The sequence below is a fragment of the Podarcis melisellensis genome, assembly GCF_964234715.1.
Source record: "Podarcis melisellensis genome assembly, chromosome: 14".
NCBI lineage: Eukaryota > Metazoa > Chordata > Lepidosauria > Squamata > Lacertidae > Podarcis > Podarcis melisellensis.
In genome coordinates this window covers 21,796,392-22,084,749 of record NC_138546.1, presented here as the reverse complement: position 1 = coordinate 22,084,749, position 288,358 = coordinate 21,796,392, and the positions used below count along the sequence as shown (strand labels likewise).

The 288,358-nt window shown below is 45.4% G+C and overlaps 2 protein-coding genes and 1 long non-coding RNA gene across 3 annotated transcripts; 2 read left to right on the top strand and 1 right to left on the bottom strand.

Annotated features, from left to right (window-relative positions):
* Positions 1-72,683: 72,683 nt before the first annotated feature.
* On the bottom strand, positions 72,684-223,164 carry LMF1 (lipase maturation factor 1). Its single transcript, XM_081887507.1, has 11 exons — positions 222,949-223,164; positions 218,592-218,901; positions 206,455-206,465; positions 179,962-180,110; positions 165,347-165,412; positions 119,959-120,126; positions 90,969-91,152; positions 87,407-87,590; positions 84,903-85,086; positions 79,617-79,729; positions 72,684-72,986 (listed from the first exon to the last, which is right to left on the bottom strand). The coding sequence occupies exons 1-11, from the start codon at positions 223,124-223,126 to the stop codon at positions 72,809-72,811; spliced, it is 1,725 nt and encodes a 574-aa protein (XP_081743633.1). The 5' UTR covers positions 223,127-223,164; the 3' UTR covers positions 72,684-72,808.
* Positions 210,075-212,908, top strand: LOC309356231. The gene is made up of 3 exons (XR_014162693.1): positions 210,075-210,943; positions 212,399-212,672; positions 212,835-212,908. It is a non-coding gene; the product is annotated as an uncharacterized lncRNA (long non-coding RNA).
* A 6,031-nt stretch (positions 223,165-229,195) lies between the features above and the next one.
* SOX8 (SRY-box transcription factor 8) lies at positions 229,196-247,888 on the top strand. The gene is made up of 3 exons (XM_081887448.1): positions 229,196-229,967; positions 242,095-242,333; positions 244,766-247,888. The coding sequence occupies exons 1-3, from the start codon at positions 229,534-229,536 to the stop codon at positions 245,503-245,505; spliced, it is 1,413 nt and encodes a 470-aa protein (XP_081743574.1). The 5' UTR covers positions 229,196-229,533; the 3' UTR covers positions 245,506-247,888.
* The last annotated feature ends 40,470 nt before the right edge of the window (positions 247,889-288,358 follow it).

Genomic DNA, 288,358 nt, shown 5'->3' with positions numbered 1-288,358 from the left:
TTGGAGCATGCACAACTCCTCCTCCTCAATGTTCATCCCATGCACCTTCTCCAGAGTGACCCTCGGAGCGCATCACCTCCTTTCACTCTCATTGGCCCCAATCCACACAAAGGGCCAAAGCAACTTCTTCCCAGTGGCTAAAAAGCTCCCTTTTTTGTTATTGGGAGGCTCTAGGACACTGGAGACAGGGACCCTGCTGGGACCCTGCGGTGGAAATAGTGACAGGTCTTCAGTCATACTGGGAGATGCTGGGGATTGAACCTGAGACCTTGGCGACCTGGATGCAAAGGAGATGCTCCACCACTAAACTACTTCCCCTCCCCCAGCAACAGTTTGCAGCCTTGGAAGTTGTCCAGCATCAACTATTGCCAAGTGCCTTTCTAGATAATGATGCCAGAGAAAGTGGCACAGACCAGGCCAGCCTCCTCCTTTGTAGATAGCTTAGCCTGCTGGGTAATCCAGCCCAGAGATTCAAAGACCTTCAAGATGAGCTCAGTTCTCTAAGGAATGCAGGTGAAGCATCACTATTCAATAAGATCTGAAGTCACACCTCCTATATTGAACAGCATAAAAGCCAGGCTTTTTAAAGGATGATGAGAGCACAGAAAAAGAAACCCCAATACTGATAGCATGGGGAAAGTAAAAGATTAATCAGTGGTCTATAAAGCAATAAAAGGGCCCAAAAATATATATATCTTTCTGGCTGGGACTATTCATCCTCACCCAGTGAGGGTCATCAGGAAAGTTTAATGCCGTGCAGGCCTTGATTAAATATTTGCTTTGTTTTAGTGCTGCTCATGCAACAGGCATTGGCTTTGAAGTCCCCCCCCCTCCAAAAAAATAAGAGGGTGGATGTTCCTTTGTTGCAGGATGAAACATGATAAGACATGGAACCAGGAGACTGAACCGCAGTTAATCATTGCGGTTTTACAAGCAACAAATCATGGATTTCAATGGTGAAGTGGAGGACTTAAATTTTTGATAGAGGGAGAGAGGGAGAGTGGCTGCCTCTCCTCAGTATCCCAAAGGATGGGGAGCCTTTTGTGCCCAAACTTGTTTGCAGAAGTGCAGGGAAAGCCCTGGGCAAAACCAGCTCTTCACTTGTGAAAGGAGGTTCCGTTAAGAGGTGTGGGCAAACCCCAAAGAAAAGGAGGCTGTCAAATCCCAGGCTGGTGCTTTCGAGGCTGATTCCTCTTGGGGATGTTGCAGGTTGAGTTTTCAGCTTCTGTTTAAAGGTAAAGGGACCCCTGACCATTAGGTCCAGTCGTGGCCGACTCTGGGGTTGTGGCGCTCATCACGCTTTATTGGCCGAGCTTCCGGGTCATGTGGCCAGCATGACTAAGCCGCTTCTGGCGAACCAGAGCAGCGCACAGAAACGCCGTTTACCTTCCTGCCGGAGTGGTACCTATTTATCTACTTGCACTTTGATGTGCTTTTGAACTGCTAGGTGGGCAGGAGCAGGGACTGAGCAACGGGAGCTCACCCCGTCGCAGGGAATCAAACTGCAGACCTTCTGATCGGCAAGTCCAAGGATCTGTGGTTTAACCCACACTGCCACCCATGTCCCAGCTTCTGTTTAGAGAGAAGTAAAAAAAAAAATGGATCACAATTCAGCCCATTCTGACATTTCAGATCACGCTGATATCAAGAGCAGAGTGAGTGAAGTGGGGCAATCAAGACGCAGAGCAATAGGGAGTGCCCCCCAAATGTACAAAGGGGGGCACTGGCTTGGATAAACTTGGCATATGCTGATGCATATGTATAGCAAATTGCTATATGTATATCTTGTATAAATTGGCTGCATTTGCACAACAGTTTGTTCAGTTTCTTTGAAGTTTTCCTAACCGCTAATTTCCATGTTATAGCTGAGCTTTCACACGGTGTCAAAGCAACCTCTGGAGATCTAGCCGAATATGGAGCTCATTTCGGTGTATTTTTTTAATTCCAGAAAAAATCCATTTGCAGCCCCTTTAACCCGGAAAATTGTCTTAGTAGAAGTGACGGAATTTGGGGCCATATACCAACATGCAGTTGTCTCTTGCTGTGTCCATGGGGGAATCAGGGGGAAACAGAAGCAGGCATGTGCAGAAAGGGAGGGGAAGCAGCGATCTTGTCAATGACAGCTATTGTTGTGCCACACCATGACCACTAGTATGAATGAAATTTGGCACAAAATGCTGGCATCTTGGTCAAAAAGCCACCGTTCCACAACACAGCAGTCACTGCAGTATGGAAGGAACATTAGGAAACAGGACAGAAGCACTGACCATATAATCAGGAAAACTAACACAATATTCCCCATGTCCGAAAGCACGCATAGAAATGCAATCCATCTCACCATAAGAGGGAACAAGATGGTGAACAGAAGACTTGTGTGCCCACTCGGTTGGCTGTCCCACTGTCTGTCCATTGGTGTCGGTGTAACTTACCAGGATAGGGCAGGGGGAGGATGAGGAAGGTGGTCAGGGTAGCACAGGGACACCAGTAAGGCCAACTGGTGCGTCTCCTGGTGACCCCACACCCACTCTGAACTTACCTCCCTGTTAAGTGGCAGCCACGCTTCTGTTGGGAGATTGGCATGGTGGTGCTATCCTTCTGGCCAACCCTGGATAGAACCCTGTAAGACCATGTAAAGCTAGACAGACTGGTTAAGGCACCTTTTAACACTCGATTGGGAGCCGCCCAGAGTGGCTGGGGAAACTCAGCCAGATGGGCGGGGTATAAATAATAAATTATTAAATTATTATTATTATACATTCATTGAATCATAGAATTATAAAGCTGGAACAGACTGGACTGAGGAGGAATAGTGGAGACCGCCTCCCCCTCTCCCTCCTGACAGTGGCAAAGGTGCATGCTCTGCTACTGGGGGCAGAGAGAAGGCAGGGGCGTGGCTGGCACCCCCTCCAGTGGGCGTGATGCACACCCCAGGGTGTGGCACACCGCCCATGTGGCATGGTGCGCATCCTGGGGGCATGGTATGCCACCCACAAGGGCGTAGCACACTGCCCGCAGGGGCGTGGTGTGCGTTCGGGGGGCATGGTCGCTACCTGTGGGGGCATGGTGCCCGGCGTGCAGGGGGGTGCACAGCGCATGTCTGGGGGGCGCAGAAATGGCACCCTACTGGAATAGTGGTGCCGGGGGCGGTCCACTCCCTCCGCACACCCTTTCCTCTGCCAGTGCCTCCTGAACCTTCCAGAGAAGAGGAAGACAGTATAGATTTACAAGAGTGGTTTGCAGGAGGTCAAGGCTCAGAGATAGAAGAGGGACAAAGCTGGGAGAAGAGGAAGGGGGAGAAGCAGAGCTGGAGCAGCTGGCTGATACATTATCACTGGAAAGCATTCCAGACCCCCTTTCTCCCAGAACCTGGCAAGCAATGAAAGTAGGAGAGCAGAGAACTAAGAGGCAAATGGCCTTCAGCAGCCACCATAAGGGTGTTGGTGCTGTTGACGACTGAGAAGAGAAGTAGGGTGGAGTTTACTCGGACCAACTTCATTACTCCTAGAAGCAGCATTTCTAAGCCTCTCTCTGTAAATATGGAATAAAAGACTTGGTAAGAGCTTTTTGTGTCTATCTATCCCTGGCAGCCTGCCATGTGGGAGAGGATCAGACTCCCTGACGCCTGACACCAGGGGTCATCGAGTCCAACCACCTGCAATGCAGGGGTCACTGCTAAAGCACCCCTGACAGATGGCCACCCAACCTCTGCTTGAGAACCTTCAATGAAGGAGAATCCATCGCCTTGCGAGGGAGTCCCTTCCACTTCCAACATGCTCTTGCCATCAGAAAGTCCTTCCTAATTCCATGTTCCTGGTTCTGATGTACGCACAAATACAAAGGGTATAATTAGGATTAGGAGATGTTAGTCGGGATCATCAGCTCAGCGCTCATTTCAAGTCATTAAGAATGACTGATTAGCAAACACATTTTCACTAAGTGCTTGGAAAAGACAGACCTCAGCAACCCCCTGGAAATAAATAAATAAAAGCCCAATGTTTTCCTCAGGCAAAACATTTTTTCCCCCCAACAGGCTCAGACTAGTGGCAGACAATGCAAGTTGTTACCTCCCTAATTAACATGCAAGTGGGATGAAAACAAATTTCAGCGCCTCCTCTGATGCACCAAGGTGGATTCTTTTCCCTCTGATTAAGCAAAACTTTGTGGAATGGGCCGCCCTTGCTCGGCAAGCAGATCCTTTGGGGTGTTCTTGGGCTCGGAATCAAGATAGATGGAGTTATTAGGAGAGGACGGAGGCAAGCGGAGGCTTTAATTTCATCCAGATGTTTGGAGGCTTCCCCTCCCTTGACAGGTGTGAGCTCAGGAGGATAGCGAGTGAGAGTTTGCAAGGGAAGATGGCTTTCATTTAATACCTCCTTTTATGCTCATATGTTTTTAAAAAAGAGAGGGGTTTAAAGCTGTGGGGTTATGTGTGGTGAGAGTGGGGGTTGCATTTTAAAAAATGATATACCCTCTGGGCAATATAATGAGGATTGGGGGGGGGCAGGGAGAGAATATAATAATATTCAGAATTTACACGGCACTTTCAAAGGGGGGCAGTTTTGTTTGGTGTTGGGCTAGGACCTGGGAGAGCAGGGTTCAAATCCTCACTTGGCCATGAAACCCGCCTGGTGACCTTGGGCCCATCACTGTCTCTCAGCCTAACCTACCGCAAAGGGTTGTTGTGGAGATTAAATGAGGAGCGGGGGAACCATGTATGCCACCTTGAGTTCCTTGAAGGGAAAGGAGGGTATAAATGCAATAATAAATAAATACATAGAATTGCTGCATGTATATTATTCCCATCCCATCTAGGCCCGGGGTTGAAGAGTGAATTGGTTAATATTTATTTATTTATTTGAATGGGGAACCCAGACCCAGGGGGTGAATGTGGCCATCTATGCCTTTCTATTTGACCCTCATGACTCCTCCCAGGCCACACCCACTTCCCAGGCCACACCCCTCACCCGCCATGTTCCAAATGCTTCTTAGGTGTTTTTTGCCTGGCTAGAATGTGCCACTGACCTATGACAATGCCTCTCGCTTGCCTGGGTGGAGCGAGATATGCATTTGGGTGTGGCAATATAGCAATCCTGGGTTCTGGCATGACTGGAATTTGGCTTCCTGCGCAGAGGTAAGAGTTGCATCTGTTACTCTGCCCATTTTTGCTTCTGGCTTCACCCACCACTGCCATGCATCCCTCACAAAGTTCTCCATGAGGGAATGTGGCCAGCTGCTCAGCCCACCATGGGGCGCGACACTTGCCCCGCCCCGGGCACCAGCAACCTACACTATACCACTGCCTCTGAGAACAGAATGCAGGTCTAGATGGGCCATTGGCCTGATCCAGCCGGCTCTTCTTATGTTCTTATGACCTCCCTCTGAAAATCAGGACAGCCACTCACCCTACGGCTGGGTAGTGGTTTAATGCCAAAGGCTCGTTCCAAGTCCAACATTCTGTCCATTGTTCAGCAGCCACTTGCATTCTTTGTGACGTTTCCTTCCACGGTGGTCCAGCCAACTCCAGGAGTCTTGCTCACTCAAATAAAAGCAACGTCTCTACAAGAATGTGCACAGGTTTGAGGCTCTCGTTTATGCTGCCAGTAAAGATGAATGCGAAGTAGCTTTGGTGCCCCTTTTGAAGGTCAGCCTCCGAGTGGAGGTTTCATGGGGCCCAGATGTTTTCGATACGTCCTCAGGGCTCTTAAAGCATTTGCGGTTCCTGAGCCCGGTGGGGAGTGTCTCCAGTCCAGGCCGCTGGTGGGAAGATGAAATATCACGAGATGAGTCTGGGCTGACTTTTATAATGTTTCCTCGACGTAATGCGGCAACTCTGGACGATTCCATAGTAGAGCATGGGATTAAACAGAGGCTGCAAAAGCGAGTTCTATGTGTCCATGACAACACAGGGGAAAACAAAAATATGAAGCTGGGCTCACCTTTGACGGAGACCGAGAGATGGTTTGTAGGCCATCTACTCTTAAACCACCTGCCCCCACCCAAAATCCAGACCCCACTCCCATTTTGTTGACTGCAAATGGTCTGGTAAATTTGGAAATAAGAATGGGAGAGAAAATTGGTTAACTTTTTAATGCAAACCTACCTCATTCTTCCTGAAGCACCTGAGGGTCTGAGGCTACAGTTTTAGTTTGTTATGGGTGCTGAGAATTGTTAGGAGACTCCTGTTCCCTCCCAGAGCAACAATTCCCAGAGTTCCTTGTGAAAAGAGACAGAGTGTTAAGTAACTTTGGGAATTGTCGCTCTGGGCAAGGAATGGGAGTCTCCTAACAACTATCAACAACTTAACAAACTACAGCTCCCAGAATTCATTGAGGCGAGCCATTGAATGTTTAAAGTGGAATAATAGCACTTTAATTGTGTGGTTTGAATGTGACCCAAGACACAGCGATGCTTCAAGATTCAGACTTCTCTGAATTTTGAGATATTTTTCGTCCCTCACTAAAGCGTACAAAATGTATATACTAGAGAAAAGTTTGCAGAAAAATGTGTACATTGCTGAAAATAATGTACAAACATTTACATTATATTAGAGGAAACTGCTTACAAATAGATTAGGAAAATAAAAGGTAAAAAGATAAAGGATCCCTGGATGGTTAATCCAGTCAAAGGCGACTATGGGGTGTGGCGCTCATCTCGCTTTCAGGCCAAGGAAGCCGGTGTTTGTCCACAGACAGCTTTCTGGGTCATGTGGCTAGCAGGACTAAACCCCTTCTGGCGCAACGGGACACTGTGACAGAAGCCAGAGCACATGAAAATGCTGTTAACCTTCCCTCCACAGTGGTACCTATTTATCTACTTGCACTGGCATGGTTTCGAACTGCTAGGTTGGCAGAAGCTGGGTCAGTGCAATGGGAGCTCACCCCATTGCACGGATTTTAATCACTGACCTTCCAATCGACAAGCCCAAGAGGCTCAGTGGTTTGGACCACAATGCCACCCACTCCCTCTGATCAGGAAAATAATTGCATTTTAAAATTGTGTATCAATTAGGGTGGTATGGTTGTAAACAAAAGGTGTATATTAGGGGGTAATGCACATTAAAGGACTACTGAAAATTTGTCAGGACTTAAAAATAATAATAATGCAAACTGATGTAGAAGTGGTGTAAACTATACCTCAGGAATTGCCTGAACCCTTTTATCCCAGCTTGATTGCTGAGCTCATCTGCAGGAGATGCCACTGGTTGTTCCCTGAGCTGGTGAGGCTCATTTGACAAGAACGAGAAGCCAAGCCTTTAGTGTCATTGGCCCAGTCCTCTGAAATACTCTACTGATAGAGATCCAGTGGCTGCCTTCTGGGCCAGCTTTAATGCCTGCTGACAACCTTACTATTCCAGCAGGAGTATGCAAGCAATTAAGAGGAGACCCTTCCACAATGGTTTACTGGTGTCTGTTGTTGTTGTTGTTGTTTTTTTAAAAAAGCTTGTTTTTAACTTTTTATGCATTTATTGTATGGTTTTACTGCTGTAAACTGCTTTGATTTTTTATGATACATTTTAAATTATTTTTAAAAGCTTTTCTTGAGTAACAAAAGCATATACAGCATCTCTGTTTTCAATTCATAGAGCCCTCCCTACAGGTCAATATAACAGACAGACAAACAAACTGAACCAAAGATCAGAACAATGAGAAATGGAGATAAAGCAAAATTGTCATATTTGTCCATCTCTAATTGGAGGGGAGCCCTTTTAGCTGAGCATATATTTTTTTAATTTTTTTTTTTTTAAAGAAGACTAAAATTCTGGGCTTTATTACTGGAAAGCTCATCTTGAAAACTTGTGGACAGTTTTGGTTTGGTTCCAGAAGTCACTGCAGGGAGGCGGTCGGCTCCTGCATGTAGTGTAGATGGGAGGCTGCAGGGCTCCACAGAACTAAGCAGCCGCAGCCGTGTGGAGGTTTGCTTAATCTGCATCTTTTTGGCTTGCAAATGGTCGCTCCCCTTTGAGCTACCTGCCTGCAGAATGTCAGATTTTTTCTGGATCGGTTAACTCCTGGGCACTGTGACGCCTGTGCCATCCCAGCCTCCCTGCCAGGGTCTCCCCCTTTCGTAACAGCTGGCGAATGCCCTGCTTGCCGTCACCAGCTGGGGCATTTGCTTCGAAATAAATCATTATTTGCTTCCTTCGTGACATCCTCGAGCTTTCCCCGTGCCAGGCTCAACTCTGAACAAGTCTTGGCAATCCCTGGATCGAGGTGCATCCGTTGAGTGACAGCCCTTATTTAAGAGATTTCACTGAGCACCTGGAGACACGGAGCAGGACTTGGCTGGGGAAGCAGGTGAGGAGTGAAGCGAGGCACTTTGATCTCTTCCACAGGTGCACAGAAAGCAGGGGACAAGGGAGTCGGGACCGGTAGAGAGCACCTGCAGAGCTTAGTGTACCAAACTTCTGGTCACTCCCATGTCAGGCATTCAGCAGGGAGGATGCTTCTCTGCTCTTCCAGTGTGGTGTAGTGGTTAAGAGCGGTAGCCTCGTAATCTGGGGAACCGGGTTCGCGTCTCCGCTCCTCCACATGCAGCTGGTGGGTGACCTTGGGCTAGTCACACTTCTTTGAAGTCTCTCAACCCCGCTCACCTCACAGAGTGTTTGTTGTGGGGGAGGAAGGGAAAGGAGAATGTTAGCCGCTTTGAGACTCCTTAGGGTAGTGATAAAGCAGGATATCAAATCCATACTACTACTACTACTACTACTACTCTTCTTCTTCTTCTTCTTCTTCTTCTTCTTCTTCTTCTTCTTCTTCTTCTTCTTCTTCTTCTTCTTCTTCTTCTTCCATCCAAGATAAGAACATCCAAAGAGCCTGCCTACTGAACATCTCCACACAGCATGCTGTCAAACTATGGAACTCACCTCCACAGGAGGCAGTGACGTCCACCAACTTGGGTAGCTTTAAAAGAGGATTGGCCAGGTTCATGGAGGAGAGGGCTATCCATGGTTACTAGACATGGTGGCTATGTTCTGCCTCCACAGTTGGAGCCAGTGATGCTTCTGAAGACCAGTTGCTGAAAGCGAGAGTGCTCTTGTGATCAAGGTCCCTGCATGTGGGTTTCCCACATGCATCTAGTTGGCCGATGTGAGAACAGGATGCCGGACTAGATGGGCAAACGCCACAGCACCTTCCCCTCTTGTGATCCTTAGCAACCAGCCTTCAGAAATATACCATCTCTGATGCCGGATGGAAGGACTTAGTAAGGAGTGAGAAAATGAAAGCTGGCTTGCTACTGAAGTCATAATGTCTGCATTGACCAAATATTATTGCATAGTCTTAAGAACGGAAGAGGAACCCCACTGGATCAGACAAGAGGGGGCTCATCTAATCCAACATCAGATGTCCCAAGGCATGACATCACTGATGGGAACTCCTAGTCTTTTAAGCTAGCTAAATTTTGAATAAACACAGTGAAACAGGGCCAGCGGTTTATTGTCGCCAGGGTCAGCAATTTATCATCATCAGGGAAAACCAGGGCAGTCCCTGTCAGTCTAGGACCCTGCCTGACTCCTTTGTGTGGGTCAATGCAAGTACTTTCCAGACTCGACCAGATTCCCCACCCCACCCCCATCTTCCAGTTCTTCTTCATAGGCATCATTACAGCCTGTTATCGCTCGTGATGAGTCTGGGAATCGGCCTCCCTGTGTCCTGCCATTAAACCCTCATTTGCTTATTACGGTAATGATCCTTCTGACTTAATAGGAATATTTTTTGCTTAGCCGAGTCAAAGAAATTTGGCGTCAGCGCAGTTAATTAAAGGAGATACAAGGCAGGAATTGAATTATCCTGAAGGCCAAAGTAAACTTCTCAAACAATTTGAAGAATCATCCATATATCCTCCCCTTGGTAGCCCCGATGTGACCTCCTGATTAGTTTCTCGTGATGGACTGAAGGGATGTTTGCATGCATGTAAGGTGAGGCTGGGTATAGTAAAATGGACATTATTGTCTGGCTCAGCTTATGTGGCAAATAGCGATGGACCAACCTAGGGGAGTCCAGTGCATTCCCTTTCCACGTGGATACAGGACTAAGCCCATCCCATCCAATTTCAATGCTGATTTAAAAGGGGAAATGAAAAAATAAAATATAAAAAATAAAAGCACATCATAGCATTTTTACATCTTATTGCATTTACCTCATGTTATGTTTGCTTCATGTTACGTTTTTTCAGGTTGCGTCCCACGGTGACCCAGAAGTACTGGAAAGGGTTACTTCCGGGTTTTGCCGCTCGCACATGTGCAGAAGTGCTAAATCGCTCTTCGTGCATGCGCATAAGCGCCAAATCGCACCGCACATCTGCGCAGATATGGCGCTTCAGGTTGCGGGCTTTTCATGTTGCGAACAGGTCTCCAGAACGGATCCCGTTCGCAACCAGAGGTATCACTGTATATCTCACCTGCAAGCAGCTCGTAGCAGCATACATGGCTCTCCCCATCCTAATTTAATCCCCCCAACAACCCTGTGAGGAAGGCTGAGAGGCAGTGACTGGCCTGAAGTCACCCAGTGAGCTTCATGGGGGATTTAAACCCTGGTCTCCCAGGTCCTAGTCTGACACTCTAATCACTACACCACCACTGGTATTCCTAAATGGCTAGTCAGACTTGATGATGAAGTGACCAACAGAACCTCTTTGCCCGATGTCAAACTTTGGGCAGGATAATATTGGGGAAGGGTTATAGCTCAGTGGTAGAGCATCTGCCTTGCACGTAGAAGGTCCCAGGTTCAAATTCCCAGCATCTCCAGGTAGGGCTGGGAGAAACTCCTAGTGGGAACCCTGGAGAGCTGCTGCCTGTCCGTGTAGACAATATGGAGCAAGGTATATCAATGGTCTGACTTGGTACAAGGCATCTTCGTATGTTCCTTTGTATTGCAAGAGGTGCTTTGCAGGGGAGCTTAGGGCTTCATATGTCAAGGTTACCCCCTTGAATTGGGCTCAGCGGCCAACAGGCAGCCACTGAAACTGTCCTGCTAACTTTTAAGATTTTCAGGGGAAGAGAAGATCCTGAAATGTAGCAGCAAGGAAGCTAGCAGAAGGAAAGAAAGAAAGAAAGAAAGAAAGAAAGAAAGAAAGAAAGAAAGAAAGAAAGAAAGAAAGAGCACGAGAGGAGGGATGGTCTGCACTGGTGGGAGCAAGAGCATAGGGAATCCCCTCCCCACAGTCTGCTCTCTATGTATGGAAGATGGAAAGCTTGGCAGGTCAAGACCCCCCTCTAGTGGAATTTTGATCAGCTCTTTCTTTTTAATCACCATACTAATTATCTTCATAACACATTTAGGAACAACAAGAAGATAGCAAGCTGCCTTATAACAAATCAGGCCATTTGTCCCTTTAGCTCAGTATTTTCTCCATCGACTGGAAGCTGTTTTCCAGGGCTTCAGCCAAGGGGAAAGAGCAGCAGCAGCAGTAATGACAATTCTGTTTAGGAGAAAAGTCAGTGCAGTGCTAGGATTGGGCCCCAGTGTTTTTGTTACAATCCCCTTCTCATTTAAGTAATCAATTTTAATCTAGAATTTAAATTCTCAAAACTTTCTTATTTGTTATAACTGCCTCCATCATCTGGGGCAACAGGTTGACAAAGGATGCTGTAGAGTCTCAGGAGTTGAAGCAGCCCAGGAAAGGAGATGTCAATAACAATGGAGAGCTTGTTCCTTTGAAGTTTGAGCACAGTCACAGTTCTCTTCTGTTTCCTCAACACCTAAGTGTAAATGTAAGTTAAACCTAGCAATTTCTGTGGGGAGCAATTCTAAAGCTCAACAACTCTGGGGGGAAATCCTAAAAAAAAAAGCCCAACAACTTCAATCCTAAAAACAACAACTTTGGCCGGCCCTCAAGCATGCTCACTTCATCAAATCTGGCCCTCTTTGAAAAAAGTTTGGACACCACTGGGCTAAAGGAAAGAGACACAAAGACTCATTTGCAACTGTTTTGTTGATTACTTGATTAAGGGAAGCAATACTGAATTTTCACAGGCACCCAGACTTGTTTCAGTTACTCTGGGTTAAATCATCTGCACTTTGGACTGCTGGCTGTGTATTCTTATGCAGCACTTTCACTGTATGCCTTGATATTTTTTTTCTTAACAGAGGTGTTTAAAACAAAAAAACCAATGACTTTTTTTAAAGGAGTAATTTTGCAATTGCTTTCAGCAAACTGTCATAAACTGCAGCCATCCGTTTTGAAGAGTAAGCTTAACTTTAGTTCCTATATTACTTCCAATACTCCTTTCCCAACATTCTTCTGCCTCACTTGATGATTCCAGTGCTGAATATATCCATGCCAACATTGTAAAAAGCCATTGTAAAAAGTCATTTTCAGTTTCTTATAATATGATATCTTGTGCATTTGTGTTCAATGCCAGATATCTGTTTTCCATTCTCTCAGAGAAATAGGCTGCCGACCCTTCCAGCAACTGGCTACCAATATCTGAGCAGCTGACAATATTTTTCCTTACCACTACCCTGGGATTATTTAGTAATATTTTACATACGGCTTTCCAATAATGCATGTAAACCAAGAGATTCCTGACTGATGCTTATCTATGAGATCGCCTTAGCCCAAATGTACCCACATAAGACTTAAATCCTTGGAATGGGCACTGTTACAGGTGCAACACAAGACCCCTTCCACATTTGTAAGAATGGCAACATCCATACTTTGGAACTCCCTGCCTATTGAAATCAGGCAGGATCCTCCACTGTATGTCTTTTGGTGCTTACTTGAAACATTTTTGTCTCACCAGTCCTATCCAGACGTGTAGAATGCTGTCCTGCCTTTTAATCACCTTCTTTGCATGCAGAAGACCTAAGTTCAATCCCAGGAAAGAGCCATGGTCTGAAACCCTGGAGAGCCATTGCCAGTCCGTGTTGGCAATACAGAACTAGGTACAACAACAACGTCATTTGGTATAAGGCAGCTTCCTTTAAAAAAAATAAATAATAATAATTAAACAATTTCAACATAACAAATTATCAGTCCAAATAATCAATTACATTCCCCCCTTTCCCCCATCCCTCCCCCCCACAAGGACTTCCCTCAGTTCCCTTCTCTGATTTCTTTGCACATATTATTCTTTGCATGTTATAAAATTGTACATATCCTTGCCTTATCTACCATGTGTTCAACTAATAAATTTGTGGATGTTTATTCAAAACCTGCCAAGGAGTCCAGTTCATTTTGTTGTCTTTTTAAGTGATTTGTCAAAAGTTCCCATTCTTCCTTGAAGTCACGATTGTCCTGTATAAGGCAGCTTCCTAATTTCCTCCCCATTTATTTTTTCTTGAAAGTGGGAGCACAGCTCACTGGTGGAGCATCTGCTTTGCATGCACAAGGCCCCAGGTTCAGTTGCCGGCATCTTCAGGTAGAGCTGGGAAAGTATCCTGTCTGTACCCTGTTACGGAAATTACGGGGGGGGGGGCACATCTTTAAAGTTGTTAAATGTTACAAATATTATGTCTGAATGTATCCTTTCAACTTGACAGCTCAGGGAAGTTACCTAGCTTTAAAAATCATATAAAATCAACTCCTTTGCCAGTTTGGAACTCCATTCCAAAGCTATTTTGCCCTCGAAAAAGGGACTCCAGGAAGTGCCCAGAGGTGACAATCGCTGAGCTGATTGTTGGCCAAGGAAAGCCTAATCCCATCTCCATACTTGCTGAGGGGTCCAGACATGCAAAGTAAGTTCTATTGTACTTTGGGTGGTGGGATTTCAGAGGTGTTTGCCTATGCTAATCTTATACCTGGGTCTTGCCCTGACATGTCTGCTTATGCTAATCTTGTAACCCCCGTCTACCCCTCCCCTTTTGTGACATGACAATGATGTAAAGATGACGTATCAATGATGCTGTGCGAACTGTATCCTGGGATGTGGTGGGGAGTTTTAAAAGTTATTGTCGCCCCGTTCTCGGGGTTCAAACTTTCTTCTTTGAACCTGTTGTGCAATAAACTTTGGTCTATATCTATTTGCTCCGGTTGGTGGCTGGACTCCTTCCTTTATTCCATAGGGACCCACAGGCTCTGCCTGATGAACTGGGTGAATGAGCAGTCTCGCACCTAGATCTTTCCGTAACAACCCCTAGAGAGCAACCACAAGCTAGCAGGTAGATAATACTTGATGAAGCAGTGTTTTGACTTTGCATGAAGTGTCTTCCAGTGCTCAAACTTCCTAAACTAGCTTTTCTCAAACTTGGGTCACTAGATGTTCTTGAACTACAATGTCCAACAACCCTCGCCACTGGCCATGCTGGCTGGGAACAATGGGAGTTGTAGTCCAAAACCTCTGGGGCCTGAGGTTGAGAAAGGCTGTCCTATGACGAACTGTTTTCCTGCAGTGCCATCTCCTGTTCAGTGGCTGAAAATCCAAGAACCATTTGAACTTAACAAAAATAACACTGATTTCAGGGTTGCACTTGCAAGCATGAACCTTTTGTTGTTGTGTTGTTTAGTCGTTTAATCATGTCCGACTCTTCATGACCCCATGGACCAGAGCACGCCAGGCACTCCTGCCATCCACTGCCTCCCGCAGTTTGGTCAGACTCATGCTGGTAGCTTTGAGAACACTGTCCAACCATCTCGTCCTCTGTCGTCCCCTTCTCCTTGTGCCCTCCATCTTTCTCAACATCAGGGTCTTTTCCAGGGACTCTTCTCTTCTCATGAGGTAGCCAAAGTACTGGAGTCTCAGCTTCAGGATCTGTCCTTCCAGTGAGCACTCAGGGCTGATTTTCTTAGGAATGGATAGGTTTGCTCTTCTTGCAGTCCATGAACCTTATATTTATTAAATACAGACATTTGCTTTGGTTAGGCTCCATTTTGAAGAATGTCCATTCAGCAGTTGAGATGTGAATAAAAGCACATCAGAATGCAGCAGGGGAAATCTTCCTCCCTTTAAAACTTGTTCAGTTCTTGAGTGGCAAGAAGGAGGAGCCATTTCCATCCTGAGCACCACTTCTCCTTCCAGACAACCTTTGAAGGGCCACATGTGAAGCAGTGGGTGGGATTGGAGACAAGTGTGGGCGGAGCAAACAAGTGTCAATCTTATCTTTGTACCAACAGGCCTGTTTCTGCACACACACACAAACACACACACACACCCTCTTGCCAAGGAAGAAGAAGCCGTTTCGGGACACATGCCAGCCAGGCAGTAACACTCAAGGAAAGGAGGGCCAGTGAGGGGCATGGCCTAAGGAGAGAGGGTGTAGCTGGGGAAGAGGGTGTGATATAGAAGCACCCTGAAGGCCATATAAAAAGGCTTAGAGGGCCACATTTGGTCCCTGGGCTTGAGGTTGCCCACCTCTGGTCTCCACCAAAATCTGTGTATGGTCAAGGACAACTGAAGCTTGCTCAGTGCTCATAAAGATCTGTTTGCATGAAGGATTATCAGCCTCTGAAAGTAATAAATAAAGTAAGCAGCTGGAAGAAATGATCATCCTTCGCAGGAAGAGGAGACTGATCAAGCACAGAAGAGAACATGAGCTCTTAAAGGGCTTGTTATTCTGTTGCAAGCACTAGATGGTAGCACAACCTCGTCATAATTTTCAGGATTCAGCAAACTGCAAAACGTTCACAGTAGAAGCCCGTAAAAACGGTGGCACTTCCAGAACTCCTCATTTCCTGGAGTTCAGACAGCTTTAACAGCTCCCTAGTATGCTATGAGGGACACAGGTGGCGCTGTGGGTTAAAGCCTCAGCGCCTAGGACTTGCCGATCGAAAGGTCAGCGGTTCGAATCCCTGCTGCGGGGTGCGCTCCCGCTGCTCGGTCCCAGCGCCTGCCAACCTAGCAGTTCGAAAGCACCTCCGGGTGCAAGTAGATAAATAGGGACCGCTTACCAGCGGGAAGGTAAACGGCGTTTCCGTGTGCAGCTCTGGCTCGCCAGAGCAGCGATGTCACGCTGGCCACGTGACCCGGAAGTGTCTCCGGACAGCGCTGGCCCCTGGCCTCTTGAGTGAGATGGGCGCACAACCCCAGAGTCTGGCAAGACTGGACTGTATGGGCAGGGGTACCTTTACTTTACCTAGTATGCTATGAGGCATCAACTGTCCCCAAACTGACTGTTGCTGGTCCTAGAAGAGGTCAGGTTGTGGGGAAACAGCAGTCATTGCTCAAGCCTAAGGCCAATAACGCCAAGTGCATGGAATAACAGGTACCTCAGTCAAGATCTGCTTGTAAGATCTTAGATTTGAGCTGTCTAGCGACTCAGATGAAGCTCAGCTTCTGCAAGGGTCACTAACGCTAGGGAAGAGTTTGGTAGAGTGCAGAAAAGGGCCGAGCAATAACACAACGTCTGTTCCTTGATCTACCCTTAGGCAGTTGTATAGAGAACCACAAATAATATCGTTATGACCATGCCCTGCAGAAATAGAACTTCCATCAAGGCTTTTGTTCAGCTTTGTTCAAAATGCTTCTTTCATGGCCAGAGACGGCTGGTTGCTACAAGCTACTGCACACACCTAATATATTGGGGTGACAGCTGAAGAAAATAGAGTGGCAAATTGATTGAACATAGGCAGCTGCCTTGAACTGAGTTGGACCATTGGTCATTCTAGCTCAGTATGGTCGACACTTGCCATGACTTGCCAGTGTTTCTCACAGCCCTGGCTGGAGATGACAAGATCTGAACTGTGGTCCCCTTTGCTGAGGATGTCCTAAGAAGAGGCAGAAGTCTGTAATTTATTTTTGGATGGGTGGTAAGAAGAAATGCTGAAGGGTCTTTGCTTTCAGGTGGCAGCTGAATCTTCTTTACAGACCAGCACTCTCTTTCCAGGTCCCAAGAATTTCCAGGCAGGGCTCCATGAACTTCCTGCACAAAAACCAGGAGAGTCACACCCAGTCTGTGTAGACAATAGGGAGCTAGGTGGTCAAGTGGTCAGACTCAATATAAGGCAGCTTCGGATGTTCCTTGCAATGGTTGCTGGACTCCAAATCCCATCATTCTTGGCCATTGACCATGCTAGCTGGGGCTGATGGGAGATGGAGTTCAGCAACAGTTGGGGGTGGTCACAGGTTTCCCATTCCTGCCTTAGATGCACATTCTGTGCTTGCAGAAGGCCCCAGAATCAATTCTAGTATATCCAGTTTAAGGATTTTCAGACATCAAGCTAGAGATTTCTCTCTGACCAGGACCCCAGAAAGTTACCACCAGTAGGAGCATTGAACAAGAATCTGATGGGAGTCATAGTCCAGAGCATCTGAGGGCAACCAGGTTAGGGAAGGCTATACTAAGCCAAACTTCTGGTCTATCTAGTTGCTAGATAGACTAGGGGTGATGAACCTGTGGCCCTCCAGACATTGCTGGACTCCAACTCCCACCAACCCCAGCTAACATGGACCAAGTCAGTGGATGATGGGATTTGTAGTCCAGCAACATCTGAAGGACCACAGGTTTTGCAGCCCTGAGACAGACCAACAGTCTAGCTCAGTGCAGCCTTCCTCAACCCTCTGGATGTTTCGGACTACAGCTCCCATCAGCCCCAGCTAGTTTGGCCAGTGATCATGGATAATGGGAGTTGTAGTCCAGCACCATCTGGACGACATCTGGCCGTGGAAGGCTGTACAGCAGCTCCGTCTGTTCATACATTTGGCTGAACGAAATCACGAGTTCAGCGTGGGAGAGGGCAAGGGAGGAAGATGTTTCCCCACTTCGGCAAGATGCCGTCCAAGAGCTCCTGATTTGAGAAACAGATGAATGTTGGCCGTGTTGGAACACTGTCAAAAATCTGCTAACACTCTCCTCCCCCACCAAAAGCTCAATAAATCCCCTTTAATATGCAAGGACCGATCAAGAAGCTGAAATAATAGCAGAGCTTTCTGACACACTCCTTGCTATCTTAGGCTCCCTGGCCCCCCTTGCCCAATACATTTCCTCTACCTTAAAAGAACAGTTGAGGGCAATAAAATGTGTTTGGTTCAGTCAGAGGCCGACACTTCTCTGACACCTGGGCAACTGGGTCTCCTTGAATTTATATAGCATTTCTACAGAGTTTGCTTTAGAGGTTTCTGATCAGGCTTTTCTTATTCCTTCATTGTCTCACAGAAATTTCAGGCTGACAGCTTTATATGCCTCATATGGAGTAGCAGAATTATTATTTTTACTAATTTATGCCCTTTGTTCTTTAGTGCGATGCTAAGAGGTGCAAGTCTTCCCCCTTTGCATTTTCTGTATATAGGACTGTAAGCGCAATTTACTAAAGGTTTAACATGCACAATGTGTATGGAATTGCAGTGCAAGTCTCTGCGAAATCTAGAATGCAGCATATATTCTTAAATAGGCTTGTCATACAAACATAGAGTTGTAGAGCTGGGGTGTGGGGGGTGTTAGGGGAGGGGTAGTACCTCTTGTGGGGGACACATTCTGCCCCTTCTGGGGTCCCCACCCTGCACTCAGCTCCCACCTGTGGCTCCTAGAAGCTGTCAGCATGTGACAGCAGCCACACCCTGGGAACGGCTTTGATTGGCCGGCTAAACAAGATGAGGTTAGCTGATGGGTCCGCAATACCTCAAGGACCACCTCTTTCCATATGAACCATGGACATGGGAATCATCTTCTGAGGCCCTCCTTCACCTCCTTGAGAGGTTCAGAGGGTGGCAGCACAAGAACAGGCCTTCTTCTTCAGGTATACTGGGCCAAGGCCATTTAGGGCTTTAAAGGTCAACACCAACACTTTGAATTGTGCTCGGAAACGTGCTGGGAGCCAATGTAGGTCTTTCAACAACAACAAGAGGAAGTTTCTAACCCTCAGTGAGTTAGGGACTTCCCCTGAAAGCAAAGGGAGGCTCTGGTGGATTGAGCAGACGAGACCAATAGTGAGTCCAACAGTCAAGAAGGTGGTTTCTGCACATGCTGTAGAGGGAAGTGAGGGGCAGATGGGGCTCATCAACCTGGAAATGAAGCCCATCTAGGAGAAGGAAAACTCATCCTAAACCTCTGCTGTCTTGCAGCTATGCTCATTCATGAGAAAGGCTTCGGGAGTAAACTCTAAGGGAAAATCTGTACCTCATCTTTGGGAGAAGAAATGGCTAAGGAGCAAACCCTACACAAATCCAGAGTGCAGTCCCTAAGGTGGTTGGATGGAGTTTTGGGTGCCTCCTTCTGGCAACTCCAGAGCAGTGGTCCATCTAGTCCAGCATCCTGTTCTCACAGTGGTCCACCACATGCCTGTAGGAAACCCGCAAGCGGGATTCAACCGCAAGAACACTCTCCTGCTCTGTGGTTTCCAGCAACTGATATTCCAGACTCATCTTTGGCAAGATGGCAACCTTGTGAGCTTTCAGACAGCAGCCTGGGCCCAGCTCCCACCTCTTTGTGTATCTGCCGAATGAGTTTTTCCTTCTGACTGTGAAAACTTATGCCACGATAATTACAGTTGTTAGCCGTTAAGGTGGAACAGTTGCTGATTTTCAGTCCCACCAATGCTGACTTTTTACCAGACATGAAGCAGAGACATCTTCAGCTACATTCTAGAAGTCTTGACTCCCATGATCTGTGGATTCTGGGTGCCAAATTAAAACCTGTCCATTTCACACTCACACTTTCTGGCAGGGCCAGTGGGTCCCGCTTCTTGCTCAGAGCTGCTAGACATGCTTCCTAATAGCCTCCCTGCTGAATTCTAAGTTTCAGTCGCAGCCTCTAAATTTTCATTAAGGCCAGTCACCCAGAGAGGATGATGGATTAGATTTTATTGTTGGAAAACCTCCAGATAAAATTAAAGCGACTCTCTCTCTCTCTCTCCCCACCCATCCCCCCATTTTTTCAAAAAAAAGGGGGGAGGACTTGAAACGTTTCCCTTTACCCTTGTGGTACCCTATATACAAGGTATCGATAATGTTTGTTTTCTTAAATGTTCTCAACACATGTTCTTGGTCATCATTTCTGCCATGGTCTAGACACTGGATTCCAGAAAAGAAATTAGTATGAAAGAACAAGTCATCATTTTCTTGCCAGTTAAACTCCAGAAAAGCTTGACTGCACCCATATATTTTTTCCAAAAAAAGAAGAAGGTCAAAATGATAGTGTTTTAGTTGACATAGGGCTAGCAATAGATATTTGGGGTGCATGAGAAAGAAAATCTAAAATTGCACCATCTTCATGGCATTCATTGACAGAGGGCATGATGGAAACTTAGGACAGTGCACTATACGAGCAAGATTAAGGCAATTGCTCCATCTAACTCAGTATTGCCTACACTGACTGGCAGGGTTACAAAATAGGGGCTTTTCCACCCTACTTGGAAGGGCCATCAGGGATTGAACCTAGGACCCTTTGCATGCAAAGCAGATCCTCTGCCTCTGAGCCACAGCACTTCCCAAAAACTGCCTTTCACCAAGTCAGACCAATGGTCCATCTAGCTCAATACTGTCTACACTGACTGGCAGTGACTCTCGGGGGTTTCATACAGCAGGAATGTAAAGAGTCCATGATTTCCCTCTCATCCTGTATTCATAACAATCAGCTACTGTTCTGCTTCTGCTATCTCTCTTGCTCTTCACGATGGCTGACACAAAAGTAATTAATTACGTAATGAATTTCAGTACACTTCGGTGGAAAGGGGATATTTTATAAAACAAAATGCGATAATAAGAAAAGAAAGTGATAAGGAAAAAATGGGACTGTTGGAAGAAATAAGGAAAAAAGAAAAGGAATTAATTAAACAACCTAAAAATGATAAAATTAAAAAAGAATTTTGACTATTACAGGCAGAATATACGTCGAAAACAGAACAAGAAATGGAATGGAATTTGAAAATGTGTAAACAGAACAACTTTGAGTTTGCCAATAAATCAGGTAGATATCTGGCATGGCAACTCAAAAAGAGGAAAAATGAAAAACAAATAAATAGAATAAAAATAGGAGAGAAAAGCCTAGATGACCCTAAAGTAATAATACAAAAATTTATAAAATATTATGAAGACCTGTACAAAAAAAGACGTAGATATAGAAGAAGAAGTAGAAGATTACTTATGCCAACAGAAAATCCCAGAGATTAAGAAAGAAAAAGTAGAAATGTTGGATGCCCCAATATCAGCAGTAGAAATCAGGAATGCAATCAAGAAAGCTAAAATAGGGAAAACACCTGACCCAGGTGGCCTTCCAGCGGAATTTTATATAAAAAAATAGAAGAAATACTAATAACACCACTAACCAAAATAATGAATAATATTCTTAATCAAGGAAAAATTCCCAGAGTCAGTATCCAATTATAGGCCAATATCATTATTAAATTGTGATTATAAACTCTTTGCCAATATATTGGCAAACAGACTTAAGGAAGCTATTAAAGAAATTATCCACCCAAATTAGTCCGGGTTCCTTCCAGGAAGACAAATTTCGGGGAACACCAGAAATATTGTTGATATTTTAGAATATTTAGAAGCTAAAAGTGACAAAAAGGCAGCCTTACTATTACTTGATTCAGAAAAGGCATTTGACAATGTTTCTTGGTACTTTATGAAAAAGCAGTTAGAATCAATGGGATTAGGCATAAAATTCAGGAAAGGAATAGAGGCAATATATAAACAACAGAAAGCTAGACTTTTAATAAATGGAAACCTTACAGATAACACCCCCACTACAAAAGGGACCAGACAGCGATGTCCTCTGTCACATCTGTTATTTATACTAGCTCTACAACCGCTTCTACAAAATATCAGAAAAGAGGAAAATACAAAAGGAATAATGATTGGGGAGAAATCTTACAAAGTCAGAGCATTTGCCGATGATATAATTATAACACAAGGAGCTTTAAATTAGAAAGTATATGGAGAATGGAGAATATTTAAAGAATATTTAAGACTATACTGTAGAAATAATAACATACTAGCAGAACTTGAATGATACCAGTAAGTAAAAAACAAACATGTAATAAATATCTTGCTGGAGTATATGAAAAAATATGATATAACACAAAGCTGTGCAAGAAACAATGACAGCATAAACAGTATAATGAGAACGATTGGAACTTTTACATCCAAAATTTTTATTTGATTGTTATCTGAGAAGATGCAGTTTCCTCTTATATAAAGTTTTCTTTTCTTTTCTCTCTTTGTCTTGACTCTTTTTTCTTTCCTTTTTCTTCTTTGTTTCTGTTGTAAACGATCTTTTATGTCGGTATTTTAAACCAATAAAGATTTGTTTTTTTAAAGGAAATAAAGGTAAAAGGCAAAGGACCCCTGAACAATTAAGTCCAGTCAAAGGAGACTATGGGGTTGCGGTGCTCATCTCATTTTCAGGCCGAGGGAGTCAGCATTTGTCCACAGACAGCTTTCTGGGTCATGTGGCCAGCATGACTAAACCGATACTGGCGCACAGAGGACCGTGACGAGTGCCAGAGTGCATGGAAACGCCTTTTACCTTCCCACCGCAGCGGTACCTATTTATCTGCTTGCACTGATGTGCTTTCAAACTGTTAGGTTGGCAGGAGCTGGGACAGAGCAATGGGAGCTCACCCCGTCACAAGGATTCGAACTGCGAACCTTCCAATCAGCAAGCCCAAGAGGCTCAGTGGTTTAGACCACAGCGCCACCTGCATCCCTTACCTGGAAATACCAGGGGATGAGATGCTGGACCTTTCCTGAGACCTTCTGCAGGCAAAGCAAGGGCTCTGCCACTGAATTATAGCCCTTTCCTTCCACATTTAACCAGGACTTTGTCCTGTGCAAGGAAGCACATAGCTTCCTTTCTGATATCCTCATTGTCATCATGAGAACAGGCCTAATCCTCTTCTGAAGCCATTCAAGTTAATGGCCCTCAGTGCCTTCTGTGGCAGTGAGTTCCATAGTTTAACCATGCACTGCATGGCCATCTCCTCTGGCCTTCTTGCGTTCTGTTTCTCCTTCCTCTCTTTTACTTCCCCATCTTCCTCTTTTCCTTTGTTCTTCTCCCTCTTCCTCTACACAGTCTTCATTCCTCTCCTCGCCCCTCCTTCTCTCTGCCATCCACCCCCACACAGACACAATTTTCTCACGTTTCATCACCCCGTTCCATAGTTGCCATTGACTTCTCCCTTGTCTGCCTCCCCCATAACTGGCACGTTTCCTTTGAACATATTTAATCTCCCCAGATTGTAGACAGATGAGACAATGCTTTCTTCGGGTACTATTTCTCATTGCCATGTGACCCAGGCGGCTCCTCTTTTCAGAACGAGCCACTGTTTCAAACTGCCATTATTTATTTATTTATTTGTTTGTTTTTTGATAAGTCCTTATCCACCATTGCGGCTCTTGGGCTGGTCGATTTTTCTAGCAGATGTTCTTTCTTACGACGCCGAGGAAAGGAACTGAGGGGAAGATTACAGTCGGCTTGGAACGGGGGCTTAAAGGCTGATCAGGAGCCTTTTAGGGTGTCACTGTGACTCAAGCAGGCGAGGCGGGTGCCGCCAAGGCAGAATTAGGCTGCCCCAGCCCTGGTAGACCCCCCTGGCATGATTTGTGCTGGTGTCAGCTCCTTTAAATTAAATTCCAAAGGGATTTTAACCGGCAATAGTGCGGGATACAACTTACAGACTGTGCTGCCCGTCTCCCCTCACTGTCTCTTAAATTAATATAGTGCTGAAAGGCAGCATTTGGCCCAAAGACTGAGACAGACTCCTCTGCTAAATCCCCACAGCCACCCTCAACCCCCAGTTTTGTGTCTGCTTCATGTCTCGATACGAAACGGGGCAATCAGAAGTGGTTTGCTGACTGGGATGAGGCCATCGCTCCAGCTCGGCCACAGGTGGGATGCTGTGGCTTCCTAGGAGGAGAGAGGGGCAAGGCTACCCAGAGGATTGGCGCAGTGCAAGAAGAAGAAGAAAGGTTAATGAAATTTTACATTGCAGACACGTATGAGAGGCAGTGTGGTATAACACAGTGTTGGACTAGGATGTGGATTCGAATCTGTACTCAGCCATATGAGAATCACTAGCTATGACCTTGGGGGTCAGGCACTGCCCTTCAGCCTAGCCTACCTCACAGGGTTGTCGTCAGGATAATACTGGGAGGGAAGAACCATGTACTCCTTGGAGGAAAAGGCGGTATATCGGCGTGATAATATATAAATAAGCACAAACTGCTGTGCATTTTTTCTAGAAAACGACATTTCCACCCTGAAGTGTGCATTGTGTCTTCTCCTTGCCCTAAATTTGCTCAGGTGGAAATAGGTAGGTGCAACAAAAGCTTTTTTAAAAAACTGAATACTGGGTCAAGAATGCAACTGGAAATAAATTTCCTCAAGGGGGATTTGCTCTGCTTCACATTGTGGGATGTAATCCACTGGGAGCAGTCAAGTACAACATTCCTTGTTTTGCTAGAGTGGACATGCAAGGGAATGTTTGGTCCAGCCAGTTGAACTTCCTGGAGTAGCCTTCCTGGAGCATCCTTCCTTGCATGTGACCAGTAGGTGGGCGTGACCTTTCCAGACCTGGTAAAAGGCCAAGTCACTCTGCTACCTTTCTCTTCTCTTTTCAACCTTCCTGTTCATCCTGTCTGCTTCCTGCATCACCTGGACTGGACTGCTGGCTGCCACACCAGTTCCCCAGGTTATCTCCCATATGGAGTAAACCTGTTTGTACATGTTTGTAACTTCAAGCCTAAAGCCTGCCTGTGCTCTGCCTTATCGTGAGCAAAACTACTTTTTGTTACTTATGAAGAAGACTGTGGTGTCTTTATTCTTTTAGGAGGGATTCAAAAGGGGTCTTACCATGAATATTAGAATATATGTCAATCTGGACAAGCCAGATCAAATTGCTTATTGTCTTAAGAAACTCATGCAAGTTTGCAACTAGCTTTCTGCTGCGTAAGAAGGGGAATGCACTCTGCTAAGTGAAGAAACTTGCGAGCACAAGTTAGGAAGGATATTAATAAATAATATATCCTCTCCTGCCACCCTCAACATTCCTACACACTTCAGTTCCGTTCTGAAGCAGCTACTTTCAGTGGATCTTCCATGCCATGTTTCTATATCCAGAGGTCTCAGGGTGGTTCACAGAAAAGATCACAATGTATAAAATCAAAACAATAACAATAACATCCCCCTTAAAAAAACAGCCACATTTTAAAAGGGTATAGGTTGTCAATCAGGTCAATCAAAGGCCTGGTTAAAAAGGAACATTTTTGCCTGGAGCCTAAAGGTGTATAATGAAGGGGCCAGGCGAACTTCCCTGGGGAGAGCATTCCACAGACGGGGAGCCACTACAGAGAAGGCCCCGTTCTTGTGTTGCCACCCTCAGAAGATGATCTCAGGGTCCAGATAGTTTCATATGGGAAGAGGCGGTCCTTGAGGTACAGTGGTACTCAGGTTACAGACGCTTCAGGTTACAGACTCTGCTAACCCGGAGGTAGTACCTCCGGTTAAGAAATTTGCTTCAGGGTGAGAACAGAAATCACATGGCAGGAGTGGGAAGCCCCAATAGCTAAAGTGGTACCTCAGGTTAAGAACAGTTTCAGTTTAAGAACGGACCTCCAGAACGAATTAAGTTCTTAACCCGAGGTACCACTGTATTGCAGTCCTTAAATGAATGACTGCAACATGCAGCCCTAGAACCCAGGGTCATCCAATGAAGGAGGCCAAAGGAAACCTTTTTAACACAGTTAAACCGTGGCCTTTCCTGCCAGTGATGGCTACCACCTATAACAGGAGTTTATGTAGGATAACATTAGAATGGCTTCTTGTTTCATTAATTCCCGGTGGAATATGCACAAAGCTTGGATGGCTTTAAAAGATGGTTGGACAAAGGCTAAGGCTTTCAATGGCTACTAGCCATGATGGTTATGTTACATTCTGCCTGGAGGAAGCAATGTTTCTGAATACCGTTGCTGGAAACCGCAGGAGGGGAGAGTTGCTCTTGAGCTCTGGGTTTCCCTTTGGGGCATCTGCTTGGCCACTGTGAGAACAAGATGCTGGACTAGATGGGCTGCCTTTGACTTGATCCAGCCGGGTTCTTTCTGTTGCTCTTATCTATGAATTAAAGCAGCACACAGAGAGAGCTCTGCTCCAAGTTTCAACGCCCCCAGCTGGGCAGCAGCCCAGTGTCATTTTGAGGCAGGTTTTGTTGCACATTCCAAGGGAAACTTTGAAAGGGAAAGAAGGGGAAAGGCCGGGTGTGTGTGTGGAGGGGGTGTAACACTGCCGGAACTGAAACACAGTCCAAAAACTTATGACAGCCAACCTGCTAATTCTAGCACTTCTGGGTGGGAGGTTACTATGTGTAAAGGCAGTTTAAAAGACAACAGCAAACAAACAAACAAACCCCAGGCAAAGCCAATGGGACCTTAAAACGATATAAAGAAATCTGTGATGTTACAATATCACAGAATTGTCAGAGAATTCGGATGAAAAGAGGAACAGGAGCAGAAATTCCCCACCTCTGCTTATTTATCCCATGTCAGGAACAGAAATAATTCCAGTGAATATGATCAATATTCACTGCTGCCCAATGAGTATGCAATTATTTATATATCTATATATTGTATTCTGTTAAAGTTCCAAGTACCTTTTGGGGGGTGTTCACCCCACCCACCCCCATTTCTTTCACTTTATTTGTCCACGGGAAATTTTCTATCAAATATAAATTTAAAAAATCACTGCTGTCGCTGCTGCTTTCAGTCTGAAAATGATAAGTAATTGAAGACATTTTCCCTTTCCTTTGCAATGAAGTGAATGAGATGGGATAACATAATGGCACTGGAACTTATGAAATTAATGACCATACTTTCCCATGTATAAGACTATGTTTTTTAATTTAAAAATCATTCCAAAAAGTGGAGGTCATCTTATATATGGGTAGTGCATAAGGTATTGTGTGTGTTATTGATTGCTGCATCAATGGTTTGGAGTTGATTGGCAGTTTGGCGGGCGACTGGCAGCTTCTGCCGGCAATAGGACAGACAAGAGATGGATTTTGCGACACATGCAGGTGAACGATTTTTGGCAATCCTCCCTTAAAAAAGCTCAACAACTCTGTGCCATCTCCCCCCATTTCTTAAATTTGAGTCTCCAAATAGGGGGCGTCTTATACATGGGGGCATCTTATAGACGGAAAGGTACGGTATGCATATTGCATAAGCTATCCAATTTTGCGGCAGCGAGATGAGGAACGTCCTTTTGGGTGGGAGATATAACTTTGGAGCAAAAGAAGCAGGGCTGCTTGTGACAAGCACAGGACAGAACGGGAAAACGATGCTTCCATAAATCACTGAAATACAATAATAAAAGGTTAAAGCGTGTGTGAGAGAGACTCATATAATCTCAATAAAAAGCCACATATGAAATAAAACACCTTGTGGCCAAAAAACTTATGAACTGCACTGAGATCTTTTGATAAAGAGCAGTATATAATTTTAATAAATTAATTGATGATGATGAAGATAAAAGCACCTGATATACAGAAATACACCCCCCCCCGTGAACCTGAATCTGGAATGAATGAATAGTAGAGATGTTGGTGACAAAATCTCCAAATTATATTGTTTCTTTAGTTCATCAAAACCAACTTAGAAATGAGGAATTCCTCATTGTTGAAAGTTGAAGATCAACATCCAGCCTCTTATTTTAGGATGTAAAATATTCCCATATAACTGAACCAGCAGAAGTCTCTCAACTGAGATTCATTGTTCCCTGGAAGCTTCAACACAACATCAATCCCCCCCCCCAAATGATCCAAACATTAAAAACGTAATTAAAAAGGACTCGGCAACCCAAACACAAAGTTCATAATACCCCACAGCTTTCAGGAGAGCCTTGCAGCTAGAATGCCCTGACTCTGACAGGAGCAGACTCCATAATAGAAGTTCAAATTGCCACAGCGAATGCCTCTGTATGTGCTGAGGGTGTCTTTTCAGATTTCAAAAAGGGGCAGGGGCTAGACAAATCCATTGGGAAATGGAGCCTCCACAGTCAGGTGCAGCATACCTCAATGATCAAATAACAGGGGAGAAAAAAAGGAATGGAAAAATAGACAATGAACAAGTACAAAGAAAAATAATAATGGGGGGATGAAAAGGAGAAAGGAAAAAAAGCTGAAAGAAAAGGAAAAAGAATGAAAGGAGGAGGGGGTTAGATCTGGCTTAACTCTAAAGTCATTTCTCTTTCACTCAATTTCTTTTGTCTTCCCGCAGGGAAAATCTCAGTGCAGAATTTCCAAACCTTTAATGAAGAACAGGCTGTGCCTTACCTTTTAGGGCCCTGATTCATGGTGATCATCCATAAATACTGCTTTTAAAACTTTTCCGAGGGGCTCCCCAGAGGCCCCCGTTATAGCCAACGTCAGGAAATGTCAGACATTTCTCCTCCTCCTTCTCAAGGAGCCGGGAGTGCGGCTGGGAAAGAGCAGATGCTTTAAATGCGGCAAGATTTATGGCGCCCTCAGCACGCAGGAGCCATAAAACGACAATTTGTTCAATTTCAGAAGCAGACCCTTGCCCGTCACGAGGCCTTTCGCCGCGGTTTATAAATCCGGGCCTTAAAAGGTCGCACAATCCTTTATGATGAAATGGATACAGAAGTCCGTTTTTCAAACTGGGCTGAGCTCCGGAGATGGAGAATTTTGGAGCAAAGATGAGGATGGGGATGTTGGGAGACGGGTGCGCCTGGGTCTCTGTTTTCCTACCCTCCTGCCATATTCACTTCTAGAAAGTTCAGTGGTCTTGACCTCATCTTTTCTTTTACACCTTTACTTTGGCAGGTGGAATTTGTCTTGATCAGGGGGACGATCCTCTATTAGGAAGAAAAGTTGCAACATTCGGGACTTTTTAGTTTAGAGACAAGGCAAGAAAGAGGTGACAAGATGGAAGTTTATAAAATTTTGCACGGCATGGCGAAAGTGGGACAGAAGAAATGTTTTCCTCCCTCTCTCAGAACTTGTGGATGCCCAACGAAGCTGAATGTTGGAATATTCAGAGCAGAGAGCATAAATTTCTTCGTGCAGCACATAGTTAAACTATGGAACTCACTCCCACAGGAAAGAGAGATGGCTGCCAACCTGGATGGCTTTAAAAGAGGGCTGGGCAAATTCCTTGGCTACCAGCAATGATGACTATGCTCTGCCTCCACAGTTAGAGGCAGCAATGCTTCTGAATACCAGTTGCTGGGAACCACATGAGGAGAGGTTGCTCTTGTGCTGGGCTCCTGGTTTGGGGCTTCCCCTTGGGGTATCTGGTTGGCCCCTGTGAGAACAGGATGCTGGACTAGATGGGTCTCGGCCTGATCCACCTGCAGGGCGATTCTTAGGTTCTTATGACTCAATAAAAGGCAGTTACCAAAGTTTCTATGGGAAAGGGCTGTGACTCAGTGGCAGATCATCTACTTTGCATGCAAAAGGTTCTCTTTTGCCATAATTTTTTATTGATTAAATTTCAATATATGCTTTTCTTAAAATCAAAAGTTTCCATATTCAATCCCCAGCAGCATTTCCAGTCTTGTGTGCTAATTAAATATTAATTTGTGTGCTAATTAAATTAATTTGTGTGCTAATTTAAATGTTAACTGAATCTAATTTCTCCCCCATCCCCATCTGCAACCCTAACCCCACTTCCGTGGGAGCAAGCCCCATTGATTTCAATAGTCATGGTTAAGGATTACACTGGGATAGTGCTTTGGGATAGTCTTCGTCGTCGTCGTCATCATCATCATCATCATTTTATTTGTAAGCCGCCTTTCCATAGTTAAAACAATGCTCAAGGCGGCTTACAGCATGACAAGATTTACATAATTACCAACATAACAAAAGTCATAAACAATAAATAAAACACATCAAAAGATACACAACCAAATGGAAAACAATTTCCACATAAATCATGAAATCTAACTAAAAATACATTAATATCAATAGCAATTTAAAATGACATAGATAAAAAATAAAAACAATTTAAAGAAGGAGCTATTTCTGTTCAGCAGCAGCAGTCCTTTATGGAGTCAGTCAGGCCCCGCCCCAAGCCAGGTGGAGAGAGGCGGGGCAGGGCCCTTCCAGCTCCCAGCAGGTCAGGGCTGGGCAGCAGCAGCAGTCCTTTATAGTCACAAAGCACAAGACTCCTATCCACCAAGGCGAGATATTATTGCCCACTTTGACGTACCTTCTACCAGGGCTGTCTTAAGCATATGTGGCGCTGGGGTGCAAAGATCTGTCTGGCGCCCCTCCCCGGTTGCCCAGTCCCAGGCGTGCAGGAGGGTGGAGCCAACTGGCCATCCCAGCATCTCACTGGCTCGGTTGCCCCCGAACTTGCAGCACAGAGCCGCCCGCAGCGGAAGAGCCCGCTGCAGTGAACTGACTGATGGGCAGACTCTTTCCCAGACTCAACTCATGGGCCCCAGACTCTTGGCCTGGCGCTTCTGAGAGTCCGGCGCCTGGGTGCCCCACACCCCTAGTGCCTATGGGTAAGACGGCCCTGCCTTCTACCACCACTTAGCTTAGGGAACTCTCAGCCAGAGGTGTTGTGTCCTGAGATCTCAGGGGACTGAAGACCCATTACTATGTTTGCAGCAAGGTCCCTGTCTCTGGCATCCGAGAGCCACCCAATCAGCATGGAAGGGGAGCTTTTTATCCCCAGAGAAGAAGACATCTCAAGCTTTCTGCTGGCTGGAGCCAAGCGGAGTAAAGGAGGTGAGTCAGCCCCTGAGGACTGGCTCCTGTTGTCTCTCTGGAAAAGATGTGCAGGAAGAACAGCTAGAAGTTCTTGCTCTGTATGCTCCAAATCTAAGCATTTAGGAACACTGGCAGCAAAAGTTTTGAGAGAATGGTGTGCAGGTTCTAGTATTTAAAACACCAGCTGCAGCTGTGACAGGGTTTGGCTTTGAGGGGCATGGCTGTGACTATCATGAAGTAACCCTGCACTTGTCGCTACACTACTGGTGTGTGCATGGGTACATGTAAATTTGCCAATCTCTCTACCTGAGGCCATTGCCAAATGGAAGAGCCAGCTCTGTTCTCATACGACTGTGGAATGATGACTGAATTTTTCATGTTGACCCAACATAACAAACCCATCTTTTGTCACCAAGTCTCTGAGCTCATAATTCCTCTCACACTTCGCTAAACTGATAGGGAATCCCCTTCCCCACATCTTCTGCTGTGGGTCCTCTATTACTCCCAAACTGAGACAAACCTCAGAAAATAGTAGCTCTAGCAGAAGTGCAACACATGGAGGTCTGAACTGATCATGGCAATGCATCCATAATTGTTTTTACTGTGTAATTATAAAATTGTTGTATGATCTTGGAAGATTTTCCAATCTTAGAAAGGGCTTTGACTATGTGCTGGTCCCGGGGGGTTACCATGCAGTGTGGTCCGAGTCCATTCCAAGGTCAAGGGTGTGGTATGGAGGCTGTCCGTCAAGGCTGAAGCGGGGTCCAAGGCAAGGAGTCAGGTGTGGTCAGGAACTCTGACAGAAGAGCAAGACAGGGTGCCAGCAGGAACAGGTTACCAACAATGTTGCTCCCGCAACCTGGGACTGGGCTGGCTGGCTTTTATCTGCCCTGAGGCATAGGGCGGCCCTGGTCAACAGGTGACTTGCCTCTCCTGGCCTGGAGGTGAGCACTCCTCCTGTGAGAACTTAGTTCCCTCTGCCTCTCTGCCCTGAGCCTCTGCAGCTTAGGAGAGACTGGAGGGTTACTGGACCCAGAGGCAACCTCACCTTCTCCTGACGGGGCTGAGACTGCAGCACCTGCAGGCAATGGGTCCTCAATCACCTCTGGAGCCAGAGCAGATTCATCTGGTGTCTGCTCCTGAAGACCTGGCACAGGTGAGGGCCCTTCAGGTTCAAGCCCCAGCCCCGACTCAGCTGGTCCTGGAGGCGGAGACTCCTGTGCAGGCTGGGATTCCTCAGGTTCAGCCTCTGAATCCGATTCCCAGGCCATCACAGACTATCATGAAGGGACTGTGCCAGTGCTATTTTTCTAGAAAAAGAGGTGCTGGAAGTCACCATGGATGCCTCCCTTGTTCTCTTACAATGGCAATGGTGCCCACTTGAGAGGTGCCAGAAGTGAGTTCCAGAGAGTTCTGGCTGAACAGAAGCCCTGGACTCTCCACTTCTGAATTAGCCATTACGGTTCTGCTCTGGTCTGCCACAGAAAACGGGGTCCATTCAGGCCATGGCTGGAGTCTCTCTGCTTCCTTTGGTTTGAAAATATGAGAAAAGAAAGGATTAGGAAAGAGAGATTTATGGGCTCGCCCCATCAGAGTGCCTCAGTTCACACTTTGAAGGAGGAAGCCTCGAGGCAGGGTAACAAAGGAAAAGCGATAAAAGGACCACCGATAAAAATCTACCTCTCAGGGAGGACTAAATCCCCCTTTGGCTTAGGAAAGACGTCGCTCGCCTTCAGTGAAGGAATGCTGACACATTTTTTATTACAGCCTTATTAATAAAGAACTGGGAAAGTGCTTACTGCTGCCCTTGTAAATCTTTAAAGATAGGGAGGAGGCATGTGAGTGGGTGTCACACTGGTGTCAGAAGTGCAGGGGAACCTCACAGGAACATCAAGTTTGACCTTTTATCACCCACCTTTCAGGGGCATCAGTGGCAGCATCTTCGGTTTCAGAAGTGGCCGACAAGAGAGGTAGACCCAGGAGAAACGGAACCTTGTGCAGGTGGACAGCCAAGTCACAACGGGGGAACCTGGGGGCATTTTTTTGAGGGAAAACTGAACCGTCTAGCAGAGCCTGCTTTATGAATGTCAACGCAGGCCGTTTGCATTCAATAAAACTGCTATTCCAGGTGTTACACAGGAGTAAATGTAGGCTTATCACTAGGGATGGGGGAGAAATTTGATGCATTTCACATTCAAAAACAAACCTATTTATGAAACAGGGTGAGAACCAAGACACAGCCATACTCTGAAATTCACACTTTTTCTGAATTTTGCAATGAAGTTCTCCAACCAAACATGTGTTTATTCATGTAAAAATGAATGCATAAGAGAAAATGGATATATAAGTGAGGGAGGGAAACATATTATGGGAAGTTGCTTGAAAAAAATAAGTATAATCGTAAAAATAAGCCCTGCATACAAGAATGTGTTTATTGGGAGAAATCTGCATTGAAATGCAGGTGAATTTTCATGAGGGTTTTTTATTTTTAAAAATGCAACTACCTGCAGGGATGTAGGGAACTGAATTTTAGTTCAGAAAAATGAGAAACAGAGAACTGAAATGGACAGATCCACCTATCCTTTCGTGCCACCGGTGACAAACCTGGCTATGAGTCCCATGTCTTCAAACATGTTATTGTTCTCATTCATGCACTACTTTTTAAGGTACACAATTAGATCCTATTTGCAGTTTAAGACTAAGACTAGAGATGTAAGAAGGCATTCTTTCCCATTCCACCTTGTAGCCATTGCATGTATCTTTGCTGGCACCTGTCTGTCTCTGGAGACAATGGAAGAGTGTGCCTCTGGGGGTAAAGTCAAACTGTTGGAGAGTTACAGCACCTGCTGTGGCTGTAGAGACTGATACGGGAGAGACATGTTTTGTTGCAAGTTGGGCAGATGAAGGCATCCGGTTTTGCTGCTTCAGGTGCACCATGGCATTTCTTCTCTCTGTGCTCCTCCCTGTCTCCCTGCAGGAAAAGTGGAGCAACAAATAGTGGTTCTCAAACTTTTTCAGCTCACCACCCTCTTGGTCTCATAAACTCTTGACTAGTGCCCTCTACCGTATAAGAAACATGATTCAGAATAGTTGTTTGCACAACCCACAGAAGTTAATAATGCAATAGAATTCAAAGCAAGTAACAATTGGAACTTCCGGAGGCGGCGCGAAGGGTAATGGCTGCCCTTTCCTAACCGGGAAGGGAGCTCCGTCCGAGAACGGGTCGTCCGCTACGGCGAAGCGGAGACCCACACTGGAAAACTGCAGGCGGCAGAAGCCTGCAGTCTTGGGACCCGGCGGGCGCCAGGAGCTGCCCCCGAAACGCTGAAGGAACCCCGTAAGGGGCTCCGGATCGTGGAGGAGGCAGCGGCGCTGAGGGTCGTTCCGCGATCGGCGGAGAGAAGCCGCGAAGCCGTTACCGATGAGCGCTGACCTTTCTTCCTGGATTTGGCATTCTGAAAAAACAGCAACCCGTGAGTAACAGAGACTTTTAATCAATTTGAGACCAAAAAGCAACGGAATTTGGCTGAAAGCGGAGGACAAAAGAAAAAGGAAGTCCGTCTTCCGCTGCCATTGAACTTCAAAGCAAAGAGCGGGAGGAGTGGAGGCTGTAAGTGGAATTTTTTGTTGATTGGATCTGAGCATCTATTGAACTGTATTTAAAGGCAGAAAAGGAGTGTAAGCATTGGATTTATGTGTTAGCATGGACTGTGAAATTTTCCTCTGCTGAAGTTACAATTTAAAGAAGGAAACCAGGGGCTGGAACTGCCTGGCAACAGTAGCAATCAGTTTGCAGACCCTAGCATCTTGATACAAAAACTGGAAAAAATTGAGAGGTTTGGACTTTGTTACTTTATAATAGCAATTGAAGTACCAGCAAGCACTGTTTTGAGACATTGTGTTTTTATAACACCAACTCTGCTAAAAACATAATATTTGAAGGCTTTTGGACATTAATTTTTATTGTTGGATAATCCTTCCTGAAAGACATTTTAAGCTCCCCCTAGAGGTTTTTGGACTTAACAGCAGTGATACTGTTTTACTTTCTATTTCTTGGCCTGCTGGCTGAGTGCTGCACCTGGGCCGTCTTTTTCTCATGGGAACAACTCAGCTTGACCTTGACTACCAGATAAGTTTGGAATGAGTGGCGCAAAGAAAAAGGAGACTAAGGAAAAAGAACAAAGACCAAGAACAAGACAAACAACTCTAGCCTCAACTTTACAGCAACGCAGATCGTCTGTGCCTATTTTGCACTCTGAGGAAGAAGCTGCCTCCTTGCCACAGGCAGGGGGAGGAGAGACAGAGGATTTACAATTGGAGGACATGGCTACAGGATCAGCTTCATCCATTTTAGAAAAAATCTATGAAAAATTGGAATCTTTGGACAAGAGAGTGGAATCTTTGGACAAAAAGGCTGATGAGCAAACTGCGAAAATAGACCAGAACACAGAATGTCTAAATAGAATAACTGGGCAAGTGGCACAGAATACTCAATCGATTGCAAAATTGGAGGAGGCTTCAGGGGAAAACAGGAAATTGGTTGAAGACACTAGCCAAAGACTTGGAAAGTTAGAAAAAGAGGTAAGACCACTCAACAGACAAGTAGGTGAACACCAGACCTATCTTTCGATGATTGAATTGAAAAATAGGGAGACCAATTTAAGGATAAGATCTGTATCTGAAGTAGAAGAAGATAACTTGGCTGAGTTCCTGACTAAAATATTTTCTGAGCAGTGGAAACTTGAGGAAAAAGACTTTAAAATTACATCAGCTTTTAGGCTGGGAAGACTGATAAGAAAAGACAAGCCCAGAGATTGCTTGATAACAGTGAGATCAAAGGAGGAAAGGGACAAGATTTTGGGCCTACATTACAAAAAAATCACTGGACATTTTGGGCAAAAGAATTGAAATTTATAAGGATATTCCTAGACAGCTCTTGGATTTGAGATCTGAATACTTGGAACTAGCAAAACTACTGAGGAGCAACTCAATCATCTTTAGGTGGGATTTCCCTCAAGGACTATCTTTTACTTTTAGAGGGAGGAAAATCAAAATCAGAACATTGGAAGACAGAGACAAATTTTTGAATCAGCACGGAGAAGACCTTCATAAAGGAATTGGATCGTTGCTGGAGCCTGGAGCACCAAAGGAACCGGCACCCTTGGATTCTGAAGACAAAGTAACACCCACTGAAAAATAACCAGATCTATACAGGATGTCTCTGCAACTTCTGAGCTGGAACATAAATGGCTGCAACATTCCGGAAAAAAGGAAGAAAATCTTTCATATATTAAAAAAGGAACAATTGGACATTATTTGCTTGCAAGAAACACATGTGACTAGGCTCCACAGAAAAGTTTTGGTAAACAAAAGACTCGGCCAGGAATTTATATCTTCAGACAAAGTAAAGAAGAGAGGGGTGGTGATATATGCAAAGGAGAGCCTTTCACCTAAATTATTATTTAAAGATGAACATGGCAGAATTTTGGCAGTTGAAATACAACATCAAGGAGAAAAAATTATGTTATTAGGAATTTATGCACCAAATGAAGGGAAATCGGAATTTTACAAGAAGTTGCATGAGAGCATGCTGGAATATCTGGACTTTGACAACATCATTATGATGGGAGACATGAACGGGATCGTATCAACTAACATGGATAAGTCGCAAAGTCAAAAAGCTACTAAAGATGGCAGACTACCAAAGACCTTTTTTGAAATGACAGACAATATGGACTGGATTGACATTTGGAGAATGAGAACCCCCTTGGGAAAGGAAGGAACATTCTTCTCCGAAGCCCATCTGACTTGGACAAGAATCGACCAAATATGGATTACTAGAGGTCTGGCACCTAAGGTCAGAAAAGTGGAAATCTGCCCAAAGACCTGCTCCGACCATAATGCCTTGAAAATGGATTTGACATTGTTACCAACCGGCTCCTTTCGATGGAAGATGAATGACAACTTATTCAGAGATCAGGAGATTATTAAAAAGGCCCAAAAAGTTTTGAAAGACTATTTTGAAATAAATTTGAACACAACGGTGGAAAAGAGAATAATCTGGGATGCAAGTAAAGCTGTGATGAGAGGGTTCTTAATACAACAGAATGCTATTAAGAAAAGGAAACAAAATGAGAAGAAAGATAAGATTTTGGAGAAAATAAAAGAATTAGAGAAGAAGCTAAGAGCAAATCCGAAGTCACAGCCGATTCTGAGAGAAATTAAACTTCATCAGGCACAATATTCTAAACTGATAAATCAGGAAATAGAATGGAAGATTAAGTCAATGAAACAAAAAACGTTCGAATCGGAAAATAAATGTGGGAAACTGCTGGCGTGGCAGTTGAAGAAGAGACAAAAGTTGAATATAGTAACAAATTTGGAAATTGAAGGAAGAAACGTTCAGAACCCCGTGGAAATCAGAAAATCTTTCCAGAAATATTTCAAGAAACTATATACTCAAGGGCCGCAAAATGAGGTTGAGATTGAACAATTTTTGAAAAAAAATAGTCTTAAAAAATTTACACAAGAAAACAGACTACTCCTGAATAGTCAAATAACACGACAAGAAATTGAACATGCCATTCAGAACATGAAGCTGGGCAAATCTCCAGGGCCAGACGGCTTGACCTCCAAGTATTATAAGACAATGAGTGACTATTTGATTCAACCCTTGATGGAGGTCAGCAATGAAATTCTGGAGGGAAAGAAGGCGCCGGAATCGTGGAAGGAAGCTTTTATCACGTTGATACCAAAATCAGAAACTGAAAAGACACAACTTAAGAACTACCGCCCCATCTCCCTTTTAAACGTGGATTACAAAATATTTGCTGATGTTTTAGTAGGTAGATTTAAAAGAGTTTTGAATGAAGTAATTCACAAGGACCAGGCCGGCTTTCTCCCAGGTAGACATATGTTTGCAAACACAAGGAATATTATCGACATTTTGGAACTTTTGCAAACAGACATAAACACTAAAGCAGTGCTGATTTTTATAGACGCGGAGAAGGCCTTTGACAACATCTCTTGGAAATTTATGAAGGGAAATCTAAAAGAAATGGGAGCGGGGCGGGGTTTTCAAAATGGGATTGATGCAATATATTCAGAACAAAAAGCTAAATTGATAGTTAACAATGTGGTAACGGAAGAATTTAAAATTGAAAAAGGAACACGACAAGGCTGCCCGATTTCCCCTCTGTTATTTATTTCAGTTCTGGAGGTGCTCTTGAACTTGATAAGAGGTGACCGGCTGGTGCAGGGGATTCAGGTCGGAGCGAAACAATATAAACTTAAAGCTTTTGCAGATGACCTAGTTTTGACACTGCAGGAGCCAGGATCTAGTACGAAAAGAGTATTACAACTGATACATGATTTTGGTCAGGTGGCGGGATTTAAGCTAAATAAACAAAAAACGAAGGTGTTAGGGAAAAATATGACAGACACAGAGTCAGAACGGTTTCAGAGAGAAACAGAATTATCATTGGTGAAAAAGGTAAAGTACCTAGGGGTCAACATAACAGCCAAAAATCTGAGTCTATTTAAGGATAATTATGAAAAATGTTGGTCTGAAATTAAGAGAGACTTGGATAGCTGGGTAAAACTGAAACTTTCTTTGTTAGGCCGAATTGCTGCCATTAAGATGAATGTGCTGCCAAAGATGTTGTTTTTGTTTCAAACATTACAAATTGTGGACAAAACGGAGTGTTTTCGGAGGTGGCAGAGAGATATTTCCAAATTTGTCTGGCAGGGCAAAAAGCCCAGAATCAAGTTTAAGATATTAACAGATGCAAAGGAAAGAGGGGGCTTTGCCCTGCCAGACTTAAGGTTATACTATGAAGCCGCAGCTTTCTGCTGGCTAAAAGATTGGCTACTTCTCGAAGACACCGATGTGTTAGATCTGGAAGGCTATAATAATGCTTTTGGCTGGCATGCATATCTGTGGTATGAGAAAGCCAAGATTAATAAGGCCTTTAAGAACCATATTGTCAGAAAAGCAGTGTTTAATGTCTGGACAAAATATAAAGACTTATTGGAAAATAAAACTCCGAGGTGGCTCTCACCTTTGGAAGCTAAGGCTTGGAAAAGACCCAATATGGAAGCCTATTGGCCAAAATATTGGGAACTGTTAGAAAAAGATGGAGATAATTGGAAATTGCAGAGTATGGAGAAAATGAAGGATAAAGTGCGAGACTGGTTACACTACGCTCAGATTAAAGAAATTTTTAAAAGTGACAAAAAGTTAGGATTCCAGGTGGAGAAATCGAAGTTGGAAACAGAATTGTTAGAACCTAAGACTAAGGTACTTTCAAGAATGTATAACTTGCTGCTGAAATGGAATACACAAGACGAAATGGTTAAGTCGGCTATGATAAAATGGGCTCAGGATATTGGGCATAACATTATGTTTGAGGACTGGGAAAGGTTGTGGACCACTGGGCTGAACTTTACTGCATGTAATGCTTTGAAAGAAAATGTAATGAAAATGATATACAGATGGTACATGACCCCGGTTAAACTTGCCAAAATATACCATTTGTCTGATAACAAATGTTGGAAATGTAAAGAAAACGAAGGAACATTCTTCCACCTCTGGTGGACTTGCCCTAAAGTGAAGGCCTTCTGGGAAATGATATACAATGAGTTGAAAAAAGTATTTAAGTATACCTTTACCAAGAAACCAGAGGCCTTTCTTCTGGGCATTGTCGACCAGAAGGTGTTAAAGAAAGATAGAACATTTTTTAAGTATGCAACAACAGCAGCAAGGATATTACTCGCCAAGAATTGGAAAACCCAAGATCTACCCACACTGGAAGAATGGCAGATGCAACTGATGGACTATATGCAACTGGCGGAGATGACTGGCAGAATCCGAGACCTGGGAGAAGAAAGGATTGAAGAAGATTGGAAGAAGTTCAAGACTTATTTACAGAAATATTGTGATTTAATGGAATGTTAAGAAGGATGCTTGGTTATAAATAATTGGCCATCATTAAAATAGTTTAGAATTTGATGATAAGAGAGATTAAGAGAAACAAATTTGTAGGGGAATTATTTTATTGTATCTAAATAAGCGATTACAAACTTGGAAATAAGATGATAAATTGCTTGACAAAAATTTATTAATGATGCAAATGGGAGCGGGAGACGTGAGGAAGTTCAAGGATGTTATGAAATTTTGTTAAAACAAAACAACATTGTTTATTATCATTGTATTTTCTTTTCTTTCTAAAAACTTCAATAAATATCTTTAAAAAAACAACAAAGCAAGTAACAATTAATTGCACAATTATCCATAATCCATTTAAAACAATTAAGTTTAATTCATTCAACAAAACTGATGAATGTGATCCAGTCATGCCAGCTTTTCAAAGTCTGGTAGTCATTTTCTGCCCCCTTACACCTTAGTACCCCTTAAGCAGTGCTTTTTTCGGGGGGGGGGATGCAGGGATACGCATACCCCTAAACATTTTGTGAATCTAAGTTTGGCTTTATTGAGGGGCAGTATTTCAATATGAGTAGGAAAATGACAGTACGCCTAAACATTTTTTTAGAAAAAACCCCCAAAACACTGCCCTTAGCAGTTGGGGGGGGGAGTACTGCCCACCTTGTGAACCTCTCCATTAGACAAATAAACTTTAATCCCTCAGCAATTAGATGTCTGGGGGAACATTGTCCACAGTGGTTAATAAACTGCGGCCAGCTCATCCAAAGGCTGGTTTTCCCTCCCAGATAAATCACTGGCTGTGGGAGAGCTGCAGCTTCCTGTTTTATGAGGTGAAGTATCTGTGCAAAGGAGCGAAGGTCGTGTGCGGAGCTGCGGTGTCACTCCATCTCTCTCCAGCTCAAGCAGAGATTTCCCAGATCCACTCGGACTCTTAGAATAATGCACAAAACACACTTGAGTGAGAACTTAACAAGCTCATGTCTGGTCTGGAGAGGGAGAAGGCAGGTGTCGCAGGCTGCAAGGGTTTGGCTGCTTCTTGGGCCCTGCCACTCAGACTTCCAGGAGAGGGTTTCACAACAAAGTCCAGAATAGGGACAGGGAAGGAATTTGATTCCGTTTGCATTAGAAGGAGGGTTTGCAGAATTCACACTTTTTTGAAAGAATGCTTGGACCCCGACGCAGCTGTGCATTGAAATTCACACGTCTCTGAATTTTGCAATGCGGTTCTGTACAAGTCACAAGTACAGAGATGCACACAGCTTTGGGCCCATGCTGAAGATGCACCTCTTTGAACGGCTTTCTGATGCTTGAGATGTATATTTTTAAAGACCCACCTTATTTTTTAAGTCATTTAAAACTGTTTTGAATATTAAGCAACGTTGTGTTTTAATAGTAATGTTGTGTTTTAATTGCGGCAACCTGTCCTGGGACCCTAGGCTATAGGGTGGGCAATTGATGATGATAATGATAATAATAATGATAATGATAATATAATTTATTATTTATACCCCGCCCATCTGGCTGAGTTCCCCCAGCCACTCTGGGCGGATCCCCATCAAGTGTTAAAAACAATACAGCATGATACGTAACTACACACAGGTGAGATTACTTTGTAAAAATATGTATATTAGGCAAAATTGCATATGAAATGTGTATATGAGTAGATAATGACAGTGATAAATATTCACGGGGACTTCTTCCACAAAACGCCCTCAGGCTGAAGACTGGAACAATAAGAAACTTTGAGGAACCAAACCAGACACTATGCCCATGCTTAGTCCAGAATTTAGTGCATATCAGGAGTCATGAACAGCAGCAGCAGAAGAAGTGGAGTCAAGCTATAGAAAGTTGAAGGTGTTGATTAAAATAAGACCTGATATAACCAAGGATCACTACTGACTTTTCAATTAATGACTGAACCCGAAGGGGGGGGAGGGTAGTTCACATCCTATATTAGAAATATAGAAGAAGAATCAAATATGCAAGGAATTGGCACCATACATTTCAATATCAGAGCATTGGAAGCTGCTTCACAACAAATCATTGGATGATTGGTCCATCTGGTTCAGTGTTGTTAACACTGGATGGCAGCAGCTCTCCAGGATTTCAGGCAGGGGACATTCCCAGTCCAGGAATAAACTACCCGCACGGATAGAGAGGAAATGCAAGCTGTGGTTTTGATGCAGACAGTGTTGTCTACACTGCAAGCAAGCAAACAAACAAACAAACACCCCCAAAACACCTTGCACACATGACCAGAAATGATACTACAATAAATTCCTATCCAGAAGCACCTCTGTGTGAGGATCTTTTGCAAGCTCATTTTGAAGTGAATGTGCATGGGATCAGTGGCGTAGCGTGGGTTGTCAGCACCCGGGGCAAGGCAAGTAATTTGCACCCCCTAACCCATGGATTTGTGCCCCCTAACCTGTGGATTTGCGCCCCCTAACCCTAACCCCCAGATGTTGCGGCCGGTGCGGCCGGTCCCCCCTGCACCCCCCATGCTATGCCACTGCATGGGATTGGAGCTCTGGTAAAAGAGGAGGTGTTCTCTCATTCCTCACGCATCCCAGGATACATGATCATGGCTGCAATCTTTGGTACATTTGTTGTAGCATAAATGCCTTTTGAGCACTGTAGGTTTTCCTCAAAAGACAAAACATGCATCAGAAAGCAGGGGTCATGATGGGTGAATCTCTCAAGTTTGGTTTCACTCAGTTGCTCATTTTCCTATGCTTGAGTTCAATTCCCCACATCAGATGAGAGAGAGAGATGATTGATTGATTGATTGATGATAGATAGATGATAGATATAGATAGATGATAGATGATAGATAGATGATAGATAGATAGATAGATAGATAGATAGATAGATAGATAGATGATAGATAGATAGATAGATAGATAGATAGATAGATAGATAGATTGATTGATTGATAGATAGATGATAGATAGATAGATAGAAGATAGATAGAGATAGATGATAGATAGATAGATAGATAGATAGATAGATAGATAGATAGATGATAGATAGATAGATAGATAGATAGATAGATAGATAGATAGATATAGATAGATAGATAGATAGATAGATGATAGATGATAGATGATAGATAGATAGATGATAGATAGATAGATGGATAGATAGATAGATGATAGATAGATAGATAGATAGATAGATAGATAGATAGATAGATAGATAGATAGATAGATAGATGATAGATAGATATAGATGATAGATAGATAGATAGATAGATAGATAGATAGATAGATAGATAGATGATAGATAGATAGATAGATAGATAGATAGATAGATAGATAGATAGATAGATGATAGATAGATGATAGGTAGATAGATAGATAGATAGATGATAGATGATAGATAGATAGATAGATAGATAGATAGATAGATAGATAGATGATAGATAGATGATATAGAGAGATAGATGATAGATAGATCTCATAAAAATCCATCAGGGGTTTCATGTGAATTTCTCCCAATGCAGCGTTTTATATGCAATCTCACCTAAGATAAACACCTTTGCAACACAATTTCCCCTAACACAATGCATTTGAGTATGTTATTTTCACTAATGTATTAAATGCACACTTTGCACTAGTACATACATTTCTGCACAGATTACTTTGCTGGAGAAGCGCACTGCAAAATTCGGAGATGAGCGGATTTTGAAGGATGGCTGCATTTCAGCTTCCGTACTGTTTTGGAAAGGGCCAATTTGGTTAGGTTTGGCTTCTAAAAAGAATCTGCATCTAATTCCTCCCCTCAGACCAGCTCAACAAAGGCAGGTGGCCCATCAGAACTTGCTCCCAAGGTAACCAAAGAGCGAGGGAGGAGCAGAGAGACAAACCCATCAGTTCTGCAAGATCACAGAAGACAAATGAACCGGAGGAAGATGTGCTTCCTCTGCTTGGGGCTGGATCTCTGGAGGGAAATGTTCATCCGGGCAGGTCAAGAGTTGAAGAGAGAAGAGGTAAGAGTTTTTTAAACCTCCCTCACTTTTTTTGCCATCCTGGGGGTGGAAATCCCTCTCCCCGCTTTGCACAAATGAGTTAAGAGTATGTTTAAGCCTTACCCGTTAAAATAGAAGGGCCTTAACACACGTTGCTGTGTTTGGGACACACCCAGACATTTTTACCCTGTGGCTGCCTTTGCCAGCATTCGTGCTCAACGTGACCTCCTTGTTCTTAACCAGGAAGCTGGAAACATTTTTCCTGAAGGCTCTAAGCTGTTCTCGTCAATATAAGAAGTCTGCTTATGTGAATTTTGTTGAGATCTTGGGGTGCGACAGCAGACTAGCCTATAATCTCCCTGGACTGTTCAGGTGGCTGTGTTGTTGCTTTGGGGGGGGGAGAGGTCTGCCTTCAAACACAGCCAGGGAGAGGAAGGGGGGATTTCGGAGGGTCCTGTGTGCCGTTGAGTGGGGTGGTGTCTCTCCCCCCACCTACTCTGCAAAACACAATGCCATCCATAGACCCGCCAGCTTCAGCCCAGCCATTTGGAAGCAATTACAATACCTGTATGTTATGTTCAACTTTTATTAAACGGCTGGAAAAATTTGGTCATGTGTTAATCACGACTTGAATGACAGGTGCCTAATGCTGGAGTTTTCTGCATTGCATCAAGGCAGGTCAGCAGTTCAAAATGATTACCAAAACATATTGCTCCTTTTTTCTTTTCTTTTCTTGCTTTTCCATACATGTTAATTTTTAATATTTATGACCCAAGACTCTTGCCTCTCCTGTCCCCAATACACGTTGTTGTCCATTATATTCTCCTTCCAAATGCTGGAGCTATATCTATAGACTAGTTTCCTCCAACCTGGTGCCCTCCTCAAGGATAAGCATTGGGACCTGGGCTTTTTGATCTTGTTCTCCAAATTGGGTGAATGGACAATAAATGGCAAATGCAATCAGTGTAAGCAAGCGTAAAGGCAAAAAATCTCTCCATTCACATATAATAATAATAATTTATTAGTTATACCCGCCCATCTGGCTGAGCTTCCCCAGCCACTCTGGGTGGCTCCCAATCAAATGTTAAAAACAGTACAGCATTAAATATAAAAAACTTCCCTAAACAGGGCTGCCTTCAGATGTCTTTTAAAGATAGGATAGCTGCTTATTTCCTTCACATCTGAAGGGAGGGTGTTCCGCAGGGCAGGTGCCACTACCGAGAAGGCCCTCTGTCTGGTTCCCCGTAACCTCACTTCTCGCAGTGAGGGAATCACCAGAAGGCCCTTGGAGCTGGACCTCAGTGTCCAGCCTGAACGATGGGGGTGGAGACATGCACACTTATGGGGCTTAGACTGGTGGTGAATGATGTTGCAGTTGTGATCTGCAGAGCAAAGGTCTTGGGTTCAATCCCCAATGCTTTTACCTGGAAGGATTCTGGGTAGCAGGTCCTGGGGAAAATTCATTTGTTCATTGCATTTATATCTCACCTTTCCTTCAAGGAGCTCAATGTTTTTCTGCGCACATGGTTTTCCTGTGAGTTAGGTTAGGCTGAGAGGCAGTGACTGGCCAAAGGTCACCCAGTGAGCTTCATGGTTGAGTGGGGGATTTGAACCCAGGTTGGGTGGCACTGTGGGTTAAACCACAGAGCCTAGGACTTGCCGATCAGAAGGTCGGCGGTTCGAATCCCCGCGACAGGGTGAGCTGCCGTTGCTCGGTCCCAGCTTCTGCCAACCTAGCAGTTCGAAAGCATGTCAAAGTGCAAATAGATAAATAGGTACCACTCCAGTGGGAAGGTAAACGGTGTTTCCGTGTGCTGCTATGGTTCACCAGAAGCGGCTTAGTCATGCCGGCCACATGACCCGGAAGCTGTACGCCAGCTCCCTTGGCCAATAAAGCGAGATGAGCGGCGCAACCCCAGAGTTGTCCGCGACTGGACCTAATGGTCAGGGTCCCTTTACCTTTACCTACCTCCCAGATCCTAGTCCAACACTCTAACCACTACACCACATTGGCTCTCGGAGATGGTCTGCCTTTCAGAGCAAGCAATCCTGGGCAAGAGGAACAAATCAGTCTGACCTGCCATGAGGCAGCTCCCTTGATTCCTAAATCTATGGGCACATGTTCCCCACACCATTTTTCGACTGTTAATATAAATTCTCTGCAACAAGTCCCAATTCCACGTGTTTTATTTGCACTCGCTACGAGCAAAATGCTTTACACTCTCCGAATGTCGTTTCCTTCCTGATTTATGCTTCTTTTATTATTCCCCCCAATGTCCTTCCCTCCCATTTCAGTAAAAATCACCGCCATAAATCCATCACTTCTCAGAAAGACGTTCCATAAATCTGCTTGTGTGAAGTCCCGGACTGTGCCGTAAAGTAATGCAATCTTGCTTTTCTTTTCTTTTTACACAGTATCTTGCTTTCTGCAGCCTGACATTTACCCCACCCCCACCACTCCATTTTTTCCTTTTCTTTTGGGGTGTAGGGGGGTGAGTGTTGGAGAAAATAAAATAAAACTGCAAACCTGAATCTTTGAAAGCCATCTCCTGAAGTATTCAGAGATAGCCAAAATTATGCAGGAATAAAGCTTATCTGAAAAAGGATGGTCTGGGGCACCCCAAGGGATGGTCTCCCAACTTCCCCTTTCCCATCCTTTTAAAACAATGGCCCCGACTGCTCTCCTAACTTTGAGGGACGTGAGGCCTATGTAAAATCAGGAGGTCTATGTAAAATTCAAAACCAAACACTATTGACCTGGACATATTTTTTTCACACACACACACACAAATGAAGCTCTGCCTGATTACACATTAGAGCAACAGTGGGGAATCTCAAGCCTGGGGGCCAAATGTGCTCCCAGTCTGGCCCCTAGATCTCTTCTGAGGCCACGCCCCCTCTCCATAGGCCACACCCCTCACTGGGCTGGCACTGCACTCTCCCTCTGTTTCTGCCCGGGAGGTGACTCTGAGTCCTGATAAGGCCTCCTCCTTGCCTCGGTGCCATACAGAGAGGGACGTGTAAATATGTGCAGAAACTAGCCTATTGTTCACAGGTAAAAATTACATTTATTGCCCACCCACTTTTGCCTCACCACCCACTCACCACTGGAATGTGGCCCCTGGAATGTTATCCAGAAAGGAGTGTGGCCCTCAGGCTGGAAGGGATTCCTCCCAGCTCTGAAACGGAGGCTGTCTTAGGTCAGGGTTGCCATATTTTGAATAGCAAATAAGAGGATGCTATCACAGCTGTCATTTTAAATACCCCTTCTATGTGTAGGCTATAGAAGCTGTGATATATTGCAGGAGAAGAGAAGAGGAAAGCAAGTCTTCAAGCACCAGTTAAGTCTATGTCTCATCCAGAAAGTATAGCCAGAGACATTTTGACAAATATAAAAAAATCCACCCTGAACCCTGAAAAAGAGGGCGTGTCCTGGAAAAAGAGGACATTTGGCAATCCTATTAGGCACGCATGCAGTGTGCCTTTAAAAAAATAATTAAAAAATCAAACAGGTTTCCCTCCACGCACACACTTTGCAAAAGCAAAACAGAAACTATAATTGTAGAAATGTCTAAATCCTTCTTTTGGAAAATGCAGGGGGTTTTTTATTATCTTCCTCCCTGTCCTGAGACAGTTTGAAAGTGCCAGACTCCTGCAGTCGCGGCTCGAGGCTCACAGCCATGACCTTGGATGACTTTGAGCTGCTGCAAGCAGGGTTGCCGATCCAGTGATGTCACCTTTTGGATCTCAGTTCATCATCAGGTACTCTTAGCTTTTGGCAGGCCAGCTAACATCCGAACAGCCGGCCAAGGTGACCACTAAAATTAGTATCAAATCTCACGAGTGTCTCGTGTTATGTGTGATATATATACCCTATATTATTTCCATTGGATCTAAATTGCTTTTGTTTCTGTCCAGCTCTCAGGGGAGAGCAGTTCAATAATCCTAGCACTGCACTGGGAGAGCAGAATCCCAGTACAGGAGCTGATCTTTTGTATCGGGGGAGAAAGTTTCAGACGGCTTTGTCAAGACTGCTTAGGGAAACGGCTGATGGGATTAAGCAGAACAGGCTCCTCAAACAGTAACATCAAATGTCACTTGGAGACATTTAACCTTCATCAATGATATCTCTGTCAGGAGCTCGTCCTACACTAGAGTAGGACCCTGGCAGAGACACATGCCTGACTGGCATCTTCCCTCCCTCCTGGTCGATCGTTTGGGAGCTTCAAAAGCTTTCTTCAGCCTGAACATCTCAGCGACCGATGCCAACTGACACCGGCACACTTAGGGATCCGCAGAGTTTGAGCATCATGCGTAACAGATCTCAGCAACTCAGCATTTTGGCTAATCTACTTTATTTACATATAAACACACACGGAGCACTGCAACATGGCTCCCTCTCTCTCTAGCATCAGACAGCAAAGAGAAAAAAACAAAGGACAATAGTCCCACTTGACGGAACACAGTAACACAAACATCCTGTCTCTGTCACTTCCCACTCTGTGGAGTCAAAACATACACCGTCATGTGATAGACAACAATCCCATGACTGCAATCATGGAGCAGGAATTCTAACAATCTCCATGAATAAGACATGGAAAAGATCAGTCCTCCACAGCAGCATCCAAACTCAAAACAAAATTGTTAGTGATTTCCAGAAATCTGTATTTAGAAGCATGACTGCATCCGACTGTGGAGACACGAGTTTAGCCACCATAGCTAGCAATCAATGGCAGATTTCTCCTCCTCCATGAATCATCCAATCCTCTTTTAAAGCCATCCAAGTTGGTATCCATCCCTGCCTCCTGGGGGTATGAGTTCCATAGTTTACTCCATAGTTTATTTATTATTTATTTCATAAAATGTAGATCCCGCTGGTTTGTTTAAAACAACAGCAGCAGCCTCAATGAGAATTACGAAAAGAAGTAAAATGACTAGTAAAAACAATTAAAACATTCAAAAAGTAAAACTAAAAACACATCAGAATTATAGATAACCGGAGTAGGCTTGTCGAAACAGCAGTGTTTTAGTAGGTGCCTGCCTGATATCAATAGGCAGGGAGTTCCAAAGTGTAGGTGCCAAGTTGTTAAGGGCTTTATATACTAATAGTAACACCCTGGACGCGGATGGCACTGTGGTCTAAACCACTGAGCCTCTTGGGCTTCCTGATTGGAAGGTTGGCAGTCCTCGACGGGGTGAGCTCCCATTGCTCTGTCCCAGCTCCTTCCAATCTAGCAGTTTGAAAGCATGTCAGTGCAAGTAGATAAATAGGTACCGCTGTGGCGGGAAAGTAAATGGTATTTCCGTGCACTCTGGTTTCCATCACGGTGATTCCATTGCTCCAGAAGTGGTTTAGTCCTGCTGGCCACATGACCCAGAAAGCTGTCTGTGGACAAACGCCGGCTCCCTCGGCCTGAAAGCGAGATGAGTGCCACAACCCAATAATCACCTTTGACTGGACTTAACTGTCCAGGGGTCCTTTAACTTTTTTACCTTAGTAACACCCTGAACTTGAACCTACAGCAGATCAGCAACCTGCGCTGATCTCTGAGCATAGCTGTCAACTTTTCCCTCTCCTTGCAAGGAATCCTATTCGGAATAAGGGAATTTCCCTTTAAAAAAAGGGAACAGTTGACAGCTATGTCTCTGAGCATATGCAGAATTATGGAAAGAACGGAGATGACTAATTTAGCTCTATTAATTTAAATGTGTTTGCACTGAGAATAAACAACACAGCAACAATGATGATTATTTTCCAGGATTGCAGGGGGTTGGACTTGATGAACTTTGAAGTCCTTCCCAACTTCATAATTCTATTATTATTATTATTATTATTATTATTATTATTAGTTGTTGTTGTTGTTGTTGTTGTTGTTGTTGTTGTTACAGGTAGGTAGCCGTGTTGGTCTGCCGTAGTCAAAACAAAATAAAAAAAATTCCTTCCAGTAGCACCTTAGAGACCAACTAAGTTAGTTATTGGTATGAGCCAACTGGTAACTTAGTTGGTCTCTAAGGTGCTACTGGAAGGAATTATTATTATTTCTCACCTATCTCTTCCCATGACAGGATACAAAGGTGTAAAAAAATAAAATAATACAATGCAGTTAAATCACTTCTATGCTTTTTGCTTTTTTGAAAGGCAGGAGGGGTCGAGATTGCCGGCAGGAGGCGAATGCTCTGCCCTCACCACCCGCCCTGCTCCTCTCCAGGCCTGTCTCTGCCTGTTATGATCCTGATTTCACGCTGCTAATGGGCCTGACATGCACACAGCCGGCAGGAAATATCGGGTGGCGGCTCTTATGCGTATGGCGAGAAGCCGGGGCTGGGTGGACCAGGCTGGAAAATGCACCTTGGAAGGAGCCTGAGACGTTCCAGGGCCTGGGCCAGCGCTTGGCATGGGTCAAGGAGAGGTCTGGGAGAGAGGCAGCCCTCCGCCATGGCCACCAGGGGGTGGTGCTGGCCACAAGCTGGGGCCTGCAAGTTCCCAGTGGATGTTATTTCCTTTTGGACCTTCCCTGGAGGAACCCACAGAGCTGGCAGCCGGTTCTGATGCACAGACTCCCTCACCATCATCCGTCTGCGGGAGGATAAATGCAGAAAATGTTTAAAAGGGATAGTGTGGGGAGGGAAACTTAGGGGGATTTTGTAGAAGAGAATTGTCTGGTGAAGAAACCAAATAGCTCATCTCCTACAAGATCTAGAAAGTTTGTGCTCCTTTAAAAATTGGGAGGGAGCATAGGAGTCATCTCCTAGGGGTCAAGGTCCCTTCAGGCCCCCCTATAATATTTGAGGGGGCTAGGTCCCCCCAAAGTTGATGGGCATTGCCATTCAGATGGTGTGTGCATGCCACATCTTGTGATCAGTTATACAGGGTGGGCCTTACATGCCCCCCCCCATATTTTATTCTGGTTGGCACCCCTGGGAGTGAGTGTGCGAGAGAGAAAAAAGGTTGCTCCAGATATTCTCTGCTTTCCATTGTTTTTGAGTTGAAGCAGGTGGTTGTGGCAAGATCAAACCCCTTTCTCCAAGACTTCCCCTTTTACTCCATATTCCAGGGTGCAGCTTCCCCAAATGCTGCTTCTTTGAGGACATCTCCCCCCCCCGCAAAAAAAAGAAAATTAGCCACAATAGCAATCCTTCCCAATCAGAGGTTCACACCCAGTAAATGGGACTGGTTTCTTGAGCAGCTGGAGATACTAAGAATCAAAAATTTAAGTTTCGGATGAGGGAGTTCTGACTTGGCTGCAGCACATGGGAGAGGAAAGGCAATACAGTCTTGGACCAATGATGCCCCCCCATCCCCAACACATGGTCTATAGCTTCCATTGATTTATGGGTGGAGCCATTGTGTTTTGGGTGAATTAAGTTAGCAGCTGACCACTACTGATGGGAATGAAGCTGAGCATATATGACAAGATGCGAGGCAGGTAAAGAAGCAACTGGGATGAACGTTGGAAGACACATAAGAGGACTTCCTTCTTCACACAGTGCCACTGTATTCTGCTCTGGTCAGACCTCACCTGGAGTACTGTGTCCAGTTCTGGGCACCACAGTTCAAGAAGAACACTGACAAACTGGAACGTGTCCAGAGGAGGGCAACCAAAATGGTCAAAGGCCTGGAAACGATGCCTTATGAGGAACGGCTAAGGGAGCTGGGCATGTTTAGCCTGGAGAAGAGGAGGTTAAGGGGTGATATGATAGCCATGTTCAAATATATAAAAGGATGTCACATAGAGGAGGGAGAAAGGTTGTTTTCTGCTGCTCCAGAGAAGTGGACACGGAGCAATGGATCCAAACTACAAGAAAGAAGATTCCACCTAAACATTAGGAAGAACTTCCTGACAGTAAGAGCTGTTTGACAGTGGAATTTGCTGCCAAGGAGTGTGGTGGAGTCTCCTTCTTTGGAGGTCTTTAAGCAGAGGCTTGACAACCATATGTCAGGAGTGCTCTGATGGTGTTTCCTGCTTGGCAGGGGGTTGGACTCGATGGCCCTTGTGGTCTCTTCCAACTCTATGATTCTATGATTCTATATTTCACACTATGGAACTCGCTCCTGCAGGTTGGCCACTGTGAGAGCAGGATGCTGGACTAGATGGGCCACTGGCTGGATCCAGGAGCCAGGTTCTTCTGGTGTTGTTTAGCAGGCACTGCCTGATTTTCATCACTTTTGCTCTGTAAACCATCAACTGCGCAGAGAAGCCCCAATGATCAGCTGGTTGTCGGTGTGCAACATTTTGCAAACATGTTAGGGCATGGGTAGGCAAACTAAGGCCAGGGGTCTGGATCTGGCCCGTGGGCGATCTGGGAATCAGTGTGTTTTTAGATGAGTAGAATGTGTACTTTTATTTAAAATCCATCTCTGGGTTACTTGTGGGGCATAGGAATTCTTTCATTATTATTATTTTTCAAAGCATAGTCCGGGGCCCCACAAGGTCTGAGGGACAGTGGACCAGCCCCCTGCTGAAAAAGTTTGCTGACCCCTATGTTAGGGGATTGACAGCTGGAGGAGACAAGGTGATGGCTCCCAGCTTCTGAGCTGGGTGGACCAATGGTCTAAGTTAGCATTAAGCATCTTCCGCTGTTGAGGCTGCTTCAGAAACACAAGGCAACCCCCTTCTGTCACCCAAGCATTCGTCTCCCTGTTTTGATTTCCCGAGTGATGTCCATGAGTCAACTTCAGACCTTGGCAGACAGCACCAAATGGGCAAGCTTGGCAATGTCTGTGAGGTGGAGAGAGGGCAGGATGTGGCTGAGGGAGAAGGAGGTTCTGTGGCTGGCCACAAATTGACAAGCCACACTTCCCCTGAGGGGTGACCTCAGGTCTTTCCCCCCTGCTCTGCCCCCCAGTCAGGAATGGGAGAAGATTTCAGGCAGGGCTGATATGTGTGTTTGTGGTTTGGGGCTGTTCAAAGCTGGCTGGTGTTTTGATCCTGAATAATTTGGGCAGTTTGAAAAGAGCCACATATGTATTGTGAATGGAAAGGGGCAAGAGTCTTGGAGCTCAAACCCAGTTGGAAGGTCCTCCTCAATCACAGTCCCCCATCACCAAGCCTAAAGACTAGAAACTTGATTTTTTAAAAATAAACATGAGATAGATTGGAAATTGATATCTGTGCTCAACATCAGGAGTCCATATGTTTAGAATAGCAAAGTGTGGAACTACACACACACACACACACACACACACACACACACACACACCGCCTAATATAGGAGCTAATTGAACAAAGATAACTGCCAGAAGAGGAGAAAGAAGACTTGGCTGGTTTAAACGTGCTGAAATGCATTGAAATTACATTGTCACCCCACCGTAATTGCTCCAATATACGGTAAGCCCCACACAACAATAAGGACTAGAAGCTCAGATTTCTCAAAGCAATTCTTCACCAAATATGACAAGAACAGACTTATCTGTGGGAGTTATCCTGAAATTGTATAAATAAAGGGCTTTTAAAAAGAAACAATAACAAGAGACTCTTAATTTATTTATTTTTGCTCTAAAGCAGTTTTTTACATATTAAATGTGTGGTTTGCATTTTCATTCTCAATCCTCCGAGCTACACAACTCACTAAAACAAAAACCAGTCTGAAAACAACGCCAGTTAACTCAACCATTGCCACAACAGTGACTGAAGTTAATATTCGTAGTATAATTTCCTTACCACAAAGAAAAGGCAACACAGGAAATAGGCAACACATCTTCTTATTGTCTATAAGAAGGGTGCAAATTGGTTTTCAAGGGGGGAAGTGTTGTTGTTGTGACATCTCCTGCTTTCTTCCCCACAGCTCTGGGCTTGTTGCTCCTAGCCAGGCTCTTCCAACTCCCCTCTCTGGCTAATGGGACTTGCTCTCCAACCCCTCCAGGCCTCCCTGTGGCTTCTCCAGCCTTGGCCCTCAGTCCCGCACCCCACCGCTTGTGTCGGGTGGCAAGGAGCAAAAGCTCTCGGTTCCTGCCAAGAAATCCGTCCATTTGGCTGCCTTTGGGAGCCTGCCAAATCCTCTGCCAACTCCGAGAGAAAGAGACGAATGAAACTGCTCACAAAGGCCGGTTTATAGGAGCGGACCAGGCACCTGACATTTGGGGAGTAGCTTACATTACTCCCTTAATCTCCCCCATTTGAGTTTAATAAAAAAATAAAAAATAAAAAAAGAAGTAACATTTTAAAATAATAAAAAGAAGAGTGGATAGCAACAGCTGTGCCTGAAGCTTTCCAGGAGATGAACTCATGGACAACTGTTCAAAATAACTTTATTCGTATGGCTATTAGATCAGGCCTCAGGGGAACAACCAATTAACTTGGCTGGTGGTAGTCAGACTAGGCCAGCGTGGAACTGGAAAACCGGGGACTGGGAAAAGACAGAAGAGAGAAGGGACGGATGCAGGAGATGGCTTCACAATGATGGATCAGGTGGAGTCTTGTCCATCAGCTGTTCAGCTCATGGATGGTCTGAGTTGCATAAATGAACACAGAGGTTTCTGGGACAGAGGTAGCTCTTCTCATGTTTCCAGAGCGAACTCGGTTAGTTAAAGGGGCATAGAAAGAAGGAATAATTGGTGAGGAAGGGTTGAGATGCAACTGGAGAGCTGCATAAAGAAATGTTTCCCCCATATTTTTCAGCTGGGCTTGAGGGCTGAGTCTCTCGCCCACTCCCAGTTAGAATCTGAGGCTGTCTTAACTCCAAAGATATGTAACCAGAAACAGCTACTACCGTAAGCCTCATCACTGCAACTGCAAGGTAACTCAGTTAACTTGGCTTCCCTCTCTCTCTTGCTCTTGCACATGGGGCACCCCTGCTCAAGGGATAAAGATTTACATAGAATTTGCATATGCTAATTTATATGTCTAGATGTGCATTTAGAAAATTTGAGTCTCTTTTTATTCAATTTCGTTTGTTTGCAAGCATTTATTTATTCTTTAGGGGTTGTATCGAACTAAGTTGTTGCAGAATGACTTCTGCTCACACAACAGAATTTCCTCTCCTCTCCCTCCATGTGTCTTTATGCACCTCCTTGCCAAATATCCTTTTCCCCATAACTCTCTGGAGCAGATCTGAGGACAGTGCAGGTGAAAGGGAGGGAGTGGAAGTGTCGTTGTGTGAGCGGAAGCTGTTGCGCGAGCGGAAGTCCTTCCACTCTTGCATTGACTGAGACGGATTCAACCCTTGATATTTCAAAGGAATTTCAAAGCGGTGTACAGAGCCCGGTTTATTTATTTTGTTTAATATCATTTTGTTGCTGCAATTGTGAAGCTGCAATTGTCAATCTACTGCAAATCGCTAAGAGATCCACCAGTAGTTCCCAACTGACCTTACCCCCCCACACCATTCCTACAGATGTGCAAATACCTCCTAACACAGGGGATAATGTTTTAAACAAACACAGAATGGGATGGGGCTGAAAAATCTCTGGTGGGCAAAATCAACTGCTCTGAAAGGAAAGGACAGGCAAAAACACCCCCTTCAGTACTTCCTTCAAAGAGGAAAATTGTACAGAGCTGGATTTGGGATGGGTCATAGCGCAGAGGTAGAATACTTGCCTTTCATTCAAGTGGTCCCCGGTTCAATACCCTACAGCATCTGCAGGGGGGACTGGGAGAGTTTCCTGTTCCAAACTCCAGAGAGTGGCTGCCAGTCAGTGTGGACGATACTGAACTACTTGCTTCCAGCAATCTTATCTGGGATGTGAGAGTTCCCCCATCCCACCCCAAAAATGCAAACAATCCACATTGCGGTTTATTTCATTCTTTCATTCTCTCTCTATTTTTTTTTATATCGCCTGGACAAAACATTAGGAAATGAACCAGCCCTGCCTTGGCTTAGAGGAGCTCTTACCTAATCGGGCTTTTTTTAGCCCTCCGGCCCTATGATTAATCAAGAGGAATAAAACGGGAAGTGATAAACTGAGCGATAACACCTGCCAACATTTGCCTCATTCACTCTCGGCCCTCCATTACCTCATGTCTTGCTGAGGGGACGAGCAAAAAAGGTCTCCCTGCAAAACAAAATGCAGCTGCCTTGTGGTGGTTGTGGCGGTGGCTGCGGTCGTGGTCCCTTCCTGGCCAACCTTGGCGCTGCCAATAGCTTAATGAATGCTGACAACACAATCTGATGTGCCTCTCCTCAGAAGTAAGAACGAGGGGAGAGCAACAAGGGCTGATTTTGCCTTTATGCAGTAGGCCAATTTCTACATTCACACTGAAACACCTCTCTTATTTATTTATTTATTTATTTATTTATTTATTTATTTATACCCCGCCCATCTAGCTGGGTTTCCCCAGCCACTTTGGGAGACTTCCAACAGAACATTAAAATACAATAACCTATTAAACATTAAAAGCTTCCCTAAACAGGGCTGCCTTCAGATGTCTTCTAAAAGTCTGGTAGTTGTTGTTCTCTTTGACGTCTGGTGGGAGGGTGTTCCACAGGGCAGGTGCCACTACCGAGAAGGCCCTCTGCCTGGTTCCCTGTAACTTGGCTTCTCGCAGCGAGGGAACTGCCAGAAGGCCCTCAGCGCTGGACCTCAGTGTCCGGGCAGAACGATGGGGGTGGAGACGCTCCTTCAGGTATACTGGACTGAGGCCGTTTACCAGGCGGGCAAGTGACATTGTCAGAGTCTAAGGGCACATGCCAGCCAGGCAGAAATGTTCAAGGAGGGTGGGAAGACAGGTTGGGACAGGCCCTGGCTGGGGAAAGTTTCATAAGCCAGGTGGAGAGACCCCGTTGATCAAACCAAGCCTTATGAGGAACGGTTGAGGGAGATGGGTATGTTTAGCATGGAGAAGAGAAGACTGAGAGCCATCTTCAAATATCTGAAGGGCTGTCACATGGACGGTGGAGCAAGCTTGTTTTCTCTTGCTCCAGAGGGTAGTACCCAGACCAATGGATTCAAATGACAAGAAAAGACATTAGGAAGAAGTTTCTGAGGGTAAGAGCTGTTTGACCAGTGGAATGGATTCCTTCAGAAGTTTTTAAACAGAGGTTAGATGGCTTTCTGTCAGAGATTTTTTAAGCTGTGATTCTGGAATTCCAGGGATTTGGACTTTGGGTCCCTGTAATTCTATGGAACTTTGCTACTTATTCAAATGTTTCTACCCCACCAAGGCAGCTTACTAATCGTATCTCATACCAGGGTGGGATCTGGAGTAAGGTATCTGAAGTAAATGGTGAGGTGGTTCGCTTGGGCACAGGTAGGTCTTGGAGTCAATGGACTCAACCTTTCCAGGGCTTCAGACCAGCACTTTAAACCAAACGTGGAAAATAATAGATGAGGTAAGATTGGAGTGTGAATGGATGGGGTCCACGTTTCCAAAAGTCCTCCCAGAGAAGCCTTAGCCCTCTGGGAACAGACTGTACTGACAGGCACCATATCCCTGCATGATGGAGCAGTTAAGATTGTTGGGCCAGGACTGGAGAGACCTGCACAACCTGGGTGACCAGTCACTATATTTCAGTCTAGCCTACCTTGCAGGACTGTTGTGATGATGATTTGGGGGCAGGGGAGAGAGAGCTGTATAACCTGCCCTGAGATCTTTGGGAAGGATATAAATTGTTGTTGTTTAGACGTTTAGTCGTGTCCGACTCTTCGTGACTCCATGGACCAGAGCACGCCAGGCACTCCTGTCTTCCACTGCTTCCCGCAGTTTGGTCAAACTTAGGATATAAATATAACAAACAAACAAATAAAATAAAAACAGTGTTGTATCCAACTAAGTCCTACTCAGAATAGACCCGCTGAAATTAATGTTCCAGTATATGAGTCATGCCCATTAATTTCAGGGCCTCTGTTCTGAGCAGGACTAACATTGGCGACAAGCCCAAAACGCTATCAGCTGAAATCTTGTGGGATAATGATTTATCCAGGATGATGGAAGCATTTTAGACTGTCAACTCTTGGTGCACCAGCAGTAATAATAATAATAATAATAATAATAATAATAATAATAATAATAATAATAGAATGCAAGTAGTAGTACAAGTTCCTAAATCTAGCAGGATTCCGTCCTTTGTGAACCTTATGTGACATGAGACATCAAGGACTCAGCTATACAGTGTTACCTCTGGTTACGTACTTAATTCGTTCTGGAGGTCTGTTCTTAACCTGAAACTGTTCTTAACTTGAAGCACCATTTTAGCTAATGGGGCCTCCTCCTGCTGCTGCGCCACCGCTGCACGATTTCTGTTCTCATCCTGAAGTAAAGTTCTTAACCCGAGGTAATATTTCTGGGTTAGCAGAGTCTATAACCTGCAGCGTATGTAACCTGATGCATATGTAACCTGAAGTGTATGTAACCTGAGGTACCACTGTATTAGTAAAGGGGAAAAAAGCTTTTAAATGCGTTATAACACCGTGACACCAGATGGCACTGTGGAGTTCCATCTTTCGGCAACATGATCTCCCATTATGAGGTTTACAATGTGTTTTCCTGAAATGATTTTAATGTGTCTAGATCCAGCCTTAGTCTTGCATCCTGTTCTCACAGTGGCCACGCAGATGCCTGTGGGATACCAGCAAGCAGGACAAGAGCCCTTGCCCCTCCTGTGGTTTCTAGCAACTGATACTCAGAAACATTGCTGCCTCTGACCAGGGAGGCAGAGAATAGCCATCCTGGCTAGCAGCCATCGATATCCCTCTCCTCCTGCATGAATTGGCCCCATCCTCTTTCATAGCCACCCAAGTTGGTGGCCATTCCTGCCTCCTGTGGGAGCGAGTTCTAGAGTTTAGCTCTATGCTCCGTGAAGAAGGACTTCTTTTTATTTTTACACAGTCTTTCAAACTTAGAATCATAGAATTGTAGAGCTGGGTCCCAAGGGCCATCTTGTCCAACCCCCTGCAAAGCATGAATCTTCACTAAAGCACCTATGACAGGTGGCCATCCAACCTCTGCTTAAAAACCTGTAATGAAGGAGAGTCCACCACCTACTGTGGAAGGCCATTCTACTGTCAAACAGCTTTTCCTGTCAGAATGTTCTTCCTGTTTAGACGGAATCTCCTTTCTTGAAGCCATTGGTCAGAGTTGCACTGCTGATATAGGCTGTTACTCAATGACACTTAGTGAGATTTGTGGGCTCACAGGCCGTCGCCTTTGTTTTCTGGTCTCTCCTTTCCCTCAAGCTGCACTGAAAAGAACATATTGCACTGGATACATCACAGGAGCTAGCGAGGGGTGGGGGATGGGGGAATCTTCGCATTTTAGATTCCCAGACAGTAAAATCAGCATCTCCACTCCACTGACGTAATCTCAGGGAAACGGCACTCCAAGGAACTGTTCTTGGTGGCGATCAGGGGCTGTGCTAAGAAAAGAAATGAAACGGATCCAAAACTGACGCTGGAACTGAAAAAGATTCAAAAGGCCGCAGGTGAGGGGAGCAATTTCAATCTCCCAGGAACCTCTTTATGAACATTCCCTGACAAATCGGCAATCCAGCAGCCATCCTGGGGCAGAAGAACTTCGAAACCAAGACGGACATGTGAAAATGCTGAACTGCAATGGATCAAGAGGTTGCAGATTGAACTGAGAGAAGATGTTGTTTTTAGCAGATTTTATATGTTAATTGGCTTACCGACGCCAGGATGCCTGTGTTATCAACAACTGTTTTGTGAATTACCATTGTATGTTACATAAGGGTCACTGTCTGTGCTTGACTGCATTTCATTTCCTTCTCTGACCTCCCTGTTGACACTTTCCATCGGGGCACTCAAGGGAGGGTGGAGGGAGGCTGGAGAGGGGCATGGCCCATGGAGAGAGCCAAACAGAGAGCACGCGGGGGCCACATCAGACTCCTGGGCCTGAGGTTTCCCTGATCTCACTCAGAATCCTGTTTCCAGCATTAGCCAGTTCAAAAACAGGGAACAAACACTCAGAATAGCCAACTCTTGCTTGGCTTTCATCATTGGTTATTCGGAGGTATACTTTGCTTGTACAAGGAGATTCCACTTTGCTACTGCAATAGATAGGGTAAAGGGACCCCTGACCATTAGGTCCAGTCATGGCCGACTGGGGTTGCAGCGCTCATCTCGCTTTATTGGCTGAGGGAGCCTGCGTACAGCTTCAGGGTCATGTGGCCAGCATGACTAAGCTGCTTCTGGTGAACCAGAGCAGCACACAGAAACGCCGTTTACCTTCCCGCTGGAGTGGTACCTATTTATCTACTTGCACTTTGACGTGCTTTCAAACTGCTAGGTTGGCAGGAGCAGGGACTGAGCAACATGAACTCACACCATCGCGGGGATTCGAACCGCCGACCTTCTGATCGGCAAGTCCTAGGCTCTGTGGTTTAACCCACAGCGCCACCCGCGTCCCAATGCAATAGATTGCTATCAGTAAATGAATTTCCCATGAATTTGTCTTGTCCTTTTTTTAAAAAAAGTAAACACACATAACTAAGCCATCACCACTAGTGACAGTGATAAGGCAATTTTAAGTGTGATAGTTTTGAACTATTTGCCCCACCCCCACATCTTGCACAGTACAGCTTAACTGTGTGAAAAATGTCTCCAAGTTTCCACATTTGACCTCCATATAGTGAACCAGCGAATATGTTCCTTTCCTCTTTGTAGTTTTGGGAGTTTGGCACTCCTGGAGAAGACTGGTCCTGCCTTAAGCTAGGACAGGTGGGGAATGGGTGGACTGACGGATTCATGAAACAGAATCCTGACCCTCCGAGTGCCCTGGAATTAAAGTGCTCCAGAAAACTATTTCAGGCTTTAATTGGGGAACTTACTGATTTTGGTGGAGTTGAACAGCTGACTGGCAGTGGGCCTCAGATGACAGAATGCTCTTTCCTGAGGCTTTTACCTCTTCAGACAAGTAGATTGTGCTTTTTCACTTTTTCCAATCAGGTTTTGCCATTTGAGAAAAGTGGCTTTTAAAAAAATCCACATTGTTGGTATGGAAGCCACAGGGTGGCAGGTTGGTAGAATGACCAACTTCCCTGAGCTGCTCTTAGCTCAGGATTCAGCCAACATCTTGTCTTCCATGGGGACAGTGAGAGCAGTGCTTTTTTCCCTAAAAAATAAATAAATTAGGGGCACTCTCATTTTCCTACTCATATTGAAATAATGCCCCTCAATGAGGCCAGACTTAAGATTCACAAAATGTTTAGGGGTGTGCATCCCCCTGCATCCTCCCAGAAAAAAGGACTGCCTGAGAGTAATGTGTTGCAGCAATCACATGCTGGTGATGGATGAATTCAAAAGTGGGTCAGGTCATCCATTTATCTCCCCCATACTGCCACCTACCTCCTCTCTTTCTAAGGCCTCATTCACACCATACGTTTAAAGTGGTCCACCTTTAAACAATCATGGCTCCCCTCCCCCCAAAAAGGGAGCTGTAGTTTGCTGGAGGTGCTGAGAGTTGGTAAAGGTAAATGGACCCCTGACCATTAGGTCCAGTCATGGCCGACTCTGGGGTTGTGGAGCTCATCTCGCTTTATTGGCTGAGGGAGCTGGCGTACAGCTTCCGGGTCCTGTGGCCAGCATGACTAAGCTGCTTCTGGCGAACCAGAGCAGTGCACGGAAACGTTTACCTTCCCGCCGGAGTGGTACCTATTTATCTACTTGCATTGGTGTGCTTTCGAACTGCTAGGTTGGCAGGAGCAGGGACCGAGCAACGGGAGCTCACCCTGCCACGGGGATTCGAACCACCGACCTTCTGATCAGCAAGTCCTGGGCTCTGTGGTTTAACCCACAGTGCCACCCACATCCCAACTGAGAGTTGGTATGAGATCCCTATTCCCTCCCACAGCTATAAATCCCTCTACACAGGGAACTCAGGGGCACCATTTTCAAGGAGGGGGCCAGGCCCCTTTCATATTCCGTGGCGGGCCCGGGTGAGCCTTCCTGTGGCCACTGTGGGACGTCACACACACACAACACCCACCCTCCAAAGTTGGGTGGAACCTGATGCATGTGCTCTGGGAATTGTAACTCGGGGGGGGGGGAATGCATCCACTAGAAAAGGCCTGTTGGAAGAGGAAGGTGCCCAAAAGATAGCAGAGCCACATGGTGCCATTTAAACAAGCAAACAAGCAAGCAAACAAGTGAGGATGCCCAATATATAACTGGAAGGCTTTCCAGAGGGTAGGTGCCACCACAGCAAAGGCCCAATTACTACAGCAAACGCAACAGACCTCTTGATTATATGGACTTCAAAGAAGGCCCCCACCTACAGAGTGCAGTGAGGAGTTGGATGTATTTATTCTGATTGATTTATCAGTTTATTGATTTATCTGATTGATTTGATTTACATTTATATTCCATCATAGTGCTCGCCCCTGTCCTCCATTGGTTCAGACTGTGACTGGACCAAGGTGAGCTTCATGGCCAAATGGGACTAGAACCCCTTGTCTTCCAAGTCCTAGCCTGACACTCTAACCATTACACCACAATGGCTCTCAAATAAGAAGGTGACATAATATTTTAGGTATCTTAGTCCCAAGCTGCATAGGGCTTTGTACACCATGACCAAAACCCAGCAGCTAAGAAATCTCAAAGTTTAAATGTATCCTTTAAAAATTCAGCTAGTAAAAACAACAACCACGTTATATATTGCAAAAGAGAGAGAGACGTTTTATTCCAACAAGAATATGTAAACGTAAAACTATACAACATTGCACTCTTGCAAACCCTATAAAATCCAAATGGCTATTGAAACATACAAATATGTGTGTGCAAACATGTTTGGACATCGAGTCCTTTTATTATTTTCAGATAACACCTTAGACCAGCAACATTTATCACCGCAGGCCACCTGAAAATTGCTGGGGTTTTTTGGCAAACCACTTCATGATTTCCCTGCCTATTGTAGCCTTTGCAATGTGCACTGTGCTAGATGCTGGGAGATTTTAAATCACATTCTTATTGCTTCTTTTATTTCTTATGCATTTCATCTTATTTTATTACAGTTTGCATTCCATAGAATTCAAATGGCGCTACAATAAATGCAATATAAAACATGAAAGATGCAGCCAGAGCAGAATTAAAAGTCCATATATTTAATGCAGACTTGCCAGGGACCACCTGAATGAAGCTCTCAGACCACGGGTGGTCCACGGACGGCTGTGTGTGTTTTGCTGCCTGCATTGGCCAATCTGCCTGCCCAAGGGCCACAATGTTAGGACCGGCTCCTTCGCATCCCTGGCCCAGTGCCTCCAGCTTCACAGAACCACCCTTTGTTGGGAGGCGGGCAGAGGGCACATGCTGGAACCCAAGGAGGCATTCGCCGCACGGCTGGCGTTGACGCTCGCCAAGAACCAACGGCCATTTGGGGGGGGAGTTGAGTGAAGATTGGAATTCTAAGCACAAGTGTGAGCAACTTTGTTTTTCTAATCCGGCCGGGTTCAAAGTGTATGGGCTCGCGTTGGGCACAGCTGCGGCTGTCTGAACTCAAACAGGTGACGGGCGCAGCTGTCTTCCTTTTCAACCGCTCCAAAAGACGGAAAGTGTGTGTGTGTATGTGGATTTCACTATTTCCTCACTACATTGCTCATTAACCCCCGAGAGTCCTCAACGCCATGCTTCCTAGACTCCAGAACCCCTTGTCTTGGATCGGGGCTCTACTCCTTTCCCCAAGAGAACCACTGACGTGCTTTCTTATATTCTTCCCTGAAAAGCGATTTCATCTGTGTTTGTTTCTGTCCGTTTCTGCCTAGTAAAGCGAAGCAAAAAAAGGAAAAGGAAAATGGGGGGGAAAATAAGAGTACATTCCAGTGGTTTGAATTTGTGTCTGGCCGATTGCTTAAGCCATTCCTGAGCACTGGAAAGACCCAAGAGGAAAACATTGACCTTCAGAGTGAAGTGGGGTGTGTTAAAGGTCACTGCCCTTTCTCTACAATGTCTTCCTCAGATCAGCAAAGGAGAAGGCACCTGTTCCTGTAGGCTCTGACCACAGAGATGAAGTTGAGAAGACATCAGGACATGGGAACATTTTGTAATTTGTTCCCATAGCCCACTATCTTCTCAGCATCCATCTTCCATGCTTCTTCCCGCAGCCTTGGAAAGCCCCGTCCAAGCACCTTGAAGCTTGCTTTGCTTCAAGGTGCTCTGGGAAGAAGGCTGAGAATGGGCTCCAAGGAGACAGTTCCTCCTCTGAATTTTGCTTTGCAGGTTTGAATCTTCCTTCTGCAGGTTGGGAAGGGACATAGCTTCTGCTTTCCATGCAGAACATCCCTGGCTCATTGCACAGTGGTGGGAAGTTGGAAATAATAAAGAGGCTTCTGTACTTTGTATTCCCCAGCTGTCCTTTTATAGAACCGTTATTTGCAATACTCATAGTTAAGTTCAGGTGGGCAGAGCGCTCTTGTGCTCAGGTCTTGCTGAGGGCACCTGATGAGAACAGGAGGCTAGACTAGATGGGCCACTGGCTTGATCCAGCAGACAGGGTTCTTCTGATGTTCTTAAATCCAAACAAGCATGCATTGTGGCCAAGAGACAAATTGAGAGGAGGGCTATGTAGACAAGGGTTTTTCTGAGTTGTTGGCCTCAGAGATAGATGGATGAGTGGAGAACGGACTGAAACCCCTCTCCCTGTCCTCTCCTGCATAACTTGATGGGTTTGTTAACTAACAATTAAGGATGGATTAATCTCAATTTCTGGTGTTGATCTTTTTCACCACATTTTGGCATCAGTTTGCTTTTTTTTTTTTATTCCTCGTGAAAATTTGCCCGCATTTTGGTGAACATTTCTCTTAATATGACCATTTTCGCAAGCCACTGCCCATTAACACAATGCATCTTTGAATATTATTTCCTCCAATATGTGCATTTTAATGCACATTTCCCCCTGACACGTGGATACTTGTGCACGGTTTCTGATCGGAGGACCAAATTCAGAGCAGTGTGAATTTGGAAAGGTAGCTCGATTTTGGACCGTTCAGGAAGAGTTGATTTGGAAGCTTAGTGTTCAACTGTGAACCAAGTCAAATTCTTCCCCCTCCCTTGTGAATATGTCAGGATTTGACCAATGCAGATGCCCACATCAAAGATTCCAGCAGGTAAACCTGCAAGGGACACCCTCCCCAAAAAAGCATGAAGTTTTTGATTTGGATCAGCCTTGGGATATCATGTATGGATAGGAATACCACCAGGCATCTGGGCATTTTAATATTTTCACAGTCAGTCGTTGTTTGAGGCTTCAGTCATCTTTGGGTATAACACTCCCTGGATTTCTCCTGGTTGCTGCTGTTCAACTGTTGCTCGTGTCCCCCGCCCCCCCAGTCCATGCAGCTGCAAAGATGACGTTGAAAGGACCAGCTTACTGATTATTTGTTTCTGGAGTTGCATAATTCCCCCCCGCCTTCCTTGGCAGGCGTTCATCTTGATAAAAGAAACTAAAACGGGGGGGGGGGGGGATTGGAAGCCTGTTTGAAAAGGAGCAACAAGTGTTCTGTTTTTTAAAAAAGGAAAAGTTCGCCCCCCCTTCCCAGAAATGGAGCATGGGCAGCTGTCCCTTTAAATATTAATCAGTGCCTCATTGAGATGCAAATATGTTAATGCCAAATAACACGGCTGCAGCTGCAGGGAATGGGCAACGGTCGGAGCTGACCTTCTTCTGGAACTGCAATAATGGTACAGGTGCAGGACGACAGCACAACCTTTTTCTTAATAAGGCAATTTGTGTGCCTCTGCCTTTCAAGGGGAGGGGTGAGAGACACTGGGGAGGGGGCAACTATCTTGTGGCTAAAGCAAGGTGCTAATCTTACAATAGCTGGGTTGAAGGCACAGTCGACACAGGACATCTTTGGTTTCTCACCCTGAGGCTCGGCTAATCAGAACGGAGATCTCCCCTGCCCCGCAGCCCCGCGAATCAGCTGGACTCTGGCCAGGACCCAGCCATAAAGTATTACTTGTTATGTTTCCAAGATAGCAAGCAAACAAGAAAAGCAGGGTGGCCCCAGAAACAAAGCGGGGACCAGAGAACAATTGCCCGCCCAATTAACTTGATGATTTTCTCTGCTCTTGTGAACTGCTCAGGTGTCCCAATGGGAAGCCTGCAAGCAGCACCGGAGGACAATGGCGCCCACTCCTCCTGTGTTTTCCAGCAACTGGATTCAGAGGCACAGTGCCTTCAACAGAGGAGGAAGAACAGGGACATCATAGTTAGTAGCCATGGATGGTCTTCCTCTCCATGAATGTGTCCAATCATCTTTCAAAGCCATCCAAGTTGGTGGCCACCACTGCCCCTTGTGGGAGTGAGTTCCAGCTCAGTCACTGACATCATTTGCAGGACTGTCTCTGGTCATTCTCCGAGTAGCTGAGGCTTGTTTGGCAATGAAGAGAAACCAAGTCTTTAGTGCCATTTGCTCAGTTTAACTAAGGGTCTTCTTTGGTCTGCTGGTAGCAGATCACAGTTGATCAGCAGCGTCCTGTATTGCCAAGGTGACAAGGTCCTGCACACATCCTGCTCCTTCTGCTTCCAGCTCTGGCTGTCATGCTTTAAGGAGGACATTGACCAATGAGCATGTTCAGAGGGGTGCGATGTGGATTGTGGGGTGATCTTGAAGGCAAAGGACACAAGGAACAGCTGGAAGAGCTAGGTATTTTGAGTCTGGAGGGTCCAGGAGAGACGTGAGAGCTATCTTCACATATCGGAAGAGCTGTCACAAAAGTAGTGGTGGGGCAGATGCAATTTCTGTTAGGGGAAGGGCCAGAGTTCAGTCGCAGAGCACCTGCTTCTTACATTCACTTCTCCACATTTTCACATCTGTTTGCAGTTTTAAAAAATAAGAAATGTCCTCCTGAAAATTTATGTAAATTGAATTTTTGTATGCAATTTTGCCCAATGTACACATTTTTTTGCAAAGAAATTCCCCCATATGCAATGCATTTTTGTGTGCTATTTTCATTAATATATGCATTTCATATGCATATTTTGCCCTAAGATGTGCATATTTGAGCACATAACTTGGCTGGAGAACTGCAGTGCAAAATTCAGAGAAGTGCAAATTTCATAGACTGGTGGGGTAGGGGTTGTATATTGTTTTAGGAAGTGCAAATTGGGGTGGTTCACCTTTCCATGTGAACTGAATTGAATTCTGCCTCATTCCTAATTTCATGTCATTCTCTGCCAATCATCTGGACTAGTGAGGGTGGAGCTAGCACCTCACACATCCGGACTATAAAACAAACTTCAATCCCATCACCGGCCTCATTTGAATTCGCTCTTAGAGAGAGCAGGGAGGGCATTTCTAGTCAACTAAGTCTGACTCAGAGTAGACCCACTGAAGTGAATGGACCTAACATTGCCATCTTCATTCATTTCAGTGAAATGAAGCGAAACATAAGCCACATTCACACCATCCATTTAAAGCACTGACATACTGATTTAAAAAGTCATAGCTTCCCCCAAAGAATTCTGGGAGCTGTAGTTTCTGAAGGGCATGGAGAATTGTTAGAAGATCCCTCTATTCCCCTCCCAGAGCTACAATTTCCAGATTTCCCTGGGGAAAGGGATTGATGGTTAAACCCCTCTGGGAATTGCAGCTCAGGAAGGGGAACAGGGGCCTCTTAACAACTCTCAGCTCCCAGGATTCTTTGGGGGGAACCATGACTGTTTAAAGTTTTATCATAGTGCTTTAAATGTATGCTGTGAGTTGAATTCTACCCAGAGTGGTTATATTTTTACCAGCTTTTGGAATTCCGGAAGCTGTTGCGATTCTCTTGAAGCAAGGTGTGTGAGACGGTGGTTCTGGGAAATTGAACATTTCATTATCTGTTCAGCAAATGAATAACTTTGCCCTGGACACCTCAGTACCAGGCAAAGGCAGCTGCAACATCCTTGTCCCCCCCCTTCTTTTTAAAAAGAAATCACAGAGACGGTCCTGCAGATGGCTCCTCCATCAACAAGTGCTGCAGCTGCGTGGCATTACAGCCCCTCCACGTACAAGCAGTGTGCGAGAATGCGGACGGATGAATTGGAGAGAGGAAGAAGGAGCCTCATTTGGTCTTGTTCAGCATAGGGGGCAGGGTGGGGGTTGGAGATGTGACATGGAAGGAAGAGAAGAGACAGATAAAGAAAGACAAGGACCAAACACACAGGCAGACACCCTTCCCTATACTTGGGGACATGGGGGGAATTCTGTCCAGTTTGCAATTAAAGGCAAGCTTCTAAATCTGCACACTTTGAAACAATAAGCAAATTAAGTCTGAAAATAATAAATCACACCTTCAGACTCTTCCTTGTTCACTCAATGGCAGCCCAGTCCATTCAGACGAGTCACAGATTCGCACACTCTACCAGAAGTAATCTCATTCACTGACAAAGCCACCAACTACTTGGGTCCAAGGTATCTCAGGAATTGTCTGAGCCCTTCTATTCCAGCTCAGTCAGTGACATCATTTTCAGGAGTGTCTCTGGTCATTCCCAGAGTAGCTGAGGCTTGTTTGGCAACGATGAGAAACCGAGTCTTTTGTGCCATTTGCCCAGTCCTGTGGAACTCCCTGCCAATAGAAATTCAGCCTTCTGTGGCAACTTTTAAATGTCTGCTGAAAACTTTTCTGTTCTTTCAGGCTTATGCAGCCAATTAAGAGCATATCCTTCCACAATGGTTTATTGATGTGTGTTTTTAACTTCTTATGGTTTTCATTGTATGGTTTTATGTTTTTGTTGCCATAAGCTCCTTTGATTCTTTTTATGACACAGCAGTATGCAATGTTTTTTATAGATAAGTATAAATAAATAAATTTAAGCAGAAAATAATGATAAAGGATAAGCTGTAACTCACTAGAGGGAATTGTCTCTCTTGGGAACTTGATTAGATATTTGTTTTAAACTCGTCTTGCTTCATTTTGTAGGAATCCACGAATCGGGTCCCAGAGTATTCGGGCACGGAACAATCAAATTAATCATTATCATCCTCTACTGCCAATTACAAACATGCATCAGCTTCCCATTGGGGCACTCTTGTGAACCCCAAGCCAATGAGATAAGCAACTATACAATCTTTAGAAGACATCTGAAGGCAGCCCTGTATAGGGAAGTTGCTCTAGTTATAATGGAGTTGGCTGAAACCCTTTATTTCCACCCCTTGTTTGGTTGGGCTTCCACTCACGAGGGCTGGAGATCTTGACCTTCCTTCTTTCTTCTCTGTTGGCCATCTGGCAAAAGTACCTGCAAGACGGTCACAATCCCTTTCCTTCATACACTTGTCTTTGGCTGACTTGTAGGGAACCAGACAGGGTGGGTTAGGGAGGAGGGAAAATAGAAATGCAATGAGACTTTGCACCAGACTAGCACTTAATAAATGCTAGCATGAATTAGGAAACTCCAGCATCTTACTGTAGGGTTGTTGAGACAGGCCAGTTCTTGAAACTGTTATGGACTACCCCAGATGGGTTTTCATGAAACGCCAGATGGGAAATATATTCAGGCATTGTAATATATACAAATTATTTAATGCTTCTAGCACTAGCCCCCCAACCATGGGTTATTACAAATCTTTACGGCTGCAATCAGCAAATATATCATCGGCGTATATAAAATGTACATATTATAAACACTTGTGAGTATCAGGTCAGTTGCACTGATCTTGTCTAAAATAATAGACATATTTTATTTCTATAACTAGAGAATAGCCTTCTGGGGAATTTCAGTAGAAGCATGTTCTTCATACAGTTCCCATCAGCCCCAGCAACTGCGATTACTGAGTGTTTTGCCCCTTAACATCTGGAGGGCTACAGGTTGGTCTATAGACAAAACAACAAAGTTTTCCACTGGAGTGACTTTTTGGATCTTATCAGCAAATCTGGGTTACGCTGTTGCCCTTCTGACATGGCCTAATTGTGCTTTAACCTCAACCAACAACTTTGTGGAATGGATTGATACGAGAGCTGCTTAAGGTGACCAACGGCTTTCACTTCCTCCTCACAGATAGGCTGCTTCATAATCTGTTGCCTATTTATTATTGTTGCTAACCGCTTGCAGGCCACATCAATTGAGCACGATCATTTCCTCCATGCAGGCGCAGAAGTCTCAGCGATGTTATCCTTGGCTATTAAAGAGCCAGGAAAAGTCAAAATGGGAACTGTGCAATTTTACATCCCTAAACAGGCTGGTGCAGAAGGACCAGTGGGGGCTCTCCTCTCTTCCATTTTTGTATCAGGCTAGCCCATGTTTTTTGTTCTCAGGCTACCTATGTGTGAGTGGGCAATTTGGCTCGATTTGCTGGGGGACAAGAAGTAATGCTTTTGAAAAGCATTAGGCATTAATGCTTCTGAATACCAGTTGCTGGAAACCTCAGGCATCTTGTTGGCCACTGTGAGAATGCTGGACTAGATGGCTTGATCCAGGAGGGCTCTTTTTAAATTCTTACATTCCAGGTGGGCCTTGAGAATTCTTTAAGAGGCTCCCCCACCTTCCCTCCCAGCTACATTTTGCACTGTGTTAATGGCTCATCCACTCACTAGTTCTCTGTAAGCAAGACCTTACAGGATAGAGCAGTGCTCTGTGCTTAAAGACAAGAACCCTGCATCAAGTAATCCAAATTTTAAGTCCTACGGACATTGAGTGTCAAAGGGCAACACCCTCAAACTGCTACTGAAAACACCAGAAGACCATCAGATCAAAGGGGGCCCACCTAGTCAGGTACCCTGTTCCCTCTGTGGTCAACCAGATGGCCCAATTGGAAGCTCACAAACAGGACCTGAGCACACCAGCACTGTCCTCATGTGTGATACCCAGAAACTAGCACAAAGAGGCATTTGGAGGTTCTGTTTACAAGCAAGTGGTATGCAAATTTTGTTAAAAACAACCCATTGATAAATTTTCCACCAAAAGGCTGAGCCCACCTCGACTGCCATTTTTATCTGTTCCATCCAGTTCTTCAGAATCTGCCTCCTTTCCCTGATTTCTAGTCTCCAAGCTCCTCTGCCATGTGTAGCTTGTCCCATCTTTATCTACCCAGACACATCCTGGAGGGTGTGGGACGGACAGGGAGGCCAATATTACTTTCTTCAACAAAGCGATGAGGGTTTGGGAAGAGACAAAAAAAATCCCCCTGAGTTTACAAGAGACCAGGGAGGAGAGGAAGAGCCTGTGTTTTTACAGCCTTCGCTCCACTGTTTGGAGAATGATCACTATTTGTCTGGAATGCTTCCGGTTCTTTGCCTGCTTGGGAGTCTCTTCTCTTTCGTTCTCCCCACAACAACCCCCCCCCCAAACCTCTTTTCCTCCTGGGCCAGAGAGAACCAGGAGACAGGACAAAACACAACACTTCGCAGCTGTGCGTCTCCTTCCTCCAGGACCTGGAGTTCACTGGCGATGCTAATTGGTTTTGCAGAAGCCATCAAGACGAACTGTCTCTGAACGCCTCTGAACGGATGATACTCCTAGCTGGAGAGGGACTCTGCAAAGCCCCACACATCTGAGTTGCTTTTCAGACCCTGAGGTGCAAAAGTCACGGTCACATATCCCTGCACTTGAAAATACAGCCCTTGTAAATGGGGTCCGCTAGAACTCAGACCTATTTGTTTGTAAAATCAGAGCTTTGAGCAGGGCAGGGCAAGTCAGCCTGAGGGTTGCATTCCCATAAGGACAATCTTCGGGGACAATCTTCGGGGGGGGGGCGATGACAGTACATGTCACTGGTGGGCGGTGTCAGAGGCAAAGGTGAGCCGGCCATCCAATGTGAACTTTACCTCTGTACAGCAAGGTAAAGGTAAAGGGACCCATGACCATTAGGTCCAGTCGTGGCCGACTCTGGGGTTGCGGCGCTCAACTCACTTTACTGGCCGAGGGAGCCGGCGTACAGCTTCCGGGTCATGTGGCCAGCATGACTAAGCCGCTTCTGGTGAACCAGAGTAGCGCACGGAAACGCCGTTTACCTTCCTGCCGGATCGGTACCTATTTATCTACTTACACTTTGACGTGCTTTCAAACTGCTAGGTGGGCAGGAGCAGGGACCGAGTAACGGGAGCTCACCCCGTCGCGGGGATTCGAACCACCGACTTTTGATCGGCAAGTCCTAGGCACTGTGGTTTAACCCACAGCGCCACCCGCGTCCCTGTACAGTAGTTATCTTCTAGATACATACACCAATCATTTGGGCGAGCAAAAGTCATGACCAGAGTTCTAAGACACATTCCAGCCAGGCAAAAACACCCAAGGAGGGTGATAAGCAAGGCCGGTGAGGGGTGTGGCCTGGGGAAAGGGGTGTGGCTAGGGAGGGGTGTGGCCTGAGGAGAGTCCCAAGGGTTAGAGAGGTCCAAAGGGCTGCATTTACCCTGAGGTCCTGCATCCTTGGACTAGCTGGTCAGCAACTGGCGCTGCCTACATGAAACCCAGCCCACCACCCTAGGCAGCTGCCTGCTTGGAAGGGTGAGAGGGCAGCAAGCAAGTGAGTGACCCGAGATCTGTTCAAGTGTGGAAGAATAAGAGCAGCCGTGCAGTGGGAAATTCAGAAGGGCCAGGTCCCTTCATGGTAGTCACAGAAATGCCCTCTTTTAAGATTATACAACCTTCTAATATTATACAGCAATCTGATAATTATACAAAAATAATAGTTAGAGATGCATTTCAATGCCCTGGTCACCACCTCTGCTTTGCACCTTCCTGGTCTGGTGGCAATGTCCTGGAATGGTCATAACCATATTTTAGTGTTCTGTTAGAAGCCGCCCAGAGTGGCTAGGGAAACCCAGCCAGATGGACGGGGTATAAATAATAAATTGTTGTTGTTGTTGTTATTATTATTATTATTATTATTATTATTATTATTATTATTATTATTATCATCATCATCACATCTTTCGCAGGCCTGGATGAAGGAATGTTTATGTCTGTATATATACCTATAACCTTTTGCATAGCCGGAATGTAATATTGTGTTCTAATCTTGTATTTTAATTGTTGAAACCCTTAGGCTGAAGGGTAATAATTTGTAAATAAATAATAATAATAATAATAATAATAATAATAATAATAATAATAATAATAATAATGTGCTTGCTGTAAAAGCCCATCCATTGCTGTGCCCACTTGCCTCTGGCAAAGGCATCTGATTGGCCCCTGTGGGAACAAGATGCTGGACTAGATGGGCCACTGGCCTGATCCTGCAGGGTTTATCTTATCGTCTTAAGTTTTATGTTATGACTCATAATTTGACACTGAGTGCCTACCATTTGGCTAACCAAATGGGCTAACAACACTAAAATCTAGTTGGTTATATAATTAGAAAATTAAAGAAATCCAAGCAAGCAAGGCTGCAAGAATAAGAGGCAGAGATACATCTGTCTACAGTGCCTTATCCATTTTACTGTAAAATGCTGAACATGAGAAAAAGGCAGACGTAACATTTTTAAAAGTAAGTAGGGTTTTCAAAGTCAATGGTTCTTGGTCACGGTCTCTTCATTTGTTTGCTTAACCATCTTGCTTGGGTTGGGGCCAGTTTCGAGCCTCGAAAAACTTCTTCAAGCCCTCAAGGTTGACGGGTGGGAAATAGGGCCCGATCCTCTTTCGGATCCACCACTTCCCATCTCTGGCGTGGTTACCTCCAGGGCGGCTAAACTTGTACCTGTAGTGTTCGCCCCGAACCCACCTATAAAAAGGAACAAAACGCCACAGAGTGAGGGCAGGAACCAACAAAGAATGCAAACTTGCGATTCATATTTGCAAAATGTGCCTTTTAAAATAAATAACTAGGCCCCTACCTCTTTATTTATATTAAAAGTATATATTAAAAGTAACTGCTCTTGCGTGTTAAGGTCATCAGAGGAAACCCTCCTGGATACCGTCCAATTTTTTCTTACCTGAAATCCCTAAACAAATGTTTAGGCCCCAAATATCCGAAAGATATTTCTCTGCAAACTCTCTCAGGTGTTATGATCTCTGGCCCCCTTGGTAGTTTCTCCTTCAGAGGTTTCATATATGATTTGCTTCTGTGGTTCTTAGTTGACTTAACCAATAACATTGTTAGCCTTACATGGGGTAGTAGTACTGCTTGGTTTTGAATGTGGGATTTGTTTTGTATTTTTTAGACGGGGTTCCTTTTTTGTCAGGATCTGTACACTGCTCAGAGAGTTCTGCTGAAGTATGAAGCAGTGTATAAATTAAATGAGCAGGTAAGTCTAATAGCTGTAGTTCCCAATGGCTGTGGCTGATGGGAGTTGTAGTCCACAATGGCCATGAGCGTTCAAGCCCAAAACATCTGGAGGGCACCCGGTTGGTGAAGGCTGCCCTCACATGAGCATCTATTTCATTCTCCAAAACAAGAGAACAGCTGGCAAGGAGAGGGTGAAGGGCCAGCTTATTTGAACCTGGAACCTCAACAGAAGGAATGTCCATGTGTTCCTTAAGCCGTAGTGTGGGGATCTGCTGGAATGACTACTTGGGAGGCTTACAATGCATGAGAGAGAGAGAGAGAGAGAGAGAGAGAGAGAGAGAGAGAGAGAGAGAGAGAGAAGGAATATATCCATAAGAGAAATGAACTGGCCCATATGGAAAAGAGCATTTGGGGAGAGATACAAGCAATGCGCTGTGGGACGCGGGTGGCGCTGTGGGTTAAACCACAAAGTCTAGGACTTGCTGATCAGAAGGTTGGCGGTTTGAATCCCTGTGACGGGGTGAGCTCCTGTTGCTTGGTCCCTGCTGCTGCCAACCTAGCAGTTTGAAAGCACACCAAAAAGTTCAAGTATATAAATAGGTACCACTCCAGCAGGAAGGTAAACGCCGTTTCGGGTTCGCCAGAAGCGGCAGAGTCGGCCATGACTGGACCTAATGGTCAGGGGTCCCTTTACCTTTACCTTTACAAGCAATGCGGGAGTTGGAGAAGAATGGGGAAAGAAACCATTGTGGGGTGAGGCTGCCTTCTCCCTGCTTACTATCCGAAAGCACACTCTGACAAGTCTGTGCCGAGCAGGCCAGTGCTTCGGAGACGCCACCACACCATGTTGCTTTGCTGGAGAAGTTAATAAAATAACCCACCTTATAAACATGTCAGCATCACATCAGTGCTCATTGGGAACGTCCTCGCTTCGCTACTCAAATACAAAAACAGCCACTGAGTTGGGCAGGAAGGTGAAGCAGCTGCCTTTCCCTCTGCTCCATCCCCTCCGCCGAACACTAACTCCTCAGGGATGTTATACAGCTGTAGCTAAGGAGTCCCTGAGGCTAAATAACAAGAACCCTTTACACATTCGCAACACCTTGCTAAGCCTTGAGCGAATGGACCCTTGTTTAGTAAGGCAAAAAACCATTTTTGCAAAGGAGATATATACACGCAAATCATTTTATTTTTTTAATGGTGGTGTTGCACATCGCCTTTCAAGTCCTCTGCTAGCTGCTGGGGTGTCATGGAATGTTCACAAACATTCCAACTTCTCTGGGCAAAAGCACCAGCAGTGTTTGGCATGCAGTGTTGACAAACAGCGCAGATCTGGAGGAGAAGTGGAAGGTCAGTCTGGGCAGGAGGGAGAATAGAAGGAGAAAAGCAAAGGGTGCAAAATGATATGCAGGATCCCTGGGCCGGCAGGAATTGTGCAAAGTTGGATGGTGACGAGGAAGAGGAAGGAGGAGCCAGAGGGACGTTTGCTAAGGAAGTGCAGGAAGGAGGTTATGAAGCTGAGACTTGACAAAATGGTCAGTGCTTGGTAGGGGGTAATGGTCCACCACCAAATCACAGGGAAAGGAAGTCTGTTGTGAGCAGTCTGTTGGGAGGAAGTGAGTAGACAGGCAAAGGAGCTGTTCAATATGAGGAAACGTGGGCTGTGCATGTGTGCATATTAGGAGAAATTTGCTGATGGATTTTCATAAGGACTTTTAAAAACAAACCATTTGGAAACTGATGTGGAAATGTGGGGAACTGAACTTAAGACTGGAAATAGGATAAAGTGAGAGAAACTGAAATTATCAAATACGCCTATCCATACTTAACAACTGGTGACCAGCAGCCTCCATTGGCTGCAAGATCCCGGGTGTGTGTGTGTGTGTGTGTCAGACAATGTGTTTGCAAGCTTCTCCCCTGCACAGCCCTGGGGCACATGCCTCCTCTTCACAGACACTCTGCATGGTACCTTTTCATGTTCAGTCCCTGCTCCCCAGTTTTGCCTTGGGATTGCCACTCAATCTATTGATGGTAGTTTTGCTGCTGAAAGCTTCTGCTGCTCTCTAATTGAGTTTGTTCTATAGATTATTCTGGGGCTTTGTTCTAGTTTCTGATTTAATTCATATATAATTCATATATAATTATATGTATATAATTACAAGTGCCAGAGCGCATGGAAACGCTGTTTACCTTCCCACTGCAGCAGTACCTATTTATCTACTTGCACTAGTGTGCTTTCGAACTGCTAGGTTGGCAGAAGCTGAGCAATGGGAGCTCACTCCATCGTATGGATTTGAACTGCTGACCTTCTGATCAGCAAGCCCAAGAGGCTCAGTGATTCAGACCACAGGGCCACCCGTGCCCCTGGATATATAAATATATATTTCACATCTTTATAGAATCATAAATATGTAGAGTTAGAAGGGATCACAAGGGTCATCTAGTCCAACCCCCTGCAATGCAGGACTCTTTTGCACATTGTAGGGCTTGAACCCTGAGATTCTCATGCTCTACCAGTTGAACTATCCCACTCTCTAGGTGGCTAACAAAAGTAACAAATAAATGTATAACAAAGAACGGAACTGGAAAGTTGGAGTAGAGTATCTTACGAAACTACAACCCACTTCAATAGAAGACAATGTAATAAAATAAAAAGCAGCACATTTAAGAGTCAAGGATACTTCCCCTCTTCATCCCCCTTCCCTCTTGCCAAAGCACATCCTGAAATGAAACTTTTATGCCATGCTTTTATGCCTTTAAAAATTTTTTTAAGTCGCTTGGAGACTCCTTATTTGTCAAGCAACCATTAAAGTGACTGACTGAAGTCTCTACTTAGCTGTCCCTGACAAATCTGTATTCCAAGCCAATAACCTGCTTCTCTTGCAGCTGCTTTTTTTAAAGAGGAACAGTAGTTCTCTTCTCTTCCCCCTGTCAACACGCATGTGCGTGTGTGCACGCGCGCGCGCACACACACTCCTTCCAAACCCAGGGACTGAAGTGTTAGTCCCACCGTGTTTACTTTTCAGAAGCACAATATTTCCTGCTAATAATTAAAGCATTACTGCCTCTTGACATTTCCCAGGTCCGGCCAGCTTTGCAAGCCAGGCAGGCTGCTTCGTGGGATGCTATGGTTTCAGCCACTGTGCTGCTCCCTGCCTGGGGAACACCCCCACCCAAATTCCCAAGTGAGAAAACACAGCCATCTTATGGAGCATCCTAGCTTTCTGGAAAACCGATGAGCTTTTGGTGACATCTTTTCCCATTCAACTCACTTTATTGCTGGTTTGGCAATTTGCTCTTGGTGACACAAGGTGTGTTTTCAGCTGCTCCTAAATCCCACTGATTGGATTTCACTGCTGAAACTGGGATGATGGTGGTGTTTAGTGGAAGAGCATCTGCTCTGCATGTAGTATGTCCTCGCTTGGGAGAGACTCCCTTCCTGAAACTTTGTAGAGTTAGATGGGTGAATGGTTTGACTCAGCAGAAGGCAGCTTCTCTTAGTTCTATATTCAAAATCATGAGGACTGGAATCTTGCTTTATTTCCATTGACACAGCCATAGAGCATCAGCGGTAGAGCATCTGCATTGCATGCAGAAGCCCCCAGGTTCAATCACTTTTAATCTCCGGGTAGGACTGAGAGATATGGGGCACGGGTGGTGCTGTGGGTTAAACCACAGAGCCTAGGACTTGCTGATCAGGAGGTCGGCAGTTCAAATTCCCGCGATGGGGTGAGCTCCAGTTGCTCTGACCCAGCTCCTGCCAACCTAGCAGTTCGAAAGCACATAGATAAACGTGCAGTACCTACTGCTCCAGTGGGAAGGTAAACAGCGTTTCCGTGCACTGCTCTGGTTTGCCAGAAGCGGCTTTGTCATGCTGGCCACATGACCCGGAAGCTATATGCCAGCTCCCTCAGCCAATAAAGCGAGATGAACGCCACAACCCCAGAGTCGGTCACGACTGGACCTAATGGTCAGGGGTCCCTTTACCTTTACCTAGGACTGGGAGATACTCCCTGTTTGAAATCCAGGAGAACCACTGCCAGTCAGTGTAGACAATACTGAGCAAGATGAACCAGTGGTGTTAGCTGCTAGAAGGCAGCTTCCTTGGTTCTTATTTCTGCCATGCCTCGAATCCTGCATTCAGAAAGGCCCGGCTGGAGAAGGGCAGGCCACAGCTCCCCACTTCGCCTTGCCAAGGCCTAAGCGCCATTTGTTTCCACATCAACATTCCGCAATTTCCTTCTCAAGCCCGGGAGCAGCTGTGCGGCTGAGATGCAACCAGCTATCTGCCTGCGATGACATCTCCCAACTGTGAAAGTGTTAAAAATTAGCAGCAATATTTGAGCTGTTATGGCCAGGGTCTAAATCTTCCAGACAGCTGTAATTAGTTGCAGAGGCTGCAGCTGTCCCTCTGGAACAGATGAGATGGTTTTGGAGGGGAAACCCAAGCACACAATCTCTCTTTCTCATACATACACACACACACACACACAACTGGCAAGACTGCGAAAATGTCACCCTACTTTCAATGTTAGGCTCTCTTACAGAAATGACAAATTGAGGGGGTCCATGGGAAGTATCGACGCTCATGGTACAATGACGCTGAAATGTCACTCTGTCCGACACGGAATGGTCATTGTCAAGAGACATTGAACTGCAGGAGGGCAATGCATGCCTGGAAATGCAAGTCTTTAGAACTTGCCAGTGGAGCAGATCGATTGCAGTATGTTCAAACGCATGACACACCAGGCGATAGGCTTACCATATTCTGCTCATGTGGCTGACCACTGAGCTGTGGCCCCCCTCGATTCTCATGGGTGGGGGAGACCTCGAGGAAAAGTTGGTGCTAACCGCTGCCCTCCTTACGATTCCGCTGGGATTTGTTTCCAAGCAAGCAAATTTAGGTTTGGGGCACAAGGAGAGCAGGCTGTTGACTTTCAAGCTAATGTTCTGTGACACTGGAAAAACCAGTACCAATCTCTTTCCTAATTGAAATCTAATTGTCCTTTCTCACTTAAGCAAAACCACATTCATGTGGCTGCAACCGCCTCCTGCAACAGCGAGCTAAATCACTTCTTAATTTTCTTAGCTGAAACCTCCAGCATTTCAGATTTATGGTGGCTAAATATTTTACAAACCATTGGCTGGGCCCTGATATTTCGCGTGCGGACATTTTGCAAACTTCACTTTGCTTGAAGTCAAGTTTCACACTCAATTAGGTTGCTCCCAACTCCACAATGGCGTCATTAAAAATAATAAAAAAATAGTAATAACCAAGTCACCTGCTTTTCATTCCATATTTATCACACTGGCTGCAACAACAACTACCCCTCCCCCCTCGCAAGTGTAACATAAAAAAGGCCAAACAACCCCCTGCCTCCTTTTCTCTAAAGCTTTTCATTTTGAAGGCATTAACTCACTTGGAAATTCCTTTAGCTAGTGGGAGAAGTGCTGACCCAAACAGACAATGGGAAGGTGTTCCCCCCCAATCAGTTTGCCCCCAACTACAAACTATGTTATCCATTTCCATTATTTTTCTATCCCTTTGAGAAAGGGTGAAAAAATTGTACCCATGGGGTCAGTTTCCATTGGAACGTATCTCTGTTCATGAGGTAACCAGGCCAATGGCCCCTCCCTCAAACTGGTCAGGGGTGGGGATGTGTATTTTGACTGAGCACCGCTGGATAGCTCAGTCGGATAGAGCATGGTGCTGATAACACCAAGGTTGCAGGTTCAATCTTCATATGGGACAGCTGCATATTCCTACATTGCAGGGGGTTGGACTAGATGATTCTCAGGGTCCCTTCCAACTTCCAATAGAATAGGGTCCCTTCCAATAGAATCCTATTCCAACAGGGTCCCTTCCAATAGAATCCTATTGTCTCTATGTCTATATTTTCAAACTCTGAGCGTGACAACACACTGCCTCTTTTAATGATGTATGAGGATCCAAAGGCCCATCTAGTCCAACCTCCTGTTCACAGGAGGCCAACCAGATGCCCCAAAGGGAAGTCAGTAAGCAGGATCCCTTATTATTCACAACAATCAGTGCCATGCTACTTGCAGGGTGGGAGTGGCCAACAATAATCCTATATCATCACTGAATTTCCCGTGGGTTAGGCTTACCTTGGTGGGGATTTGCCCTGGAACGGATTGAAGGCTATCAGAGATAAAACTTCCTTCTCGTTGGCCAAAAGCTTTCCGGCTAAGTGGATTATCCATTCGTTTTGTTCGTAAGTCTTGAAAAAGAACACATGGGAGAGGAAGAGGATGAACATAAGGAGGAGGAGGAGGATATTAAGTGGTCTATCTGTCTGTCCATCTGTTCTCTATGCATTTAGACACCTCTTGGGATATTGTTGCCCAATTTGGCATAACAGTACCTGAGATGGAGGAGTGGGTCTTCAGCTATGTTAAAATACCACTGGACACCACTGTGAATCAACATGGCGGACCAAACCATTACTCAATCTGGCATGACAGTGCACAAGATAGAGGAGCAGGTTTTGGTCTACATTGGGGTACCACTGGACACCATTTGGAATCAAGACGGTGGGCTTTCCCACATGGCACTGATTTATTTTTGGCAGGGGGCGTTCTTGGAATTCTTGAACTAACAACAACAACAGATTATCAGAACTGTCTAGAAGGCTTGTAAATTGCTGCAATAAGATAATTAAATAAGCCATGTGCATGTGCAGAACAGCCTTTGCCAATCTGGTGCTCCTGGGTGGGTGACTTTGCAGAAGCCCCAAACCTCAGGACATAAATACAGAAAACACCTCCTTCACTATCAAATAAACATGGCTAGCCTCTTCACATCGAGGATTGAGGAGCCAGAAGCAATAGTTGATTTGCCATATTTTGAGGGAATAACAGGGAATAATAACGTCATACTACTGTTTTACTGGTTTGATGTATTTTATTTTCAATGATATTGAGTACTGTTTTTATCCTGTACGCCATTTGCGAGATAAAAAAAATATGTTTGCAGTCACCATTAGTCCTACACAGAGCAGACCCACCGATAATAATGGGCATGACTAACTTAGATCTATTCACTGCAGTGGGTTTACTACAAGCTAGTTGGATATAACCCAGCAAGTAATTTATAAATGTTTTCAATAAATAAATGAACAAACAAACGAAACCAAGTCAGGATTCAAACCGAGATGTTCACAGTTCTATTCTGAGACTCTACCCTGCGTTGAGCCCTGCATCCCACTGAACAAAGGCAAAACTGAAACATGTAGGGCTCAGTGAGTGGGTAAAAAATAGAATATAGCACTGCAAATTGTACCTGGAAAGCTCTCCAGACCTCCTAATGAGTTTCAGGCACTGTAAATAATAAGGGATCCTCCTACCCCCAGGTTTGGTTTCTGCGTTGCCTGGTCCTCTGCAGGCGAATTTTATACTAAGCAAGCAGCAGGGGACAGTGTAGGAAAACAAAATTCAGCCATCCTATCTGCATGACCATGCCGAAGTTCAGAGGGTTACTCAGCGTTTTGGGGCTATATACCAGTTAAATATTTGTGACTCCTCTCCTCTGGGATAGGAGGATCTCGGGTGGATAGGATAACATTGGGTTCTGACAGCCACTGAAGCTCTTATTGGAATAGTTTGGGAGAAGCCTCTTTCAAAACAGCTCTGATGACCTTTTCCATTTAAAACGGGACTCTGTGCCTCGGTCCCAAACTTTATTATGAGTTCTTATTGATATGCTTCAGGAATTATTACCCTGACTTAGGGGAAGGGCTGTAGCTCAGTGGCAGAGCGTCTGGTCCCTGGTTCAATCCCTGACAACATCTCCAACTAAGGCTGGGAGAGACCCCGTTGCCTTTGCATCCGGTCCCTCCTACATGTGGCCCCTGGAAAGCTGCCCAGGTGGGAATGCGGCCCTTGGTCTGGAAATAGGGTATACACTGGGAGGCACAAGAAGGAACCTCAAAGGTTTTTGCCATCTTGCTTCTGGGGAGTCAGATAACAGAACTTTCTTGAGGCTGCACCAGCCTTCCTGCATCTGGTGCCCTCCAGCTGTTTGGGACTACAAATCCTATCAGCCTTAGCCAGCAAAGAATCTGGGAAGTTTCCAGAGGTTGTGCCACCCTTTATTTATTTAAACCCCACGAGTAACCTGGATGGTTCCCAACAGGTGGCTTACTCCAGAAGCCACAGGCAAGTCTCCTTTAAGTGTTCCTGAGCTCAACTCATTGTCCCTGGGTTAGAGGGGAAACTTTGAAATATTAATGCAGAGATACTGGCTTTTAAAAGCCACTATCAGCATTATCAAAGGCTATTGGTCTTCATTGTCTGAGTACTATGAGTGGGCTTAGCTATTGTCCAGAACAAAGGAGGCATGGAGTCCCTGCTGTACAGCAGTTTTGCAATCTGAACAGGATAAGAAAATCCTTACCCTATAACTCTGCATACTTCAAAAGCTCTCTCTCTGCATGCACATTTCTTTATTAAGAAGTTTTAAGGTGATGCTTGCTGGCTTTGAGTCATTGTCCTTCCAAGGACAAACTTAGCTCAAGACACACCCTGTGTTTGCAATAAATTCAGTGTATCCCCTCCTAATCTACATGTCTGACGTTTGTGAACTCTGCTTTAACAGCTCCATTCTTTTCAATGGGGATTGCAGAGGAGAGCTTCCTTGTGGATTTCTCTGTGGGCATCTCTCCAGGATAAAGCAGGATTTAAAAGCAAACAAGCCCCACAGCAACTTAGGCCAGTATTATTCCAAACAGAAGCACCCCTGGCTGGAAGATGGTACAAACACATTGCCTTATAAGCAGCCACTGGGATAGTCATTACATCATATGAAATGTATCAATTACATAACGAAAGGTGCTCATGGCTCCAATGCTTCTATTCATAGAGGAGGCATCCCACTGCCTCTCTGCATGATGCTTTGGCCTTCCTCCTTTCTCACAAGGAAGCACTCCCAGAAAAAACAACTGATAAGATGGACACAACAGACTGACAACATAGGAAGCTGCCTTCTACTGAGTCATTGGTCTACCAAGCTCAATATTGTCTACACTGAATGGCAGTGGCTCTCCAGAATTTCAGACAGCAGTCTCTCCCAGTCCTGGATGCCATTGCGGATTGGACCTGGGGGGTCTTCTGGATGCAAGACAGATGCTCTATAACTCAGCTATGGCCCAATCCCCAGGTCAGCTACCTTTGGCCTCAAAGGACAGGCCTCTTCTTGGGGTACAAGCATGTCACAAACCTCCAATTTTAATTCAGGATCAAAAGCATATTATAGTTATTAGAAGAATAATTGGGGGGGGGGATGTACTTTGAGGTATTTGGAAGTCACATTGATTCCTCTTCACTGTCGTGTACTCAGCATCAAGTAGCTGCCTGATTTCTTCTGCAGACAAGAGGAAGACCTGCAAGTGTGTAAGCGGACTGGTCACGTCTCTGCCAGCAACAAATGAAGGACACTAATTGAGAGCTACGGCTCTCATGGGAGGCCGAGACACTCAAAACAAAGAGCGGTTTATAAGAAGGAGAGAGAGAGAAATGAAGAGAGGATATTATATTTGGCTAATAAAATTATGGTAACAGAAGCCCTTTCTTGGGAAGCAGTGTTGCGTTATATGAAATACAATTAAAAGCACTTCTGGGGCAGCAATTAAGCAACAGTCTGCTAACAAATTGCTCCTCAGGGCCGGGCATTCCAGGACAAATCCTCAAGCGTCTGAAATTTCGGATGTGCCAGCTATTCAAACATGTGAAAAGTGAAGGGTCCTCGGTCAGCCATGACAGGCTTTGGGCCTACTCCTTTCAACAGATTGTGTGCTGCTCTGGTGGAAGTCTTGTCACTCGCCTCAAAAGGGGAAACTGTTTTCAGGAAGCCTGGACAAGAGAGTGTCGTATATCAAGCAGTGATGAGGTGTAAAGAGCAACCTGTCACGAGCCACACAATGGGATGGGAAAAGATCTTCTCCATCCACCTCCCGGCCCTGTTTGGCTTTCAGCAGCTTGTCAAGTATTGGGTTGCCTCAGGTGTTCCAGCTGGCCCCATTCAGCAGCCCACAGTACCAGTGCCATCAACCTTGAAAGTTATTCTGCAGGCTGGGATGATAATAAAGGCCTGTTGAAAATATAAAAGGGTGTCATGGGGATATGAACACCCAAAATAGTCCTATAGGACAGGACTTCCCAAACTGTTGTCCCCGGACCAACAGTGGTCTTTGAGCTTCATTCAGGCGGTCCATGCCATGCCTGTGGATTAAGCATTCATCTTGATCTTTAACTGTGTTTGATTTCTTACTTATTGTACTTTAATGTATTTACGATTGGAGTTACAGGAACCACCCCACAAAATCTGGCAACGATACCTTAAAAGTTGTCCAAATACAACTTTCCAAAATATAGAGCAGAAGAAAAAAGAAGATGGGTCTCAGTCCCACTGGTTTTGATAGTTCTTTTAATTTCCAAGCCCATTTTGATTTGGGGGCCCAAAAATAAGCTCTAGCGATTCAGGTAGCTGCTTTTGAGATGAAAAGGGAAGCTGTCAAATTGTGCTGCATCTATGGCTTTCTTCCTGAGTAGGGCATATTATTACAGAGTCTGGAGAAAGCATTGCATAGTGTGCGCATGTAACTGTGTCACTGAGCATGATCCCAAGTGAGCCTTGCATGTGGCTTTCTAGCATTTACATCCCTGAGTTCCTGCTTGTTATTTTAGTAAGTGAGAAGACTCTGCAGGTTAAAGCATCAGGGCCATTCTCCCTTCTTCAACTGCTGCTTGGCTTTTAGTTTAATGCCCTTGAACCTTCTGGTTTTTTGAGCACCAAAACAGAGCGCAACACCATGAGGTACTCAGTGTTTCTAAGATCAAGACTGACGCCCTGCAAAGCGGAGACAATGGGAAAGGTGGACATCAGGGTCAGAGGGGCTGCTTTGGCTTCCAACTGAAGCCACCATGAATACAGAAAACACTGGTCCTTCTGTGGCTAGTGAGGGCTGTTGATGGCTACTAGCCATGACTGCTATGCTCTGCCTCCACAGCTGAAGGCCGTAAGGCTTCTGAATACCAGTTGCTGGGAGGGGGACAAGAGTCCTTCTGTGCTCGAATCCTGCTAGCACGTTTCACACAGGCAACTTGTTGGACACTGTGAGAGAAGGATACTGGACTAGATGGGCCTGATCCAGCAGGCCCTCTTTGTTGAGATCTGCAGCTCTAATCAAAATCACTTTACACGCAATGGATGCTCTTTCGAACAACTTCAGACTAGTGCAGGAGTAGCCAATATGGTGCCCTCCAGAGGCAGTTGGAGTGGCGAACACAAGCATGGCCAATTGTGAGGGATCATGGGGATTGTAGTCCAACTATGTTTGGGTGGCACCAGGTTGACTATCCCTGGACTAGAGCCTCATACCTGTGTTGGGAACGCACCTGGAAAGCAGCAAACCACATGAGCCAGTCCAGGCGATAGTGGTACGGACTTATGAGGCAGGGTCTCCTGTGTAGGTCCCCAGGTTTACACTTGAATTCATACTCTTCCCAAATAGCAGCAGGGTCGTTGGGATCCAGGCTGGACGTCCCTTGAATGATGACCTCGGTTCTGTCTTTGGTGATGCTGTGAAAAGACATGCGGAATTATTCTCTGGAGTTTCGGGAAACCCCAATCCCAAATCTGAACTTGGGCAGCCTGCAGTTGCAAGAGGAAAAAGCAGCCAGCGACTCCAAACAGAGCACAAAGACCAAATCTCATGGGGCATGTTTCAGAGGAGCAAAGAAGAGAGAGGTTGTGGCATTCAAGCCCTGCTTGCGGGATTCCCATGGACATCTGGTGGAACACTGAAGGAAGGACCTGCTGGACTGAATATACCTTTTATTTGATCCAGCAGGGCTCCTCCTGTTAGCTACGAGAGCTGGGAATGGAATGGCTATGTTCAGAGGCAGTTTATCTCAGACTAGTACATGCTGGGAGAAAATACTGAGGGAGATGGCCTGATGTTCTGACTCAGCATTTCATGAAATGGTGTATATCTGACGCACCATTGAAAAAGCCTGCAAAGACCCCCTTGCACCCCTGCCCCACCCCTTTTGAGGTTACTCCTGGGTTTGCTGTAATGTGCACATGTGCGGTTGCACACATATCAGACACGTCTAAAACGGTTGCGGCCTGTAATTAAATCACCCCTTCTAATAGAAACGGTGAGGACTAGAATCTTAGTTCAGTGGAAGAGCACATGCACAAGCCCCCCAGGTTCAACTACCAGCATCTCCAGGTAGGGCTGGGAGAGACCCCTGTCTGGAAAGCTGCTGCCAATCAGTGCAGACAATACTGAACTAGATGGTCTGAGTCAGTACAAGACAGCTTTCTCTGTACTCTAAAACATCTGGAAGACACAGGCGGGGGGGGGGGGCAGATGGTCCTCTGGCCTGATTCAACTAAGCCATCTCTTATTCTATTTGATCACTGTCTTCTGGCAAAAGAGCACATTCCTTGGGTCCAGTACTGGCTGGCTGCTCTAACGGGGACCACTTAGAATTATCCCTACCTCCAGTTCAACAGATTCCCAGCCCCTGCCCCAGCCAAGAACCTCCCCCCCCCCCGCCCCACCACTGTTGCTCAGTGAGCTGAGTTATGAGAGGTGGCCCACTGCCCGATGTTTATGAACACACTGTAAATCCAGGACACCAAATTACTAATAAAAAGCCTGTTCCTACTGTGCTATTCAAAATATGTCAGCCTTCACATAATCATATATTCATTATGAGCTGCAATCCTCTTTTTATTGGTTTACATAGGCTGGAATTACGAATGCATTTATAGCAGGGGTTTCATCGCATGCTTGCAGGGTTCTGGTAACTGTCGAAAGGGAAATGGTCAACCTGAAGAGAGAGGGAGGGAGCGAAGGAGTTAAGAGGGAGGAACAACAACGGCAGGACAATACACCCCCACTCCTCCGAAGGAGCCAAGGTAATTCAGGAGGTGTAAGAAGAGGCACAATGGTTACACCCCTTTCCAACTCATCGCCAAAGGCTCTTAATGATGTGGCAGAAAAGAGACTGAGCTTTTGCAGGGCTATCAGGACAGGACAACAGATTCTGGCAGGAGCTCAGTCTCTTTTCTGCCACATCATTAAGAGCCTTTGGCAATGAGTTGGAAAGGGGTGTAACCATTGTGAAGAGGAATCAATGTGACTTCCAAATACCTCAACATACCCCCCCCCCCAATTATTGTTCCAATAACCATAATATGCTTTTGATCCTGAATTAAAATTGGAGGTTTGTGACATGCTTGTACCCCAAGAAGAGGCCTGTCCTTTGAGGCCAAAGGTAGCTGACCTGGGGATTGGGCCATAGCTGAGTTATAGAGCATCTGTCATCTGTTTGCATCCACTCTCTAACCAACTGAGCCAACCTTTCCTCATAGGGGAGGTGCTCCAATCCCTTGGTGATTTTGGTTGCCATTTCAAAGGCCACTTCTTTAAACCTCATGGAAAATCTTACCTGTGCATCCCTCCAAAACCCCTCCTCCCTCCCATGAGATCTGGAAGGGCACAAGTGGCAGGCAGACCCCAGGATTTAGCATCCCTGCTGTGGATGAAACCACTGTGCCACTTTGGCTTGCCAATTGAAAGGTCGGCGGTTTGAATCCACGCGACGGGGTCAGCTCCTGTTGTTCAGTCCCAACTCCTGCCAACCTAGCAGTTCGAAAGCACAAAGTGCAAGTAGATAAATAGGTACCACTCCAGCGGGAAGGTAAACGGCATTTCCGTGTGCTGCTCTGGTTTTGCCAGAAGCGTCTTAGTCATGCTGGCCACATGACCCGGAAAAACTGTCTGTGGAAGCGGACAAACACTGGCTCCTTTGGCCTGTAAAGCGAGATGAGCGCCACAACTCCAGAGTCCTTCGCGACTGGACTTAATTGTCACGGGTCCCTTTACCTTGACCCTGACCCTAGTAGAGAGCCATAACTTCCAAAGGCCCCGTAGGTATTGACTATCCTGAGAGGGTTGAAGGACGTGTTCATGACTTGTCGGGAGCTTAGCAGATTGATAACCACCGGGACGCTGAGGAAGGCAATCAGGACCCCAAAAGATAGGTTCACTCCCTTGCGGATGTAGCAGCCTGTGGAAAAGGAGAGGTGGAAACCGTAAGTGATATATTCTTGCTTTGGGGACATAGATTTAATGTGCTCCGGAATCAGCTTAGGACAAGGTTGGGAAACCTTTTCTGGCCCTAGTGCTTCATTCTCTCGTGGACAACTATTCAGGGGCTTTAGGCCAGCGGTCAGAGGGGCCAGAGGGAGGGAGTGGAAAGACGATTGGATGCATTCTTACCTCTGCATGTTGGCCACATTCCAGCCAGACTAGAGATCCAAGCAGGCAAGCGAGCAAGCTGGAGGCCTAAATAGCCACATTTGGGCCTGGGTCTGAGATTACTCACCCGCCTGGCTTGGGATGTTCTGTTGCTGGGGTGGGGAAGAAAGACACAACACCTCATGAGGGTCCCTGCAATGTACTATTCCTCTAAGGACGCCAACCGCTTTCAAGATGGCAGGCCTTCTGCACTGAGCCTCACGCCAAGAATGGGCAAGCCTCAGACCTGCAGGATTTATACTTGGCTTTCGCTAGAACCTTGAGGTCCACCAATGGCTCAGAAGGGTGGATGCTGAATTGAGGGAAATGGTGTCCCTCTCAGTGGGCACTGGCTTTCAGGAGCTCACACAGAGATGCTTACACTCACTCACACACACACACACACACACAGAGAGAGAGAGAGAGAGAGAGAGAGAGAGAGGTTTCCTACTCAAGGTTTTCTGATTTCAGCAGGCTATTTTAGGCTTTATGTTGGTGCTGTTGGCATCAACTGTTCCTGATCTGGTGCAAATGACCCAGAGTTCTAGAAGTAGTTCCTGCTCTTCCTTCTTCCCGAGCCTGATCAAGGCCACAGTGACTTAACAATTAAAGGACCAGAAGCTGTGATGTCTCAAATGACAACATTGCCCAAAAGCAGAGCAGGATCCAGACACTCATTCATTCACATTTATGATTTCTGTCCCCCACTTCCCTCTCTCGTCCCCCCTCTTCCTGTCTCTGTTCTTTTGTCACCCCACAACTCTCTTTTCTCCTCCCATCGCAATGCTAAAATTCGGACTGCAAACTCCTTTGGTGTTTGTCCCACCCCCCTTTTTTGGTTTGCTTATCTTGCTATACAAAGTGCAACACACACACCCTGCAAGTGGTCTCTGGCAGGACAGTGACTTGGTAGATCGGAGAGTCTGTTTTCCCCCTGTCACTGTCCTGGGGGCCATTTGTGACCTGGATCCCCCCCCCCCACAGCCAATAAGAAAACAAGCATTTGCTCAACCTCTCCCTCCCCACCCCAGCCCCCGCCTGCAACATTGCGGGCCTCAGCCAATGGGCTGTGCCATATCTTTATGAAAATCTGCTTTTCTCTAAATAGTCTGGGAAGGGACTAAAAAGAAGAATGTCTAAAATGCTGCTCAGTTAACAACAAGCCCTAGTGTAGAGAAGCCATTTCTAGCTTGGGGAGAATTTTCTGTTCTTTCTTCTGGATGGCATTGAAATTAAGTATACGTTTGGGGTCCATTTGAGATGGGAGTTTTAGTCTGAAATACCAGGAGTGCCAACTTGAAGAAAATATTGGGGGGGGGGCAGGTAAACCCCGCTCTGCACAATTGATCACATGAAGCGGTAAGCGAATGCTATTTGAATCGCAATGCCCATCAACCAAGCTTTGATGTATCACCAGATTGCAATGTTTGGCTGGTGATATATCACAATGTTGAAAACCTCACATTGCCCAGCCCTATTTTGTACTACAACTCCCATCAGTCCCAGCCAACATGGCAGATGGGAGTTGTAGTCCAAAGCATTGGCAGGGAGGGTGGGCAGTTTGCCAAAGGCAAAGGCTGTTTTTTTATTATTTTAGATGCATCAACCAACCCAGGGAAGTAGGTTGGCAGCATCCCTAAAAGACTAAGATACAGCTGTACCTTTGCAAATGGTCACCGGAAAGGAAACTGAAGCTACTGAGAATTGGACAAATAAGCAAAACTGACCCTTGCTGCATCCTGCTGCTTTATGAAAAGAGAGACAGAGAGACAGACAAATAAAAATAATAATAACTGACTAGCACGGGGAGTTCCTCTTTTCCATCTCTGCAGGGAAACAATGCTTGTTTAAGCCCTTCTGCTACCCTGATAAACTGTTTAGTCTGAGAATATTTTGGGAGCAGTTTTTCATTGAAAAGGGAGGTCTGGACCCCTGGGAAAGTGGGTGGATATTTCAGAAAAGCCAGGATTCGTTATGTTGCACAGAAACATAACAGGAGAGAGAAACTTGGTCAATGTAAAGATGAACATATTCCTGGGACTGGGACACCTCATGCTAATCCCCCCCCCAAGTCTGCCTGAGGATTGCTGGGTTGAGGTGCCTTTTGTGCAGGATCCTGGCCAGCTTGGCAGAGTTGCAGAGACAGCAGATCAGGGCCAAGGTTGCCCAATGACCTTCATGGGCGAGTGGGGATTTGAATCCTGGTCTCCTAGGTCCCAGTCTAGCACTCTAACCACTACACACCTGTCTGTCTGTCTGTCTCTATATAGAGAGAGTGTGGTACAGTAGTTAGAGTATTGGACGGTGACCTGGGAGACCAGGGTACACATCCCCACTCAGCCATGAAGCTCACTGGGTGACCTTGGGCCAGTGCCATCTCTTAGACTAACAGGGTTGTTGTGAGGATTAAATGAGAAGAGGGACAGCCATCTGCACCATCCTGAAAATCTTGGAGGAAAAGGTGGGATAAATAAAACAAGATATATGTGTGTGTAATGCAATCCTGAGGGCTAGAAACTTGAAACCAACCAACCAAACAAACAGAATACTATTATTGAAGCCATACAGCATTCCCAGAGCCTGAGAAAATAGGACATTGTCCCTGCAGCAATAAATAACTATTATTATTTATATCAAATGCTAGTCCTTCTCAGGGTAGACACATTGAAACGAATGAGCATTACTAACTTAGTTTCTTTAATTTCTTTTTTCCAATGCTTTATTATCCATAATTGCATCCATATATCCACAACATGTCATTATCTATATATCAAACTTATCAAAACAAAATTCAAACATTAGAATGGAAGTCTTCAGATCATAAAATTAGTACATAATTTTGACTTCCTGTCCTTTTCAACACCTTTCCACTCTAGTAAACCTATTACCTTAAGATATCAATTGTATTAATAATAAACTAATAATGTACATCTATGTATACCTGTCTATTTTTACCCTTACCCTTTCTTTAATTTCAATGGGGGTACTCTGAGTAGTGCTTCGCTGGGCTGGCCGCCGTCTCCCAACCTAACCTACCTCACAGGTTTGTTGCGAGGATAAATGCAGATGGCGAAGAACCTTGTGTGTACATAGGTGTCTGTGTTTTCTCATCAGACCACTGTATTGCTTCAGTCCAAGAAGGACTTACCGCATCGCAAGGGCTCCGTCTTCCCCTCTGCCTCTCCGGCTTGCATCTCTTGCACTCTGGCCTTCAGGCCTTGTTCTTTGGAGCTGAAAAGGAACCCCAGGGCAGCATCGTCGAAGCAGGCAATGCTTGGCACGATGGTAAGCCAGTTAAGGAAGCTCAAGTTCCCGCTCACGATGAGGAGCACCTAAGGGCAAGAAAGAGGAGAGGGACAGCTTGTGGTCAGGGGGAGATGCTTCTCAATGCATTGCAGTGCCTGGCTGGTTACAGGTGCTAAGCAAACAATAAGAGGGGCCTCAGAAGCTGCCTTACACCCAACCAAGTCCTTGGCCTATCTAACTCAGTGCTATCTACACCAGGCATAGACAAACTTGGTCCTCCAGATGTTTTGGGACTACAACTTCCATGATCCCTAGCTAACAGGACCAGTGGTCAGGGATGATGGGAATTAAGATTGCTGGAAGAAATATAAACAACCTCAGATATGCAGATGACACAACCTTGATGGCAGAAAGTGAGGAGGAATTAAAGAACCTTTTAATGAGGGTGAAAGAGGAGAGCACAAAATATTGTCTGAAGCTCAACATCAAAAAAACTAAGATCATGGCCACCGGTACCATCACCTCCTGGCAAACAGAAGGGGAAGAAATAGAGGCAGTGAGAGATTTTACTTTCTTGGGCTCTGTGATCACTGCAGATGGTGACAGCAGTCACGAAATTAAACGACGCCTGCTTCTTGGGAGAAAAGCAATGACAAACCTAGACAGCATCTTAAAAAGCAGAGACATCACCTTGCCAACAAAGGTCCGTATAGTTAAAGCCATGGTTTTCCCAGTAGTGATGTATGGAAGTGAGAGCTGGACTATAAAGAAGGCTGATCGCCGAAGAATTGATGCTTTTGAATTATGGTGCTGGAGGAAACTCTTGAGGGTCCCATGGACTGCAAGAAGATCAAACCTATCCATTCTTCAGGAAATCAGCCCTGAGTGCTCACAGGAAGGACCGATCTTGAAGTTGAGGCTCCAATACTCTGGCCACCTCATGAGAAGAGAAGACTCCCTGGAAAAGACCCTGATGTTCGGAAAGATGGAGGGCACAAGGAGAAGGGGATGACAGAGGACGAGGTGTTTGGACAGTGTTCTTGAAGCTACCAACATGAGTTTGACCAAACTGCGGGAGGCAGTGGAAGACAGGAGTGCCTGGCGTGCTCTGGTCCATGGGGTCATGAATTTTCGGACACGACTAAACAACTAAACAACAACAACAAAGCTAAGCAGGATCTGGTATGGTTTCACACTGGATAGGAGAACCGCGTGTTGAGATTCCTGCATTGCAGGGGGTTGGACTAGATGACCCTCGGGAGTCCCTTCTGGTTCTAAAATTATATGATTCCTCTTTACAAAAATGGAATAACATGCCTGGGTGGTGTACAGAATGCATTAAAAGCAACCAGAGATTCAAACCCAAAGTCACGAGAATCCACATTAGAAAACAGATGCTTCGTCATTGCCATCATTATTGCATCACTTAAAAGAGAGGGAGGGGAATGATGATGCACGCTGTTAGTTTGGGTCTTTGGCCACCATTCCTCCGCCCCTACTTTTATATGATCTACATCCACAAATATGAAGCAGTCCACTTCATTAACATTTCTCACTTCTTCTGCTCAATTGCATTCCTGCGCCGCCACCCCCCTTTCCAATATTGAGGCAATTTGAAGAAAATAATTCCCTGAGTTGCCCCTCTGACACAGGATCACCTTACTACTTTATATGTAGTAACTGGGTGGTCTGTTCTGTTTTCCTTTCCTTCTTCTTCTTTCTTTTTTTTTTTTTTTTTTGCTTTATTGCTTGGGAGATTGAAAAAGAAGAATCTTATTTCTAACAGCTGTAGTGTGTGTGTGTGTGTGTGTGTGTGTGTGTGTGTGATCAAATAAATAAATAATCACAGGATTCAAAATCTGGCCTCTGAGGTTTTGACATGAGGGTGGAATTATGAACCTGTCAAACATACGGTTCTTCAGCCTGGGGCAAGCAGGTCTTTCGAGGGGTAACAGAGAATTAAGAAAAACACAAGCGGAATCTCTCTGGAAAAGGCTGTAGGTGTTAGATCAGGGACAGGGAAGCTGTTGCCTTCCACATCTTTTCTGACTTCCATTCCGACCAACCCTGGCCAGCATGCCTAATGGTCAGGGGTGACGGAAACTGATGTCCAGCAACCTCTGGGCGGTCAGAAGCTCTCCAGTCCTGGCCCAGAAGCACTGTCTTTACACATCAAGGCATCATTTGCAAGCCTGGTGGGCTTTCCGATGCTTAGGACTGCAACTCCCATCAGCCCCAGCTGATAAGCATGTGATGCTGGGGCTTCTGGGAGCTGTAGTCTAAAACATCTGGAGAGCATCAGGCTGGCAAAGACCGCCTTAAACCAAGACCTGCTCCCCCCACATCCCAAGTCTGCTTCTGAATCGCGAAGGTTTTCTTTTATTAAAGCACAGTATTAATCACAGTAATTGGGTAGGAACGGTAAGGTTATAAAACTACAGAATGTCTAATGAGCAAAAGCCTGAAATGAGGAGCTGGGACCTCTTTTTTTTTAATCTAATAATGTCAGTTTTATGGATTATGACTGGAGTTTTATGAAGTGCGATATGAAATACTGTGGATTCATGGCTCTCGCTGGATTAATTTGGGTGGGGGGGTGAGAGTGGTTTCCCTCCTTCAGCCCCCCAAACAATTATTCCTTGTGTTTCTCTCCCCTTAGCCCTGGCAAGGGAGCCCAAATGCTAGGAAATGGGGCAGGTACCGTCAGAAATCTTTTACAGGTCCGTACACGGTTTGAACCCTAATTGCAGATCATTATAGGCATTTGGTAGGTACCAGCCAGAAACTCATAATCTCCGCCAGACAGTATATCCTTCCAGAAGGAGCTGTAACAACAACTTGCAAACTGTTCCAGTGCACAGACCAGGGACGGCTATTAGTGTGTGGGCTAAAAGGCACCACAGGGGCAACAGAGTGCCCTGGAAACTATGAGGAAAGGCCATAGCTTAGTGGTAGAGCACCTGCTCTGCATGCAGAAGGTCTCAGGTTCGATCCCCAATGAACCCTTTTGCATGCAGAAGGTCTCCGGTTCAATCTCACAGCCAGGTAGGCCTGTGAGAGAGCCCCTGCCAGTCAGTGTATTATTATTAGAATCATAGAACTGGGCAGTTAGAAGGAACCCTGAGAACCATCTAGTCCAACCCCCTGCAATGCAGGAATATGCAGCTGCCCCATATGGGGATCAAACATGCAACCTTGGCATTATCAGCACCCAGCTCTAACCAACTGAGCTATCCAGGTAGATAGTGCTGAGCCAGTGGTATAAGGCAGCTTCCTGTGTTCCTATTCAATCAGCTGTTTCTTCGTGATTGTGAGAACTAGAATGCAGGTAGAGTTGTGAAAAGACTCCCTGCCTGAAACCCTGGAGATGCTGCCAAGGCAGAATTGACCCAATGGTATTAAGGCAGCTTTCTCTTGAATCAGCCCTTCATTCAGATCCATGAGGACTAGAATCTTACTTTATAGTTATGGAAAGAGCCGCAACTCAGTGGTACAGCACCTGCTTTTGCATGTAGAAAGTCTCAGGAACAACACTCGACATCTCCAGGTCGGGCTATGGAAAGACCCCTGCTGGAAACCCTGGAGAGCTGCTGCCAGTCAGTGTGGACACTACTGAGCTAGATGGACCAATGGCTCAGTGTAAGGCAGTGTAATGTCCCTACCTTCTCTAACAACACAGCCTAGTTGCCCCGTGTGCCATTTACAGATCACATCAATGAAAATGTAAAACTGCTTTTTTGGGGGGGGGGTCATAGAATTGTAGAGTTGGAAGGGAGGTGCTCCCAGTTACTTGTCATTTTTAAAAATTGAACCAGGAGTGCCTGATTCAGATGACTTGAAGGGTAAAGCTCTCCTGTTGTTGTTGTTAATCTGCCCTTTATCCCAAGGTCCCAGGGAGGGTCACAACAATGAAAACACAATATTTAAAAGCAGGTTCAGTGTGGAAGGGGGTGCTGAGGGTCCCCCCCCCAGCTGCTGAGTGGGTTGGCTGGTGCACTGTCCAAATCAGGGCCTTCCTCTCAGCAACATTAGGATCCTGAGGCATCAGCCATGACATCAGGGACTTCACTGCCTCCCCAAAAACTCACCAATATTTTTTCTTCCAGGTCCTCTGGGACGGAACTGAGTCTAGGAGTTATTTTGCTACGTTAAGGGCAGGCTCCTAGATTGCTCATTAGGAAGGAGACGGCGAGCAAGAGGTAACCCCCTCTCCACAAGGTGACAGAAAGTAGTTCTTGGAAAAACCACAACACGTTGACTTCTCTATTGCACATGGGACAGCAAAGGAGTTTCCAAGGAGTAATTCAAGCCACTGACAGGCTGTGGAAAGCGGTGGGCAATCCGGGGGCAGCCTCCCGAACTTTTACAAGTGCATACTAGATATATTATCTTACCAAGCGAGGTGAACCCTGTTGATGCCTGGCCAAATCAGTTCCAGGAATTTATAGGAGTTTAGGTTGGGTTTTTTAGAAAGCAGAAAGGAAAAAAAGAAAAGGGGAGAGGGGAAGAGAGAGAGAGAGAGAAGTCTCTCCTTTAAAAAACAAGAAGTTAAAGGAAATTTATTGCCCTGTCAAAAGCAAGGCTCTTAACCCAAACTCAGCACTTGGGTATCCAGTTTCCATCTTTGGCTGCACTTGCTGACACCCGCCTGCCTCGCTTTGCGCCAGCCGCCCGCCAGCCTGGGCCAGAAGAAATGTACACATGGCCTCGAACGGAGCAGCAGCACCAAAGGTGTCAAAACGTAAAGAGAGTCAACCCACAGAAAGCAGGTGGGAAGGCTGCCATGAGAAGAGGATATGGGAGAGTCACAGGGCTCGTGCAGAGAAACCCTTAGAGTAGAGTTACAGATAGGTAGCCGTGTTGGTCTGCCATAGTCAAAACAAAAAAAATTCCTTCCAGTAGCACCTTAAAGACCAACTAAGTTAGTTCTTGGTATGAGCTTTTGTGTGCATGCACACTTCTTCAGATACACTGAAACAGAAGTTACCAGACCCTTCTATATAGTGAGAAGGTGGGGAGGGGTATTACTCAGAAGGGTGGTGGGAATGGGTGATTGGCAGATAGCTGTGATGAGCCTGTTGACGACTCTTAATGACTGCAATAGGTCTTACAGGAAAAATCAAGGGGTGAGAAGGTGAAAAATGGCTTTGTCATGTATAATGAGATAAGAATCCGATGTCTTTGTTCAGACCAGGTCTCTCCATGGTTTTAAGTTTGGTAATAAGTTGCAATTCAGCAGCTTCTCTTTCCAGTCTATTTCTGAAATTCCTTTGTAGTAAAAAAGCTACTTTGAGATCTTGTATAGAATGTCCTGGGAGATTGAAGTGTTCTCCTACTGGTTTCTCTGTCTTGTGATTCCTGATGCCTCCCCACCTTCTCACTATATAGAAGGGTCTGGTAACTTCTGTTTCAGTGTATCTGAAGAAGTGTGCATGCACACGAAAGCTCATACCAAGAACTAACTTAGTTGGTCTTTAAGGTGCTACTGGAAGGAATTTTTTTTGTTTTGCCTTAGAGTAGAGTTTGTGACTCCAGGAAAGTCCCTTTCCTCCTTGATATAGTGAAGGGATCCCCATGACTGGGTGGGGCCACCAGGTCCTAAATCTCCTGAATTGAATCACATTCCGCTTTTTGGAATTAACGGTGCTCAGTGGGCTGTTATCAGATGGTGAGATAAGATGGCGCTATTATCATCCCAGGAAAATCATGATATACTGGTGCAGCCTTCCTCAACCTCGAGTCCCCAGATATTGTTGGACTGCAATTCCCATCCTCCCTAGCAAGCAGAGCCCGTGGTCAGAGATGATGGGAGTTGTAGTCCAACAACATTTTGGGACCTAAGTTCGAGAAAGCCTGAACTGGTGGGTTAAGCCCACTTTCGATATGTTATTACTTAACTTATTTTTTAACTTCTTCATCATCATCATCATCATCACACATTTAACAATATTTATATGCCACTCAACCATCAAAAGACCTCTATGCAGTCTATACACAAAAATGTACATTAAAATCACCAGTAAAATCAGATGTTAAAAACAAGTTATCCTTAAAAAACCCTGAAAAAATAAAAACATAAGTCTTAAAATATACCTCATAAAACAAAATTATGTATTAAAATACATGCAGTAGAACTAGAGCTGCAAGGGCCCCAAATGGTCACATAGAATGCAGGAATGCCAAATTTATGTGTCAAGATAAACTTGCTAAAAAATTTTTCCTTAAAGCAGGTGCTGAAATCAGTATAGCAAAGATGTTGGCCTAATATCAATGGGCAGGGAGTTCCTAAGTGTAGGTGGTGCCACGTGGAAGAGTGGCTTCATTGCATTATGTGACGCTTGTAAAACTGCCAGCTCTAAGGATTGAAAGGAATGAGCTGTAAATGTGTAAATTTGCTTCCTAAACCATGCACAAACAGATCATACAAAAGTAATAGATCAAAACTGGAACCCAAGAGATTCTTTTGCAGCCGGATCTTAACGCTCTTTACTCAGAAATAAGGAGGACAGTGGTTCTCAAACTTTTTTTTCAGTGGGCCACACTTTCAGAATAAAATTTGTTTGTGCCACACCAATTTTTTAGGGGACAAGAAACACACTGGAAAACAAAAAGGAATGATTTCTAGCAGTGCTTGATTTATTACATAGAACACAACTACTTTATAATATGATCACAGGGCATCCAGAAAGTATGCGGCTACATAAGAGCACGACTCATTCTCAAAATATAATACTGATTGTCTTTGAATCTGCCTGCCACACTTGCCACACTCTCCTGTCGCACCAGTGTGGTACACCACACCCTGAAGTAGCTAGGACTTCCTCTCTGGGGGCAGGAGCAAAGCAGTGCAGACTCACTGCCTGTCTCCTGGAAATGTTGGCCAAGTTACGATCATATCTGGGTCAAAGGTTGGGGAAGCAATTCTACTTGGATGGAAGTAAAGCAAATTCTTGATTAGATTTTAATCAAACACAGGACAAGAAGATGGAAAAAAAACCTGGAAGTCTTGGAGGTCATCCCAACCCACAAGTGGTTGTTATCCAAGTCTGTTGGTATTACCAGTTATAGAGCAAAAACCACCATCTGAGCAATTGGGATTTATATTCCAGTCCAGAAACCAGTAATTACCGAGTTACCAGGGAAATTTTGCCCCAAAGCAAGAGCCACAGCAAAATTGCAAATCCAGCCAGAGGAGAGATGTGTGACAGCATTCAAGGGAAGTCTAAAGCAGTGTTTCCCAACCTTGTGCCTCCAGCTGTTTTTGAACTACAACTCCCATCATCCCTGACTAGCAAGACCAGTGGCAAGGGATGATGGGAATTGTAGTCCAAAAACAGCTGGAGGCACAAGGTTGGGAAACACTGGTCTAAAGGACTTCGCCTGGGTGAAACAAACGTTGAATGCCCCTGTGGCGACAATGCATTTCTCACTTCTGCCACAGTAAAAAAAAAGTCCTTCCTGGGCAAAAGTGAAAAGATGTAGTGATGGCCACTAACTGGGATGACTTTAAACAGGGATTGGACAAATTGATGGAGGATAAAAACTGGGTCCTGCTGGATGAGGCCATTGGCCCATCTTGTCCAACATGCTTTTCTCACAGTGGCCAACCAGATGCCTGTGGAAAGTGCACAACATGGACCAGGGCACAAAAGCAACTCTCTTCTTGTGGTTTCCAGCAACTGGTGTTCTGAACCATACTGTCCCCAGATGTAGAGGCAGAGTATAGCCATTGATAGCCTTCTCCTATTTTGAAGCCATCCAAGTTGGTGGTCATCACTGCCTCCTGTTGGCATTCCAGAGTTTAATTCTGTGCTGCGTGATGAAGTATTTTCTTTTATCTGTCCTGACTCTCCCAACATTCAGATTCATTGGATCTCCACAGGGACTACTGACCCTCCACTGTTGGAGGCAGCAAGGTTTCTGAATACCAGCTGCTGGAAAATACCAGCTGCTAGGAGAGAGTTGCTGCTGCACTCAGGTCCTGCTTGGGGGCTTTTCATCATGGGCATCCTGTTGGCCATTGTAAGAAGAGGATGCTGAGTATTATTGGCCTGAACTAGCAGGCTTTCCTTACATTTTTATAAACAATAAAATGACAGCAGGTACTGGGGTGCCCAATCCAAGGGCATGCCTTGAACCACAGGCCATCTTTTGCCGCATGGTGTCCAAACACCAGTTCCTGGAAATTGCAAGCGAAGAGAGTTGCTGTTGCACTCAGACCCTGCTTGAAGTCTCCTTCTCATTGAAGCATCTGGTTAACCACTGTGAGAGCAGAAGGTTGTGTGCACCGTTAGTCCTACTCAGAGTAGATCCACTGGAATAAATAGGCACATCTAACTGTGGCCCATTCATTTCAAAAGGTGTACCATGAATAGAACTTAGCTGGATGCTATCAAGACTACTGGGCGAGATGAGTCGTTGGTCTGATCCAGATGCCAGAGGTCTTCTTAGGTTCAACTGAGGAATTGAGGGAAACAAATAAGACAATTGTTTCTCAACCCCCTCCTTCCATCTCCATATGTTATTTAGATCCAGGCTTCATTTGTCTCTTAGCGTTGGACAGTAATATCTACATGATAGGAGTCAAGGAAGGATCACTGTTTCTTCCCACGGCTACTTGTTTGACTCGTAATAAAATGATTTTGAGTAACTCCAGGCCCACAGCAACATCTGCAGGGCAATATTACCCTTGGACTGGCTGTGCAGCATTGCCATGAGCCAAGATTTCAAAATCTGGGGTAACCTGCTTTCCCCCCTGTTTGGAACTATGCTTTTTGGCACATTTCTTCTACTAACACATTACACAAGTCAAGATTTTTAAATTAACCAAGGGGGCTCTTGCAAGGTTGGTTTAAAACAGAAAACCCAAGCTGAATATATTCCGTTAACGAACTCCACACACACACACCAACTTCTGAATTATAGAAAAAGTAAGAATATTTATAAATACTTGCATATCTGCTATTCAGCATCTCCTGGTCATAGGGGAACAGTTAAGGGAAGAAGTGATGGCAGGGAACCTAGCATGCATGAAGGGTTCTATCTCAGCATCTCCATTCAAATTTTGACATCTCTGGTAATCGTAAGGCCCCAAAACTGCTGTCTGCCAAAGATCCAGGAGCAACACTGCCAAGAGCAGGGACTTAGATGGACAAGGCATCTCACCTGGCACAAGGCTGTTCCTATGAATATCTTTTTCAAGGTGGGAGCGGGGTGGGTATAGCTCCATGGCAGAGCATATCCTTGACAAGCCGGTGGTCCCTACATCAACCCCTGACATCTTGACATATCTGATTAAAGAATCTCAGGTATCAGCTGTTGGGAAAGACTAGCCTCTTAGCCCCTACAGAATCTCTGCTGGTCAGACCAGATAAGATAAGAATTCTCCAACCATTCCTGGGCCAAGAGAAGTGTCGTGGGCACCACAAAAAGCCCATTTCACAGGTGAAAAAATGACGATGCTCAGAAACATTACCTGCCCCCCAAAAAACACACCCAGGAAAATACACCTACACCACCCTGACAGAAACACATAAAGCCTGACTGAAAACGGCAGGAAAAGCCACCAAAAGCCCAAAAATGTTTTCTTAAAAATGGGACAGGCAGATGGCCTTGGTGGTGGTGGGATCTGTGGGCAGTGTTATGTCCAAGGGTGCCACATTAGGGACCCCCCGGGCTAGATGGACCAGCAGTGCAATTGGAGGGGGTGGGATTTTTGCAGGGAGCGCAGTGCATAAGGAGGGGAGACTTAACTCATTAAAAGTCCTAGGAAAAATTATACACATAAACTGGGCCTGCTATTAATCTCAGAAGGGGAGCTTCCACTGGCCCTCAACAGCAGCATACTAGCCCTATGTTTACTGTCAGCAGGTTCATATCCAACTGGGAAAGGTGGGGCTGCACGCCTTTAATACATGCATTTGACAAGTAACTGTCTTCTGCAAGATTGTAAGAATCATCTGCAAGACGCACGACAAGATCCAGGTGTGACAGATCGAGGAGACTCCAAGGCAAACCAACCCCTGCTGGAAGACCTTGGCTCCTTTGTGCTTTTCCTCCGCCGGAGTCATCCTGCTAAGAACACGGGACACACATTGTTTTGTGTGGTTTCCCTACGATTGGGCAGCACAAAATTGTTCTGACAGCTAAAAGGAACCCCGGAGGAGTCTGCAAAACCATCATGTTTACAGACGGGTGCCAGAGGGATGGGAGGCCAGCCCAGTGCGGCCGGCGTTCAAATGGGCCCCTCTGGAGCAAGGCTGTACTGATTTGAGGGCAGGAAACAAGCCAGGAGGCATCCGCGTTCCCACTGCAATTGAAACAAGCTCTTCAGGACAGCGGGAAGAGAGCCATCGCTTGGACCAAAGCCTCACGTTTCAGTGACATCCAGCTGTTGAAGATGCCATAAGAACAGAAGAGCACAAGAAGAGCCCTGCTGGATCAGGCCAATAGCTCATCTTGTCCACCATTCTCACAGGGATCAACCAGATGCCCCAACGGGAAGCCCATAGGCAGGATTCGAACATAAGACCTCTCGCCCCACCAGCATGACTAGTAGCCATCGGCAGTCTCCTCCTCTTCCATGAGCTTGTCTAATCCTCTTTAAAAGTCATCCAAGATGGTGGCCCTCACTACTTCTTGTGGAAATGAATTCCATAGTTTAACTCTGTGCTGCGCGAAGGACGTTCTTTTATCTGTCCTGAATCTTCCAATGCTCAGCCTCTTTGAATGACCATGAGTTCTAGCATTATGAGAGATGGTCCACTTTCCCCATGGCATGCATAATTTTATAAGCATCTGTAAGGTCACCTTTTACCTTTTTTCTAAATAAATCGTCCCAAGGGCTGCAACCGTTCCTCACAGGGGAGCTGCTCCATTCACTTGGTGATTTTGGCAGCCTTTTCCTAAACTTTGTCAAACAAGAATCCCAGATCTCAGGGATGGAAAATCTGTGGCCCTCCAGACTTATGACTCTCACCATCCCTGACCACTGGACATTCTGGGGAGGCTGGGAGTTGTAGTCTAGTAACACCAAACCAGGAAACCAAGCCTTATGAGCACTGGTTGAAGGAGCTGGTTATGTTTAGCCTAGTAAAGAGGAGACTGAGAGGTGATATGGTAACCACCTTCCAATATCTAAAGGGCTGTCACATGGAAGATGGAGCAAACATGTTTTCTCCTGCTCTGGTGCTCTGGAGGGTAGAATTCGAACTAATGGCTTCAAGTTACAAGAAAGGAGATTCCCACTAAACCTCAGGAAGAATTTTCCAATAGCAAGAACTGTTTGACAGTGGAATGGTCTCCCTTGGGAGGTGGTGGACTCTTCTTCCTTAGAGGTCTTTAGGCAGAGATTGGATGGCCATCTGTCATAGATGCTTTAGCTGAGATTCCTGCATTGCAGGGGGTTGGACTAAATCACCTTTGGGGTTACTTCCAACTCTATGATTCTATAATTCTATGAACACTTGGAGAGCCTCTGGATAGCCACCCTTGGTCTACACTGACTGACAGTGGCACAAATGGAACTTAATTGACAATCAGTTCACCCATAAATTCTAAGAATGACTTTCAGGTGTCATTCAGAGATTTTTGAATGGATTCAGGGACTCAGTTAATCTATCCTAGTGCATTCTGAGCACGAGGCCTGCTGTATCTTGTGGATGGGAGACAGTAAGAAATGACACATCACAAACATTCCCCAGGACCATCCACGACAAGCCTCAAAGAGCCGTTGCCTTTTGCTGAAGCTCTCTGTGCTTGCCCCAAGCCTCCAAAACACTTCCATCCCACTTGTCTCTCTCTCTCTCTTTTTTAAACAAGAAAATAAGGACACCATTTTCGAGCCATCTGCAAGGGGGACGGCATCTTGTCCTGTTAAACCAGCATGCCCTCAGATCACAGAGACTCCAAACATCCTGTGCGTTTTGGAAAGCACCCAGCTCAGATCGTGCGTAAAAGCCTCGTCCTGCAAGGGACACGTCCAACCTCTCTTTTGGTTCCAGGGCCAGATCTGTCATAATCGAGCCCTCCCGGAATCACAGCCGCAGGGTGCCTCAGCGAGGTAGGGATGTCTCGCACAGGGTGCGGGCTCAGTGGCCAAGTGTGGCCTTGGAATGGGACAGTTGGGGGGCGGTCAGTGTGCAGGGCCCCCATCTCGACATACCAATGCCATCATCAATTTGCTCTGGGGGGACATTGTGAGATACAACCAACCAGTGTGTGGCTCCTGTCCCGCGACAGAGCTAAAACATTTTCTACTTTTCAGAGTTCTAGGAAAAAGCTCTTGTGCTCTGCAGCCTTGTTGAAAAGCCTGCAAAAATTTCCAGCCTTTTGTCAGCATGCCAAGAGGCTAGTAGACTGCATTTCCAGACTGGCTGTGGAGAAGGGGAAGGACTGTAGCTCAGTGGTTAGAGCATCTGCTTTGCATGCAGAAAGTCCCATGTTCGATTCTGCAATGGCATTTCCAGGCAGGGCTGGGAGAGACTCCTGCCTGGAACTCTGGAGAGCAGCTGCCAGTCAATGTAAGTCTCGGTCTTGAATACAGCAATGACTTAGACCGTAACATAGGAAGATGCCATGATGACTATGCTCTTCCTCCATGGTCAGAAGCAGCAATACTTCTGAATACCAGTTGCTGGAAAGCACAGGGGAGAAGAGAGTGCCTCTGTACTTGCAGGTTTCCCATCTGGCTGGCCACTGTGAGAACAGGATGCTGGACTTGGTGGACCACTGGCCTGATCCAGCAGGACTCTTCTCATTTTCTGATGCTCCTGAGCACTGACCCTGCTGGCTGCTGGAGCCAAACAAGGTGTTGGTGCACCAGAAGTTTCCCACCCCTGACTCTCCTGGTTCTGCCAGCAACACTGAAAGCAGAAGCAGATCAGTAAGAGGGGAGGGGAGCACAAGGAGGGGAATGCGAAAGAGGGCAAAACGCTCGGTGGCCCATGGGGGACGGAGTCCAGATGTTGCAAGGTCAGCCAAGGAGGAAGAGGAAGTGTTTTCTGCACAATTCCCCGCAGCATTTTTAATTTACTGCAGCCTTGCGTAGGACACATGTGGGGGAATCACAGGTGGAGCTTGAAGGCTGAGGATAAACATGGTGTGGAACACAAAAGTTGGTTCTCTTTGAACGGCAGAGTTCCCCTGTCCCGCCAAGGCAACCATCCCAAAGAAGCCTTTCTCCCTTATGGCACGATGGTGACTAAGGCAGAGTGCTTTGAACACCTCCAAGTGCCCTATAAATGCTAGGTGTTGCTCCTTTTTCAAGGCACGCTTGCTTATTTAGTTTCTCTTGCAATACGCAGGTTTGGGGAAAACAAGAGTTAGTCATTTATTGATGTCATTCGTTGAACTCCCAGGCTTCGCCAACATGATGCCCTACAGATGTTTTGGATTACCTCTAGAGAAATGTTTTTTCTCTCTCTCTCTTAACACTAGAACTCGTGGGCAGCCCATGAAGCTGAATGTTGGACGATTCAGAACAGATAAAAAAGCTTCTCCATGCAGTGCAGAGTTAAACTATGGAACTCGCTCCCACAAGAGGCAAGAATGGCCCACGAACTTGGATGGCGTTAAAAGAGGACTGGAAGAATTCACAGAGGAAAAGGCTCTCAATGGCTACTAACCACAAGGGCTATGCTCTGCCTCCACAGCTGGAGGCAGCAATGGTTCTGAATACCAGTTGCCAGAAAGCACAGGAGGGGAGAGAGTCCTCTTTTGCTGGGGTCCTGCTTGCTGGTTTCCCACAGGCATCTGACTGGCTTCTTTGAGAGCAGGATGCTGGACCAGGTGGACCACTGGCCTGATGTAGGAGGGTTTTATTTTGTTATGTTCTTATGTGATACTCTTACTGCTTGGGGGGTGCTCTGAAAATGCAGGAACGAAAGGCAGGAGAGCGCTCACTTTGTATGCAGAAGGTTGTGTTTTTAACTCCCATCAGCTGGATGGGCTGCGGCGAATGGAAGTTGCAATCCAAGAGATCTGGAGAGCACCAGGTTGGTGAATGCTGATTAATATTATGCCCTTTCCAGACACTTTTCCAGAAAGGCTTGGTGCTTCCTTGTGAGCCCTTTGAAATCTCTGTTCCACCTGCAAGTTGCTCTCCATTTTGCTAAATATCATACTAACGATGCACCTCTATCCCACGGTGGGGTTCAAGCTGAGGTTGTGCATCCACACTGTGGATGCTGTGGGCCCTACAGGAAGTCTGCGTTACAGACACTTATTTCACCTGGACCAGTCAGACTTCAGACAAGAGGTGTTTATATACCTGATTTATTTTTAGAGCTCTACGGGGAATGGAGCCTCTGAAGTTGGTCCTCCTTCGGGGTATCATTTACTCTGAGCAGCCGGAAGAAAGCAGCGTTTTCCGGCAGGCATTTTTCCTGCAACGCCTGTGCGCCCAGACCTTTGATGCTCTCTCCAGTATCGTGTTTTGCAAGGGGGAGAAAAACGCTGTCACTCCGGCTCTCTCTCCACACAAGGCAGGAAGGACAACAAAGGGCTGAACTGAAATCTGAATGAAGAGGACCTTCTTTGAAAGGGGGATATCTCCAAGGCGTCATCACGAAACAATTACTTTTATGGATCCAACCAATCCATTTGTGAGCTGCCTTTCTGATTATCAAGATAGTGCGTAATAATAAATAAAAGCACATTGAAGGAACTGAATAAGTTGACAACCGCCCCCCCCGGGGGGGGGAAGCATATGGGGAAAAATACATCCAAACCAAGGTTCCACCTGCACCATATATTTAAGGTGCTATGATACTACTTTAAACAGCCATGCCCCCCCCAAGAATCCTGGGAACTGTAGTTTATTGAGGGTGGTAAGAGTTGTTAGGAAGCCCCTTTTCCCCTCCCAGAGCTACAATTCCCAGAGTTCCCCTGGGAAGAAAGACTGATTGCTAAACCCTTCTGCCAAATTTCTGCTTCAGTTTGTGCTTTTTAAGTTCTCATTAAAATTTATCAGCATTTTAGTGCGCCTTTGTCTTAATATACAGTATACATTTCTGAATGGAATTTTTCCCCAATAGAGACATTATTGCAAGCAATTTTCGTAAGAACATTAGAACGCAGCAACATAAGAGCCTATAAGCCAAGTCCCAATTCAACAAGCGTGGCTTCTTTCACACAGCTAACTGTTTCTTTTCAAGTAAATAACACATTTTATTTCTTCTAATCGTGTCTGGATACTTATAAACACCTCCCTTTTTTCAAATTAGTATAAATCTGCTGCAAAGGGAAAACCAGTATTTACAGTATACCTCATAAGAAGACATATTTGGTTGTATCCAATGTTAGGCAAACTCAGAGTAGACCTGTTCAATTTGGTGGTCTTGATTAAATTAGGTCCCTTTTTTCTTCACTGGGTCTACTCTGATTAGAACTTAGTTGGTTACAGCCCAATGCTTTTACTAGAAGACAAATTAAAAGCATTAATTGAATCGGGTCCTTAATTTGCACGCATATCATTCTAACACATCTGATCAGGTCAACAGGACTTAATACTGCTTTTCGTCAACCTATTTTGTCCATTCAGGAAAAACAGATGCTCAGATCAGAGGAAACAGTAGCAAAAGTGAGCTACTAACTCACAACCAAGCCCTTTTAGAATGTAAGCACCTGAGAAATGTTGGGAGGGTTCCTCATCCAACCACCTACTCCTAAGAAACCCAGGAAGAAAAGATTACAGGAATTTGCCTTATACAGAGTCAGATCATTGGTGCATCTAGCTCAGTGTTGTCAACACTGACTGGCAGCAGCTGTCCAGGGTGTCAGGTGGGGGACATTTCCAGCGTTACCTGAAGATGCCGGGAATTGAAGCTGGGACCTTCTGCATGCAAAGCAGATGCTCTTCTATTGCCCTGTGGCCTTTCCCCAAAGACGCAGGAACAAAGCAAGCTGCTTTATACAGAGTCAGGCCATTGGTTTATTGTCTACACTGACTGGCAGCAGCTCACCAGTGTTTCAGGTAGTCTTTTCCGCCCTACCTGGCGAGGCCAAGGAGTGAATCTGGGATCTTCTGCATGCCAAGCCAATCATCTACCACTGGACTGCAGCCTATCTTATTTCTAAAAGCCCTGCTCTGGAACAACCTTTTGAAAACGCACATTCGATTTCTACGTGTTTAAAAAAAGGGGGGTAGGAGTTGCTCTTTTTCATTTTCCAAGCGACTTACTGTATGATTAATTGTGCATCCCACCACTGCTAAAGCAGAGTTTGAGTGCGCCAGGCAAGCAGTGACTCCACTTCTCCAGAGCTGGTAATGGTCCCATTCGCTTGACCCTTTCCAATTAATCAAGCTCACGACATGATTAAAAAGGCATGATTCACGTCTCGGGCGAGGTGCGCCGTGAAACAAACAGGCCTGTATATTATCCCAGAGAGCATGCCGGCCTAAACAGTTTAAAATAAATACCCTTCCCAAACTCTGTTTTCAAGTAGCCGAAACTTTCCCACCTCGACAACTAATTCAGGCTTCCTTCAAATTATTTTTTTAAGTAATATAACAATTTGTTTTTCATTAGAGCTTGTCAAAAGCCAGGGGCAGGTTTATTTTGAGAGAAACCAGCAACGTATGGGGAGAGGTGGGGGGGGGGTAGTTCGGTACAATTTGATTGACGCCCAAAGGGGATCTTGCAGCCACAGTCAAAATAGAGTTTACGGCACCAGGGAGGGGAGACACTTTTAAATGATTGAAAAATAAATTAGGGGTGGTGTGGAGGGGGGAGGGAACTCTGAAGCAGCAGCAGGTAATTAAATGCGCTCGTTCGGCCAACAGGAGAGGGCCGTCTCCCTCACCGTCGCCACCTCCTTGACTACTGCAAAATATAACCCGTGTGTTGGCGAACTAATACCAGCCAGCATCCGCAGGGCGAACAAAGGCAAGCTGTGTTAAGTTTCAAGCTCCATGCACTGAACCTAAGGAGAGCCCTGGTGGATCAGGCCAGTGGCCTATCCAATCCAGCATCCTGTATCCACAGCGGCCAATCAGATACAAGCAGAACTGCAGCAGAACTTCCCCGCACCCCTTCCAGCACCTGGTATGCAGAAGCACAATGTCAGGGCTGGAGTCAGATGCAAGTAAGCCGAAAAAGCAAAGCCGGTTGTTGGTGAAGTTAACTTTTTATTCAAGGCAACGTACATACAGCCAGAGACACTCTCAGTAAGCCTTGCCCTCTGGAGCAGTTGCCAGGACTAACAGTCCCGTTGCCAGGACTACCTTCAACCCTCTTGAAGGCTCCCAGTGGCATAGCATGGGTTGCCAGCACCCGGGGCCACGTGAAGGGGGTGGGCGGGAGAGAAACTGACAGAGTACACATGCACATTCAACTGTCTAAGGGTGTCCGCATCACCCAGGAGATTGCAGCTGCAGAGATCCTTCCTGATTTACATGCAGAAGCCGTTTTCAACAAGGCCCAGCAACGGAAGCATGCAGCTGTACTGACGCAGCACCGGGTGTTGAAATTTTGTGCCCCTAACAATTTTGCGCCCAGGGCAACCGCCCCTTTGGCCTTCTAGTGTGGTGTAGTGGTTAAGAGTGGTAGACTCGTAATCTGGTGAACCGGGTTCGCGTCTCCGCTCCTCCACATGCAGCTGCTGGGTGACCTTGGGCCAGTCACACTTCTTTGAAGTCTCTCAGCCCCACTCACCTCACAGAGTGTTTCTTGTGGGGGAGGAAGGGAAAGGAGAATGTTAGCCGCTTTGAGACTCCTTCGGGTAGTGATAAAGCGGGATATCAAATCCAAACTCTTCTTCTTCTTCTTCCCCCCATGCTACACCAGTGAAGGCTCCTCCTCTGCTGGATGTTTCCCAAGCAGTCTCAAACTGCACCTGGGCATCACTTAGTGTACCTTTGGCCTGCTCTATGCATCACTCTGTGCATCCTTGGAGACAAGAGGGGAGAGGAGCTTGTCGCAGTTGGAGAGGCAGGCTCTCTGTATTCTTCTGTAGTCTCTAGACCCCTCTCCTCTGCTTCAGCCTCTGAGCTGAGACTGCTCCCTGTCACAGGCTCTCCCTGATCACTCAGTCCTGTTGCCCTTTCAGCATCCCACTCTTCCCCCTCTAAGAGAGGACCTGATCTCTCCTTTGTGTCCCACTACCAACCCCCAGGCTCTGAGCCTTCCTCCTCTGGGGTTTCCCTTGAGGATTTCCCAGCTGGTGCCTCCCACCACTCATCATCCAGCCATTCCCTGATCTACATTGCCTCCAACAGCAAAGGTAATAACTATGAAGATTCCAAAGCAGCCCTCTCCTTAAAAGTTGACAGGGTGCTGTGCCTTGCCCTGCCCTCTTTGGACTAATTGATCCATCTAACTCAGTACTGTCTACACTGACTGGCAGCAGCTCTTCAGGATTCCAAAACAGAGTCTTTTCCCACCTCTACCTAGAGACGTCAGGTGTTGAGCCTGGACCTTCTGCATGCATAGCAGCTGCTCTACCACTCAGCCCTTCCCTCCTTGCTGAAGCCAATTTGACTCAACTCTTTTCTTTCAATGTTTGGCAGCAGAAACCAGTTGGCACCCTTTGCCAGACGGGAAGTACCTGCCAGCTCCATCAGGTGGCTTTGTCCTTCCTTTCTGGCGCCCGCCTAACGCTTCCCCTCACAAACAAGCTTGCCAAGCGGTACAAGTTTAACAAGCTCAGCCCATCGGGGCCAAGAGCCGAGTTTGCCGTTGTACAATTCGGCACTGCAAAGTGTCAAATAAAATTGCAGGACTGCGGTGGGAGTTTTGGGGGGCCTTGGAAGGAGGCATGGGAGGCCAGCTCCTCAGGCAAGGTCTCCCAAATTGGGGAGGGGGTTCATTTTGCTCACAGAGCTGAAAAGAAGTGGGGAAGTATGTACAAAATAGTAATAATAAGAAACCAAGAACTTTAACAATCCAATAATACAACTTCAGGATTGTAGCCGATTAATTTATTTAGAACATTTGTGCCCTGCACTTCAGTCAACAAAGTCTCCAAGAATGGCTTATGTACAAAAGTGCCCCAGGAAAAAAATGGGACATCCTGTTTTCTCATGTGAGATCTTGGCAGCCATTTTGCTGCAATCTCGCATGCTCTCGGGCTGCACTATAACCCTGGAAAAGTGCTTTTTGGAGGGCCGTGATCTTGCATGGTGCCCCAAAATGTGCATTTGGGAGGACCTAGAGAGCAGCACAGGTCGTGTGACGCACCTGGTAGCCCACCACAGAAGACGCACGTCCCAGTTTCAGATCCAAAAAAGTTGGATGGTATGACATAGGAAGCTACTTTATATCAAGTGAGACCACTGGTCCACCCAGCCCAGTATTGTTTACACTGCCTGGCAGTGGCTCTCCAGGTTTCAGGCAGAGATGATCCTGGATCTGACTCTACCAGGAGATGCCGCTGGGGATTTGAACATGGAGTCGTCTGCATGCAGAACAGTAGCTCTTCTGCTGAGCTACAGCCCTTCCGTGTCAGACTGCAGCTGGGGGGGGGGGTGTCTCGTATGACGTCAGTCAGTAAATCAAGACATCCCTGCACACAGAAAGCAAGCATGTCAGGGGGAAGGTCCTGACTAGAACCCAGATCCCTGACAGGCCTGTTTTCAATGGAGGAGAGAATTTTGTGTGTGCTGAGCAGCTTTTTGATCTCTGCTTGCCCCACGTGAAATCTGAAGTATTCTAGCCCTGCCAGGCCCAGGCTGACCACCTAAGTGCAAACGAGGCCTCAGAGAGCCGGTTAACTTTTCAGCATTGTTAGGGATTTATGGGAAGCAGGTGCCAGACTCAACATGTCAAGTAACACGGCTCTGCGTCCCCCTTGCCAGGAATAAACCTGAAGGGGTGACTTCAGAATTTCAACTGCAATCCTGGGCTCCTTCCCAAGCTGTAGAATTTCTCCTTTTTTGAGGACCCGGGGGAGGGGGGAGGAAGTGGAATGGGCTACCTAAGCTTCGTTTGAAAGAGAGAATTGCCCTTAATGAAGGCACCCGGGGCTCATAAGGGCATCTTTAGAACACAGCTCAGCACACCACCCACCTAGGATGCTTGCTGTGCCAATCCAATCCAAAGTCTGCCTTGAATTATGTGAGCACAGAAACTGATAAGGAAGCCCACTGACTGATTTGCAAAACGTAAGGACCTAAGAAGAGCCTGCTGGATCAGACCAAGGGCCCATCTAGTCCAGCCTCCTGTTCTCATAGTGACCAACTAGCTGCCCCAGTGGGAAATCCCACCAAAAGACTTCCACATTTCAAGTTGGCTGTAAGCCGAGATGGCCATCCATCGGCAGATCAGTGAGGGGGTTCTTTGCCAGTGGTATTTCTTCACACAGCTCGTAGTTAAACCTTGGAACTCGCTCCCACAGGAGCAGTGATGGCCAACATCAAGGATGGCTTTACTGGACAAACTCATGGGATGGACACAGCTATCAAGCCAGCGTGGCTCTGCCCTGCCTCCACAGTCAGAGGCAGCAATGCTTCTGAATACCCATTGCTGGAAGCCACAGGAAGGGAGAGCGATGTTATGTTCAAATCCTGTTTGCGTGTTTCCCAGAGGCAAAGAAGAAGAAGAAGAAGAAGAGGAGGAGGAGGAGTTTGGATTTGATATCCTGCTTTATCACTACCCGAAGGAGTCTCAAAGCGGCTAACATTCTCCTTTCCCTTCCTCCCCCACAACAAACACTCTGTGAGGTGAGTGGGGCTGAGAGACTTCAGAGAAGTGTGACTAGCCCAAGGTCACCCAGCAGCTGCATGTGGAGGAGCGGGGAAGTGAACCCGGTTCCCCAGATTACGAGTCTATCGCTCTTAACCACTACACCACACTGGCTCTCCCAAAGAGAGCCAGGACCATCTCCCTGCCAACCTGAGGGATCCTGAGAACAAACACGGCGCACACGGGTCTCTGAGACAGGGCACAGGGCAGCCCCCACCTGGCCCTAATGCTCAGCCGCAGTCAGCAGTGATGGAGACGGCAGCAGAGACGTTGGCTGCCAAGGACTGAGCAAGCTTGGTGAGCTGTCATGGCTTCTCCGACCCAAAGATCTTGGCCTCGAGAGAGCAGCTTGGCGGAATCCGAAAGAGCTGGAGCGGATACAGCGATCCTCCACCCAGCGGGGGGAACCAAGAGAAAGTGAGAGCCAACGTAGTCTCCACCTCCCCACTCCACACAACTCCCCCCCCTTGCAGGAGTAAAAGTACAATGTGGACATTTCAGCTCTGCCCTCCTGAGAAAGTGACTTTTCTCCACCAGACTCAAATTTCAATGTTGTCTGGCCTGAAGGAGTCAGGTACAAGTTCTGTTGTGCGTCCCTTGTAGCCTGCAGGCTGGCACATGTTGGCATCCATACAAGGGGAGATTTGCTGGGGGAGGGAAGCATTGCAGAGTAGCTGCCCGCTGGTTTCCTGACTGGTTCCGTCTGCAAGACCTCTCCCTCCCTCTCTATCGAGAGAGCTTTCCACCAGCTCCTTCAGAACTTGGCCACATTGGAACAACGTGTGCGGCACAACTCTCTCTCCGCGCCCCGAGGAAAGAGCTCTTGGGTGCTGCCCAAACTCCCCTCGCAAACCCGACGCCTGGCATGGCGGCACTGCCAGGACCTGGAAAGCCGCACGCTGGGTGGAGAGGGAATCGTGCAGCCGACACAGGGAAGCAGCTTCGTGAAGCTTCCAGCTCAGCCCTTCTACTTCGCTCATGGAAGGCAAAGCCCAACCCGTGGCAGAGATGTGCAGCGAGGCCCACGTAGCTACCCTGCAAATGTCCACCATGGGGTGTGCAGTGCAGAGAGCTGCACCTTGCAGAGAATGAGCTGTCAACCTGGGGAGACACCTTCAGCAGAGCCCAATAGGCTTGCACTAAAGGTAAAGGGACCCCTGACCATTAGGTCCAGTCGCGGATGACTCTGAGGTTGCGGCGCTCATCTCACTTTATTGGCCGAGGGAGCCAGCGTACAGCTTCCGGGTCATGTGGCCAGCATGACTAAGCTGCTTCTGGCGAACCAGAGCAGCGCACGGAAATGCCGTTTACCTTCCCGCCGGAGCGGTACCGACTTATCTACTTGCACTTTAATGTGCTTTCAAACTGCTAGAATGGCAGGAGCAGGGACCGAGCAACGGGAGCTCACCCCGTCGTGGGGATTCAAACCACCGACCTTCTGATCGGCAAGCCCTAGGCTCTGTGGTTTAACCCACAGCGCCACCGGCGACCCAAGCGCCACCCGCGTCCCACTATGGCTTCCCTAATCCACTGAAAGAGAGCTGAAGTGGAAACTTTCTGCCCAGGTGAGCATCCCCCACCCAAGAAAACATACAGGGCCTCCTCTCAAGTTAAACATGGAGGGCCCTACGGATGCCCGGATTATTTCTCTTCCTTATCAGTGGCTGGAAGTCACAGGAGGGGAGAGTTGCTCTTGTGCTTAGGTCCTGCTTGTGGTTTCCCAATGGGGCATCTGCTTGGCCACAATGAGAACAGGATGATAGAGTAGCTGGGCCATTGGCCTGACGGCAGCAAGGGCTCTTCTGACATTCTTAACTAACACGTACAATGTGAAAACCCTCACAAAGCTAAACGACTAGTATGCTTCAAGTAGGCATTGAAAAGCTCAACATTAGGCCTTCTGGTCCCATAGGCACATAGTCTTCTTTGAAAGTCTGAACTTGGCATCAAGAGTAGGAATGGGAGGGATTTTGGTTTTATTAGCATTTCAATACAAACCCATGTACGTAATTCACAGGAGCCAAAATAGTAAGCGAACTGAAACGCAGGAACCCTCTGGAATCTGGCCTTTCTCAAATAATGAGATGTATTTTGCCCACCCAAAAATGTGCATATTGGGGAATGCATATTAGGGGAAAATGTGTGTGCACAATCACATATGTATTCATTAAGGCAACATACAAAAAAATGAATTAAGAGAACTGCTTTGCAATACAGTAGTACCTTGGGTTACATACGCTTCAGGTTACATACGCTTCAGGTTACATACGCTTCAGGTTACATACGCTTCAGGTTACAGACTCCGCTAACCCAGAAATAATACCTTGGGTTAAGAACTTTGCTTCAGGATGAGAACAGAAATCGTGCTCTGGTGGTGTGGCAGCAGCAGGAGGCCCCATTAGCTAAAGTGGTGCTTCAGGTTAAGAACAGTTTCAGGTTAAGAACAGACCTCCGGAACAAATTAAGTACTTAACCTGAGGTTAAGCAAGATTCGACTCAAGAATATTAAGAGAAATGCAAACAGCTGATGAATTTTCAAGAGGAGTTCTTCCATGCCCTTTTTTAAAAACACAAACTGACATGGAAATGTGGCAGGGTAGTTTAGCAATCAACCCCAGGAAACTCACTAGATTTGTAGTTCTGTGAGGGGAATAGGGTCTCCTAACAGCTCTCAGTACTTTTAACCAACGATAGTTGCCAGGATTCTTTGGGGGAAGCCATGTCTGCATAAAGTGATATGATAGTGCTTTAAACGTATAGTGCAGATGAGGCCTAATATTAGAAAAATGAGAAGCTGAGAAACATTAAAGGTGACACATTTGTCCATCCCTGATCAAGACACTGCAAAAGGTGACTGGGTGCCTTTAAAATGCAGCTGATTAACTTCCAGCAAAAGCAACCAAAGGTCCTCACTGGTAGTAAAAGGCTGAAAAAGCTAGCAAGGCACTGGAGCTGACATTGCCCACAGAAACTGAATCTGCCACAATTTTTCTTGATAGTTTTTACTCCAACAGGCTCACAGGACAACCCTTTTGGAATCTCCTCACTGCAATGAGCTGGCAAAAGCTGTCTCCCTGCCCCTCGAGCTGCAAATGTTAAAATATCACTTTCCTACCTATTTAGAAAGTTAGCACTAAAATCCAGTAAGTGGTGATTCTTTCTTTCCCTTTCTTTTTTTTGAAAAAAAATCTTCTCTTCCCTCCACCTTCCCCTGAGCTGTCAGCACTGCAGGAATATGTGAGAGGCAGTTGGCTGAAGCCAGACCAGCATGCCAGCCACTTCTGGCAGCTGCACCTGGCTCCTGGCCACCGGAAGAGGCAGTTGTGCTACTGGATGATGAACCCTTTGCCAGGGGTGAGGGAAGGGGCTGAGGGGCTTGGCTGGAACATGCCCTTTCTCCTTTCTGTCCTCATCTGTGCTAGAAAATACCTTGATCGTTAAAAGGAATCAATGACTGTAATTCAAGACAATGCGCTCTATGTGGGGCTTCCCTTGTGCTTGAAGATGCAGTTACTGCAGGATGCTCCAGCATTGGTGCTGACAAGAGTGAGTCTCTGGCAGCACATAAGTCAAAGATCTGCCCCATTTGATGATTTGCTACAAGGCCAAATTCACGGCGATTCTATGAGTATATCAAGCCCTTAACAACTTGGGACCTGAGAGATCACCTTAACCCAGGCATGGTCAAACTTGGCCCTCCAGCTGTTTTGGGACTACAACTCCCATCATCCCTAGCTAACAGGACCAGTGGTCAGGGATGATGGGAATTGTAGTCCCAAAACAGCTGGAGGGCCAAATTTGGCCATGCCTGCCTTAACCCATATATGGCCACTCAACCACCTCAGTCTGCAGAACTGGGGCAGTTACAGGCGCCATATACAGTAATACTTGTCCCACAGTTGTAAGAAACGGATATTTTGGTGTGTCGGCACCTGCACTGGTGTGGCGGCACCTATCGGCACCTTTTCTGTGTTCTTTTCGGCACCTGCTGAAAACATTTTTGTTTAGGCAAGCCTATCCAGAAACACAAAATGTTGACAGGTGTTTTGATCTGGGAGAGAACTGTGTGTGCCAGCACCTCAAGCTCCTTGAAGGAAAGGTGGACTATAAATGCAACCAATGGGGTCCCTGCCCAGCAAGTCCCATCCTTGACACCATAAACCATAGGAGGATCATATCACTGAGGACCCCACTGAAAGCTGAACATGAGCAGAAAGCCTGGAAAAAAACAATCCTTCCCCAAAGAGATCAAATGGTTTGGACAAAGAATCACAGAATTGTAGAGTTGGGTGCGATCTATTGCGACTCCCCTGCATTGCAGGATCTCAGCTAAAGCATCCATGACAGATGGCCATCCAACCTCTGCTTAAAAACCTCCAAGGAAGGAGAGGCCACCACCTTCTGAGGGAGTCTCTCTCACTGTCGAATAGCTCTTACTTGTCAGAAAGTTGTCCTCGTGTTTATGAATCACAAAGATATGTATCTTCCTAGCATGACTCTCAGCAAAATCTGAGTCACCGCAGTTCTGTTTTCTTGAACTAGTAATTTGGCAGGGAATAGGGGGTTCCAAATTCATGTTTGCCTCTGGTGGGGGAAAAGGGTTGGGAGGCAGATTGCAAAAGGAAGGCAGCAAGCAGTGGGACGGGTAAGCTCCCCTTAAACTCGTTTCACACAACAAATATTGTAGCAGTCAGAACTCTCCCCCCACCCCAACCTTCCCCTCCTTTAATTTTGGAGAGGGGAGAACGGGAGCTCGGACACAGCTAATTGTCTCTGGGCCTGGTGGTTAATCTAGAGAAACGTAGTTAACAGAGCCTAGCCACCATGACTCCAATAACAATTATAAAAATGTCTAATAAAACCTTGCATGTAATGTCAATTAAAATCTTGAAAAGCACATTTAAGTGGGATATCGACATTAAACTTTATTGCTTCCTTTGCAGAGCAGGAGTATTGTCAATAAAAGTCATTTTGAATGAAGGAAAGAACAGTAAATATTAAATAAACAGTGTGTGTGTGTGTGTTTTTCAAAATCCTTTAACGGCAAAAGAGTGGGCTATTATGCTGGGATTTGTTCTCCTTGCTTAGACTCCTTTGGGAAAGAAAGTCAGTCAGTAATTGCAAACTGTCCATAAAATGTCAATTAAAGGGCAATAAGAGGAATGTATTTAACAATAGGTCATTATGAGTCGGTTATTGTACATAATTTCCTTTTCTGGGATGCACTGGCTACTTGGTTAGCACTTGTGAAATCCTCTCCTCCCTGATGCAGCAAAGAAATTGTTGCACAGCAGCTTAAGGGTTTTGTTGCATTTATTTTGTTGATGGAATATATAGAGGACATCTTTGGACTGCATGCAGGCTTGTGGGATATTTTAGCTTCAACTGCCCATGCATGCATACAAAGAAGTAGAAAGGCTCTAGCTCCAGTCCTGAAACCTTTGTTTCAAGGGATCAGAAGGCAACAGAGCTATCAAAGTCCCTTTTCTGGCACCTTGAAAAGTCTTTGCCAGTTACAATAGGCCAGCTTTCCCCAATATGATGTCCTCTGGGTGTTTTGGACTACAACTTCCACCAGCCGCCTCCTCCTCCTCCTATGGCTGGGGCTTATGGGAGTTGTAGTCTGAAATGGTGATGCTGGCTAGGGTTGGTGGGAATTGAAGTCCAAAGATCCAGGTTGGGGGAGGCTGCAGTAAATAGTACTGGACCAAATGAACCAAGGTCATTTAGGGTAACCAATTCTCCTAGAAGAACACTGATAATAACAGCTAAAGTATGAATGGCTGATGTGTTTCCAGGTCTCCCTCCCATCTGTTTTGAATATCAACGTTGCTGTTACTTCCTTGTAACTGATATCATCTAAGCACGACAGATGAGAGTTCGTTATTCTGCAAAGTGACATCCCCGCTGACGATGCTACACACCATCACCAACGTCACTCTCAGGTAGGGAGGTGAGGGAGAAACCTGACACCTAACACAGCAGAACACATTGCGGCTTGGAAAATTGCAACCCGCAACTCAACATAGGAAGCTGCCTTATGCCTAGTCAGATCATTGCTTGATCTTTCTCAGTGCTGTCTATACCGATGGGCAGTGGCACTCTTGGACAGGGAGTCTCTTTCGCCAGCCCTACCTGGAGATGCTGAGGATTGAACCTGGGACCTTTTGCATGCAAAGCAGATGTTTCATCTAAGATTCTGGTCCTCGTGGTTTTGAACAAAGGCATAAATAGTAACATGGGAAATTTCCATATACTTAAGTCAGACCATTGGTTCGTCTAGCTCCATTTTGTGTACACTGACTGGCAGAGGCCTTCCAGAGTCTTCTCCCATCCCTACCTGGCGGTGCTGGAGAATTGAACCTGGACCTTTTGCATGCAAAGCAGATGCTCTGTCATTGAGCCGTGGCTTTTCCCCAGAAAGAGGGGCAAACTGGCCAGATATGGTAGTCTATCCAGACTGGGTGATATGTTTCTTCCTTGCTCACATGTCAGCCTTTAAAAAACTCAACCAGCATTTTTACGGTTTGCACACAGAGTTTATAGCAAGCTGCTCTCCCATTTATACAGCATGTGTACTACCATAAAAGCCTCCGCTGCTACTGCACGGCTCAGAGGCGACACAGAAGTCGTGTGAGTCATAAACGGAAGCAGAAAGCTAACATTTCATTAAGGAGGTAGCTTTAAATACACTTTAAAAAATAAGGATTTAAGTTATGAGAATTCAGGAAATGGCAGCTCAAGTCTACACAGCTCAGATCTAGGGACGGAGGAGTAATCTAACTGGTACACTTTCTGTTGAAGACCAGAATTAATGTCCCCCAAAACTACTTGTCCATCAAAATATAACTATCACCAGTCTTTATGTACTTCTCCAGATCTTGCAAAGCAGCACTGTTATTCTGATGCATTAAAAAGATACAAAAAAGCATACAATTTACACAACATTTTTCATGCTCTCTTGTGGAAAATCCAAACTAAACAGAACAAGCCTATAAGTAAACACCTTAATAAAAGAGAATTGCATGAAAATGATGTATAGGTGGTATACCACACCAGTTAAATTAGCAAAGATGTATAAAACAGAACAAAAGATTTGCTGGAGATGTAAAGAAAAGGAAGGGATGTTTTACCATATGTGGTGGGAATGTAAGATTGTAAAAAATGGTTGGGAAATGATTTATAATGGATTGAAATAAATGTTTAAAATAACATTTGTAAAGAAACCAGAAGCTTTTCTGTTGGGTATTTTAGGACAAGATGTGAAGAAAGAATTGAGAACACTCTTTATGTATGCAACAACAGCAGCAAGAATATTAATAGCACAAAAAAAAAACCCATCCAAAGAACAATGGCATGAAAAGTTGATGGAATATGAAGAATTAGCAAAATTGACAGACAAACTGCGTGAAAAAGATAATAGCGACTTTGGAAAAGAATGGGAACCTTTCCTAACATATTTGCAGAAACAATGTAAAAGTATGGATTCTTTGGCAGGGTTTAAATAAACATATACAATGCAATTAGAGAGAACAAGAAAGGTAACAATGTGATAATATGCTACTATATATAAGCAGCAGAATGCAACAAGTGGTTTAACAAACATGAAACGGAAACGGAGAGAAGCCAAGAGGAAATTACAAAACAATTGTTTGGTTAAGTTGAATAATGTATTATATATGTATGAAAACTAATAAAAACTGATGTTTTTTTTAAAAAAGTAAGCACTGGTGAAGCTGGCACAGAACAGGCTCATACTGGTCTGTCTGTTGCAGGGGGTTGGAATAAATAACCCCTGGGGTCCCCCCCCCCAACTCTACAATTTTATGATGCTACATCTATCCCTTTTCGGGTCTTGTAAGCTGCTTCTTGGAAGGAAGGAAGCCTAGGGACTGAACGTTATCCGAGACAATTGGATTTAATTTAATTTGATAATTTTAGTCTGTTGTTCTTTATTACTGCTATTGTTACTTTTGTATAATATCAGTATAGGTTGCATAATGCAGAATGAAAATAAATAAATATTCTGAGGGCCAGGTGAAGAGTCGCAGAAGGCAGAATTTGATTACTGTGGTTCCCCACCCAAATACTAGACATTTGGGGTGTTGCTGTTGTTTTTGTTTTAAAAGGAAGAGTCTGGTGGCAACAAGGGCAAGGCTCCCCCCCCCCCCCGAATAAGGATTGGCTTTCAGGTTGAAAATCAGGTCTCACCTGGAAGAGGATCTGCAGGATCCCATGAACGAGGCACAGGCGTCGCCCAAGGAAGATGAGGAACGGCACAGCCAGCTCAATGAAGTGGTTGAAGAGCGTTTCGAACTGGTGGAACCACCATGGCGAACGATGCATATAGTAGGAGATGGGGTTGGGCACAGGCTGGGTCTGAAAGGGGCAGAAAAGGAACACAGACAGACGTCAGTCGGGGAGAGGATCACCCCCCCAAAACCAGACATTCGCGCCACTTCTCTCCTGATTAGTCAGTTAGCACATCTCTCTTGCTGCAACTGCACCTAGACCCCTTTTCCTCAGAGAAGTGTACCAGAAATGAGGGAGAGAGCCACATCATTATTAGTTACTAATTTATATCCATTAGTACAGTGGTACCTCGGGTTACAGACTCTTCAGGTTACAGACGCTTCAGGTTACAGACTCCGCTAACCCAGAAATAGTACTTCGGGTTAAGAACTTTGTTTCAGGATGAGAACAGAAATTGCACAGCAGTAGCGGGATGCCCCATTAGCTAAAGTGGTGCTTCAGGTTAAGAATGGACCTCCAGAATGAATTAAGTTCTTAACCTGAGGTACCACTGTACACAATTTAAATTACCATTGCTATTATTACTTTATTTATTCATTCATATATTTCTTAATTGATCTGTTGTAGCTGTTTTTAGTTCATTTTTTTTTTAATTGCCATAACCTCCCTTGGGACTTGCTGGCGAAGGATTGATAATAAATTTAACAGCAGCAACAGCAATATAATTCTACTTAGTGCAACAATTATAAAATTTGCCTACCAGTAACATTCTGCTTCTAAGCAGTTCGTAAGAATAAAATTTGTTATAAAATATCCATGTGCAATGAAAATACGCAATAAAACAATTCCAGCAACACGTTAAGGACACCCATCGCTAAAATATACAATAAAGCCACCCTATGATATGAAGGGGAGCCCACATGCTGCCACTTCAGGAGGTCAGAATCAGCCAGAAGTCAAAATAGGAGCCTGTAGGTCTGTTACCATTTCTGGGGAGACTATTGAGGCTGCTGAGTGAACGAAAGGGATGCCAGCCAGGCTAAACGCCAAGGTTGCAGATTCAATCCTCAGATGGTACAGCTGCATATTTTTGTACTGCAGTGGGGGTTGAACTGGATTAGCCTTTCTCAACCTGTGGGTCCCCAGATGTTGTTGAACTAAAACTCCCATCACCCCTAGCTAGCAAGGCTAGAGTTCAGGGATGATGGGAGTTGTAGTCCAACAACATCTGGGGACCCATAGGTTGAGAACCACTGAACTAGATGATCCGAGTCCCTTCCAACTCTACAATGTTATGATTCTAAGCAACAAATAAAGGCCTGTCTCTGACTAAGCTTTACTCAGGGTAGGCCTATTAAAATTAATAACTCTAATTTAGCCATGCCCATTAATTCCAGTGGGTCTACTCTGAGAAGGATTAATACAAGATACAACCCCATGACGGCATCCAATACTCCGGCTCTCCGTGAGCGAGTGAGTTCAGGGGTTTGCAGGGGATGTTTGCTTTCAGATACTGGAAGTAAACATGACAAGATATGTAATCTGGCCTCAAACCAAGAACTCAAACATGAATCATGCAGCGCTGGAAAAAAGAGCGGAGCAATTAAAAGCAAACAAACAACAACAAGAAGTCGAGAGGAATTCATCTTAGCGTATCTAACACAGGCACTATTCATCCCCAGTGTTTTTGTTTTTTAAAGAATCCCTGACAGCCACGCAGAGATGGCCTGGAAAGCCGACGATAATTGAAGGAGACGCAACACATCTTTAAACTGTTTGCAGCTAAAACATCAATAACAACAATAGTCAAAAATACACACACACACAAAATTACAAACACCACGAGGGGGAATATGATTACGAAGGATCATCCCGGCTGCCAAACACTGTAACTAATGCAAGTCCTTATTAGCAAAGCTGGAATTAATCATACTGTTGCTTTATACGCTTTCGAGCCGGCTGGAATTCCCTCGGGACAGAATACCGCATCCTTCCTTCCGCTGACACTGGGGCAGGATGGAGCAAGCCACGGGGTCACGGTGCTTTGCCAAACCCCTACACCAAGGGGGCAGGAGGTCAGGGGATTCCTGCATCCGGGGTCAGAGAACCTATAGGTTTCCAGAGGCCCTCCCTCGGACGGGAGCTGGTTTGAGTTAGTCTGAGTTAGCGAGACTGGGCAGAAGCTCTATGCCGCGATTCCAAGATGGGAGGAAATATATTTTCCTTCCAAACCGGGGGGGGGGGGCAGGGGTGGAGCACCTTCTCTTGTCCATGCAGGACAAAGTATTAAGGCGCTTGAAATGCACGTTCTGTTGCAGGGGATTGGATTAGACTCTTGGAATGCCTTCCAGCTCTACAATTCTATGGATCTTCAGGTGATCAGGCAGGATAGCTCTTGATAACCAAAGGCAGCTGGGCTCCCGTTAGCCACGGATGTGATTCAAAGCATAGGATGCAGGTATATGGGTGGGTACACAGGCGAAGGCAGTGTTTTGCTGGACTAGCAAGTGTTGTGGGTTGATTTTCAAGGCTGGTGTGCGTGCCTCAGTTCTGCAAGAAAAGAACACCACGGAGCAAAGCCTCGTCCGCATTTGGTTGGTCAAGCTTAGGGCAATACTGCCCTTAACTTCTTAGGAGAGTGCCTAGGTTTTACCAAGCTACCTGTGCAGCTTCTGACATGTTAACAGATTCACACAGCACCCCTGCAGGTTCATTTGCCATGACTTACAGTATTTTTCGCTCTATAGGATGCACTTTTCCCCCTCCAAAAATTAAGGGGAAATGTGTGTGCGTCCTATGGAGCAAATGCAGGCTTCTTTGCTTCAGCGATAGCAACGCGAAGCCTCCGAAGCGCAGAGGGAGCGCTCCCTCAGCGCTACGGAGGCTTCATGTTGCTTTCGCTGAAGCCTGGAGAGCGAGAGGGGTCGGTGCGCACCGACCCCTCTCACACCCCAGGCTTCAGGGATAGCTGCCTGAAGCCTCCAGTGCGCAGTGGGAGGTCTCGCTGCGCTCCGGAGGCTTCGGGTTCCTTTTGCTGAAACCGGGAGAGCAAGACTCTCCTGGCTTCAGCAGAGAGGGAGAGCTGCGCAGCGCCCCTTCAGCCAAGCGGGAGGAGAAATGGAAGGGGCTCCGTTTCTCCTGCGGCTTCACTGAAGGGGCGCTGAGCAGAGAGGGGGAGATTTTTTTTTTCTTGTTCTCCCCCTCTAAAACAAGTTGCGTCCTATGGTTGGGTGCGCCCTATAGAGCGAGAAATACGGTAATATGTCCTCATGCCCAGGTATGTGTAGATACAACAGTGCACACACTCAAGCCTGATTTGCAGTGTACACACCTGGGTGCAAATCTCTTATGGGCGGCAAGTACATACAGTAGCAAAGGCTAAATATATCTCCCTTTCAACCCACTTTTTTTTTGGACCCCCCCCCCCCCAGCAATAAATAAGTATGTCCCATAAAAGTTTAAAAATGTGAAACTCCACTGCCTGGATGAAAGCACACAAGGACCTAAATTTCAGGTTGCAAGGAGGAGGGGCGGGGGCGGTTCTTCCGTAATGAAACATCAAAATAATTACATCCCTAGAGAGCTTTAATTTGAAATTTTTAAAAGTTACCTTACAAGCTTTGGCTGCACTGAAACTCCCCCCCCCCCCGCAACCCCATCAATGACACTCTTCAATTCGGAGGAAAACATGCCAGACTCTGCCCACCCTGAGACGGGCGAACGAGCCAAGGCGATGTCTGTTTGGCTCGGGTGCCTGCGCGACCGTAAAACGCCGGCAATTTACTAGAGACGTAGCGCCGCGCCACTTTCCCCAAGGACTGAAATAAACTTCAGATGTACACCAGATATATATATATATTTCCCCAGTATAGAAGGCAAGGCTTGGGAAGCAGTGTGGGGAGAGGAGTGGATTTTGCTGGTTCATTTTTAACCCATTCCCTCGGCCTTGTTTCTACAAAGCTCTTCATTTTAAAACGAGGAACAGATCCCTTTTCTGCACTACGATGCATTTTATATTGAGCGGCAAATGTGATTGGGGAACAGGAGGGCGACCATTTGATCGTGATCGAGAGGCCTGCTGATTTCAGTGGAAGGTGTACCTCCTGTGCCGAAACCTTAATGAGATTTGGAAGAGCTTAATGGAGGCTGGTTAGTGTCCACCAGAGAGTGGCTGAATCTGTCACAGCTTCTGTTCTTCTCCATCTTTGGGCTTGTCCACACTTCTGCTTTCTCTGCTGCTTTCTCTCCAGGAAAACCCACTCGAAGCAAACGTCAATCAGGTTTTCAGTGGCAAAGAGCGGGTTTTCCCAGAGAAAGAAGTGGGGTAATCAGAAAACCCCTGAAACCTGCGTTTTCCAAGCATGGGACAAGTGGGTGTGTGGAAGAGGCCAATCTCTCATTTAAGCACATCTGCCTTTTCCACCTTTTTAAAAAAAGTTCTCATAAAAAAATTGTGAGCATTGTAGTACAGTGGTTAAGAACTGAATTAGTTCCGGAGGTCCGTTCTTAACCTGAAACTGTACTTAACCTGAAGCACCACTTTAGGTAATGGGGCCTCCCGCTGCCGCCGCACGATTTCTGTTCTCATCCTGAAGCAAAGTTCTTAAACTGAGGTACTATTTCTGGGTTAGCAGAGTCTGTAACCTGAAGCGTCTGTAACCTGAAGTGTCTGTAACCCGAGATACCACTGTTTCCGTTTCTCATAATATAGAGAGTTTTGTATCTAGTCTTGCCTGATGGAATGCTACCATCACTGATACATGCACCCTTACAAAATACACATTTTTGCATGCATATTTGGGGCTACAGAATTGCATTGCAACATTTGATTGTTGTTAGCCGCCCTGATCCCAGCTTCGGCTGGGGAGGGCGGGATATAAATAAAATTCATTATTATTATTATTATTATTATTATTATTATTATTATTATTATTATTTGTATGCATGCAAATTACAAAAGACAGCTGTGTCTTAGTTGTCAGCTTGTTTTTGGGATGTGTGAATTAGGCAGTTTTGCCTGAAAATGCAAACTGAATTTCCGCCCCAACTCTGGACTGCTCGGCCAACAGCGATTTCCTTGGGAAGGGCCAGAGCTCTGCAGCAGAGCATCTCTGCCTAGCATGCAGAAGGTTCCAGGTTCAATGCTTGATGGCATCTCCAGGTAGGGCTGGGAGAGACTCCCTGTCTGGAACTCTGGAGAGCAACTGCCAGTCAGGGCAGACAATACTGAGCTAGGTGGACCAATGATCTGACTCAGTATAAGGCTGCTTCCCCTGTTCCAATGTGCTCCCCGCCGCCCCCAAACCCCAAGTTAGTGACATGGCTACAGCACCATAAAAGAGCCTCAGTGGCCCCCACTCTGAACAGAAACAGAGGAGGCTGCTTTGCAAATATTACCTATTTATTCTGAGCATTCCTGGGGAAACGCAGAGCTAAAATTACATTAGAAAACCATGGCTCCATTCAGGATATTTATTTGTTCAGAATCCCTGCAAAATATTTAAGAGTTGGCAGCAGCAGCCGCGGGTGGGAGAAGGGACATTATAGCTCTGCATTCCAGGTCCTTCACCCACCCCGTCGACCCCGCGTTAGCTAACACAGCCCAGGTCACATGTTTGATCCATGCTGAAGTCCTTGCAGAAGGGAGGAATCAGACCGAGGGGTAGCAATGGAAGGGGCGCCGCCATAGTAACCTTACCCCTTGTATCCTCCAGTGATAAGAAGACAAGAACCTCGTTAGACCATTCAAATCCAGCATCCTCTGGCCAGTGACATAAGAACAGGAGAAGAACCTGCTGCCTTGGAGCCACAGTGGCTCATCGAGTCCAGCATCTTCTGGGAAGCCCACTATCAGGACCTGGACCACTCAGTCTACTAGGAGCAGAATTTAACCAGATATACCTCAGACTCCTGACATCCTGCATTTGTCACATGCAGCACTGCTTGTTGAAGGTTTTAAATGGTTGTTTTCAACTAATAATTTCATAGTTTTATTCTTTTTGTAAACTGCATTGAAGTAGCTAGGGTTTATAACAATCAAACAGGATATTGCTTTGATGAAATAAATAAATAAATAATCTGAATGAGTTGCTTTGGATGATGGCACAGGTCACATGTCCGATACCTTTCCAGGCACAGAAGAGAACAGGGGCAGGGGATGTGCAATTAGCCGACAGTATGAAACTGGCCCTAGGAACAGAAGATGCTTTATACTGAGTCAGACCTTTGGTCCATCCAGGTCAGCACTGTCTGCCCTGACTTGCAGTGGCTCTCTAGATTTTGATATGGGAGTCTTCTCTAGCCCTACCTGGAGATGATGGGGATCGAACCTGGCACCTTCTGCATGCAAAGCAGGTGCTCTACCACTGAGCTACGGCCCTGCCATGGCCTTGGGTCCTGCCCTGACACTTGGTAAGGCTTTGAGATATAACCCAGCTAAGAGCCTCGTGGACTTTTCTCCCTGGACCTGGCCAAGTGGACGGCATGTGTGGGGGAAGAAAATGCTCTCCTTCCTTGCCCCCAAACAATAAGCAATTGGGAGATTTGTTTCATTCGGCCTTACTTTCACTGTTTCTCTCTTAGCAAGAATGAGGAAATAATGAGGTTTAAATCTCACCCCTCGCTTTCTAAATTAACTTGATTCCAACCTGCAGAAACACCCAGGTCCACTTTTCTTTCCAGGGTCTCCTCTTGTTCATCTCTAAGCCATCTTTGCAGCCAGCATTATATTCTGTCAGGATTATTTTTGTACCGTCATAAATATGACGAACATTGAACCAGGCCAAAGAAAAACCGGGTACGGGGCGGTGGTGGGAGTGAGTCGACAGAGGGAGTTTACTTTAGGGAAGCTAACGGCTCGTGCCTGTGTTTAGATTAGGGCGTTTTGGGGTCTGGATAATTTTCACCCAAGAGTGTAATAAAGTGATGTTGTGGGGAGGGGGGGGGGGGAACAGTGAGATCTTTCATAAAGCCTGTTCCACAAAGAGCGAATTGTGCCACTAGGAGCTCTCTACCTTGCTCAACGGTGAATTCCCTCAACTGGGACGCGGCTTCGTTTTAAAGCCAACTTTCGAATGAAAGACGCCGGCTCGAGGGCTGGAGGGAGTGGATCTAAGGCAAACACTGGAGGGCTGTCTAATTTTAAGAGGCACACGTTAAAATCTAAGATCATCTCTCTCAAATAAGTCTGCTGCAACTGGCATATTATATATGTCACATTTTCTTTTTTTTAAAAAGAGCGTTGCTACCTGTTTGCAGTTTTAAAGGCTGTTCTTATTTTAGGAGTCTCAGCCGTAAAGAAGTCAGAACACTTATTATAGACAGTGTTCATCTTGATTGTTGATGAGGTGGACAAGTAATTTCATAAATAATAAGGGTGAATGCAAATGCAATTTCAAAGGGGAAAGGGAACAGGGTGGGTTGGGTGGGGACGATCAATACACAATTAATGACAGACATCTGCATTAGAATGAGAAAAGGATTCAATATAAATTAACATAGTTAAGCATGCAATTAGTTTGTTGAGTGTCTGCAACTACATTATACTAAGAACAGACCCACTGAAATGACTGAACCTAACTTACTCAGGTCCATTCATTTCAATGGATCTCTTAGATACAACACAGAAACATAAACGATGGACCTTTCCTTAAAGATAGAGGCCCATATAAATTAAGATTGTATCCAGCCTTCCTAAGGCTCATGTAAGGAGATACTGAGTAAAGAAATGACTTCATCTGTTTCCCAACTCCCCCTTTTAAACATTTATGTTTTCTCAACTTTTGCCATTTCAGTTCTCCTCCTTGCTTTCACCAATGAATGCTTTCAAACTGGGCAGCGGCGGCGGGGGAAGGCTGGGGGTTCCCCACTTCCTTGCCAATAAAGTTCTCTCCCCTGTCTGAAAGGTTCTGCATGTAGGTCTTTCTCAAGATAGCCCAACAGGAGAAATGCTACTTGGTATTGAAATATCATTTTTGAGGGCTGGAGGAATGTCCTTCTCCCTTTCCTTTCTTTTTAAAGTCGTTTTTATTGGGGCTAGGTGCATATGAAACTCATGCAGTTACTTTGGAAAATGCAGAGATGAAAAACCAAAGAAACATAGAGTAGCAACTTGATGTGACATAATGCCCAATAGCGTAGTGGCAAATTCAGAAAAAGTGCAGAATCCCCGTGTTGTGTTTTCTATGCAGTGACATGGGCAAATGATTTGGAGTGCTCTAATATCATCTTTTGGACTGACTTAGGTTGTGTCTTCCTTGTAGTTCCATTGTGCGTAGCAGAATTTGAACATCATTCTCTTGAAACTGGAGCCCCTTGTGTTGTCAGTGTTCCTGAATGTTCACAACTCTTTGGTGTTCTTCCTGTGTGTCTTCTCCAGAGTGACCCTAGGAGCCAATCCTCAGTGACTGACTCACTTCCTTCAGTACAAAGGATGAGAAGCCTTTTCCTCAGGGGCCAAGCCACTCCCCTTTCATGCTGAACTGGGTGGCTAAAGGACTCTGAAGATAGGGACCTTGCTGCAGAAAGCTAACGGGTCTTCAAGACCCTGCAACCACAGACCACTACACTTCTGCATATGCCACCATGCCTAAATAGCAAGGGATTAATCACTTCAAAAGCAAGCCGCAGCCGATAGGGCGAGGGGCAAAAATGCTATTCAATATTTCAGCTATAAAACAGAAGGGGGAAAATCCACTACAAAATCAAGCACCAGCACACTAACATGGCAGTTATTTCAAATGAACCTGGCCATAGAATCACTGAGTTGGAAGAGACCACAAGGATAATTCTAATCCAACCTCCCTGCAATGTAGGAGTCTTCCATTCATCGTGGGGCTCAAACCCATGATCCAGAGATTAAGACTCTCCTGCTCTACCAACTGAGCTAAACAGAGGCCATCCATTGCAATGTTTCATAAAGATTAATCATGGACAGTTTGAGCAGAGTTTTAGCACGTTTGCTTTTCCATCAAGGGTTACATGGACTTTGGGGACACACCCCACGGCGGGGGGGGGGGAGTTTCCAGGAAAACCTCCCACCTCAATTATCTCACATTATGGTGCTCAATGATTTCATGTGGTCTGCCATTTTTAAGTGATGCAACCTCATGCAAAGTTCCTGGACTACCAGTACAGTGATATAATGCAGTTATACTCCAGTTCTGATTTTGTGCTTCTCCGAACTTTTGCAACACAGCTCAGAAAAATGTTGTACCATACCAAAAATGTGTGTTCTGGGATTTTTTAAAAAAGCATATACAAATGTGAATTTTGTGAAAGGGTACAGAAACGATTCAAATGTTTCTGCGGACACCTAGCCACCAGGGGAGATGGTGTGTGGGCACAAGACATGCACAGAGCACACAAATACACACTGATGCCACCCTCACACTACACATGCCCCCACTCTTCTTCCCAAAATCTAGGTTACTATGTTTGACCTTTTTTGTACAGTGGTACCTCTGGTTAAGAACTTAATTCATTCTGGAGGTCCGTTCTTAACCTGAAACTGTTCTTAACCGGAGGTACCACTTTAGCTAATGGGGCCTCCTGCTGCCACCGTGCGATTTCTGTTCTCAACCCGAGGTACTATTTCTGGGTTCGTAGAGTCTGTAACCTGAAGCGTCTGTAACCTGAAGCGTTTCTAACCCGAGGTACCACTGTATCTTGTAGGCCTTCTCCTATCCACATCTGCCTTAAGCATCACCATCTTGCTACTGTGTGCATGCATTCCCCCCAAAAAAAATTATACAGACATATATACCGTATTTTTCGCCCTATAGGACGCACTTTTTCCCCTTCAAAAATGAAGGGGAAATGTGTGTGCGTCCTATGGGGCGAATACAGGCTTTCACTGAAGCCTGGAAAGTGAGAGGGGTCAATGTGCACCAACTCCTCTCACTCTCCAGGCTTTACGAAGCCCTGCGCAACCCTCTGGAGCCCGGCGCAAAGCCGTGCCAGGCTCCAGAGGGTCGTGCAGAGCTGCCTGCACTCCCGGGAGGCGCGCAGCTCTGCGCAACCTTCGGGAGCCTGGTGCGGCTTCACGCCGGGCTGCCGAGGGGCGCGTAGAGCTGCCTGCACTCTGAAGCCTGGGGTGCGCTGAAGAGCACTCCTGGGCTTCGCGCAGCTCTCCGCAAGCCTGGGGAGACCGGCGCGGCTCCCTAGGCTTGCGGATAGCAGGCTGTTCTAGGGGCTGGGGTCGGGGAAGCTTGGGCTTCCCCCGCGCCAGCCCCCTGCCTGGGGGGGGGAATAAAAAAAATTCTTTATTCCCCCCCCCAAACATATCAAATACACAGCAACACAGAAATTCCTTCACCGTTTCTCATAGTGCTAGAACTCAGGGACATTCAATGAAGCTCAATGTTGGAAGGTTCAAGACAGACAAAAGGAAGTCCTTCTTTCTGCAGCACATAGTTTAACTCGGCCCCACAGGAGGCAGAGACAGCCGCCAACTTGGATGGCTTTAAAAAGGGATTAGGCAAATTCATGGAGAAAAAGGCTATGTTGATGGCTACTAGCCATAATGGCTATGTTACATCTTTGCTGCTTGGAGGCAAGAAGCTCTCCTAATATCAGTTGCTGGGTATCAACAGTGTGGAGTGTGCAACAGTTCTTGCTCATGGGCTTCCCATTGGGGCATCGGGCTGGCCACTGCGAGAACAGGATGCTGGACTAGACTGGCTGGCAATCTTACTTTATGTTCTTAGGCACAGTTGTGAGGACTGATTTCACTAGGACTAATTTTCAAGTTGAAGACTTACAACACCTTATAGAAATGACACCAAAGAAGGATGTTCTTCTCATTATAGGGGATTGGAATGCTAAAGTAGGGAGTCAAGAGATAAAAGGAACAACTGGCAAGTTTGGCCTTGGAGTTCAAAATGAAGCAGGGCAAAGGCTAATAGAGTTCTGTCAAGAGAAAAAGCTGGTCATTACAAACACGCTTTTCCAACAACACAAGAGACGACTCTACACATGGACATCACCAGATGGGCAGCATCGAAATCAGATTGATTACATTCTCTGCAGCCAAAGATGGAGAAGCTCTATACAGTCAGCAAAAACAAGACCTGGAGCTGACTGTGGCTCAGATCATCAGCTTCTTATAGCAAAATTCAAGCTTAAACTGAAGAAAGTAGGAAAAACCACTGGGCCCATAAGATACAAACTAAGGCTAGCAGGCGGGGCCCATTACTTACATCATATGAGCCTACACAACACAAAATGCTGTTGCTGTAAGTAGGTTTTATTTTATTTGTTTTTTATCTTATATTTTGGAAATGTAAATCCAGTTTCTTTTTCCTTTAATTTTTTGGGGGGGCCCCAAGAGAGTGGGGCCCTAAGCTATAGCTTGTTTAGCTTATACGTAAATCCGGCACTGACAGTCCCTGTGCACATTCACCACCTGACCAAACGCCAATGCCCACCTAGCCCTGTGCCCCATTCCCTGCAGCAGATGTCCTGGAAAGCCCACGAGCCCAGGCAAGACAGCAACAGCAGCTCCCTCCTTGCTTGGGCTGCAAGAGACAGTAGCCAAACTGCCCAGCTGCTCCTGGGCCGCCCAGCCCTTGCTCCATGTTTGCACAGGGTGGGTTGTGGGGGCTGAATTTCTGACATAGTCTCCACCACCGCTGGCACCAGACCTTCCCCCCTCCTCTCCCCACAGGCCAGCCCCACGAGGCAGGAGCCAGCCTGTCCCAAACAGTGTGCTCATTGAGGCTAGCAGGCTGGGGCAACCCCATAAAAGAAGGGAACAGGCTTGTTTGTCTTGAGAAGGCTGCTTCTCGCAGCGCATTTAATATTCCCCAGCACGCTGCCTTCTCTCGCTTTGCGTCTCTGCCTGTCAGTTAAGGCCTGGGATGTTTATTTTAACGGCCACTTGTGGTCGAGCCTGGTGCCAGTTGTGCGGCACGAGCTACACAGATTTAACACAGCGTTTTTTTGTGGGAGGGGAGGGAAAGGCAGGGAGGAGAGATGCTTCGCCCACAAGCCCCAAGTGCAGAGAAGGCAGTCAGGGACACCCCATCCTAAATCTGGAAGGGGAGGGGAGGCAGCTGTCAATGATGCTTAACTCTTTCAAGGGACATCAAGCCACTCCACTTCCACGGTGCAAGGGGCTGCCAACTTCTTTGCCTTCCCTTGCTCCTATGCTTTGTACAGAGGCAGAAATCATAGATTATGTCCATGTCAGGAAAAGGAGGGTAGCAAAATCTCCTTACTTCAACCAAAACAGTTTCAGCTGCTGTGTGTGTGTGTGTGTGTGTGTGTGTGTGTGTGTTTTGTTTTGTAGATCAAGGCAGGGGAACAGTTTGCCTACTGGGGTCTAGGGCTGGGCAATATATCAATATATTGTCCAAAACCGCTTTGAAATCCATATCATGATATTGGTTTCATAATTTTTGACCAGGCAATATACTGCATGCGTGTGCGCGCGACCGCTTCGCAAAAATAATAACATGGGGAAATCTGTGAAGCCACCCAATGCCTCCATCCTTATTTCAGGTATTGTGATATACAGTGGTACCTCTGGTTGCAAACAGGATCCGTTCCGGAGGCCTGTTCACAACATGAAAAGAATGCAACCCACAGCAGCACGTCTGTGCACGTGTGGGTTGCGATTCACCGTTTCTGTGCATGACGTCATTTTGCGCGTCTGCACATGCGTGAGCAGTGAAACCCGGAAGTAACTCTTTCCAGTACTTCCAGGTCGCCGCAGGACATAACCTGAAAGAACGTAACATGAAGCGGACGTAACATGAGGTATGGCTGTATCCGTATATTGCAATGTTTAGCTGCTGACGTATCACCATACTGAAAACCAGATCTTGGCCTCTGATGCCCTCCCCCACCTTCCTCTTTGCTGCTGCAGCAGAACTGCCACCCTTCTCTTCCCCTCTGCTACCCCTGTTCACCTTCTCCCTCCACCTGAATCTTACTTTTTAAAGAACCCCCTTCCACAATGCTGCTACAGCTGCGGCAGTGCTAGTGGCGGCTTCTCTTTCACCCAGGCTCTGAGAAAGGGCCAAAGGGGTATTCTGGACGAGGTGTTTCGAAGAATGCCCACAGTGGCTAAAAAGACTTTTTGAACTTTGCATATTTTTTATTAACAGAATTCTGGCTCTGAGGAGGCAGAGGCCCCTGTCCTTTTCTCAGATCCCAGGTGATCCCAGGGAGGTGGGTGGATGGATATGGACACCAGCACCTGCACCTGACGGCAGGTGAGTGAGCGGGCAGTCGCTCGATCTGGTATGGGAATCCTTCTGAATCCTTGAGTCCTCAACCAGTGCTCAGTGTGGTCAACTGCTGCTGCCAGGCCTGGATCAAGAGGCTGAAGGGAGAATCGTGGGGAAATGCTTGTCTGCCTGTCTGTAACTCTGAACAGGAACACTGAACAGGAACATTTTGTTGCAGTTCTCAGGGGTGGGTTTTGGCGGGGGGTTTCCTGCATTTATCACCATTGCTTATTTCATCTTTGCAAATCAGCTCAGATATATTACTTAAGTTGCAAAGAGTAAGCCCTGCCTGCAGTCTTACACTGTAAGAATCATGGGCACAGGTATGAGAAAGAGTAAGGAGAAGGGTTGGTGGCAGGGAAATACAACAAAAATTTAAAGGAAGATGCAAGTATTCTTCCAAGAGCCCAAGGACAGGAAGACTGAGATGTACTAATCTGGGACTTATTTAATTTTTTGTTCAGAACAGTAAAAATTGGGAAGATCTGTCCAGCTGGACAGGAGGGGAGAGAACGTAACCAACAGCCAATTGTATATTTCCCTTAGAAATTTCATGTCATGCTGCACCAGCAGAGTTACATTTTCGGGCTCCAATTTCAATAAATCAGCACGCTGCTCTGGGGAATGGGAGCACAACTCCCCTTCCCTTAATGTTCACAGGTAAAGCCAAGAACAAAATGGTCATTCTTTCTGGAGTCTGGCAGGAGAACAAATTACTTTCCGCACCTCCTCGCGCTGAAGGGCTCCTTATTAAAATATTGCCTCCGCTCCCGTCCCACTTGTAGTTAAACCAAGGGCAAAAAATAGAGCCGGCAAATGTGTCCTCTGGGGATGAACTTTTTTCTTTTTGGCTGGGCGGGGGGGGGGGGAGTTGAATAAGCAATTAAAAGGAATATGGAGCCACCTTGTTCCGCAGGCTCAAGGAGAGGCTTCTGTTTTTCAAAACAGTGTAGCCAAGCAAATGAAACAGCCCCCAGTTCAAATCTTGTCTGTAGGACAGGCTTGATGTGATGCAAAAACTGGTGAAGAGGATCACCAGCAAACTGTGTTGTTGTTTTTCCAGGGGTGGGATGTTACTTCAAGACAGCCATATTTTTTATTTTTTTTATTTATTTTTATTCAAAATTAAAACAAGACGTATTATCCAAAAACATATCATCCTTGTTTCCCACCCCCCATTCCCCCCCCCCAAAACCCACCCCCACCCCAGCCCCCGACTTCCCTCAGTTCCAGTCTTTGGTTTCTCTGAGACTGCTGTTTTCTGCATGTTACAAAGTTGTATAGATCCTCAAACTATTTAGCTGATTATTATCAATAAAAAGTTTGTGAATGTTTATTCAAAACCTGCCAAGGAGCCCAGTTCACTTTGTTGCATCTTCAGATACTTTGTAAAGGGTTCCCATTCATCCTTAAAGTCACAGTTATCCTTGTCCCATAGCTTATAAGTCAATTTTGCCAGTTCTGCATAGCCCATCAATTTTTCTTGCCATTATTCTTTAGTTGGGGTTTCTTCAGTCTTTCATCCTTGTGCTATTAGAACTCCCGCGGCCGTTGTCACATACATGAAGATGTTTTCCAGCTTTTTTGGCAGGTCTTTCCCTACAATCCCCAACAAAAATGCCTCGGGGGTTTTTAACAAACGGAACAGTTTCTTCAATTCATTGTATATCATTTCCCATTTTTTTAAAATTACATTACAATCCTACCACATGTGATAAAATGTCCCTTCCTTTTCCTTACACTTCCAACATATATTTAAACTAGTTTTGTACATTTTCCCTAACTGCACTGGTGTTGCGTACCATCTATACATCATCTTCATGTAATTCTCCTTCAATAGGGAACAATCTGTAAATTTTAAATCAGTTTTCCATAATTTTTCCCAATCTTCCATCATAATGTTGTGACCTACATCTTGTGCCCATTTAATAACTGATTTTACCTCTTCATCTTTCGTCTCCCATTCTAATAATATACTGTATGCAGCCTTCAGTAATTTCACTTTCCCTTCGATCACTTCCGAAGACAGCCGTATTTTTAAAAACCTCTTCCCCCAGCACCTTTTCCCAAATTGAAAAGCTATTCATCTCATTTACATATGTTTGTGTGTTTGCCTTCAGTCAGGAAAGGGGCAACCGACCCCCAGTGCTGTGGTCCCAACCCTGTTTCAGAATCCACTTGCTTGCTTTGATCTTTAATACAAAGCCAAGGTAAGAACGTAAGACGATCAGCTGATCCTGCTGGATCAGGCCAGTGGCCCATCTATTGCAGCATCCTGTTCTCATAGTGGCCCATGAGATGCCTGTGAGAAGCCTGCAAGGAAGGTTTGAGGGCAACAGCAGCCCACCTGCAATTCCCAACAATTGGTATTCAGAGGCATAATGCATCCTTCAACATCATGGATTGGAGCAACCTTTGCCCACCAGGTGCCCTCCAGATGTTTAGCACTACAACTCCCAGCAGCCCCAGCTAGCACAGCCAATGATGGGAGCCATGGTCCGAAACATGGCTGTGAAGGCTTTGCTGATGGAAACTGTGGCCCCAAACCTCTGGAGGGTACCAGGTTGGGAAAAGGTGCCCTAGACATTATGATAAATACAGGGATGCTAAAACAGGTATATTTTTACAGCAGGCTACAGAAGGGGAGAAGGTGGGTTCAACACAACCCTGCCACTTTGGGTAGGAGCCTTACGTTCGCCATAATACCTAGTTCTGCTCTAAGCTAGAGGCCATCCCCACATCTTGTGGTGGTGAATACCATATGTTAATGACAGGTTGTGTGGCGTTATGAACTATAATAAAACTGCTGCTGTTTCTTTATGCTTAACGCAGGGCTGCCAGATTGCACCCACTAGGAGACCTTGTTCCTTTCCTGAGGTTCTGAGAGGCCCGTTACTTTGCCCACCCAGGGACAAAATATACGGTTAAAAAGAACACAACACTGCAAACAGAAAATGTTTGCACTGAACACACACCAGGGGCTCGGGACATTTTAAAACGGGCTGGGTAAATTTGTGTGCACCGACAAGGAGGGGGTGGTATGAAAACCATTTTTGCAAAGCCGGGGGGGGGGGGTGCCAGCATTTGGTGGGAGCAAGAAACACCTCTTGATCAGTTGGAGGGTATATCATAACCCGCCCACCCCCGGTTAAGGCCAGCAAATAAAAATAACAGCATCACCACTTGTGCTTTTGTGTTTTAATTTGTTAGAAGCTGCCCAGAGTGGCTGGGATAATCCAGTCAGATGGACGGCAAACAAACAACAACAACATAATATAATAATGATAATAATAACTAGAATTTTTCCACAAAGGGGACACAGAATACCATAAACTACTCACAAGGGTACACGCTCTCTCACAAATACTTGTACAGTGGTACCTCAGGTTACAGACGCTTCAGGTTACAGACGCTTCAGGTTACAGACTCCGCTAACCCAGAAATAGTGCTTCAGGTTAAGAACTTTGCTTCAGAAGATTAAGGCCTACTGGGAAATGATCTATAATGAAATTAAGAAAGTCCTTAAGTGGACATTTGTTAAGAAACCGGAGGCTTTTCTCTTGGGCATGGTCGGCCAATTGGTATCAAAGAAGGATAAGACATTCTTTATGTATGCAACCACAGCAGCAAGAATCCTGTTGGCAAAGTATTGGAAGATGCAAGAATTACCTACTCTGGAAGAATGGCAATCGAAGGTGATGGAATATATGGGACTGGCAGAGATGACCGGCAGAATCCGTGACCAGAGGAAAGAGACAGTGGAAGAGGACTGGGGGAAATTTAAAACATATCTAAAAAACTACTGTAAAATTGTGGACTGATAAGATGTTAAGGGGTAGGAAACAAAGAATTACAGCTGTAAATCTTAAACTTTAAGTAAACTCAAAAGGGACTTGACTAAAGACTGATCGATGAGTTGCTCAAAAAAATGGTAAAACAAGGATGTGGCGAAGGGAAGGCATGGGGAAGTCAATTTTTGTTGTTTGTTTTTAATGTTTATGTTTGTTTTGTTTGTTCTTATTATGTGTAAAAACCAATAAAAATATTTTTTAAAAAAAAAAGAACTTTGCTTCAGGATGAGAACAGAAATCGTGCTCCGGCGGCGTGGCGGCAGCAGGAGGCCCCATTAGCTAAAGTGGTGCTTCAGGTTAAGAACAGTTTCAGGTTAAGAACAGACCTCCGGAACAGACCTCCGGAACAGACCTCAGGTTAAGAACAGAACCTCCGGAAGTACATAACCGAAGGTACCACTGTATATGTGTAGGGAACGGCTTGAATCTGTGCTCTGTGTAATGTGTGAACAAGCTTAAGGGGAACATGGAATGAGGCAATACAGGCTACTGCAAGAAAGCTGGGGGAAAATGTGGAACGATAATTTCCAGGATTACAAACCCCTGAAGGCGGAGATCTACTAAAAATATAGTTGGCCCCCAAGGTGCGCTAGGCAAATGAGGCGGTCCTGTGGGAGGCAAAGATTTGAAGAATGGATGGTGAGAGCCTTCCAGAGAGGTGGGCACCTTTTTGACGCAGCCCAGGCTGTCTTCATGGTTGACTGAGGTAATATAAAACAAGAAAGGCCCCTGGTCGGTTCATGAAACCAGGTCGATTAAAGGAAGTTTGCTGGAGTGGGACCAGGTAGACACTGAGCATCAAAGGAAGTTCTAATCCAACCTGTGTGGTGCAGGCCCTGGAAGGGAAGCAAAGGCCCATCCCGGAAAGGAAGTGGAAGACCAACAGAGTTGGCCTTTTCTCTCCAGCTGGATGGAAATTTGAGAAGAAAAGAAACTAAAACAAGGTAAGAGCTTGGAGGACATCGTTTGCACAGGATCTCTAGCCCTCCCCTGCCCTTCCACCCAACACCAAAAGCAAATAAGGTGGAGGGAAAGTTCATAATGGCAACACTTCTAAATGATGGCTTGAGTTGGATTGGCAGTGGCAGCAGGAAATTCCCACCAAAGCAAGGCAAAATACTCATCTTTATTCTGCCTTATCTGGGATATGCTTGGCAGTCCAATCAACTTACCATTTTTTCCCACTTCTTGCTTGAGCTATGTATGAATAAGGTTTTCCAGGGCGCCATTTTTCCAAGGATTCCTAGGCTCCCAAGGTTACCTGGATATGAGCTGGGTCTTTGCCACAGCCCGGAGCTCTAGAAACGAGCCCGCTGCCTTGTTCCCATTGAGAGGTGCCTTTCTCAAGAGGTCCCACAATCCTGGAGCCAGCTTCGAACCTGGAACTTTGTGGAGGCCAGAGGATGGGATGCGGCCCATGAAACACCCTGAAAGCTGAACACTCAGATCCCCAGACCGTTCTTTAAGCACAGAAGTGAACAAGGGTCCGTAACATCTGCTTTTGTGGAACACAGGAAACTGCCTCACACCGAGTCAGACACGTGGCCCATCTGGCTTTGTACTGTCCACGCTGACTGGCAGCAACTCCCCAGCATTTCAGGTAGGGGTCTTTTGCAGTCTTACCTGAAGATGCTGGGGACTGAACTGTGGACCTTCTGCATGCAAAGCAGATGTTTGATCCCTAAGCTATAGTCCTTCCATTATTGGAAGGCAAGATGGAGCTTCTGGGTGGGCAGGAGTGAGTTCCAGGCTAGCTTCTCTTGTCATCAGAACGGGACCTCCATGTTAACTATCTGGCTCCAGAAATTGACCTCATCCACTCAAGGCTGGTGAACATTCACCCAGGGAATGGATTCTGGTTTCTCTTGTGCCCTGCACCTGAGGTCCTATACGTTTTTTCTTCTTTGTGACATCCGACAGGAACGGAGGAAAGTTTCCCTGCTAGCATCTTCTAGAAAGTGATTTGGAATGTGAAAGGGATACGAATGGATTGATCTAAAATATGGTATGGGGTAGACAAGGTTCTGTATGCCACTCATACAAACACACACACACATACACCACCGATACCATAAATAGAAGTTCCTACAGAGGGCAGCATTGCCCCCATCAAATCAGCCACCTTCCTTTGCAGAAATTCTCATCTGAAATTGGGTTTGCGCTCTTCAACCCTGAAATGACCAAGCGTAAACACTCTTTTAATTCAGTCAGTGCAAGGCTTCTCAGGAGGGCAAAGTTCTGGCTTCCCATTTCCTTGCAATCCCTCAGCTGAATCACTTTTAAAATGTGCTTCAGTCAGGAAAGCAAAGGTTTTCATTTCTTGGTGGGAAATTTCCAGTCGCTGCAATTTAAATAAATGAATACCAAGAGCTACTTGCACTTTGGAAGAGAGAGAATCAGCCTCTCCGCTGTAATTTTTTTAATTGAGCAACTGTGGAAATAACATCTGTAGCCTTGGTGTCTGGGCTCCCCTCAGCCTTGGCTGACCTGTCTGTCAAATGTGTATATTAGCAACCTACCTCCAGGGGTTTTGCCCATCACAAACCAAACTGCTGTAACCAAACACTTTGCAAATTTCAAGTGTTAGATATAAATGACTGTTAATTGACCACTACAAGGTATAGACATTTTCACTGCACTGAATGCATGGCTTCTTGCAGTTACAAAATGTGCATGTGAGCCATGCGGGACCACCAACAGCAATCTCAGTGATCGGGGAGGGATATAAGGGATCAGGCGGTCCTGAATATATCCTTTAAATAAATGCAGTGCTCCCGGGGCCCTGTGCTCCTTTCCCACTCCAAGATGGAGGACTGGGTATAATCTGGGATGTGTTACAGGCTAGCAGTAGTAACACCTAATTTATGAACTGAGCAATGGTTTACCCCAGAGACAGACAATGGCTAAGCAGGAGGTCTAAGGAAGCCAGGGGTCAAAAGTGACTGTCATATTACACACACTTCCCTCTACTTATAATAACTCAACACATGGCTATTAGCGTTGGTTTATCCGAATCTATTTACAGAGAGCCAATGAAAAGGTGTTGCTGTTTTTACAATCTACACCCAAATAATTTCAGGCACTCAGCTGACAACAGCAGCAGAAAATCAAGGAGAGTATTGTAATGATGCTAAACAAGACAGAGAAGGTTGAATGATATGACTGGCCTCATTCTGCGAAATGAAGCCCCAAAGACACAGTTAAGAGGGTGACCAGTATTCGGGAGAACGGGGCCTCAAATCCAGTCAAAAGCAAGCAGCGCCACTTGGGCATATGCTAGAGTACAGACAAGGCCCTCCTTCCACAACAGAGGCCCCGCACCATTTCAAATGGGGGGGGGTGTATTGCCAAAGCCTACACTTGGATATACAGTGGTACCTCGGGTTAAGTACTTAATTCATTCCGGAGGTCCGCACTTAACTTGAAACTGTTCTTAGCCTGAAGCACCACTTTAGCTAATGGGGCCTCCTGCTGCTGCTGCGCTGCCGGAGCACAATTTCTGTTCTCATCCTCAAGCAAAGTTCTTAACCTGAGGTAATATTTCTGTGTTAGCGGAGTCTGTAGCCTGAAGCGTATGTAACCCGAGGTACCACTGTACTTTTGACTGCATGGCAGAAAGGTAGAGGGGTGGCGGCACAGAGAGCATCATGTTTGTAAAGCATTTGCTGTGTTTCTTCTTTTTCCCTGAGCAATATGTGTTAACTACTGACAAAATATCAAATACCAAGATGAAGGTCTACCAGTGTGTTGAGAAAGCTGCATTGTGAAAGTGAGTCATGGGCAACTTGCAACTGCCAGGAGCGACGCCTCAACAACTTCCACATGCGCTCTGTCAGGAGGATTTTGGGCTTCACACGGCAGGACAGAGTTTCAAACAAAGATGTGTTCTCCCCAAGCCCACATTCCCGGCACGTTTGTACTTCTGTCTCAGCGACATCTACGCTGACATGGTCACGTCCACAAAATGGAAGATGGAAGGACCTCCAAGGATGTGCTCTACGGGGAACTGGCTTCAGGCAACCTTCTCATGCAATGGGCCATTTGCTAGTAGGGCTGAGGTGGCCCCTGGAGGGAATGGTCTCTCCTTGGCTGGAAGTATTTAGGTGCAGGCTCTTGAGACACAACAGGCACCCAGTATCTGCACAACTGAAGGCACCTTTGATCCATCAAACTTTCCTAGTTGGGTGAACAGGTCTCTGCCAGGGGTGTCCATTTTGTATTGGGATTTTGTTTCTGTATTTTTTTAAAAACTCAACTGCTGCCATTTTTGTAATTGTGTTAGCTTTTTTATTATTATTGTACACCGTGGATTGGCTTGGGACATATGTGGAAGCATTAATGCATTAATTAATTACTCCTGTGCGGGGGGCGCTGTGGGTTAAACCACAGAGCCTAGGACCTGCCGATCAGAAGGTCAGTGGTTCGAATCCCTGCAATGGGGTGAGCTCCCGTTGCTTTGTCTCTGCTCCTGCCAACCTAGCAGTTCGAAAGCACGTCAAAGTGCAAGTAGACCATTGAGAAGGTCAGTCAAACCAGACCACCTCCAATGGCTTCTTCCATGAATCCAAGAACCAGACTTGTTTTCAATCCTTCTGAGGACACTCCTGGGTCTGAGTGGGCTGCCCCCAATCGTAGGAATTCTTTGCTGGAGGTTTTCAGGCCTGGTTACCAAACTGGCTGCATTGCAACTGAGGTCCATCCCCTGGCCCAGTCCAGAGGCTTTTGGGGGGGGGGGCAGAGGACAATGAGGAGAAGATTGTGCAGCATTTGGACAGTGTCCTTCCCTCTCTCCATGGCAACCGCCTGTGGCTCCTCAGGGGGCTTCTCCCCCCACCCCAAGCCCTGCTCACTTCAAACCCCCTGGTTGCAAATAGCATCGCTGCAAACTTCCATCTGTTCCTTGTGTTTTCTAGATAACTCGATTCAGCTGACGGAAGCGTTTGCCATGGAAGTCTCCAGCGTTAAAAAATAAACAAAGCCCTTGATGGCCAAAAGCCCTGCTTAGAGACAATTCAGATATTTTTCTATAGCTCTTGGAAGGTGGCTTTTTCGTTCTATTTTTGGACCGATGGTATGAAAAGCAGGGCCTTTTCTTTTCTCTGCTCCTTATGAGGCTGTCGGCTTGCCCAGTTCCTCGTGGTGCTTTTGTAGCTGTGCCTGGGCACCCCACAGTGTGGCTTAACTTTCTTTGGATGCTCTAATTTTTCCACTGGGGACTTTTATCTGCACCAGATTTCCTTCCGCGGCATCAGTTGTGCTGTGTTTCCTTGCTACCGCCCTTACTCCCTTTTGATATTCCTTTTTCTCCAGGCCTGTCTTTCTTTCTTTTTTGAAAATTCAGATATAATTTAATCAAAATCTAAATATAATTATCATTTCATTTGTAATTTCGGCTCTTAGTATGTTTTTATCCCTACCCCCACCTCTAAAATAAAATAAAATGTTGGTGATGATAGGTAAACAAGACCAAAGGGTGTCTCCAGGAAATTCAATTCTCTGCAGTTAACTATGAATGACTTCTTTTATTATTATTTTTCTTTCATTTAACAACATTTATATAACGCTTGATTGCAAGAAAATCTCTAATCAGTTCACAAAAAAGATGAAGAACACCTTGCTGGATCAGGTTAACAGCCCGTCTGGTCCAGCATCCTGTACTCAGAGTGGCCTGTGGGAAGCCTGTAGCATAAGAGCACTCTCTCCTCCTGGATTGGCCATTTGTCTGATCCAGCAGCCTTTTGTTACATTCTTAGGTAGATTAGCAGGGTTAGGTGGGGAGATTAGCTGGTCAATGTGCTCCAACACAGGTTTAGGGAACCTCTTTTATCAAAAGAATAGGGGAAGAACAGAAAAACACACACATCCTGGTAACATTCTGTCAAGCTCTGCCTACTGATGCTGGTGGCTAGCAGTGGAATAGCAAGGAATATCTGTTACTGGGGGCCAGGGGAGGAAGAGGGGCTGTGTGGAAGATATTGTGCCCCCAGAAAAAAACAGATCGCAATGGCCCATGTGTGATATATAGCCCATGTATATGAATGCATTTCCTTCCTTGGCTCAGTTGTTATATATGAAGGGGTCTGTAGCTCAGCAGTAGAGCATCATCTTTGCACATGGAATGTCCCAGGTTCAATCCCCGGCATTTCCAGATGGAGCGGAAATGCTGGAAACCCACTGCCAGTCAGTGCAGGCAATGCTAAGCTAAATGGGCCAAGGCAAGGCAACTTCCTATGACAGTTGCATTTCCTGTGACATAGAATGAGATACATTCCATTTGTGAATTTCCCCACAAATACCTCTGCCCTGTACACATTTCTCTTTTGTATTTCTTGATTCCCCCATCCCACAGCAAACAGGTTGGGATTGCCATTCTCACTATAAGGAGAGCTGGAAAGACATGAATGTTTGGCGGGAGGCCCTGATTCCTCTTTGCCCAAGGTGAGGAGCCAGTGAATACCCCAGTGCTACGGCCTTCAGTTTTCCCCCCTTCGGCAGAAGACCAAATTGAGCAGCAGGCATCTGGTGGTGGTTTCAAGCTACTGCATCTGTTCAGTAACGGGGATCAAGCCTTGTTTCAACTACAATTTCTAAACATTTTCCAGGTGTGAACTACTAAACTTGACCTTCCCTCACACTCCTCTCCCCCCTTTCTCTTTGGGCGTTTCCCTACAAAATCAGTGCAGGAGGCTCAGATGGGCTGCCACCCAACGCTTGGGCTCCGTCCATGTGAAGTTTGCACAACACAAATTGGATGAGTGGTCAAATGAGGAGCAAGACAAACATGCATGGTCTCCCTCCTCTCCCCCCCTTTCACCCCCCCCCCCATTCTTGAGGTAGCTGAAATCACAGAGTACAAGTCTAGCTGCAGGTGGCTGGAGTTTTAGACTGAGTGGAGAAATAAATCTATCACAGCGTGGATGCAGGAAAGGGCTATTGACTTCTACTAGCAATGCTTCTGAATACCTATTGCTGCAAATTGCAGAAAAGGAGAGTGCTCTTGTGCTCGGATCCTGCTTTTGGATTTCCCACGGGCATCTGGTCAACCACAGTGACAATATGATGCTGGACTACATGGGCTACTGGCCTGCTCCAGCAAGCTCTTCTTATGTTCTTAAACTGTCCTGTCTGAAGCAGATCCCTATTTGTCCCAGGTTAGCAGGCGAGTGGCTATTTACAAGCCACTTTCAAGCTCCCCAGTTTGGACTTTCCCTAGCAGAATGTGACATGCAGGAAAGGCCGCTAAATTAAAATTGCTCTGTAACATTGCAGCCCTCGACTCACAAATGCCATAATTAAGGAGGGGGGGGGGAGAGAGAGATTTAACCCACAGTATCACCCAAAGCAAACATGCTACTGCTTCACTCAAAAGTGGTTAACGTGAACTTTGATAAGAGGAATCCCAGTTGACCACAGATGTTTCTAATAAATGCACTTTCCGTCGTTCTCTCTCTCCTGTTTTAGAATAATTAAAAACATGGCTTCTTCAAATCCTGGTATGGATTCGTTAACGTCTCTGGGCATTCTAGCTTGTGGCTATTTTCTGTGCAGCGAGGAAGTTGGCAAGTCACACAAACTGCTCCTCCATCAACAGTCTGAGACAGGGAGGATCAGATCCTTCGCAAAAGCAGGGCAAAGATGGCTGCAGGTTCTAGATGCAGGGCTGGCTTTTCCACCCACTTTTGGGGGGACAATAAGAGCAGCGCTCCCTGCTGCAAGGGAAAGTAATGCCACGGTCCACTGCTAGAGTCAAGCTGTGTTTCTTCCCCGCTTCAGGGGAGAAGGTGGACTCACAAGCCAATATTCTTAAGATGTCTAAGCTCCAAAATTTATTGTTGCTGTTGTTACATTTATACCTCACCTTTCCCCTCCCCAAGAAGCTCAATGTGGTGTACATGGTTCTCCCCCTCCTCATTTAATCCTGACAACAACCCTGTGAGGCAGGTTTGGCTGGGAGGTAGTGACTGGCCCAAGGTCACCCATGGAACTTCATGGCTGAGTGGGAATTTAAACCCTGGTCTCTCAGGCCCTAATGTGACACTCTAACTCAGTGGTTCCCCAAGCAGGTGGTGCAATCACCTGGGGGGGGCGTGCTAAGAGGCAAAGGGGCAGCAGGTGTGCACTGGAGGTATAGATGACTACAGACTTTGAAAAGCTGGTATCAATAAATCTAAGTTCATCAGTTTTGTTGAATTAATTAAACTTAATAGCTGCAATTGGATTCTGAATGAACGTGCAACTAATTGTCATTGCTTTGAACGTTATTGTGTTATTATCTTCCTTAGTGGGTTGTGCAAACCGCTCTTCTGAATAATGTTTTTTTATAGGGTAAGGTAGGGGGCACTGAGGATGAATTTATGGGACCAAGGGGGCAGTGGCCCAAAAAAGTTTGGGAACTACTGGTCTCACTACTCTACCACATGTGGCTTTGGCAAAATTGCCCAAAATAGAATTGTCTGTCTGAATATCTGCTCAGGTTACTGGGATGTTTGTAGTATTGTGACAATCCTAGAAAAATGGGGCATTTTGTTCCCCAAGCAAGGATGTTTGAAATGACCAACAGCCCAACTCAAGTGGTTCCAGTGCAAAGTGGGCTCAGGCAGCCTTCAGACCTGCCCCCTGCCCTGACTTGAATGGGAACTCAAGCTCCGCATCCACCATTTTCAGGATAGGATCATGGGAGTTTGCTGGCTGAAAATGCCATGCCTGCCTTCCGTCACTTATTAATCACCCCTGCCCCCCACCCAAAAAAAATATTGGGGATGAGAGGGAAACTAGCAGGGAAGCAGAATAATTAATTTTTTTACTTAATCAAATGCAGTTGACACTAGGGTTGGGAGGAAAATTTGGGTTCAGTTTACATTTTATTGCAAACTGACCTAATCTGCCACTTTCCAAAATAATACGTGAACACAGCTATCCTTGGAAATTTCCACCTCTCTGAATTTTGCAATACAGTTCTCCAGCAGAAAAACAAACCTACAAATGGTGTATGTTAGCAGAAAGTGTAGTGAAACATATGAACATGTGTCATATTAGGGGAAATGGCTTGCAAAGAATACAATTTTGACAACATGTACCCCCATTCCTTATCAAAATTGTATTTGAAAAATGTTTGTATTCTGAGAAATGTGCATTATAATACCAATAAATTTTCATGATGACCTTTTAAAAAAAATAAGTAAGTTGCAAGCTAATGCAAAAATAAGATTGGAAAAATTGTAGGGGGAACAAAATTGACAGATTTGTTGATTCCCAGGGGTGAGGGAATCCCTTTTTACTCTAGGGGCCACATTCCCTCCTGGGCAACCTTCTGAGGGCCACATACCAATGGTAGGAGGCTCCCGTTTTCATTTGCATCTATTAGTTTTTCCTAACAAAGAAAGAGGTGAGAGAATGCCCATTGCTTGCCTGAAACCGGCAGCAAGTGTTCGGAGCAAAGAAACAAAAAGTCACCTCAAATCACATCCTTCAAACTCCCAAGCCAACATGATACAATTGGGGTGTGTGTGCGTGGAATCGTATATAACCACAATGGAAGACTAAGAATCCGTTCTACTCTCTGTCCCTGCAAAATGATGGCCATTCTCTCCTCCTTTGTTATGCAAAGTTAATTCATCTAAATGAGAAGCGGACCACAACAAGCCACCTCAAATCGCATGCTTTTAAAACTGGGGTACAGGATGACATGATACTCGGAAAATGGACTGGGGCAGGTTGGGGGTCCATCTATACTTGTCCCTTGCCATTTGGAACTCTCTATCTCGCTCTCTTGCTCCCCCTCTTGAATTTTAAACTAGAAACAGATGTCAGAAACCCAAAGCAGTTCTTATGCAAAATAAAAGTGGTATATTATTTCTAAACTGCTTCCTCTTTGCAAACAGGCCCTGGAGGCAAAGGCTGAGCTTCTCCGGCATGGATTTAAGTGGCAACTTCAGAAAAGGGGGGAAAGAAGCGGGGGGGGGGGGGGAGGAGGAACCTCGCTTGCATTAAAAGGAGAAGAAAAGAAACCCAGACTTGGTTCCTTATCAATCCCCCTCCACACAAGACCCATGACGATGCCAGCGTCCCAAGTGGGGGGGGGGGCGGGTAGAAAGATGCTGGAGGGAACTACTAGAAGCTAATTCAAACGCACCACTCTAAAATTGTTTAAATCTGAGAGCTCAGGCTGTGAATCTGGTTAACATCAGGCGAAACAGGAGAGGCAAATTAAGTAATTTCTCACCCATTAATAGATTTAACCAGCCAGAAGTTATTGGATCCAGGCCATGTAGATTGCCTTATTAAATTCCGAATACCAGAAGCCAGGTTTCCTGATAGGGAGTGCTAATGAAAAATGAGTGGGATTTATGAGCACTTCAAATTTAATTAAAGCAGGGTCCCAGGTCCCTTAATTTTGTTGCTCTTGGGCTGGGAGCTACAGCAACCTGCACAGTAGCTGTGGCTTCATCAGATGATCAGTGGCACTCAGCTTCTAAAACACGGTTAACAGGAATACACTGACATCTCCAAACTTCTGGAGACAAGTCCCAGCGCAATACTAAAAGTCACTCCCAAGGTCCATCCATGCAAAGCATAGGTGGCCAAGAACATGTCACCCCAGCACCCACATGCCCACAGGGGTCCCAGCTGTAGAAAGCTCAAGCCTTCACTAAGGTACTTACCAAGGATGGCAGGGTTGCAAAGGCAGCCCCGTGCAAGCAAAGCAAGGCCCAGCAAAGGATAGCTGTCTCGGTCCAAATGTGATCCAGTGACAACGTCAGGCAACACTCCAAGGTCTATGGCACAGTTCAGGTGAGGGACAAGACAGGTACCGTATTTTTCGCTCTATAGGACGCACCTTGTTTTAGAAGGGGAGAACAAGGGGAAAAAATCTCCCCCTCTCTGCTCAGCACCCCTTTAGCGAAGCGGCAGGAGAAACGGAGCCCCTTCCATTTCTCCTCCCGCTTGGCTGGAGGGGCGCTGCGCAGCTCTCCCTCTCTGCTGAAGCCGGGAGAGTCTTGCTCTCCCGGCTTCAGCAAAAGGAACCCGAAGCCTTCGGAGCGCAGCACAAGTTCCTGCATCACTTCGGAGGCTTCAGGCGGCTATCCCTGAAGCCTGGAGAGCGAAAGCAACGCGAAGCCAAGGAGCGCGGAGGGAGCACTCCCTCTGTGCTTTGGAGGCTTCACATTGCTATCGCTGATGCCAAGGAGCCTGCATTCGTTCCATAGGACGCACACACATTTCCCCTAAATTTTTGGAGGGGAAAAAGTGTAGTAGTAGTAGTAATAATAATAATAATAATAATTTATTATTTGTACCCCGCCCATCTGGCTGGGTTTCCCCAGCCATTCTGGGCGGCTTCCATAGAAACCAAAAAATACACTAAAATATCACACATTAAAAACTACACTAAAATATCACACATTAAAAACTTCAAAAGACATCCCCACCCTGAGATAGATGAACCAATGGTCCAACTTGGTATAAGACAGTTTTCTATGTTTCTGGAGTAATTTTGAGAGGAGGAAGGCACAGCTCCTTCCCCAATGGACACCCCTCCTAGCTTGCTTGACAGAAACATTCACAAAACGGCAAAGGATTCTGAGATCTGAGGAGGGAAGGATCTCTTAGCAATGTCAATCTTTCACCGACCCTTTCTTCCATCTTAAAAACGGGAAGACTACCAACCACGAAAGAGCTTTGCATTCCAACTCCGGTATTAATTGCCCCTGATATTAGCAAGCAATGAGCTGTGCCTCCCCTCAGCCGCCCCATCTTTCATCCTGATGCCAATGTTGGTTTATAGCCCTTTGCTTGAAACCCAACATCTGCAGTTGCACCGTAAACTGGTGGGAAAGAGTTCAAGAATTCCTTAATCAGTTTATTAATGACCCCTCTTGTATGGAAGTCAAATTAAAAAGGAAAACACACACACACACACACACCAAAACACCACTGAGGGCCACTGCTGCAACCCAGAAACCACATTAATAAACATCAGGGCTAACAATGAGTAGAATCAAGTGGTGCTGGTCGTCAATCCACTCCCTCCCCCACCCCAACATCTGTGAATGTTTCCCTATAAAAAGACACAACGGAGCAGCCTTTCCAATTGAAAAAGCCCTGACCTTCGAGTGGGAGAGGGAGGATTTCCCACCTATTCCCCAAGCATTTGTGGGAATATTGCCCAAAGAGCTATTTTGTATATACCAGGGGTGTCCAACAGGTCGATCGCGATCTACTGGTAGAGCCCCGCGAGGTTTTGGTAGATCACGGGCTGATCTCTGGCTCCCTTTCCTCAGTGTCGTTGAAACTGACTCCTGCCCCCCCCTCACCCCGCCCCCCCCCCATTGTTGTCTGATCAGTGGAAGGGAAGACGGAGCTTTCTCTCAGTGGCTGTTTTCATTCAAAGCAATATTATTGTGAGTGACTTTCCCCCTTTCTTTGACCCTTGCCTTTAACCCCACCCCACCCCCAAAAAACCGGAACTTAACCCCCTGGGGAAGTATTTGTATAAAAATGGGGCTTTCCTCCTCCGTAAAAAAAGCTCAACAAGTCAGACCTGAACCCCCCAAAAATGGGGATAGATCATTGCCAGATTTTAATTCTGAAAGTAGATCGCAGTCTCTCAGGAGATGGCCACTCCTGGTATATACAACCCAGTTTGGCTTACGACCAACAGTCATCACAGTGTGTGTGTGTGTGTGTGTGTGTGTGTACATACATATACACCAGTCTTCCACAACTTGGTAGAAACCAGCTGTTTTGGACTACAACTTCCATCAGATCCAGCAAGTACAGTTTTGTTGGCTAGCGCTGATGGGAGTTGTAGTCCAAAACAGCCATGTTGGCTGGGACTGATGGGTGTTGCCTTTTAAAATGGCTGTGCTGGTGGGAGCTGGTGCAGTTCAAAACACCAGGAGAGCACCAGGTTGAGGGACACCGGCATATACCAAACTAGTCCTGCGGAAGAAAGTATTGAGTCATTTACATGTCGAGCCCCAAAATTACGTGTTCAGGAACTGACTTAAATGTATACCGGTTCAAGAGCTCTTAGGTCCACGCAGCGTGTGGTTAAGTGGAAATCCCTGCCTGCTGTATATGTTGGGTGCTGGACTGCCCAGGCTCTTTGGTGGCTCGACAGATCAAGCAGCTTGGCTGGAAGTCAGCTGGGTCTGGCCGGAAGTCAGGCAGAACCACCCATGTGTGGGTGGCCACAGTGTGCGCCCACTGTGTAATATAAAGCCTTTCACCATATTGAGCAGGAAAAAGAAGAGGATGAGCAGTGAAGGGGAGGGGGGCCTGAAATAACTCTGATACGGCACAACCCCTAATTCACACTGCATGCCAGTGCTAAATACAGACCGATTTCTCCAGTGGTTTTATTATTCGTGATGGAATCCCTTGTGGCCTCCAGCAACTCATTTCTGAGGTAATGGATTCGGTCCAGCGTGGAATAGCACAAGGGTGAATCAGGCTCAGGTTACCCAGCAAAGATGAACCACAGGAAGGTGAATGAGAGAAAATGCTATGGGTAAGATCACACACACACACACCCCATTCAGAATATCACCCTCACTCCCCCAGCACAAGACACATGCCGGAAACATTTAAAGAGCCTGAACAATTTCCGCGTTTGGCCTGAAATCACGATCCGGCACTGTATTTCAGGGTGGAAAGACATTATCTTCGGATTTGAGCGTCATGGCTCTTAAATACGCACACAGCAGTCAGCAGCTCTTTGACAGACGTATGAAATACATATGCACTGACACTAGAGAGAGAGGGAAAACAGGATATCATAGGGATTTTATTATATTATTTATTTTTTGCAATGTGTCCAAAACGTTTACAGTTTTTGGAATCCTCACTGAGGACTGCTCACATGCCCAGGGCCTAACTGAGCTACAAAAGAAAAGTATTTCAAAATGCCCTTACAGACAAATCTGTTTTCAAAGTCCCATTTGCTTGTTATTAACATGAGCTAAATCTGTTGTCCACCCTATGCTGGGGCACAATCAAAGCAGAGACGGAGTTGAGAGAACCCACACAAACGAAGTTTAGACAAGTTTTCTTACATGGAGAGGGGCGGAGAGCATTTTGCAGAAATTCATGTGGAGAGCATACTCAGCAGGCCAAAATCCAGACAACAATATACGTTTTAGTGGTAGCTAGTGACCCTTGTCCAATTAAGTGTAAAAACAGCTAGCACACACCCAGGCCTTATAATTGCAAGCTAACATTGCAGCATTGGCATCAGTTCTAAAGGGTAGGACCTTAACCACCCCCACCCCAAGATTTTCAAGGTACTTTAGAATTTCAAATGGGAGAGGAGGGATTTATTGCATCAGTCCATTTACAGCTGGGAGAAACATACAATTGCTCAGATAGGGGGCAGGGAGTACCAGAATGCTCATTGAGGCTCCCTACTCAATGATTTCTCCTGCCCACCTAGCAGTTTGAAAGCACACCAAAGTGCAAGTAGATAAATAGGTACCGCTCCAGGGGGAAGGTAAATGGCATTTCCGTGTGCTGCTCTGGTTCGCCAGAAGCAGCTTTGTCATGCTGGCCACATGACCCGGAAGCTGTACGTCGGCTCCCTCGGCCAATAAAGCGAGATTTATTGACCCCAGAGTCGGTCACGACTGGACTTAATGGTCAGGGGTCCCTTTACTTTTACCTTACTCAGTGATTTAAGAAATAAACAAATGTTGTGCCCCTGCTGTTTGAGCAAGGGCATTGTAACACATCCCTGAAATCCAGGGTTTTTTGTTTTTTTTAACATTGTTATTTAGTTTGATAAAACTGTTGAGTTGGAAGGGATCTTGAGTATCATCTAGTCCAAGCCCTTGCAATGCAGGAAGATGCAGCTGTCCCATACAGGGATTGAACCTGCAACCTTGGTGTTACTAGCACCACACTCTAACCAACTGAGCCAGCCAGGCTCACTAAGTTTTATTACTGTTTGGTGTTAAGCTTCTGTAGCACCCTGTCCCTGATGAACTGGGTGCCCAAGTCCAGAGCATAGGTCGCTATCAAAATCATTGGGGTGGGGGGGCATGGGGTTAGCAATGGGAATTAAATTAGCAAAATATGCATCCATCAAAACACTAGGGAGAACAGCTAAAGGATCTAAAAGCATGACTTGCACAAACTGCTGAGCCAGAGGAAACAACAGAAAAGGTGATTTAAAAAATATCTGGTTTTCCTGAAAGTGGTTGGTTGGACCTGTCATGCTAAAAATTGGGTGAAGTCATACCAAAGTCATGTTTTACTCTGCTATCTTAGTTCAAGATGGCACCTGGTATCCAAACACTGACACAGACTGCCACCCCATCTTGGGAACCCTTGTGTTGAGTTTGGTGACAATATCTCAAGAGGCAGCTGACAAAAAAAAATGGTGAAGTTACTCCAAAGTCACATTTTGGTCTACCATCTTGATTAAAAATGGTGCCTGGTATCCAAACGTTGATGAAGACTGCTGTTCCCACCTTAGGAACCCTCAAGCCAAGTATGCCAATGATATATCGAGATACGACATCTCAAGATATCTTCCCACTTGCTTGGATGGAGGACAGATTGGGGTCCATGTGTAGAAACTGGCCTACTGCACAAAGGTTGAATTTGCAATCATTGCCCCATCCACTTTTCCCTCTAGCCTGGTCTACCATTGGCATGTGGCCCTCAGAAGGCTGCCCAGAATGAAATGTGGCCTTCGTGAGGCTGAAAAGGTTTTGCTGCCCCTGTTCTAAAGCGCCATGGAAATAACTGGTAAGGAGTCACTTGTATGATGAAGGGGCCATTTGGAGAGGCAGACAGGGCAAGGGAGACACTCTTTCCTCTTGAGGACTTGCGAAGTTCCGAAGCTGGAGAAGCGGAGGAAGAGGAGAGTGTGAGAAAGCCAGAGAGGAGAGGCAGGACACCCACTCACCCCACCCTCTCCTTTCCATGCTGCCCTTAGGTAAGTCATGTGCAGTTCCTGCCCAAACCGCCTCTGGCTCTTGCAGACAAAAGGAACCTTCTTTAGCAGCAGAGAGAAAGCTACGCATTACCCTCACCATGACAAATTCATTTGGCCGCCTCAATTATAGGATAAGATCTTGTGACACTCGCTAATTTGGAGCCGCGTCTTTTCCATCTGTCCCATAACAGATACGAGGATGGGCATTTTTTAATTACAGTGCAACAGAAAAGTGGGGTGACTGTAGACAAGGACCTTCCAAAAGGGCATCCAGGGTGTGCCCATAGAGGAGCAGAATAAGTGTGGAGGCTGTTTTCCAAAGAAATAGGAAAATCTTCAAACCGAAACAACGTCTTCCTTCATGCAGTGGATGTAACAAAGTTGTTTTAAAATTTTTCTTTTGAATGTTTATACTCCAGCTTTTCATTGTTGCTGCTGGCTGCCTCGGACATTGCGTACAAAAATTAGTACAGAAACTCTATTTTTGCAGCATGCATAAGCCATTGGATGTGCTACCTAGTCTAACGCTACAAAAGTGACTTGCAGCCCTGAAAGATGTTACACAAAGTCAGCTTACAAAGGGGAGAACAGAGGCAGCGGGAAATGAAAGCAGGCAAGCAGCTCTGAACTGGGCTGTGCATATTGCACAGTTCAGACACTCAAACTCTTGGACCGTGTTCACAATTTAGGTTAGAGCAAGCAGCAGTTTGGACGTGGGGTCAAACTTCAGACAACATAAACTACAGTGTCTGTATGTGAAATGTTATACACAAAAGGGAGCTTTCTGTGAAGGTCCACAGTTGCAGGACAGTGGTTGGGAACTTCCGGCCCATGGACCAAATATGACCTTCCAGGCCTCTCCATTTGGCCCACAGAGCTCAACTGCCCTACATCTGATGCCATACATACGCTCCCCTCCACCGTGTGCCTCTCTTATAGTTCCACACCTCTGCTAAAAAGCTGCCCTTGCCAACCTGGGGTCCTCCAGATGTTTTGGACTACAACTCCCATCATCCTTGACCATGAGTCAAAGGACTGATCAAAGCTGTGATCCAAAATATTTATCTGAAGGGCACCAGCTTGCCAAAGGTTGCTCTGGAGACTAGTTTTCTGCACATCCAAGATAGGTCAGTATCTCAAGAGTGGCCACACTTGATGCAATTGGAGAGGTAGGCCAAATTCCCTCTCCCACCTTCTGATCTCAGCCCCTGACCCACAAAAGCATATTAAAGAGCACAGAAAAAAGTCCTTTGTTCTGCCATAAATGGGGAGAGTGTAACTTATCTAAGTCCAAAGGGGGAGAAATGCCTTTGGTATACAGCGCAAACTGAACTGAAAGCACCAGCGGAATAATAAAGACATTCCGGGACAGTCTCCTAACATTTCCCCTGGGCACATCGGCCTTTTAATAGGCAACATATAAGATTTCCGAAGGTGGGGATGAACCGTCTTCGAAAGAGAAGCAAAGGCAGCAACATCTTAACTAGTAAATTAAACCCATACTGCACACTCTCCCATGTCGGGGGAGAGAACCCGATAAAAGGGCCCGTATTACAACAATGCCCCAAGAAAAGGGTCTCTCGGGGAACCTTGAGTCTGAAAAGCTTCAAAAACCTGGCACGAGCTTTCGGGAAGATTCGCTTGAGGTAAATTGCATAATAGGAAACTAAGCCTGCGTCTCTGAGAGACGCAGAAACCTAATGAGGAAATACTGCCAGAGAAATATGCCAGTAAGCTGAGCCCGTAACACAAACACAAGTGGGCAAGGGCTTTCGTTCTTTACAGCAGCTTCTGTCGTGGTCAGACTCCCCCGTCGAGTATTAATCTCTCAGAAAACATATACAGGGAAACTAGAAAGAGATTTATCCCATCACCTTATAGCAAGCACAGAACTTTCTGCTATCTCTCATGTCAAATGTCAACCCTGTGTGTCTTTCTTTGCTAGTTGACAAGGACAAACAATTGCGACCAAATATATTTTGATCACATTTACCAGTAAAATGGAAGTTCTGAAGAAGTCACATTGCTAAGCTGATGGGTGGCAAATGTGGTACTCTCCATACATTTTGAGACTCCAGCATGGCTAATACATAGGGACGATGAGAGTTTTAGTCCAAACAGCATCTAGAGGACACCATGTTGCCTGCGTCCAACTTAGCTTTCTAGATGTACCTGTTGCCTTTAAAAGTCTTCTAAAGTAATTGGCGAGGAGGGTCTCCCATTAGCATCACACAGTACTGACTACTCCATACTTGGCACAGAAAATGGAACACAACATTACTAAAAAGAGGGTCCAGGGGTGAGCCAAAAACAGGGAGCAGAATTAGGGTAAGCGCCATAATGAGAGGAGCCAAGACTAATTTTTATTCTCAGCCACCTGCTTGACTAGTAAGTTTGGAAGGGGGACCAAACTCACATTTTTCATTGCCAGGCATGCTGACAGTCCACAGGGAAACAAAAGATAAATACAGTACGCACCATCTAATATGCTGTAAACCGCTTTGAGATTTTTCTTTAAAATAAAAAGCGATATAGAAATAATGATGATGATGATAATAATGATAATAATAATAATAATAATAATAATAATAATAATAATAATAATATGCCCACCATATAAATGCTCACCATCTTACAAATTTCATGCCCTTGCTATATCTGAATGTACTTGCTTGGCTTATTCAGACATTTGTACAACATTTACAGTATCAAGTTGTATGTGTAAATTAAGATGGATGTACTGGTGCTTACTGGATTGCTCGTGTGAGCTGACAGGGATTTCCCCACCTGTCTTTTTCTCCTTTCTTTCCTCTTGCTTTTCTTTCCTTTAATAAAGAAATGCAGATAGGCATTTTCGCACTGCCTTCCCTTCCCTTCTTTAAGGCATCTGTGCCATTTACCCCAACCACGTCTCTTTTTCTTCTTCACGCCTATCAACCAACACACCTTGCACCAAAAGGCAAAGGCTGTCATGCTTAATAGGCTTGGGAGAGCAAAAAATGAATGTAGCAAGCAAAAAAGAGACTCCATGCAGATTCACACTATTTGGTGAGCATCTTGCTAGAGCAGTGTCTCCCACTGCTGAATCAAAACCAGAGGCACTCTTATACCTGAAAAGTCCTGAGCGCTTGTCTTGACTACAAGGAAGCAAGCCCAGTGCAATGACTCATGCAGAGATGCAATGGGCAGCCTCTTCTTGTGGAGCATTTTACTTTGATCTCACAAGAGCCTTTCATTCTTTAAATGGCTTTATTTTGTTTCAGCATGCTAACAGCTTTCTTGTGGCAAACCAGTGTGCGCTGGCACAGAGTTTAAATATCGCTCCATGTATGTGACCGTGTGTTTTATTATAAATCGACAGTCATTTCCTAATTCTGTATCAGGCTTTGCAGAGCAAGCTGCAACTCCAGAACAGCCAATTCTCAGAGTGGAGCACAAATCAGCTTTCGCTAACCACCGATACAAAATTCTCAAACCTATAAATTAAATTAATAAAGGGACAAAGACTCCTTTTGTGCATTTCCAAAGCCTGGAGGATTTTACAAATAATAAGACGGGAAAGTGATTTATACTCCTAGATTAAAAGCTGGGTTGGCACGCACAGCTCTTTAAAAAGAGCACAAAACTTTCATTAACTCATTCGAGAGCAATGTTTTAAAGTCACAGCTTTTGCTGTTCCTCACGAAAAAGACCTATGCAAAGAGCAGGTTAGCTGCAATCCAAAAAGGCTGGGGTGGGGAAAATAAATATTGTATGGGTCTCATCAATGTAGGGGAAATATGTGAAACAAAGTTAAACTATATGTATTTGGCACGTTTAGTCAGGAAATCAAATCATGCGCTGAAACGTCAATAAAAAACAGAAGACGTTTCATTACTGGTTACAGCCATCTTTTTTCAAAAGGGCAAAAAACCCAAACCCACCCTGCTTTCAGGAAAAGAACTTTAAAGTTTAAACATTAGTTAGTTTTTTAATCTTTTTCACCCAGAATCAAACAGCTTTTCTGCCACCCACAGCTCCTGTCTCATACTCCAGCCCATCAATATGTTAAAAGTAGATTTTGCCACCTACCATCTTCTTGATGGACGTGCCAATCACAACACCTGCCAGTCCTTCCTTTGCCCCCTTACCAGTTTCAAACCCCCGTACTCGTTCTCCCCCCCCCCCAGTATCATTAATTAACAAACAGCAACATATATTTCTCTGTCCCCCTTTTATCCCAACTATGTTTGCCAACTGCACCGTTTTTCATCATACAGCAGCCTCGAGAAATCTCCGTAATGTACGGAATATTCAAAGCACACACAGTGAGAGCTTTGATTTATTAATTTATTTTTAAAGGCTACAGAAGGAGAAATGCCACACGCCTGGAACATTTGAAACAGACTTGCCTAAGAGAGACAGTGGTGCACAGTGGTCGGACTAGGACCTAGGAGACCAGGGTTCAAATTCCCACTTGGCCATGAAGCTCACTGGATGACCTTGGGCCAGTCACTGCTCTCAGCCTAGCCTACCTCACCGGGTTGTTGTGGGGATTAAAGGAGGATGACGAGAACTCTGCAAGATACCTTGAGCTCCCTGGAGAAAAGTGAGGTATAAATGCAACAGTAAATAAATAAATGGGGCTATCAGCCTAGCAGCAAGGAAGGAAAGAAATTCTCCAGGTAAATCCTTCTACCAGTCAAACAGTCATAGCATCCCCCAAATAATCTTGAGACCTGTTATTTGGTGAGGACACTGAGATATTCAATACTAGAGCTCCCCAGCCTTCCAGATGTGATGACCTGCAAGTGGGACTGAACAGTCAGAAAGGGAAGGGAACCTTCTTTTAGGTGTGAAATTGACATGTGAAATAGACTTAGCTGCCCCAACTCTAGTGACAAGTGAGCAATCCCCAACCCTCTTTAACAACCAAATGATACTTCCCTTAAATAAATTTCTTGAACTTCTCACATACTGTTGCTTTTCAGCCGATGTGCTGAAAGCACCATGGTTACTTTTTTAAAATAAAAAAAAGAGGAAAGAGAAAAGGAAAGAGAGGAAGAGACAGAACAGGACAGATATAAAAGTAAAGGGACCCCTGACCATTAGGTCCAGTTGTGACCAACTCTGGGGTTGCGGCACTCATCTTGCTTTATTGGCCGAGGGAGCCGGTGTACAGCTTCCAGGTCATGTGGCCAGCATGACTAAGCCGCTTCTGGCAAACCAGAGCAGCGCACGGAAACGCCGTTTACCTTCCCGCTGGAGCGGTACCTATTTATCTACTTGAACTGATGTGCTTTCAAACTGCTAGGTTGGCAGGAGCAGGGACCGAGCAATGGGAGCTCACCCCGTCGCGGGGATTCGAACCACTGACCTTCTGATCGGCAAGTCCTAGGCTCTGTGGTTTAACCCACAGCGCCACCTGCGTCCCTACAGGACAGATATAATAAATAATTAAAATGGATCCTTATAATGCAGAAAGGGGTAAAAGCAGGGGGCTGGAGCTGAGCAGGTTGGAAACTGCTGTCCATCCCAGCCAAGTTTTCCATCAACAAGCTAAATTTTGTGGACCCTTAAGAATGTTGTGAAATGGAGACCTGGCCTGCAATTCCACACCTGTTAGTCCATGGGCTAAAAGCCTCTTACAGGGTCGCCATGGATTAGACGTCTGTAACAGGCTGCCAGGATTAACATGATTAAGAGCTGCGATTGGGGCAAGAGAGATTGTATGTGTTTGGAAGAGGACGGGAAACGATTCCAAGCGAGAGTGAGGTGGGGTTTGGGTGGTCCTGCAAGAGAGAATGCACGAGCAATGGCAAGATGAAATCCAATCGCCATACAGGAAGCTTTCGCAAGGCTCAAGACAAATCCTTAAGAAAATAGAAAAGAATCCGGGAACGAGAATCGGGTTACCGCTGAAACTACAACTGGCATATTACCAATGCATGTATGCTTCATGATTGACAGACGTTCTTCTGGATGTCAAGTGCTGGGGGTGCTATCTTCGTGTACTTCAAACCTCCTGGGATTTGCAGAGTGAGTGCATGCCCCCAGGGATTGTTCCATCTTGCTTATAATTTTGTCTTTTCTTTTCTTTTTGCAGAAAAGAAAGCTAAATCAACTGGAAAAGGCAGGTCTGCATTAGGGGGTGCTGCTTGAAGCACTGAGCTCTAAAGCTTTAAATTGCCAATTTTAGGAGCACGTGAGTTGCTCAGGTAAATCACATAGGAAGCTGGTTTATACTGAATCAGACCCATTGCTCCAGCTAGTTCACTAGCAGCAAGGACTATCCAGGATCTCAGATATCAATCTTCTCCTAGTTCCATCCGGAGATTTTGGGGACTGAACTTTCTACTTGAAAAGCAGGTGCTCTACCGCTGTGCTACAGCCTTTGCCCTGTCACACTAGCTCTGTGGTGTTCCAAAGCATGCCTTTGCACGTGCACAGGTACCTGGAGGATGGGGTAGTGGAAAGGTTGTGCATCTCACAGTATCATGGCCACATAAGTCAAGCAAGGTGTGTGCTTCAGTGCCCCTGCCCAGGTCTACCATTAGGAAGACAGGAAACTAGGAAGACAGGAAGTCCGGCCATAGGTCCATTTGGCCCAGTGCTGTTGACATGGACTGGCAATAGCTCCCCAGAGATTTCAGACAGATGGGAGATGGACCTTCTGCATGCAAAAGCTTTCCCCATTCACTCCTCTGTCACTTCCATATCATTTAGGGAGTATAGCTCAGTGATAGAGCACTAGCTCTGCATGCAGAATTGCCCAGGTTAAATTCTCCAACTTCCTCCTCCTTAGTCTCACCATGGCCCTTGTAGAACAGGAAGGAAGAGGAGGACAGGGGCAAAACTAGAATGAATTGGCTCTGCCTCTCATTGGCTCTGACCCTGCCTACTGTTTGGGCCCCATGCCTTCTGCCCTATCAGTTCCAGTGGGCACCAGGCACCATTAAAGGCAGCTGAAAAAGTGTGTGAAACAGCTACTTGTGCAGAAGTACAAATGCCTTCCAGACTGTTGTTCGTTCGCTTGTTGTTTTGTACTACTGTTGTTATTGTTGTTAATAGTATTATTAACATTTTGAGTTACGAATCACTTTTCATATAAATTGCAAGACAATCCAAAAGTTCAACCTGCGCAGAAGTATCGAACATATTTTGATTTTGTTCCTCTGGATACAACTGAAGAGGATGGCCTTACATTGCGTGGAGATTCATTTTTCATGCACGGAAACCCATGCGCCAATATATGAGCGAACATGTGCATGTTTGGGCATGAAAAAGCAACATGTTACATTTGTGAAAGCAGGAAACAGGATCCTCAACTTTTCAAACCTCCACATGCACAGAATATCTGTGCACAAAGTCACAATCAACCCATCTGAATCTTTTTAAAATATCCGGTTCGCGTTTATTTCCCTGGGGGACCTCTATTATATTTCAGTTCCAGCTAGAGAAGATAAATGGCGATCCCTTTCTGGTTTGGCAGGGCTAAAGAGTAAAGATGCAATACTTTAGAACCAGCCTACCATTCCCACTCCTAGACTGTCTTCCTTGCAGTAGCCTGGCTTAAGAGCTGGATCCTGCATTATCACCAGACCATCACATTCTTCAACTCTGAAATCAATTCTGTCTCCCTCTAGCTCTGCATTTATTTATTTATTTCCCATCCTAATGCAACCCCCGACTATTCAAATTGTCAGCTACCGCATTTCTATTTTTGCTATCCTTGCCTCTCATTTTCTTAGCAAGAATGAAAAGCAGAAGAGAAAGGAAGGGGGTGGAAGGGAAGCAGCAGAATTTTTTAATCTCCTTTGTTTCATTACAGTTGGATTCACAAGTGCTTCTCGGAAGCCCTCAAACCTGGGCTCCGCACATCTGTTTGTCAATTGGGCCTGTTAATTCCAGGCATGCCATGAAAGAACAGCTAACAAGCCAACGATACGTGACGCTTGCAGCTCTCGTTGAAACACAAAACCCTCTTCTCCAGCCTATTGCTGTCAATTTTGATGGACAGGATTCCCACCACAATTCAGAATGTGCTTTCCTACAACAAGCTAATTTGGACATGATGAAACTTAGACTACCATTAGCTCTTTTTAAAGCTCCAGGAATCTGAGCAGGTCTATCACTATCAGACAGGCACCTTCACTGCCTTCTAAAACATTGTTTGTGTAGGCAACCCTACCCAGGCATGAAAATTCATTATGTATATCTGACAATTAAAAACTGTGGATTATATCTATAGATCATTTCATGACATTGCTTGTTTTAAAATGTTTTAAACTTGAGTTTGATCTTATCTGGATTCAGCTTCTGCTTACTGGTTCTCACTCAGTCCATTATTACCAAAATCAGAATTCGACGCAGTACTTCCACTGCCGCACCTGGAGATGTACAGGTGAAACAGAGCTGTGTGTCATCAGCATACTGACAGCACCTAGCAGTTTCATATAGGTGTCAAACAACATGCAGGAGCTCCAGAAGGGGCTGTTGAAATAGGACTTAAATCACCATGAAGCAGTGCTACTCTGTCCCAGTTCAGACAGGGAAATAACACAGTTTGATGATATTGAAAGCCACTTCCTGAGATATTTCCTTTCCAAACTCTTTCAAAGCACAGTGGTCTCAATTTCTCATAAATTATTTGCTCCCACTTGTCTTCTCTCATTTTTTTTAAATTAGCTTCTGAAAATACTTACAACATAGAATCTGCATATACCTCCCCTCTCCCAGAAATATTTGACTGCCAGGAGGAGTGCAGAGAGAAGAAACACCATGGTGCATCTACAGCAACACAAGTGGATGCCCCCATCTGCCCCAGCTGCAACAAAACATGTCTCTCTATATCGGTCTAAAAACAGCCACAGCAGGCGTTGCAACCTTCCAACAGTTTGACTTTATCCCCCAAAGTGCACTACTCTGTTGTTTCCTGAGACAAACAAATGCCACACACACACACAACAAATTATACAGTAAAATATTTACCAGGTTTGTATATGAATTTATACAGCAGTACCTCGGGTTAAGTACTTAATTCGTTCCGGAGGTCGTCCTTAACCTGAAACTGTTCTTAACCTGAAGCACCACTTTAGCTAATGGGGCCTCCTGCTGCCGCCGCGCCGCTGGAGCACAATTTCTGTTCTCATCCTGAAGCAAAGTTCTTAACCTGAAGCACTATTTCTGGGTTAGCGGAGTCTGTAACCTGAAGCGTATGTAACCTGAGGTACCACTGTATTTGGTTATATCAATTAAGTATCTTCTACTCTCTGTCTTAACAGACTGTCTCGCAGTGAGCCATGGGTAGCTTATGACAAACATACAACATTGTCCTTCAAATGTGTACCATACATTTTCAAAATTGCATTAGATGCTTCCAAAGTTTTTTCCGTAGGAGCCATGCTCCATAGTCTATCCTGCCATGCTTCTAGCTATTTTCCAATATTGTTCTACAAGATTTCTAGCTGCAGACATAACAGGAGAAAAGAATCTTAAGGAAGAACATTTTGGCTTAAAAGGGGTTTTATTGGGGACTCTCTGAATTAACTTTGAATACCATTCCAATCCAAACAATGAATTTGCTTTGCTTGGTGTCTACTGACAACTCTAACAGATGCTCTAGCTGTGACCACTGGTTCCTAAATCTTGGAATGATTCTTCCCTGGCCATCCACCTAAGTGGCCTCCAATGTTTTGAGGCCAATCTTGAACCCAACAGACATTTCAGGGACACTTCTCTTTTCTTTTTAAAATTATGTATTGGCAACATGGTAGGCCTGCTGTTACAACCCATCTTAGATCAGGCTGCAACCCAGTTCTAGGCCCCGATCCAGAAACTGAAGACCAAAGACCTACATTCGCTATAGATCAAGTGTGGGGAATCTTTTGCTCCTCCAGGGGCTGCTGAACTACAACTCTCATCATTCCTGGTTGTTATGGCCACGTTTGCTGGAGGGCTGAGGGGAGTTGTAGTTTAGCAACATCTGAAGGGCCAAAGATAACCCACACCTGATCTATACTGAAACAGCTTTGCTGCACTTTGTATCTGGGAGACATCACCAATTCCTCTGAAGGAGCCTGCTCTGTCATAGCCTGTTCTTAAGAGACATATTGACTCTCCTCACATCAGCATTTTGTCCAGTCTTCTTGAAGGCCTCATTTGGAATATATCACTTCAAAAAGCAAGAACAAACAACAGCAACAACCCTTCCGCTTATTTTAGTTTTGGCTGTTCTGCTCAGCTGGTTGTGTCCCAAAATACATCCCAACAAACTGGAGGTGGGGTGAGGGTTAAGCTGCAGATTTCTTCTTTTAAAAATCATTTTATTACCCTGATTATCTTGGATTGACTCTGTATTTCCAGAGAATAAGAATGTATCTGCAAAGCGTTAACAGTATAAATACATGGCTCTGGAAATTTATTATTATTATTATTATTATTATTATTATTATTATTATTATTATTATTAAAATAATTCATTTTAAAAAAACAACAACCCATAGTGTAGCTTTGGAGAATCTGGCCATCTTGAAGAATTGTCAATGGTATGCCAAAGCCACATTTGGGGAACTCTCAGTTGTTACAGGGAAATTTCCTGGACTGACCCTGTGATGTGGGCTTTCTGGAAAAGTCTGAATTAAAAAAAATTCCGCCGCAAATTAGGGCAATCTGCATGGGGTAATTTTCAGTCACCATCAGAAATTTATCTGATGCCCTCGAGGAGTGTTTCCCAACCTTGGTTCTCCAGCTGTTTTTGGACTACAATTCCCATCAGCCCTGGCCACTGTTCTTGCTAGGTAGGAATGATGGGAGTTGTAGTTCAAAAACAGCTGGAGACCCAAGGTTGGGAAACACTGCTAGAGAGTGATCTCATCTGGCATGTTGATCTTACTTGCATTTTAACAAACAAAGCTAAAAACTTTTGAAACTGCCGAGTTTGTCTGATACCACATTTTCAAATTGGCATCCGTTAATTGTTACTAATAAACTCATGAAATGGAAATTTTCCCATTGAAGAATAGAGCCCTGGAAAAATGTTCCACCTTTTCTGCTCCACAATAATCCATTTCTACCCAGGGGTCTGGAAGGAAAATAAAGTGCACAATCTTGCAACACCAGAAACAGCACACACCCTCCATGCGTGATCATTCTTGACTCCCCCTATCTACCCACTCCGATTCATGTTTGTGAGATGAAGCATAAAAAAAAAAATTGGAAGAAGCAATGAGAGGCCATGCCTGCCTCTGCAAAAGGCACAGAGGCAGTCTTGCCGCAAAAGAAGGCGAGGTACTTCAGAAAGGAGACTTTGGAGGAGTTTGGATTTGATATCCCGCTTTATCACTACCTGAAGGAGTCTCAAAGCGGCTAATATTCTCCTTCCCCTTCCTCCCCCACAACAAACACCCTGTGAGGTGAATGGGGCCGAGAGACTTCAAAGAAGTGTGACTAGCCCAAGGTCACCCAGCAACTGCATGTGGAGGAGTGGAGACACGAACCCTGTTCACCAGATTACGAGTCTACTGCTCTTAACCACTACACCACACTGGCTCAAAATTACACAACAAGAGCCCCATGGAATCAGGAGAAAGGGTCCCCATCTAGATCACAGTGGTCAACCAAATGCCCCAATGGGAAGCCCACTAACACAAGCTCCCTCTCCCCACTTGTGATGTCCAGCAGAGACATACTATCTCCAACAGTAGAGGGAGTGCACAGCCATCATGGAAACACATGCCACGTCTGCTCAGAATGAAGGTGCTGGAGACAAAAGCTGGGTTGGCCAACATTTACTCAACAGGTCCAAGAGGTCCCCAAGTACAACCAAGAGCCTATTCTATCGCCTGATCTCACCTATATATGAGCAGCTTTCGTGATCCCTTCCGTCCAATGGTAGATTGAGTTACAGCACCCTACCACTTCCTTGCATCCTTAATTCCGCCCCACAACTGCCCATAATGACATGAGGTGACTGGCAGCTGTCAAAGTTCAAAGAGGCTTTCTGTTGCTGCTAACCAGCTAATTGGCTGTTTCAGCAATCTCCATTGAAGGCGTGCCGTCAGTGCCGTACAGCTGATTGTGCATGGAAGAGTCAAAGGGGCTTCCTTCAATCACTGGTGAACTGAATGGTGGTTACAGGTAACCTCTCCTATTTGCAGGAAGTGGTTTGGATTGAAACAACACCAAAAAACGCTCTTTAGCAAGTGGACTCATATTGCTTGCTGCAAATGGAGCATTCTCTCTCTACAGACACGTATCTTCCAATATGTCATTGGAAGGGAAGATGCAAAGGCTGAAACAACAGATAACTACAGGAAATCCACAAGACATGTTTGGCAGCTTACCTCGTAATGGTAGTCCATGCAGGTCAGATCTCTCCAGCAACGATCCCCTCGGATTTTGATCAAACCCTGTCAAAGAAAGGGGGGGGCAGAAAAGTGAGGTTCTTTTTAGCATCACAATTCAGATGAGAATTTAAAAGCCATATTTATTAAAAGGTGTTAAAAGGTATTTCCAAAATCTGGATCCTTCCTTTCAATGGACTTCCAGCATTTGGTAATGAAAATACAACTAAAAACCAGGAAGGTTGGGGGTTAATTAAACACCCACAACACATGCAAAGACTATGAACACTGAGTGCTCCTACAATTCCTGAGCACACAAGTTTTCCCAAAAATATTTTGGTTCAAAAGCAAAGCAAATGGTGCATATGGCATTTTTCACAATATATCAATAACAATAAGCTAGTGGTGATGTGCTGTTTGCACACATCGTTTTGTGTGCATTGCCTCCTAACATAATTTTTATATAACACCACTATGCCCTTTGCTCTGCACATTTCTTTGGCTGGAGTACTGATTTGCAAAAATCGAAGTAGTGTGTATTTCAAATGAGAGCCAAGTTTCAGCACACATATTGTTTTGGAAAGTGTGAATTAGGTAGGTTTGCATTTTTTAAAAAAGCTTTACGAAGTAGGTAAGTATGTTAATAACTTATGTTATGCTAATTCACAGCTGCTATGGAGTTTATTGCTGGAATGATATTGTGTATAATGTAATATTGCTGCTTAGTATGTATTCATTATGTACAGTTGTACCTTGGATGTCGAACAGATTCCATTCCAGAAGTCCGTTCGACTTCCAAAACGTTCGGAAACCAAGGTGTGGCTTCTGATTGGCTGTGTGAAGCTCCTGCAGCCAATTGGAAGCCGCAGAACCCACACCGGACATTTGGGTTCCAAGGAACATTCGTAAACCGGAACATGCTGTGGGTTTGCAGCATTCGGGAGCCAAAACATTCGACTTGCAAGGCGTTAGACTTCCAAAGGTTTGACTGTACAGTGGTACCACTGGTTGTGAATGGGATCCGTTCCAGAGGTCCGGCTGGATTCCAAGGTTTCTGCACCCGAGGATCACTGTTCTACGCATGCACGTGGCGGTAGACCACTTCTGAGCATACGGAGAAACACGGTCTGAAACATCCAGGTTTGTCGCTTTGGTAACGTGAAGTTTACATAACCAGAGGGTTACGTAAGCCGAGGTGCTACTGTATTATGTATTTTTTTTATTATGATGTATTGCTTTTTATTATGAATTGCATCTATATAACTGATTTTCTTTTCATTGCAATTCCTGAATTGCAGAGGGTTGCACTAGATGACCCTTGGGTCCCTTCCAATTCTACTATTCTATGATTCTATGGTATTGTATGGCTATTATGTCTCAATATATTTCAGTATGTTCAGTGCTGGGTGTAAACCATCTTGCGTTCTTCTGACAAAGTACAGTGCAGACGTTAATAGACAGATATGTGACATACAGAAATAAAATAATAAAAAGTAACATGCAGGCTGAACAAATTTCTCCTGCACCTCTAATCTGAACAGAAATGAGAAGGATGCTGAAAGGCCTCTCCCTGTTCTGGGTCTGAGAGTGCCGGAACTGCAGCACCCCAGATTTGAGAGATCACATCGTGTTTTTAGAACAATTGGAGAGGGAAAGAAGGCAAAGAGAGGTGTGCAGGAGAGCAGTCCTGCTTCTCCCTCAGGTTACAAAAAGGTCAGCAGGTAAAAGAAAAAAGTTTGCAGCACTACAATGGAAGAGGGAGAGGTCCACCAATTTAAAGGTTGGCAGTAATCTCAGGATTGAATTTCGCGGCCTCAAAGCCAGGACTGAAGACAAAGGAGGGGGCGGGAGGGGAGAAGCCAGCCGTGCCAAGCAAGAAAGATGCCGTCCAAAGAACAAACCTGGAAGCAGGAAAGGTGTATTTGGAAGCCTCAAGGTATGTGGGACTAGAGCACCCACCTTTGATGTGTGCTTCAGCAGGACATCCTGATTAAGATCTCACAATAATATCTCAACCAAAGGAGGCTTCGCTAGTCAAAAGGATGTTCCGGACACCTGTGGCTCTGCTTTCTGGTGGTACATTTAATGACTACCTTCTCCTACTCCCCCAATAAGGTGGTCCATTGTCTTATGTAATTAAATAAAAGATGGGAAGGGAGACGGACATCAGGCTTGGGAAGAGCAATGAGACTGTTGGAAGATCTGTGTCGGGAAAGCAAGTGAGAGGAAATGTGAGGGTGCTATCCAGAGAAACTGAAGCAACATGAAGAAGAAGAAGATGACTTTGGATTTGATATCCAGCTTTATCACTACCCTAAGGAGTCTCAAAGCAGCTAACATTTTCCTTTCCTCCCCCACAACAAACACTCTGTGAGGTGAGTAGGGCTGAGAGACTTCAGAGAAGTGTGACTAGCCCAGGGTCACCCAGCAGCTGCATGTGGAGGAGCGGAGACGCGAACCCGGTTCACCAGATTACGAGTCTACCGCTCTTAACCACTACACCACATGAGAGGTAAAAGTACAGAATTTATGGCTCGATGAGTCTCTTCAATATCAAACAGGGACAAAGATACAGTATAAGGAGCAGGAGGAGCAGTTAAATTCCTAGATGGTGGAATATCATTTTTAAAGACTCAGCCCTATGTCACTGAATAATTATACTTTCAGACAAATTCTCAAGATCTACAGATGTTAATATTTTAGTGAAATATGTACTAGTCCTTTGGAACCTAGCAGAGGGACCATCTAACCAGCTTCCATGGTGGCTAAACGTCTATTGCTTCCTAAGAAGAGCCTGCTGGATCAGTCCAGAGGCCCACGTCGTCCAGCATCCTGTTCTCACAGTGGCCTGTGGGAAACCAGCAAGCACAGTCCGAGTACAAGAGTGCTCTGCCCTCCTGCAGTTTCCAGAACAGGATTCTTTGGGGGAAGCCACGACTGTTGAAAGTTGTACCATGCTACCCACCCACCCACCCATGGTCAGCGGTCAACCATGTTGGGAGCTGTAGTCCAACAACATCTGAAGGGCAACAGCCCCTCCCAACCCTGATGTACAGGGAGGTAACAAAAGAAACAGGGAACATGAGAGACTCCATGGTGTCCAACCTGTAGGATATTTGGTTCCCCCTCAACAGAAAACATTTAAAATACTACAAAGGGAAAAGGAGCCATCCCTGAGAGCCAGTGTGGTGTAATGGTTAGAATGCTAGGCTAGGATGTGGGAGGCCAGGGTTGGAATTCCCCTGCAGCCATATAGCTCAGTGGGTGAACCTGTGCCAGCCTAACCTACCCTGCAGGGTTGTTGTGAGGATAAAACAGGGAGTGAAGAGCCATGCACACCACTTTGAGCTCCTTGGAGGAAAAGGTGGGAAATAAAGGTAATTAAAAAAAGAAAGAAAGAAAGAAAGCTTAGAGAGAATGGGAGGCTCGTTGGGCCTGCTGCTGTTGTTGTTTTTATGTGAAGCCACAGAAGCGATAAAGTTACAGGTTGGGTTTCGCGTCAACTGCTTGACATTTCAATAGCCTGTTTGGACTGCAGCCACCTAATCGACTGCAGGGCCACACCCTTCCCTCTCCCAACCACCGACTTCTCACTTAAGCCAAAGAACCTTATGCAAAAGCCGGCTAGGAACAATGCAGCCCTTTGCTGTGAACCTGGGAGCTGTTTTGCCTGGGATTCAAATAGGCCAGGTAGGCAAACGGGCTTTGCAAATCAGACCGCTCGCCAGCCGGCGGACAGTTAGGCCGCACCCAGCCCAGGCTGACAAACTGCTTCACAGGGGAAAAGACAGCTCACTTCTGAAAACTTGTTGAATAACATCATTTGGGTGTCCACAGCACACTGCACATGCAAAATCCTCCATAATCCCATAAGGTAGATTGTTCAAAGTAATTTTTTAAAATAAAAATAACAACTGATGCACCGCTCTATATCACAGTTTCTAAGCGGTGCACGGTAAGGATATATTTAAAAACCACAGAAAATCATTTTGGCGAAGTTCGTAGCTTAGTAGCAGAGCAGCCGCTTGGCATGCAGAATCACAGAAATGAAATATGGGTTTTGTCTGTGCTGTGCACAAAACGCTATAGAAATAAATATCACGCAGTTGTGAGAAGGAAGGGAAGGGGAGAGAACAGGCAAAGCTGACAAGGAGCTGACAGCTCAGTAAGAAATGAACCAACTCCTTCCTTCCAGTGTTCTGGCCAATGTGTGTAAAGCAGGGGTGGGAACCACAAGCCCGGGGACCAAATCTACACCCCCTTGCCACAGAGGCTGTCTGGGCCTCCAAAACGGAGGCTGGCAAACACTGAAACAAAGGCTTCCCAAACCAAAGTAAATGCCTACCACCCTTATTGTTTACTGGAGCAGTTACAGAGCTTCACTTATGCTCTTTCCACAATTCTGACAATTGCCCTGTGAGGCAGGTCAATTGCAGACGAAGGGCTCAGAGTGTGTAGCTTGAATAAGGCCACCCACCGAGGCAACAGCAGAGGTCACAGCTGGTTCTGAGCACAGCCTCTTCTCCACTGTCCTTCTCCAGAGACCAGCCAAAGACTGTTAACTCTGGAAGGGAAAAGTGTTTGAAGAGCTAAAGGGCATGTACTATTTCATATAAGGACAGGAGAAGAACCCGCTGGATCAGGCCAGTGGCTCATCTTGTCCAGAATCCTCTTCACAATGGCCAACCAGCTCTGGGGAAACCTGCAAGCTGGATGTGAGCGCAACACCATACTGCCCACCTGAAATGACTAGCGACTTGTATTCATTGACTTGTTGTTGTTGTTTAGTCATTTAGTCGTGCCCGACTCTTCATGACCCCATGGACCAGAGCATGCCAGGCACTCCTGTCTTCCATTTTGTCAAATTCATATTAGTAGCTTCGAGAACACTGTCCAGCCATCTCGTCCTCTGTCGTCCCCTTCTCCTTGTGCCCTCCATCTTTCCCAACATCAGGGTCTTTTCCAGGGAGTCTTCTCCTCTCATGAGGTGGCCAAAGTATTGGAGCCTCAGCTTCAGGATCTGTCCTTCCAGTGAGCACTCAGGGCTGATTTCCTTCAGAATGCATAGGTTTGATCTTCTTGCAGTCCATGGGACTCTCAAGAGTCTCCTCCAGCACCATAATTCAAAAGCATCAATTCTTCAGCGATCAGCCTTCTTTATGGTCCAGCTCTCACTTCCATACATCACTACTGGGAATACCATGGCTTTAACTATACGGACCTTTGTTGGCAAGGTGATGTCTCTGCTGTTTCATTGACTTAATACCGCTGATAGTGGAGGCAGGAGATAACCATTGTGGCTAGCAGCTCTTCATAGACTTCTCCTCCCTGAATTTGCCTAATCCTCTTTTGAAGCCATTCAAGTTGGTCGCCACTACTGCCTCTTGTGGGAGTGAGTTCCATAGATTAACTCCTATGACATGGGAAGAAACACTTTCTCTCACCCATCCTGAACTCTCGCAACAATCCACAGACCAATCCTCCACAACATTTCGCCATGGACCAAACAAATCTTTTTTCAAATCAGCTCTCTGTTTATCCCGATTATGTTAGAAAACTTCCAGTTCTTTGATCCCAACCCCTCAGTACAAGGAATCTGGAAACTACTGCAATAAAAAGGTGTGGTTCCTTATTAACCGTACCCCGGTTCCTTATTAGTTTTTGTTTATGGAAGAACTGGCTCTGGTAACTCGGTGGTAAAAGTGTCAAGGAGCATGTTGACCAGCTGGGTCTCACTTACTGGGAAAATGCTGCATTTAAAATATATTAATCCTCCCCAGTTTTGTTTTATTGTTATTTTTTATTGGCCCTTTTTGAAGTCCCTCACTATGATAAATAAAATTTTATAAACTTCTATCATGTTGCCTCTTACTCTCCTTTTCTCTAAACTAAAAAGTCCCCAAAGTTGTGACCTTTCCTCATAAGGGAGTCACTCCAGCCTCTTGATCATTTAATATATATTTTGGAGAACTGGCCACGAATGACAAGCCTGGAAACACTCAAAAAAGAAGTAGCTACTTGGGCAGGACAGAGGGCAGAACCAGCAGCTGCACTGGGATATATTTTTGTATTAGTAAAGGTAAAGGGACTCCTGACCATTAGGTCCAGTCATGACCGACTCTGGGGTTCCGGCGCTCATCTCGCTTTATTGGCCGAGGGAGCCGGCGTACAGCTTCCGGGTCATGTGGCCAGCATGACTAAGCTGCTTTGGAGAACCAGAGCAGCGCACGGAAACACTGTTTACCTTTCCGCCGCAGCGGTACCTATTTATCCACTTGCCATTTGACGTGCTTTCGAACTGCTAGGTTGGCAGGAGCAGGGACCGAGCAACGGGAACTCACCCCATCGTGGGGATTCGAACCGCCGACCTTCTGATCAGCAAGTCCTAGGCTCTGTGGTTTAACACACAGCACCACCCGCGTCCCTATATTTTTGGGTTTTTTGGTATTACTTCCTCCCAAAATAGCAGGGGATGCTCAAAAAGAAACTCTATTCCATATCACCCTTGTCGTGCAAACTTCTTTTCATCATATACAGCCTACCTCACCCAAGTTCGGCCCCGTTTCACAGTGATAAATCCCAAATAATTAAAACGTCATTCACGCATTAAGCCAATATGAGCCACATTCATGGTGGGGGATTTTTTTTTTTAAAAAAAGGACAAAAAAATCTTTCAAAAGTAGGGGGAGGGGAGAGGGAGGAAGAGGGATAAATAACTATATTCCTCTCTGCTGAATTCCTCCCTCCCCTCATTTCTCTTTATAATGCAGATGTCAGGGTGATGTCCCCACCCCCTCTTCTTCTGCAGAATGTCAAAAAAGAACAAAGCCATCTTTGATCCTTTTTCAGGCCAAAATTTATTCCAAAAAAGTTGGAGCTGGGTGGCTGGGTGGGTTAAGAAAGACGCACACAAACCCCACTGGAACAGCTCGAGATGACAATGAAAGGGAGACCGATGGCCTTAAGCTACGTTTCCAAAATTCAATTGATGCAAGCTTGGGAAACACTGGTTGTGCAGGGAGGATTTGACGTGAAAAATTGTAAGAATTCAGAGTCAACCTGATTATAACAATTCTGAGTCAACCTGAAGAATGTTGTTTATTTTTTTAATTCATTTAATTTGTGTACCGCTAAAATTTTTAAGAAAAAAAAAATCCTCAAAGCGGTTAACAGCACATTAAAACATCAAATAAAACAATCCAGAATAGAATGTTACTGCAGAAAGTAAAACATAAAGTATGCATTCAATGCAACAGAATGAGCAAGAAACTAAAATACTTTGAAATAAATCATCGCTAAAGGAGGTCAACTGCGGAATGCACATTTAACGCAGCAAAGTGAACAACAACAAATGATCTTAAACATTTCAAAATAAAACCGTACTGAAATGAGTCAAATATAAAATGCACATTTAAAACAGCATAATTAGCAAGAGGGGGGAAATAATACCATAAGTCTAGAACTTAATCTGCAGCTGTTGCTGCCAGTCTTGCCAACAGTGGTCCATGGTGGGTGGTAGCTGTGGAGGTTCAGTGACCTGAATCTGCATTAAGAGGCAGCCACATGAAATCGCTCTGTTGGGCAGCTACCTGGGGAGGTGATGGTGACAGCACTACAGAGGTACCTCAGGTTAAGTACTTAATTCGTTCCCGAGGTCCGTTCTTAACTTGAAACTGTTCTTAACCTGAAGCACCACTTTAGCTAATGAGGCCTCCCGCTGCCACCGCAGCACGATTTCTGTTCTCATACTGAAGCAAAGTTTTTAACCCGAGGTGCTATTTCTGGGTTAGCAGAGTGTGTAACCTGAAACGTATGTAACCCGAGGTACCACTGTACTGGGTCTCTTACTACCTTTATTGCCATTTGATAGATTTTCAGCTCTGTGCACAACTCTCCTACCCAAGCCCCACTCAGGGAAAATGACCCTCCATGGAGACAAAGTGAGCAGATTCTTGGAAAGCATTTTGGTGCTTGCTAAAAACCTTTGTTTATTTGTTTGTTTGTTTGAGCAAGCCTACCTAGGGATGCAGTTTTTAATACATTTTAGTACAATTGTTTTTGAAATACTGGTTTTATACTATCTCATATTTAATGGGTTTTACTGAATGAGGTTTTGCTCAGCATTATCAGTTGTCTTTTATTTGCTTCTCTCTCCAACTCATTCCGCCGCCACCCCACCCCCCGCCACCCCATCCTTTTTATAGACACAAAAAGGAGGAAGACTGAACAAGAGTTTGACTTTGAAGACTTGCTGTGTTAGGGGTGGGTGAATAGGATTTCTGAAAGGTTCTTGGGGGTCTTAGCTGCTATGTGCCTTTTTAAGCCGTGGAGAGGCAGGGGCAGGAGGCAGAGAGATAAAAACCACAGCGTTTTCTTGCCAAAGGGCTATGACTCGGACAAATGAAGCAAGATCAGAAAAGTACAAAGGAGGCTACTAACAAGTCAAGTATGGGATCTCCACAGAGTACAGGGCGGCTGCAGCTGGAAGGTCAGAGGTCGGAACGTTGCAGACATCACTTTCCAAAAATTCCCATGAAGCTTCGCTGCAGAAAGTCTGTCCCTTTCCCATTTCTCATGTACAGATACCGAGGAAGCATTGCAAAAAACAAAAGGAGGAAAGAAAGCACCCTTTATGTTCCACTCCGGCCCACGTTAATGCAATAAAACCAATTGGGATAATTACCCTCCCTTTCAGAGTCCTAACGGCAAAAAGGAGGAAGACGTGGCTGTCAATTAAAGCTGCTGACTGCAGCCCATTTTGAGCTTGATTTCAAACACATAGGAATGCAATAAATCCTTGGTTTACAGCATCATATCTAATGTGATTTCAGAGCTGGAGAGCCTGCAATGTCAAAATTCAAAGCAATTTGGAGAGCAGAGGGAGGAAGAGGGCTCATCTGACTTCTCAGCTAATCAGATTTCCACCTTTTCCAGTAAGTGCTTTTGCGAAGCTGCACAAAAGAATGGAAAACCCCAAAAAGTAACAAAGGGGTAGGGGAATAATGTTATATTTGAAAGTTTAACTTTGTGGAATAGCCTTCACAGGATCTGTCCACAGGCTGCAACCATAGAGCAGTTTTCCACCAGTACCTCCAACGGTGCCTGTGAAAGTTTTCTTGAGTTCCACCCAGAATTCATGGGCATCCAATGAACCTGCATGTTGAAAGATTCGGGACAAGAAAAAGGAAGAACTGCCTCACACAGTACATAGTTAAACTGTTGAACTTGTTCCCACAGGAAGAAGCGATGGCCACCAACTTAAAGGTAAAGGGACCCCTGACCATTAGGTCCAGTTGCAGACGACTCTCGGGTTGCGGCGCTCATCTTGCTTTATTGGCCGAGGGAGCCGACGGACAGCTTCCGGGTCATGTGGCCAGCATGACTAAGCCGCTTCTGACGAACCAGAGCAGCGCACGGAAACGCTGTTTACCTTCCCGTCGGAGCAGTACCTATTTTTTATCTACTTGCACTATTGATGTCCTTTCGAACTGCTAGGTTGGCAGGAGCAGGGACTGAGCAACGGGAGCTTACCCTGTTGCGGGGATTCGAACCGCCAACCTTCTGATCGGCAAGCCCTAGGCTCTGTGGTTTAACCCACAGCACCACTGGCTTTGAAAGAGGACTGGACAAATTCATGAGGGATGAAAAGGCTATCAGTAGCTAACATAACACTTTCTCAACATTCTGAAGGTGGCCACAATCTTGGAGTCCCCTGCGACAGAGGCCATGGGCCTGCCTTTGGAAGAAAGGGGAGGATAAAATTAAATGAAATGAAAGATAAACAAGCAAATATAGTAAGAGTGAACTCACATTCTTAGCATAGGTCCTTCTGTACTCAAAATGACCCACAAGAGGAAGTCATTGAGGTGGGGGACCAGAAGCTTTGCAGAAACACAAAAGATGGCGAGCAGATGGACTCTAAATGAAGAGAGTGGCAGTTCAATGAGGACAGGGCATTCTCAGCAGCCAGAGAATGATCAGCATGAGGGGGGGGGGGGCAGAATGGAAAACCAGGGAGGATGAAATGGAACAAAGTTTCCTGAAAGAAGACACAGCCAACTGACACCTAAGCAGGAGCACACAGCTCTGCAACATTCTGCTGCAGGGTCCACATGTTATAAAATCATATTGTGGGCTTCTCGAAAACCGTTTTTTTGAAACGCAGTTAAGAGAGTACAGTGGTACTTTGGGTTACATATGCTTCAGGTTATATATGCTTCAGGTTACATACGCTTCAGGTTACAGACTCCGCTAACCCAGAAATAGTGCTTCAGGTTAAGAACTTTGCTTCAGGATGAGAACAGAAATCGGGCTTTAGCAGCGCTGCGGCAGCAGGAGGCCCCATTAGCTAAAGTGATGCTTCAGGTTAAGAACAGTTTCAGGTTAAGAACGGACCTCTGGAACGAAATAAGTACTTAACCTGAGGTACCACTGTAGCAGGAAAGAGGCTGTTTCCTTCATTCCCTGCACTTTTCATCCTGGCTAGAACAGACTACAGGGCTCGTTGGACCTTACTAGCCTGACCTAGCAAGACAATTCATCTCTGAGTCAGCTTCCAGTAACCTAGAGAAGAACTGATGTGGATTTGGCCATGAGTTCAACAGCTGCCCCATTCTTCCCGAAAGCCCTCTTGCTCCTGGGACCGTTTTAACTTTACATAACCTGCCTGCACTGCACCAAATACACACACACACACACACACGTGTGTGTGTAGGATAAATATGAAGAATCACAGAAGATTCGTAACACCTGCAAGAAGGGAATTCTGTGCATTTATTTTAACCAAGTACGGTTGGCCTGCAGCTGCCTAAGACGTTCAGCTATGAATCTGGGAATATGTACAATTCACAGAGTGTCTCTCCTTGTCCTTAAAAGATCTGAGCTTTCGGTTATCCGGAGAGCCATAACTCTCCAGGTGTCTTCCGAGCGAGTTCTCGGTGAAACAGATGAAGCCCCAAGAGCAGCTTTTTATGTCTCACTTGTTGATATATAAGTAGCAGGCATCTGAGAGGGGGGAAGATGGAAAGGTCATTAAAGGGAGAGGGGATTTTAATCCAGGCTGGCGTGGATCAGTGATTGATGGCACCTCAGGCAGCGCCATGCCCCAAGTTATGTGTACGATCCCTTCTGGACTAGGATAACAAGGCTGACAGCCCATAGCACAGTGCAAGCTTAGCGCGTGAAACCAGCATTTCCTCCCGGACCACACATGTGCACCTGTTGCAATGCTGCCTGCAGCTGAGGAATGGGTGGCAGTTAAACACAGAGAGAGAAGAGGCTGCTGGTACTGCCACCAGCAGGGTGTGTTTCTGGTTGCATGGCACATACAACTCCAGCAGTGTGTGTGTGTGTGTTAATACATTTATATCCTATCTGCTTTCATCTAAGGAGCTCAAGGTGGCATACAAAGTTCTCCCCTCCTGCCAATTTAATCTTGCGAGGTAGGTTAGACCAAGAATGACTGGCCCAAGGTCACACGGCGAGCTTCACGGCTCAGTCGGTATTCGAACTCTGGCCCCACAGGTCCATCCCTCTAACCACTATGCCGCACTGGCTCTCAAACCGTTTTGGGAACGGTAGTTTGTTAAGAGTTGCTAGGAGGTCCCTATTCCCCTCATGCAGCTACAATTCCCAATGTTCACAAGAGAGTGGACTCTTATATCACTCTGTTAAACTGAACTGAGAGGCAGCGACTGGCCCAAAATCAACCTTGAGCCTAGCCCCTTTGAGGAAACGGTGGGACAAAAATGCAATAAATACATTAAAAATAAATAAATACAGTGGTACCTCGGGTTAAGAACTTAATTCGTTCTGGAGGCCCTTTCTTAACCTGAAACTGTTCTTAATCTGAGGTACAACTTTAGGGAATGGGGCCTCCTGCTGCTGCTGCGCGATTTCTGTTCTTAACCTGAGGTACTATTTCTGGGTTAGCGGAGTCTGTAACCTGAAGCGTATGTAACCTGAAGCGTATGTAACCTGAAGCGTCTGTAACCCGAGGTACCACTGTATGTGAATGGGCTAAATGAATTCCTGGTTTCCACAACAACACTGGAAATGTGCAGGATTTACTATTGAGAGCAACAAGTTGGTTTTTGTTTTTTAAAGAGAATGGCAAAAATGCTTCTGGTTCGATCCCTGTATGGGACAGCTGATATTCCTGCATTGCAGGGGGCTGGACTAGATGATCCACAGGGTCCCTTCCAACTATACAGTTCTATGACTCTATGATCCCATAGCACATTCCTAGTCCTGGCAGCTGGGAGACAGGCTGGAAAGGGGAGGGGCAATGACTACTGAAACCAGGTGCTGCAGTCAAGGAGGGGCTTTGGTTCCCAATGTGGGCAGTACCACCCCCACCCCCAGAGGAGGGGAGTGGGATTACCTTGCTGGGAAGTGCTCAGAGGCAAGAGGAGGTGTAAAGGACTATCAGACTTCAACAAGCTAGTATCACTGGATCACGTTCAACAGTTTTGTTGAATTCATTAAACGGAATAGTATTAACTGGATTGTGAATAGATGTGCAGTTAATCGTTACTGTTTTGAATTCTATCGTATACCGTATTTTTCTCTCTATAAGACGCACCAGACCACAAGACGCACCTAGTTTTTGGAGGAGGAAAACAAGAAAAAAAATATTCTGAATCTCAGAAGCCAGAACAGCAAGAGGGATCACTGCGCAGTGAAAGCAGCAATCCCTCTTGCTGTTCTGGCTTCTGAGATAGTTGCGCAGCCTGCATTCGCTCCATAAGACGCACACACATTTCCCCTTACTTTTTAGGAAGGAAAAAGTGAGTCTTATAGAGCAAAAAATACCGTAATTATCTTCTTTAGTGGGTTCTGAAAACCAGTGTTCTGGTTTATAGTGTGTGCGTGTGTGTATAGTGTTTATAGGGCAGAGGGTCACTGGGGATGAGCTTATTGAACCAAGGGGGCAGTGGCCCAAGAGAATTTGGGTACCTTTGGACCAGAGGTTTCCCCAGCTGGGAGTTACAAAGGAAGCTGCCTTCCACCAAGTTGGACCACTGATCCAACTAGCTCCATATTGTCTGCACTGAGTGTCACCAGCTCTACAGGGCTGCACACTGGGAATCTCTCCCAGCTCTACATGGAGATGCCAGGGATTGAACCTGGGACCTTCTACATGCAAAGCAGATGCTCTAACCACAGAGCCATGGCCATTTCCCCATGAATGAGGGCTCTCTTCAACCTTACAACACACACACATACATACATATATACATACAGGCCAATATGCACACACTGGCATTTCTCGCCAACAAATTTGGCTTGTGAGTCTGCAGGATTTCAATTTGATGTTAGCTCCGTAGACAAAAAAACAAAACCCACCACATTGTTTTGGGCAGAGACCGGTTTTTGCAAGCAAACCGGAACTGGCCAATTTATTTGTTTGTTGCCTTGAGAGCAATTTCTCAAAAAGCAGTCAGGGCTGTTGCTTCCCTGCCTCCCCGTCCCTACCTTCAAAAATAATGTTAGATGATTAAACCTTGGCTGAATGTAGCAGGTGCAGTTTTGTCTCATGCTTGAGGGGTCCCTTGATGCTGGAAGCAGAAAGCAGGGAGGGGAGTCTTGATGGGTTTTGCAGACCATGGAACCTCTTGGGATGATGCTGGTGGTGTCATGGCAGGGGCAAGGGGAGGAGCTTACTGGATCAAGCCCCCTCCCCTTCTCCAGGAGGAAAGGAACTGGGAGATGGACAGCTCTGAAGGGGGGGGGGGTTATTTCCCTGTCTCGTTTTTTTTAAGTTGGAGAGACTAAATGCAAGAGGGAATCACAGAAAGCTGAGAGGCTCCTTGAGATTCCCATTATCAAACCAGTATTGCAGGACAGAAAATCTTTAACCCCTTAACTGCCTAGCGTGATGAAAACCTGTAGCCCCACAGGGCAGCCTAAACCTGTAAGAAAAAGTGATAAGAAAAGGTGGTCATTTATTCTACTGGGGTAAATGGAAGGTACAAAAAAATTCAGCTATAGTGGAACATCACACAGATCTTGAGACCTAGGCCCTTTGCACGACAGTGTTCTTAAACTTTGAAAAATGCGAAGGAATTACTGTCTTCCCAAAGTGATTTTTAAATTTCAGCTCCACTTATAATGGAAAGCAGGCAGTAATCACCTACCAACGCACAGCCCTGGTTAATAGCTGAAGCCTGAGGTGAGATCTCATGTTAATCAAGCACTTCAATTAGCATTTAGTTAGGAGAGATTCAAATAAAAACCTCTCCCACAGCCCTCAGTTCACACTTGAGACTATACCCAAAGATTTGTTAGATTCAAGTAGGAATGGGAGGAGGGAGCAGGGGAGATTTGATTCAGTTTGTACTTAAAGGCGAACCAAGTTATTTTACACCATCTGAAACAATATGTGAACTGAAGCACAGTGATCTCTTGAAATTCTCACTTCTCCAAATTTTGCAATGCTGTTTTCCAGCCGAGTCATGTGGGGAGGGGAGAAAATGCCCCCCTGGCCACATAGAGGAAATTCTTGCTCCCAACAAGGACTCCCCAGGAAACTGTCAACTTACAAGTCCAATGTATACTTGGAGCAAACAAATGCAAAATTAAACAAATATAAGATGTGGGGGAAATTCACTTACTGCTCCAAGCATGATTCTGAAGATAAGCCATCGATAGCCCCAGATGACTATGCGGGAAGGTGGGGTGCGTCTGGGCAACTGGGAAAGTGTCCAGAGAGGGCAGAGGAATATTCCTAAAAAACCTGTCTCCAGAAGCTGAGATTCCCATCCTAGAGGAGAAATAATGGGAGTTACACATTAGTTTGCAGGAGAACTAAGCAGCAGTTCACCTGCAACATGCAGCTTTATTGTCAGCAGGGTGATGGTCTCTGTTAAGCCGAGAGATCGCAATGTTTGGGCATAAGTGGAAGGAAATACCGTATTTTTTGCACCATAACACTCACTTTTTTCCTCCTAGAAAGTAAGGGGAAATGTCTGTGCGTGTAATGGACAAAATGCCTACGGGTGGCATGCCTACGGATTTTCCTCCTCTAAAAACTACGTGCGTGTTATGGTCGGGTGCGTGTTATAGAGCGAAAAATACGGTACCTCCCAAGTTATGTAGATTCCAAAGAGGTAGCCTGCTTCAGCAAAAACAAGAAAGGCTACTTTTTATCTCCTATCATGAGATACATTCATTTATTTAGAAGCATTTCCAAACCACTTAATATTTCAAACATCTCTTTTAAATAGTTTGAAAAACAAACAACATATCATTAAAACAAAAAACGCAAAATAATACCAATAAAACAGTAGTTACAGATGAAGCAAAAATTTGGGAGATCTAAGCAGATAAAACAGGGTCCAATCCTATAGGACAGGAAAAGCCTGGGCAAAAAAACAGAGCCTTCGGGAGACACCTAAAGCAACTGATAGCAGCTGCTTCACATATGGAAGAGGAAAGGGTTAGGCAACAGCAGAAAATGTCCATTTTGGGGTCACTACCCTACGATGGGCATGTGGGGCATGCTGCGAGCAGCAGAATTTCCCCAGATGACCTAAGTCAATGGTTCCCAAAAACTTTCGCCTGCTTGGTCCCATAGATTCATCTCCAGTGATCCCTACTCTATAAAAAACATTATTCAGAATAAAGGTTTGCACAACCCACTAAGGAAGATAATAACACAATACAGTCCAAAACAACAATTAATTGCACCTTTATTCAAAAACCAATTAAAACTATTTAGTTTAATTAATTCCACAACACTGATGAGTTTGATCCAGTGGCACAAGCTTCTCTGATTGTCAACCAGAGCTCTAGCACCCCCCTGCTGATCCCACTGGAATCATAGCATCCCTTAGGTCAGAGGTTCTCAACCTGTGGGTCCCCAGATGTTGTTGAACTACAACTCCCATCATCCCTGAGCTCTGACCTTGCTAGCTAGGGGTGATGGGAGTTGTAGTTCAACAACATCTGGGGACCCACAGGTTGAGAAAGGCTGCCTTAAGTAATCTCATTGCCACCCAAGGGGTGGTACCAGCCACTTTGGGAACCACTGACGTAGAGTAATATAATAATAATTAATAATAATAAATTATTATTTATACCCCACCCATCTGGCTAAGTTTCCCCAGCCACTGGGATAGTCTTGCCCTGGGATATTCTTTCCAGTCACCCACCAAAGTCCCCTGCTTATCAAATGTGTTAGAGAGGTAGAATTCCATCCCATGTCATACCAAGTTACAATATTTGCATTTTATTTCCCTTCCAGCTCCAGCAAAACACACACAACATAAAATATCCAAATGATTATTAAGAAAAGGAGGGAGGGGACATAAAAGAGTTTACACTGATGAAAAAAGACTTTTATAGAAGGGCCTTCACTCTGATTAGTTATTAGTGGGAATTCTTTGTTCTCTGTTGCTCTGTACTTGTTTAACATTCAATAAAATATATATTAAAGGACAAAATAAGAGGGTCTGCCCTGTTACTATTTCAGCGTGAGCAAAACAACTAAGTCACAGGTTGAACAAAAAGACATACATCTCAGTAAAGTAAATGTGACGGAAATAATAAACAACCCAATTGCTATGTATCAGTTAAATGAATTCCACTAATTAAATGAACAACATACATATATCAGTAGAAAAGGTATATAAATAGCAATAGATTAAATTCCATATATGAATAAGGTTTGTCCTTATTTGTATGTACACATTCCAAAAAAGTGAATTTTTGACGTATTAATTCTACTGCTGGTTTTAATATTAATTCTACAGTCGCTTAGAACTTGTACAAAAATATTAACCCTCCTGTTGGTTAAAATATTAATCTTACTGTTGTTTGGAACTTGAAGGGCCGCCTTAGGCAAATATATAATGGGAGAAATAAGTACACCCTTGCTGAAGCAAAATTATTCCATAAACAAGAACCTTCCCAATTTACACACGCTGGAGACAATTTTAGCTCACAAACTCTGCTGAGTATCCTTCACCTATACTTAAGTCAGTGTTTCCTAAATTCCTGACAGCAGAGAGAGAGAAACATTCTGAATTGAAACTGGAAGAATGATTCACATATATATCCCCCCCTTCTCAAAAGTAAACCTATTGCCTGTCCTCAGAGCCCACTGACTGGGTCTCCCAAATACATCAGGGCAAGCACAGAAAAGGAATTCATCCAGAGTTGCAAGAGGAAACTTGGCACAGGGAAGAGTGAACGAATGAACCAGGTTGCTTCTGATACAGGTATCACTGCTGTTATAAAGGTGGCCGGGGCAGAGCAATGAATCATACAGAGATGCAGCAGGCAGCCTCCTGGTGGGAAGGGACTGAAGCTCACAGAAGCTTTTATTTATGAATTACGGGACATGCAAGCAGGTCTCTCAAAACACATTAGGGTGCCTGCTGCTGTGTTTTGGGAATCACGGCATCGCATAATTAAAGGGCTGTCGAATAACTGAAAATGTGCAGATCTTGATCTCATGATGAGCAAGACTATTTTCTGAATACTGAAGGAAAGCAAAAAATAACCATGAATGGAACAGCCTTTTTGTTCTGCTAACTGTAGACCCAACAATTCCCTTCAATTAAAACTTAATGACTGTTTTCCCCTTCATGATTGAGCTTTGATTATAAAAAAGGGGGGGGGATTCTCATTTTCTCTGCACACATCCTGTGGTTTCTAGGAGATAACACTCACTGCCAAAGCCAGCACTTTTTGTGGAGCAGAACGCAGATCTGCAGTTGCAAAAGCAGCTGCATCAGAAAGGCGAGGGGAGACGGCAGAGCTTGAAAGGTTAATTGTTCCTGATGGCGGCCACAAATAGCAGTTATGGGCTCTGAACTGGCACCCGAAGGGTAGTATATCTCACTTGATTCAGCCCGAACAAGAACCCCAGTGTTATCAGGGCTTTCACATGCTAATTATCACAACCCTATTCCAGAAAAAACAACTGGGTCCACTGGATCACCACCCGACAGTGCATTATCCCCCCACCCCAATTCTTCAACAGGGATCATGCAGGCCACATCAGCCCCCTACCTCATTCTCTCTCCCCCACCCACATCACCCAGCACCATTGCCCCATTCATTTTCTTCTCAGCTGCCCTAGCTCCAACCATCACACTCCCTTTTGTCTGTGCTAAACACACATCTGTATTAAGAGGAAGTCACAGGTGGGGATTCTCTGGCCAAATGTCAGGTCTCTTTATCTGGCTCTTTTGGACTCTGCCCAGGCCATGTCCTTCACGGGCCCTGCTCTACACATTCTTGCCTGGCTGGACTGCAATCATGCCTCTTGTTGGATGGAGAACTATTGATTCTGTGTAAGCAGAAGCCATGTGTGTGTGGCTGGATGTTAGCCTATAGCGTAAAGAGAACAGCCAACTGTTTCACCTGGCCCCATCTGCAACTGGTATGCAGCCCTCAGAAAGTTGCTAACAGGCCCTCAGATGTAAAGGAGCTGTGTGTTATCAGCATATTGATGACAATGTACTTCAAAACTCTGGATAACCCAACTCAGCAGTTTCATGAGGGATATAACCAAACCTTGAGGAACCCCACACTGAAGGCTCCGTGGGGCCGAATAACACTCCCCAAGTATGACTTTCTAGAAACAACCATCCAGTTAGGACCAGAGCCACCTCCAAGCAATGCCACCCACCCCTAGCTCGGACAGCTGCTCCAGAAGTATACCATGGTTGAGGGTATTGAAGGCCACTGAGAGTCTGAGGAGAATTAACAGGGACACATTTACCCTGTCTCTCTCCCAACAGAGGTCATCATACAGGGTAACCAAAGCAATTTCTGTGCCAAAACCAGCCCAAAGCTACAACTGAAATACCTCTAGGAAATCAGATTCCTCCAAGAGCACATGGATCTGGTTCACGGCCACCTGCCCAAGAACCTTGCCCAAGAGGGAGAGACTGACAACTGGCCAGTAGTTACTTTGATTTTCCAAATGTAGGGAGGTCTTCTTGAAGAGTGGTTTTACCATTGCCTCTTTCAACCCCGTCCCAAAAGGGGGCATGAATAACCCAGCTAGTTATCCCCTTTCTAATTTTGATGAGCCAAGAGGAGCAAGGGTCCAGAGCACATGTGGTCATCCTGGCCAATCCAAGCATCTTGTCCATATCCTCAAGCCTCAACCAACACAACAGGACTAGACAGTGCTCTGGACACCCCTTGAGATTCGTCTGATGTAAGAGAGGAGTCAAGATGCCAGTGGATACAAGCGGTTTAATCCTCAAAACACTTTGCAAACAACTCACAGTGAGCTACCATCAGTTCTGCCACCTTCGGGCCAGACTCTAAGAGGCCCCACACAACCCAGAAAAGCTCTGCCAGATGACACAATGAGGATACAATGGAGGCCGTATGTGTTTTTTGCTGCCTTCACTGCCACTAACTAGGCTTGATGATGAGCCCTCACCAGTTTTCGATGGCATTCAACCAGAGTTTTCCTCTACTCACGTTTGAGCTGCCTAGCTGCTTGTATCCACACCCTAACTCTGGAGTGCTATTGCACCGAAGCCCCATACTGGCAGGTGCTCATGTGAGTTTTAATTTAAAACACCTGGCAGGTACTGGGTTCTCAAAAGCTGACATATATCCTTCTTAAAGTACATTGCCCACCACAGGACACAGTACATCAGAGGAGATCCAAATAACATTGAACAAATGGAAGAACCACTTCTCATGACTTGGAAACTCTGATCCCAGTAACACCCACTAAAACTTCATTAGCCTTTTTCTGCAGCCAGGTCACACTGCATTCAGCTCCACCACAGAAGAACAACCCTGTTTGAATACCACCAGGAAGAGGATTTGCAGCAGCCCTGAGAGTCACCAAAAGCACCAGCGGAAGACACACGGAAGAGCAGCCTCTGTTCCGACGTGAAAAACGAGGAGTGCCTCCAAATGGTATTCCCATCAAGTACTTGTGAACCGCTCTTCATACTGAAGATAGTGGCCCAATAGGTGCAATTCTGAATTGTGTGTCTGTGTCAACTGGGGGCGGGGAGGCCTCAATGGAGCCTCCAAAACCACAAGACCACACAGCAGGCTCCTTCGCTTCCCCTTCCTTTTTCTTGGATCCCAGCTGCTGGCAGGGGCTCACCCACTAGATTTTAATTTGTACCTGGCACAACATACACCCTTAGGCATTTTATTACTATGACTATATCAGGCAGGTGAGGAAGGGACCCCCAAACCCAGTAAGGGAAAAGGGGGGAGTACAGCTTAGAATTTCACCCGATGTACCAGAATGCCTAATGGCCTGGAATTCTCTGCATGGAAATTTATGGGGGGCTTTTTGGCCTAGAAGGCTGATCTCCCCCACCCCTCCTGGTGCACCTGCCAGGCTTCTTCCAGAGCTGAATTCCTGGCACTGCCATCTTCTGGGGATGGTTCCAACATCCCAATCTCGTTTTAAAATGTGCCAGGATTTATTTATTGAGGTGGATAATTCCATCATGCAGCTGGAAAGGGCTTGGAAGGAGGGGTGAAGAGAATCTTATTGATGAGCCAGCCTGGAGTAAACAGAGCTCCCCCAGCTGTTAAAAAAAACACAAAATAAATTCTTAAGTTACCCACTGACACCAGCAACAGCTGAGACAGTGATCAACAGTGTTTAATGGTCAGTGAGGCCAGAGAGCACCATCATTTCAAAATATTCAACGGACTGGGCAGCCCGCAGTTTGGAAAATGTATTTTATTTTTAATAATTTTATTGATTTTTTAAAAATTAATGCCCCTTTAACAAAAAATTTCAAGGTATACTGTGAAAATACACCATAGGAATACACAGTCTGCAGTCTGAAGTGTATAATATGATTTAACCCAGAAGAAACAAAAAATGTCTGGATGTCTGTGAAAATTTAGGATTGTTTTCCTTATTCGTGTAATCAATAAAACAGCACCAGTCAGTTATAAATGAGTTTCTGTGTCTCTGTCCTTCAGCTGGTCATATTTTGCTGCTCTTTCAGCCTTTGGTCAACAATGGCTACTGCTAACGGCAGTTTTTTACAGATTTGGGTATCACTCTAATAGACCTCTTCTTCCCCACAAATTTGTCTCACCTCCTTTTCACAACCATTAGCCTAAGGAAAACAGAAGTCTATCTTTCACAATAATAAATGGAAAACCCAACTTCAATATAACCGAGGAGGATTCCATTTTCCTACTTCAATACTGAGATTACCTTACAGATTTCCCCACCTGAACCCTGCTGAAGTAGCGCAAGCACCCATCACCAGACCCAGACTTTTCCACAATGAATCAAGCAGGCCCGAGGTCTGCACATGAAGCTGGGAGATATGGCATCACAGCTTGCTAGGAATTTGCAAGCAAACACTGGAGAACGGTCATAGTTCAGAGGCACAGTACACACTTTGCATGCAGAAGGTCTCCAGTGGCACTACTGAGTTAGATGAGCCAATGTTCTGACCCGATATGAGGCAGCTTCAAAACACATACACACACACCCTTCTAAGCATTAAAACAAATCTCCCAAAAGTATCATACCTCAATATATTGGTCTAAATATCAGCTGGGAGCCAACAGAAGGAAAACAGAGCAGTCAGCCACCAGCAATGAAAATGAACACTCCGCCATCTTGACAGAGCATATTGGCAATAGAAGTCCCACGTACGATTCTGTGACATTTGGGGAGCTTTTATAAAGGGAAACCACAAACACACACAAAAATTTTCCTTGTTAAGGATACCCCTTCTGGGCTCCGCTGTGCCCTCACCCAGCCACTCCCGCCCCACTGCCCAGCGGCCCTCTCTGCATACTGATACTTCTGGGAACGAAAGGGTCGCATTGTTGACCCACCTGCTCCCGTTTTCTTTTGGTTGGGTCTCGTCAAATTTCAGCAGCTGCAAGGGCAGGACAATGAGCGCTACTGTTATCTAGGCGGAGGGAATGGATGCAATTTAAGATGGAATAAAATAAAAAATGGCACGGATTTCAACGGCTGCACTCGCCTCACACGTGTTCAGAATGTACGGTACGTGCGCCTAACTGGGTGCAGAAAAATAAGCCAATTTTCTTTCTTTCTTTTTTAAAGAAAGTATCTTCTTGGAAAATGCTGGAGAATGCCACAAACGCTAATGCTTTTCGGTCAAGATCGCATGCATTAAACTTAATCTGTCACCCTTCACACACTTCGAAAAATCTTCCAGAAATCAACCATATAAACCAATGTTTAACAACCAACATCTGTTGGCTGGAAAATCTCTCTCTGGCTACACATTCGTAAGGATGCTTCATTAAAGACCATGCAGTTGTTGACCAAGATGAGGTGGGAGACTTGTGTGAAATTGGTCAAATCGACTGCTCATCTACTGTCTCCCCTGGTGGGTCATTAGCCCCCAGGGTGTAATTTGGGAAACATTCTGCAGAACGCATGAAAGAATCCGTATTACCAATACAGAATGCATTGCAAACGGAAAGCTATTCAGTCCACACACACACATTCACACACAGAAATTTAAGACATGCACACTTACTACAGAGTATGCCCCACTGAACATAATGGGACAACACTCCCAAGCAAACTTGTAAAGCATTGCACAGTTTTGGGGGGAAAGCACACAGATTTATGGGGGAATGGGTAATGTTCCTTATGTTCTGCAATAAAAAATTACCAGGACAATGTACAATTGTGTGATGTGTTTGATCTATCATAATCTTATAAATATTATTCACATTTCTCTGTTGCAAAATAAACAAATAAAGCAAGCAAGCAAGCTGACAGCAGAAAAATAATTTTACAGACTGGTACAAGTAGCTTCATTAAAAGAATGAAAAATAAAAAAAACAAAGCTTTAGAATGTGAACTAGAAACCACTTTTTATATTCCTAAGGATGAATTGAGGTTTAGCTTTGGTTATATTAAATTTTTACATTGCTTCCCACTCAGTGTAAGAAACTCCGATATATAAGCTAGGCACCAAATGGCTCCTGAAACCAGGGTTACAGTCACCAAAATAGAATGTCTAGTTGCCATTTGGAGCCAGATAGCTCAAAAGTCATATTTTTCAATACGATTTTTTGGTTGCTGAAATTTGTACTGATTGTGCAGATAAAATATCATGGGTGGAATTCTAAAGGATGTGTTGCTAATGTGTGGAAACAGGCACAATCCAAGGATTCCCAGACATGCGCGTCCAGATGATGAAGTCATCGGCCATCCTGGCACCTGGGCATCTTCACTTGGTTGCAGTAACTACTACTTATGAAAAGCCCCCTCCCCACATGATGATATGTATATCAACTGTAGATTTAGTTGCTTAGTATGTCTGTTAATGGTTAGGATGCTCAGAAAAACACACTTTCAGCGTTCATTAAAACAAGAGTCTTGTTGTTTATGCAGACATATACACCTTTCTGAACATTGTTATTGTTATTTATTTTTAAAGCACTGAATATCTCTTTCTGCCTCCTCTTCTACTTCTTCAATAGCCTAGTGGATGTCACGCCACAATAAATTCATCACGCCTTCACGGCGCCACAAAACTCAGCCCTCTCTCCCCCTCCACCATATTTTTTTAAGCAAACCCTTGAACAAGTTACAAGCCCGGTTTGCTTTCGAGGTCAAGCCTACAGAAGATAGTGCAGAGATTCCAGTCAAGAGAAACCTTTCTCCAACCGTTCCACAAACAGAAAAGGAACGGCAAGAAAAGCTTCCATTTAAAAAAAGGGGGGGGGAAACCACCCGTAATTCTGAAGGGAGCCGCAAATCGTAATGGGACGTGGGGTCATTCCGTTTTATGGCGCGACTTCGTTTATGAAAGAAGAAAACTCGAGAATCAAAAGGCCCATCCATCAAGTCCACTTGACAAGGAAATAGCTGAAGAGTTGAAGGTGGTCAGGGGACCATTTCACCGCAACACCTAAAGAGAAATTTCCCAGCGGAGAGAGTGGTTAAGAGTCTCTCAATCTAAGCTCCAAATTCATTGGCGCCACAGCCTTCTAAAGTTACTCTTCTCAGCCCCACCCCACCCCCCAAAAAAACAGTTCCTCCACCTCCTTCCTCTACTCCACATCACCAGATTCATAGAAGAGGGCTTTTTAAAAAGGTCACTCATCAAGTTGTTCAGACCTCAATCAAGCATCACCAAATATATCCTCTCAAATGCCCAGAGGCTTAAAAAGCTAACACTTTTGGGTTATGGTGTCAGCTTCAAGCCGGTGTTTCTAGGGTTCCCTCTGGCATGAGGGGATACCCTAGACCCCTCCCCAGAATTTTCAGCTTTTATTTAAGTGCAGGCACAAAAAACAAGTCACTGCAACCTTTCTTTATAGGGGAGTCACTCCAGCTTAACCCAATTAAGCAATTCATTGTAATATTGCTTATGCTTAGCATTGTACTGGCTTCTGGTCTGTAACCTAGAGAGTCATCACCAATCTGATGGACCAGTGGTCTGACACTGTATAAGACACCTTCCTAACCTCCTGCTTATATAAGCCAGCTATTCAGAACCATGAGGACTGGAATCTTACTTTAAATTTAGGGGAAGGACTGTAGTTTGTGGTAGAGCACCTGCTTTGCATTCAGAAGGTCCCAGGTTCAATTCTCGTCATCTCCAAGTGAGAGTAGGAGAGCCTCCCTGCATAAAACCATGGAGAGCTGCTGCCAGTCAGTGTAGACATTCTAAGCTATATGGGCCAATGGTCTGATTCTATATAAGGCAGCTTCCTAAGTTCTTGTGCTGGGCTATGATCTCAGGGTAGAAGGAGAAATCAGGGTGCTCTAAATTTACACTGAGGGAGGGTGACAGAAGAAAGACCCTGTCCAAAGGCAGACTTCTGTAGAGGCTTAACTCACCCCCACCCCTTTTTCAGAAGCATCCAGGAGTTGAAAAACATTATCAACAACTTCAGGGTCTTTTTAAAAAAAGAAAAAGGAAAAAAAGTATATGTGGCACAGGGGGAAACAAAGAATTTAGCACAAAACTTTTAAAAGCTCCCAATTACTCTCCAGGGTAGTCATTAGAAACTACTTAGGTGACAGGAAGGCGATATCTAAGTTAATGCAGCAATAAATTAGCTCTCTTCTACCCCTCCACCCCCTCCACCCATCCTCCCTTCCCCTCGTCGTTTTGGAGCAAAGCTGCAAGTGACAGAGAAATCAGTGGGGAAGATTTTAATTCTTTTTTAAAAAAAATGCTTAAAAGTTAATGGATGTCCTGTTTCCAGTTCCGTAGGTGGATGTCATTCTGAGAGATCACTGTGTTATCACATTTAATTAGATCCATCTTAAGGAAATTTGAAATAATTTTGATACGCACAGTGAAGTGCAGGAGGTTCTCTGAAACCCCAGTGCAATGGGGCAGTCAGTCAGTCATGGACTACACATCCCAGAGCCCCTTGGAATATTGGCCTGTCATTGGTAGTTAGTGGGAGACTTCCCAGGATCCAGGATTCCATGGCCAGGTTCAAATGCAATGCTCCCAGTCCAACAAACTATAGTTTGCTTATGCACATGTGAAGTAAGCTCCTGTGTAAGGTAAAGATAAAGGGACCCCTGACCGTTAGGTCCAGTCGTGACCAACTCTGGGTTTGCAGTGCTCATCTCACTTTATTGGCCGGGGGAGCCGGCGTACAGCTTCCGGGTCATGTGGCCAGCAGAACTAAGCCGCTTCTGGCGAACCAGAGCAGCACACGGAAACGCCGTTTACCTTCCTGCTGGAGCAGTACCTATTTATCTACTTGCACTTTGACTTACTTTTGAACTGCTAGGTGGGCAGGAGCAGGGACCAAGCAACGGGAGCTCACCCCGTCATGGGGATACGATCCACCGACCTTCTGATCAGCAAGTCCTAGGCTCTGTGGTTTAATCCACAGCACCACCCACATCCCACCAAGCTCCTGTGCAGCTTTCCCCAAATACTTCCTGCTTGCTAAAGAAGAGCTTCTTGTGATGTTTATACAGTGGTACCTCAGGTTAAGTACTTAATTTGTTCCGGAGGTCCGTTCTTAACCTGAAACTGTTCTTAACCTGAAGCACCACTTTAGCTAATAGGACCTCCTGCTGCTGCCGCGCTGCCAGAGCATGATTTCTGTTCTCATCCTGAAACAAAGTTCTTAACCTGAAGCACTATTTCTGGGTTAGCAGAGTCTGTAACCTGAAGCATATGTAACCTGAAGCGTATGTAACCCGAGGTACCACTGTACTAGGAAACTGTGGTCTGGCTGCTCCCTACAAAACCCAGATCAAAGGTTTTAGGAAAACCTTTGCGCTCTCAAGGGCCACTTTCTATTGAAGGCAATCTGTTGGGGGCCACATGCTGGCAGTTAGCAGAGCCGACCTTTTTCTCTGCCACTTCTTTCCTTGTCCGTTTCTGATGCCCCCTTCTCACCCTCTTGGTCTGAAGATTTGGGTCTGGTCAAAGCATGGCTAGGTGGCCTCCTAGAAATCACCCTTGGGTTCCATGAAGGAGAAAAGTTGGGGTGTAAACGTCAGGAAATAAGTACTTAATGTCCAACGGCCACTTGGGAATCTTTTCTTCCCCCATCCTCACAACAGCTCTGAGAGAAATGCCAGCATTAATCCTGTAATGATAGTGATGCTTTCTTAGATGGAAGCTAACCAAAGCCTGGGCAACAGAGGTCGACTTGCTCCCCAACCGTGCACCCCAGGTGCCCTTCACACAAATGCAACACAAAACCACACCCGCTTTCAGCACATTCATGCAAAACGTTCCAATTCACATACTTTATTCTGATCTGTAAATAATTCCAGATGTTTTATGGATCGCAGCATCCCACTCTCTTGCCACCAGAATCAAGAGTATATACACAAGCTATCCTCTCTGCCTGGTCTTAGCAATTTCTGCTATATATAAATTATTCCATACATATTATGTACCTATATAAAGCTACGGAGTGGGGGGTTTTTTGGTTGGCTCTGCAGAAGAACCACAAAGCCCCTCGGGGGTTGGGGGGAAGGGATGCAGGAAGCCAACATTCATTATTAGCAAATCTTAAAGCCATGCAAAGTTCGGGATGAATAATTACACCATGAAAGAGCTCCACTTTCCAATTATCTTGCCCACGCCGATCTCTTTGAAGTTGATTATGTAAGCCAGCACCAGATAATGACGTTTTCTGGTGAATTTCATAACGGGAGGTACGCACAGATTGCATGAAATTGTAACGGGGACAGGATAATGAATACAAGTGATCATTTGTGTAAAGCATCCAAAATGTGTAAGGGGGGAGAGAGAGGGTTAAGGATGGGTCCTAAACATGATGGCATTTGTGGCAGAAATTGAAGGATGCATAATCCCAGTTTGGGAAAATACATATGGATGATAAATGTGCAACTGATAACTGTGCAGAACCTGTAAGCCCTACAGATGTTGCTGAACTGAGTAAGAACATAAGAAGCACTTGCTGGATCGGGCTAATGGCCCATCTAGTCCAGCATCCTATTCTCACAGTGGCCAACCAGATGCCTGTGGGAAACTGGCAAGCAGGACTGGAACACAAGAGCACTCACTCATCCTTTGGCTTCTAGAAACTGGTATTCAGAAGCATTTATTGCCTACAAACATAGAGGAAGAGCAGAGTCATTGTGGCTTTAACTATGTGCTACATGACAAATGATTTTCTTTTTGTCTTTCCTGAATCTTCCAACATTTAGCTTCATTCAATGTCTGCGGGTTCTGGTGTTATGAGAGAGAGGGGAAACATTTCTCCTTGCCACACATAATTTTATATACTCCTGTAAAATTATACAGTTTTCTCTAAACTAAAGTAAAAACAGTCCCCAATGCTGCAGCATTTCCTCATAGGCCATCTAGTCATGCTGGCTGGGGCTGATGGGAGTTGTAGCTCATAGAATCACAGAATCATGGAATTGTATAGTTGGAAGGGATCCTGAGACACATCTGGTCCAACTTCTGCAATGCAGGAATCACAACAAAATAATCCCTGACAGATGACCATCCCACTTCTTTTTTTAAAACTTCCAGTGAAGGCAGGTCCACCACCTTCCAATTCCATGGTCAAACTGCTCTTACTATCAGAATGTTCTCACTAACGTTTAGGCTCAAGCTCCTTTCTTGTCATTTCAATCCACTGGTTTGAATCTTACCCTCTGGAGCAGCAGAAAATAAGCTTGCTCCATCTTCCATGTGACAGCTCTTTAGATATCTGAAGATAGTTGAAGACATCTAGCCACCAAACTTGCTCTATGTCATTTCCATGACACCAAAATGGATCTACTCAGGGGGAAACTGCCGTTGGCTGAGTCTGAGAGACAAAACAGAATGTAAATTAAAATAGCCAAAGCAGAGACTTCCAACTTTGCATGAGTAGTTAATCTTCTGTGAAAGGAGGGACTTGTACTTCCCCATGGGAAGAGTATCTGGTGGAACTTTGCTTAACATGGAAGACTCTGCATACGTAGGAAGCTGCCTTCTACCAAGTCAGATCATTGGTCCAACAAGCTCAGTACTTGTTTACACTGACTGGCAACAGCTCTCCAGGATTTCAGACTGGGGACAGACCTCGCCATCCCTGGAGATGCCAAGGATTGAACCAGAAGCATTGTGCATGGGAAACAAATGCTCTACCACAGAGCTACAGTCCTTCCCCAGGCTGAGCATGTTGTTACATGAGGGATAAAGTGGCGCTGTGGTCTAAACCACTGAGCCTCTTGGGGTTGCCGATCGGAAGGTCGGCAGTTCAAATCCATGTGATGGGGTGAGGTCCCGTTGCTCTGTCCCAGCTCCTGCCAACCTAGTAGTTCAAAAGCATGCCAGTGCAAGCAGATCAATAGGTACTGCTGTAGCGGGAAGGTAAATGGCGTTTCCATGTGCTCTGGAACTCGTCATGGTCCTCCATGCACCAGTAGCGGTTTAGTCATGCTGGCCAAGTGACCCGGGAAAATGTCTGTGGACAAATGCCGGCTCCCTCAGCCTGAAAAGTGAAATGAATGCCACACCCCATAGTCCCCTTTCACTGGACTTAACTGTCCAGAGGTCCTTTACCTTGTTACATTTTTACATGAGGGGTTGGCTGCTTTGGTCAAAGAACATTCCTTTCTCCAAAATCTGGGGGGGAAATTAAAAAATTAGAGCAACTCTGCCTGCTCTGCTCCCGGCTCCTTGCCAAGGAACAAAAAGGTGAGCTTCTGCTTATAGTTCTAGGGGGTGTAAATCTGAGCCTATCTCCCTGATTCCCAAGAGCTGCAAAGAGATTTTAAAATCAGTCATGAACTCTTATTCTGCTTGCTTCAGCGTGTGCTTTTTTCCCTTTTGCTGTTTGGAAAAAAAAGATCCCAGCCATGATCAAAATGACTCATAGGACCTCAACGCCCACATGTTTTAACCTCAGGGAATAAAGAGAACAGAAGGCCGGAAGACCAAGGGAAAAAAATGAGGGTGGTGATGATGGAGGGGGAAAAAACGATCAAACAGCTTGCAAAACCCATCCTAACAAAAGGGGAAGTGCTTTGACTCAAAGGTAGAGGCTTTGCGTTCAGAAGGTCCCTGGTTCAATACCCAGCACCTCCAGTTAGAACTAGGAAAATATGCCTGAAATGCTGATAAGCCACTGCCAGTCAGTGTAGACCAGGGGTCCTCAAACTAAGGTCTGCAGGCTGGATCCGGCCCGCCAGGATCATAAATCCAGCCCGCCGGCCAAAACACCATGCCGGGTTTACCTCATCGCACGGGAAATGACTGAGCAGGCGGCGAGGCTTCCGATTGGCTGCAGGAAGCTTCTGCAGCCAATTGGAAGCCTCGCCGCCCACTCAGTCAGTCCCCGCGCGGCAATTTAAACCCGACGTGGCGAGGCATTTCCATGGAAAAGAACGCACGCACGCTTGCTTAGTTGCCCTTCACGCATGCTAGTGGCAAGGCTATTTGGAATTTTGGCACGAGAGCCCAAACCAGGCATTGAGAGTGCACACACCGGGCAGGACACACACCTGAGGGAAGGAAGCAAAGAAAAAAAGGGGCTGCTGTATCCGGGAACTCTCGGACGGATGGAACAAAGCGATTCACTCGCACGCAGGTAAACACAAGCTCTTGCTCTCCAGGGATCCAAGGAAATTTGAAATAAAGAAAGAAAGGGTGAAGAGTGGTAATGCGCCAGTGCTTTTGTGCTTCCTCACTGGCAGCAGTGGCACGGGACGGGTGTGGCGCTGATGTCGCCAACTTTGGGGCAGGGGAAAAGGCCACCCTCCCTCCCCTCCACCTGAGGTGAATTGCATTCTTCGTTTGAAATATTGTATTGTTTTTCCTGTCTTTTGTGTACAGTGGTACCTCGGGTTACATATGCTTCAGGTTACAGACTCTGCTAACCCAGAAATCATGCTTCAGGTTAAGAACTTTGCTTCAGAATGAGAACAGAAATCACGCTCCAGTGGCGCGGCAGCAGCTGAAGGCCCCATTAGCTAAAGTGGTGCTTCAGGTTAAGAACAGTTTCAGGTTAAGAATGGACCTCCAGAATGAATTAAGTAGTTAACCCAAGGTGCCACTGTACTACAAATAAAATATGTGCTGTGTGCATAGGAATTCGTTCATATGTTTTTCAAAATATAGTCAGCCCCCAACAGTGTCTGAGGGACAGTGAACCGGCCCCCTGTTTTAAATGTTTGAGGACCCCTGGTGTAGACCAAAACTGAGCCAGATGGAGCAATGTTTTGACTCGGTATAAGGCAGCTTTCCATGTATCTCACCCTCCACAGGCCTGGAGAAAAGAAGTTGTCCCTTTACCTGCCAACAAAAAGCTGACCTCCCTTCACCATGGACCTTGCTAGGCAGTTAGGAACTACTAAGAGGGCTTCCCAGCAGAAGTCAAGGAACAGGCAAGTGAATACATGGGGAGATGTCCTTTCAGCTTTCCTATGCGGAAAGGTTAAAATATTGGGGGCTTTTCAGTTTAAAGAAAAGGCGAGGAACGGGAGGCACAAGACAGTGTATAAAATGATGTGTGGTGTAGAGAAAGCTGACAGTGAAGCCTTTACCTTTCTCTTGCAACACTAGAAGCTAACTGGGCCATCCAACGAAAACAAATGCTGGAAGATTCAAGAGAGGCAAAAGGCAGTAGTGACGGCCACCATCTTTGATGGTTTTAAAAGGCTTTCATAGAAATTCATGAAGGAAAAGGCTACCAATGGCTACTAACCACGATGGCTTTGTATATCCTCCATATGCCTCAAAATGCCTGTTGCTGGGAATCATAAGTCAGTTGTGCTAGTGAGAGTCCCACAGGGGTATCCGAATGGCCACTGTGAGAACAGGATGCTGGACTAGATGGGCCACTGGCCTGATCCAGCAGGGCTCTTCTTATGTTCCTATACAGTGGTACCTCGGGTTAAGTACTTAATTTGTTCTGGAGGTCCGTTCTTAACCTGAAACTGTTCTTAACCTGAAGCACCACTTTAGCTAATGGGGTCTCCCGCTGCTGCCACACCGCCGGAGCATGATTTCTGTTCTCATCCTGAAGCAAAGTTCTTAGCCCAAGGTACTATTTCTGGGTTAGCAGAGTCTGTAACCTAAAGCATATGTAACCCGAGGTACCACTGTATTTGGGGCCTAAAGTCACATAGGGCTTTAAATGTCATCACAGAGGCCTTAGATTGGGTCCAGAAACCAATACTTGATTCACTTGAGGCCTGAGGAGGAGGAGGAGGAGGAGGAAGAGTTTGAGAAATCACCCTTGTTTTCGGAAACAGAAAATGAGAGGCAGTGTTATATGTAGCCCGTATAAACATTTCTTCTCAAAATCTCATTTCACAGTGGACGGAATGAGGAGGCCTGACCTTCACACCCACTTGAATGACCCTGGAGTTCATTCAGCTTTTGTCACAGTACATGTTAGTACTTGGTCACCATGGCAACCCAACTTCCTCCTCACAGATGGCTTCCATTGCTTAAAACCATACAGGTGTCACCGGTCCGTCCGGAGGAAAACAACCCAAATAATGACCTTGAATGGCTTTACTGGTTTTAAATAAATATGGAAGTGCTTCCTTCAGCGGAAATTGGACTTAGCAACAGAGGCTCTCGAGCATCAATATTACTCCAAATATTTAACATATGGAAGAGTGAATGAAACAATAAATTATAATTCCTAGTCTTTAAAATAATAATAATAATAAATGAGATATATGCACTCTTCTGAGCAAATACCAAGGTGAAAAAATACAAAAGTACTGTAATAATACATAATGGAAAATTCAATAAATATTATAATAAAAAAGAGATCTATACACACTCCTTGCTATGTCTTTTAATATAGTTTGCCAAAGTTGTTGTTGTTGTTACTTTTCCCAAACTGATACACAAATTAGAACACAGATTAAATACAAAAAGGGGAAAACATATTGTGTACAATATAACTGTAAAAAGGCAATTAATATAATTAAAACAATATTAACAACTCTATTATGATGATGAAAAACCTAGAGGTAGCTTGAAGATTTACAGCATGAAGTGAGTGAGTGAGTGAGTGAGTGTGTGTTTTGTCTAAGTAATGTCAAGAACGTAAGATTTGCTGCTGAATATCAGATGAAGGGTCTAATTTGACATTCTCTTTGCAATGAATAGCCCAGACTGGAAGCTGACAAACATGGCAGAAAGGACAAAATCTCTACACTACCTACTATGATGCCAATTTAAATGGTCTTGGCTTTCCCCCAAATAATGCTGGGAACTATAGTTTGCTGAGGATGCCAATAGTTACTAAGAGACCCCTATTCTCCTCACAGAGCTATAATTCCGAGGGTGGGCTCAGTGGCAGAGCATCTGCCTTGCAAGGAGAAGGTCCCATGTTCAATCCCTGGCAACCCAAGAGAGCCAATGCTGGTGCAGATATAATACTGAGCTAGGTGGATCAAGGGCCTAACTGAGCTAGCTGGATCAACACTCTGACTCAGTACAATGCAGCTTCCTGCGTTCTGTACATTACAGCTTACATCACACCAAATGGGAATGGCCTGGGTTTCGGGTAGACGCCTTTCCCATTATTTCTTCCCTGATCTGCCAGGGATACTTTTGACACGTAACGCCTGTACTCTACCAATGAGCTATGGCCCACCTCAGAGCTGTCAAAACAACAGCCATCCATGCATAGTTTGGTTCAAGAGTGCTGGAGTTCGGCACAGGTAACAAGAACCTGCACTGGCTGTTTCTGAGAAGGCTCTCGCATCTTGTGAGAGGTAACGGGTGAGCTTCACCTTGCTAGATAGGCACCACATGCTCGGGTAAAAAGATAAAAGGGTATATACTGAGAGCAAAACCTACCATTAAAACTATTATTGCAAAGTAGCAGGTGTGATTGCAGCAATTATGCGAACGATTTCAAGGGGCAAAGCACAGCACTGCAAAAAGCAGATGCAAATGGAGGCAGCTGAGAGGAAAAAGCGGCAATGACTTTTGAGATCTTTTGCTCCTGAGTGCAATTTGCTCCCGTGTCAGCCAGCCACGGGACAGGTGACCAACCTCATGGTTACAAATTTGCCCATTTGAGGATCTGACCGTCCTTTGCATTCAACGGACAGCCTGTGGCTGTAAGCAGCAGTCTGTCTGCAGACTAATTAGGAACACTTTGGATGTAATTTTGAGGTTTTGATTTAAAAGATTTTCCCCCCTTTGTAAAACATAACCATTTCATATTTGAGGCATTATAAGCAGCGATAAGTGGGTTCCAATGCCTTCCAGACAGATCTGGCTCAACATTTCGTCATTATTTGTTTCCGGGCAAGTTATCAGTTCTGGCTAATCGCACACATGGTTTTTGATGGGGGCGGGGAGCAAGGAAACAGATCCAAAATCTGTTTGCTTTCCCTTCCCACTAAACACTGTTTGCTTTGAATTCTGGTCTCCTTGAGCTCCAAGGAGATTGGCAGGGCAGTTTGTGTTTGTTTGTGCTGAGAGTTTTTCAGATCTGACTTAGTGGCACAAGGGTCCTGCGTAACGTAAATTAATCTCATTCCTGCCATTTCCAAACTTTGTAATTATGTATAGTTACTTAGCTGCAGATACGTGCAGATTGCAGCTAGCAAGAACTTGAAGGCCCTCTGTCGCCTGGGAGAGTTAATTGGTTTAATTATTTTTCCCTGTCCTTTCCCACAATCCCCTGTGACTACAAGGAGTTCAGAAAAATGCTTTTCCTGCTCAGCTGCTCAATAATAGGCACACTACACTTTTGAAGGATGGTGTGTAATGCAAGGGTGGGGAATCATCAGGTGTGGCTAAACTACAACTTCCATCAGTCCTAACCATGCTGGCTGGAGCTGGTAGGAACTAGAGTCCAAAAAATATCTGGAGGACAGGACGTTATTTATTTTATTGCATTTATATACCACTTTTTCTTCCAAGGACCTCAAGGTGATGTTAATGGTTCTCATCCTTCCCATTTAATCCCCACAACAATCCTGTTAGGTAGGTAAGCCTAAGAGGGAGAGACTGGCCCAAGGTCACCCAGGGTGCTTCGTGGCTGAGTGGGGATTTGAACCCTGGTCTCCTAGGTCTTACTCCAACTCTCTAACCACCGTGCCACAATGGCTCCTTTAGTGATGATGCTTATGATGATTTTATACCAACCTTTCTACTATTATTTATTTCCATTATTACAATCTTCCTCATAATGCTTGAACTGTGGGCTTAATGAAAGGTGGTCTAAAAATAAAGAATTATTGTTATATGATAATATTTTACCCAATTTACTAAAAACAATGTGTCTGGTTTATACAACACTGAACCAAAGAAAGAAGTTAAGTGCCCTGATGCTGACATGGCTTTTGGGGGGGCAATTTAACAGCCCGAGATACATTCGAATTTGGCCTGGGAGAAGAAAATGCACCCACCCCAATTGCCTATGTACATTTTTAAAATTCCTGTTTAAGTATTATCGGGGGGGGGGGGGTGGAATGTCCCATGTGGTTTTCCCCAAACAAAAGCTGATCCAGGAATCAGATTTAAATGTTCTTCTCCTGACACAACACAGATGCCTTCGTTGGGGATATTCTATGACCCCAAGATACATTAGGAAGCAGTTTAGGGTAAATAAATTAAAAATGTGTCCCAAAATTGCCTGTGTCAGTTTCTTAAGTTTCTGCCTGTAAGGCTTAAAACATGCTTTTGATCTGTGGCTAATTATTAACTTGATTGCTGATGAGGGTCTCTTAAGGCTTTTGCCCCTGTTCTTTGTTTGATAATTTTGTGTTTTAACAGTTGTTTTTACGTTTTGCTTTTATACTTATAAGCCACTTAGAGCACATTATTTGTGGAAGGGGAAAGAGAGGCATAAGATCCGGGGTGGGAAATAGCAGCTTCTGCCTGATCTGGAGGCAGAGGTTTAAAAACATGCCAGTCAATTTTTTTTTTTATTTTGGGAAGGGTGTTCATATACAAGTTTGCATTAATGCACAGCAACAAGACAGACCAAGATAATGAGGAACAGCCTCTTATTGCCCCTTCTAATTAAATTAAAACCCAAAATGTCATTGTGAACTAAGGTTAGAGAGAGCGAAGGAAACAAAGCTATAAATTAAGCCAGAGGGTATGAATCTCATACCAAAAAAAAATGGCAACGTTTCGGGTTAAGGCTGAATCTGGAAACAGTTTAGCGGAAAACCTGGCATAGCTGTAGGCCAGGAGAGAAAGAGAGTTAAGAGTCGCTCCGGGCTAATTGCTTCCTTCATGCGGGCTACTCTAGCACACTAATAGGTTTTAATAAAAACTTTCAATTGGGCCAGTAAACCCCTCATTAAGCTGTTTTTAAAGCATGAATTTAAGAGCAGGGAGGGCAAGAGGTCGTGAGGAGCATTTAATTCACAACGGCTGGGGCAAGGTGCTCGCACAATTGGAAACAAGCACTGCAGCGTCCAGGGCCATATAAACATCCGACTCTGTCGCTAAAGGCCAGCTAAGTGACAGCTTGAAAAATAGATTTAATAAGGCAGAAGGGGAAAGGGGTTTCCCCCCCCCCCCAGTCGTACGCGGACAACAGGAATAATCAACAGCCCAATTGTCCCGTTTCTACAAATAAAAAAAAGTTATCGACACACAAACACAAAACCCTTTCCAGGCTAAGAAACAAACAGGACCCCAAATCAAGAGAGAGCAGAAGCGATTCCAAGATACATTTTTAAGATTCTCGTTACTTTAAATGAATAACAATAACAATAATATTTATGAAACGCCTCCTGTCTCAAGGCCAGACCATAAAAACAGCTAAGATAGTTTTAAAAGCAGTACCAAAAGCAACTGATGATAGGTTTTAAAGCAAAACGAACTGCTAAGAGACCTTTTAATCCAGCTGGAAAAGATTGTTGAATCAAAAATGTCTTCCTTCCACCCCCACCCCCAGGGAAATCAGAGATAGTGGGCGCCTTGCTTCTTCCTGTTTGTGTCTCCCCTCCCTCCATCTAAATTTTATATTATATTTTCTTCAGGGCTGAACAAGCCTGTGTGAGAGGGGGGGAGGGGGAGAGAGAGAGAGCTTATTATAAAGATTGCTAACACTTTGCCCTCCAGGTGTTTTAGGTAGGGGCTGAGGCTGATGGGAGTTGTAGTCCAAAATATCTGGAAGGTAGCAGGTTGGTGAAGGATTTTTTTCCCTGTAAACTGCCAAGTGCATTGTTGCCACTGCATAAAATTTATTGTGGGGTCAAATTACTACCAGCACAGAACTTGCTGTGGGTTTTGCCCTGGTTGCCAATCTGTTACTGGCCCTGTACATCTTAGGGCCAGGTTGCTTAAGAGAAAGCCTTCTTTCTTATATACCTAGTAAGTCACTGCTTTCTGCTGGAGTTTTTCCTTAAAATCCCCAAAAATTCAGAAACCAACTCCACAGTAACTCTGAGCAGGGCCTTAAGTGTAGCTGCTCCTGTTTATTGGAAACAACACCCCTATTAAGATACATTAATAATAATAATAATAATAATAATAATAATAATAATAATATGTACTTCCCAGAAGCAACTGAAAACATTTCTATTTCAACAAACTTTCAAAGCTAGAAGAAAAGGTCTCTGCCTCAGTTCCCGTTTTCATTGCATTTAACCCTATCCTCAGTTGTTCTTTGTACTGTTTTTTAAAACTATCTTAGTGGTTCTTAATGGTAAGTCTGTACATCACATTGAGACAGGCTTTTCCAGGTGGATAAATGGATATTTACCACAAGTGTCCATTTGTTAGGATTTTAGTCTTGTTTTAAATGTATTTTGTGTTTTTAGCCTTTCTTAATTATCTTATGTGCCAATCGCCTTGAGATAGTGGTTTAGAAGGCGATTAATAAATTAATTGTAATAAGTAAAAATCAATGTGTAACTTTATTATTATTAATAGTTGCCATAGTAACAGGAGCAAACTAGTCCTTACTTTGGGTTGCATTTCAGCGTTGGAAAAAGGTCCACCATCTGTAACTGAGGGCTAAATTAAAGGACATTTCCCGGGGGGTGGATTCACCCCAAGCCCAGCAACAGATCTCTAGGTGGTGAGAACATTCTCATGACCCAGCTGGCCAGGAAATGGCTGAACACTGCGAACAGCTGTGGTAGAAGTGTCCCAGGCCTTTGAAACAGGTGCTTCTTGTTAAGCTCCACCTCTGGGACCAGGGAAGGTCTCTCTCCCTCCCTCTCTCCCCAAGGAATAGGGGGATCAAGGAGGAAGCCAGGCCACGGGAGACCGTCAAGGGCAGCAGAGCATGACAAACACGGTTAGGGCTCAGCTTTGTGGCAGTGACATCGCTGCAGAGAAATTCCAACCCCAAGGGCAACGGAGGCCATTGCACCCAGGGGGCACTCCCGACAACATTAAACCTTGTCACACCTGGTCCAGAGACACCACCCTGGTTGTCGTCTTAGCAAAACAGCTCAAGAACAAGGCCAAGTAAAGAGTTTTTATGCAGAAATAAAAAATGAAAAATAATTAAAGCAGCCCTGCTGGATCAGAATAAAAGATCCCTCTAGCCCAACGGCCAACCTGATACCCACAGGAAGCCCATTAGTAGGGCAAGAATGCAAAAGAAACTCTCTTGCTGCACTCCCTACAGAGGCAGTCTGCCGCAGAACACAGACATCCCATTCAGGGGTAGACTGCTGCTGAATGCAGGTGTTCCATATAGGCCTCGTGACAAGGTGAATTTAAGGCATTGCACTTGAGAAATAACTTCTGCCTGCGCAACAGAACTTCACCTTCCCTGCACCTACTGCGCCCCCAACCCAACAAAATCTGATCTGAGGTTTCCCCAACCCTCTGGAGCAAATTGGGAGAGGTGGGGAGAAAAGAGAAGTTCCATTGCACAAGTAGTGGTTTCATTCAATATAGCCCACTATTAATAAAGATGGTTTTTGTTTGAAATACGAGCCAATCTCAAAATATCCTTTAAAAAAAATAAAAAAGCAAGCAAGCACCATGCTTCCTGCAAGGGAACAGGAAGCACCCAGCGGGTACAAAGGATCCCAGCAGGAACTGTTAAGACTGTCCTTTGAAGTAAACACTACCCAGCGCTAAAGTGGGATTCCCCCCAGCAAAAAAAAAAAGAGCTCAGCAATATTTAAATGCCTTCTGACAACAACAGATAGACGACAAAATGTCACTGTTCCACAGTTCTATTATAACAAAAATATATTGTGGGTTTCCTGCACTCCTCGCCAAAAAAATAAAGAACCGCGGGGGGAGGCTTGAGGCATTTTTATTTCATTAATCCCAACTCCGAAGCATCTCATCCAAAAACAGAAGGAATAGAGCAGGAGCCTGCTGTGTACAAAGGGTTTGATTAACCAGGACTCAAAGACTTGACCCAGTTGAGGAAGAAGCTGTATCTACTCATGTTTTTACATAAGACAGAAATCAGGAGTGGTGGGTGAGCAGAGATGGATGGTGGTGGCAATCTCCTACAACATCCCCCCAAAAGTTACTAGGAGGCACCGGGCACACCTGGCATGCCACTGGGACAAAGCTGAAACCAAAAGCTCATCAAAGAAGCATCCACCACAAAGGTTACTATATGATATTTAAAGTCCTTTGGCTTTGGGACTCAAATGCCTTCTTACAAATTCACCTACCAGTGCAAGTTTTGACTAATTCATATGGCTCCTCTGGAAACCAAGCAAAACCTGTGCTGTCTGATAGGCATCAAGGTGCAGCCCACCGTATGGTGATGCATGAGAGGGTCTTCTGTGTTGTGGAGTCCCGGCTCCAGAATCCCCTTCCTCTGAAAGCCTGAATGATAGAGGCCCTGATGGGCCTCCACAAGCAGGTAAAACCAGTTTCATTCTCCTGGGTTTTTGGCAATAACTTAGTAGCCATCACCAATTGTTTGCCTTCATGCTATTGCTCTATTAAAAAGGTAAAGGGGCCCCTGACCATTAGGTCCAGTCGTGGCCGACTCTAGGGTTGCAACGCTCATCTCGCTTTATTGGCCAAGGGAGCCGGAGTACAGCTTCCAGGTCCTGTGGCCAGCATGACTAAGCCGCTTCTGGTGAACCAGAGCAGCGCACGGAAACGCCGTTTACCTTCCCGCCAGAGCGGTACCTATTTATCTACTTGCACTTTGACGTGCTTTTGAACTGCTAGGTTGGCAGGAGCAGGGATGGAGCAACGGGAGCTCACCCCGTCGCGGGGATTGGAACCGCCGACCTTCTGATCGGCAAGCCCTAGGTTCTGTGGTTTAACCCACAGCTTAATTGGACTGTCTTAATAGTTGTCTTTATTTTTGCTCCCTGTATTTTTGTGCATTGACGGAAACCGCCCTGAGATCAGGTCAACACAATAAAGGGCAGTCTACACATGTAGATAACAATGAATGGATGCCCTGGAAAGAATGAGTGAAAAAAATGTGGTGATCCTACACTGAACTCCTGGTGTGGGGTAGCACACCATGCTTCTTATAGATAGGTGTGAAACTGGCATAACCTATCGGAAGTGTAAAATTCAAGTGATAAGAACAGAATAAGACTTTGCTCGGGTTCACCACAAAGCCAACTCGGATTGAATACAGCCCCAATTCTGAGCCAAGGCAACAGGCAGCATCTCCAGTGAACCTTCCAAGGTGCAACACTTTCCTAGCCAGTTCTAGCTCCTGCTAGAGAAGAAGAAAAGACAACGGACCTTTGAACCTGCTCTGGAATGCTTCCGTAAGCCATGAACTGCTTGAGGTGGAACCCCACCCACATCCCCAGGCGCCTTTAAGAAAGGGGTCGCCAAAGTGGCGCTCAAGGGTGCTCATGGGCTGACAGAGGCCTTCCCTGACCCCCACAGGGTTTCCACCCCTTTGCTGAAATCAAGCTTAAAAGAAGCAATTTATTATAGCTCAATGTGGAGCAGTGGTTAGACACAGGGGTCAGCAAACTTTTTCTGCAGGGGGCCGGTCCACTGTCTCTCAGACCTTGGGGGGGGCGGACTATATTTTTTGGGGGGAGAAATGAACGAATTCCTATCCCCCCAAAAATAACCCAGAGATGTATTTTAAATAAAAGCACACATTCTACTCATGTAAAAACACGCTGATTCCCAGACCGTCCGTGGGCCAGATTTAGAAGGCAATTGGGCCAGATCCGGCCCCCGGGCCTTAGTTTGCCTACCCATGGGTTAGAGCGTTAGGCTAAGACCATGGAGAACACTCAACCATGAAGCTCACTGGGTGATCTTGAGCCAGTCACTGCCTCTCAGCCTAAACTACCTCACAGGGTTGTTGTGGGGATTAAATGAGGAGGGGGAAAACCTTGAACTCCTGGGAGGAAAAGGTGGGATATACCGTATTTTTTGCACCATAACACTCACTTTTTTCCTCCTAGAAAGTAAGGGGAAATGTCTGTGCGTGTTATGGAGGGAATGCCTATGGGCGGCATGCCTATGGATTTTCCTCCTCTAAAAACTATGTGCGTGTTATGGTCGGATGCGTGTTATAGAGCGAAAAATACGGTAATTGCAATAAATAAATAACAACAACAGAGTAGGGTGAGGGGATGAGCCTGCCCAGAACGGTTTATCTGGTTTGCAAATATGTCCATAAGTCCTAAAAGGTTATAACTATTTCCCTTTTTTAAAAAAAAGTGGGGGAGGAAGAATAGCAATAGAGAAATTTTAAAGTATTACATACCCCGAAAGTGCACGAAAATACAACTACTGAGGATTTTCTGAGTTATGTTCACTTACCAAAGGAATACCTGCAAAAGAAACAGGAGGGGAAATGTTACAATGCAAGGTAAGAAAAAAACAATGATGAAAGGATCTGTTTGGTTGTTAATTGCGTTGCTCTTGGTTAGAATACGGATTTTTCCTATTTATTGTCTTTTATCTTTATGATGTTTTAAGATATGTTGCAAACTGCTTAGCTTAGCTATTCTGGTAAATAAGTATGTAAGTAGTATATAAATTGTCTAAACAAATGAACAAAATATTCACAGGCTACTTTCAATATTTTTAAGTGGCAAGCTGAGAAGCGATTCCATATCATAGGCATTATGTTTGTCTTTCAAAAACACAACACACACACACCATTTGTTAATGTTTTAATGTTCTTCTAAGGCCTCTACTTAGTTAATACTGCAAAGCTATCTGAAGGCTTTGAGCAGAAAGCTGAAATACACTTTATTGTAAAATATCAATAAACAAATGAAAACAAGACACTCAACAGGGGGCAAACAGCAAACCAGCTCCCCCCCCCCCCGGAAGCCCTTTGGCACATGCCTGTGGAGAAGGGGCCATAGCTCAGTGGTAGAGCATCTGCTTTGCATATAGAAGGTTCCAGGTTCAAATCTCGGCACCTCTATGTAGGGATGGGAGAGACTCGCAGCCTGAAACCCTGGTGAGTCAGTGCCGCTCAGTGCAGGCAACGTTGAGTTAGATCAGTGCTTCTCAAAGGAGAGGATGGCAAGTGTGGCAGGAAGATTCAAGGACAATGATCATATTATAAAGTAGTTGTGTTCTGTGTTATAAATCAAGCACTGTTAGGAGTTGTTTCTTTACGTCTTCCAATGTATTTCTTATCAATAAAAAGTTTGGCATGGGCTGAGCAAATCTTCATTCTGAAAGTGTGACCCAGAGGGGGGAAAAGTTTGGAAACCCTGAGTTAGAAGGGTCAATTCTCTCATAGCTGCCTATGTTCTAGTACCTTCCATGTAACAAACTGTTTGGTTTTTGAAAGGGAGGACCATAGCTCACCAGTAGAGCACATGATTTACAGGTCCCAGGTTGTTATTATTTAAACCATGCTCATACTGCTTAGCCACAATAGTCTCTTAAGTGGTTTTCAAAAATGTAATACAAAAGATAAACACAAGTTAAAACTATAGAATCAAACATCCATTAAAATGCCTGATGAAATAGGAAAAGTCTACAATAGGCACCAGGTGGAGGGGTTCTGTCTGACCTCAAATTGAAGGGAGTTGCATAAAACTAGGCCCACAATGCAGAACACAGCACAAGCCCTGGTGGTCATGCATCTGAGCCATGAGGGGCTACTAACAGTGACTCCCGCAAAGATGATGATCAGGCAGGGATAAAAGGGATTAGGCACTCCTTGACGTAGCCTGGACCCAAATGGTTTAAGGGCTTTGTATATGAATATGCAAGCCTTGAACCTGGCCCAGTAGCTTAAGGGCAGCCAGTACAGAATTTTGAGCAGTGCAGTTATGTGATGGCGATCATCTGTCCCCATCAACAGTCGAGCCACAGCTTTTGGTGCAAGCTAGAGCCTCCAGACCAGGCCCAAGTTCAATCTTCAGCCTCTCCCAAAACCACTGTCTGAAACCCTACAGAGCCACTGCCAGTCATGTTTCTGATCTTCAGAACTGAGCTCTTGCCTATCTTGTAATTTCAAATCCCACTTACCATGATGTCAACATCACCCCCCCTTAATCTCATACACAATCCCCTTCTCCCAAAACATAGTGCCCATCCACCCAAAATCAGTCCCTGCGACACTCTGCCATTCAAGAACTCAAGGCTGTGCCACTGGAGACTTCCCACAAAAAGAGATAAACAAGCAAAACAATACATTAAATAAAAACCGGAGCGGTGTGCTTTAAAACCCCATGGAGAGCTGCTGGAAGCAGTTCCATTTAATCAGAAGTGAAGCTGTACCAAGGCACCGTCCAAGTTCACCATCAATTTCTGACACACTATTAAGTTGAAAGCCCCTTCGGAGGGTTAAGTAACATCTTGGGCAGCTGGTTTGAGTTGCTGCTAAGCTGTTGGCGTTCCACAGTGGTCATGGTGGTGGGGAGAGGGGGAAGGAAATGCGTTTACAAGGGTAGTAAACGAAAGCACTTGTCTGGTTTCTGGATCTACTTTATTGTGGTCCCCAATCTTTTAAAGAACTGCCCTATAATTACAAATATCCACATTCAAAAACAAGAGGAACATTTGCACTAAAATAAAAGTTTTCCCTGCTTCCACTTTTTTAAAAAAACAACAACAACAACTTGTGTTTGCTGTCCCCAAATAACAACCCATTTATATTCAAGAACAAGCATTCCTACCAAATTCCTTTGCTGGTTATCTTGGTTTGTTCAGGGGTCATTGTGTGTCTCTAGGGAACTGTGAGTTCCAACCACTAGCCTGGACTTCCCCAACCTGATGCCCTCCAGACATTTTGGACTGCTGGCCAGGGCTGTAGTTCAAAACAACCAGGCTGTCTGGGACTAATGGGAGATGAGAGTCCAAAATGGCCGTGCTGATGGGAATTGCAGTACAAAACATCTGGGAACATCTATTGGAGAAGGCTGCATTGGAGGTAACAACTTTGCAGCTATTTCACACAGTTGCTCCAGACAATTAGAAATCTCTTCTTCTCTTTCAACTTGTTTCAGCCCTTGAATTAACAGCATTGCAACCTAAGTTCAAGTTCCCCAAAGTGTAGTAGTAGTAGTAGTAATTATTATTATTATTATTATTATTATTATTACTACTACTACTATTGTATTATTATTAACTCCACCCTTCCTCCCCAAGGGGCCAAGAGAGGCAAACAGATCCACAATTTAAAAATAAAAACAAAAGAGGGGAAAAACAAAACAGATGAAACATTCTAAAAACAATTATAATGAAAAGCATCTAAAATCAGTTACAGTTAAAAACATTGTTCTATCCAGTGATCTCAGACTTGCCAGGAACAGTATTCATCTGCCTGGGTAAACAGGAATGCTTTCAAATTTCCTTTATTTCCACTTTAGTCACTTCTCTTTTCCATTTTTACTGTAAAATTTCTATTGAGGTTTATCCTTCTGTGTAAATCTCTTGCTGGGGTTCACCCGCAAACAGATACATACTTAAAATAAAACTTTAAAAATAGGCCTAGCTGGATCAGGCCAAGGGACAGTCTCATCCACCATCCTAAAGTCAAAAACCAGACACCTCCAGGAAGCCCATACCGAGAGACTTAATAAGTAATGACAACTAAACTGAAGAGATACTGAGAGGAAAGACTTCCAGGGACATTGCAGAGAAAGCCGACACTCCTTGCTGACAGCCCCAGTATTGTTACAATGGAGGCACCCTGGTGACAATGTGGGAAACTTTCCCCTAGGAAGGACCTGCCTCTCAACTGACAGAGAGCTTATTGCGTGAAGGCAGCCTTATGCTTTATATTATCAATTATTATTAATATTACTATTATTCAGTCAGATCTGAGTAGTCACATTATTGAAACTTCATTGTTTTGAAGAAGCAGAAATTCAATGGACCAAAATAGCGCCATTGCCGCAAGTGGCCTGAGCTGCAATTGCTATTATTTAGTACGTATTATAATTATTATCATCATTGTCGTCACCACGGCTTTTTGTATGTGTGACAGTATTCGCCAGTACAGAGTGCCAACACATCTTAATTTTGCTGACCATGGCAGCCATTTTGTGCTGGTCCTGACAGCTCTATGCTCAATATATAAATACTGGGACATTCTTTTAAAACCAAAAAAGCACTGAATACTACATTTATATCACACCTCCCTTCCTCGGAGCCCAAGAAGATCCACAGTCCCCTCAGAACAACCCTGTGAGGTAGGTTATACTGAAAAAGAGGGATTGGCCCAAAGTCACCCAATGAGCTTCATGGCAGTGGGATTTGGACCTTGGTATCTGACTTTTAAGCACTACACCACAGAAGCCAAATGTATCTTAGAAATAATTATATCCCAGGTTTTCCTCTTCCAAAGTTATTTGGGTTATATCCAACTAAGAATTAATCAGAGTAGTTCCACTGAAATTAATGAACCTGTGTTAGTCATGCCCATCAATTTCAATGGGTCTGTTCTCTGTTAGACTAGCATGAGATGAAACCCCAAAGTAATTCTGAAGAAACCTGATTTTTTGGGGGGGGGTCTATACTTTCAGGGCATATTTCCATAGCATCAAACTAGTGAAGTCTAATTTTAATTATTGGGGGGGAGTGCTGAAATGCTAGTCTTTGCTCCTGCTTGCCTCTTTCTGAAATTGCACTAACCAGCCTAGGATGTGTGTTTGATCTTTTACAGGATTAGGGCCAGGGGGGCCAAGATCGCTCCAGAGGCAGCTCAAGATGGGATGAAAATTATTCCTTTCTGACATAAGCCGTCACTAAGTTATAATTTTGTGAACCAGGAGTATGTTTTCAATTAGCTTCGTTAGCCCCTGCTTGTACAGCTAAGCAGCAGCAGTGTCACATGGTATTAATCTTCGTTTCATTAATATGTCATATCAGCCGCACACGGCATTCTTTGAAACTGATACGCCCGGCCGTCTCTCCCCGAGAACCACCACCACCACAATATCAGCAAGAGGTGCCAAAATCTGCTTCCTACAGGAAGGATGACCCCCCTGAGATCCTTTAACTTTTGGTTTAAGTTTCTAGAAATTATTCTTTTTTTCCATTAGGAGGAGGGGAGGGGAGGAGGAATGGCGAAGGCCATAGACTGGACCGTGATAAACAAAGGCATTTCTGAAGCTTATTGCCAAAGGCTTATTATGTTGTTGTTTGTGATGTAAAGTTGCTTTCTGCAGCAGGCCAAGTGAAAAGCGGCTCTAACACATTTTTGCCCCCAAAATGCACAGGAAGATATTTTTGTTTTCACTGAAAGCTTTTAAACCAGCTCCATGGACTAGATCTAAATTCAATGATTCCCCAAATGGGCAGTGCCGCCATCGGGGGGGGGGTTACCCGGGAGGTAGTGGGGGGGCTGAAGGTGTAAATGCCTATCAGACTTTGAAAAGCTGTTCTCACTGAACCAAGTTCATCAATTTTGTTGAATGAATAGAACTAAGTAGTTTTAACTGGATTTTGAGTAAGTGTGCAACTAATTGTTACTGTTTTGATTTTTTTTATGTGGTTACCTTCCTTAGCGGGTCATGCAAACCACTATTCTGAATAATGCCTTTTATAGGGTAGGGGGCACTGGGAGTGAGTTGACGGGAAGAAGAGGACGGCAGCCCAAAAAAGTTTTGGAACAACTGATCTAGATGAAATTAGTTGCACTTCAATCTCACTGAAACACTCTTATGTCATGACTGATCTGCCCCACTAATTTCAGTGAGACTTAACTGCAATACAGGTAAATTTTACAAGACTGTCGGAAGGATTACAGAGTTAATGAAGGATGTCAGCTAGACAAAAGGCACTGCCTAAATATTAAGTGTTGTATCCAGCCTTCTCAGAGTAGACTTGTTGAAATTATTGGAACTCAGCTTGTTGTGTCCATTTTTCTTCTTCCAAGGGTCTCTTCTAAGTAGACCCAACATTGGATCTTGGCCTAAGGGTTGCATTCAGCTACGTTCTCCATGGAGCAGATCTATTGAAATTGATGGGCATGACTAACATAGATAAGTTCATTAATTTCAGAGGGTCTCCTCTAACGAGAACTTAGCTGGATGCAGCCCCATATGTTGGATCCAGATGAAGCTAGTTATCACATATTGGAGCAGGGTAGGTGACTGAGAAAGCAGTGGATTGCAAGTGAGTTCATGGCTAAGGCAAGATTGAACTGGAGATCTCTTGAACCACAGATCACACTTTCGTCCACTATGTGACACCAGCTATGGTATCTAGGATGTTGATTCGATGTCTATGTTTACATTATCTGGAAAAGGCTCATCATGCAAATTGTATGTTATTCTTCTGATTTCAGTGCCACTAACCCGGGTCCAGATGGATGTGAGCATGAAAGTCTGAGCGACTGACTTTCAAAGACGTAAAATCAGATAATTGATGGTATCACTTTAAATTCACAGAAATGATGGTATCACTTTAAATCCACAGTACAACTGGGGGGGGGGTCCTCCTCATGAGCAAGACAAGGCCAATGTCTGTTCTCAACTCAACATCAGACTAGGAGGACTAAATCAGAATCTTGGTGGCTTCTCCCAGACTTTGGAACTTCCACCTTGTCCATCTGTCCACAGGTAAAGACTTTTTTTGTTCCAACAGGCTTTTGGGAACGGACTGCTTTTAATGAAAGGGCTGGTGCCATGTTGTTTTTATTATACTTATTTGTATGGTTTTAACAGATTTTATACATTTATATAGTTTACTTTTTTTAATGATTGTTTTTTCTATGTTTTTAGCAGTTCTCATTTTTTTATATGCAAGCCGCCTTGGGTCCCATCAGGGAAAAAGTTCGGGTATAAAGAAATACATACAGTGGTACCTCAGGTTAAGTACTTAATTCGTTCCAGAGGTCCGTACTTAACCTGAAACTGTTCTTAACCTGAAGCACTACTTTAGCTAATGGGGCCTCCTGCTGCCGCCGCGCCACCAGAACATGATTTCTGTTCTCATCCTGAAGCAAAATTCTTAACCTGAAGCATTATTTCTGGGTTCAGGTCTGTAACCTGAAGCGTATGTAACCTGAAACATATGTAACCCGAGGTACCACTGTAATAACAACAATCTCACAGGCAGAATTCAACCAGAATAACTGACAGAATCCAGATTTTCTTTAAACAAAACCAAAAACACACCATATGGAGTACCAGAGATCAGGATGAAGCCAGCAGCTACTGCAACCATCCAGTTGCAGTGAGGTGCACGATGGGGACTAGCAGATTGCACAAACTGGGTTATTGAAATTTTGACTGCAATCCAAAACATGAAAGTATTAAAATGTTTATTCCGCTCTCCATGTTATCCAGCAGACACCAACCACAGCATCTTTTAGATATTTGCTGAGAACTTCACTTTCTCCCCCGTCCATTCTGGATCGTACAGCTCAGCAATCCAGCATTTCGTATATGTGCAGATATATTCTGTTTTTATATATGTTTTGGAGTTTTGATTTTGTATTGTAAACAGCTTTCAGATTTGGTGTGTATGCACACGTAGATGTGTGTGTGTGTTTGTGTATACACACACACACATAAATATAAAGACCTAAACACACATGCATTAATAACAAAAACAAAGATCAATACATACAGATTACGTCTTGATGCCAAATTTCCGCAACAAATAGATCCAACAGGTACTTCTTCCAATGTTCACTGCACACTCCATGAACATAGCTCATTATCAGGAGATCCTAAAACAACAGAGCAACCTTCCCCCAGCTCTACAAGATGTTTTGAATTCCTGCCTTGGCTTCAATTCCAAATCCCCCAAGCTTTGTTAAAGCAATCCTAATCCGATCATAGGTTGCTTCTCATAGGAGAAACCACCAGCCTGTCTTCCCTTCAAATAGGAAAAGCCAGGAAATTGTGGAGTGGAACAAAGCAGGCTGGAGGAAGTCAATCTAGCCTTACACCACCCATAGAAAAAGCTGCAGGCCGCAAGCGTAAGAGCATAAGAACTCTGCTGGTTTGGAACAAAGGCCCACCTAGTTGAGCATCTCACAAAAGGGACCTGGGAACAAGAGCACTCTCCCTGCCTGCAGTTTCTAGCAACTGGTTTTTCAGAAACATGACAGCCTCCAACGGTGGAGGTAAAAACGTAGCCATCGGGGTGAGTAGCCGCTGGTAGCCTTCTCCTCTGTGAATTTCTCTAAACCTCTTTAAAAGCCATGCAAGTTGGTAGACGCCTCTTGTAGGAGACAGTATCTTGCCCTTCCTCCCTCGTGGAACCCGAAGTGGTGCACACGATGAGATTCTAAATACAATATTGATAAATACATTATGCACATGTGGTTCCAGGTACTGACTAGACCCAGACCTGCTTAGCCAGGTACTGACTAGACCCAGACCTGCTTAGCTTTAGCCTTGTGTGCCCTCAACCTATACCCTAGAACCAGTTGTTGTTGTTGTGCCACCCATCTGACTGGGTTGCCCCAGCCACTCTGGGAGCAAGTTTGAGCAAGTCAATTCCAGGCGTGCACACACACACAACACAGAACCTCTGGAAAGCACAAGGAAGATGTGGCGAGCTCTCTGCAGAAAAGGGGGAAAGGCTGCAGCTCAACGTAGAACATCTGCTTTGTGTACAGACAGTCCTGAGTTCAAGCCCTGATGGCAACTCCAGATAGGACTAAGAGAGATTTTTGTCTGAAATCCTGGAAAGCTGTTGACAATCAGTGTAGACCAGTGGTTCCCCATTAGCTAAATACTACAGACCCTCTCTTTTTTCAAAAGCCAAGACAGGGACCTCCTGTTTTTGAAAATGTTGATATGTCTGTTGTAGGTTTTGTTATGGAAACGGTGCCACCATACCCCCCCAACATGTGCCAGCGCTAGACTGAGACATGCGTCTTCCAGGCAGTGCTCCCACACGAGAGCACAGCACCCCAAAATGGGATGTCCCAGACAGTTGACAGGTATGTGCCACAAAGCCCTGAGTGGCTTATGTGGGTCCCCTAGGGTCCATGGACCACAAATTGGGAACCACAAGTATAGACAATACTGAGCTAGGTGGACCCAAGGAAGTGCCTCAAAAAGATAGAAATGCGAACAATGTTTATCCTCAATCTTGAATGTTATTTGCTCGCTCTGCTATAAAACTGGAGATGCCTGGGCCCCTTAGGGTACATCAACAGGCACGTAGCCGAAACCTTCACTGATTTCGGCTGCAAAAAAAGAAGAAAAGAAAAAGGGGCAGTCCCTCTGCTGAAGCTTCCTTTCCGTCCTGCGTCTCAGCCAGCTGGACTGGAGTTGAAAAGAGTCACACTCAAGTCAGCAGCGCCTGGTATCTGAAGCTTCTGACCCAAAACAAATAGATAAATGCTTCAAAAATTAAAATAAGAAGGGACTTTAAAAGAATAAATTGGCCCTTGCTGGCAGGGAAAAAACAGAAGAGGGGAAACTGCATTGCTCTTCAAAAAAAAGAGAGAGAAAAATAACCCATCAGCTTATCTACCTTTGAACTGGCTTCCCATCAGAAACCTCACACCGGCCACTCATGTAACTCAAGACTTTGTCTCCACTCACCAGATGCTAGAAAACAAAAAGGGCTCAGGATATCCAGGTGCACCAACCGGGTGCCAAAGAAAAAATATCCTTTTGGATGCTTCTGCATGAAAATCTTTCTTGCTTCCAAATTCCATGTATCAGTATCAAACCAGAGGTTGACCTGGAAAAGGAAGCCCAATGAGGCATAGGGATAAACCCACATTGGTGGAGGGTCCTGAGTCGCATATAGCTTGCCCACTGCCTCACTCTGCCATGCACTGGACAGCTCCTATGCTCCTTTCTCTCTGGCATACGGGCATCTCAGAGGCACAGAGGGAAAACTGGGGGGTCCTTTCATATATGTTATGAATTTCTTTCCGTAAAACATCCCAAATAGATTTCAACGAAAAGTAAATACAAATTTCTAAGTCAATGTAGATACAGACTAGGATTTTCAAAAGATCTCCACTTAAAAGTCTTGTTGGAAAAGGAAGGCCTTCAGTGGATACTGTAACTTCCGTATTGGATTACTGCAATGGGGTCTAGATGGGTCTGTCCTTCAAGACATATTCTAAACTTCAGTTGGTACAACAAACAGTAGCCATTTCAAAACTGCTGCATTGGCTGCCGGTTCATATCCAGAATCAGCCTCCTTCTGCAAAGAGGTGTGTTCAGAAAGGTAGACCAGAACTTCTAGAGCATGGAGCATTCAAGACCACACCAGAGTCTACAAGGCCCTAAGAGGGAGGTTCTAGGCCTCCAAGGGCACCACGGAGCATACCAAACTACTGCCTCCCATTTTGAATAAATTGCCAACTTGCTGCATGTGAAATGCTTTGGACTACGTCCCATCAGCTGCAGCCCAGCACCGCCATGCTCCCATGAACCCACAATTATACAGCCACGTTGGCTGGGGATGATGGGACTTGTATTCCAAAGCATCTGGAGGGCACCAGGTTGGCAAAGGGAAACACAGCACCCAAAACTGGCCACGGTTAGCAGAGACTGGTCCAAAGAGACCCAGGTTCAACATGATGCCCCAGCCCAGAAGCCATGACGGGCAAGGAATGAAACATACAAGAAGTACGGCAGAAATCTCAGCTAGTCTGGCTGCTGTGGAGGATAACTGAAAACTACCCAAGCAGAAAACTACCCTACCATAGCAGACAGTTAAAGTATGGAAATCACTCTCACAGGAGTGACAGCCATCAACTTGGATGGCTTTAAAAGATGATTGGGCAAATTCGTGGAAGAGGAGTAGGCTATCAGTTGCTACTAACCATGATGACTATGTTCTGTTTCCACACTTAGAATAGAGTACTGAGTTACATTTTTTCAACTGGTGCAGTATATTAAACAATCCACACCACTTCGTACCCCAAGCTCCATTTAATAATTATTATTTTAATAACCCACAAAGATACATCTAAGCAACTGAATGTCACAGTATATATACAAGAATAATGACATTCAGAGAAATCTGAATGAGGCAGGCGGGGGAAGCAGAAGAATTTTCAACAGTCAACAACCCACTTTTTAAAACTACCCCACCCCTCTTTACAACATTTCCTATTTCACCATAATTTATACTGCCACTAAAATTGAGATGAATGGGGAGCAACACCTAGTCCCACTCCCCTTAACCTCGTCCTCCTTGATCAAATTGCTATGCGGTTCTCGAAAAAAGCTACAGTTTGCCATAAATTATCCAGTGAGGGAGCTGAATCCAACTTCATATGTTTTGCACACACACACACACACTCTCTCTCTCAAAGGGAATCAGTAACCCCAAATAACAATCCAGCCTCAAATATCACACGTGGTTCCTTCAAAGCCACAGTCCTGCTCCAGCAAAGAAAGAGCCAGAAATGTCAACATTCCCAAGAGGCACCATGTGGCCTCCCAAGGGAGCCAAGTTTCTGTGCCCATTCAGAAGGCTCAGCAAGTTGAGCATGATCCTGCTGTCAATCAAGTCTCACAGCCCTCTGGACAACTGGAGCAAAGGAACCCTGGAGTCTCTTCAGCAAGGTTCCCAAAATCCATTTGTTGTGCTCATCACAGTGAGGGTCCCATCCCCTCTAAGGAACTGTTATCCAAAGAATCATAGAATTGTAGAGTTGGAAAAGATCCAAATGCCTGTAGTGCAGGAATTATTACTTCTTGTTGTTCTTAGATTTATTGCCTGCCCTTCACCAGCTGGTCCCAACAATTAAAAATTCAGAATTAAAAACACTTAAAACAGCCCACAACCACAGGAATAGGGAGAACTCTGAAGACACATTTCTCAGGTGCCAAGGGTCAGGAGAAAGTGATGAATCTTCAGCATTCATCAAAGGCTATACCGTGAAGAAGCCAGGCACACCTCTGTGCGGAACGAATTCCACAACTTCAGGGCAGGCACAGAGAAGGCCCTCTCCTGGGCTGCCAAGAGGTAGAACTACCAAGAAAGCCCCCACTGCTGATCTTAACACCTAGGAGGGTTTGTAGGGAAAGAGGCAGCCTTTCAGGTATTTGGGGCCTAAGTCATTTAGGGCTTTGAACATCTCGCTTTGGGCATAGAAAAAAATGGCATGATGAGCCTTCGTCCTCAAGATGCGATGATACCTTCATTCTCTCCCCAGATCCATCACTCGTGTTGTGTTTCCAAGGCAATCGGATTGCCAGCCCCAAACTGTCATAGCCCAGAAATCAAATTCCACATACACTCCCCGGCTATCTTAGATTTCTTACATGTTGGTAGTAGAGAGATTTATTGGATGGGATTCTGGCATAGAGGCATGGAGAATTGTTATTTATTTAAAAGGTTTCTTAACCATTCTACATCAAATGAATGGGACATTCCTACAAATATGAGGTATAGTCCAAAACATCTGGAGGGCATGAAGTTGGAGGTAGGGGTGGGGAACCTATGAGATGTTTCATTATTTCTACATCATCATCTTAATAACTTGAGGGTCCTCAGAATGACAAGCAACAAGTATAACAGAGAAGATGTACCAACCAACTTACCAGACCTGTCCCACGTTAATTAAGGAGAGGTAGAGAGCCCACAGGGAAGCCATGAGGATCACGTTGGCGCAGCCGGTGACCAGGACAAAAGATGAGATCCCCAGGCCAGCCACAGCAAAGGCATCCAGGACACTGTCCATGCTGGACCAATCCAAAAACCAAATTAAAGTCGGGGCATAGCTTAAGGCGTCCAAGTCTATCTTCCCCTTGAAATAGCGCTTGACGCTCTCCAGGTACAACTTGCAAGGGAGGAGTCCCTGGTCTCCAATCAGGGCCTTATTTTGATGCTTAGCCACCAAAAAAGCTACAACTGCAAAGAAAAAAGATGAGGGGAAAGGCGTGTTAGCGGAGACACATCAGTCCAAGTAAAGCAGAATTATTGTAGGAGCAAGAAGAGGCTGCTGTACCAGGCCAGTGACCCATCTAGTCCACTAGCCTGTTCTCAAAGTAGTCAACCAGGTGGCCCAATGAGAAGCCCACAAGCTGGACCTGAGCACCACAGCACTCTTCCCTCTTGCAGTTTCCAGCAACTGGTATTTGGAAGCATTCCTGCCTACAACAGTGAAGGCAGAACATAGCCATCAGGGGTAGTAACCATTGATGGCCTTATCGTCCTCCATGAATTTGTCCAATCCTATTTTAAAGCCATCCATGTTGATGGCCATCATTGCCTCTTGTGGGAGTAAATTCCAGCTTGCTTGCTTGCTTGCTTAGAGCATTTGCTGCCTCTTTTAGTAATTTGCTACCTACTGATTTGCTACGAGTTATGCTGTTACTCTTAAGGCTTGTATCTTTTTACAGATCGCGTGTATTCTTCTCATCTTATTTACTTTTACTATAAACCACCCTGTGGCTTGTGTAAAGGACGGTGTATATATATAAATCATCTAAATAAACAAATGTGCATGTTATTGTCTGCATACTGTAAAATTGTATAAATCAGAGAGAGGAGCTGAGGGAAGTCTCGAAGGGGAGGGAAGGACGGTTTGATGGGGAGGTGGGGGAAAAGGGGGGGGGGAAATAATGAATACAATATGTTTTGATATTTTGTTAGGTTGAAATTGTTAATAAAAAACTGTAAAAAATAAACAAACAAATGTAACCAGGTTATATTTGCTTCCCAGCCAACATATGCCTAAATAATATACGGGGGGGGGGGATAAAGAGGGAACCAAAACCACCCTTTTTCATTCAATTTTTTTGCTTGGTCACCTGGAGGCGACACTTACCCACCTTGGGCAACTAGGTAAGCAGGTGTCTGGTAGGCTATGCTATAACATTCCACCATCACACCAAAGCAGTCGTAAATGATAGTTAAGACACATAAAGAAAGCCTGTGGCCTTCATGAAACTTCCCCCACAGTTTAATATATCCACTTTGGTTAAAAATATTTTTTCCCTTCCTTCCAGGGTGAGGGTCAGTGTGGAGTGGGGAAGCCTCCACAACCTAATTTACCTTGATTAACACTGCAATTGACCAAGGAGTTTTTCCTCAAGTGCTAATCAAAATTTACCTCAAAATTGCTGGCCTGCCATCCAACTGCTCATCAGCTCCTAGAAGTACAAATTACACTCCTGGCTTGAGAGCAAAGATAAACAAAGGAAGAGCAAATGAGGAATAAGATACACCCTGACAAAAACGGAAATAAAACGGAGAGTGTACACTGTTATTTACATGCAGGTTGGACATAATGGAAACATCTAGAAGCGGTACACACAAGGCCACAAAGAGGCCCCTGAAATAGAGGCCTCACAGGTTCACAATGGAAAGAAGCTGTTGGGATGCATTCACACAGAACTCCATTTGACGTTTTCCCTAACTGCTAATTTCCATATTATATTTAAGCTTTCACACAATGTAAAAGTCACTTCTGGAAATCTAGCAGAACGCAGTAGAAGCCGTTCATTTTCATATTGTTTTAAAGCTATTTTCTGTGCATTACATGGGATGAGGTTGTAGATAGGAAGATGCCTTATTCAGAGTCAGACCATCTGTCTATGTACAGTTGCCCACTACCTGCACCTTCCAGAAACAGTTGAAAACATTACTGTTCCAATGGTGTACCCCAATCTGGACAAACGGGTCTCTACCACAAGTATCCACTTGTTAGGAATTTCGTCCCGTTTTAGACTTATTTCTTGTTTCTGTGTTTGTAGCTATTTCCAGTTATCTTACGCGTAAACCGCCGTGACACTGTGGTTTAGAAGGCAATTAATACATTAGTGGTAATAAGAACCACCCAACAGGCACAGAGTCTCAACCATCCAGACTTGTTAGGTCTGCTGATCTAGCCCCAGCCTTTTCTTTGTGTTGCTCTCCCCACCCAAAGATTGTCATGGTTCGAGGAAGAAATAATCCCGATATTCATGCTCGATAAGGATGAAAAGACGTGAAATGCAAAACATTCGAGACACATCTGCTTCTCCCCATTCCCACCCAAACCTCTTACAAAAAAGCAATAAAAAATACAAAAAAGCAATCAATTTTCTTAAAATCAGTTAAAAGTGCTGACCACATGCAGTAGTGAACCACGAAGGAAAGATGCCTTATAAAGGGAAAGGCCAATAGTCCACTGAGGTCCGTACACAAGCAATGGGGAAGTATCAGGCCTAATTAACCCAGACCAGGGTCCTAATTTGGCCAGCGAGGCTATTTTATCCAAGCCCCACACTACATCTGACATCTACATGCAGCACATGGTTAAAATATGGCACTCGCTCCCCCAAGAGGCAGTGATGGCCACCACCTTAAAAGAGGAGTGGGCAAATTCAAGGAGCAAGATAAGGCTATCGATGGCTACTAGCCATGATGGTTATGTGCTGCCTCCATAGTTGGGGCAGTAATGCTTCTGAATACAAGATGCTGGAAACCGCAGGTGGGTAGAGGGCTCTGGCGCTCAGGTCCTGCATACAGTCTTCCCATAATGGGCATCCGGTTGGCCACTGTGAGAACAGGATGCTTGACTAGCTGGGCCTGTTCCAGGAAGCGCTTCTGGTGTCCTCATGTCATATATGTCAATATGTGGTTGCAAATGAACAACCGGGAGGCTTAAAATGTTCTCCCAACTGTTCCTTAGAAAGCAAAGCTTGAACTTGGCACCTTTAACCATTGCTGCCAAATGCAAAGTATCACTGAGAATGATTCTTGTTAGAAGGAGAACCTGAAAGCAATGCTAGTTGGTGATGACTTCCAAGCCAGGATCTTCTTTTGCAGCATGGCTTGAACTCAAGCCACCCTACAAATGGAAAATTGGTCACCTGACATCAAGACAACATCAGGAGAGTGAAAGGTGGGTGGCCACTCCCATCTTTCCAGGTTACAAGCTGGGGTGGTGGGGCCTCAGGATCTTGCCCATTCATTGAAAAGATTCCCTATCTGTGGCTTACACTGATTGGCATAGGCTCTCCAGGGTTTCAGACAGGGAGGCTCTCCAAGCACAACCCAGAGATGTCAGGAATTGAACCTAGGACCTTCTGCATGCAAAACAGCTGCTCTACCGGTGAGCTTTGGCTCTTGAAAGAATAGTTATGAAATACACACACCTGCAGCTTTCGTTTGCAAAGCTAGAAACCTAAAGACCATTCTCAAAAGCAGAGCTTGCTGGAATTGCAAGAGGTGACATGATAGAAATTTGTAAAATTATGCCTTCTTTCTTTGCTTTATATACCACCCTTCATCAAAAGATCTAAGGGCATTTCACAAGATAGAAAGTGGAGAAAGTGGACAGTGAAAAGTTTTTCTCCTTCTCTCATAACACTAGAACTCAGAGACATCCAAAGAAGCTGAATGTTGGAAGATTCAGGAAGCAGAGAGAGGAGATACCGGTAATCAAAATACCTAGAGAACTGAACTGATTTTTAGCAATCTGATTTTTAAAAAACTATGAATACAGAAAATGATTATTTCTGTGGAAAGTAATACTGTAAAATACTTGGAAGCTGAACTAGTAGAGTAGAAGCCAAGTACAAAGCTATCTGTTTGCACTCATTGCCCCAGGAGGCATCACTCTCCCTTCAGATTGTTTCTGTGCAAAGTGAGCCACGACAACAGCCTTTGCTTTCATTTTTCTTATTTGCAGGGAAGGAGGGGGAGTTTTCCCCGACGCCTTCCGGTTTCCTGATTTATGAGAAAGTCCCAATGAATTCAATGGGGTATGTGGGAGGTTAGGATTTGCAGTCTTGCCCGTTTCTTTTTTTAAAAAATAAAAAGCTGGAGAGAAAGATGCTTATTATCTATCCCCACCCCACCAAATAAAAATCGTTTGCTGGAAATAGAGAACTGATGGCGAGGATTTGGAAGCTACATCGCCGATTTCTCCATCTCTGCCTCCCCGTCCCCTGTCAGGCAGGCACTCACAGTAAATGAAGGCGGTGGCGCGCAGCAGCACCAGGCGCGTTAGCCAAAAGGTACCAGGGCGCAAGGCGGAGGGAGCCGGGGGGCTGCGCGACTCCTTCGCGCCGGGGTCTGAGACGGCTGCGACCGCCTCCCCACCAGCCCCTCGCCGCCGCCTCAGGTCCTCCCTACTCGTAGCCATGCCTGTCTGAAGTGGGCGGGCCCGATGGCCTGGCGCGGTACAGCGCGTGCGCCCGCATCCCCGGGCGGCGTATTTTGGAGACGCCACGGAGCGCGCGGCCATTGGAGAGGGCAGTAGCGCACGCGCGCCCGGGTAGCTTGACTTCGGGCGCTCGTTTGCTCTTGCTGCGAGCTGATCACGCGTAGACCTGGAGTCTGCAGTGGTGAACTCAAGGGGGAATTCCTAATTAAATGAATGAAATAATTATATCACGTCGTTTAATTGCCAAACTGGCTTCTGTGAAGTTCGCAACATGTGCTGGATTTTTGTGCTGTGCCGCAAGACGGATTTTGAAAGATCCAAGCACGGTGAGGCTTAACAGCCAAATAAAAAAGCAGAGCGTCAGACTACCCATTCATATGCATGGAAAGGAAAATTGAATAGTTTGAAATCCCAGAGAGAATCTTGAATCGAATGGTTGCTGTTTGCAAAGATGGCTTGTTAATTTGAGCAAGCTAGAATTAAGAGCAACCCCAATAAGTGTTGAAGTTTCATTTTAGTCTTGATTTCAAGTAGAGGCTATATTTTCTCATCCTTTATGTTTCTCTTTTTCTGTTGTCCTGGCAACGACTTATGGCTGTAAGCAAATAAATATTTATCTTATGATAATAATGTCACTCTGACAGTCTTCTTCTCTGCAGTTACTAAAGGCATAGAAGCCTGGTTCTGTTGCCACCTTTCATCTGGTCACTTTCAGTAGCCAGGGGACTCACCCTCTGGGTTCAAATAGGAGCATCCGTAGCAGGATTTGGGGGCTCTGCACAACCTGAAATATTGGTCTGTTAGTTTCATATGCCTATATGTATTGAATGGAAGCAGGGCTGGTACATTTATAAATAAATCAATTAACATTGGATTCACACTCTGAGTCTGCAAGCTACCCAAATGTAGTTTTTATTTTTTATTTTTTTGCCTTTGTTTGTTTTCACAAAATTTACAGTTTGCAAAAAGAATCAAAACAATGGAACGAATCAGTAGAAACAGTTTTAACAAACTATTTAAAGCATTCCCAAAAATAATTAAAACAAATGATAAGCTAATGTAACTATATTAAAATGCATGTCAGCATTCTACACATCTGGACAGGCATGCCTAAACTAAAATGGTTTTTAGCAAGTACACAAAAGAGTACAATGGTACCTCAGGTTAAGTACTTAATTCGTTCCGGAGGTCTGTTCTTAACCTGAAACTGTTCTTAACCTGAAGCACCACTTTAGCTAATGGGGCCTCCTACTGCTGCCGCGCCGCCGGAGCACGAATTCTGTCCTCATCCTGAAGCAAAGTTCTTAACCTGAAGCACTATTTCTGGGTTAGCAGAGTCTGTAACCTAAAGTGTATGTAACCCGAGGCACCACTGTATAGTGAAAGTCCCTGGCTAGTGCCTCCCCACACACACACTCCAGTTAATGAGCATTGCCATTTAAACGGGAGGTGTGTGCTTGTGATTGATTATGCAGGGTGGGGCTTACCTGGCTCCCCCCCCCCAATATTTTATTCAAGATGGCACCCACGGTTCCCATAGTAGGAGTCAAAGCCTCCCCAGTCAAGGCAGTAATGCTTCTGAATACCAGTTGCTGGAAACCATGCAAGAGGATGAGTGATCTTGTGTTCAAATCCTGCCTGCGGTTTTCCCACAGGCATCTGTGAGAACTGGATGCTGGACTAGCTGAGCCTGATCCAACAGGACTCTTAAACCAGATTGTGCCACATTGATGAAGACTATAGGAAATGCCCCACCCTCCCCCACAACCCCAAATTGGTTAACACCCCCCACGTGTTTAAAAGTGAATTCACAAAGTCAACTTGAGTTAATATTTTCTTGTTCAAGACTGATCGATAGCCTCTCTGAAGGTCTATCTCGCCAGGTGTCACACTATTTGGGGCTTCTCAGGCTACAGAGCAGTCCCTTCTAAATGAGCCTTTTGTTCTGCCAGTTTCCCATCAGTGCCACTGGCTTTATTCTGCTTAAAAGGGGGGACAGTGGGGGGACATAATAGGGCATTGTATAGGTCAAGATAAATAGCTTATTTGTTTTGAGGGTGTTGTGAGATTGTAGGTAGGTTGCCCTTCACCCCACCTGTCAAATAGCCCTGTGAGTCTTGTGTGTAAAAAATGCCATGTAGATAAAAGTGAAGGATTTCCTTAGAGGTAGATTTGTGAATCACACAGGCTGGCACCCGCCTGTCTCAGGAGACATGGAGGCGTGCACCGCTGGGAATGAAGTCAAACTGTTGGAAGGTTACAGCACATGATATCAGCAAATTCCACATCACCTTTTGACATTTGTAGAACAAGGTGGCTTGGCTTCATGGAGGAAAGCGGTAGAGCTTCTGCTTTGCATGCAGAAGGTCTAAGGTTCAATCCTCAATAGCATCTCCAGGTAGAGCTTGGAAGGTCCCCTGCCTGGAATCCTAGAGATCTGCAGGCAGGCAGTGTAGACAACACTGAGCTGAATCATCCAACAATCTGATTTGGTATAAGGCAGCTTCCTGTGCTCTGAGTAACCTTGAAGCAGTTGGCTGAGGCAGATGGGAAATGTAGTTCAGCACCACTTGAGGTTCCCCAGGTTCCGCATCCCATCCTTCTATGATAAGGATTCAGTTAAAGACACAGCCAAGACCCAGAATAGTTGGCACCCCCTGATATGGAGATGGGTCTTAACAAAGGTAGGTTTAGGGCAGCATGACTGGTGCAACCACACTGGGTGCCACGCTGCGGGGAGAGGGGCACAACAATGCTGTAGAACAGAGACAATCCTGAGCTAGAGGGACCATTGGCCCACCTTGGTATAAGGCAGCTGTAGGACCCTAAGAGGTAAAGGACCAGAGATGAGCAAGATCTCATTTTGATACCTGAAATATAAAATCCAAATGCTTTCGAGAGGGTGGGTGGGAATTGCTATTCCAAATGTGCTTATGTAGCAAAAGGGAGAAAAACACTCTGAGCATGTTCAGAGGCTCTTTTATTTTGTGGGAGGAAGGAAAACCTGCAACTTATGAAAGTGATTCTGGAACTGAATTCCTAGTGTGTTTGTATTAGAAATAAGCACTTCCCTTAAACCAGCTTAGTCGTAACTTAAACCAGTAAGGCAGAATCCAAGTTAAATGCAGGCAGCATGTGAATCCACAGCCCCAGGCAAGCAGCCAAACCTCTGCCAAGGCATCTGACTCCCTTGATTGTGTATATATATATTTTTGCTGGGGGGTGGGAGAGAGCAGGGAATCCTCTGGCTCCAGCAGAACAGCTGCAGGGGGGCAGGGAACATTTAAACTGATTTTTTTCTCTGCAAAGCTGAACCCAAGCTTCCAGGGGTTTGCAGGGATTTGTACCACAACTGGTTTGTGTGTGGGGTTTTTTTTGTTGTTGTTGTTGGTAAATGTAAAAATGAGAGTCTTTAAAGGGTAAGCCTGAGAGTGACCCCTGTTCCTGAGGTGGGGGTGCCCTCTACTCTGGATGGGCAGTTGCAGAATCCTTGCAAAGGTGGATGCTTGGAGGCAACTCTGAAATCAGAAGCTGTTTCAGTTGGTATCCGTTCCTCCCCATGCCCACTTGCTTTCCATTTGGTTAAAGGGATCTTTTAGCAACTTTGGGCCTGATAACATAGGAACATTATTATTGCTACATAAGATGAGCCTATCTTAAAAAGCAGAGACATCACCTTGCCAACAAAGGTCCGTATAGTTCAAGCTATGGTTTTCCCAGTAGTGATGTATGGAAGTGAGAGTTGGACCATAAAGAAGGCTGATCACTGGAGAATTGATGCTTTTGAATTCTGGTGCTGGAGGAGACTCTTGAGAGTCCCATGGACTGCAAGAAGATCAAACCTATGCATTCTGAAGGAAATCAGCCCTGAGTGCTCACTGGAAGGACAGATCCTGAAGCTGAGGCTCCAGTACTTTGGCCACCTCATGAGAAGAGAAGACTCCCTGGAGAAGACCCTGATGTTGGGAAAGATGGAGGGCACAAGGAGAAGGGGACGACAGAGGATGAGATGGTTGGACAGTGTTCTCGAAGCTACCAGCATGAGTTTGACCAAACTGTAGAAGGCAGTGGAAGACAGGAGTGCCTGGCGTGCTCTGGTCCATGGGGTCACGAAGAGTCAGACACGACTAAACTACTAAACAACAACAACAAGATGAGCCTGCTGGATTAGACCAGTGTCCCATCTAGTCCAGCATCCTGTTCTCACAGTGGCCACCCAGATGTCTCTATGAGGAACTTGCAAGCAGGACCCAACCAAACACAAGAGCACTCTCTCCCCATTGCCAGTCAAGGTAGACAATACTGAGTGAGATGGAGCAATGACATGACTTGCTATTGGGCAGTTTCCTGTATTCCAACCTGTCAGCCTTCGGCTTGGAAATCTGGAGGCCCCATCAAAAGAAATCTGCAAGAAAATATCTCCAGGCAGAGGGAAAAGAGGAGGGGTGCAGTGAGGGTTTGCTTTTTCTTCAAATGGTGGATGTGACATGGGTGGAGGCAGGAGAAACGCCCTGCAAAGAGAAAGGCTGCTGAGCTGAACAGGGCATGGGGGGGGGGGAGGCAGATTGCGTAGCCAAGGAGGCAGCAGCCAGGTTCTTCTACCCGTCTCACCTCCCTTCCCAATACCAATTCTCCAAAAAACGAGTAAAATTAAAATCTTTAGCTATCCAGAGCCTAGACTGCAGGCTCGAGACCTCCACTGTCACTTGCTTGGAAGTAAATGACCTTGGAGGAGGCCCTTCCCATAATTTAACCCTCCCACCCCACAATAATGGTCATAATAACTAATAACAGTGATAATTAACAACAGTAATTGTTTTGGGCATAATTCTGTGAGAGTGTGGCATACAAATAAACAAATGATTATTATTACCAATTATCAATAATAGCAGCGATAGCATTAACACCATTTGTTTTTTCTACTAATTTTTATTATTAATAACAATAGAAATATAAATTAAAACCATTAGTTGTCAACAACAATAAATGGTAATTGTAATTATTAATAGAGTATTAACAGAAATAACAATTATTATTAACATTTAATTAATAACAACAGTCATTATTAAATTTCGTACCATTAAAGTCCATGGTGCTGTGGGGTGTCACCAAAGGCTGCAAACAACAACCTACTCCAGGTCCCTGTCTCCGAGGAGCTTACAGTCTGAATTGTATTAGAAGCCGAGGCAAGGATCCCAGAGTGCGCGATCCCATTCTTCTATATAGCATTTTTAATATTAAAAAGTATATTTGTTTGCTGACTTGGGCTCTCTGAGGAGAAAATCAAATAAATAGATAAATAAATAACTATTTCGGAGAGGGCGGGGATCCATAGTCACAGTTCGCGACAATGAGACCAATTCCCGGCGGCGCCTATAGTTACGTGGAACGTCCTGGCTCAGGCGCAGTCTATCTCTGCGTGCCAGTAGTTCGGCGGCGGCAGCATCAACTGCAGTCGAGGAAAGCTACCGCCCTCCTGCCTTGCTGCTTGTGGGTTTCCCGGCAGCAGCATCTGCCCGGCCGCGGTGGGAAGCCAAACTTCGGCTGATGTTGCACGTACCTGGCAGGACTTCCCTCGGCTCGTTACGGTCCTCTAATAAGCTCCGCTGTGCGCAGTAAGGGTTACTCCCAGGTAACCGCGCACAGCCTTGCAGCCTGCTTTGTGTTGCAACTGAGGTCTGATCGGAGTTTAGTGTTTAAGCGATTAATTTAGCGTGGCTTTTTTGTGGGGGGGCGGAGCAGGAGATGCTGTTGAGAAATATGCTCTGCATGACTGCCCCCACCACCCCGCCAGAGGGAGGCGGTACTCAGGGGGTTAACGGGGAAAGGGCAGCAAAGAAAACCGTCCTGGTTACGTTCAATACAGTAAATACACTCATTTTTGGAAAGCAAAAAAGAAAAAGAAAAAAGGCGGCTGCCTCTTTAAGAAGTCGGAAAGGGTCAAAGCCCCGCCCTCCTATGCAGATGAGACGGTCGGAGGCCGCCAATCGGAAGTGCGGGAGGGGAGGGGCTGCCTCGCCCCGCACTCAAAGAAAGTTGCTGGCCGGCTTCGCCGCTCGGCTTCTACTTGGCGACGTCGGTGGCTGCGAAGAGGACGCGTTTGGAGAGCTCCGCTTTTTGCGCACGGGAGAGTTTAGCGCACCGGGGGGACTTGCGCGTTTGGCGCTGCTGCGGCTGCCGATTCCGCTCCGGAGGCTCTTACTGCTGCTGCGGCGGCTGGCCCAGCGTCGCTTTTCGCCCGGCAGGCGGCTTGGCGTCGTGCGCCCGGCTGCCTCTCCATCGCGCGCTCCAGGCACCGTGCGCTCCCGGCTGGCCCGTGCCTGGCTCCTGGGCCCCGCTGCTGGGGCGCCCCGCTCTTCCCGGCCGGCTCTACTCGCGCGCCGCCGATGCTGAACATGAGCGAGGAGCACTCCAAAGCCCTGGAGGCGCCGGGCAGCCCCGCGGGCACGGCCAGCTCCATGTCCCACGTGGACTCGGACTCGGACGCGCCGTCGTCGCCCGCGGGCTCGGAGGGAGCCCCGGGGGCGCCCTCGGCTTCCTCGCAGCGCCCCGGCGGCGGCCCCAAAGGCGAGCCGGGCGACGTGGACGAGCGCTTCCCGGCGTGCATCCGCGACGCCGTCTCGCAGGTGCTGAAGGGCTACGACTGGAGCCTGGTGCCCATGCCCGTCCGCGGCAACGGGGCGCTGAAAGCCAAGCCGCACGTCAAGCGGCCCATGAACGCCTTCATGGTGTGGGCGCAGGCCGCCCGGCGGAAGCTGGCTGACCAATACCCGCATCTGCACAACGCCGAGCTCAGCAAGACGCTGGGCAAGCTGTGGCGGTGAGTGGCCGGGGCTGGGCTGGGCTGGGCGGACGGAGCGCAGCAGCCCGCGGTGGGGAGAGAGGTTGCGCCTGCCAGGGAAATACGCGCAGAGAAAGGAAAGGTGACGGCCAGGGACCTTTCACTTTAGAGTTAACGCGCCCCGACGGGAATGAATGGGAGTTACTTCCGAGGAATACGCTCAAGCAAATAGTGTGGGATTCCAGTCCGAAACAGATTAATGACAAATTAATTGCATTAGAACACCAGTGGGAGCATTATTTTTTTTAAAGCGAGGTTTTAAGATTGGGGTATCCTTCCCTTTTTTTCGGGGGAGGAGTGTATGTTACATTTTTTGCTTTCCCCGCAGCACTTGAGCAGCAGGTCTCCAACCCATCTTAAAATCGTGTTATTTTTGGGTCCGCTATTGTATTTTAGCTTATCCCTCCCTCTTTTAGCAAAAGGTAGCCCAAGGTGCTCCAGTAAATATAATGTCATGGCAGAGTGGGTTTGAACCCTGTTCTTCCAGTTTCTACTCTGACACACTATTTCTTTATGCTTGCTGTAGTGTGGTTGTAAAACTTTCCAGACATTTAACGGCGTACGGGCAGTGTATGAATTTAAGTACATAAATTAAGACTTTATGGGTATTAAGGCCCCTTTGGAGAGATTAGATGGTGTTCATTTTCTCTCTCCCCAAACCTATCCTTAATGTAGATGGAGTAGGGTTCATTTGAACTCAATTTCATTTTTGTTTTTCTGGATCTCCAGGTTTGAAGAAGGTGAAACATAAACTGGGGGGCGGGGAGAGAAGGCATCTGAGCTTCTCAAAAAATTTCATCAAAAAAAACTTATTTCTTCCCAATTAAAATTAGTAGAACTCCTCCCCCCTAGCATTTTATGTCCAAAAAAAATTCCGTTGAAGTTTGTGCTGCTTGTAAGAGAGACTGATTAGGAAGTGGGAGAAATGGACTGAAAAAAACAGGGAGGTCATAGGAGTCACTTTTTGTGGGCATTATGGAGTTAGTGATGTCTCTTCCCAAAGAAGCACTGTATGAAACATTTCCTAACCATTCCCAAGTTTCAAATCACCTGGGGTGTCTCTTGCTGTTACAGTGGGGGGCCCAGTAGAGTCTCCAGCAGCTCTTCGGCTGATAAATCCCAAAGTCCAGGAACACCTGGTGGAAATCAAAGGCACAGGCAGCATAATGAGGGACAGCTGGTGTGGAGGGGTGGGGGAGAGAAAGAAACATCAAGGTTCAAATCAGGGACATTTCTGCTACTTGAAAGGCATGCACTTTAAACTTACCCACCACCAAAGCACCCCCAAATTTCCCCAAACCTCTCAAGGTTGCCTCTTCTGTCTTGGCAATTCTGATGATTGCTGAGAGCAGCGTGGATCTCACTTGTGCCTCACTGCCTGGGTGGAAAAGCATGTCAGGTGTGCTACGACATTGCTTTGAAGGCTGCAGTGGCCTCCTAGCAACCTTGAAGCATCCAGCTGTCTGGTTGCGTGGGCGAAAATCCTACTTAGTACCCCCCCTTTCCTCCCAAACTTTTCTCTCCCAAAGCATTGCACACTTTGGAGGGCTATTCCCCCCCCCCACCAGTAAATGTGATATTAAAAGGGCACACTCCTCAGAGCTGTGAAGGGCCCACTATTCAAATATTCTTATTTTTCTTTAGAGGCTTTGGGAATTGGGTATTATTTAGTTCAATGTACGGGTGCCCAATGGGTTATTTCTTGGCTCTGCCAGTTTTTCTCCTCCTGTTTCAGAAGAAATAGCTATCAATCTATTACTTATTTCCTATTATTATTTATTTAAAAATTCAAAACTTTAATTAGTGCCAGTAATGTGTGAACAGGATGCGGGCCAAACCCAGACTGGCTCATCTGGCTCAGTGAAGTCTGCCCTGACAGGCAGCAGCACTCCAGGGTTTTGGGAATACTCCTTTGCATTTTTTAAAGACCCATTTCATTGTCTCTTCATAAGGAATAGAAGAGCGCCGTTTTCATGTCAAAAACAAGAATCTCGTGTAACCTTTGTAGGCTGACATATTTCATCTGCAGGTCTGTGCCTGTAAAGCATATGCCTAACAATTCTGTTGGTTTTTACGAGGTGCCACAGGAGTTTGTTTTGTCTCTTGGTTAGTGTCTATTTTCCTCTCAAGGATGGCAGTGCTACCCTTGACACCTTTGTGGGTGTGAGAGTGAATCTGTTGACATTTCCATGTGGTATTTTCAGACCAAGTCTACTTCTGTTAGGGTTTGCTCATAAGAGGCGTTGGGTTGTTCCGAAGCCTGTGCTTCGGAAAACGAAAGCCATAGGAAGCGGACTTATATTGTTTCAGACTGTTTGGTCCACCTAGTTCAGTATTGTCTGTGCTGTCAAGGGTTTCAGAAATAATTCCCTTCCAGCCCTACCTGGGGATTGAACCGAGGACCTTTTACATGAAAAACAGATGCTTATCCACTGAGCTATGGCCGTTTCCCATTTGGACACTGGGTATGTGGCAACAGGGTAAAGTTGTGTTAAAGCTACTGCATTTTCCTTCAGGCTCCTAGACTACTAAACTTGGACCCTTGGTTAGAAATGTCAACACTTTAAAAAAAAAGGTTTTAATGATACCTTCATGTAACCAGTTACTGTATTTTTCGCTCTATAAGACTCACCAGACCACAAGACGCACCTAGTTTTGGGAGGAGGAAAACAAGAAAAAAAATATTCTGAATCTCAGAAGCCAGAACAGCAAGAGGGATCGCTGTGCAGTGAAAGCAGCAATCCCTCTTGCTGTTTTGGCTTCTGGGATAGCTGCACAGCCTGCATTTGCTCCATAAGACGCACAAACATTTCCCCTTACTTTTTAGGAGGGAAAAGTGAGTCTTATAGAACAAAAAATATGGTACTTTGAAGGAATAACAAATATAAATCCTGAATGAAAAATGCAACTGGTACCACCTCCCAGCGCCACATTTTTTTTTTAAAAAAAACCTTACTTGCATTATTATTAATGTAAATAATAAATTCACTATTCTTCGATGGTACTAGTACAGAGCAGTCTCAACTCTCTCCTTTCACTTTGAAGGGATAAGGAAATGGGGGAGAAGGTCCCCCCCCATTCCGTAGCCACTGAACTTAATGATAGTAGAATCATAAAATTGATCATCTAGTCCCACAATGCGTTCTCTCCAGGTCGTAATAATCAAATTGACTGTGCCGTATTTATTGCATGTGGTTTTAAGGCTGTGGCAAAGGGTCCAAAAGAAGTAGAATGCCTGCAGCAAATACATGAAGCAGCAGCGACTGACCTGGCCAGTCCTCGTGGAATATCAAACTGCGTAGCAAAAATAAATCGTGCCAGCAGTAACTGTTGACTTGGCTTCGTCAGATTAGTGAACCACCTTTGCAATCTGCCAGCGCTTTCCTTCTAGATTACTTGCTCATGTTTTCTCAGTAGCTGCTGCAAAGAATGTAATTTGATAAGATGGTAATACTACAACATAGTACTGATACAGTCCATTTCAAGTGTGGTGCCTATATTATCTCTGCATTAATCTTTGCCACAGCTGCATAAGGTAGTCCAGTATTATTATTCCCATATTGCAGAGGCTGTGGCTGAGAGAATAGTGGCTTGCCCAAGAAATCTCCCTACTGAGTTTATTATGACTCAAGTGAAATTTCTTCGAGGGTTCTTCGTCGCTCACAGCTCATTCCTTTAACAATTGCCTGTGCTGTGAGCCCCACCAGACTGGTGATCTTCAGCATGCTGCTGACTCAACAGTAGTGCATTAGTGGTGGTTAAATACTGGACCATCCAAACGTCATTTTGCTGTAGCAGTAGCTCTGTGATGGCTCCCCAGTTTTATTGCACTCTTGCACTATAGCGCAGCAAAAGCAGGAGACACGCCCTGAGACATTTGTGGCATAAAAAGTTACAGGATTTCAGGAGGAAGCTACAGAGTATGCGCAGATTGGAAACACAGCAGTGCATCTGCCCCAAGACTTTTGCGGGCACAAACAGCATTGAAAGTGCGATCACATGCAGTGTAACTGGCCTAGTGTTGTCAATGTTAAATGAAAAGGACATCTGTCTGCATTTGATGCATGTGCTGGGCACCGTTTCTGGGATAGTTGCATGATCAAAATATGTGCTTGGAGTCTAGTGTAAGAGGTGGAGGGGATACCATGAGTCATTTAGTCCAGCCCCTTTTCATAAGGCTGGAAATCTATAACATCATTGTCAGAAGCTAACCCTTTTTGTCCTTGGAAGGGGATTGTGATTTTTGCCTTTCTCCGAGCTGTTCTGCTTAATATTCCCTCTGAGGCTAAAGCTCCCCTTACATCAAAGTAGGTACCAGTGAATATAGTGGAGCCAGTCCACAAGCATATATTCCTGAGGGATAGCTTGGTTGGTAGAGCATGAAACCCTTAATCCCAGGGTTCTGGGTTCAAGCCCCATATTGGGTGAAAGATTCCTGCAGATCCCTGCAGTTAGACTAGATGATCCTCTTGGTCCCTTCCAATTCTGTGAATGAGGTCACCATGCACACCCATCTCCCCAAAAGGGACATGCTGTCGCTCCTTGTTTTAGGATTGAGTCACTCATCAGATGGGCTGTGTGTGTAAATGGATCGTCCCACTTCTGATACCACATACGACTTTCCCTTCAGTTTTGACACGGGATGGTTCCCAGTGGAGCTAGTTTGCACCTTGGCTGTCAGCAGGCAAGGCATCCAATCATTTTAACCTAAGTGCATGTGAATTATTGGCCTCTGTTTCCAGGATGCCTTTAAAATACTCCTTGTCAACAAGTTGGGAAGTTTGACTTAGTAGCCTAGAGCAGCCAAGTACACTGATGCACCCGATCAACTGACAGCCTTATTATTTTAGCTCTTTTTTAAAACAACAGCAACAAGATTATTGCTCAGAGCAGGGCGGGCACAGCTGAAAGCAATGCAACACACCCCTGGAGCTTTAGGGAGTAGCCTCTTAGTGTCTCTCCTATTCGACCAGCTGGATTTGCATGGATGCATTTATGCAATGCTTGGCTACAATGTGCTCTGACGTATAATGAGTTTAAAACCTTTGCGGAATAGTTGTGTGTGCTCGATCCAGAACCGAAAAGATGCAGTGTTAAGGTTGGTGGCATAATACTACATAACAGTGCCATCTGATGCAAGTTTGCTCGGAAGGCGTACATTGTTAAAGAGCTATGTTCAGTGGGACCTCATTCCTAGGACTGCAGTTTCAGTATGTTCCCAGTAAGCACATGTACCTGAGCAGGGAGTGGGCCACAAATGGAGAAGCCATGGTATTGAAACCCGCTCTTTCCTGTTCAAAGCACCAATAATGTGTGCGTCCAAAGACTTATGCACAGTCCGTGTTTATAGCAAAGGGTTTGGAGTTGTTGTTCACATCCCTGTTCAGTGCTGCAGCTCAGCGGCTGATGGTGGACTGGTCACTCTCTCAGCCTAGCTTATGGTATGGAAGATAGAGCGACCAGGATGCTGTTACACACTGCCCCATGATAGCTGCAGACAAGGTGAAAGAGTATATGAAATATCCCCCACTGCAATCCTATATATCACTGTTTTGATTTATGCCCCGCTGAGGCAAATGGACCTTACTCCCAGGTAAATGAGTCTAGGATCATGGCCTCATTCTCGCGGAATCAGGAAGAAAAGTAATATTTGGATGGAAAGGACAAAAATTGAGCACTGTTCCTTTTAGATCAGAGCTGGGCAGAAAGTAGATCAGGGTCTGTTGGTTGAACTGGGGTGAACTGAAGATGTCATGGATTTCTGGCTTCCAGGGAATGGACCATAGGTTAATTGTAGAGGATCTCCCTTGCATGCAGAAGGTGTCAGGTTCAATCTCTGGCATCTCTAGGTAGAGCTGTGAGATACTCGCTGTCTAAAAACCTTGGGCAGCTGCTGTCAGTCAGTGTAGACAATACTGAGCTAGATGAACGGAGGGTGTGACTTGGTATTAGGCAGTTTCCTATCCATCTTAATATCTTCTAATTGTTTAAACAATGGCAACCACAGAGTTACTCTTCTCTTAAAGTATACTGATGAAATGATGAAAGCTGTATGTGTTCAATAGGAATGGCTTTTTGGTTTGGGAGGAATGTGAGCACAGGTCAGTTTTGGTACTCAAAACCGAATTCCTGGGCTCATAATTCATTTATTCTCAGTAAATGTCTTGAGCATCTGGCTCCAGTTGATAGAGCTCTGGGTTCTAGCAAAACACTCTGAGTAGCTCCCGCAAGCATGAAGTCTGCTCAATTCTGCTATAAGGTATTAAAGCGTAGCCAGAGAAAGCTCTTAATATGCACGCTTTTTTGTTTTTGTGTTTGCAGTTTAATCTTAAGCATATCCAAGGTGAAATCTGTGCCTTTGAACATTGCTGTGAATCTTTGCCTCTCCCTGTAGAACCTGAAACGGCACTCCTGCTTCAGCTCCCAGGTTAATTTAATGGGTGAAGTGGTTGCCACATTGAACTTTTCTGCCCTTGGCACCAGAACCTCTTATGCTGCCAGCTGTGACTATTTGTAATCTATTGGCAACAGTTTGCAGTCCAGTGAAATTGACTGATAATTAATGGTCACTTCTAGCATCAGTAGCTCCTGAGCTGTATGACTTACTCGCTAAAGCAATTTGCAGTCGCTTAACTTTTCCTCTTCCAGTTTGCAACCCCCCCACCTTTAAACGAAGAGAGTCTGTTTTTAACCTTCCGCTGATCCCAAATGGTTTTTTTTAAAAAAAAATCAGCATTTTGGTCTAGTGCCAAACATGTCAAGGTCCCTCTAGAAGAACCGAATTATTTCCCGAGGCTTGGGAGCCTGGAGGCTTTCGGCTGCTGCAATCGTCTCTCATAACAGGAATCATTTCTTTATTTTTTTGTTCTGCACAGAGTTGTGTTTCTGTTCATCCAGGTGAATCTCAAGCCAATCTTCTGGGACAGTGGGGACCTGGTCCCCTAACTAGGGAATGTCCAGTATCCCAGTAACTGATTAGTGTTATCCAAGGACGCCAGAATGTAGGAGCAGAAATTGCTCTTTGTAAACAGAGCAGAGCACGGGAAAGGATTTGAAAGGGGGATATGGGAGGTTTGTTTGGCTCCTGGTGTTGGGGTGTGCGGTTTCAGATTTCCATTCCATCTTACTTCTTTCTCTCCTGTTTAAAAGCAGTGGCGGCACCGGGAAAAAATTCTTGGAGGGCACAGAAAAGGGCAAATTATATTTCCAGGTGGGCGAGAGATAAAAACGATGGCTTATGTCAATGACAGGAGTTCAGCATTCAGGACACTTGCCCCTCTGCCCCCTTTGGGCACCCCATGTGTTGTAAGGTGGCAGAAGCTCAAGGGCATGGCATCTGCTTTGCACACAAAAGAACCCAAATCCAATCTCCAGCAGCATCCCCAGGGAGGGCTGGGAATGTCCTTGTGCCTGAATCCTTGGAGGGCTACTGCCAGGCGCTGTAAAGGTAAAGGGAGGGACCCCTGACCATTAGGTCTGGTCATGGCCGACTTTGGGGTTGCGGCACTCATCTCACTTTATTGGCCGAGGGAGCCGGCGTACAGCTTCTGGGTTATATGGCCAGCATGACTAAGCCGCTTCTGGCAAACCAGAGCAGTGCACAGAAACACCGTTTACCTTCCTACAGGAGCAGTACCTATTTATCTACTTGCACTTCATGCTTTTGAACTGCTAGGTTGGCAGGAGCAGGGACCGAGCAACGGGAGCTCACCCCGTTGTGGGGATTCGAACCGCTGACCTTCTGATCGGCAAGCCCTAGGCTCTGTGGTTTAGCCTACAGGGCCACCCGTGTCCCTGCCAGGCGTTGTAGACAGTACTAAATTGGATGGACAAGCAGTTTGACTCTGTATAAGGCAGCTTGTTCTGTTCCTTGAAAAAATAAAAATTGCCGGCCTCTCACAACTGCGGGAAATGGCTTTTGCTGCAGAGAACTTGATTTGCGAAAGGAGACCAGGCCAACTCTACAATTTTATGATTCTCTTGCCTGTCCTCCCTTTTGGTAATAGCCGGTTGCCAGTGAAAACAGCAAGTCTATTGAGCCCCTGGATCTGATGTGATGTGGCGCATTTGGCTGGATGAGGTTGGTTGTATAAGCACGAATTTAAATTGCTCGTTCATTTGTGGTACTTTAGAAATAACGAGTGATGTGCAAGATTAGTCGTACTTGGAGCTAGACCCATTGAAATGAATGGAGTTAAGCAAGTTTAGTTTATTGATTTGGGTAGTCTGACTTAGCTGGATATCACGCAAGTGTCTGGGCTCATATTATTTAGCAGTATCTTCCCTTTGTTTAAGCCTTTCATAGTTAAATGGAATTTTCCCGTATAAACATATGGAAATTAAATGTGTGGCATACGCTTTGCCTGTTATCTTTTATTTGTCTCTTGCAAATATTATCAAGTAGTTTCCTGGAAAGATTTGCAAAAAATAAAAATTGTCACTTCCTCTTCATACTCTGGGTTGTAGCCAATGCCAGCCCTACTCAGAGTAGATGCATTGAAATTAATGGACGTTGCTAAATTAAGTTCAGTAGAACTTGGTTGGGTATAACCCTTGGTGTTCGCTAAGAGCTAAAAGTGTTCTAACAGTGCAATGCTATGCACACACATATACCTGGGAATAAGTCTGGTTGAAAGCAGTGAGCTTTACTTCTGAGTAGTGATACCTAAGATTGTGCTGTTTGAACTTTGTGGTTCAGGGTCCGTGTTTTCCCGTGAATTGTTAAAAGTTCTATGGATCAAAAGTTTGGTAGAAGAGGCAGGGGAGAGATAACTGTGCAATGGGGAGAAGGGGGTACAGGGACAGGAAAATGCTAGCAGGTGCAAAGGAAGGGTTTTAAAAATCATCATCATCATTTGCTCAAGCTGACCATTACAGTGGTACCTCGGGTTACGTATTTAATTCATTCCAGAGGTCCGTTCTTAACTTGAAACTGTTCTTAACCTAAAGCACCACTTTAGTTAATGGGGCCTCCTGCTGCTGCTGCGTCACCGGAGCACGATTTCGGTTCTCAACCTGAAGCAAAGTTCTTAACCCGAGGTGCTATTTCTGGGTTAGCGGAGTCTGTAACCTGAAGCGTATGTAACCCGAGGTACCACTGTATTTAGTTTGCAAGTCCTCTTGTCAGCTAAGAGAGTATTAGAGACTTTGAAATGGTGTAAGCCTCCTATATGGAACAGACGAGCGTGTATGGAGAACAAAAGCAGGAGAGCTGCAACGATAAAATTAAAACTCAGGGGATGGAGGAAGGTGGTGGCTGTTGTAATCTGGTTTGTGTTGGTGCTTAAATATGCGTGTCCCAAACCCACCCTTTTCACTGCTGTAGGGTAACATTTTGGTATGGCTACTTTGCTTTTTCCTTCTTCCTCAAATCCTCCCCCAAACTGTTTCTCTCCCACCCCTCTGTCTTCATCTCTCTGTAATCTCTCCTCCTGGAGTCTGGAGGGAAGGCTAAGGACTCTTAAAAACAAAACCTTGGGTTCCTCTCTGACTCGCGGCTCCCAGCCGCTGAATGCAAATCTTTTTTCCCAAACTGCGCAGCCGAACAGTGTGATTAATGCCACCACAACAACAGCGGTTTTAAATTGAAGTTACCTGCCAAACCCACAAGGGCAACTTATGAGGGGGACAATATATGGGTCCCATTTTTCCCTATAAAAAGGTGAGGGTCAAACCAACAGCTACAACATGGGAGTGCAAGCAAGGCTGTGCGGTGATCAGGATCTAATACATTTAAATTGTATTGGTTTAAGTGGAAACACTAGAATACTTTTTTATGAAGTATCAGTTGGCAGTAATAGCAATAGGAATAATAAAGATATAGCAGTCCATCCTCTGATGTTTTCTCCTAAGTAAATGCTACTTAAGATTATTTATATGCTGATTTCCCACAAACATTCAGTAGGACTCGTTCTTCCAAATAAGTGTGCAACAGATTGTATTTTTACTGTGGGATCCTATACACGTCTACTCAAAGGTAGATTTAATTGAGTCCCATGTAGCTTTCTCCATGCTAAATGGATTTAGGATTGCAACCTGAACAAGTTTACACTGAAATTGCGCTCGTCTTCTCTGCCTGGAAAGTTTGCTTGATGGATATAAAATAATGTAAAACGAGAAGGGTAGAGTGACTAGAGAAGAAGAAGAAACAACATTTTGTATATTGTTGTGGTTCAGGATTTCTGAAACTTGTAACAAAGATTAAAGAATACATTCCAAAGATTTGGAAATACTCGAAAGACTCGCCTGTAAAATAATGTTTAACTTGGGTATTGTTCGTTACAGTGATGGGAAATCTGATCTGTTATATGCAACTGGTAGGAGCTGTATATAATTTCATTAAACCCTTTTTAATGGAAAATTGGATTCTGTTCAGGAGCAGAAAGTCGGTGTTGAGTTCCAAATTATATGTGGTTATTTATATAGATAATTGCTATACTGCTGTTTGCGCAGACAAAAATAATTAACAAAATCATAAATTAACACATGTAGCAAATCACTAAAGAATATTTACTGATAGCAAGATCAGGACTGATCAGTGTCTGCTCCTTCAAAAGCATGCTGAAAACAATGTGTCAATCAGCCACCTGAAACCATAAAGAGGTTGGGGCCCCCCAGACCGAGGTCCTACCTTAGTAGGAAGTTCAAACACAAGCAGCCACCACTGGGAAGGCCATGCCCCATGCCTTCATGCCATGTTCATCATACTGAGGAGGAATCCTCAGAAGGGCCTCATGAACTGAAGGCAGAATTCAGCTGAAGCTGAACATTCAAGTCTTACAAATTTCACATTAGAGTAAAGCAAAATGTCAAAGCTCTCCAACTGGAATTTTCTGCTTTGACTGGTTTTTTCCGGAGTTTCTATATAGTCCTATACACATTTATCTGAAAATAAACCTTGAACTTAACGGGAGTAGACATGCATAGTATTGTTCTGTTCTAAATCACTTTGAAATATCTGTTAAACATCTAAATTTTTAATTTTTGAAATTTTTTACTAAAACACATGAAAACAATTTCCTGTTAAATATGAAGCCCATGTTGTGATGTGATATCTGGGAATGGGGAAGAAATTCAGTCCAACCTGCAATTAAAACGCAAACCCACCTTATTTGCACTTTTCTGAAATAATACACAAATTGAAACAGCCGTCCTTCAAAATTTGTACTTTTTCTGGATTTTGCAATACAGTCCTCCAGCCAAATAATGAGTATAAAAATACACATACTCGGGCAAAATGTGAATAAAATGCATATGTTAAAATAATTTACAAAGAACATTGTATTAGGGGGAAATTGGTTTGCAAAAATGCATATATTAAACAGAAATGCATGCAAACATGTACATTGGGGGGGGATGCACTAAAATAATGAATTTTCACGAATACTTTTTTTTTAATTGCAAACTGATGTAGAAAATTGAATTTAAGACTGGAAAAATGATGTAGTAGCATTCTCCAGTAAGAGAAATGCTCTCCTTACTTGCACTGGGGCACAAGTGTGACCTTTGACTTAGCTTTCCAGACCAACACACATGACACATGTGTTGCGTAAATCAGGGGTCAGCAAACGTTTTCAGTGGGGGCTGGTCCACTGTCCCTCAGACCTTGCGGGAGACTGGACTATATTTTTTGGGGGGGGAATGAACGAATTCCTATACCCCACAAGTAATCCAGAGATGCATTTTAAATAAAAGCACACATTCTGCTCATGTAAAAACACCAGGCAGGCCCCACAAATAACCCAGAGATGCATTTTAAATAAAAGGACACATTCTACTCATGTAAAAACACCCTGATTCCTGGACCATCCGTGGGCCGGATTTAGAAGGCAATTGGGCCAGATCCGCCCCCCGGGCCTTACTTTGCCTACTCATGGCGTAAAGAGATTGTTGTTGTTTAGTCGTTTAGTCGTGTCCGACTCTTCGTGACCCCATGGACCAGAGCACGCCAGGCACTCCTGTCTTCCACTGCCTCCCGCAGTTTGGTCAAACTTATGCTGGTAGCTTTGAGAACGAGAAGCTCTCGAAGTAAAGAAATTAGATTGCAGTAATCTAGTTTTCGAACGGAAGCAATGATTTTAATCTCTCTTTTTTCTCTCTCCAAAAGTTTGCTAAGTGAAAGTGAGAAGCGTCCCTTTGTCGAAGAAGCCGAGCGCTTGCGAGTCCAGCACAAGAAGGACCACCCAGACTATAAATATCAGCCACGCAGGAGGAAAAGCGTCAAGGCAGGCCAAAGCGATTCTGATTCGGGAGCCGAATTGAGTCATCACAGTGGGAACCAGATCTACAAAGCAGACACTGGTCTGGGATCCATGAGCGAAACTCACCACCACAGTGACCACGCAGGTAAGGAAAGGGGAGGGCGACAGATTTATAATGGGAAACACCAAGAGGGCTGCAAAAGTCACTCAAGATGTAATTGTTCACAATGTAAAACAGTAAAACAATTTATAGACACAATGCTAAAATGCAGTATATAGTTTAAAAAATGAAATGGCATGTGCCATTTCACCCTTTTTCAAATGCTCTTCCCAGTTGCCAAGCAATTAAGTTACATCTACCACATACATTTAAAGGAAATAGCTTCCCTGAAAGAATCCTGGGAACTGTAGTTTAAGGGGTCTGGGAATTGTAATCCTCAGAATGTTAAGCTACGGTTTCCAGGATTATGGGGGGAGGGGTGCCATGACCTTTTAGAGTGGTAGCACAGTGCAGTGCTTTCAGTGTCTGGTGTGGCTGTGTCCTTAGAGAAAACAACATCTAAACATAATGACAGGATACAGTTTCCTTAAAAGGGAAGGGATCTAGCTACAGGTTAGAGAATCTTTTTTGGATCAATCCCTAGCATCTTCAGATTGGACAGGGAACGTTTTGGGTTATATGTGGTCTCTCCTGTTCTCCCTTTGCCAGTGGACTTTATAAAGGGAGAACCCAGCCCATTCCTCACTCTCCCTTCTGCACTCCTGTCTCTTGCCCAACACTTCCTTGCAACCCCCCGCCGCCCCCCCCCGCAGGGATTCCCTTCACAGCTCTCCGTTCTTTGCTGCTGTTCCTACTCAGTGGCGCTGTCAGTGCAGCTCTTTGGGCAAACATCCAGGGCACCTCTCAGCAGAATGGGAAGGAGGGGGCCCCCAAGGCAGCAAAGTGAGACTTGACCACATTTTGAAGTGAGCATCAAAAGAGCCTCTTGGTCTCACAGAGGTCAACCAGATGTCCCACTGGGAAGCCATCTGCAAGCATGGGGAACTTGGAGCCCTCCAGATGTTATTGAATTCCAACTCTCATTGTCCCAGGGCTGTCAGATATTTTTGCTGAAAACCATCGGTCATCACAAAAATTACAGATAGTTACATTGCGAAGTACGTTTTCGCATCAGTGGTTCCCCATGTCATGCAGTAAAATCTCCTGTGGTATGGTGGGCTGCTAAAACAGGCACAGAAGCCTTGCAATAATTTTCTCCTATTTATCAGCAGGCAACATATGTTGTTCCATAATATTCGGAACAGGGAAACTGTCTGAAGAATCCCTTGGAGAAATCACTCCCTGGAGAATTATGTGGGGAGCGATAAAATTCTCACCGCAGAATAGTTTCCACCTCTGCCTGGCTGCAAGTAACATCAGTGTTGATGGACAGATATTCTAGCGTGTCTCCCATCTAAATACGGAGGAGACATAGTTTGAAATCTCAAGGTTGTGGGTGCCTTCCGTGTTGCATCAACCAATAATTAGTCAGAAATGATCTGGAAGGCCATAATCAAATTTCACAGAAGAAGAAGAATAAATTAAGTTGCATAGTTTGGAGATGATTCTATTGGCTGAGGTTGGTGGGTGCTGGAGTGTGACATCTTGGAAGATGGGAAAGTTTGCCCACCCCAGTCTAAAGCATTCAGTGCCCTCCCCCCCGAATCTAGCATCTAAAATTACCCAACCATACCACTGCCCAGTCCAGACTTAATCATATATTAAATATCTACCCTGCCTTTCCAAAGGAGCCCAGGGTGACAAACATCAAAATGTTAAAACAATACATAAACATACTTAAAATGCGTAAAAGCCAGCTAATTTTTTTCCAAAGCAATTAAAGAAAAACATTTAGAGCATCTAAAAGTGTTTGAAAGTGATCACATACCTCTCAAAGTTACTGATTTCAAGGTTGCCATGGCCAGCATATGTCAGCCATCTGATGCCTGGGTAATCTGTGTCAGAGCATCAGAGGTTACCCCAGGAATCTTGTCTCGATGCTGAGCCCAGGGAAGAGTGCTTGTTCTATCATTTGGAGGACTGTGTGTGCTTCCATATCTATGGAGAACTTTCACATGTGACTGCCCCATTCATTGCAGTGAAAGAAAAAGATGACCACAAACCAGCGTAACTCTGCATTTCGGCATCTGCATTCCATGCAGGGCCCACTCCTTTGCATCGCTACTTAAAGAGAGTCTTTGGTAGCAAGGAGAAATTTTAGATCAGCAAAATGGGGGAGAAGGTTGACATTTGGCAGTCCCAACTCTAGCCTTCACTACAACTGCTTTTAAGCTACGGCAAGAGATCAGATTGTGGATCTCTGACTTATTTGTCTGGTTTGACCCCTCAGCTAGCCCCCTCTGGTTGGTATAGACCAGAGTGGGGAGCCTCCAGATGTTTCTGAACTCCCAAGATTCTGTGTGATCCCTGTTTTCCTTTGGGTCTGATGTTGGCGCCAAGGGACCACTAACCCAAGATGCTTGAAACGGCTTGTTCTGAACAGTGCTCACATGGCTTGAAATGTGCTTTGTCTCCAGGGCAGACCCACGGGCCCCCTACCCCACCCACCACCCCTAAGACGGACCTCCACCACGGGGGCAAGCAGGAGATGAAGCACGAGGGGCGCCGCCTAGTCGAGAGCGGCCGGCAGAACATCGATTTCAGCAACGTCGACATCTCTGAGCTGAGCAGCGAGGTGATCAACAACATGGAGACCTTTGACGTCCACGAGTTTGACCAGTACTTGCCACTCAACGGCCACTCTGCCATGCCGCCTGACCACGGGCAGAACTCTGCGGCAGGGTCTTATGGGCCCGCCTACCCCCACCCGACCGGCGGCAGCGGGGCTGGAGCCCCCCAGGTTTGGACTCACAAGAGCCCTCCCGCCACCTCGCCTCCCTCCAACGAAAGTGGGCAGCAGAGGCCCCACATCAAGACAGAGCAGCTGAGCCCTAGCCACTACAGTGAGCAATCCCACAGCTCCCCGACTCACTCCGACTACGGCTCCTACACTGCCCAGGCGTGTGCCACTACTGTGTCCTCTGCCACGGCCACGGCCTCTTTCTCCAGTTCCCAGTGCGACTACACAGATCTCCAAAGCTCCAACTACTACAACCCATACCCCGGCTACGCTTCCAGCCTCTACCAGTACCCATACTTCCACTCCTCGCGCCGGCCGTATGCCACCCCGATCCTCAACAGCTTGTCCATCCCTCCTTCGCACAGCCCCACCGCGAACTGGGACCAGCCGGTCTACACAACTCTGACAAGGCCTTGAGAAGGACGGAAGGAGTTGTTGAAGACCTGAGGTCTTCCCTGGACCCCCCTCCCCCCCAAAAAAGTATGCACTACACAAGTTCAGAAATGGAATGAAGAAGGCGCAGCCCATGAAAGGAGCACCCCCATTTCCCCCGTCCCAAGTGCCTCCTGTTCTTCTGTAATGACTTGGCCATCTGCTCCAAAAACCCTTTTGAAAAGTTTCCAGAAGACAAGAGTTCTATTTTCTTTATTAATAATAATAATAATTAATAAAAATTAATAAAGCATCTGGACTGATGGTTTCCTTTGAATACATGAAGGACAGTATATTCTAACTCCTCTGTGAGGACTTAAAAGAGAAGTGCCACAATTCGTACGCAGGACAGTGCAAAGTTAACAAGGAAATGACAAAGGCATTCCGGGGTCTATTGCAATGTGAGGATGAGTCGGCCTTGGCGCACAGAACCCACCTAGATTTAAAAAATCCTAATCATTTAATAATATTGAGGGACCACTCGAGAATCTTTTGGGACCTACCAACCAACTAATGTCAGAATTCCTTTGATTTGTAATCAAGAGTTCTTCTAAGCAAGGTTTGGCTGTAATTAACATTTTTGTTCAGAAGCTTAAAAAAAAAGTATGTTAAGCTCAGAAAAAAAGTGTCTTTTTGTCATTGTTTTGGGGTAAATCTGTTAAATATGTATTTATGTTCTGTGTAATTTTGTCTTTTTTTAATTAATGAAGTAATTCTGTGCAAGAAGTAGATTTTTTTTTTCTTTATTAAAGAGATTTGAAGGAGCATAAACTAGTGGAGAAAAGATGGTTTTCCTGCTCCTTAAAAAGAAGGTGGTGCAGTGCTTTGGTTCAGCCAGTCTTAAAAGCAAATCTGAAATACTTCTCAAAATAATTAAAGTGGTTATGGAAGGATATTATGGAAGGGAAGTGATGGGTTAATTTTCAGGGGGAGCAAAAAAATCCTTACTGATGGTGTTTCCTTATAATTTGTTGAGGAGGAGTTATTATAACATTGATACTAAGTTATAAATAACATATATTTACTTCTGACCGTGTCGGGTCAGAAATGAGGTTCATCAGGTCTAGGATTCTATTAATGAAAGAAACTAGCCAGCTGCTGCTGGGAGCTGATAAAACAACGATCTCAATGTCCTTCTCTGGGATTCCTCCTAAACACCTATTATTGGGTTGGACTCGATGACCCTAAGATCCCTTCTACAGTTCTATGATTCTAATTAACAGGTAGACTTTTTCTGATTACGGTGCTTCTCTTTTGCCATTGGGGCTTATAGTCCCTGAGAGCTCCAGCCCTCCATGAATTGGTCGCTATCTTTTCCTGTCCCCCAAAAGCCACTGAGGCTCATGGCAGTACCCTCTCCATCTCATGAGGTCAAGAATCCTAAAAAGACAATTATCGCTTGTATGAAGGAACACTGAGCCTTTTGCCAATGGGATCCAAAGGACGGTAACCTCCTCCCGAAGGTCCAGTATTACGGGAGAGGGAGGCAAACTCCATAGGACTGGTCCTGGAATGATCAACAATTGTGTCTCGAGAGTCTCTTAAAACAAAAAAATTGACAGGGTTTAACCAGTTCCTAGTTACGGTTTTTCATGCCTATTCCTTCCTGGAAATGGTTAAAAAACAGGCTAAATGTTAGTTTGGAAGAGCTCCCTTCTCTCTCCAGCGAGGCTACTTCAGAATGAATGTGGAAAAAGGAAAATGGCAATAAGCGTACCCTCCCCATGCCAATTAGTTTCAACACGTTAAATTAAATTTGAAGGCATCATTGGCTTTTGGGACTGTGCTGGGAGCACAGCTCGTTCTTGAGAAATTACATTTTAAGCAGAAGTTACGGATTGAGTTTCACTTTAATGTTGCCTATTTAGGGACCAGATGTCATCCTTCAAAGCTGTGAAAATAAAAACGTTCTCCACTATATTTTGGTTAGTTTTTTAGATGTAGACTAATATTTCGTTGATGTTTTGTTCCATTGTATGCTGAGCATATAATAACCATCCAACTCTAATGGTAACGTTGTGCCTTTTAAAAGAAAACTTTATAAATCTTTAAAACTTTCAGAGGTTATCTTATCTTTTCTACGTTTTCATATTCTTGGGGGTTTTGTTTTTGTTTCCGTTTTTGCTGAAAGGTGTTTCTTCTTCTACTTTCTTTTCTTTCTTTCTTTTTTGCATATTGCCTTTGGGGAATTTGGGGGGGAGGTGGGAGAACAAAGCGGGGAGGGGCAGCAGCAGCTCCTTATGCAATCTATTTTTCTGTAAAGTTTGAAGGTCGTCTGTTGTTATCTGTTCTGTTCACTAGCTTTTGACTAAGTACTGCTAACTTTTGTACAGGTCCATTTGATAAAATTAAAAAAAAATGCCTTTTATCCAGCAGTCGCTGATATATTCATTTGTGCATGGGACGTTCCCATGGGAATAGGAAATGAAAGGCTCTTCTTCGCCCCCCTCCAAGCACTGTGGGGTGCTCTTTCCATTTAAATTGGGTGCAAGGTAACCCTTGGGAGACAGGGCTGTCTTCTGGGGGCAGGGCTCATTGGAGCATAGATTGACACTAAGGTTTAATTTCTGACATACATTCCAGATTATGCTTTTAAAAAAATTAAGAGCACTTGGACTTAATGTTGGGTTTCGAATCTCAAAGGGAAGCCACTCGGTTACCTATTTTTGTAACGGTTGAGGTGCATCAAACCATGGCTGGGGGACTGCTGGCCAGCCACATGGCTGCTGGAGTCCAGATTGTATCAGCCAGTACAGTCGGTGCTCAGGGATGATAGAAATCGTAGCCCAACAGCACCCCCAAGGGTGGTGGGTTCCCTGTCCCTGCATGAACCCTTATCAGACATTCAGAAAAGTGGATCTATGGGCAGGGAGGATTCACCCCAACACACCTGCGTTCATTACAAGAGGGGTTCTCAAACAGGTCCACGATCATCACTCAGAGCGTCCTTGGCATTGCTGTATTAAATACTTGCATTGTTTTGTTGATACTTTTATAGCTTCTCTTATTTCTCACATTGTAAGTTACTTGTATTGCAAATTTAATTCCATGGGCTGCAAATCGTACTACCATATACAAAATAAAAAGAAGCACTAGAAAACCATAGAGCTGCTAGCGCTGTGCATTAGAGTTGCTGCAGCAGGCAGAGAAATCATGCAGGCGTCCACCTGGGGAGGAAGGGAAAGGAGAATGTTATCCGCTTTGAGACTCCTTTGGGTTGTGATAAAGTGGGATATCAAATCCAAACCCTTCTCCTCCTCCTCCCTGCTTTCTGTCAGTAGAGATCATCACCTGCCAGCCTTGGAACTAGAGTCAGTTTGTTGTGTACTCATGCGCATGCCTGTCTTCTCCCACATGCGCACAATTCTTGCATTTTTTAAAGTGTGCTTTTTAATACACATTTGGAGATGCTTTTTTAAAAAAGCCAAAAATACCAACATGTGCAGAATCCAAAGGATAGCTGTGCTCTAATCCACATGCATTGCAGTTGGTAGGACTAGGCAATCCTTTCGATCCCTTCCATTTCAATTTCTAATCCAGGAAGTGTGAATCGGGTTGGTTTCCTTAAAAATGCAGTGATGCTGAAAGGATTCTGCTCTGGCTATGTGGACTACTGCATGCAGCTTCTGAAGCCCCTCTGCCTAGTTTCCCTGGTGGTCTTCCCATAAACAGCCCATCTTTTGATCACTGTCACTCAAGAGAATCAACAAGTCTCCATATCTCTTCCTTGGAAATGTATGGAGAATATGTGTGCTGAAAAGGAAAGGCCGAATTTCCTGGAACACCCAGTCTTGGTCACCATGGTCAATTGTCATGAATGATGGGAGTTGTGGGTCTAACAAGATATGGAGGACTATAGGTTTGCCACCCCTGCTCAAGGAAGAATGATTTGGTCCTTAGATTTCCTCCACATCCTATCTTGATGAACCTCGTACATCTAAGCAGGTGTGTTTCATGCCTGGTCAAGAAGCCAGGAGTTCTCCCACTGCTCAGCATCTCCAGGCAGGGTTAAGAAAGACCTCTGTCTGCACCAGTGTAGACCAAGCACATGGAATCTGGCCCTCCAGATGTTGCTGGACTATAGATCCAAACATCCTCCAGCTAGTGGCCACATTGCCAAGGCTGATGGGAGTTGTAGACCACAGGATCACCATCCCTTGTGTAGACGATGCTGAGCTAGATGGACCAATGGTCTGACTTGGTGTAGCTTCCCATGTTCCTGTGGGTAAGTAAGTCTGAAACCTTGGAGAGCTGTTCCCAGTCAGTATAAAAAGGCAAATAGGTAAATGACCCCTGGAAGGTTAAGTCCAGTCAATGGGGTGTGGTGCTCATCTTGCTTCAGGCCAAGAGAATCAACGTTTGTCCACAGACAGCTTTCAGGATCATGTGGCCAGCATGACCAAACTGCTTCTGGCACAACGGAACACTGTGACGGAAGCCAAAGTGCATGGAAATGCCGTTTACCTTCCCGGCATAGTGGTATCTATTTATCTACTTGCACTGATGTGCTTTTGAATTGCTAGGTTGGCAGAAGCTGGGACAGGGCAACAGGAGCTCATCCCATCACATGGTCCTTCCAATCAGCAAGCCCAAGAGGCTCAGTGGTTCAGACCACAGTACCTCCTGCATCCCTGCATCAGTGTAGACAGTGGTGAGCTAGATGGTCTGACTCTGCATCCTTATTCACTAGGCTCCAAATGTATCAATACCCACTTGGTCTGCCAAAGCTTAACCAAATTCCACCCCCATGATCAGGTGAAACCTGCCCCTGGTTTCACCCATAAAAAGAAAAAAATCTGGCAGCCTTGTGTGCTTTGAGGCAGCCTGCAAGTCTTAAGATGCAGACAGTGGAGTGATTATTATGTAATTGTATGTCCTGTCCCCTAAGGACATGTTGGGGAGTTTCCAGCATGGCTGGAACTGTTGCAAGAACATAAGTAGAGTCTGGCTGCTGGATCAGGCCAAAGCGGGCCCACCTACTCTAGCATCCTGTCCTCACAGTGGTCAAACAGATGTCCCAAAGGGAAGAAGCCCACAAGCAGGACCAGAGTTCAATGGCAGCCACACCCTTTCAGATCTTTACCTATCCCAGGCGATTAGAACTGCAGAGAGCAAGTGGGGGAGCAGGGTTCAAATCCCACTTGGCCACAAAGCTCACTGGGTGACCTTGGGCCAGTCAGAGTCTCTCAGCCTAAACTACTTCACAGGGTTGTTGTGAAGATAAAACCAAGGGAGAACCATGTACACCATATAGAGCTCCTTGGAGGAAACATGGCATATAAATATAATTATAATGAAAGAAGGGTTGTTGTGCTGGATCAAGCCAGTGTCTTATCTAGTTCTCACACTGGCCAAACCTGGGTACAACAGCAACTCTCCAATCCTGCAGTTTCCAGCAACTGGTATTCATAAGCATTTCTGCCTTTGACTGTGGAGGCAGAGAATGGCCATCATGACTAGCAGCCATTGATGGCCTTCTCCTCCATTAATTTGTCTCATCCTCTTGTAAAGCCATCCAAATTGGGGACCATCACTGCTGATGATGGCACATGGGGCCACCAACTTGTTGAAGTTCAGGAAGTTTGGTGAATACTTGGAGGCTCTCTGGGAACCTGTGGTTCCATGACAGAAGAAAGGTGGGGATATAAATGCAAGAAAAGTAGCTGGAAGAAGGGTGAGATAGAATTCTCAAAAGAAGAAACAGGAAGGGAGGCAAACCTGTGCTCTGCCCTACATGTTACTGGGCACCCAAATGACTGGCCATACATGACTGGAGCTGATGGATATCCCAAGAACTTTGGGAGGGCCACGTATTAAGAAGCCTTGTTCTATACAATCTCAATTTCAAATGAGCATGCTGCTCTTAACTCCACAGACTGACTGTAATTGGTCTGTGGACTGTACACACACAATAAAACTGATTGATTAGGTATGGGAAAACTTCAGGCTTCCTGTTGGGGGCTGCAAGACCTGGGATTAACTTTGGTCTCCAGATGGCCAACAGTAAATAAAAAAGTGGTTAATAACTTTGGTGAGCTGTAGTAGGTGTCGTCAGGGGCTGGCTCTGGGGCACTGTGGGAAATTAAAGTTCCCAGCTCCCAGAACCATCTGCTTTTTAAAATGTCCAGGGATGCAAACAGAGTTGCTTACGGTGGTTCTATCAGGGAGATAACAATGCTTGTTGATGTCTGAGGCAAAGCAGCCCACGTGGTCTCTCCCCACCTACTTCCTCAAGGAACATCTTACTCAAGGTCCATCAAATTATTTTGTCACTCGAGGCTGTAAGATGAAAGATGGTGTCAAATTCTGTTCCAAATTGCGTCCGTCACCTGCACCTCTGTTTCCATTCTCCTGCAGTTTGGCTCCTGACAAAAATGACGGCATTCGTCTGGCTGTCCACTGTGGCGGAAGGTTAGAAGATTATGTAACTTGTCACATGATTATTACATCATCCCACACAATTCATATGAGGATTAGTGGCGGGCAGAATCTTCTCAAAGCAGGGTCTGGGCAAGATGGCCCCAGAGCCAACAAAGAGGCTATGGAGGAAGCTGTCACCAGGGCACAGAGAGTGGGGAGTGGGGCAGTGGGGCCACCTCACATGAGGTGAAGCACTTGTCCCATTCTATTTTGTCAGGCAATGGCTCTCTGGGGTTTAAGAAAGAAGGTCTCTCTCAGCTCTTTCTGCATGCAAATATTGGGTAATACAGTGTGGGGAGATGGTGGATTTTGTGTCATTGGACACTGCAGTTCACTTGCAGGTTTATTCATTTATTTTCCATAGTTATATATAGAGAGAGGAAGGCACCTCTGAGCATACACAGAGCGCCTTCCTTATCACAGAATCTTATTATGGCTTGACAGTTCCACCAGCTATTTGGAATTCAGTCCAAACCTGGCTAGGTCTTTGTTTTCAGCCACCACCTCTATCATCCAAGCGCCCCCCACCCCCCGTCTTCAGTGGGTTTTCTATATTTTACCCATTTGCAAACATCTCTAATCCTTCATAGGATGTGAGTGTCTATGAGGAAGTTATCTATTAAATATCCATTTAAAAATAATAATCCTGTTATTTTATCTATTAAGCAAATCTGGTTCTCCTAAGCTTAAAAACACTATTAGGTGTTGACCTCAGCCTACAAGAGGGGAAAAAATCAGCAACGAATTATAAAAGTTCCTCTTTTTTCTCCCCATCCCCAACTGTATTTGGAGAAATCAAAATAAGCCTTCTAGTTCAGCAATACAGGTGTAGCATTGAGAACAAAGAAAGAGGAAACGTGTTTCATTGACGATCTTCAGATTTCTTCCTGATAACAGGGGGAAAGTCCCTCTTCTTAAACACAGCACCATTCATTAATATTCTACTGCCACTCCCATTTAGATTTCGACTTCCAGGGGAAGGAAATGGAGAACTTAGCATGAAAGACTTCTGTGTAATTTACATTTCAAGGCAGTGAGCAAAACAATAAGCCACGTGCAGCAGAGAGGAATCAAATCTCCACTGTTCTCTCCTTCTGGCCTTGTTTTGGTAGCCATGAGATGGGAGCTATAGCCAAAATTCAAGCTTGGTAGCTGCCAAGCATGAACCTCACTCCGACGGAGAATGCAGCCTCGAGAAAAATGTAGTTAAACGAAAGGAGGGGAACTGGTGACATCCTATTTACTGACCAATCATTACCTTTGGGTGTTGATGTGGCACAGACCTGTTGGGCGTAACTGAAAACACTGCTTCAGTCAAAGAAAAATTCATTTAGACGTTTTCAAGGCAAAAAAAGTGAGATGCTGGAATGCAGTAGTCAGCAACTGGAAAGCCTTGGATTGTAGTACAGTGGTACCTCGGGTTAAGAACTTAATTTGTTCCGGAAGTCCGTTCTTAACCTGAAACTGTTCTTAACCTGAGGTACCACTTTAGCTAATGGGGCCTCCTGCTGCCAATGCATGATTTCTGTTCTCATCCTGAAGCAAAGTTCCTAAACCAAGGTACTATTTCTAGGTTAGTGGAGTCTGTAACCTGAAGTGTCTGTAACCTGAAGTTTCTGTAACCCGAGGTACCACTGTAATCCCTTAGGTAGGGGTGGGGAATTTGAGGTGAAGGAGCCAAATTTGGCCCTGTCGGCCTTCTACTGGCCCACAAAATTCTCCTCAGGCCACAGCCCTCACGCAACCTTCTTCACACCCTCCTTGAGTGCTTTTGCCTGACTGGACTGTGTCCTTGAACTCTGACGATGCCTCTTGCTTGCCTGGATGGCGGAGAGAGAAGGGTGACTGGGGTGCACCACGAGCCTATTGTACAAAGCAAAGGAGCCAACTCCAGGGAGCCATGGGTGCTTGGGCACCCACAATAATGTAATTGCGGAATTGCGGGAACCAGGTGCCCACAAATTCAATGAGCAAAGCCGGCAGGTGCCAGCAGCACTGCCTCCAAGACAGGAGCAGTTCAGCCCCGCCCTCCGCAGCCAGTGAGTAAGGTACCCTTTTCCAGGGGGTGGGGGGAGTCTCTCTCCCTCCAAGTCTGAGCCCCTCCCTCCCTACAGAAAAGGGTGCCTTGCTGGATGCAGAGAGGAGGAAGAAGAGGAGCCGCCGCTGCCAGCTGCCACAACTCACACGCCTGCACATGGTGCAGTACACTAATGCCAGTGTACTGGAAGAAGCAAAGATCAGTGCCAAAGCAATGATTCTTCAACATCAACTTCATTGGACTGGTCATGTTGTTCAGATGCCTGATTATCATCTTCCAAAGCAACTACTCTATTCCGAACTTAAAAATGGAAAGCGTAATGCTGGTGGTCAACAAAAGAGGTTCAAAGACTCTCTCAAGGCAAATCTTTAAAAAAAGTAGTATAAACACCAACAACACTGGAAAACACTGGCCTGTGAGCACTCCACTTGGAGAACAGCCTTTACCCAAGGTGTCATGGGCTTTGAAGACGCTCAAACTCAGGATGCAAGGGAGAAATGTGCAAAGAGGAAGGCACGTTTGGCAAACCCTCACTGTGATCAACTCCCGCCCGGACACTTATGTCCCCACTGCGGAAGGATGTGTGGATCCAGAATTGGCCTCCACAGTCACTTACGGACTTACTTTTAAAAGGGTGTTTATGGAAGACAGTCTTACTTGGCTATCTTGCCAAAGAAAGAAAGAAAGAAAGAAAGAAAGAAAGAAAGAAAGAAAGAAAGAAAGAAAGAAAGAAAGAAAGAAAGAAAGAAAGAAAGAAGAATGACATAGTGTGTGTGATGCCACACGCACAATGCACATCGTGTCACATTTTCGGAGGAGCCCCCCTCCAAAAATGTGACACAACATTGTACATCAGGCATGACATTGGATGTCCCAGTTATGGCAGCAGGCGCCCACAATCCTGAGGGTGAAATGGCGCCCCTGGCCCAAAGGTAACATTTATATCCATTGCTCCACCAGTTTTTGCCTTGAGCTCCACCCACTGACGACATGTGGCCCTCAGCCAGCTGCCCAGAAAGCAGCACAGCTCTCAGGCTGAAAAAATTTCCTTACCCCCAATCGAATAAAACAACGAACATTTAATTTCCTTACCTAATCAATCGGAACCACCAACTCTAACCTACACACTCTCCAGTGCGATTCTAGCCAGCTCCCTGTTCATGACTGGTGCTGGAGGTTGTCAAAGGATGGGCAGTTACCAGGGCCCAAACGCAGGAAGGTGCCAACTAATTAAATCCTGGCTTTCTCTTGGAACAGGGTCTTTGCCAGGTTAGAGGCAAGGCCTGCTGCCTCTGACCAGCTCAGGCTGTGCATGCATCAAATGGGCCCAGCAGAGTCTCCCGCGACGGTGCAAGGATGCAGCAGTTTCTCTCTGGGAAAGGAGGAAGTTTGTCATTTCTTCTCTTCCTTTTCACTTGCTTTCTCTTTTTTAAAAGAAGTTGGGGAGCGAAGTTTCACCGGCGCACATGGAATGAATGCAAGGCATGACCAGTCTCTGGTGGGATGCCAAGGGAATGAGAGAGAGAGAGAGGGAGAGAGAGAGCGCTGCTGAATGTTAATGATTCATTACTGCTTGCAAGGCCTTTGTCTCCCTTTATCCGGTCCACTATAAAAGAATTAATTGGACAGAAAAATGGCAGGCTACAGAACCGACAACTAATTGCGGCACTCTGAATGCCTGATCACATGTGTGGCAGAGGGGTGGAATTCCAGACGGTCCCCTTTTGCCGAGACTTCTGGAATCATCATCATGATACTGGCACGTCACCCTCGCTTCGTATTTTGGAATCCCAGCTAGGAAAAGGACTGAGTGCTGACAGGGTGATCCAACCAGGCTCTGCTGCCACCCATTTTCACCCGTGTGGGCATTGCACTATGGAAGTAAGGAGGGACCAGCCTCAAACTTTGCCCTGGAGAGAGAGAGAGAGAGAGAGAGAGAGAGAGAGAGAGAGAGAGAGAGAGAGGGGCATTGTCTTGTTGTTCCCCACTCAGTGGTAGGAATTAGCAAGCCGCCCCCCGCACCAATTGCAGTTTGATTTGGAATGCACACAGACAAAACTGTTTCTTTGCCAAATAAACCTTTGTTTTAAACCTAATCCCACTCTGGAGAACATGCCCCATAGTTTTCCTGATCTGAGATGCTGTGTGTCCTATGTTAGGGAGGACGGTTCTTTATTTGAACAGCAACGTCTGCTGTCAGTGTGGTTTGTAGATACAGAACCCTAAGAAGGGAGATCGGGTGGGTGGGAGGCTCTTGTAGTTGCATCTCAGGCATGAGCACCTGAACAGCAGACTGAACAAGAATCCTGGGCACAGTCTTCCTCACCAAGGTGAGATAGACTATAGCGAGAGAGAAAGAGGTGGGGCTACATACACACCATGCATTTAAAGTATATTTAAGGCACACACACACCCTGCAGTTCATCCTGCGAACTGGAGTTGCTTAAGGGTGCTGGGAAGTGTAACTCTGTGAGGAGTGAACTGTTGTAGGTGAACATATCAGACGACACAGCAATTATTGAAACAGCTCTTGTTTATTCACAGGCCAGAACAGAACAGAACTGAAGGGTTCAGCCAGCCTGCTTATATAGAGCTCCAGTACAACGCAACTGTAACAACTTTCTGTAACTATCCAATCACTGAACGTCACTTTCAATCCCTTATTTGCATATGTGGACCTGAGTGAAAACTATCTACAGTATCCCCCGGCTGGCCCAGGGTGAGAACTTCAGTACATAACATAAACTATGGTTCCCAGGATCTTAAGGGAGGGGAGTGTGCTCTGAATGCACTTTAAATGAATGGTGTGTACACAACCAAATAAATAATATTATTCTTGTTATAGGCCTCTTCTGCACTATACGTTTCAAGCAGCATCATGTCACTTTTAAACAGTCATGGTTCCCCCCTGCAAAGAATGCTGGGAAATGTAGTTTGTTCAGACTGCTGAGCATTGTTGAGAGACCCCCCCGATGCCCCTCACAGCTGCAATTCCCAGAGTTACCTGGGAAGAGGGATTGACTGTTAAAGCACTCTGGGAATTGTAGCTCCTTGAGGGGAACTGGGGTCTCCTAACAACTCCCAGCACCTTTAACAAACTATAGTTCTTCCCAAAAGGGGCACCTTAACTGCTGTGGTATGATACTGCTTGAAATGTATAGTGTGCAAACAAGGCCTTTGTAACTATTTCTAAATTTGCATCTGAGCAGGTGCAAATTCCATGCAAATCTGTGCCTTCATTTTATTTTTCCTTGATGCATTTCCTCTTTTTTCAGCAACGTGTCAATTGTTATCCTAACATAATCACAACCTCCGACTTCCAATGGGCCTGGAGCCCCCTGTGCACTTCCCCACGCTGCTCACCCTAAAACTTTTGAAAACTTCCAGGGGAACAGGTGAATGAGGAAAGAGATGTCAGTAACCAGAGGGGCATTCCCCAGGGAGAGATGCTGCCCCTGACCCTTCCATGCTTTGAAGAGCACTCATTGTTCTTTGAAGGAACAAGAACCCTACCTGAAATGATGCCCAGACAAAGGAATCTGAAAAAAAAGAGAACGATTCTTCCTTAATCTTACTGAACAGAGAAGTATAATTGTGGATTCTTCCCATTTGTGCTTTCCAGAAACTGAACTTCTGGTTCCTCTTCTGCAGTCCTGTGGGCAATGGATTTGTGGGACACAATGGGGGGGGGGATTTTAATGCCTAAGAGACAATGGCTGTGCTGTGAAGATTTCCCCTTAAGAAGTGGGTGTTTGGTTACCCATCCCTGTTATGGCTCAGCTTGTGTGAGGTGAACAACTTCCTTTTCTCTGTCCTCAATCTTCCAATGTTCACCTTCACTGGGTGACCTCACTGGGTTCTATTATGAGAAAGGGAGAGAAACTTCTCTCTGTCAGGGTGATGCATTATTTCACAAATCCCTTGCCCCTTATTCCCCTCCCCCCCCCCAATGTATCATAGTGATTACAGCATTGGACTAGGGCCTGGGAGAGACAAGAGTTCAAAGCCCCACTCATTCATGCAGCTCACTGGGCGACCTTGAGCCAGTCACTATCTCTCAGCCTAGCCCTACATCACAGCGTTGTAGAGATTAAACGAGGAGGACAATGCACACCGCCTTGAGCTTTCTCTCCCACACACATATCAAAGATTTATCATAGAATTGTAGAGTTGGAAGCGACTCTGAGGACCATCTAGTTCAGGTAGGCAGCCTAAGGCCCATGGGCCGGATGCGGCCCAATCGTCTTCTCAATCCAGCCCGCGAACGGTCCAGGAATCAGCGTGTTTTTACATGAGTAGAATGTATGCTTTTATTTAAAATGCATCTCTGGGTTATTTGTGGGGCATAGGAATTCGTTCATATATTTTATTTCAAAATATAGTCCGCCCCCCCCCCAAAGTCTGAGGGATGGTGGACCGCCCCATGGCTGAAAAAGGTTGCTGACCCCTGATTTAGTTCAACCCCCTGCAATGCAGGAATATGCAGCTGTACGACACGGGGATCAAACCTGCAACCTTGGCGTTATCAGCACCACGCTCTAACCAACTGAGCCATTATGAAAAACATACACACACACTCTTCAGATTGCATTTGGCATTAGTCCTACACAGAGTAGACCTATTGAAATTAATGGGCATGAATAAATAAGGTTTATTCATAAACCTGAGTAAATGTTAATAAGACCTGACCCTTCCTTTTGCACCCGCTTTGCAGGCAGTGTTGCTTGACCGGCTCAGCACCATCTAAAACTGCGTCTTCCAAAACAGGGATAATGTGTCTTATTAGAAGGGGCCAAATGCACTCACTCTGTTGAGTTGTGACTGATTTCTGCAGGTCAGGCAGGCGGCCTGTCCCAGCACATTTTGTCCTGCTTGTTTGGCTGAGTCCTGCCTGTTTCGTTCCTTGCAGCTAATTAAAAAATAATAAAGAAAGCACCTCTTGGAAGGCTTTCAACCGCCAAGCCAGCTGAGGAGCCAGAAGTGGCTTTGGCACTTGCTCTGCTCGGGAATATTGGGCTTGGTGGTTTTTCCCTCTGGGGGACAAAATGGGACATGTTGAGCAACTGACTCCCTTTCCTGCCAGATATTGCTGCCCTCAACAGTCACTGCAGCAGAAGCTGAGGGAACAGGAACAGGGGAAGAAACCTTGCGCCGGACTGTCGGTCCATCTAGCTCATTGTTGGCCACATTCACTCCATACTTTTGAAGCGCTTTAAACAGTTGTGGCTTCCACCAAAGTATCCTGGGAGCTGTAGTTCAGACCCTCCAAGTGTCCATATTTTCCAGGGACAGTCCTGGATTTATAGAAGCCGTTCCAGTTTCTGATTTGATCCCGGAATGTCCTGCTTTCCTTTAGGATGTCCCTATTTTCATTGGAGAAATGTTGGAGGGTATGGAGTTATGCATACCCCGAGCCAAGGAGATAAGTAACTTTAAAACCTTTAGAAGACATCTGAAGGAAGCTCTCTATAGGGAAGTTTTTATAAAAAAAAATATTAATTTTATAATGAATGATTTTAGAGTGTTGTTTATGCTGTAGTAAAATCATTATTACTATTATCAGTGCTTTTTTCTGGGGACACACATGGGTGCACATACCCCTAAGTGTTTTGTGAATCTTTGTACTTTTGTCCATTTACTGTATTTATTTTTCCCAATTTGAACTATAAAATGGTGATTTTCTTGAGTCAAAATGAGAGTACCCCTAAACTTTTTTAAGAAAAAAAAGCACTGACTATTATTATGGAAAAGGGGGACATCCCTCTTTTCATCAGAAAAATGTTGGAGACTATGGTAGAGGTAAAGGTAAAGGGACCCCTGACCATTAGGTCCAGTCGTGACCGACTCTGGGGTTGCTGTGCTCATCTCGCTTATTGGCTGAGGGAGCTGGCGTACAGCTTCCGGGTCATGTGGCCAGCATGACTAAGCCGCTTCTGGCGAACCAGAGCAGCGCATGGAAATGCCATTTACCTTCCCACCGGAGCGGTACCTATTTATCAACCTAGCCGTTTACCTTCCTGCTGGAGTGCTACCTATTTATCTACTTGCACTTTGACGTGCTTTCAAACTGCTAGGTTGGCAGGAGCAGGGACCGAGCAACGGGAGCTCACCCTATCGCAGGGATTCGAACTGCTGACCTTCTGATCAGCAAGCCCTAGGCTCTGTGGTTTAGGCCAAAGCACCACCCGAGGCTATGGCAGTTTGTTACTAATGATGAGCGTTGTTGGAAGATCCCTATATTTCCCTCGCAGGGCATAAATATTAGGAGTTTGGCATTCTCTCTTTGCCAAGATACAAACCTGAGATGGATTTTGCCATCATGCAAATATTCAGCCCGGATCTCTCCTCCCTACCATTTGACGATTGGCTGCTGGCTCTGGGAGCGCTTTGCTTGATTTGCAAAGGAAATTAGGTGCAAATATTCTGCCTTATTACCAAAGACAGACAGGACAGTTCAAAACCAGTCTCATGCCAGTGGATGAACTGCACTCGCTTCCGTGTTTCAGAACTGGCATTTATGTTTTGTGTCGAAGAGCTACCCTCACTGTTGGAGGCAATGTGCTTCTGAGTACCAGTCGCTGGCAATCATGAATGGAGAGAGCACTATGGTCACACTCAAGTCTGCTTGGCATTTGGCTGGGCACTGTGGGAAAAGGATGCTGAACTAGGTAGGCTGTTGGCCTGATCCAACAGGACTCTTCTTGTGTTCATGGTAGCGGTCTTATTGCTTCAGGACCAGAGGCAGTATCTTCTGAACACCAGATTCTGGGAATCACAAGTGAGCACTGCTGTCATACTCAAGCCCTGCTTGAAGGCTTCACATCAGATGCTGACTTCTTATGTTAACCTGCTGCCCGTGGGTTTCATGATGGAGTCATTCTTGGACAGAAGGTCATAATATGCCAAACGATCTCACACACTGGAGGAACCCAGCGTCGCAGCACAGAGAGATTCAGCCCTGTTTCCGCAGGTCTCAACCACCAGGTTGTGTAAAAGCTTTTGGGAGCTGCAGTTTGAAGAAATCCAGTTTCTTCAGCCTCCCCCCCGCCCTCCCGCTTTTAGTCCTCCAGCAGGCCCTGCCAAGTGTTATAAAAATATATCAGCGTGTGCCAAAACATTTAGCACTCTCCTTATTACTTGAAGGTTAGAGGTTAAACAAATTCCTCCGTACAATTTACTGTGTTCATTTCAGCTTTGCAACACAGGCCTGGCCCACTGGCAGATATATTTCATGGTGAAATAACTCCCTGAAGTATTTAAAAAAAAGGGGGGGGGGAGTTGCACAGGGCTCCACAACACTTCTTTTTTATATTGCACAAAAAAGCTACTATATAAAACAAGCTGAAAACAAGGCCTCCATGAAAAAGGAGGTTGCAAAAACCTGTTTTGCAGTGGCCAGTAAACTTGAGACGTAAAGAAAATCCTCCTTTAAAACAGGCTGTTAATTTTATTTTCTGCCTCTTTACCTCCCCTTTCCTTCTGTGTGGTGTGGAGTGAGTGGTAATGTCCAGCAGGGTTGGAGGAGAAATTTGATTCAGTTCACATTTAAAGCGAAACTACCCAATTGTCTTTTCCAAACAATACGGGAATAAAAAATGCACCAACTTTTGAGATTCATACTTTCACAATGCTGTTCTTCAACCACCTAATGTGTAAAAAAGTGAATATATGGAGGAATAATGTTTCTATGTGTCATATTCGGGGGAAATGCCTTGCAAAGATGCTTATGTTAGGCAAAATGGTATGCAAAAATATGTATATCAGGAGAAATTCACAACAAAATGCTGGTGAATTTTAATGAGGACCTTTTGCAAGACTTTTTTTAAAAATCTGATGCGGAGAAGTGAATTTAAGATTGGGAAATTAGAAACAGAGAGAAACTGGAATCAACAGATTTGCCCCATCCCTAAGAGTCACATAGCAATCCTTAAAAACAAACAAACAAACAAACAAACAAACAAAACCCATTTATTTATTTATTTATTTGTTTGTTTGTTTGCTTGTTTATTTATTTATTACAGTGGTACCTTGGAAGTTGAATGGAATCCGTTCCAGAAGTCTGTTCAACTTCCAAAGCATTTGACTTCCAAATTATGGCTTCTGATTGGCTGCAGGAAGGTCCTGCATCCAATCAGAAGCCATGGAAGCCCCATCGGATGTTCGGCTTCCAAAAGAACGTTAGAAAACTAGAGCAGTCACTTCTGGGTTTCAATCATTCGGCAGTCAAAATGTTCATGAACTAGGCTGTTCGAAAACCGAGATATGCCTGTACTTTTCTTTTTTAAAGTTTTTTTTAAATATAAAAAAATAGTTTTATTGATTTGCAATAAATAACAATTACAAAAAAGAAAGGAAGGAATACAAAAACCAAATCCCAACTTGACCCACTCCCCTCTCTAGGACAGATCAATCTAGTTAAGCCTGCCCTAGTCCAATCTGTGATTTCAGCAGTTCTTCAGGATTATCAGTAAAGTATTTTAGAAACAGATGCCGTATTTCAACAAAATATTCGACATTGTTTGTATTATTCAATGCATGTAATCGTGTTTTTTTCCTAAAACAGAAATAGACCATATATTCTGTTTCCAACAAGAGATACAGAGATGTCACCCAGCATTCCTGTACGACAGCCTTCTTACCCTAGCATGTACTTCTTACCCTAGCATGTAGTTAAACTATGGAACTCATTGCCACAAGAGAAAGTGATGGAGGACAAGGCTTTATCAGTGACTATTAGCCACAATAGCTACACTCTGCCTCCATGGTCAGAGAGAGTAATGCTTCTGAATATCAGTTGCCAGAAACCAGAGGAGGGGGGAGTATTATTATGCCTGTCTGAAACCTTGCAGAGCTGCTGCCAATCAGTGCTGCCATTACTGAGCTAGGTGGAGCTATAGTCTGTCTCTGTATAAGGCAGCTTCCTTTGAAACATTTCCACCTTGATAGAAGCAAGCTGGTGTCTCAGACTCAGAAAGGGACCTCAGGGATTCTTACAGATTCAGCTTGTTGCCTGCCGGCTCTTCGTAGCTGCCTGCGAGAATTTGTCTTTGTCGATCTGGGATTCTAAACTTCTGAGCTTGAAGCTGTAACAATGGTCCTTGGGGACCGGGGGGGGGGGGGGAGAGAAGGAAAACCACCACCACCACAACCAGCCCCATCATTGTGGCCCCACTTACATTAAGGTCTTGGATTTCCTCAAAGAGGGGCGGGAAACGGGAACCCAGACATCTAGGTGTCTTGTATAGAAGGTAATAAAACTGGCCTGGCGGATTGAAGATGGAGAACCTCGGGGACTACTATTTAGAGGTATCCATCATATAAATGAGGAGGCGGAGGAAGTCTGGATGATAGTAACCCCATATTAAAAAATTCTACCTTGTCAACAAGGAAAGCGCTACATGGTGGAAATCCACCTACTTTTGTAAAACTGTGAAACCAGATGTCTCGGAGCAATAACTGTTGTACAAGAACAAGGCGGAGGGGAAGAGAGAGAAAGGGGAATGAGATGGCTCATATATATATATATATATATATATATATATATATATATATATATATATATATATATAAACTTCCCAGGAACGTTCTTGCGCTCTGCAGTGATGGTTTCGATTAAAACACCTTCCACCAAATATTGTTCATATTAATGGGGTGGCCAGCTGCAGGGTTGTGTTTGAAGAACACTTACGCATTTTTAGCAAGCAACATCTGGCGAATAATCTCAGGATCCAGATGGTGGTCAGAGGCACCCCGTTTTTCTTCTCCTACCAATGCCCCAAAAGAGAGAGAGGGAGTTGGAATGGGGGGGGGGGGAGAAAACAAGGATTATGATTGCTGAAATTTTGCCCAAACTGAAACCTTCTCTTCCTTCAATTGGCCCAATCGTCTTTTAAAGGATTCTTCAAATATCTAAAGAGTTGTCTCGTGGAAGATGGAGTAAACTTGTTTTCTGCTGCCCCAGAGGGTAGAACCCAAAAAAATGGATTCAAATGACAAGAAAGGAGATTACGACCAAACATTAGGAAGAACTTTCTGATGGTAAGAGCAGTTCGACAGTGGAACAGACTTCAAAGGCGGTGGATCCCCCTTCACAGAAGGTTTTTAAGCAGAGATTGAACTGCCATCTGCCATGTATGATTTAGTTGAGATTCCAGCATTGCAAGGGTTGGACTAGATGATTTCCCTTCCAGCTGTACAATTCTATGAAGCCATCCAAATTGGTGGCCATCACTGCCTCTTGCAGAAGCAGGTTCCATAGTTTAACTAAGCCTGGTTGAAGGAATGAGAGTGGTGGGATTGCTGTTACAGATAGGTAGCCGTGTTGGTCTGCCATAGTCAAAACAAAAAAAAAATTCCTTCCAGTAGCACCTTAAAGACCAACTAAGTTAGTTCTTGGTATGAGCTTTCGTGTGCATGCACACTTCTTCAGATACACATAATACACATAATGTGGGATTGCTGTGTGTGTTATGAAGACGAATGAACAGTTGTGGGGGGAGAGAGTTCGGCACTTTCCTCAGCTCCCTGATTTCTCTCTCTCTCTCTCTCTCTCTCTCTCTCTCTCTCTCTCTCTCTCTCTCTCTCTCTCTCCTGCCAGTAGATTCTTGTTGCACTCTGCATTCCCAAGAACGGGGAAACAAGTGCTACAGGAAGGTGTTTGCCAAGGCAACGTTTTTACTCCTTCCCCCTTATTCACTGATGCAGGTGGTGCAAAACTGCTGATACAAGAAACTGCTGCTGTTGGACCGACCACGTGCCAATTTGATCTCTGCAGCCAGCAACTGAGGAGTTAAAAAAACCCAAAACTCTGCCCGCCTGGCACACTGAAGACCCCAGAGAGCGGTTCACAGACAACAAAAGAAAACGGCTGTTGAGGACCTGGGGTGGAACGGCGTTGCATTAGGAAACACGCCTAGGCATGCTAGCTCATGTTAAATTAGGTGTAAAATTGACATTCACAATCTGCCCTTTTGCTGCACATGTCATCGGGAGCGAGCGGGGCGGAGGGAGGGAGGGGTCTCCAGGCCACCGTCCACCAGGCACGTCTGCTCTCGGAACACGATACGGGGGTCGGAACAGCTGCCTGGCCGTCGCAATAATATAAGGGCTGGAAATGCGCGGGCAGTAATGTGAAATAAATGCACAGATGTTCCCTATGAGCAACGGCTGGCCCACTTCACACGGTCAGTGGCAGATTGGGAACGCATTTGTGTCCGTTATGGCCAAGCAGCCCTGGCGAATCGTCTCTCCGATTCAGGCGGGAAATAGGGAGGCCTTCTCAGATGCCCGGAACAATTCCGGCATGAAGTGCGGAGGACAAGGCTGGCTGGGTTGCAAGGCCAGGTTTCAGTCCCCCGCGGGAAGCTCTCCTGGGCGAAGCAGAGGTCATGAAGGATCTCAGGGCAGCGGTGGTATAGTGGTTAGAGCAGGTGTCGGGGAACCTTTGGCTATCTAGATGTTGCTGAACTACTTTTCCCATCAATCCTGGCCATTGGCCATGCTGGCTGGGGCTGATGGGAGTTGTAGTTCAGCAATATCTGGAGGGCCAAAGACTCCAACTTTTGGTTAAAGGACCTGAGAGACCAGAGTTCACATCGCAACCCAGTCCTGTGAAGCTCACTGGGTGGCTGAGGACCAGATTCTGTCTCTTGGCCCAATCTATCTCACAGGTTTGTTGTGAGGATAAAATAGGTGGGGGGGAGAACCGAGTATGCCACCTTGTGCTCCTCAGAGGAAAGGTGGGATAAAAACATAGTGATAAATAAAAATATATAGGTGATAATCCAGCTTCTACCTAGGGTTTTAATAGGTCATAAGATTTTATGGTAACTATATTCGTAATGTATTTTTGTCGGTGTTTGTCCTTTGATGCTATGGCCTGTCGGCTACGCAAATAGAGTCTATTCTATTCTATTCTATTCTATAGGTGAAAACCTGGAGAAGCTTGTTTTTCTCAAGCCAGCTTCCAGAAAAGCAAGGAAGAAGACCAGTGCCAGTTCTTTTTAAAGAAGAGGAGCATGAGGTAAACGCAGAGGGAGCAAAGGAACGAGCATGCAGTGGCAGCTGCTGCTTTCTGCCCCCTTTCCTTCATTGCTTTCTCGTTGGCCTGAGATAGTGAGTAGGGAATGAATAAGTGGTAAATGAGGCACCCAGGGCCTATACCACAAATGAGGCCAGGTGAGGTGACCACCTCAGGTGGCAGGATGGATTTTGCAGAGGCAGCAGATTCTGATGTCGATCTTTCTTCCCGCCTTGTTCCTAATATAGATCTTCACTCACCCCTTCTTCCCTGTTGAGGAGGGGAGAGGACACCATTTTGTGTTTCATCTCAGGTGCCAAAATGTCCCTGGGATAACTTGTGGCCTTCTAGATGGGTTTTGGATCCTGGACAAACTGACAACTTGTCCTTCCCTCATAGAATTTGGATTGCCAATTGCTCGGTCCCTTTAGCACGTGAACATTCTGTGCCGTCACCTCAGCTCAGCCAATCACACACTTTGCTGCAACAATGAAGCATCGGTGGTGTTGGACGGAACTTAGCATGTAAATCAGAGGTTCTCAACCTGTGGGTCCCCAGATGATGCTGGACTACAACTCCCATCATCCCTGAGCTCTGGCCTTGCTAGCTAGGGGTGATAGGAGTTGTAGTCCAACAACATCTGGGGACCCACAGGTTGAGAAAGGCTGATGTAAATGAAGAACTCAGCAATCATTCCCCTGCCTCAAACCACCCTACTAAACTCACTGGTTCGAGGTCTGCTCGAGCCATTCGCTGACTTCTCCAGACTTCTGATTCACAAGAACATTTGTGATTTATCAGTCACCTGGACGACCCATTATGGCTCCATCTGCCCGGTATCTATGGAGAATGTGTTTGTTGCCTCATTCATACGCAGGCCAGAATAAATGAAGGAGGAGAATTTGCTCCAAAATCCAGCCTCCTCTCTCGGAGTCTCACTTCTGCCTCATTAATTTTACGCCTTGACAGCTTCACAAGCTGGTGGCTTCTGTTTGCTTGGCAGATGGATCTGTTTCAGAGCAAGTTTCTCTCCGCAATTTCTTTTGCTCTCCCCCTCATCCTGCCCCCTCATTAGGTAGGCTCTTCTTGACAGAGACTTTGTGGTTCCTCTACATATCACGTACCCTTCACAAGCTCATTATTACTGAGGGCATGGATGCGGGAGAAATTGGACTCTGTTTGCATTTAGCTCAGTCAGTAGAGCATTAAACGCTTAATCTCAGGGCTTTAGGTTCAAGTCCCACATTGGGCAAAATATTCTTCAATTGCAGAGATTGGACCTTGTGGTCTCTTCCAACTCTACAATTCTATGATTTCCTGAACTGGGAAAGCCTGCCCACAGTAGTTCGAACATTGGTTCCTTCAATACTGGATCAATGTGATGCTCTCAATATGGAGCTTCCCTTTGCACTCGATCCAGAAGCTGTAGTTAGTGCAGAATGCTGCAGCATGATTGCTGACAAGAGTTAAGCCTTGTCAACACACAACACTTGTGCTCAGAGGCCACAGCATTGGCTGCCAGTTTGTTATCAGGCCAAGTTCAAGACATTAATATTAGCATATGAAGCCCATGACAACTTGGGACCAGTTTCTTTGAGGGATTGATTTTCACCATATTTGCCCACTTGACACCTTCGATTTGTGGAACAGGCACTGTTGCAGATGCCACATAATAGTTATTTCCACCTCTGCAAGAATTCAATCTTTTTAGTGTGGCAGCAGCCACACTATAGAACTCCCAGACTATTGACATTAGGTAGGCAACTTCGCTTTCCTCTTTTTAGTGCCTGCTAAAACCATTTTTATTTAGACAAGCCTACCAAGATATGTGGAAAGTTTACATGTGTTTTAATTTGTTTTTAGTTTATCACTGATTGTAATTATTCCCTGAATGTTTTAAATAGCTTTTTAAAAAACCTTTGCTACTGATCATTTTGTTTTATTGTTTTTGTCAACCGTTTTGAGGTTTTTCCTTTTTACAGCCAAGAATATAAATTTTATGAAATAATAAATAAATAAATGCAATTTATTTAAAAACGAACATACCTTCTTCTCTGCATATATATCTGCATGCATCATTTCTGCTAGCCCTTACAATTGCTTTGTAAGGTACATCAGTATGATAATTCTGATATTGCAGGTGGAGGAGACAGCAGAACCAAGAGCGAGAGACTTATTCATCAAATAAAGAAGAAAAAAATCAATTCAGCTTGCATTTGAAGGCAAACTTCCCCCCAAAACACACAAACCCAAATGCGACCATCTTCTGAAATTTGCCCTTTTTTGAATTTTGCAGGGCAATTCTCCATTTGTACAAGAATGCATGTACTGGGGTAAAGTGTGCAAATAAATGCATATATTAGTCAAAATAACATACAAAAATGCATTGTGTTAGAGGATATTGTTTTGCATACAGACACGGGCATATTAGGAGAATTTTGCATGAAAATGCTTATGAATTTTCATGGGGAATTTTTTATTTTTAAAAAATCACAAACTGATGTGGCAATGTGAAGAACTGAACTCGAGATTCTGAAAATGGGGCAATGTGGGAAATCTAAATTGATGGATTCATCTCTCTCTGACTTACAGTCCATCTATGTAAACAGCAGATCACATGGTTAAACTTCATAGTGGACACTTTACACCTAGGAAGCCAGCATGTCAGAGAGAACATACTAATACAAGGCATGTTTGAGGAGCCTGGTTTCTGTGAATTTAGATAGCAGCTGACCTGATTTATGCCTCCTGGATGAATGATGGACTCGGAAATGGTTGTCTTTTGGATTTTTGCTGTTTTCTGAAACTTGCAATGCAGTTCAAAAATCAACATGGTTGTATATCATCCAGTATACAGAAATTTTATTGCCACTTAGGCTGCATTCACAATTCAATTCAAGCCACAGGACTGAATTGTCAGATAGATAGATAGATAGATAGATAGATAGATAGATAGATAGATAGATGGTCCTCATTGAAACTGGTCAGCATCTCAGTGTAAATGGATCATGTATCTACATTTTGTTATGTAATTTAGCCTGATACACACATTTTGCATCCTCCCCCAATATAATGCACTTTATATGTTGTTTTCGCAGATCTATGCATTTTAATATACCTCCCACTTATACATTGTGTACATATTAGTTGGATGGAAAACCGACTCGCAAATTTCAGAAAAGCGGAACAGTCAAAGGGTAGCTGAGTTTCAGTTTGCACATTGCTTTGGAAAGTGAGAACGAGGCAGCTTTGCAGATCTGAACCAAAGCAAGTTTGTCCTCCATCCCTACCGGTGACGCTGCGCTGCAGCGCTGGGGAATCACCGAAGGATTGTGAGGCTTCAATGATTTATAGGAAGCAAGCCTGGCGTTTCCCAGCTGCTGTGAGGTACCACGACCCCCTCCCCGCCAGCCCCACTTTGTCGCTTGTTCGGCTCAGTCTATGCAGCAGAATTTTACTCCCGGTAGAGTTGAAAAATTCTTCCTTTGGAACTGGCGCCAGTATTCCAAAACGTCAGCGACCTCTGGAACCACACAAGATTTAGTGGTTACTTCAGTTCAGCTGTAATGAGGCTTTGCAGAAACCACTCGAGAAGCCAAGTGGGCAATTTTTGCTTAACCCTTAGGACGTCTCCCGACGAAAAGGAAAACTTTGACCGAGTCGCTCACAAACAGTTGCTTCCTCTTAAGAAGAGATCTGAAAAAATAGAGAGGCTGTAGGAGCGAGAGTGTCCGTGTCCCAGACCAGAGGTGGGGAAGCTGTAGTGGCCTTCCAGATGTTGCTAGACTCCAACTCCCATCATTCCTGATCAGTGGCCATTATGAGGCTGATGGGAGATGGAGTCTAAAACATCTGGAGGCTCACAGGCTCCCCATCACTATCCTAGATGATGATGATTATTTTTTCAAGTACATGAGAAATCTGTAGAGGTCACTCCCAGTGTTAAGGGGGTCCTTGGCAAAGGACTCTGCAATGGCCCTCCTCCTCCACTGGAGCAGTTTAACTAGATGGGGTTTAACTAGAAGGGCAGTGTATTTGTGGGGGTGACCACAGCACAAAGCTACTAGGTGTTGGAAGTACAGCAGCAGGGATCATTCATTCAGGAATGTAAGGGTTAATTCTGTTGACTACTGTCCAAGAGGGGTGGAGGTGTTGCCTAGCAACCAGTCAGAGTGGTTTGCTTGCTGAGGTATCTCAAGCTCTGCTTGGCTGTGTAATTCTGGAAGCATCTTGCCCCCCCCCCGGCACCCCTTGCTCTTTCCTATTCTTAAGGTAAAGGTAATAATGTGGCCAGCATGACTAAGCTGCTTCTGGTGAACCAGAGCAGTGCACGGAAATGCCGTTTACCTTCCCGCCGGAGCAGTACCTATTTATCTACTTGCACTTTGATGTTCTTTTGAACTGCTAGGTTGGCAGGAGCAGGGGCCGAGCGACGGGAGCTCATCCCATCACAGGGATTCGAGCCGCCAAACTTCCGATCAGCAAGTCCTAGGCTCTATGGTTTAACCCACAGCGCCACCCACGTCCCCTTCCTATTCTTAATGGCACCCAACATCTGCTGACTGGGGTGCCTACTTCAACTGACCTCACAGGAGCAGAGGGAGCTGTCTTATAAGTTGTACAAGCAACAGTCCATCTTGATCAGTATTGTCTAAACTGACTAGCAGCAGCTGTCCAGGGTTTCAGACATGGAAAATTCCCAGCCCCACCGAGAGATGCTGGGGATTGAAGACCTGGGACCTTCTGCAGGCAAAAGCAGATGTTCTGTCACCAGGACTGGAGAACTGAGTGTGGCTGTCCAGGTCTCTCTGGCTGGCCCTCAGGGTTCTCCTTGAGGGACATCCCCTCTCCAGTCACACACCTTCCCACCCCTTTTCTTTGGGGTGCACCTGCTTCACACACTCCTTAAGAGAGCCAATGTGGTGTAGTGGTTAAGAGCGGTAGACTTGTAATCTGGTGAACCGGGTTCGCGTCTCCCGCTCCTCCACATGCAGCTGCTGGGTGACCTTGGGCCAGTCACACTTCTCTGAAGTCTCTCAGCCCCACTCACCTCACAGAGTGTTTGTTGTGGGGGAGGAAGGGAAAGGAGAATGTTAGCCGCTTTGAGACTCCTGAAGGGGAGTGAAAGGCGGGATATCAAATCCAAACTCTTCTTCTTCTTCTTCTTCTTCTAAGTGTGCTTGCCTGGCTGGGAATATGTTGTTGAACTCTTGCTCGCTTGCCTGGGAGGAGGATAGAGGCAGCTCTGTGAGAGTGTGTGTATTTAGAACAAGCCTACCATACACAGGTGAAATTCAAATGTGTTGCTTGAGCTCTTTCTGCTTATGGCCCTGCCATGTGGACCTTGGAAGACTTCCTATAAGGCAGTGTTCCCCAACCTTGGGTCTCCAGCTGTTTTCGGACTGCAATTCCCATCATCCCTGACCACTGGTCTTGTTAGCAAGGCATGATGGGAGTTGCAGTCCAAAAACAGCTGGAGACCCAAGGTTGGGGAACACTGCTATAAGGGAATGCACCTCTTAGGCTCATAAAGGGTTCCCCCCTCTGCTCTACTGCTAAGCTCTGATGAATCTTTCTGAGCCTCCTCTGAAAAGCAAGGAATCCACAGGATGCTTTCCCTGTTGACTGGCCCCAAAATATGCTCTCTCAGAGGGAGGTGTTGGAAGCATATTTCTAGTGGCCTGCAACCAGAGTTGGGTTCCTGGTCCTTGCAGCTATGTCATCCATCTTTTCAAAGCAGTTCTCAGGCACATCCTGTGCTTGCTTGCTTGCTTTATTTATTTATTTATTTATTTATTTATTTATTTATTTATTTATTTAAAAGCTCAGGGCGGCTAACATCAGGTATAAAAACAATTGATTAAAATACAACTTAAAAACAAGATTAAAATACTACTTAAAATGCTGCCTCATTTCAGTGGAAGCCCAAATCAAAAACTGGTTTTTTTGGGGGGGGGAGAAAATGTCAAATCTTCACCAAGGGAAACTATCCAGACTGGTCCTACATGGTCCAGCAAAGCCAGGGAAGTCCTCAAACAGGGGTTCCATCACATAAGGAAAAGTAAAGAGGGGGAGGAGATCAGGCTGGTTCCAAGCCAAAGGCCAGGTGGAACAACTCTGTCTTACAGGTCCTGCAGAAAGAAATCAGATCCCACAGGGCCCTAGTCTCATGAGACAGAGCGTTCCACCAGGCCGGAGCCAGTGTTGAAAAGGCCCTGGCCCTGGTTGAGGGTAATCTGACTTCCTTAGGGCCCAGGACCTCTAGAGTGTTGCTATTTGTGGATCTTAAGATCCTCTGCGGGCCACACCACACTGCTTGGTTTTCTATTTTTGCCAGGCAAGATGAAGATCCGGAGACACTCTGCAATCCCTGGAAAATTCCATCTAAGCACCTTCCGAAGAGAAACACGATCCTTCCACAAGCCTTGGGGATACAACGTGTTGTTTGTCCACTCATTGGAGGAAGCAGATACAATTGGCTTAAGCTGCTTCTTTAAGCCAAATCCTGGTTTAGAGTCATAAAAAAGGCAGTTGATATAGTAAAGGAGCCAGAGAAAGCGTAGGCATCCTGTTTTGCAAACTAATCCTGCTTCTTTTAAGAAGAGCATGTCCCAAAGAAAAAGAGTGCGTGTAGCTTTTCTGATCACACATCTACATGCCAGGAAAAGCCTCACCTGTTAAATGGGGAAAGGGACATACCTGGGGCGAGGGTCGTAACTCAGTGGAGCACCATGGCCAGTCAGGGCAGAGGAACTCAAGGAATCAATCAATTTTAGACCAAAAAGTGCTCTTAGTTTCAGTGTTCTGCTTTGAGCTGCAGAACTGGTACTGCTACAGGTACCACATAATACTCATGCTGCCCTGCAAGAAATCAATCTTTTAGTGTGGCAGAACCCACACTTTGAAACTTCCTGACTATTGTCACCAGGCAGGCAGGACCTTTGCTGAGGTCTTTTTGGCACCTTAGGTGAACATGCAGAACTCTGGTTGATTTTAACCATCTTTTCTGAAAATTTTAACCTTTTATTTTATATTTTTGTAAACCGCTTAGAGGCCCTTTATAATCAAGTGGTATATAAATTTTGCAATATTTTTTTTTGCCAGTATCCTTTCTGTTCAGCTTAGCAATGACTCTATAAAATACATCAATACTATAACTCCTGTATTGCAGATGGAAGAGAGAGTGAAATCAAGAAGATGCCTTCTTTTTAAAGTGAAAAATCAATTAAGAAGATTAAAAGAAGAAGAAGAAGCTGCCTTCTACTGAGTCAGACCATTGCTCCATCTAGCTCTTTATTGTCAACACTAACTGGCAACAGCTCTCCAGGGTTTTGGAGAGGGGTCATTCTCAGATGCACCTGAATATGTCAAGGACAGATTCTTGGAATTTTAGCTACAAAACTCAGAGAGCTGCCTTATTCTGCCAAACCCTCAATCTCTCCCACTCTTGTCTTAATTGGGTCTTGGCCTTAAGAAACTGCCTTAACTTGAGCCAGATCATTGGGCCACATTGCCCAGTATTGCTGCCACTGACTGCCAGCTGCTCTCCAGGGTTTCAGATGGGAGACATTCCTAGTCCTACCTAGATATGCTATTGTGGATTGAAGTTGGAATGACAAGGGGTGGGGTGGAGTGGGGAATGCACAAAAAGTAGAGTGAAATGAGTTGCTTCAATCTGGAAGAGGAAGCACTGCTCGCTACAACATTTTGTTACAGGACCCCCCCACCCCCTTGTTATCATGTACCAACTTCAATCTCCATTTTCCAAGTTCTAGTCCAATGGAGCCAAAATAGCAACATCCATGCAGAAGAGAAAGAGATCAGCAGGCTTGGGGGAGCCCCCAAGGTTCGCAGAAGTACAAATGATGGCATTGTGATGTCAGGTGACTGACATGTGAGTGCCCCATTGGGGTGGGCTTGGGGGAGGAGAGGATCCCACTTGCTGGCTGAATCCAATTCCTCACCCCTGATTTTCGGCATAGTCACACTCCACCCTACTAGACATTTCTCATCATGAACTGAGAAAGCCAGATGATCCACAGCCAGCCTTGCAAATACTTTCAGTGGATGAATTGGACCCTGCCAGACTTTGCCTCTTCTCAGACATACTAGTGGACAGAGTCCCCTCTGCTTGGAGAAGGATTTCAATTATTATTACACGCCACCCCCTTCTATTTTGAAGTGGTACTATCCAGGAGATGTTTTACCATCTGGTCCTTGGAAAACAAAGGGGAGGGGCAGCAAAGGGAAGGCTTCAGTAGAAAAGAGAGATTGGGAATAGAGGATGTCGGAGGTGTTGAGTTGGCCACCTCTATGAGATGGATAATTCTCAAATGGGATTGCCAGCAGAGAGCAGCCAGCCAGATGTGTTGACGCCCACCAGCGAGCCGGTGAGCCAGACAGACAGACAAACACGCACACTGGGCATTTCCTTCCAGACAGCCTGTTAAGCATTCATCCTGCTTTCTTTGTGGGGGATTAGAGAGTGCTGCATCAAGCAGGTGTTAAACTATGGAACTCACTCCCACAGGAGGCAGCAATGGCCAGCAATGTGGATGGCTTTAAAACAAGGATTAGGCAAATTCGTGGAGGAGAAGGCAAATGGCGGCTTCTAGCAATGATGGAGGAAGCAATGCTTCTGAATACCAGTTGCTGGGAACCGCGGTAAGGGAGAGGGCTCTTGTGCTCAGATCCTGCTTGTGGGCTACAGAATTGAGGCTTCTGGTTGGCCACAGGGAGAACAGGATGCCGGACTAATGGGTCGCTTTTCTAATCACAAAACAGCCCAACTTGAGTGGAGGAAGTGAGGTTATATACCCAGCATACATTTAAAGCACATCATTTCCCCTCCCCCCCAAAAAATAATACTGAGCATAGGAACATAGGAAGCTGTTTTATATTCTGTAAGACCCATTGTCATATCTAGCTCAGTATTGTCTACACTGACTGGCAGCTGCTCTCCAGTGTTTCAGACAGCAGTTTCCCTCCAGCCCTACCTGGAGATGCCATTGTCAACAGCACCTGGGACCTTCTGCATGCAAAGCGAATGCCCTACCGCTGAGCTACGGCCGTTCCCTAAACTACTGGGAACTGTAGTTTTCCCTTCACAGAACTGCAATCCCCAGCACCGTTGACAAATTAGAGTTCCCAGGGTTCTTTAGGTAAGATCACGTGCTTTTCTTTTATGGCACATTCTCAGTCTGCGGTTGTTGCGCAAAAGCTCCAGATCAACTAATTGTGAAAGTTGAACTTGCTTGGGGATGTGATTGAATCCCACTCTCAGATAGTTACAATCTGGAAGCCTCCCCCCCCTCCTGAGACACCCAGACACCACTCTAATTGGAAGGGGGAGTGCTGGGTCTGAGATTAATCTTTGGCCACAGACTCCTTGGCTAAACCCCTTCCTGTATCAAGTCAGCCTTGCCTGTTTTGTTCGTGGCGAGCAAGAACCTCTCTGCTTTCTCCCCCTCGTGACCAAGAGTGCCCAGCGTAATTAATTTTGACTTACAGGAGCTGTATTAAATTGGATAGGAACTGGTGAAAATAGGATTAGGGGTGGAATATTGCCAAGGGCAAAGAGAATTAAAAAGTCTTCGGAAAGGGGTCAAGGGTGACTGATATCACTGAGCTGATGAACGGCGGCCGTTTTGGAGGCTGCTCAGGAAATGTGCAATGCGAGAACACTGATGGCATCCTTGGCGATGCTGCTCTGGGTCTACCTGTGTGTTGAGACAGAACTGTGAATCAGGAGATTCGTGGTTCAAAAAGCGCTTGAGCCACAAATTCTCTTAGAACCGTAGTCAAGCCACCATCGCTCAACCTCCATTCCCAGCTTGTAGCATCTTAGGTGAAAACTGTGGCACTTGTAGGGTTATTATTCTCATTCCAAGGACCAGCCCTCAAGCCCCTTCTTCCTGCTACTGAATCTTCTCCTTTGTAGGCAATGATTCTGCCCTAGATGGAAAGCAAAGAAGGCTTTGAACTTCTGGTCAGAAAACCTTTGCTGGAAAACCTTAGCAGCTACACTGTCATTCAAAACGACACACTTCAGAGGCAAGGTGCAAAATGGTAGACTGTGTGCCATGGGGTGGCTTAGTGCTCATGTGCATTAACAGCCATGTGCACTAGAGAGGAGGAGGTGTGGCTCTTCCTCACTCTCCAATGCAATGGCAAATCAAGTTTTGGGCAGGGGCCGCCCAGAGTGGCTGGGGAGGCCCAGCCAGATGGGCGGGGTATAAATAATAAATTATTATTATTATTATTATTATTATTATTATTATTATTATTATTATTTGCAGCCTTCTGCAAGTGATTGGTTCAGACCCCTGGCAAGGGTCACTTGGCTGTTCTCCAGCAGCTTGCTATGTGGGGAGGGAGGGAGGGAGGGAGGGAGGGAGGGAGGGAGGGAGGAAGAAAGAAAGAAAGAAAGAAAGAAAGAAAGAAAGAAAGAAAGAAAGAAAGAAAGAAAGAAAGAAAGAAAGGGTGTCAGAAAGATAGAGAATGAGAAGGGAATAATGATTCATTCATTTATTGCATTCCAGAAGCTCAGAATACAATGGTTCTTTCCCCATATCCATTTTATCCAAACAACAACCCTGTGAAGTAGGCCATGGTGACAAGAGAGAGATTACTAATGGCCGAGTGGGAATTGGAACTGCTATCTTCTTGATGTTGGCCTGACAAACTAAGCTCTCATCATACTGGCTCTGTGTCCAGTAAATAGGTGTCAGGCAAATGGGGTCTTTGGAGCATATGCAAAAGGAGGAGGAGGTAGGTAAGTAACAGGATTGTTTTTCTGAGAATAGCGTACGTCAAGCATCTTGAGCACAGAAAGGAATTCTACATAACTGCTATTTGTTAATTTTACACACACACACACACACACACACACACACACACAGCAGAGGACAACTGAATAAAACAGAACAGCTCCAGTCTAAAGAAACAATTAAAACAGACAAAACTATAATTTCCAAATGATGTCAACAAAAGGAGTAGCTTCCTGTAGCCTGAGCACTTATGTGAAAATGTGTGGAATGTGCCCCAGGAAAAGGCAGACATCCTGGAGTCAGCATCCCAGGGGGGTAAGAGAGGATGAGAGCTGAAAGCTGAGAACAGCAGGCCAGGCAGATCTGAGAACAGACATCCAGCTTTGCTGACCACCAGAATGCCTAAGTCTGTAGCAGAGCTGGTCCAGTAGGGTCAGCCCTATCGTTGGGCAGAGTGAGGTGGCTCCACCCTCACTCTCAGGCAGCAGATTTCAAGGTGAGGGGAGAGGAAGCAGTGGTAATATGTTAGTGAACAGAGTGCTGTGTGTCATGTGACCTACCCTGCGCCCCTTCAGCTAGCCCTCAGGTGCAGCAGGAAGTGCCACAAATGGACGTGATAGACGTTTATAAAATTATGCATGGCACAAAGGAAGTGGATAGAGAAAATGCTTTCTCCCACTCCCATAACACGAAAATGCATGGACGCCCAATGAAGCTGAACGTTGGAAGATTCGGGGCAGGAATCTTCTGCAAATGAAGTCATTATTCACACAGTTAAACTGTGGAACTCACTTTCACAAGAGGTAGTGATGGGTACTTTCCTGAATGGCTTTAAAAGAGGTTTGGAGCAGGACAGTTGCAAGAAACCATAGGAAGGGGCAGTGAGAGGTGTGGCCTGGGGAGAGGCAGTGTGGCCTGAACAGAGCTCCCAAGGGCCAAATAGGGAAATATGGAGAGCCACCTTTGGCCCCCAGCAGTAGAGGTTCCCCACTGCTGCCTCACATCTAGGAAAACAAGGCCTTGTGCTAAATCATGCTTTTGCGTATTGTTTTTGTCAAGATTTGCAAATCTCTTCCCCCAAAAGCTATCCCTTAAGAGCGGCAGTTTTTCAAGACTGCCGAAAAAGTCAGTATGAATCAGTGGGTCGTTTTGTCTCAGCCCCTTCTGGTCCTCTACCAGGGTGGCAGCCGACGTCCTTTTGTTGATCTTCAGTTGCTAATGGGATTATTTCTATTTGTTACTGTATAATTCTACAGGTTATTACATCACATCTCGCGGCCCAGGGGATCAAAGGGAGAGACTCCGGGGCAGCCTTCTCAAAACAGAGATCCTTTTATGTTCTAACCCACCTGTGCAGTCGTGCGTGCCGAAGGCTGGCAGAGTAACCGGCGGAAAAGTCCCCGGGTGGGGGGAGGGGAGGGATCGGTAGAGAATGAGGGTAATTAGAGCAGAGAGCTTAGCGCCTAAATCCGAGAGACAGCGGAATTGTTGAAAGTAGCTTTATTACTGGGGAGGGCAAGGCAAGGAGCAGAAGACGACGTGCCAGAGAACTTGCAGCCTCCCGCAGAGAAGGTTGCCAGGTTCTGCAACTTAGCTGTGTGAGAGGCTCGAAAACCGGCAGCTCCCAGCCTCCCTGCCATTGACAGAACTGCTGCGATGCCTCAGAATCTTCATAAACATTCAAGCTGAGGACAGGGGCCTGGAGGCAGGAAAATGATGCGGCTGCGATGATGGGAGGTTTCTTTGACTGAGGTGCAGGAGGCACTGTGCAGTTCAAAGGGCATTGGAGTCATCGTGGCTGAAGGCTGCGGGGGCCCCAAAAGGTCAACGTTGGCTTGAGAAAAGGGAAAAGAGTGGGCAGTAAGCCTAGAAGAAAGATAATGAAGGAAGGGGAGTCAAAGGAAGACACTGTACTGCACTAACTTCAAGGGAAGCTCCTTTCATGGAAGACAGAACTGTGAAAGCTGCAACATTTCAATGGAGCCTCAGTGGCTCCCCCCCCCCCCAATCCTGGGAACTGAAGTTTCTTTAATAATAATAATAATAATAATAATAATAATAATAATAATAATAATTTGTTATTTATATCCCACCCATTTGGCTGGGTTTCCCCAGCTACTCTGGGTGGCTCTCAACAGAATATTAAAAAAATGATAAAACATCGAACTTTAAAAACTTCCCTAAGGATGTTGAAAGTTGTTAAAAGATAAAGGGACCCCTGACCATTAGGTCTAGTCGTGACCGACTCTGGGGTTGCAGCGCTCATCTCGCTTTATTGGCCGAGGGAGCAAGCATACAGCTTCCAGGTCATGTGGCCAGCATGACTAAGCCGCTTCTGGCGAACCAGAGCAGCGCACAGAAACACCGTTTACCTTCCCGCTGGAGTGGTACCTATTTTTCTACTTGCACTTTGATGTAATTTTGAACTGCTAGGTTGGCAGGAGCAGGGACCGAGCAACGGGAGCTCACCCCGTCACTGGGATTTGAACTGCCGACCTTCTGATCAGCAAGTCCTAGACTCTGTGGTTTAACCTACAGCGTCCCTTGAAAATTGTTACGTGACCCCTATTACCATCACAGAGCTACAGTTCCCAGAGTGGTTCAACAGCCAATGCTTCTTCCCAGGAAACTCTGTGAGGGGAACAGGGGTCTCATGACAACTCTCACCACCCACAACAAACTCCAGTTTAAAGTGATATCCTCGTGCTTTCAATGTATGGTGTGTCTGTGGCCTGAGAACCAGTGAACTTCGTGGCTGAATGAGGACTTGGAGCCTGTTCCCTTCCAACCCTCTAACCACTACACCACAACTGGTTATCACTTCCCAGGATAGTGCTGCCACATGTGATCCCATTGCCTCCCCAGCCCCACAGTAAGAAACAGCCTCGATCTCCTATAGCTGCAGAGAGAGGAGGACCCCCATGGAATGACCAAGTATATTACTCTGGGGGAAACGGATGTCTCTCTCTCCCCCCCCCACCCGCTTTCCTTTCCTCTCGGAGTTCAGCAGCTACACATTCCACACTGAATTCAATTTTATGCTACGGGGCGCCGAGTTTGCAAAGCAGCAGCTGCTGCCTGGGGTTGTGTATGTGTGTGTGCTTTACCTAAGGATGCATACAAATAAAGGCACAATACCTTATTACAAAGGAATGCATAGCTAAGCATTGGCTCCTGGCGCAGAGCTCTCTTCCAGAGGGAGTATTTCACCCGCCTCTCCGCTTTATCAGTTACACGCCCAAAGGGAAATGATAAGAGGGATGAGCAAATCTGACCATTTCAGTTTTCTCCCATTTCTTATTTCCACCCTGTCTTAAGTTCTGTCCACCACATTTCCACATCAGTTTATTTTTTAATTTTTTATAAATCCTCATGAAAATTCATCAGGTTTTTTTAGTATCCATTTTCCGAAATAAGACACACTTTAGTATGCAGTTTTGCTTACAGGCAAAATCCCCCTGATACAATGCATTTGTGTATGTTATTTCATTAATATATACATTTATCATGCACACACACCCCGCAACACACACACACTTTGGTACATAGTTTTTGATTAGACAACTGCATTGCAAAATTCGAAGAAGTGCGAATTCCAAATGATGTTTCGGTTCATGTATAGTTTTTGGAAGCAAGAGTTGGGTAGGTTTACATTCAGATGCAAACCAAACCAAATGTATCCCCCATTCCTTGTTCTCAAACCAGAGATTTGAAAATGCATACTATTTATTTTTATTTTGAGTCCTTTCTAAGTGCTCAGGTGCTTTCACAAATGTATTGAAGATATGAAGAGCCTTACAGCAGCCAACCAGATGCCTGTGGGGAAAACCCACAGACATGACCCCAAGCACAAAAGCACCCTCCCCTCCTGCGGTTTCCAGCAACTGGTATTCAGAAGCACTACAGCTTTGCTGTGGAGGTAGATCATAGCTGTCACGGCTAGGAGCCATTGATTGCTCTCTCCTCCATGAATTTGTCCAATCCGCTTTTAAAACCATCCAAGCTGGAGGCCATCACTGCTTCCTGTAGGAGTGAGTCCCATTGTTTAACTATATACTATGTGAAGAAGTGCTTCCTTTTATCCGTCCTAAACGCTCCCCAAGTTCTAGTGTTATGAGAGAGAGAAAGAGAGAGAGAGAGAGAGAGAGAAGCTTTGCACTGAAGGCATGCTTACACTGAAACAAATGAGGTGGAATAATGTAAGGACAATGTAACTTATGTAATTTATATAACCGACATAACTACAGTGGTACCTCTGGTTGCGAATGGGATCCGTTCTGGAGGCACGTTCATAACCTAAAAAGAATGCAACCCGCGTCTGCACACGCACGGGTCACAATTCACCACTTCTGCACATGTGGGTGGCATCATTTTGCGCGTCTGTGCATGCGCAAGTGGCGAAACTTGGAAGTAACCCTTTCTGGTACTTCCGGGTCGCTGCGGGATGCAACCTGAAAACGCGCAACCTGAAGCAAATGTAACATGAGGTATGACTGTACACAGCAAACAGTGAGACAGATAATGCAACTTTTGGTGGAAGGTGATCTGCAGCAACTAGAAACAGTGCTGCATGTGATGAGCCCAGAGTGGAGGAGAAACTGATGTCTTGTAACATCCCTGCTTCCTGATAAGTGGGAGGGGGGGAATCAGCATTGAGGAAAGGGGAGGCTGCAGTGCTAACCCCAATGCTTCTCTCCTCCTCTCTCTCACACACACATGATATTTTTACAGTTGCTTCTCAAGCTGCCCCTAGCCTGACAGCCCGGCTTGATCAAAGGAGAGGAAGGATTCCCAGCAGGCTCACCTGCAGGGCCAGTGAAGGCCAGTGAAGGATAAAATGAGAGAGACAGAGAAAGAGGTCATAAATTGACAGGGGAGTGCAAAGGGTTAATGGGTCAGCCTCTGGGTGGGAGCAGGAGACTTTGCCTTCTGGAAAGGACAGTGTGTGTGTGTGTGTGTGTGTGTGTGTGTGTGTGTTGGGAGTGGGGTTGTGACATCAGCACTTCCTGTCTGATTATCTCTGACTCAGCGTGTGCTAATGAGCTTGACCAGTGACCTCTCCCTCCCCCAGGGAGCGATTTGCATATCTCTGGCCATAATTCCGGAGTAGGGGAAGGGGGCAGCAGCAGGGGGGAGATGCACTGCTCTGCTGTCGCCTTATCGGCCGGATGGAAACATTTTTTTATTCCCCTGCTTTTTAAGCCATTTTATATTGCACCTGGGGTTGTAATGCGATCCAGCTGGGGCACGTTGAAGGGGGTGGGGGGGGGGAGAGAGAGAGAAATGGAGACCGTGGCTATGGCCAATCTGATGAACTGGCAATTTGGGTATGCTTTGCTTCCTACAAAACTTTAGGACTCACTAGCTGAGCTCTGCTTAGCACAGACACAAGGAGATGATGGGAGGATTTCCTGGGTTTGCTGTTTCTGGGACCCCAGCAATCTGTAGGGTAGGAGAGGCAAGACAAAGAGACCCACTTATCTGTGGTGTCTCATTTAAAATATGACATTTGACGTCTCTCCGGTGCTTCTTTGCAAAGCACACTACATATACAGTGGTACCTCTGGATATGAACGGGATCCGTTCTGGAGCCCCATTCGCATCCTGAAGCGAACGCAATCCGTGTCCACGGGTCGCAATTTGCAGCTTCCGTGCATGCGCATGATGTCATTTTGACCGTCTGCACATGCGCGAGCGGGGAAACCTGGAAGTAACACATTCCGTTACTTCCAGGTTGCCGTGGAGCGCAACCCGAAAGCGCTCAACCTGAAGCAACTGCAACCCGAGGTATGACTGTATATAAGTGCTTTATATGTGGAACTGTTTGTAAACATTTGCATTACTTTTGTATATGGGATTGTTTTCCTTATTTATACTTGTATACTTTGTTGATGCAACCCACCCTGGGACCTTCTGGTGAAGTGTGGGTAAGCAATAAAATAACCTGCTGCTGGCATATGTCTATCACGGGAGACAAAGGAGTGCACCTTGGGGGTGAAGTCAAACCGCTGTGTTAGTAGCACTGAAGTGACTTCCCCAGGGCACAAGCCTGAGCTGTGTGTATGGAGGTCTTGGGCTGCCCAGGCAACAAGATGCCCCTCACAGCCTCGCTGATGTGGTCCAAAGGAAAGCAGATCAAAATGCTTGCTACCAGCTTGGCTGCAGGAGCTGCCAGAAGGAGTCATACAAAGCACCATCCCAACTGCCTTAGGAACTCCCCTCCGGATTTGTGTAGGATTTACTCCTTAGCCTTTTCTTCTCTTGAAGATGTCCCACAAGGCAGTGGAGTTTTAGGACCAGCATTTTCCTTCTCCTAGATGGGCCGCCTTCCCAGGTTGATGAGCCCCATCCACCCCTCACTTCCCTCTGCAGCATGTGCAGAAATCTCCTTCTTGCTTGCTGGACCCACTATCGGACTTCTCCACCAGAGCATGCTGGCAGAGGAAGTCCCTAACTCACTGAGGGTTTGAGACCCATTGGCTACCCTCACCTGGTTTAGCCAGCCAATCAAAGCCATTCCCCAGCGTGTGGCCTCTGTCACATGTTGACAGCTTCTAGGAGCCACAGGTAAGAGGTGAGTGCAGAGTGGGAACCAAAGGTGGGCAAACTACCCCAGAAGGAGCATGAAAAACAACAATACATACTTTCTGTAATTTTGTAAGTGTCAGTGTAGTGTATTGGTTGGAGTGTTGGACTAGGATCTGGGGGTAAAGGTAAAAGTAAAGGGACCCCTGACCATTAAGTCCAGACGTGACCGTCTCTGGGGTTGTGGCGCTCATCTCACTTTATTGGCTAAGGGAGCCAGCATACTGCTTTGGGTCATGTGGCCAGCATGACTAAGCCGCTTCTGGCGAACCAGAGCAGCACACGGAAACGCCATTTACCTTCCCACCGAAGCGGTACCTATTTATCTAGGGCCCTGCGGTGGAATGCTCTGTCGCAAGAGACTAGGGCCCTGCGGAACTTGACATCTTTCCGCAGGGCCTGCAAGACAGACCTGTTCTGCCTAGCCTTTGGTCTGGACTCAGTCTGACCCTTATGTTTCCTTCCCCTTGTGGTTTTGATCTATGGGCTACTTTTAAAATGAGGTTGCATTTTAAATTGCATTTTAACCTGTATTTTAAATTGGTTTCCCCCCTCCTATTATGTTTTTACTGTAATTTTACTGGTGTTAGCCGTCCTGAGCCCAGCTATGGCCGGGGATGGCGGAGTATAAATAAAATTTTGATTTATATTTATTTTTATTAAAATTAAAACTGTTGCTCCACCCACCTCTGGCGTAGCCCACCACTGCCAGAGACCTTTCAGTTCCCTCTGCTCAGAAAAGAACTTTGGGTGGAGTCTGCCTTTCTAGCTGCCATGAATCCCATGGAAACATTTGGAGGGGCTATTTGGATCAGGAAGTGTTGTGGAAGGAGCACAAGAAGTTGGAGGCTGGGATAGGCTGTGTCTTGGCCCTGGCATCTCCTGGGTCAACTTGATTGGCTTTAAAAGTGGGTTGGACAAATTCCCAAAGGAGGAGACTATTGATAGCTACAAGCCACAATGGCGATGCTCTGCCTCCCCCAGCAATTCCTCTGAATACGAGTTGCTGGAAACCACAGGAGAGGAGAGGGCTGTTGTGCTCAGGTCCCGCTTGCGGGCTTCCCATTAGGGGACCTGGGTGGACAGGGTGACAACAGGGTGCTGAACAAGAAGGGCCATTGGCCTGATCCAGCAGGCTCTTCTAATGATCATATCTGATTATTTCAAGGTGATCTAGCTGGCGATCATCAAAGGTCATTTTCAGAGAACTGTGACCAAATCATTGCCAAGTTCCTCCTGTCAACACAGCAGAATCTGCCGCTTGTGGAGTCAAATCTCTTTCTCTCTCTCTGTCTCCCTCTCCCTCCTACCCACTTTTCCTTTCATTTCCTGGCCGAGGATCAGGGGAGGGGATTAGGTTATCTGATAGGTAAAATTATCGCATCGGAGGTAAGAGCTGTACTGAAAGGCCATCACGGGGACCTGGTTTTGTGATATTCCTGGGAAGTCTCCATTCACTTGGAAGCTTTTACTGGGGGAAAGAATGACTACTAGTCCCTATGGAAACCTAGCTTTACAAAAGCCCCACGCTCCCACAGAAGAGGGGTGGGGGGGGGAGTATAATGAGAGCAGGAGAAGTTTTCTTTTGAAATGCAATTTGGTTGCATTCAGCTTTTTTGGAAGCAGTCAGCCCTGTTGATTCTTCCAAACATGTTGGAAGATTCAAGGTCAAGATTTTGCAGCACGTTCGTTAAAATCCGAAGAGATGAAACAAGGTTGTTGTTGCTGTTTCATCTTGCTCTATTAAGTTGTCAGCATGGGGGGTGGGGGAGGGAACAAAGCAGTTCTTGGATTTTTTTCTTCTTCCTTTCTTTTTGCAATTTCAATCCTTAGTTGGATTCTTTCCAAGTGGCTACAGAAGGAACTTTCCTCATTATCTAACAGAGTGGCAGGCAGTATATGGTGTAACTCAGCAGTGAGCGACATAACAACAGAGTTATTATGAAGTTCTTGGCTTGGCCAGTGATTGGTTTTCAAAGGAAACTGTCATTCGCTGATCTAGCTCAATAATGTTTACACTGACTGGCAGCGGCTCTACGATGTTTCAGGCAGGGGACATTCCCAGCCTTACCTGGGGATGTCAATGATTGAACCTGGGACCTTCTGCATGCAAGATGGATGCTCTACCACTGAGCTATGACTTTCCCTTGTGTAAGGCAGCTTGCTAGGCCTTTCTTGTCTGTGTCCAACGTATTAACCAATACGCTACACTTAAAAAGCAGAGACATCACCTTGCCAACAAAGGTCCGTATAGTTAAAGCTATGGTTTTCCCAGTAGTGATGTATGGAAGTGAGAGTTGGACCATAAAGAAGGCTGATCACTGGAGAATTGATGCTTTTGAATTATGGTGCTGGAGGAGAATCTTGAGAGTTCCGTGGACTGCAAGAAGATCAAACCGATCCATTCTTAAGGAAATCAGCCCGGAGTGCTCACTGGAAGGACAGGTCGTGAAGCTGAGGCTCCAATACTTTGGCCACCTCATGAGAAGAGAAGAGAAGACGCCCTGGAGAATACCCTGATGTTGGGAAAGATGGAGGGCACAAGGAGAAGGGGACAACAGAGGACGAGATGGTTGGACAGTGTTCTCGAAGCTACCAGCATGAGTTTGACCAAACTGCGGGAGGCAGTGGAAGACAGGAGTGCCTGGCGTGCTCTGGTCCATGGGGCCATGAAGAGTCGGACATGACTAAACGACTAAACAACAACACACTGGTGAAAACACAACGGCAAACTTCTTGGACCTTGGTCTGATCCCACAAGGCAGTCCTTACATTTTGGGAAAGAGAGATCGTAGCGTCTCAAACGAACGTCCAAGTTACGAGCAAGCTGGCGCATGCTGAATTGCAGGCAAGGCTCTGTCGGATCATGCTTTCTCACTCTTCAAAAGAAAGATTCCGCTTGAAGCCAGCCTTGTATAAATGGGCTGTGTGCATCTCTACTGAACTCCTCCGAAAAACTCAGTAAATATTCCGGAGATGGTTAATGATGTCCTGGTTCATTCCGTTCCCTCTATGCCTGTAACCTCTCTGGATCCTTCCAGCTCTGCCTGCACCTGGGCTTTTATTACTTGCTTTTAAATGGGGTTTGCTGAACGAATTAAGTGGGGCCTCCCAACAGATGTGTGTCTCCCCATCCCACATGCATTTGAAGCTGACTGGCCTTGGCTGGAAGAACACACACCTGCAGCAGGAGCCCCTCCTTGTCTTGCAGGTGCCCAAGGCCAACCCTTCCATTATGAAGAATCATAGAATTGTAGAGTTTCAAGCAACCCCCAAGGGTCATCTAGTACAACTACCTGCAATGCAGGGATTTCAGAAAAAAGCATCCATCACAGATGGCCATCCAGCCTCTGCTTATAAACCTCCAAGGAAGGGGAGTCCAAGGAGAGACGATTCCACTGTGAGACCGTGGCCTCAGGTGCTGGGTGGGTGGGAGGGAGGGGCGAAGTGCATTCTAGGGGTGCATTCCAGGACAGAGGTGCTCAAACTGCCATCTGGCAGCTCCATACCGGCAAGGTGGCTGTGAAAAAAGGCAAAGTCTATGCTAGGGATCATTGGGGAAAGAATTGCAAATAAAACCACCCATAACATAATGTCATTACAGCTGCAAATCATGTCTCTATTGTATCTATGTCTACAGCGCAGTAGGCACTGTAATTCTCCAACGATTTGTTTTGTTTTTTTTAAATGCATTTTCCAGTTTTCATTGTACAATGTGCACATTTCATCTTACACCATTTCTATACAGACCTCCCAACCTAACCTTCAGTGGTATTTTAACAAAACCTTAATTCGCTGCATCATTTCTTCTCCCTATTTTAAGTCTATCACATCCTTTGTTTTTGTTAACTGTTGTTCAAATAATTACCCCTACAGTGAACACCCGGGTTGTGAATGTGATCCGTGCCGGAAGAATGTTCGCAACCCACAGCACCACATGTGCGCATGCGCGGGTCAAGATTTGGCGCTTCTGCACAAGTGCAAAGCATGATTTAGCACTTCTGCTTATGTGCAAGCGTCGAAACCTGAAAGTAACCAGTTCCGTTACTTCCAGGTTCAGCACGGTGCGCAACCCGAAATCTCAAACCTGAAGCGTCTGTAACCTGAGGTATGACTGTACTTGTAGATGGACTGTAATATCATTTCTTTTTAAATATTCTCTAAGATATTCCTACTCTCCAGTGATTTGACTTCACCCACGAAGGTGTACTCCTCCACTGTCTCCTGAGATAGACGGATGCCAACAAAACAACAGCAACATTAGACAAATCGATGCTGCAACCGCACTTGGCATACAGTGTACGGTTCTGGTTGCCTCGCCTCAAAAAGGATATTGCAGAGTTGGAAAAGGTTCAGGAAAGGGCCCCCAAAGTGAACAAAATGAGCAAAGGTTATAGCATTTGTGGATTTTAAATTTATAGAAAAGGCACATAAGAAATGACATGATGGAAGTTTCTGCATAGCATAAGAACTCAGTGACATCCCATGAAGCCAAGTGTCCAAAGATTCAGGGCAGGCAAAAGAAAATTCTTCTTCACACAGTGCATAGTTAAGCTATGGAACTCACTCCCACAAGAGGCAGGGATGGCCATTAACTTGGATGGCTTTAAAACAGGATCATGCAAATTCATAGAGGATGAGGCTAGCAGTGGCTACTAGCCATGATGGTTATGCTCTGCCTCTGCAGTTGGGAGCTGGAGCTGAAGGAACTGTCGTCCAAACTGGCCTTGCTGGCTGGGGTTGATGGGAATTGTAGTCCAAAATGTCTGGAGGGCACCAGGATGGGGAGGTAGTTGAACTTGCACAAAGCAGCCCCGTCTCCCCTTTTGCATAATCTCCAATGTAAATAGGGACATCTTATTCCATAATGATCATTTTACTGTTTATACGCCACACATCTTACTGAGTTGCCCCAGCCACTCTGAGCAGCTTATAACATATATAAAAACATCATTAAACATTAAAAAAACCTTCTCTATACAGGATTGCCTTCAGATGGTTTGGGGG

Excerpts from the sequence above, each read along its gene's own strand:
- SOX8 (XM_081887448.1), top strand. The coding sequence starts at position 229,534 with ATGCTGAACATGAGCGAGGAGCACTCCAAAGCCCTGGAGGCGCCGGGC. Across the intron at positions 229,968-242,094 it reads ACGCTGGGCAAGCTGTGGCG|TTTGCTAAGTGAAAGTGAGA; the intron begins GTGAGTGGCCGG and ends TCTCTCCAAAAG. Across the intron at positions 242,334-244,765 it reads CCACCACAGTGACCACGCAG|GGCAGACCCACGGGCCCCCT; the intron begins GTAAGGAAAGGG and ends CTTTGTCTCCAG.
- LMF1 (XM_081887507.1), bottom strand. The coding sequence starts at position 223,126 with ATGGCTACGAGTAGGGAGGACCTGAGGCGGCGGCGAGGGGCTGGTGGG. Across the intron at positions 91,153-119,958 it reads TCCTGCAGATCCTCTTCCAG|GTGCTCCTCATCGTGAGCGG; the intron begins GTGAGACCTGAT and ends TCTTGCCCTTAG. Across the intron at positions 85,087-87,406 it reads CTACTAGGGTCAGGGTCAAG|CATCACCAAAGACAGAACCG; the intron begins GTAAAGGGACCC and ends GTCTTTTCACAG.